Below are 215,654 nucleotides of genomic sequence, written 5' to 3'. Positions count from 1 at the left end.
TTCAAAGTTTAAATAATTAGTTAAATGAGTAAGGCAATAAACTATTTTCATGGTAAATATATAGATATAATAATATGTTTTTTTTAGGTTTTCTAATATAGTATTATCACTAATAAAGGGTTGATGTTCGTTGTAATATTATTACTTCTTACACAGTACGGTTTGGGACACAACAATTCATCAAATAAAATTGTCTAAATTAGAAATTTAATAAAAATATTTTGGATGCATATATTTAAAATAACTCAACATAGTTTAATTGTTACTAACTTAAACTACAAAATGACGTTGAGATTATCCTGATTGGTGATCTAGATCAAAAGTTATTAGCCTGTAAAGTTTGGTATTTTCTTAATAAACGGTAGGATTTGAAACATCTAATTCTGGCCAGAATTTGACAAAATTCTATAATTTAGGCCAGAACTATGACTGGCTGAGAGGTAATGCAGATCATAAAATTTTTTCCCATGGTACGACTAAAGAGACAAGCACAACACTGTTAAAAAATAGCTAAAAAAAGAAAAAAAGCAGTGAAAAATTTGTTCCAGATTTTATTTTTGAAAATATTGATGATTAATAAAGTAAAACATTTCCCGATATGGTTTGATTTTTAACTAATCGCAAATTAGTATTATGTATATCACGTGATTTTTTAAAATCTCAATTTGAAACAACTTGATGATTTGTTGTGTCCCCAACTATAGTAACTAGTTTTATACTATATATTAATATATAGCTACATATCAAATATTTTTTGCTGACATTTAAGACTTTATAAAAATGGAAACCTAATCTAATTCTGTGATGTAAAATTAAATTAATTGTCAAATGAGTTCTGAAACTAATTTTAAATATATTTTAAATTACAATAGCATTCAAAGATTTTTATTCACTCTCAGAAATAGAAGCATTATTAATCAATACTAAAGTTTGATATGAAGATGCAAATACAAATTTACAGTTTTAAAGCATGATGTTGAATGGTGTATAACTGAAAGTGCTAATTATGAAAAAACCATATAGAAGAGAATAGAAACGGAACTTAAAGAAATACTATAAATGTGGAGAATCTTGAATTCAATTATTTGATTTGTTCAGGTTTCTAAATATCAAGTTAAAATCCTTTATAAATATGCCTAGGTCAGTTTCTGATATTTTTAAAAAACCATTTCAAAAATATAAGTTAGAACAGAATTATAATATAATGGAAACTTGTAAAGAATTTATCCAAAACAAAAAATTAAAAATTAATATAAACGAGATTTTGGATAATATTAATTATGGAGAATGGTTAGACAAGTCTGAAAAATTGCAAAATCTAACAAAACGAATGTTAGAATCAATGTAAGTAACTGGTAAGCAATTCTTGTGAAATTCATTTATATAATTTTTTACTTTACTCATTAACTAATAAATAATTATAAGTTCAAGATTTAAAAATCGCCAAAATACAAAACATATATAAAAAAGAAGAAATCAATAATAAAGGATCATATGTTTGTGAAATACTAGTACCATGATTAAATATAGTGATAAATGATTTACCAAAAAACATGATAGCATGCATGGATAAGAATGGTGCCGCAAATAGACAATTGCAGAATAATTACAATTTGCGGTATTGCAGAACATTACAGATTTTGAAGTTTAAATATCTGCATCTTGTTAAATTTCACTGATGGGCTGTAAGAAAAAATTACATGAATTTTTTATTTTTGATTATTAATATACTAATATTACTATATTATGTAAATATGCAATCTGGGATATATAGTTTTAAAGTGACTGATTCATTAAAAATATATATACTAGGCTTAAGTTCAAAAATGATAAAATTAAGGCTAAGAACAATAAAATTATGGTTAAAAATCTTGAACTTAAAACTAGAGTTATAAAATTAGAAAATAAGGCCGCTCAAATTCAAAGCTTTATTTAACATAACTCCTCCTTTCTATTAGATAAATAAAGGATAGTTGAATAATACATATTTTATTAATTTGATTGGTTAAATTTAATCATGTGATTTAAAAATAGATCATTAAAATTAACCATTAGATCAGCTGTATTTTACCAATAGATCAACCACAACTTTTTATTAATATATAAAATGATACTTTCCACTCAATTTTGTATTCAAATCATATTGTATAATAGGTTTCTTTATTGTATACATACTTAAAGAAGTAAAAATAATTGTTTCAGATAAAATTGTAAAGATATTACTTACAGATTGTTGCTAGTTTTACAATATAATTACATATTACCAGTTAGAGGAGATATTTAGGTATTATTAAGAAAACCTTCAGAAAAATGAGTTTATATAGAAAAAAAACTGCAAAGTGATATATCTATGTTAATTGAACTTAATTTTACACATATTAAGTTTATTTTATAAACAACTGAAATTACAGTTCAAGAAAGATGAAATGCGTTTGATTTAATTATAAATATTTTACAATATATTTGTCTTTCAGGATAGAAAAAAAAATACTTGCATGGATTAGGAATAGGAATTGATTCTAATTTTAAGAATCGATTATAGAATTAACTAATCTCGATTAATCAAATCTCAAGATTCAATTTAAAAATTCAATTTTTGGTTTCGATTAATCAATTCTAATCGATATTATATACATAAAAATCATGACATTTGGGATGTCACAATTTGGATAATCATAGTTTTTATGTAAAATTGAATTTTTTTTATTCTTTTAATATTACATCATGATTGTCACTCTTGAAAATGGTCAATTTGGCCTTGAAGTAGATAATAATTATGAATTTTCATTCAATAGGCCAAATCGACTACTTTCTAAGTCAAATTAACCACTTTTAACCATTAGAAATAGTTTTGCTTAAGCAAAAGCCTTTGTGCAGTAACATTATACAAATTTGGCTATATAGTTACTTATAGTGCTCTGAAAAATATCTGATCTGATCTGAATCTACAGATTTGATCTGAATCAGATCTGGTTTAATTTTCAAAATTCTGATCTGTTCAATTTCAGATCAGATCAGATTATAACACAAGAAAATCTGATTTGATTTGAACAGATTCAGATCAAATTTTTTTTTAAATAAAAAAAAAAATTTTTTTTTTAAAAAACCTTTTCCTGGACGAATGGACGAAACCAGATGACTAAGATTTAAAAGAACAAACTAGGTAAGTTCGTTTCTTTTTTTTTGTTATTTTTACTTGAAAGAATGTAATTAACGGTTACCTTCTTTTTTAGTAGGAAGCCTGAATGAACGAAGCCTAACAACACGATCAGAATTTAAAAAAATGAACGAACTATGGTAAGTTCGTTCCTTTTTTTTAAGTTTTTTTTTATTTTTTATTTAAGGGAACGTAATTAATGTTCCTTTTACTGGATAACACTCTTATAAGAGTGTTATCCAGTTCTGCTATAATGCTATCTAGTTATGAGTAAACTGTTAAAGTGTAAATCTGAACTGGAATACATAAAACTATCTAATGAAAATATTAGTTTAGAATTGGCAAATACAGAGTTAAAAGATATACTGGCCAAAAAAAAGGATGAATTAATGCGGGTGAGAGATGATTTACTTTCAGCACAAAAGGCAGTGATAGAGAAAGATTCCACCCTTCAAGAAACTAATTCTCTTTTATTAGAGCATATTTCAAAAACATCCAGCGAATCTAAGCAAAATGAAGCGATTGGAGGTGATAAAGGACTGGAGAAGGGTAACAAAATCTCTAGTCCTAAAATAACTTCAGAATCATCTTATTCCTCATTTTTTCAGCATGCAATCATCTTCACAATAGTATTACTAATCATATACTTTCTATGGTGTATATTCTCTTATCTATATTCTTTTATTTCACTTATTAATGAAGAAAAAAATCTTCTGAATTATAAAATACCCATAAATAGAAATTATAGTTATGGATTTTCAATCTGATACATAGAAGAACTAAAAGACAGAACTATCCCCTATGAAACTTTACCTTATAAATATGGATAAGGCCACAAAGCATGAATCTTTCCAAAATATTAGACATCCAGCAATGTCATGGCCATTTGCTATGTTAGTCACAGAGAGAAGTGGTACAGGTAAGACTAATTTACTTCCGAACCTTGTTCTTGGAGATAAAAGTGAGCATATACATAAAAGATAAAAGGGCAGATCCTGATATATTAAATGTAATAATCTAATAGTTTGTGGTTACCATCCTGACAAACTAAAATGGACATTTGTTAGATATATGTATGGATTGATTGCAAGTAATTCTAAAGCGCCCTATTATAAGAATATCAGATTCAGCTACATATCATCAGAAAGAATCCCTAATGTAAAATCCTTTTCACCAGAAAGGAGTACTGTAATTATTTTTGAGAATTTATGTATGGCTCCTAAGGTTGCAGGTTAAACTGGTTTTTGAATTTGGCAAAACGTCTAAACCTCAGTTTTGTCAATTTTTTTATAAGAGTTTATTATAGTTTTGTCATTTCATATGATTTTTATAGTTAAGTTTCGCCAAATTTTTATTAATATTTTAATATAGTTTTGTCAAGTTTCGCGTTTACTATGGGGTTTCGCCTGCAACCTTAGTGGCTCCAAAATATATCCAAAATCAAATTATTCCATTTTTTACACATGGACGTCATCAAAATATTTCTCTATGCTATGTCATTCAAAAGTACCATCATGTTCTAATAATTATTTGTGAAAATATCTCCTTTTTAGTAATATATAATGCAGGAAGCAACTCTTAAGATGTATCCAAAATCATTGGGCGATATACTGATGATGTGAAAGATGTATCTTTGGTTATTAATAGCTACCTTTACAAAGGTAAGTTTGTTGTATTTGATCTCACTAGGCCGGAAGATGATCCCCTTGCAATCTGTCTGCTAAGTTTTGATACTCCACTAAACCTGCAGAAGGAGTTAGAAGCTAGGCATAAGTGTAGGAAAAAAAATGTCCAAGCTAATGAGTAGAATCTGACTTAATAGATACCAGCTTTTTTTCGTAATTATAAAAATTGGAATGGAAAAGCACCAAGCCAAAAGACCAGTTATTTATATTGATTCTCAGAAAGTGCGAGAACTAGACCATATTATAGCAAAACAAACACCTACAATTAATATTGATTCTCAAAAAGCTCATGATTTAGACCGGCATCTTGCTTTACAAAAACTATATTATCATTCTGAGGGTTTTTATCAAAATACTAAGGGATTATAGGACACTTGTAAAAAAGCTGGCTACAGCTTTCCATTTACTGATGTAAAAAAATGGCTTGATAGGCAGGCAATATATCAAATTTTTCATCCTTCACTAAAGCATATACCTTATGCCAGTTACTCTAAAATCACGAAGCCAAATACTGTACACCAATGTCCAATATGATTTAATTGAAATACCATATAATGAAGATGTGAATACAAATTTACTAAATAATGGCCCAATATATTACTATGTACTATTGGTTATAGACTGCGCGACTAGATATAAAGATTTCATTTTTTTAACATCAAAGAGCAGTGAGGAAGTTGCGGAAGCATTTAAGAGTATATATGATAATCCTGATAAACCTTTTAACTGGCCTCAAAAAATACAATATGATAAGGGCACTGAGTTTATGGGATACGTAACTTTATTAATGGATAAACATGACATTAAGATCCAAAAAATTATAGCACGTTTCAGGCATACAAGTTTCACAATGATCGATCATTATGCTGGATTATTCAAATATAGAGTTTTTAAAAATCAGTATTCAATAGAGTTTTTCCTACCTACTGGCAAGTGCTGTAGAAAATGTGAGCAGTTTGCAAGAAAAATTGTTGATAATATAAATAATAGCCCAACTCAATTGATTGAGATGAGTCTTAATGACGCCACAAAACTTGAGCGGATATATTCCAAACCATCAGTAAAATATAATCACCCAATAGGTGTTAATAAATCACAACTACCAAAGAGTACTACTATTCGATTTTTGCTTGCTCCTGGAGAGTGAGAAAATGATCCTTTCAAATGACGCAAAATAACAGATCTGATATGGTCTCCCAACCTGCATAAAATCTAGAAAATTGTTGTTGGGAGAAATCCTCCAATACCTGTTTTATATTATTTAGATGATTCAGGACCTCAGTGTCCCTTTGTAAGAGAACAATTAATGCATATTAAAGAAGAGCCTATGTTGCCTCCTAGGTAGGTATTAGGAGATAACCAAATACGTATAAGCGCTCCTTATAAAAGTTTCTAAATCTACTATGCAGTAGGGTATAGTTATAAGAATTACTCCTTCCCTGTAGCATAGCGCTCTTTTTTTCCAATCACGCCAGATTTGTACGTCTAGATTCATCTGTCCTTGCAGGTGAAAAAAAGGAACAATTTGATAATGTTGGCTACCACTATATTCAAAGTCCAAACCTAGCTCTTCATTATACTTCCTCCAAGAATTTAGGTTTTCAGAGTGGAAATTTTTTATTTAATAAATCTTCAAAAATATACTGGCATGTTCTTTCTGATATATTAAGGCAAATATTACATCACCTATAATTTTGCTTCATATTTTATATGGCGCCTCCCATTGATAATTTTTCTTACATTTCTATAAATATGTATTAGGACTAACTTTAGCTAAGCATCTTCCTTCACGCCTCTGGGCATATGCCAGAGCTTTAGTATCAATTTCGTCTTGTATTTTATAGGCATAATAGAATATCATATACAGAAATTTGTGGTAGTGATCATCAGCTTCAAACTAGTTTAGTCAGAACTCAGAAGAATCGATCTGGATATATGCAAATTCAGAAAAGTTAAAATAAACGGGAGGGCACAGCCCAGACTTTTTTGCGCAAGAAGCATAGTATATATATGCAAGAAAGCAGTATAAAATTACATAAAAATCTGTAAATCTTCAAAATAAAAATTTTATATAATTTTAAGCGAATATGTTTGCTAGCAAAATACTGGGATAGTGGTAATATCTAGTGCTAAACCGAAAGAAAGTAATCGATGTGGTAGTATCCAAAAGTAATACCCAAAAGCAATCGATGCAGTAATACCTAAAGTATCCAAAAGTAGTAATTATATGAGAAAGAGTTCAAGGAATGCAGGGATAAAAACTAGGATATAGATTTGGTAGTATCCACGAGTAGAATAATATATAGGAAAGAAAATAGAAAGTAATGCTTATAGATACTACCGGCGATAGGCAGGAAAAAAGTCAGAAAGTCAGAAAAGTTCAGAAGGATACGTGAAAAAATGGTGACCCACTCAAGCAGAATTATATATAGGAAAGAAAAAAGAAGTTATACTCAAGTGGGTCACCAGGTAATAAGCGGGAAAGAGGTCAGTAAGGCAGAAAGGTTCAGAAGAATACATGAAAAAGGGTATAAAAGCTGTAAATTCTGAACCAATTCGGCACTTCATGCCTCATCCTTAGCAATCAAAATGGTCATAGACGGGATTGCAAGAATGGCACAATATCGGCACTTTGTGCCTCACCGGCAATCAAAAAGTAAGTGAATGGATTGCAACACATCTTTAACAAATAGATGGATTGCAAATTCGGCACTTCATATCTCATCCGGCAATCAAATAAGCCAGCCATAATAATAACTATCACACCTCCGATTCTTTAACCAACTGACCACTAAATCAGGCTCTCAAAAGTTACTCAAAAGTGACGGGAAAGTGCTTGGAATTGGCGAGAAACTGAACACGTGATTGGCGCAGTAAATTTTATTAATTTCAGCCAGCATTAATCCATATTTTTTTCCAAAACTTTGAAACTCAATAACTCGACATCCAGACATCCGATTTATGCGATCTTAGCATCATTGAAAAGCTCTCAATGCCCTTTTTTAAACGACTACAAAACCGCATGAAACCAATTACAGGAAGCCAAGATATTCCGTCCTAAAGATTGGCCAGAAATTATGCTATAGTGCCAGCTAAAATATGATTAGCAAATTAACTGCACCACACGATCACAACATGATTTTTTTGCAATCATTGCCGGCTTAGCATCTTGGCCACAAAAAGATCACAGAGCAATGAAAACAAGCAGATAGCTAGAAGGTAATAAAAAGAGGATAGAGTAATAAAATCAAGCAAATATCTACAAAGTAATAAAAAGGTTACAGAGCAATAAAAACAAGTGGATATCAATAAAGCAATAAAATAGCCACAGATCATGAAAACAAATAACTAGATAGCAATTTATTCGTAACTAGGTAACAGTTTACTCATAACTAGATAGCATTATAGCGGAACTGGATAATACTCTTATAAAAGTGTTATCCAGTCCTTTCTTTTTTTTTTAGAAAACTTATACGTGAAATGAAGGAACGATCAGGATTTAAAAGAACGAACTATGGTAAGTTCGTTTCTTTTATTTTTATTTTATTTTTTTTTACTTAAAAGAACATAATTAACGTTCCCTTTCTTTTTTTTTAGGAAACCTGGACGTAAGACAAAGGAACAATTAGGATTTAAAAGAACGAACTATAGTAAGTTTGTTTCTTTTATTTTATTTTTTTTTTTTACTTAAGGGAACATAATTAACGTTCTCTTTTTTTAGGAAATCTGGACGTGAGACGAAGCTGAACAACTAGGATTTAAAAGAATGAACTATGATAAATTTGTTTTTTTTATTTTTATTTTTATTTTTACTTGAGAAATGTAATTAACATTCCCTTCCTTTTTTTTAGGATAAGTAGAGTTCTGAACAGGTTGTCTAAATTCAGGTAACCTGACAGGTTGTCCTGAATTTTTCATGCCAGGTTTAGCAATTCAGCATCAGTTCAGATTGTAACATCAGTATAACCTGAATGACTTGTTGATCTGAAACTATAATTTTATATAATAAGTGAGTTATGGTATTACAGTATAATTCACTTTTTATATTGATTTTATATAATAAAAGTGAATTGCAGTATCAGAATTCATTTTTTTATATTTATTTTATATTTAAAAAGTTTGCAGTATTGCAATTAACCTTTTTATACAATTTTAATATAAAAAACTGAATCACAATATTTCAAAAAAATGTTTTGCACCATTTTTTTTTTGATATTTTAATATAAATCCTAAAAATTTTCAGATTTCAGTTCAGGTCAGATCAAACAGATAATCTGATATAACCTGACCTGACCTGACCTAAAAAAAAATTTCAGGTTAGGTTTATCAATTAACCTGACTTGACCTGACTCATTCGGAACTCTAAAGATAAGAATCAGATCTGAACTAAATTCAGATTAGATTCAAATCAGATTCAAATGGATCTGAAAGGACCCCGAACAATATATATATAGGTCAGATAAAAAATTTAAAATTTACTAAGGTCAATAAGCAAATATTTTTCATGTCTACTATACTAAGCAAACTTTTATCTAATCCATAAATTTTTTACACTGCTAAGCAACTTATTTTATGACATATATATTTATATATAATTTTTTTTATAAAATATGTATATAAAAAAAACTAAAAAAATAAAAATTTTTGAAATAATGTATGGATAAAGCTATTATTATTTTTTTGTAATATTACAACTTATAAATGTTTCTTATTAATATTTCATATATCTGTTCTGTGACTTCGTAGCCGTAATTTAGTGCAGTTCAAAAGTAAAACATCCAAAACCTTCTTAAAAGAAAGTTGTTCTTCGGAGCAAAGGTTCAAATCGCTTACATATAAATTTATATCATGATTGAATAGATATTTATGGATTTATTCATGTTTTTTATAACGCCACCAATACACAGAATTTTTATTTTTAAAATTTACTGTAAAATTTGTCAAAAAAAATATTTTTCTAAGTAAAAATGAAATAACTTTTATTGATTATTACAAAAATTATAGTGTAAAATTATAAAAAAACAGAAAAACACTTATTTTTCCCTTCTCATCCACCCATTGCTCTCATTTTAAATATATATTTTTTAAATATTACACGAACGCGTATATGATTTATAATTTTAATGTTATGTGGACGCGTATTTATTTTATCAAAAACATGTTACATGATCCCATCTAAAAATGTTCTCTGTATTACGTATACAATTAACTTATTCTTTGTATTAAAAATAGTAAATTTTTTTTATACAAATATGTTTATAACTTTGTTTACATATTTTATTAGATTTTTTTAATGTGAAAATGTAAATATATATTATATTATATATATATATTAAAAAATTCTATCCTGCTACGCAAATATATATCTGACTATTAATAATTTAATACTCTGTTACGCATAATTATATCTGACTATTTAAAAATTATGTTATCAAATAAGTAATAATAAATCTCACATAGGAAAAAATTTTTATAGTTGCTTAGTTAAAACAAACTCAAAACCTACCTTTATATATATTGTTCGGGGGGCCCCTGATCTGAACCAGATTCAGATCAAATTGAACCAGATCTGGTCAGATTCAGATCAGATCAGATCAAATTTAAGCTGAATCCGATCTGAACTGATCTGTTAGAAGCACTAGCTACTTATAAACGCATGTATTCCCTATTAATTGGTATAAGCATATGGGCGCATTTTTGAAATAGGCTTATTAGTCTGTTGTAGATCAAATTGACATATATTTTAAAATTAGTATATGGTCTAAATTATCAGTTTATATTAATAATATTTTAAAACTGTATAATTGATACTTTTCTTATATAATTAATCATGCTAATTTGAGACATATGTTGATTTGGTTATAATAAATCTAACCAATTAATTCAGGTAAGAGGTGTGTCAATAATATATTAAATTGTTCGATGTAACCGGTTGTCCTCATATGAAGGGTATGTCAAATTCCAAAAATGCGCCCGTATGGCTTCAGTGCCATCTTATAACCAAAATCCCCTAAGTTACACTAAGTTAATTCCGGCCAAGAATTAATGCTGGCCAGAATTAAAATTTTATTTAATTGTTAAAACACAAATTTTTTATATTATTTTTAGGTCAAACATCAATGGAAACAATTGACTAAGATCATAAAAGGTCATAAGAATGAAAAAATTGTTTAAACGTCAGATTCAATTTTTTTATGCGATTTTTGATTAATCGATTCAGAAACAATTTTCGATTAATTCAACTATTGCAGAATTAATTCCAATCCCTAGCATGGATTTACTTTATAATAATATCATTAAATTATTTCAAAGTAAAATGGTTGAATGGAGAAACAAAACACAAAAATAATAAAATACTTTTGGAAAAAGGTTTGTTGAATATCTAATAGCAGCATTATGGTACATAGATCCACATTGTACAAAATTTATAGAATGACTACTTTTACTTGAAGAATTATTCAATAAATTAGATCAATATCAAAAAAACTAAAATTATAATCTTTATTATTTTACTGGAAACCATGCTAAATATAATCTTGAGCATAACAAACTTGAAAAATTAGCTTCTTCATTAGAATTATCAGCAGCATAACTATGAACAGCTAGTAAAAATTGGGAGAATATTATTGAAGAAGTCTTTATTTACATCTTCAATGTGAAAATATGCAAACAACTTAGAACAAATTAACAAATCTATGAAACAAATACAATTGAATGATATATCAGCATATCAGCCAGCTAATGATCTAAAGGTATATACAGTAGATTCCTGTCAAAAAATTTATGCACAATACCAATAACTTCAAAATCACCTATCCAATATAGCTAATTATACCAAAATTAATTTGGATAGCTTTTACCTGAAGATGCAATGCAACGGTACCATTATATTAAAGATCTTTTAAATACAGTTTCCTGTTACTTTATATCAGTATTATAATGTCAATTTATACAGCACGGTTTCCACATTTGCTTGACAAATTTGGCCAGAGTTATGCAGAGTTATGCATGAACACGTGATAAAACAGCTGGTGTTGGATACTTTATTAAAAAAGACGGTCTTGATGTAGAATCGTGGTCTTTCGGTCCAGTAACACGTACAATAAAACTGACGGTCTTTTTAAGGACTGCAGTCTTTTTAAGACTGATCAGTCTTTTTTCTTTTTTCTGCAAATAAAAAATTTTTTATTTATAGAACCATTCCAAACGTATATTATAAGCAAATAACATGTATAAAGATGGATTTATTATACTTTATTAACATTAATTTTCTTTTTTACCTTGGAGACAGGGAGACAGTCTTTTCTAGAAGTTTCAATATGCATGTAATAACTTATATATAAAGACCAATACAAAGACCAGGTCAGTCTCAGGACTGGTCCTACTGCGCTAAGAAAAAATGAAAGATCGCAGTCCGGTCCTACAAGTCCTGGGATTGACCGGTCCAGACTGAGTAGGACCGGTAGGACCGATGACCATTTACCCAATGTGAAAATTTATAAACGATTTTTATATTGCTTTACTGTGAATTCGTTATACATATTGAGTTCTAACCAGTATAACCGAGCGAAGCTCTCATGATGATAAAATTATTCTAAAAGACTAATGTCCAAAGGTTAAGAAAAAAATCAATATAGAGGATCAGTGTTGTAGACTTCCTACATTCTTATTGATTACCATAAACTATACTCCATACCATTTTCTTTGTATTCGAATACTTGTTATTGATATCTGTAGTCGAATTATTAATTGCTTCTCATTCTCCATAATTTCAAATAAACATTTCAAGGAACATAACTATCACTTACTGTTATAAAATGCGAAACGATATTCTGGAAGACGATTCTTCATATCAGAAATTTCTTTATATCTGTAGTCTAATTATAATATGCTAATTGTTCTCTTATTGTATGCCCGATTGTTGTGTGCTTGTTCCCGATTACTCTTCAAAGAAATGTTGTAAAAAACAAAACTATTACGCAAACTTTCATTGTCTATTTTTTACTATTATCTATTCTATATATGGTTTATCCAAGTTATCATTAGGTTTATTGTGAAATATACAAATTTTCAATTTCGAATTCGAGTTATCATTTTAAATTAGTTTTCGCTTTTGATTATAAAAAAAAAATTTATTAAAATTATATATAAATAAATTCTTAATATTCTTAATGTACATAAATATACAATAATAAAACGACTTGTTATATTCTATACGGATAGTTTACTATTTATCATATCCAAATATACTTTCTTAAACTTTTACTTCCTTTACTTCTTTTACACTATCCATCTGAACTACTGGTTCATCTCTTAATTTAACAAATCTTTCTCTGTATTTTCTTCTTGAAACTGCTAATAACACAGCTCCAAGACCAAGTAGTAATAAAGATCCTACCAAAGATACTGCAATAATAACACCAGGCTTCACTTTATTTTCCTTCTTATCGTTATTAATACTGTCACCATCTTTATTATGATTATCATCACCTTCATTTCTACCAACATCCATGATTTGAATTCCACTATTGTTTCTACCATCACCAAGGAATTTAGTTGGCACACAAGTTCCAAAATCAGTTTTTGGTAAACCGAAAGTAGCGTCATTACACTTATCTGCTGAAATAACGACTTCATCTCCAGTTTCAGCGAATTTATTAAACCAATTAACAACGTAATCTTTCTGATATGATGGATATTGTATAGCTATCAAATCTTGTAATATTAAATCAGGTCGAGATGCAGAACTTTCCGACCAATCGTCATTTCCATTAGAATTTAATAACTTGTGAGTACGGAATAAAAGTTTTTCTTTAAGAAATCTTGGAAGATCTGATGTTTGATTATATCCAAAGAGATTTTTCCATGCATCAAGTGTACTATATTGTGTAATAAGATCTGACATATCAATTACAATGTATGCTCCAGAAATGTATTGTTTTAAATCGTCAACCGAAAGATCAGTTGTTATCTGGGGATTCAAGAGAAAAGCGGCTAGAAAAAAAAATGATTATGTTATTTGCATGAACTAAAATATTTATAATTTATATCTCTTTTAACATACCTGCATCCGAAGTAACATTTGGATAAAATGAAGATGATTTAATGGTGAAAGTTTTATCACTTTCGAGGGACACCCAAGCAATTGACTTTTTTGTTTCATTTGGTACTTTAGAAAGATTATCCAAGTGACAAAAATAATTGCTTCTAATTTTATCGAAAGCTTCATTAGCAATAGCAGTTTTATTAAAAAAGAGTGACATGTATTTAATCCATTCGGCTTTCTAATTTTTTGTAACACAAGAATAAAAATAAATTAGTGACATACTCTGCATTACACAAAATATAAAAACTGATCAATTTACCTGTAACGCCGGAGTGTCTTCATCATAAGAAATTGTAACATATTTTCCTCCTGTATTTGAAGGTTTGTTCGTAAATATGACGTCGACACTTGAAACTAAAGATGTATTTGCATAATTGAAATTATCATATAAATAATTATATTTTTGTAAGCAGGGAGAGGTAATAGTTTTTTTATCATCAACATATTTTAATGATGTTTTTTCTTCCCCTAGAATCTTTTGTAGTAAAATAAAGACTAATTAATTTTTTTTTCATTTTAAACCGAAAAAAAAGAAAGGAATGAAAAATAATTTACCTCTAAAAATGAAATAAAACTTCGATCAGAAACTACAACATTTGTCACTGGAACTTGAATATAATTGGTGGCAGCAGCTACAGCAGGCTGAGTTGCGGTACAATATAGAACATATGTTTCAGAAGTATGTTTATTAGTGAGAATAACGTAATTATTGTGGTAAGTCACATTAAATCCGGAGTTGCTCGTTCCTATGTCTAAGTTTAAAATAATGAAAAAAACGGAAATTTAATATATAGGTAGTGCGTATCACCAGCATTAAATAAAAATAAAAAACACTTACCATTATCGAAATAAACTTTATCAGGAAAATAGTCGAAATTTACATCAAATGTAGCATCACGACAATCAGATAAAACAGGATGTGTTAAATAACACAATATCGAAAGTACCAAAAGGCATTTAAACCCATTAAAACGTAACATATTCATTATAATATATATATATATATATTTTAGCCTGGAGAGAAAAAATTGAAATAATTTGATCAAACCGAAGCTTAAGGGGTGAATGGGAGAAAGTGCATTTATTTATATAAACACAATGTTTGCACAGTAAGTGGGTGAAGATAAAAGATAAAATGATCTAATTCTATAAATAGAACTAATCTACTCTTCTGCATCAACATTTGACAAAAAGGTCTTTCAAATTTAAAGATGCATATATTATGTGTGACCATACAAAATGATGAATACAACATAGATCGCTAGAACAACTTTAAATATTTAAAGATATTTAAAATACTTTATTTGTGATCATTGCAAATTACCTTACTTGAAACTATAAATAATGCACGAAACCAGCTAATTTAAAAAAAAATAGATATTTTTTTTATTTAAATAGCTGGATATATACATCCCATTAAAATTGACATTTCTGGTCATAAGCCAGATTGTTTCAACCGGATTTTGATATGGTATTTTTCAATATGGTAAATATCATAGAACGTCAATTTTATCATTTTACTATGAAATCTTTCTTTCCTTTTGATGGTTCGAAAGAAGGTGCTTAGATAAGAAAGTTTGATTAAAAGCTTTCTAAGTGAAGTAAAGATTTTTTTTTTTTATCGGTAACTTTAAGAAAGGCACTGTTCGATGAAAAATGCCGTAACTATAATTTTTGTATATCCTTATTTTTATGGTTATATTATTAAAAAAATCGGGATAAACATAATGATAAGATAAGACATTTCTTGTTGTCTTGTTATTATTATTTTGGGAAGTGCAACAAAAATTATTTATAATTTATGTATAATATTTAAAGAAAATTAGATATTATCGTAGATCTCCTTTATACCTTAATCCGTTGTTTGGTAAATAATCAGGCGTTTACAAGTAATACGTTATCCTGTTTTACTAGTATGTAAATCTGCATAAAATCATCTATATTTGGTATTAACATGGTCTCATAACTGCTTATTATAATATTGCTTATTTTTAATCGGCATAAAATCACATTGACATCTATGTTTATGTAAAAATTAAAAGTATTGTCGCGCCAAAATTGCCAAATTAATACTCGTTTCAAAATAAGTATAGTTAGGATGAATTTTTAAATAAATCGGTATTAAAAATAAATTCATTAATATAAATATTACACGTTATTTGTGTCGCACTACTTGTTGACTTTTTTCATTTTTTCACAATTTTTCATATGGTAACAATCTTATCATTTTGGGCTTTAACATTTTCCATCTGTAGTTTTAAGAATTCTGATTCGAAAATAGATTTTAAATTTTTAATAGAACCCCCGTACATTTTTTTCCTAATATTTATTAGTACGCAACCTGAATTTTAATAATAAAATTAATAACTAGTATAATAATTTTTAAAGTAAAAAAAAGATTTATTTTACTAATTAAAATTTTAATTTTATTAATTCAATAATAATAGATCGCAAAACTTCTTTAAATATGTGATTTTTTTCCATACAAAATAAATATAATATAGTCTTATTATTTTGGCATATAAAAATTTATAAAAAAATATTAAGATATTATTACAAAATTAAAATTATAAATATATCTATAATATATAAACTGTATGTAGGACATCTCTTATTTATATTATATAAAAAATCACTTTGCATTGTATCTTAGTAAAGATTAAAATTAGAAAAATAAATTTATTACCATTAGATTTTTCTTATTAAGATTATACTTCTCCGCTAATTAATTACATTATATTTTGGCAAACAGATTAATTCACTATTTATTATAAAATTACTATGAATTAATTATGTCTTAAAATACAATTTAGTTAGTAATTCATCAATTTGATGAAAAGTATAATTAAGATGAATTTAATGGTATAAAATTATTGATTTTGAATTATTAATTAGTTAAAAAATAGGTGTATATCCTAAAATAAGCATTTATTTGATGATGTAATGTTTATTATAATGAATCTATATAATATAAATAAATTATAAAAATACAAATATAGAGTTGTTCTATATAGTAAAAAGAAATAAAAATTAGCAATAGTAAGGTTCTAGTTAATATATTTTCTTTACAATGAATATTTTCCTTAATATATTATGAAATAAGTTAAAAATTAAATAGATATTTCTAGGTTAAATAAATGATTAGTAATTGTCATATATAATATATACCATACAGTTTGCTTAATATTGGGTTATATTATTTTTGTCAAATGATCTGTATAATGTAATATAATATTGTGATCAATAAATTAATTGTGATCAATTAGTCATGTGCAATCTTATTTTTCCTAAAACTTTCTACACAATATGAAGGATTTTTTAAAAACTTTTATTAAATAAATTTTTAATTACTAATTATTAATTTTAATTTTAAATAATATTACATATTTACTTATAATTAATAAAGTGATATTTATTAAAAGTAAAATTTATTTACAAAAAATTCATTTTAATAATTAAAATGGTTTATTATATGTACTAATCTTACAATTGAATTAAAGAAAACTACATCATAATTATATATTTATAAATTTTAAGTATCAGTTCTTTTGTTCTTATTTTAAACTACAATGAAGTATTTCTTCTTTTTTTTTTGCATTGCATAGCAAATTTTCTGGTGAAATAATTGAAGATTTTTATTGAAAAATAGTTGGATATCATAAAAGAAACTTATCATAAATAAGTTTTTGAAGTTTATTTATTATTTAAGAATCATAAAAACTAAGCAGTAATTAAATTGTATTGTTTAATTCAAGGCTATATTTTTTTAATACAGTCCCCCTTCTCTATAGCAAATTTCAATATAACGATATAACAGATTTTCAGTATGGTATCGATTTTAAATATAAAAAAAATCTTGATATAACGAAATTTACTATTTATTTACTGTATAACATAGTATGAAGTAAAGTATGTGAATATATAAAAATATCTCTTGATATAACAGATTTTTTTATAACAAATTTTTTTTTCAGTATAACAAAGAATTTTGCAGTTTTTATTTGCATGTAATTAAATAATTCTATTAATAATTAGATTGATGCACTAAATATTATAGATCAGGATTATATCAGGATCGTATCAGGATTGATAATTCTGGCTATTTTATTTAATATTTAGGCAGAATTATGTTAATTTACATTAATTCAGTTGTATTAGGATTCAATATGAATTGTTATTAATTTATATTTATTACAGTAGTAATAGGATCCTAAAGAATACTTCTGGTTAAATTAACATATCATTAACAAACAATAATTATTGTCCGGAGCGTAGCGAAGGACTATTTATTGTACGGAACTAGATAAATTTGTAGTACCGGTTTAACCCATGTAATTTTTCCTTCCTTCCACCTACGTCGTCATCGCACAATTTCCTTTTTGAAACATAATGCCCCTGCTTATTTCCCTTTATACTTTTTATTTTTAGTAACATTGTATGCAATGTCATCGATTACTTGATAAAGCAAAATGTATCATGTTCATTATATAAAAAAAAAGACCCTGTATTTGAAAAAATTTTGTCGCGTCGCGTTACTCCGCGTATCACATCTGATAAGATCAATAATCAAACAAATAAGTCACATGAAAAAAAAAGTACTTTCCTATTTCCTTCGTCTTACCCTTCCCCTTACTTCTCTCACTTTTTCTGGTGTTTAGTTTTCCTCGAGCGTGATATTTCAGGTTTTCATTTTTTTTTCTTTAATTTTTTTATCTTGATAACCAGTTTTTAACATTTTTTTTCTTTTTTAGGCATTGTTTCTTAGCCCTTTGGATACATAGAAACTTGGTGAACATCTGCAAATGTATTTTTTCGAATTTATTTATTCTAACAAAGCATTGTTAACATTCAATTTTTCTCTTTTTTTAGATGGTTGATGTTTAAAACAAAATACTGAAAGTTACCAGCAGCACCAAGGAAAAATGGTTTTTTAGCGAATAAATTTTGCGTAAACTTCGGTCCCTTTCAGACTTTTTTTTTATTTTTCTTTTAATTTAAATGTTACTAATAGTTCTTTCTTTTTTTCTTTTCGTAGGCGATTCTTTGAGCCTCTTGACATATATTTTGGTAGTTTAAGTATTCTTTTTACTTAAATCAATTCTTTTAGCGAAATGTTTGCTAATATTTCATTCATCTTCACTTTTTTTAGAGTCATCTGGACGCGTTAGATTTAGGTAAGATATTTTTTTTACTTTGTTATTTGTTTCAACAAAATAACGAAACTTTTACTAGTAACAATTCGTTTTATTACTTTTTTTTAGACAGTTTCTTCAAATATCTATGGACATGAATTTCGGTAAGGTTGGAAATCTGGTTCTCCCTAGATGCATTACGGTATGTGTTTAAATATTTTTTCTTTGTCTTTTTTTTTTATTTTTAACAAAATGTAACGTCTGCTAATATTTTGTTTGTTTTTTTAGTTGCAGATTTTAGGCAGCTTTTGGGTGACGAAACGACTTATTGCTCCGGACTTACAACGGTTCCCGTTTTCCTAGTTTATTTATTATATAGTCAGTTATTGTAAACAACATTAAATTATTTTCTACAAAAAAAGGAATTATAATAAACATTTTTACATAAAAAAAATTAAAAACCTACTTTCAACTCTTTAAAAATATTCATCAGTTTCCATTTCCAAGTTCCAAGCTGAAATTTACAAAAAAAAGTAGAACACTTCAGAAAACATTTCCTACAATAAAAAAAATAAAAAAAGAAACATTAGTAAATAATGTTATATGAAATTAATAAAAAAAAATGAGTTTCCCACTTACTTCTTGTTTCAAACGCCTATTTCAAAATCCAGGAAGTTCACTATAATAAAAAAATAAAAAAAGAATATTAGTAAATGTTCTTAAATGAAATTAATAAAAAAAATGAGTTATTCCCACTTACTTCTCATTCTAAACACCCATTTCAAAGTCCAGGAAGTTCACTACAATAAAAAAAGTAAAAAAGTAATAAATATTTTTAAATGAAATTAATAAAAAAAGAGTTATCTCTACTTACTTCTCATTCTAGGTGTCCATTTCAAAGTCTGAAAAGTTTATTACAATAAAAAAAAATAAAAAAAACATTAGTAAATGTTCTTAAACAAAATTAATAAAAAAAAGAGTTATTCCCACTTACTTCTCATTCCAGGCGTTCATTTTGAAGTCCAGGAAGTTTACTACAATAAAAAAAATAAAAAAAAAACATTAGTAAATGTTCTTAAATAAAATTAATAAAAAAAATGAGTTGTTCCCACTTACTTCTCGTTTCAGATGACCATTTTAAAGTCTGGAAAATTCACTACAATAAAAAAAATAAAAAAAATGTTAGTAATTAAATTATCAGTAATCAGTTCTAAGGTTGCCTGCCGAAACTAAAAAGGAAATTCCAAAAGGTTTCGGCCAATCAAATCAAATGCCGAAAATGCTGAAATTAGGCCGAAACTCAGTCTTAATTTTGGCCAAAATTAAAATTCAGCCGAAATTATGATATTGTGTCACGTGCCATTACACCAATTTCCAAAAAAAGGAAATTTTGTTTCCCAGTAAAATTGGTGAAATCAGTTTCACAAAGGTTACATAACTTTCCAAAAAAGGAAATTTACAATGTCGATCATTTCTGGCCAGAATTACATCCTAAAAATGGCCAGAATTATACCAATAATTTCGGTCAAATTTCGGACTTTCGGCAATAATTTTGGCATTATAAATTTCGGCAAATTTATTTTTGATTGCCTAAACTTTCGGCTACAAAAAAGTTTCAGCCTTGGCCTAAATTACCTAATTTCGGCAAGCAACCTTAATCAGATCAACAAATCACATGATCTATATGAGTAATATGACTGATATACCTATACTAAAGAATTCATTATAGTGTTAATAAAGTTGTTTATAATGAAGTCCTGATCAATTAAGATGCAAGGTTCGTTATATCAAGAAGGAACTGTATACAGTGAAATGCAAGCTGTTTAATATCTTGAGCTTTTTTATTTATATAGGATGTATCCAAGTCAAACTTTTCCTATAAGAACAATAATTGATTATTTTTCTTTAAAATTGATAATTTAAACCATTTTTTGAAAAATAACATATTCAGATAATAATGGAATTAATGCCCATTTTTCTTCTTGATTGTGAAAAATAATATAATCAGAATTATAATTATATTCTTCATTATAGATATTATTTGTATTGAAATTAAATGCTTTTACTTTATTATATAAATCCAGAATATGAAGATCAGTAGAATAGTCAATAACTGATCAACAACTATTTGATCATTGTATAACATATTGATTATTAGGATCTTAAGCAATAAGTGTCATATACCAGATATAAGAAATGTTAAAAGGCATTACTATATCTATCATAATTATAACAAAACATACCATTTATTATTAATAGATTAGTATATTAGAAATATTTATTTATAAAGTGAATATAGTTCATATATATATTAGCAAAAATAAAGTGTTTTAACTTTTAAATAGTTTAGATATAGCTTCATCTTTTTATTAAATTATTTTCTTTTATGTAAAAAATTGGGATCATATGAGCATTACAACATTATATTTTTATTATTTTAAATATAAAATAACTAAATTATATAAACTTTTTTATTATACTTAAAAACTAGAAGTTCTTGAAAAGTAAACGTAAAAAAAATTTTATACTAAATTTTATCTCTAAAGAAATAAGATTTAATCAAAAAAAGTGTAACTTTTTAAATAACAATTTACTAATAAAAATAATTGATATATACTTTACCTTTAACTCTAATCTGATTTTATTTATCCTAACATTGATATTCTAAATAAAATAAAATAGTTGTCAAAAATAAATTAACAATTAATTTTATTGAAAGTCTATCTGATAAGGTCTTAAACAAGTGAAATTTATATGAAAATTTTATACAAAATATGTACTTGAATTTTATATGTATGTAATTAGTATATACAGTCAACTCTCTTTATAGTCACACATTTGGGACAATCCATATTTGGTGATTATTTTACAAGTGTATTGTACGTTTAGTGGCCACTACTTTCCGCACCCTCTATTGAAGGTTATGAAGGTAGGTCGTTCATTGCATCATCCTCACTAAATCATGATGTAAGGATTTAGTGATTCCCTAAGGATTTAATGATTCCGGCCAAAAATTAACATAATTTTAGCCAAAATTATACTTAAAACTTTATTGTATCGTAACTCGCCAATATTAATCGTAGAGAGATGATCTTACCGCCATTCGATTTGTCTTGATGAGACGGTTCTAATGGTATAAAATACGTCGAAATCCAACCACTAGATTAATTTCCGAAATTAAAAAAATATTAATGGTTTTTGTGTAATAACTCTGCCAATATTGATCTTAGAAAGACGATCTTACTACCATTCGATTCGTCTTGATGAGACGAATCTAATGGTATAAGATACATCGAAATCCAATCACTAGATCAATTTACGAAATTAAAAAATATTAAATTGTTTTTAAGTAATAACTCCGTCAATATTGAGCTTACCACCATTTGATTCATCTCGATGAGGTGATTCCAACGAGCTATAAATCGTCTTTTTACAATCACTAGGTACTGAGAAATCTAGCAAAATGTTAAATGGCGCAGTAAACATAAATCAAGAAATATTATAATGCCGATATTTAACATTTTGTTGAATAACTCGTCAGCCAGTGATCGGAAAAGGATAAAACTACCACCATTCGATTCGTCTCAGTGAGACGATTCTAACAAGCTATGATACATCTTTGTACGATTATTAGATGCCAAGTTATTTAATATATTTTTTATATAACTGTGATTATAAATGGTTCTTTTTAATATAAGATTTTTGAGGATAGGTGTGATAGTGACTATAGATAGATTGTGATATATAGGATAGATTTTAATAATAAAGTGTTTTGAACATTCAACTGGTGTGACTATATAGTAGAATGTGACTATAACGGAAGTGACTATAGAGGGAGTTGACTGTATTTGTATAATATTATTTATTTAATTATACAGACCCCTACACTAATTTACCAGATTTCATGAAATTTACTTAGTAATATATAGTAAAATTGATGATTTTCGGGCTGCATAAAAATTTACGAGTTCGCAATAAAATTTGGCCAAATTTTTTTTATTTGAAAGCCAATTGATTATAGTTTTTAAAAATGTAATCAGAAATATTCTATTTTAAAATGCAAAGAAATATTTATTTGTAAAGTAATGGATGAGATAATTTTATATGTAAAAATGAAAAAAACATATAGAAAAATTATTGCTTATACTTTGCAATGAGAAAATTTTTTTATATTTTAAAAATTTTTCTTTTTTGTTTTAATACTTAACAATTATAATTGATTGGCTTTTTAAAAAAAAAATTCTGGCTGAATTTTATTAAAAATTCATAAACTTTTATGCAGCGCAAAAATCATCAATTTTACTATATATTACTAAGTAAATTTCATGAAATCCGGTAAATTAGTGTAGGGGTCTATATATTATATATAAATTTATATTTAAATAATTCTATATTTAAGTAATTTTATTCAAAATATTTGTATAAATTTATTTGGCTATAATTATACATATATTTATATTTAAATAATTTTATATTTATATAGATTTTATATGAATTATTTATAATAATTTTATATTTATGTAAAAAATAAATAAATTATTTATATATATTATGGATTTATAAAAATTTATATAACAAATTTATATTGGATATATATAGGTTTATAGATGTTGCATAGATTTTATAAAAAATACAACTCCTGATGAAGTGATTATTTTATTTTTAAAAAGTTGTATAATCAAGCGAAAATTTGGCTGATGAACTCAAAGATCAATGATATTCTGATAAATTACATACACCTCATATCCATATATATATAAAAAATAAATGCCCAAACTATGAATGAAACTTTTACTGATAGAAGCGAAAAAAACTATATTAATTTTATTACATAGCTTATGATATTCTGTATGATTAAAAAATAATATAGTGACTATGGATATGATTATTTTCTGTATAACTTATACTAGTGTTTATTTACATTAATGAATACATAAATAATCACATAGAATTTCATTTAAAAAAAAAACTAATTTAAGCAATTACTATTATAATTATAACTGAAATTACTACTTTAACTAATCTTATGCAAGCTTTAAGAAATTTTTTGTAATTTTTCCTAATAAAAATTATCTTTAAAAAACCTGGAGAGGATATTTGTTTCTTTCAACAATTTTTTGAACATAATAGTTTTATTTTTTTTTGTAAAGACTATTAAAGTAATTCCTATAAAATTAAAATTTATTGGTTATAATACAAAATTAAAAAATGTAGGTAAAGTAACAATAAATAAATGGCTGTACATACCATTAAACTATTAAATGATACTATATCCATTCCAAGTACTTCATATGTCTGTGCTAAAAAGTTTTTGTAATGATATTTAAAATTTTTCAAAGTTATTAGAAAAGTATTGATTTAATATTTTTCTTGCTTTTGCTCTTTTCTACCATTTATAATGAAATATGTCATTACTATCCCTTTTCATTTTCATTAACAATACAGTCTTTGAAATTCAGATTAATTTTACTTAATACTTCATTTAATTTTATGACACATTCATATTAATTATTCACGTCAATTTTTTTGTAATAATAATCTTTAAGTGCTTTATTAATACCATCCTAATTGCCTCTCACTCTCTGGAACTTAGTATTTAGTTTATTAAAAAAAAATTCCAATCCAATTCTGAAAAGTCCTTAAAATTTCTGTTCAAACCTATTCATCTCTTAGAACATTAACAGTGCTGACTGTATTATTTAGCAAAGCATTCGTTTTGCTCAATCTAGTCTTTATGTTATTTAGATTAACTTTCATAACTTTTAATTTGAAATCCATATCATTTAGTTTATTTATTGCATATTCCATCAAAATAAAAGTATCACCTGTTAGATTAAACTGTTTCTCAATCATGTCTTTCAATTCATTATTAGATTTTATTTTCCATTTCTGTCTATTATAAGTTTCATGAAATTTGCAATATTTATTTCTTAAAGTTATAAATTGTAATTGAATTGTATTTACATTTATGCTTAAAAGATATTAAAAAGTTTGCCAAGAATAAGTTTATTTTTGACTCACTAGTCATATTTATATTAGTCTGATAACCAGTCAAATAAATGTCATCAAAATTGGTTTTGAAAAAAAATTGATCACATTAGATTATTTATAACTAATCACTAATCAGTGTAAACAGAAATAAATTAGAAAAGCGCAGTACATATTAGCAATTTTATTTAAATAGTCCTTTGGTAAGTTTTACCAAGATAAATATTGATTAATTTATTTAAGAATATTTTCAACATTTTTTTTTATTTTTTTGTAAAAATACATTTTTTAACATAAAATTTAAAGATAATTAAGGAAAAAAAAAAGATAATTAAGGAGGAAAAAGAAATTTTTTTAATATTTTAAAGAATAAAATATTTTTTTTTTATTTTTTGTAGAAATATATTCTTATACAATTGTAAATACTATGTAAGTATTAGAAGTTTATATAGATTTGCATAGTTTAAATTTTAAAAATTGAATTTATTATACTTGTCTTATTAAAGGATTTAAAGGATAATAATTTTATATTTATGGGATTAATATTTAGCATGTAATTATACTTTAAATTGTCTAGAAGTTTATTTTATAATATCTTTTGTTCTAGTAACTGGATTTTCATAATTTTTGCTTATTATTATTATTAAGACAATTTAAATAGTGTGGTATTTACATGTTATTACATCAACATGTGATGATCTGCATAATTTTGGCAAAACAAAGTGCCCAAATAATTTTGGCCGAGATAGAACATAAGCATTGAATCCATCAATTAAAGTATAGTTTCGTTTATACATAACATAAATTTAATAATCCTAATTTATTAATAATAGAAGTAATAAATTAAAAACCTGATCAATATCTAAAGATAAAACATAACATATTATTTATATTGTTAACAAAAAAAATTAAAATGACACAATATTTCTGCGTATTAGAGTTATTGATAGGCATCTCAGTTTCCACTTTAAGATAATTACATCCTAACGCAAAAGTCAAAGAAAAGGACTTGCCGAGTTATTGTATGACATCCACATCTGTATCCGTATAAGGGCGTTTTTCTGTAAGACCTTTCCACATAAATAATCGGTACGGCTTGATAATATAAATGACTCGATGACTTACTCTCTTGCAAATCTTGCACGTTATTTTTATTCTTTCTCCAATTCAAACCTTAATAATTTTTCGTCAAAACGTTTATATATTTCTATCTTTTCTTATTCTTTTTCAAGTCAAGCTAACTGTTACAATTCACCTTTTCATAAACTTGATCACCTTAGGCAGTCTAATAAATATCAAACATTTTTACTACGAGGAAAAATGTCGGACGAATTCATCAAACCATCTGAATTAGTTGAGATTATAAAAGATACTACTAAAGTTCCTGGAAAAGATTATTTGGTGGTTGATGTTAGAGATGATGATTACGAAGTAAATACTTGTCAGTTATTTAAAATTATATTTTTATATCAAAAATTCTTAACAACAAGATTCTTCTCAATCTATTTTCTTTGTAATCTTCCTTCAAAATAGGGAGGTAATATACCAAATAGCATTAACAGCCCTTCTACAAAATTTCTTGATGATGTTGATGGTCTTATTTCCAAATACAACCAAGGTAAACTATCAGAATATTTTTTATTTAATCAAATAAATCTTTATCTTCTTACTTTCTGTTATTTAGTACCTAGAATAGTTTTCACATGCGCTTTATCTCAAGTTCGTGGGCCAAAATGTGCAAGAATTTTCAAAGAAGTAACAGAAAACATGGGAACTAATCAAAAAGTTCAAGTGTTACAAGGTGGAATCAGTGAATGGCAGAGTCAAAATAAGGCTGATCCTAAACTAATTGAAAATTATGATCCTGATTATTGGGAATAAGATTATTAATATTATATTACTTGAATCGTGCTATTCCTGAGTCAGTAATTGACTTTTTCCATCAAGAGGTTTATTTATTCTACAATGTTAATAAAGTTTCGAATTTGAATTACTTTGCACAATATTTATTCAAGATCAAATTATGATTAAAAGATTATGATAAAGAATCATTGCTTATATATATGAACATAAGAAGAAAAATGAAATCATCCAAATTATACTACAAATAAAACATAGTAACTTTGATATTACTCCCTTCAAAGGCTTCGTTAATAGCACTTTTAACATAACTCAAAGATAACCCATCCAATCCAGTTCCAATCCGAGGAACACTTAAACCTCTAACACCAAGTTGTTCACACAACCTTCTCAATTCCACCAAACTTGTTTCAAATTCTTTACGATCAGGTTTATCGTAAACATAATATTTAGTAATTAAATAAAAAATATAACGATTATCACGTTGAAGATAAGCAACTTGACCGACTTTACATTGTTGAGCTTTCAATTCATTTAATCCTTCATATTTTTTCTTGAAAATATATGCGATACCTTTACCCATTCTAAGATCTTGAGATACGCAATGAGCTAACGCGTCAGTTGGTGGTGCATCAGTGAATAAGTCTCCTTGTCGTTCTGTAAAAGTAAATTTTTCAATTGATGTTGTCGATGATAATGGAGTTGCAGGAGTTGGCGGTGGAGCCGGGGTTTCTTGCGGCGGGGGAGTTGAGGGATAAGAATAAGTTGTATCAGACATCTAAATAATACAATTCAAATAAAAAATTTTTTAGAAGGTATCTCAATTATAATACAAACTTTACAATAAAAAAAAAAAATGACAAGGTGCGAAAATATCGTACATTAAAAAAAGTTATTTGGCCTGAATATTTTATATTAGTAATGAATTATTAATTTTTAATATCCAAATAGCTGAAAATTATTTTGAACAGAAAAGTGTATATATTTTACCTTTACGAATATAAAAGAAAAAAGAAAATTAGAATTTTGAGATCAAGTTAGATTATGAATCAACATCGATTTTTTTTAAAAAAACTAATTACCTTTATATGACACATACGAGAAAATCACGTGATTTTTTACAACGCGTCCAGAAGACGTTTATTTTATTGGTTCAAATCTGACATTAAGATTCGAGGATTCGATCAAAAAACTGCACTCCTTTTCGATCAAATCTGTAGAATCAAAAAATCATCGTGACTACAGTCCTTGACCAGAACGATTATCCTGTGCGTACCAGTAATTATAGATCATCCTGAAATTTACAAGGAAATTCCACTTTATTCGATCACGTTGAAATAATCATTTGAAATCACATGGTAGATATGGGTGGTCATTTTTCCGTTTTTCCGTATATAGTTAGATTATTGATACAATTTTTTTTTTTCTATTATGCTTAAGTGTAAGAAAATTTTGAATGTGAAAATTTATTACATGATTAGGTATCTTTCAACTACAAAATATACTAAAAGAAAAAATTTACAAAAAAAGTAGTATTTAAAACTGTAGTAATTACGTAGTTTTCATTTACATTTTAACCTCCAAAATAAATGAAGGACAGAAAATACTTTATTATTATTATCTTTTAATCTCGCCAACTCTAACGTCGTTCATCCCGATTTGATTGTAACCAGCGCCCAGCGCAGCATCAAATTTACTGCGTCAAATTCCTCCTCCTTAATTTTCGTCTATTTGTATTCAAGTTAATTATATCTACAGTATGTGCGCTTTTTGATGACGTTAACATTCGCCAGCGATGTAATTGTTTATGAAATATATTCACTCAGACGCTTGCATTTCCATTCCCAATCGACCCAATTGAAACAGTTTTAATGCTATCAACCAATTCAATATTCTCTTCCTCAAAAAACCATTCACCTAAAATAACACCCCCCAAAATAGCCAAAATTAAAACCTCTGGAAGTGACTCGAACAAATAAAAGACCCAACTATACTTATTAATCTTATCGGTAGGCGGAGAGAAAATCATAAAAGTTCCGTAAACCAGCTCAATCAATAATAAAGCTCCAACAATATATAATACCAAAACCTTTAATTGTTTGTGAATAGGTATATTACTATACTTTATTGCGAAATATGTGACAAGAAGCATATAAAGTGATACGCTAATTAAGAAACTTATCATGGAAAATTTTATTATGGTATCACCTTTTTCTATTGAAGTGTCCAATTCGTCAGACATATCTGTATTGAATTCTTTTATTGATCCTACTACGAATAATGCTGAAAATGCTGGAAGAAGGCATTCTGCCGTTTTTAAGGTGTAATGTTCATAATTTGTTAATTTTGAGCGCCTTTGTGAATTTGAATTACTATCCGTAATTTGAATTGCATTTGAGAGGGTAAGAATCCAATCCTCTAAAAGAATATATATTGCTAAAATTATTATGAAAAATGCGCCTGCAGTGAAAATTCCAGAAGATATCGCAAGTTCAAATGAATCTTGGTTTTTTGACCATGCAATCCGTATAATAAATAATACTGTTCTTAAAAAACTAAATATGAATAATAATTTGTAGACACGACGTCGGGTTTGTATTATACGAAAAAGGTGAAGGCTTGATGCAAGCAGGAAAAGGATACTAAAAATGATTGAAGGAAATAAAGTTGGTTTTGAAGTTATGAAAACAAATGGCGATGGTGACATAGCTTTACTAATATTAATGTGAAAAAATTTGAAATTTACGACTGAAAGAAAAGAAATTTTTTTTTTATTTAAATTGAATTATTATCCATTAAAGGTATAAGTGTACTAAAATAAACCATTTATATAATCGTGTTCTACCGAAAATCATTCAATAAAAAAACCATATATCTTAAAGAGTAAAATTATTTTGAAAGATATTATTATTTCACTGCTTCCTATTTCTTTTTTTAAAAAAAATTTTTAATCTGAATTTCAAGCGTCCAAAAAAAAAAAAAATATATATTTTTCCATTTGCGATTTATGGATTCTATAAGTACTTGTTCTTGGCATCACATGATTTAATAATGCCAAGCAAAAAAGTAGACCTATTAACGCCAATATTAAAAAAAGCAGGTTGTTCAATTAAGGAAACTAGTGTAAAGAAAAAAAGGACTCCAATATAAATAATTCGATGGTTTTTGCCAAGCTATTTCACGTGATTAACGCGATATAAAAGGACAAAGTTTTTTTTTTTGATGGTGATATTAATTGTGCAGATTCGAATTTCTTGGCAACAATTTTGTGTTCGTGGCGCAGAAAATTTAAATTTTCGTGGCGTAGCAAATAAAAGAAAAAAAATGATTGGCGAATTGTGATCATTTATCATATTCTTTTTATCACTGTTAAGTTTAACTCATATAAAATTTAATGAAAATAAATTAATCCAATTATACAATATGAATGACTAATTCATAAAATTGCCAAGAACTTTACAATAATCGTATAAAGATACGCGATTTTCTCTCCGAAAGATGAAAGGTTTAATGACGAAATTTAGTATCACAAATAATGTTTTCACGAGTAATCATCGCACATGTTATCATTTACAACCCTAAAAGGATGAAATAATTTATCCATGGGTAATTTAAAGGCTTATTTAGAGTATTAAAAATGAGTTATCTATTGGATCTACATAGAACGAATTGTGTAATTTAAAAAAATGATCAATTTAATGAGATGCTGATCTCATGCGCGTCCTATTCTTATTCTTCTGTAATTCGATATAACCCTCGGTACTCGATATAGTTTAGTTTTTTTTTGAATGAGAATACTTGTACGCATTTTATCAGACAAATAAACATTTATTTTTCTTTTTATTTTGGACGCCACTTTAAAGATGCACTTTAAAAAAAAAATGGTCATCAGATGATATAAATAATTAAAAAATGAGGAATAAAATATTAATTTTTTTTTTATTTTATTACTTTTAAAATTATAATTTTATACAAAAGTAGAATTAAATGAAAGGAAAGATATTTATGTTATACCAATTAAATAGCAAAATACATTTTTGCATATGCTGAAATATAATGATAAAATTATAATAGCCATGGTTATGTATTATTATAAAAAAAAACCAATTTCTGATATCAAATTAAAAACTCTTTTCCATTCCATCTAAAACTTGTAATATTGCTAGTATTCCTATATAGACTGAACTTATCTATTACTTTTCTTTTATTTTTATGTTAAATAACTTATTTGCTTTTATTTTTTTAAGTAGTTTGAGTCTAAGTAAGATAATAACTACCAGTAAAAATATTTATAACAATTACTTTTACAAAGAAAAATAATAATTTTTTATTATTATAGATGACATTTTTAATCATAATAATACTAAAATTATTAATAAATTACTCCTCTTATAATATAGAGTCTTTATATAAGAAAAAGCTAATTAATTATTAAGCTATATATAAATGGTACTAATGTAAAGTAATTTAGCATATTGAAATGTAGAAATAGCCAATTTTAATAATAAGTAATTTTGTTATATTAAAATGTAAAAATTAATTTTTATTTTTTAGCACCAACCTTTTTATTTTTAGTAAACAATTTTTAGTTATAAAAAATTTAACCAATATTTATTCCATTAGAATCATACTGATATAATTTTTATTATATTATCCATTTTAGTTAAAGATAATTTAAATATCTAAATTTAATAAATTATTTAATTTTTGATGACTGCATCCTTTTGGATGGATATAGCTTATGATAATTTGTTTGTATGGTATATAAACTTAATATCAATAAAGCATATATAAATCATTAAAAAAAAAATAAAAAATAAAAAAACAAATTATTTTAATTTTCTGATTAGTCAGAATTGTCTTTATGCAATAACTTGCCATTCAGTAATTATAGAAAGATGATTTATAACTTATTAGAATCCTTTCATTAAAAGCATCTGAATGATACCAAACTCATTTTTTTTAGTATTAATAAATAATAAATTGCTATAAAGTTTTTTTAAAAAATTATTTTACTATTTATTGATGCTAAAAAGATAATTTTAATATTATTTAAAAAAGTCCTAATAAAAGGATTTTAATGAATTATAAATTATCTTTTTATGATCATTGGATAGTAAATTATTGCATAAAAATGATTTCAACTAATTAGAAAAACTGAAAAATAAAACTAAATTAAAACTATTTAAAGTTTTATATTTATACTATTGTTAATTATTAAATATAATTATTTAAAATGTATTGGAAATCAGCTGATTTGATAAGGGTAAAAAATTAGATTTTGTAATCAGAATTTACAATATAATTTTTATAGAAATATTACATTTTTTATTAATAAATTATATATAATTTGCAATTATTTTAATATTTAGTAATCTAATTTTAATGAATTTTTTTTATTTTATTTAAAAAAAAACTATAAATTGAAAAAAATTATTTAAATTGAATAATTAAATATGAAAATAATTGTATAATTTTATATTTTATTATATATATATGGATTTTATAATTTATTATACTTGTGATATATTACACCCTTTTTTTGTTATCTGTATTACATCTTCTTTTTTATTTTTTATATGTATTTTGAGAATTTAAAATTTTTTTAGTTGTAAAAAATCTATTTTTCACATTTTAATTAAATATCATATGTTTTAATTTTGCCCAGCATTATATAATTTTACTAAAATGCAATGTATTATGTATTACAGATAAAATAAAAAATAAAATCCTTATATAATATATATAATAATTCATTAATACTGTAAAATTATAAAAATAAGTATCTTTTTGCGATAGTATTTATAAAAATTAAAAATAAGCATTCTATAAATACCTCTAAAAATCAAAAATTACACAATTACTATAAAATACTAAAATTATATTTTTTTATTAATTTTTTTTCTTATTAATATTATTATTTAAATTTTATATTAATAAATAGCTTTATAAAAAACAAATTTTAGCTTTAAAATAAAAATGTGGTAAGTATGGTAAGTATAAAAGAAACCTTTTGCATCTATTAAAGAAACAAATGGTATTAATGTAAAAATATTTTTTTTTAGCATAGTTATTTCTTTAAAAAATAAAAAATATTTTTTAAACACGTAAAAAAGATTATTATAAGGTTTGCAAAAATAAGCATTTTTATCAATTTTATTAATTATATAATTGCAAAAAAAGGTACTTACAATTATTTTAGAATAATCCAATTTTAATAAATTTTTTTATTTTATATAGTATAATAAGAACTATAAATTAAAAAAATTTATTAAATTGAATTATTAAATGTAAGGTTTTATATAGATCAAATTAATCTGATCTGAAATTTAAAAGAAATTTGATTTAATTCAAGTTAAATCAGATTAAATTAATTTGATTTGCATTTAAGTTAATGGGATTTCTTCAAGTTGGACCAATCACTACCCTGAATAATAGCATAAAACGACACCTGCCGATGCCACACGGCAAATCAACTGGCCGGAATTAACGTTAACGCTATCACGTGCAAGTGCATAACTCCTAAACTCGGGCCAGTAATATCGTACACCCTTACTGTACGCCCTTTTTTTTCGCAAATAAAAAATTTTTCCTCATATATGGCACTTTGCACCAATAGCATTTCATAAAAAAAACATATATAAGTTGCTATGTCTATCACTTTACTCTCGTCAAAGGTAATACAACCGCGAATGCTTTCGCTATCGATATTGATAGTGGAAAGTTAGTCAGTCACCTCAAGGAGGTAATTAAAGAGAACAAAAAGCCATTTTTCCGATAGCGTTCCAACCAAAATCATTAAGTCATGGAAGGTGGAAATTAGTGGATCCGCTGAGTAATCTTTCACTCCAAGACCAGGACGAACTCCTTGCAACAAAAAAGATTCGAAGTACTTTCGTCACTCCTCCAGAGGAGCATATCCATATATCGTAAAATTGCCACGTAAGTATCTGGTACAATATGAAATTTTTCGTCATTTGCTCTCGTAAAATTAACACGTATTCGGTTCCAGTTCTCAGCTTGGAAGAAGCGTTGTGTATTCCACCACCCATCACGTATTCTCCGTAATGTACTATATCAAAGTCCAATACGAAGGTTAATGGCGGCTCACCGACAAGTGTACTTGTTCCGCTTCGATCAATAGCTGAGATTCAAGAGACCACAATTTATCCAAGATAAGATGGTAATAAATGAGGAGGCTGTTCGTGTTGCTATTGACGTCAATATTTATATGATATTAAATAGGCTCATGGGACCAGACTGCATATATTCAAGACGACCAACTCATACCACTGACGTACCAGATTTCAACTGCCATCGTGCGGAATTATTGATCTTGGTGATCGGGGCTAAAAGAAAGCATGTTTTAAAAGAAAGCATGTTTTAGAAGATATGGGCGAACAGACATTTCCCGAGTTTTATCATACAAGTAAAGGCAAAGATGTAGTTTAACAAATCTATAATTATATGAGAGAAAACGAGTTTAGATATGGTATTCTTACCACCTATGATTGATCACTGGTTTCTACGCCGAGAGCATATCGGAGCTCTGGATCTCAAAAACTCTTCTATTCTCCATCGGTACTCAAAGCATATGCTTGTCTAACTCGCAAGGCAAAAGAGAATCCTAAATCCCCTCATCATCTAGTACTAGTACCGGCTCACGGAGACAATAATTCACGTACTCTTCGATCACACTCAAAGTTAACTTCCAGTTCCTCATTAAGTCAACAACAAACTTCCGGCAATCAACAATCATCTTCTAACGCCCCTGTAGACTAGCAAAATTTTAGCTTCACGGACTTCAAGTTTAAGAGAATACTAGGTAAAGGACGAAGTGGAAAAACGCTCCTATGCGAATTTCGTGGCGATACGATTGCTTTGAAGAGTGTAGACTTATCGAATGCCCACCGTATAGAAATGCAAAAAGAAGTCGAGATTTAAAAGCATAAAATAACGAAACGGCAAAGGTATTAGAAGCAATCCACAAGCATGGCATACTCCACAATGACATTTGGGAGGAAAACATCTTAATTAACGATAAGGTGACTGATTGACTTCGGAATGCAAGTCGGGCAGACGTAAAAAAGAAGAGAAACCTTTTCGACGAGGAACAGCTTAAATTATCGTAAGGATTTATTATTTCACAAATTCCCGTATTACGATTTCCTGTAATCCTAGTTTCTTATCATTAATAAATGTGTATTTAATAGACATTTCGTAAAGAAGGCGGGGTGAATTTCCAGGTCACGTAAATGTCAGGTGGTTAGTTAGATTGTAGGGTTATACATTAGACATTAGCATAGACGTCATGTATCTCGGGCAAGTCCTAAACCTTTATATTTATTTTTCGCATGTATTAATAAAATTTTTTATTACCAAAAGTGATTAATTTCAAATTACTACGACTATCAAGTTAAATCAAATAAAAAAAATCACGTGTGCGTGAACAACAAAATGTCACGATCAAGCTACTGTCCTTGGAACAGATACCAGAAAACAATTCGGCTGTACAAAGCGGATGTGTTACTGATATTTGCTGAGAAAATAAATACACGTGTTTCAGTTGCACATTCTACTGTTTTCTGCTTCTGCTTCATACGTCGAATTCTCGGTATCTGGCGCAATATCGTATCGAACTTTTATTACACAAATTCTTGGGTACAGGAGAAAGCGGGATTTTATATTCTTTTCTAGCCGGTTCCAAGTTCCGACCGACTTTCCTCCGCAAGTTCGTATCCATAAGACATCGCTCTGTTTACATTGAAAAGATTGAAATGTACTGGCACGAGTTCGTGGCCATTTTCGATCACAGGAGGAAAAAAGCAATAAATCTCCTACGCATCCTACGCAAATGAGATTGGCCTTAGTCTCGCCACAATATCGACACCAAAGGACACCAAGGAAGACATCGGTTTGTTTGCGATAATAATAGTAGCAGTAGTAGATAGTAATACGATTTAACATGGCGCAGGGACTCGTATTAAATGGTCTAGGATACGCGTACTCCCTCCCTTGAAAGCATGTCATATATTTCATTCAATTTTTCTTAAGGATCGCTGCTAATATGTATATTACATAAAATTTTCGCCATATTTAGCAAATGTAAGTTAAATTCGCATATATCTTTATTATTCTCAGATACATTAATTAAAAGAATTAATTAAAAGAAAACTAAATAAAGCGAACACTATAAACGACTATATAAAATAAATGGTAATAATTTCTGCATTAATGTTTCTTTTATTCTTGTTTTGCCGCTTCTTTTGTTTCTCGCCTTTTTTTGACCCTTTCTTTTTTATTTAATTTTATCGACTTTAGTAACTCATCGGTCACTAGTTTTTTCATTCTTTTCGTACCACTTATCAGCTTTTTTTTTCATTGTATAAGTTCATGGATGTAATCTTAAATGTAGCAAAGATTTTCTTGATGAAAAGATAATTTTCCAGAGCCTCTTTCAAATTATGTCCTCCAAATATCATCGATTCATCTGTACGAGACCACATGTAGATGGCACCATCAAGGCCTTTTAACCAGAAAAATTATATCATAACATGCCAGAACAGGATAAAAATCAGTAATATTATAAAAGTCAGCAAGTCTACGAATTTCATAATCATACAGAATATTTTGGTTTGTTTCTTCACGGAATGGATATTTACTTTTCAGCAAGTTAAGAAGCGTGTGTTCGCATTGTATTGCATCATCAGCCAACAATTCTTGCATGACTCCCTCATTTGTTGATTTCTGTTAAAATTGTGCGCATCCTTATGGGAAGATCTTCCTTCCACGGGAGTATCTGAAGTACCGCATTGATTTCTGCACAGTTGCCATAACCCAGGGTTCTACATTCATCAACAGATTCCTATTCAGAAATATGCGCTGGTTCTTTGAGTTGAACATCTGTCAGTTTCTCACTATCCCTTATTTGGTTGTTGTAAAACCTACCATTGATGCTTCAAACGAAACCTTTTTCACTCTCTGACGGTGTCTCTGGCACTCTGATTTCAATGAGATTGTTAATGCTGTAGGACGATATAGCCTCCACAGTGATAGGAGGAGCTACGCGTTCATTTCGACACAATTGCCGTGATCTCAGTCTTCCATTTTCATCAATAGATCCCTGTTCATATCCCGTGGAAGCATGCGCTGGTTGCCTGGTTCATCAAGTCGAACTTCTGTCGTAGATTCAATAATTTTACTTTGGTTGTCGTATAACCATTAATGTTGCTCCAAATGAAATTTTCTTTACCTCTCTGACGTTTTGATTTCCAAGCGATTGTTAGCACTCTGGGACGATTCTCCTCCCTTTTGACTCCATATTTTGTCCAGTTTTCAACCAATTTCAGTTTTCTTTTTTTTTATTCAAATTTAACTGTGTACATCATTTTGAAAACGGCGATAACTAGGAAACGGAAAACGTGGAGCGATAAAATTTTGTTGTAACATCTATTTTTAAATTTTTTATTTATCGATGTAGCACAAATTTCAGTGACGTAAGCATGGATTTCAATACTGTGAATAAATAATGTGATTAACGTTCATAAACGTATAGTTCCTTCGCTTTCGCTCCGGACAATAATTTATTAAATCTAAAGATTTTACTTATAATTTAGTTTTTTTCTTTAAATATAATTTCAATTTTCCTATTAAAAAGAATTCAGAAATCTGATTTTTTTTATATATTTATCATTACCAAATTTTTAAATTATCATTACAATTTTTAAATTAATATAATTGACAAATTTTTTAATAAATAAATATCAGTTCTGAGCCATCACTATATTATATTGTTTTACCATGTTTTGTTAATAGTTTCAATTCTTACGATTTTTATAATCAATTGATTTTTAATTTCTTTTCTTAATATTATATTAATGGTTAGAATATAAAATAATTGGCCCATCACTTTATGATAAATCATACTAATAAATCGTAAAAAAATAACATAAAACTGATCTATCATACCTGAACCTATTTTTTTTTATCTGAAATTATGCCTGCACTTATGTTGCAAATAACGCCTTGTGGAGCAACTTTGAAGACTTCACATTTTCGACTCTTGCATATATTTCTTGATTTATGTTATCAGTAACCAATTTTCCAATGACCTTTCTGCACGTGATAATAAAATCGCTAATGAGCTTTTCTTGAAATTAATGATAATCTTACCAAAAAAATAAGGCATGTGATTGTGGTGGCAAATTCCTTTCTTGAACTCTACTTCTATCATTTTTTTCGTTTTACTTAGTTTGCCCTTTATCAATGAAAATAAATAAAATTTCGCCTAATTGGCATGTATATGATATATATAATTTTTATTTATTTAAGTTGCAGATGTTAAATTACATTAAAAAATCAAATATAAATTATATTACATTAAAAAAAGAACATGATTATTTTTAAAGTCTACTGTGACAGATTGGATTAAAATTTAAGAAAAAGTTACTATTACAAACATGTAGATCTGCATTTAACATCAAAACTCCATCCTCATAACACCAATTTCCTTAAAGTGCGAATGCAACATCAAAATCATCACTCGTCTACTATTAATTTGAATTTGCTCTAATAATATGCCAAACACGTTTAATGCTTCCTCGCTGATATAGGTTATGTAGACCCAGTATCAACGAGGAAAATTACAACCTTGATCTTATTCTTGTATTTTACTGTAGTTGCACAAAAAAGCTGGTGATGGAGACCGTATACGATTCCGTTGATATCACCGTCAGACTCTTTTGACGAGTCTGAAAGATATTGAATTTGTAGTTCTTTTGGTATCTCTTCATGAATATCTTTATCGTTAATATCCGTTAATAAAATTTCAAAATGTAATTAGGTAATTCTACTTCCTTGATGTTGGATGGAAGCAAATATTTCTGGATCTACAATACATTGCTCCTTTGGAGAGTGAGGCGCCATCGCTAAAAAGGTGGATTACTTTAAGTACAAGATTCAGATGCAAAATAATAATATTAATGTTTCTTTTTTTTTTAGACATTGCAGCTTTTTGGCCAGTTTATTATCTTATCTCCAAAACCAAATTTCAACAATCCATCCTCTTAAAAAGCTCATCTTATTCTGGAACCATAATCTTTGTCATATATCATATTGAACTAAATTTTTTATGACTTAACAATGGGAAGTTGCATGGAGAATATGTACTGGTTGCTCATTATCGCTAATTTTGTAGGTTTTTCATTTCCAGACCAATAAGTATTATTAAGATCAGCTTGGATACAAAACAATATTCTCGTCTATGATATCTCCAAGGTGAATATTGACTTTGAATAGTTAAGATCCTTTGCTTTGTACAACCATTATAAGCTGGATCATTTGGTCCATAATGACTTTCCTCAATTAACTCGATTAATGCCTACGAATATAGACCATTGATGTTTACGCATTATTCTTGATAGTTGTCTTAAGGGTACCAATACCCTTGTAGAATCAATTTCAACTGGAAAAGCATTTACATAAAGATCCTCTCAATAAATCAACCAGTTTAGTGTTAAAAGTCATGATGGTTCGTTAAAAAAATAGTACGATTAGGTAGAAATCAAAATCAGACGATCGTTTACGCAACTGACTTATAGTTTCACCGGCACGTGATAATGTACAACAATATAAGCACTTCGGAGTTTGGACAATGAATTTTAATTTATTTTTAACTTAATTAGGAATTAAAAAGATATCGAATAAATTTAAAAATTTTTAAATCCCATTATTATACATACATGGGTTAATATGAATGTAAACTTTATTATTATTTAAATATATTACAAACTAATAATTTAAAACTATATTTCGATATTTACAATTTTTTTTTATTTATATATCTGATATATTTACTAATAACAAAAAAAAAAAAAAAAAAATAGTGACAAAAATATGTAAAATACCGTATAAATAATGTCCAATAATATTATTATACAATTTGATTATTCACATAAATTTTTTATATAACAAAAAAAAAAATATATAGATAATATTTACATATTTCTCTTCTCTTCCCTTGATCTTTTTTTTTTAAATTATTTTACTTAAAATCCAGGTTCAAATAATATCAAATATTTAGGTAAAGTAGCCTATTAAAAGTAACAAAAAATAAATTAAATTCATATAAAATTAAAATTCTTTTTTTTTTAAAAAAAAATATAAACTTACCGCATCTACATCAACAATAATAATATCACTAGTTTGAAGAGAAACAACATCAACAACAAACATAGCCATTAAAGAATTTTTAGAAGAAAAAGGAGTACAATTAAACATAGTTCTAGAAGTTGATAAACCACAATAACCCAATGATATGGCAGAATTATTAGCAAACCACATTCCTAAAATAAAAAATAATAATTAATTTTTTTCTAAAAAAGACTTTCAATTCCACTCTCTCTATTTAAAAAAGATCAGTACTTACTTCCGTTAAATCTACTATATTTTCCTTGATTACCATTTTGTATTATACCACACATACCACAACTAAATAAACAAAAATTACTATTCCCATTAATAAATCGTTGAGGATTACAACTAATTTTTGTACCATGGAACATTGTATTTGTATGTTTATCCAAATTGTTATTGCTTTTCATACTACTTATTAAATTATTTGTCGTCATATTAGAACCATATGAAGGATTATTTAATAATGTTTTTTTGTATTGTTCATGAGCTTCAACTAATTTAGTAGGCATTTGTAACTTAATTATAGTATGTATACGAGCATGTGGTAATCCTTTAAGGAAATATCTTTGTATTTGAATAAATTCATTATCATGTAAAGGAAGAACTTTTAATTGAGTTTTTGCTAATTTTGATTTATTTGTTGAAATAATTGCATTAGCAGAAGTATCCGAAGATGATGTATCGGATGAAGATGTAGGTGGCATACCATAATTATTATTATATATTGGTTGTGATTGATTAAGTTGTGTTTGTGTTACTTGAGCTTGTGCCATTTTTGCAGCTTGAATTTGAGCTTGAATTTGAGCTTGAAATTGGGATGGAAATTGTTGTGCTCTAGCTCTTTGAATTTGTTGAGATCTTAACATTTGTAATGCTCGAATTTGAACAGCCCGACTTTGTGCAGCTCTTGCTGCTTGAATTTGTGCGGCATGAAGTTGGGTTGCTTTTGCAGCTTGTACTGCTTTAACTGCTTGTGCCTGAATTCGTGAAGCCTGAACGTTATAATCATAATAATTATTGTTATTATCATTTGTATAAGGAGTAAATCCTTGTGAAGATAGTTGAGCTTGACATAATTCACATATCCCAGAGCTAGAATAACATATTAATGTACAAACTGAACATCTTGTCATTACAACCAATCTTGATGTTGGATTAAAATTTAACTGTTGTTGAGACTGTTGAAGTAATTGTTGCTGTTGCTGTGGTAATTGTTGTGTTGGTAATCGTTGGAATACTTGAGGTGGCATTTGTTGTAGTTGTTGTTGTTGCTGCAATTGTTGTGAAGCCAATTGTTGTGAAGCTAATTGCTGTGAAGCCAATTGCTGTGAGGCCAATTGTTGCGAGGCAAATTGTTGTGAGGCAAATTGTTGTGAGGCCAATTGCTGCGAGGCCAATTGCTGCGAGGCCAATTGTTGTGAGACCAATTGCTGTGTGGCCAATCGTTGTGAGGCCAATTGTTGTGAGGCCAATTGTTGTGAGGCAAATTGCTGTGAAGTCAATTGCTGTGAAGGTAATTGTCGTGAAGTAAATAATTGTGAAGTCAATTGCTGTGAAGTCAATTGCTGTGAAGGCGGTCGTTGCAATTGTTGTTGTAATTGTTGTGATGGCAATTGTTGCAATTGTTGTGAAGGCGGTTGTTGCAACTGTTGTGATAATTGTTGTAATTGTTGTGGTTGTAATTGTTGCAATTGTCGTTGTGACGGTGACTGTAATTGTTGTGGTTGTAATTGTTGCAATTGTCGTTGTGATGGTGACTGTAATTGTTGTGGTTGTAGTTGTTGCAACTGTTGTGGTTGATGCGATGGTTGTTGTGGAGGCGGTTGTTGTAATTGTTGTGGTTGTAATTGTTGTGGTTGTAATTGTTGTGATTGTAATTGTTGTGATTGTAATTGTCGTGATTGTAATTGTCGGGATAGTAATTGTTGTGATTGTAATTGTTGCGATGGTAGTTGTTGTGATTGTAATTGTTGCGATGATAGTTGTTGTGGAGGCAATTGTTGTAACTGTTGTTGTTGTCGTGATGATGGTGATTGTAATTGTTGTGATGGTAATTGTTGTAATTGAGGAGATTGTAATTGCTGTGAAGGTGGTTGTTGTAATTGTTGTGATTGTTGTGATTGTTGTGGTAGTTGTGATTGCTGTGGTAGCTGTGATGGTTGTGGCAGTTGTGATTGTGGTGGCTGTGGTAATTGAGATTGTTGTTGTGGTTGAGATTGTTGTGGTGGTTGTTGTAATGATTGTGGAGTTTGAGAATAATAAATAGAATTATCTTCAATTCCATCATTATTAAAATATAAATCATTTTCAGTAACATTATAATCAGTTGTAACATCATAATCCGAAAGATTATAAGAATCACCACAATAAACGTTACAATAATTATCATTATTGTTAATAGAATCAGTAAAATTTGAAGAAATATTTTCAACGATATTAACGTTATTATTAGAATTTAATGAGGTTTGATTTTGATCAATTTTTTGTTGTTGTTGTTGTTGTTGTTGAGTAGAATTTTGATTATCCAAAGTATATAAATTTTGATTATTATAAATTTTATGATCACAAGGATAATCCAAAGTACTAAATTGATTTGATGAGAAATCTTCCGTAGAAGAAGTAGAAGGAGGAGGAATAGGAGAAGAAGATAAGTTAAAATTTTCAGGTAAAGAATTTAATGATAAATTTGGCATAATGGATGAAGAAGAAGAAGGAGAAGAAGATATTGTAGTATCATTATTATTCATAATAATATTCCCATTTGATGTAGTATTCGTTGTTGTTATAGATGATGAAGAAGGAGATGGAGAAGAAGAAGAAGAAGAAGGAGAAGAAGAAGAAGAAGTAGTAGTTGTAGTAGAAGGTATTAAAGTATTTATACCGGATTTAAATAATTTTGTACGTTTAAATGGTTGTTGTTGTTGTTGTTGTTTAATTGGTTGCCTCTTTGTAATTCTTGAAGGATTTGATATATTTAATAAATTTGTTCCATTTCCACTTTGAGAATTTAAAAAATTTCCACATAATCTATTATTTAATCTAGAATTTAAACGAGTCTCACCATTTAATACAGTAATATTATTATGATTATTATTATAATTATTATTATTATTATTATTATTACTAGATTGAGTCCAATCATTTACTTGACACATCATACTACAATAACCCCCAATTTTATTACCATCATCATTAATAAATCTATTATTACAATCGGATTTTTTACATATTGAAAATTGATTATTTCTTCTTTGTTGTTGACTAATAGATTTAATTTTATTAAGAAATGATGAAGTGTTAGATAATGAAGATGATGATAAAGGATAAGGAGAATAAGTAGTATAATATGTAGGAGAAAATTGAGTTGACGGTGATGGTGAGAAAGAAGTTGTATTTGTAAATTGTGAAGAAGAAGAGGAAGAAGAATTTGATGGAAATTCTGTACAATCCATAACTTTTTTTTTTGAATTTTTTTATAAGCACTATAAAAAAAAAATAAAGTTAAAATTTGGTTAACGTTTTTATCTATCGAAAGAAATTTAAAAAAGTTTAAAAAAAAAAAAAAAAACACAAAAAGTATATATATATATATATGTTATGTATATATATATAAAAAATTAAACGAATACAAGAAAAGATCAAAAGAGAAATAAAAGAAGAAAAAAAAAAAAAATGATCCGACATACCTTAAAAGTAAGTTGGTCCTTACATTTTGGGGTTGTAAAAAAGTTTGTACTTTAAGTAAACTCTTGAAAGTTGTTTATCGTTCTACAAACGTTACACTTGAATAAAAAAAATTGACAAAGAAAAAAAAAAAGTGACCCATAAAATTTTTATAATGATGCATACATACATATAATGTTGAAAATGTTATTTTAAAAAAAATTTATTCTTTTTATTATTTTTAATTTTTTTTATTTTTATTTTTAATTTTTTTTTGTTCAAAAAAAAAAAAAAAAAATTATTTTAAAAAAAAAATTTAAATTATATTCTCTCTCTTTTTTTTTTTTTTTTTTTTTTTTTTTTTTTTTTTTTTTTTTTTTTTCTTTTTTTTTTTTAAGGTTTTTATTTAATATTTGAACGGGTAATCAAAAATGTGATATAAAATTTATCATAATTATCATTCAATCATTCATTGATTTTCAAAATATTTACCTGATTTGCAATTTTTTTTATCTCTAATTCGAATTCGGAATATTAATAATAAAAAGAAAATTGATTGGATCATTAATACATGAGGCGCAGTCCAATCCCCATTAAATTTTATTAAAGAAAGGGATGGGTGAACCGGTGAGTCATAGTTTGTTATATATGTTATATGACGGTAAATAATCCGAAAAAGGTATTTTATTAATGTGCATATTATTACGATAAAGGTATGTACCACGAAAAAAATTTTTTTTTTTTTTAAATTAAAATGAATAAAATATTTCAGTTTTAAATGAATAAAATAAAAATGGAGTTATGATAGTAAAAAAAAAAAAAGTTTTGATAAAATTTTAAATTCTGGTAAAAAAAAAAAAATTTCCATTTTGTTCCATTTGAATTTATTTTTTTTTCCCATTTGAATTATTTTTTTCTATTTGGGAATTATCCATTTTTTTTTTCGGGATTTATTTTTTTTTTATTTATTTTATTTATTTTATTTTATTTATTATTTCCATTACATTATCTTTTTATGAAAAAGGGTCGGTTGAAATTTTTTTTTTTTTTCCTTTATATATTTATATAAAAACAATAAAAAAGTTGAAATCCTATTTTACAAACTGCATCATTTATAACTTTGTAAATAAATAACAATGATGCATATTTCATGTGTAATTTTCCAAAAAATTATGAAGAGAGAAAAAAAAAGGAAGATTATTAAAAAAATATATGAAACTATGAAAAAAAAAAATAATGTTTTTTTTTTTATTTTTTTTTTTAATTAAAAAAAAATTAAAATTATTCATAATAATATGAATTATTCTAATTACAGATAAATAATAATAATAAATTTTATCATTCATTGATTATTTATTATCATTCGATTATTCGATTATAAATTATCGATATAAATTATCGATTATTATTCCAATCATTTATCGATTATTATCATTTATCACTTATCGATTATTTGATTATTATCCATCATATCATTTTATCGATTTATTATCCATCAATTTTGTTGTTTAAAATTAAAAAATGTTTCGTATAATCACGTGGGAACCATAAAAAAAGATCCGTACGTGAATTTTTCGAGTTGACCAACAGAATTAGAAACTAAATACAATAGACCAATAAACAAAATAAACAAATTAGACCAAATAGACCAACCAATTATTTTAAAAGTTCTAAATTGATGTAATTCCCGTTCGGGAAATATGCATTAATAAATTAATAAATTATAATGTAAAAAAAAAAATCATAAATTTTTTCTCAATCGGTATAAGTGTATAACGGCATTGTCCAAATGGGAATATCAGTAAATGATCACGTGATTTATTATTGTTTAATTGTTTTTGGGCAAAACAAGTCACCTTCCAAGCCTTCAACTACTGAACAATTATTGACGTAACTAAATCGCCATATATATTAAATAACTGAAACTTACCAGGGGTAAAAAAGTAATCAAATATGTAAGGGACATGTTTGGATCATTTATGGTTAAAGAGAGTTACCTAGTAAAGTAGTAAAGTATAATAGTATGGAGTATAATAACATTAAATAGTTTAATAAAATCGGATCTTTTTCTTCAATATTTTTTTTAAAAAGAAAAAGATTGTTCGGATTGTTGTCAATATCAGAAAGTAATGCAATGTTATTTTAAAGTTTTATTTTTGCGAACGGTTCTTTTTAATGAAAACTTTTGGAGAAAAATGCAATGCAATACATTCTTATCCCCTTATTCGAATTTAAAGGTTAAAATTCTTTTTTTTTTATTATCAACTACTCATTTACCACGCGATAATTGGTTTCTTAATGATAGTTTAGGTAAGTTAAAGTTTACATTCTATTTTTTGGCCATTGTTAATATTTAAGCCGGATACCCGTAGATATATATATATGTATGGCGTACATAACAAAAATTTTGTATAAAGGACAAAAAAAAAAAGAAAAAGAAAAAAATTATTTTAAATATGTATATTCATGTGTTGTTTATAATGTTTATAATAACATAATTCTTATTAAAAATATTATATATATATATATAGGTATAAATATCTATATAAGTATTTTTAAAATTTTTTTTTTTTTTATATTTTGTTAGTATGTACCAAATTTGGTTAATAATTAAATAAGATTTCCGTTTTTGAAATTGTAATCCCGTTTATTTACATAAATATACCTCTTGAAATTTTCCATTTTTTTTTTTTTTAAAAAAAAAAGTTCTCTCTTTTTTCTCTCTTTTTTTTTTATTCTTTCATGCATCTTTCTTTTTTTCCTTATCAACCCTTTTTTTTTGAGAAAAAAAAAAATTAAAAAATTTCTTTATATATATATTTAAGTAAAAAATATTCCCTTTTTTTTTTCGTTTTATTTATTTATTTATTTTGTTTTATTTTTATTTTTTTTTGTTTTATTTTTTGTTTATTATTTTTTTTTTCTTTATTTTTTTCCTTTTTTTTTTTCTCACATATGGATCAAAATTCACCTAAAAAGAAACAGAAACAAATACTAGTTAAATTAAAATCATGGACCAAAAAATTGGTTACTACAACAAAAAGTAATACACCAACTGATGATGATAATGAATCTACTAATGAACAAATAGTATGGAATGATAAAATACCAAAAATAACTCAAAATACATTGGATGATAATGGATTAAGTTCAAAAAGAAATAGTAGAAATTTAATATGGTTACCAGAAAATATTGAAGCTAGTGGTACTTTAAATAGTGAGAATACGAAATCTTTAACCATGTTATCAACTATCGAAGGTCATAAAACTTCAAAATTCAAATCATCAAAATATGAAAAATTAAATTCTTCTAGAAGAAATTCACTTTTTGGTATAACGACAAGATTAAGTTCTCGTTTATCACGAATAAGTATAACGACAAATTTTAATAATAATAATAATAATAATAATCATAATAATCATAATGATAAATATCATTATCATCAACCTAAAATTACTTTACCTGAATTAATTGAAGATTCTTTTAATTTTGATTTTATATTTGATGATTTTGATCAATTATGTAAAAATGATGATCAATCAACTAATGATTTGGAAGATTTGGAAGATTTAAATGAAATTAAAAATAATTGGAATGAATCAAATGATTTAACTGTTGATTTAGAAGAAAATGAAAATAAATTAGAATCTATACATGAAGAATTATATAATGCTTTTCCTATTATTGAAGAAAAATCTTTTGAAGAAATTGATGAAAATATTGATGAAAAAATAAAAATATTTCCTGAATCTATCTCTTCTACTTCTTCTTTAATATTTCAACCAATTTTATCATCTTCAATACATCTTTCTTCGAATTCTTCAAATCCTTCTCCTTCATCATCTACTGAAATTCAAATCCGTCGTATAAGTTTTATTGAAGTGGAATGTTTTAATTGTACTTTTATGAATCATCCAACAAGAACGATTTGTGACTCTTGTAATGTTCGTTTACCAGGTCCTTCAGGTCGTTCTTCACAATACAGTGTACCTAATAATAAATCTAAATCTATTATATCTGAGAGTAATTTTCCTCTTCTTACGAGAACTCAAATGATTTTGTTGAAAAAAAGTGATAATGATTATATTACTGTTAAAAAAATGTTTTATTCTGAAATACCTCGTGGTGTTATTAAGGGAATAATTAGATTGGATATGCCATCTAAATTAATAAAACTTCATGAAAAGTATAAAAATAAAGTTGCAAAACTTGCTGGAAAAAATGTTGATGATGTAACTTATAGCATGTTTCATGGAACTACTACTTCTACTGGTTGTGATCCTGATCGTTTTTTAGAAAGAAATTATCCTTTATCTGAAAAATCTTTTTGTAAAAAAGGTTGTGGAATGTGTGGTATTATTCAAAATGGTAATAGGAAGAAATTTTCAAAGCATAACAAAAGTAAGTATGAAAAGAATTCTGCTTCCCTTTAATTAATGTTAATTAATTTCTTTCTTTCTTTTTCTTAATAGAAATGTGGTTTGCTAATAGCGCTTTAATATCTCGTGATTATACTGATGGTAATCATCATACTAAAGTTATGTTTGTTGTTGATATTGTCGCTCAAGAACATAATTACATTCTCGTGGTTAACAAAAATAAGGTACGTATTTACGTCGTATTACATCTTATTACGTTAATATCTATAATTGATTAATTGATTAATTTATTAATTGATTAATTTCAAATTTAAATTTATAGGCCACACTTCCAAGATTCATGATATTATTTGACTCATAGCGTCAAGCAGCGTCACGCGTCATATCGTTCGTTATATCGTAATTTCGGTTATTCTTTATCGATTTTTTTTTAACGTGCTTAACTTTATTCGATAAGTTATAAAATTTTTTTTCGTACTTATTATTTATATATATATTTTTTTTTTATTATTTCGTATATTTTATCCTATATTCACAAACACGAACAAACACAAACAATTTATCTATTATTCTTTTTTTTTTGTAAGATATATTTTATTATACACATATATATACACATATATATATTGTAAGTAGTTATGTAATTATGTTAAAAGTAGATACTATGTAATGAAAACCCTTAATTTATTTTTCCATCTTTCGAATCAAAATATCTTTGATAGATATTAACCCCTTCTTAATTTATTGCATCGAGAAAATTTTTACCTTTTTTTTTTTTTAAAATAACTTACTTATTAAAATGTAAGTTGTGATGTAATGGATATCGAATCATAATATTTGAATATGTGATTTGTTATCTAATGAATTTGTCTTTTTTCCTTTTTTTTTTTTTTTATATATATAAACGTGAAAACGACGACAAAAGTTCAAATTATGGCACAGTAGTGTATCACATGTGATCTCGGGTCTCTTTTTATTTATGTAGTACTCATAAAAAAAAAAAGGCCTCTCTGGTCTCTCTTAAGAATCATGAAATCCATGCGAATCGATTACAATCATGCAAAGCAATCAATCACAGGGATACACCACAGATAATTTATTTTTTAATAGTTATTCTATTACCAAAAATATTTTTTTTTAAAAAAAAAATAAAAACTTTTACTTAAAAGGAGATTCGACAAAAAAATAAATGATTTGCTATTAATGAATGTTTCTTTGATCGACCAAAAAAGATAATCAAAAGAACATTTGACAAGGAAAATTGTTTGTTTATATATTTATATTATAAAACCTTATGCTCGGACGGTTGCCTAAACTTGTTTATGATTTCTCACGACAAACGTATTTGGTTTAGGTTACGAGATTTGTTTTTGTGATTTGTGATTGTGTCCCCTGTTCACAACATATTAAAAATAACCAGTTCAATCTATTATTATACTGAGTTATTCATCAATTATACATGCATCATGCGAAAAGGTTATATTTTATATATATATATTTTTTTTAATGAGAAAATTTTCTTTCTATCAACGAATGGAGAAAAAAAAAATTATTTGTTTCATCTTTGTGTATTTTTTTTTTTTTTTACTTTTTTTCAAAAAAAAATTAAAAATTCTTGATTGAAAGGAATCATTTAAATTCCTTCATTTAAATTCTTTGAAATGTTCCAATTAGAATATTTGATATTGTAATTTATTATAATATATAAATTAGGTAACAAAACTTCATAGGTATACCTTATACCAAATAATTAAATAATTAAAAGTATTTAACCAGTTTCAACCGGTTTTACCCGGAAATGTTACAATCCGATGCAACCGATAAACACCGATTTATCGGTTGATACCGAAAATGTGTTCGTCGATCAAATACAGTATAATACCCAAAGTATCCCTCATTTTAATTTATCATTTTTTGATAATCGGATAAAAGAATTAATTCTAAAGGGAATTTTTATTTTGAATTGATTATTATAAAAAAAAAAAGTTTGCTTATTATCATTACTTCTTATGATTTTTAAGGGGAATTTCCGTAAAGTTCATACTTTATTGTTGCACTAAATACCTTCGCATATCTAAAAGTTTTACTTTACGCCATACGACAGATCCGACAGTTTTAAAAATCAAACACAACTGAATGACGATCTTTTACGTGTTTTTGAATCATTTACTATATTTACTACATTTACTCATTTGTTATTTATAATTATTAAATTGATTATTTCTTGTAAATTTCTTTTGATCCTTTGTTAGAGATCCTAAAGTTGATGAAACTTCATCCCCCCCTACACCGAGATCATATGATTATTGCCTCAAATCCCATCGATCTCGCATTACTTTTACAGCTATTTAATTTTGGTTTAGGGTTGTCAACTATCCTTGTGTCAAAATCATCACGATGCACTTTCTATTTGATAAAAATAAAAATTCTTTTTAAAATTCCTTATAAATCTATTTAAATGATTACAATGATCATTGGTCATTTCCAAATTAATTTATTCGATATTCCTTCTTACAAAATTCTATAAATCCATTTAAAATGAATACAATAATAATATAATGATCATTGATCATTCCAAAATTAATTATGATTACTCGAAATTCCTTTTTTTTTTACAAATTCTAAAATTCCTTTGTAAATCTATTTTAAATAAATACAATAAAATCATTGGTCATTCCAAATTAATCATCATTTATCCCTTAAAAAATTATTTTTTTTTTTACATCTCATATCAAAAAAAAAGTGAATATTTAGAATGAAAAAAAAAAAAAACCCCTTTCTCCAACTTTTTTTTTAAAGTATTTTATTTTAATCACTTTATAGAAATTTGAAAAACTTTAATTTAGTTATAAACTTTTATTTTTACTAACAGATTTAATGAAAAGAATTATCTTTAATAATAGGTTTGTGAAACTATTTCATTATAAAAAAAAAACAAAAATTATGTTTCATATTATAGTGTTCAATACTTTAGTTATATGAACTTCATTATTCTATATTATTACTATTGATATTTTATATTATAGTTATTTAATGTTGCAGCTTATACTTTACTTATATTTTTCTGAGATTTTTTATATAGATAAACAGATTCAATGGTAGTTACATTAATTAGAATAATGATATTTATTACATAATATTTTAGGGGTAAGGAGGTAAAGAAAAGTCTTAATGTATATAGTGTAATATAAGATTTTATATATTATATATGTAAGAGGTAAGGGGTTATAATTTATAATAAATGAATAAATGTTACTGCCTTTACTATGAATCTATAATTATACCAAATTATTTAACACAAATATAAGATCAGAATTACTTTATCCTTATTTACACTTCCATAACTAGGCAGATCTAGGAGGTATACCAGTACAGTAGTATTCTACAAGTTGGACTTTATGAAAAAGAAAATAACATAAAAAGTTCTAAGCTATGATTATTATAGACATTTCAGAAATTTAAAATTATACTGTAGATTATAAAACATTTAATAATATATGATTTTTTTATTTTGCAATATAAAATAAGAATAGTATTAATTAAAATATTAAATCTTTTTTTTGATTATTTTATTTTTAAAGGTACTGAATAATTTCAATTAAAGCAATTTTTTGATTTATTGTAATATTTGAATTAGTGTGATTAGATGATTTATTAATCAATTATAATGAAAAAACTGGAAATTATAGATGTAAATTCTTTAATTAAAACAATTTAGCATTTCAATATATATCATAAATCATTCTGTAAATTGTAATAAAATGCTATATATTATAAATACCATAATGCCGTAATTTAATTTGACACTGTAATGTTATTTTTTAATTTAGTGCTATAATGCCATAAATATATATGCTGTAAATGAATAACTTTTTTTTTTAGGAAAAAAACTTTAATAAGAAGTTAATTATATTTGTTTTTAAAGTTAATATTAAAAAACTTTCCTTATCAGAAAGAACTATTCCTAAAAAAAAGTATATCATGAACTAATTAACTTCTTTTTCTTCTTTTTAGAAATATTTTCTTGTACTTTTCAAATTTTCTAAACCTTCTGATAAGTGAGGAAGAGTTTTTTAATATCTACTTTTAAGAAATAATATTAACTAACTTCATTTTTTTTAGAAATAGTTCTTGTGAACTTTTTGTACTTCCTAATAAATAGAAAAGGGTTTCAAACATTTACTTTAAAAAGCAATATTAAATTTGCTTTTCTTTTTTCTTTTTTTCCAATAAGCAGAAAAAATTTATTTTGATATTTAATGTAAAAAACAACACTAACTGTATTTTTCAATATATTTTTTGCAAAATCCAATTTAATAATATCACTTATTATTAGATTTACCGTATTCTTTCATTTTTAAGCACCATCCCGACTTTTGCCAAAAAAACTTGAAAAACAAAAATAAGCACCACCTCAAATTTGAAAATTTTTTTATATTTTATTCAAAATAAATTTTATTTTTATGATGCATCATTTTACAATTCATCTAATTCATCAGCTGAATTACTATCTATATCTACAATTTCCCTTTCATTTTCATCAATTTCCTCCTCTTTTTCATCTTGTCCAAACAAATCATTTTCTGACCCATCCATTACATTACAAATATGACTAAAAGTGCAAAAAAAAAGTGTAAAAAAAAAACTTCTGAATTTAAGCACCACCCTAAACTTTCACAAAAATTTTCTCCTAAAAAGGTGGTGCTTAAAAACGGAAGAATACAGTAAATAGTATGCTATATAACATATGTATAGATAAAATATAAACATCGGGAAATTTTTTGGGGAGCAGATCTGCGCAGATTTTCAGAAATTATATTTGCACAGATCTTATACCCTGACGCAAAACTAAAGCTCCGCATGAGCCGGTTTGGAGCCTTAAGCACAAGTCTGGTCGGCTCAGCTCGAAAAAAATTCTGGCCTGGAATGATGTCGTGCCATAAAAATTTCAGCTCAGCTAAAGCGGAATGAAACCAGATGATTTTCATGGCTCGAGCCAAGCCAGGCTCGAGCTTTATCTTCAGAAAAACGTTTTGCAACGTTTTTTTATTAAAGAATTAAAAAAAACGTTGCGAAACGTTTTTTTCTAAAATAATATAGTGAAAAAAACGTTTTCGCAACGTTTTTTTATTAAAGAACTTTAAAAAATGTTGCGAAATGTTTTTTTCTAATATAATATTGTGAAAAAACGTTTTCGCAATGTTTTTTTATTAAAGAATTTAAAAAAGCGTTGCGAAACGTTTTTTCTAAAATAATATAGTGAAAAAAGCGCGCAAGCGTTTTTTATTAAAAGAACTTAAAAAAATGTTGCGAAACATTTTTTTCTAATATTAGATAGTGAAAAAAACGTTTTCGCAACGTTTTTTTACTAAAGAATTTAAAAAAATGTTGCAAAACATTTTTTTCTAAAATAATATAGTGAAAAAACGTTTTTGCAACGTTTTTACTTAAAGAATTAAAAAAACGTGCGAAACGTTTTTTTCCAATATAATATAGTGAAAAACGTTTTTGCAACGTTTTTTATTAAAGAATTAAAAAAACGTTTTTGCAACGTTTTTTTATTAAAGAATTAAAAAAACGTTTTTGCAACGTTTTTTATTAAAGAATTAAAAAAACGTTGCGAAACGTTTTTTTTAATATAATATTATACAAAAAACGTTTTCGCAACGTTTTTTGTATGATAACTCAAGCCAGCTCGAGCTTTTTGAGCCGAGCCTATTACTTGGCTTGAGCTTTTGAGCCGAGCCTATCACCGCTCGAGCTCATTTCGCTTGGTCGCGAGCCACTGAGCCAATTTAATTGTGGCTCAGCTTTGGCCAGATTGAAAAGCTCGAGCCAGCTCGTGAGCCGGATCGGCTCATGCGGAGCTTTACGCAAAACATTAGAGGAAAATTCTAATAAAAAACTGCGCAGATTTTATAAATAATAATGTTCTGCGCGGATTTTTAAATAAAAACCTTTGAAATAAATCGAAATATAAAATACAATTAATATATGATAATTTATAGTCCATTTATATTAATTAATCATAATCAATTCTTTATTTCTACCAAAAAAAAACAACGTAAAATTCTGTGCAAAAATACGAATTATAAAAATTAAAGTATTTCAAAGAAATACAATTAAAAAATATAAAATTACGAATTATAAAAAAAATTAAAGTATTTCAAAGAAATACAATTAAAGAATATAAAATTACGAATTATAAAAAAAATTAAAGTATTTCAAAAAAATACAATTAAAGAATATAAAATTACGAATTATAAAAAAAATTAAAGTATTTCAAAGAAATACAATTAAAAAATATAAAATTACGAATTATAAAAAAATTAAAGTATTTCAAAGAAATACAATTAAAGAATATAAAATTACGAATTATAAAAAAAATTAAAGTATTTCAAAGAAATACAATTAAAAAATATAAATTACGAATTATAAAAAAAATTAAAGTATTTCAAAGAAATACAATTAAAGAATATAAAATTACAAATTATAAAAAAAATTAAAGTATTTCAAAGAAATACAATTAAAGAATATAAATTACGAATTATAAAAATTAAAGTATTTCAAAGAAATACAATTAAAGAATATAAAATTACAAATTATAAAAAAAATTAAAGTATTTCAAAGAAATACAATTAAAGAATATAAAATTACAAATTATAAAAAAAATTAAAGTATTTCAAAGAAATACAATTAAAAAATATAAAATTACAAATTATAAAAAATTAAAGTATTTCAAAGAAATACGATTAAAAAATATAAAAAAAATGATATAAAAAAATTAAAGTATTTCAAAGAAATACAATTAAAAAATATAAAAAAAATGATATAAAAAAATTAAAGTATTTCAAAGAAATACAATTAAAAAATATAAAAAAATAATATAAAAAAAATTAAAGTATTTTAAAGAAATACAATTAAAAAATATGAAAAAAATAATATAAAAAAATTAAAGTATTTCAAAGAAATACGATTAAAAAATATAAAATTACGAATTATAAAAAAAAATTAGTATTTCAAAGAAATATGATTAAAAAAAATAAAAAATATGAATTATAAAAAAATTAAAGTATTCCAAAGAAATACAATTAATCCTGAGGAAATTGCGAATCTAGATTATTAATCTAAAAAAAAATGATGATTTAGCTTAGTAAAATAATTCAATTAAGTGTATAATCGAACATAAATAATAACTTTAACTTACAAAATCATCATAATTTTCATTTTTAACTGAATCGCTGCTCTCTTCTGCGACTGCTGACTCGTATTAATTGGTTCTTTGACTAACTTCTTTTGCTTCTTTTTCAGCTAATTCCTCCATTATACGAGGAGTTATTTGCGTTTTATTTCTAAACGCTTGCTGTTAATTAATTATAGATTAATATCTGTAAAATATTAAAAGATTAAAAGAACTGCGAAAATTTGCGAAAATTATTTACTAGAAAAAATTTGACTCTTTTCATAACAGACTTGTCATTACACTTAATACTATAGCTATTGGGATTTAACAAGATGTCACATATTGATAGAATATACGCACAATGTGTAAAAGGAAGTTCTTTATCCCTATATTGTTTGAAAACTGAATGGCCAATTTTCGTTAGAATATCATGATTTTTGAAAAGTTCATAAAATGCATTACGCGTTTTTTGATTCTGTTTCCATTCAGCGATCTTCATAGAAGGAGAATTGTTATCTATGCGTTTCAATCGCTGTTCTCCAAAGACGGAAAACATGGCACTCCTGATACTTGCGGCAAAATCATTTCTCCTGCTTCTGCATTTAGTTTTTATCTAAAAAAAAAGTTAAATAAATATAAAAAAATACTTTTTTTTAACGATTATTAATATTTCACATACCTCTGCCAATAATTTATCTGAAAATAAAGAAATCCATGCGTTTTGCCCAATATTTTTAATGTAATATTCTGCATATTTAGATAAATATGTTTCTAAAGCCTTTCGGTACTCTATATCTGAATGATATAAAGACGTTGGAATAAGTTCTTTAGCTACATTTTTATATTTGGTTATTATAAGTATCTTTAGATTAAAATCAAGTTGATAATTTTTAATTAACTTACATTCCAGAAATCATCGCTTAATACATCACTTTTTGCAACATTTTGCGTATCTTGAATACTTTTTTGTTGCTGATCTCCAATATATCAACACAGTTTGTAGATGGCGTTTACCTTTCCATCTAATACATTCATGGCATAATTAAACTCTTTCACAATTAGGTAACGTTCACCCTCTACAATATGTGGTTTTGGTAAAGGCTCACGGGTATCACTTTTATCGCGGTTATCATTATATTCTTCGTTATCATCGTCATCGACGTTATAATAATCAATTTCTTTATCAAGGTCAATTTGCATTGGACTAAGTATGGGAGTTGGCATTTTCAAAGTTCTTTCATAACTTATAGAAGTTACAGATGGTGTCAATGTAGTTGAAACGGAAGTTTCAGTATGCGCAGTCCTGACTAAAAAATTCTCGCGATTTGTTGAGGATTTCTCACGATTTGCTGGAGTAAAAGAAACAGATTTAACTAAAAATCTTTCACGATCTACATCAAAATGGAGTAATGAGTACGAAAGGACCAGTAGGTGATTTTTCACAATCTCTGCGTGGATCTTTAGGAATTTTCTGAAGATTCTACTGTTGGCGTTCAGCAAAAGTTAATTATAATGTTAAATTGCAAAATATCAGCATCTTGACGACTAACTACCTGATAACATTTGTGCAAATATATTTTGTTGGCTTTCATTCTGTCCTTCAGGAACGTCAAGTGCTTGTTTTCTTCTTTATCCTTCAAGAACGTCAAGTGCTTGCTTTCTTTTTTTTGAGTTTTTTTGCATTTTTTGACCTTTTAGACGCCATAATCACTTAAATTCTAAATTTGTAAAATTTGTATAGGAAAAATATTGCAGAGAAAAATTCAAATAACAATTAATTCGAAAATTGAAAAAAAAATGTTAATATGCGACGATTCAGCCAACCGAAAAAAATGAAAAAATTCTTACATTATAAATAATTGAAAAATTGTGTAAGGTTAAAAGTTTTGCTGGAATTTTTTTAAAAAATCAGTTACTCCTGAATTAAAATATATTTAAGGATCAGTAAATTAAATAAATTAATTATTGCGACGATTCAGCCAACCGAAAAAAAATAAAAAAATTCTTACATTATAAATAATTGAAAAATTGTGTAAAGTTAAAAGTTTTGCCAGAATTTTTTAAAAAAATCAGTTAATCCTGAATTAAAATATATTTAAGGATCAGTAAATTAAATAAATTAATTGTTAATGAATTGGTAAAAAAATCAGTTACTCCTGAATTAAAAATATCAGTAAATGAAAAAAATTAATTACTAATCAGTAAATAAATTAATTATCTTTTAGTAAACAAAAATAATCAATTATCAGTAATAAAATTTATATTCGCTTGATAATCAGTAAAAAAAAAATATACCAAAAGTAAATCTTCATAAATATTTCTCGCGTGAAACTAATTGAAAAAATTTTCCTGCATTAATTTCTAAACTCGCATTGATTTTTAAAGAAAAATGGTCAGATATAAATGTTAAATTTGCAAAAGATATTTTTCAACTCCCAGCGGTTTGAGACAGCACGCTAATGCCAAATACCATAAAAGAACAACAACTTCTCAACCAAGTGAACCAAGTGAACACGTTCAAAGATTCTCGCGACAATTATCAAGAACAGCGGTTATGCTAGAACATGATGTTCAGTTATGGAACACACCTATTACAATGCCAGATACATTTACTTTGCATGAAAAATCCACATACCAAAATGATAATATTGGTGAGATGTAGGATATAATAATCAATGAAATTCCAACTCAAGATGCAGACAATTTAGAATCTAAACCACATTATAATCTGCGAAAAAGATCAAAAACAGAAAATATAGAAGAGAGAGCTGAAGAAATTTTTGAAGAAAATTTTGAGGAGTTGGGAACAGAAATACCAGTAAATCTCGACAATATTGATCTAGATCCTGAAGATCTTCAAGGAGCATCGTTAGATGATGCTTTAGATGCTATTGAAGGAAAAAATTTACCAGAATGCGTAGCAAAGTGGCCAAATGATGCATACAGAGATTTCATGAGATTAATTGTAGAGGGTAATATATCTAATAAAATTGGAGATCAAATAATTAAATTCTTTAATAAATATAGCAATCTGGAAGAATCTCCATTACCGAAATCAACCAAAAATGGCAAAGACCATCTCAATCAAATAACTTCACTTCATTAGACTTCAAAGAAAAAGTTGTTTCAACCTACAGCAGTATTGACATTACATTCTACTATTGTCCCATATTTCGCGCTATTCAAGCTCTTCTGCAACGACCAGAAGTAGCTAATAATTTTGTCTATAAGGGAATTCTAAAGAAAAAAAGGGTAAATTTAATAATTATGAATGACTAAAAAAAACTAAAGATCATCACTCAGATTTTTGGTTGTTTATATTCTTAGGATGATGGAAGCGAAATAAGAGTGTTTGGTGAGCCATATGAAGGTGACTGGTGGCTGGAAACGGAAAAGATTCTTCCGCTATTAAATCACCTATTGTCTATCATCTTATATTTGAATAGAACCACTTTCGATGGACTGGGCAAGACATCAGGCCATCCAGTATTTTTAACGCTTAGAAATGTTCCAAATTGGGTTTGAAACCTACTAGAATCTAAAATACTTTTAGGTTTTTTGCCTAAAGTTCAAGATTCAGGCATTAAAATTACCGAAGTCTTTTGAAGTTTGCAGCGTGAAATATTTCACAAATGCTTTAATATCATGCTTTGGCCTTTACTGGAGAAACCTAATACGTTATGTTTTGGGATTAATGGACAAGCAAAAACATTTGCTGCACAAATTTCTTTTTTTCTTGCGGATATGCTCAAAGCAGATGATGTGACTGTTACATATAAAGGAGCGCGATGTAAAATGCCATGCTATCATCAGTAATATTTTTTGGAACAGGATCCACAAGGATTCCATAATTTTCTATAGAATCCCTAAAGATTCGCAAATTCATGGAATCCTAAAAATTCTTTACTAATTTTTAAGGATCTTTTAGGAATTTATTAATTGTCAGATTCTTTAAAGATCCTTAAAAAAAAAACTCTAAGGATTTTTTTAAAAATTTTTCAATTAATTTAATATGAATATTATTGTTAATATTATTAATATTATAATTACTTTATTATTAAATGTTATATATTATATTGGATACTACTATTTACTATATATATTTTCAAAAAATAAACTTATTTACGAAAAATTCATTATTAAAATCAAACCGGTTTACCATATGCACTAAACCTGCAATGGATTCAAATGGTATTAAATCATAATAATTTACAAATTTCATATGGGGACATTCATACATTATGGGATATCATTTAGAATAGTAATTATACCAATGTACTAAAGCAAGAGATAAATAAGGATGATTAGGAAGGAACGAAACTTCAATTAACATTAATACCTGTAAAATAAATAAAAATATTAAATAGTGTTTAGTTTTAGTTAAAATAAATTATATAAATACTTGCCTTGCCATAACATAATCCACCGTCAGTTAAGTAATCTGTATCACCCATTGCAATTGCAACGTCACTAAATCTTGCGTAACCATGAAATTTACTTGTTGCATATACGATTTCTCCATTTGACAGTGTTCCGTTAGCATAAATCTTCAAATAAATTTCTTCATTTGCTGATGCATTAGATATATCATCTAAGTATATATCTAAACAAGCAATTAAATGTTCCATTCCTTCAATACACAATTCATTTATATTTTCTTCATGCTTAAGCTTTTCTTGAAAAGTATATATTTCACTTATTGGCAATTCCCAAAGGAGTGATTTCATAGAATTTAGTTTCAAACTTATAGTTTTTTTCGTAATGGTATTTGTAATTATTTGTCGTCGAATCTAATAATATATTTAAATTGTTAAAAAAATCTTTTACATTTATTTGGCTGAAAATTGCATTATAACATACCGTCTTTAACATTTGATTATGTGTATTCTTTTTATTAGACATTCTATATGGATTTTTAATCCAATTTTTGTGAAGCGTTTTGTACGTCTCAGTTGTCAGCCCATTTAATGCACCATATCGCCGAATGGTATGAATAGTATGATATCTCCACATATGAAGCTTTGGTAACTGAAGTCCACTAGAGGAGAATTGCGCAAATATATTTACAAAATCATTAGACCAATCTATTATTTCACGCTATATTAAAAAGCAAATTAGTAAAAAAATTATTTGTAATATTATACTATTATTATGTAAAGAAATAATCATACTTCAAAGATTTTTAAATCATCTTCATTAAATTTCTTTTTTCGTGACGTAATATACATCTTAATAAATTTAATGTAACATATAATAAGATTTTTACATGAAGCAATAGTATATAAATTACTATCTGTTTAGTTATTGATTTTATTATCTGTTGTGTACAGCTCATCAAGAACAAATACAATAATCTTCATAACATCTCGCATTTCACCTCCCGTAAATTTTGTACCTTGTTGATAACCTTTTTTTAATATTCTTAAATTATTAAATCGTGTAATAGTAGCCAGTCGATTGTCCATTTTACTGATTATTTGTTTTCCATACTGATGCATGAGCATACCTCTTGTATAATCAAGCATATATGGAAATAATCCGATTTCTTGTAAATGCATATGATCTAGTGCTGCTGCATCATATATGTTCATTATTCTAAAAAAATTAAAAAAATTATAATTTTAAATTAAATCAAAAAAAAAGGAATCGTCAAATAAATTCAAATAAATTAATACCTAAAATTCCAGAAAAAATTATCATATTCGTGAATGGAATAATTTTCTGCATTGTGAGAAGCAATAGCTTCTTGCATGTTTTCATGATTACGTAAATCTATCATATCCTGTTTAATATTCATATTATTTAATTGATCACCGGGCATAAGACATTTATAGCAAGGACATCGTGTACGATATGACTTGTAAGTACAACAAATATCCTGTGCTTCTAGCATATCTGCAATTATACTAGACAAATAAATGGTAAAGTGCTCAACTTTTCCATTTACTGCTAAGTATATACCATCCTCCTTAAGAAGTGGACCTAATAAATATTTCAAAGCACGATGCTTCAAATCCCGTTGCTTCTGCTTAAATTCCTTTGAATTTCGCAATTTATTATCTCGCGTAGTTAAATGAGGTAAAAATCCGATAAAAACTTTTGCATCAGGTAAGTTGCAATGTAAATTTGGAATATTTCCAAGGGTTAAGAAAATAGGATACTCAGATTTTCGCCCAAGAGTATCAAGAGTAGTTCCATCAATATAAATCATAACTGATAAAATTTTGCTAAATGAATTATATCTTTCACGCCATCAGTCTGCTGTATTCTGTTCAGAATAAACACGTACGAGTGATCCATTCTAGAATAAAATTATTATTAATCTTTTAAAATATAATACATCAATATATACATTATAAAAATACTTACAAGACCATATTCCCATTGTTCATCATAATCGAAAAGAAAATCTTTAGTCAAATCAGAATTCGAAACCAAACTTTTTATTGCATCATAAATTGGCCTATAATGTAATTTATAAATTTCTTCTTCAAATATAATGAGTTCTTTTTCTTTAAATTGTAAACCTTTAACATCCATATTGTCAATAAATGTACGCCCTTTCCTAGTAGATCCAGGAAGTTGATCAGTACAATGTTTTTTTAGTATACGTAACATAGAATCAGCGGCTGCGTCAGAAAGACGATATTGTGTTACAGCCATCATAAATTCTTTGTACGTTTCACTAGGCCATAATGTTTGTTCTGGATTGTTATTCAAGTCTTTATACGCATCAGCTAAACTCACACCACAAAAATCTTCGCTTGATGCTGTAGAAGAGATGCTTTTACTTTCTCGCGATCGGGTAATTTCATGATATTCATCATCTGTATAATCATCATTTTCATATTTATTGAAGGCCATAGGTGCATCTGCTGTATTGTTCAAATCTGATTTCTTAACAAATCAGTTAATAATTAGCAATTAATTTACAATGATTTGAAAGAATTATGAAAATTACCTCATTATTTTGTTTGTCGTCAGCACTTGTTATTTGTAAAAAAATATCTAAACCTTCAATTTCATTCCAAACATTATTATCAATAGTTTTTTGCCGTATATTATTATTAGAACTTGATTGTTGATCCTGAACCCAATTTAATGTACGAGAATAGTTGGTATATGTGTGAAGCTGGTGACAATATTGGGTCAGGTCTTGTTTTCGTGAAAAACAACGTTTACAAAAGTTACATTGATACATAATTATAATAATTACACGTTAAAAAAATAATTATATAACTTTGGTAACAGTTTAAAAAAAAATATTTTTTGATCCATTTTTGATCAGATCTTAATCACCATATGGGTAATTACCATTTTTGATAATAATTTGTTCGTATTATATTTGGAGTTTAAAGTAACTTAAACTTCTACTTTTTAAGTTTCAATAAATTCGCTTAGAATTTTCTGACATGCCTAAAGAAAAAGGTAAATATTTTTTTATTTAGCATGGCACTATGGTTAAGCCTTAATATTACCGTTATTAAGAAAACATTTTTGTTTGTTTTTATTTAATATAGTTAATCAAAGAATCTCGAGACGCAAAAATTCTTCTAATATAACTAATTCTAAGACAGCAACGAGTGAAGCAGATAAAATTGCTGCTCGTTTAGCTGCAGCAAGGTCTATTAAATCCTCAACTCAACGAAAACGACAAGATGCAAATGTTGAACTTGTTGCGTCAAGTTCACAATCCAGAGGAGTGCGTAATTTTGAAGATTCTTGTAATCTTTCACAAATACAAGAACAGGAGATGCGTGATGAGGACAGAGAAGAAGCATTAGCTGCACTAGCTGATGCATCATCTAATATGAATACTTTGAGATCGATGGAAAATGCTCCAAGTATTCGAATTTATGATATTAATTATTAATTATTTATCATATAATATTGATTTGGTCTTTTTTCAGCCGATACTACTAAGACATTTTATTCGCACATGATTGAGGGTCTAAAGAGGAGTTTGGGCCAAAATAAGCATATATATGAAGCAATATATGAAATGAAGGCTTCGCAAGACGCGTTCCAAAAAGAAACAAATGAAAAATTAAATATTATTTCAGAGAAAATTAACCAATTAATTACTCCTGAAGATTCCTATTGGAAGGTAAACTTGAGCAATTATTAAATAATAATTTTTAGCAAAGGATTTGATATACAAACTCATTTTATTTTTGTAGAGCTTGGCGTCAAAAACTTGCAAAACTCAACTACCTATTCTTGGTCTTTATCCTGATGATTCAGAATTCAAGAAAGGCTTCGAAAGTATACTTGAACAAGAAAAGCCAGGTTATATTGAACAACTTGGCCTACAGTGGAATCATTTTTATTTGGAACGTGTCAGACCTCTAGTAAGTTATAATATTAATATTTTTGGTATAAATTATTATACTTTAACTAATATATTAAATGTTCTCTTTAGTGCCGTGATGTAATTAAAAGCAGAAGATGTGATAAGGCCAAAGATGTTCGATCTGCAATGTTTGACATCTTTGGTGAAAATCTTTTAACTCGAATTAATACTTCTGCAGGAGCTGGAGATATTGCAACTTTTAAAAATTCAAATAATACCAAAAATGCGTTTAAATGTTTATTTATAAGTGATGATGATGGTACCCTTCCGTATATTGAAGCAATTAAGAAAAAGGCATGGGAGAGAAAGAAGACTACATTGATGGATACTGCTTTTACATTGGCAGTTTGTGAAATTGTTTTAAATCTGAGACATCCACGAATATCTGTTAGTGATAATGCTCTCCATAAACGATTTGACTTATATCTGGTATGTAAGAGATTGATAGCAATATGCATTAGTTAAGCAGATATTGATAATATTATTTATAAGATTGTATCCATAATTTTAAAGAAATAACATCCGAGATTACCAAACAAGTTAGACAAGATGAATTAGGTAAAACATGTGATAATTCAGATGATACTAGCGAGAGTGATGACCACCGTTATGATGATCGTGATGAAGATCAAGAGAATGATCAAGTCGATAAAGAACTTGGCGAAAATTACAATATCGATCAAGATCAAACAATTGATGAATAAAGGTAGTCTTCTATTTTAATTTATAATAATGATAATAATCTTATAACATTTATAAATACTAATTGTAATTATACTATTGTTTATAGTGAATTTAAAGCATATTTCAAGATTTGTGCATCGTACAAGTATTTGTAATCATATGATCGAAAAATCAAACAAATTTAAATTAATAATAACAGAATATATTTTTAATTTTCTAAATAATAGAAAATATGAATAGTACAGCTTAATTTCGGTAATTTCAGTGTAAAAAGAATTTGTACATAAAAAAAAGTCAATATAGCGCGTTAAAAATGTATTATCATAACCTATAATTTAATAATATATAATAATTTACAATAAAGCATTAATGTAAAATAATAACTAATATAGTGATATTAAGTGAAAAATTCGATTATATTAAATCCTTAAAGATCTTTGAATTAAAACTTCAAACCCTTTAGGATCCCTTGAACTTTTTAATTCCAAAGATCCGCTGAGGTGGGGAAGGATCCATACGAATCCTTACTATTTATGGAAAATAAGGATTTCACGTGGATCCCGACTCTCAAAATATTACCGATGATACTTGTATGGTTCTGCAAAATAACTTAAACAATATGAAACTTACACAAGAAGATATACTTTCCAGAACTCATGAAAATATGAAAAAAATGGTTAGCGCTGAACAAGGAAAGGAGTATTCTGTACATTACGTCAAAAATGCCTTCTGGAAATTTCCGTAAATATTACTAAATTTTATAAGTAATGACGACGTTGTAAAAATTTTTTTACATATATAAATTTTTTTACAGAAATCTGAATATTTACGAAGCATGCATTTCCGACCGTATGCATTATATCGACCTTAGACTTTTTAAATATCAACTGGAGTTTACGCAGGAAATCTTAAAAAAGGTCAGAGGGTTGGAATTACAGAAGATTTTTGATGAACGCCTTCGACAAATTCCATGTTTTTCAGGCCTTAAATTGTTAAGTAAAGTAAGTCAACTAAAAGTAATGACAGCATCAGACTATCGTCATATTATGAAGATAGTGATTTTTGCTTTAGATGAAATTTTCAGCGAAGAAAATGAAATAACTTGTAAAGAACTTTGTGAACTTTACACGAAGTTTAATAAAATGTATACTATGAGCAGACAAGAATCATATACCGAAAATGAACTGAATATCTTTGAAGTAAGAAGAAAAAATTTAAAAAAATTAACTTTCTTTAAAGTTAATAGATGATCTAACACAGGTCGAAAAGTGAAAAATCAGGCATCAATCAGTCACCAATCGGTCACCAATCAGGTACCTGATTGGTGACCGATTGGTGCCTGATTTTTCACTTTTCGACCTGTGTAACTACTAACTAAAATAGGAAGCAATCATTGATTGGTGCATAGAGTTTAAAAGGATATTCTCCCTATTATCTACTACGGATTACAGTTTTCCAAAGCTGCATAGTTGGCGTTATCATGCAGATAATATAATTTGAAGATGGCTATTAATTTATACAAATTTTAATTTAATTTAATTATTTCAGTACCTGCCATTATATTGTCAAATATAATGTACTGAATAGCCTATTAACGGAGACTTACGAAATGCTCCATAAATTATATATTAAAATTCCATATCGAGCAACAAATAGAAAACACGTGATGCAACAACTGGTGAACGCTGTTAGTAAAAGTTTTATAAGATTTTTTTAACTTTTCTCCAACCATAAATACTAAACTATTAATATTTTTGCAGGTAAAGCGTAAAGAATTAACTCCAACTACCAGCGGCATGAAAGTCATTCGTTGTAAAACTGAAGGGTTTGAAAAATTCTTTGGGAATTAAATCTAGACTCCATTGATGAAAAAATAAAATCTTTAAAAAAATCTGAAAATCTGCCACATCCAAATTATATTGAAGAATTGGCACAAATAATTACAGCGTTGGATACTTTTTTAGACACATCCTCGCAAGATTCAGAAAATGATTTTTTTATCAAAATTTATGATTCAGTTCATCTAGAAAGTGGAGAAATTCTAAGATCAACGGGTGAATTTCAAGGAAAAGAATGGTTTAGCAATGTCACAGTAACTCATGCGGAGGATCAAGGACAAGACGAAGGTGCTTGGTACGGAAAAGTAAGTGAACTTTAAAAATTTGTAAGTACAGTCAACTCTCTTTATAGTCACACATTTGGGACAGTCCATATTTGGTGATTATAAAGAGATGTGACTATATAAAAAATTTCTTATATTTGTATGTCATAATTCCGGCCAAAAATTAACATAATTTTAGCCAGAATTATACTTAAAACTTTATTGTATCGTAACTTCGCCAATATTAATCGCAGAGAGATGATCTTACCGCCATTCGATTCGTCTTGATGAGACGGTTCTAATGGTATAAAATACGTCGAAATCCAATCACTAGATTAATTTCCGAAATTAAAAAAATATTAATGGTTTTTGTGTAATAACTCTGCCAATATTGATCCTAGAGAGACGATCTTACTACCATTCGATTCGTCTTAATGCGACGAATCTAATGGTATAAAATACATCGAAATCCAATCACTAGATCAATTTCCGAAATTAAAAAATATTAAATGGTTTTTAAGTAGGAACTCCGTCAATATTGATCACAGAGAGATGAGCTTACCACCATTCGATTCGTCTCGATGAGGCGATTCCAACGAGCTATAAATCGTCTTTTTACAATCACTAGGTACTGAGAAATCTAGCAAAATGTTAAATGGCGCAGTAAACGTAAATCAAGAAATATTATAATGCCGATGTTTAACATTTTGTTGAATAACTCGTCCGCCAGTGATCGGAAAAGGATAAAACTACCACCATTCGATTCGTCTCAGTGAGACGATTCTAACAAGCTATGATACATCTTTGTACGATTATTAGATGCCAAGTTATTTAATATATTCTTTATATAACTGTGATTATAAACGGTTCTTTTTAATATAAGATTTTTGAGGATAGGTGTGATAGTGACTATAGATAGATTGTGACTATATAGGATAGATTTTAATAATAAAGTGTTTTGAACATACAACTGGTGTGACTATATAGTAGAATGTGACTATAACGGGAGTGACTATAAAGGGAGTTGACTGTACGATTTTACTTTGTAGTTCTTTACAAATTATTTCTTTTCAAGGTATTGCTATTTTTAAAATTCTTTCGAGGATCATATAAAGAGCCATACGAACTTGCTCTTGTTCGTTGGTTTGACATTCATCCAATAGAGCCTATAGTCTATGGTTACTTCCAATTATACTATACTGAAGAATATAACATTATTCCAGTTAAATCTATCAATCAGGAGGTTCATATAATTCTAAGGTTTAACAAAGAAAATTGCTTTCTATTAAATAAATATATGTTCTAAATCTTCAAAATAAAAAAGAAAAATGATGTTTCATCATCCATACAGTATATTTAAAACGCCACTTTAGCTTTTTTCGCTAGTTTTATGAAAAGCCTTTCAGATCGACAAAAAGAGGGAGTCTTTAATAGTAGGATATCATAGATATTTTACGGGTTGCTAGTAAATTAAAGCAATTAAACAAACTGTAAAAAATAGCAATTTATCTCATAATTTTCGTCAGTTAGTATTAGTACAGAGTTTTCTTCAGTTAGTAATATAGTGGTTATAAAAGCGGAAATCTGTAAAATCGCAGATTACCGCAGAAATACATACATAAAAAATCAGAAACTTGCAAAATTGCAGATTATTGCATAATTTTGTAAAAAATAAAAGCAGAAATCTGCAAAATCGCAGATTACCGCAGAAATGCATACATAAAAAATCAGAAACTTGCAAAATTGCAGATTATTGCATAATTTTGTAAAAAATAAAAGCAGAAATCTGCAAAATCGCAGATTACCGCAGAAATGCATACATAAAAAATCAGAAACTTGCAAAATTGCAGATTATTGCATAATTTTGTAATAAATAAAAAGCAGAAATCTGCAAAATCGCAGACTTCAGCATAAATTCACAAAAAAAATGCGGAGATCTGCTAATTTTACAGATCTCTGCAGTTCTGCATCTTAAAAAATTTCCCGATGTATAAAATAAAAAAATAAATATAATGTATACTAATACAGAATCCCATCTATTATTAAGATATATTATCAGTAAAAATTTCACTTTTATATGAAATCCTACTTTAGGATTTGCTTAAATTTTATTGGTTAATTAATTAAAAAGGAAAAAATCATAACAATGTAATATAAAATTTTCTTTTATAATAGGATTTTTAAAGAGTTTTATATGTAAACTTTACCTTAGATCATAAAATACCTTATCTTAATAATAGGTAAGATCTTTATAATATAGTAATATGCTTATTATCAATTTTACATTTATATATAAATTTTTTTATTATTTAACAAATATTTTACAAAGAAAAAGAAAAGAAAAAAATGGGTAAGAAAAATCAGAAGTAAGTAAGTAAATAATAAATAAATAATCAGTAATTCAGTATCATGCAAAAATCTTATAACCATAAATTTTAGGTAATAATCATAAAATAATATAATATTTATATATTCATTAATAGCAGTATTTATTTATATTTATCAAATAGTTAGTATCAAATAGTTAGAATACAAATAATTTATTTTGTAAGAAAGAGAATAATTCTATACTTTTATTAAGGTTGCTTGCCGAAACTAGAGGGTTTCGGCAGAATGGCGTACGCGAAACTGCCGAAACTAGTTTCGCGAAATCATCAAGAAATGCCGAAACTGCGAAACCTATCAAAATCGCGAAACTGCCGTAACTTGCCGAAACTGTTTCGGCGTTTCGGCAATACTTTCTATATGATTTAATTAGAGTTTCGGCATTTAAACAATTTATAAGAATAAAGATTAAAGACAATATGATTTTTTGTATGTAAATATTTATTTTATAATATTTAATATTAAACTAATAAAATATACGATTAAAAATATAATAAAAATTAAAATTTAATAATATCTTTATCTTCTATGTGGGGACCTGCTTCTACCTCTTCTTCTATCTCTACTTCTGTCCCGTCTTCTATCTCTACTTCTATCTCGTCTTCTATCTCTACTTCTATCTCGTCTTCTATCTCTACTTCTTGATCTACTTCTTGATCGAGACCTAGATCGCGACCTTCTTCTTTCCCTTCGCAATCTATATTCATATCGACGTCGATCACGCGCAGCATGCTGCCGTCGATACTCTCGTCTAAACAGATCTAAAATCCAATAAAAATATTAATGAATTGAATGAATTGCCTAAATAAAATTAATTTAAAATAATAATTAATAATAATTACCGGTTTGTAACCAGAATTCATCGTTCATATCAGCAAAACACGCTCTATCGAAACTATTTGGGCTTATAATAGGAATCTTTACAGAAACTTACCATTTTTAATCAATATAGAATCGATATCGTTAAGTTTATCTTAACGGCATCATTTCGATATCATTTCGATATCATTTTAATATCGATTTAATATCAATATGATATCGAAATAAAGTATTATCACTTCGATATCATTTCGATATTAGATTGATATTGAAATGATATCGAAATGATAATTAAAATGATATCGAAATGATATCTTTAAATTAAACTTAAAGATGTTGTTTCGATATCATTTCTATTATCATTTTGATATCATTTCAATATCGATTTAATATCGAAATGATATCGAAGTGATAATACTTTATTTCGATATCATATCGATATTAAATCGATATTGAAATAATATTGAAATGATATCGAAATAATATCACTTGAAAACTTAAAGTTTCTGTAAAGATGTCGTCATCATTATTATTTATTATCCTACTGAGGTTTTCATAACCTCGTTTGAGGGCATTCCATTTTGTTTGGCATTGCCTGGGTGTCGCTGCAAATCCCGTTGCAATGAACACCCTATTTGCTATTATTGTCCATGCATTTACATGATGACGGTTTGCAATTCTTTCGAATTGCTGATGTAAGTTTCTCCGCTCCGCGATTAATTGCCTAGTTGCGTTAATCGTCCATTGGAATACTGGTGGTGGCGGTAGGACAAAAGGTACTAATGCTGCCATTTTTTATTTTTATGATTTTTTCGTAACTTGAAATTTGAAAATTAAATACAATTTGAAAATTAAAATACAATTTGGTTTTGAATTGCAAAAAAAAAATTCAAATTTCATAATATTTATAATAATTTTAAAATTCGTTATAATGTTTAAAACATGAACTGATGAACATAATAACATTCTACATAATTAAAGTATTTGTAACAAAATAAACACAGTTTTGATTCTAATGTAATAAATTTAATTAACGCAGTTCTAAATTTTTTTTTGTAACGCAGTTCTTAAAATTTATTAATCTAATGTAATAAATTTAATTAACGAAGTCCTTAAAACTTATTGATTCTAATATAATATGCTTATCCTTATTCCTTAATTAAATTGCACTATTTTTAAAATATAATATGCTTATCCTTATTTCTTAATTAAATTGCACTATTTTTAAAATATAATATGCTTATCCTTATTCCTTAATTAAATTGCAATGTTTTAAAATATAATATAAAATTACAATTGCCTGCATTGCCTGCATAATTATATGTTAACTGGACTTTGATCGCGAATATTTTGCCCTGCATAATTACATCATTTATTTCCTAAATAGTATCATTATTTAAATCACATGATATTAGAATTAATTCTCATTGGATTAACTATTGTAATTATTTCTCATTATTATTATTCCTCATTATCATCATAATTATCGTCATTATTATCACCGTCATCCATACCTAATACATCATCTATATCATAATCATAGTCACCTTCTCCAGGTCTCTTGTTATTACCACTATCATCAACTTCATCATCTTCCGCATTATTTTCATCTGAATCATCCAATATATCTCTTGGAATATCGCCGATTTCACTAGTAATTGAATCATGCGATAAATTAACAAATTGATCAATCCATAGACTTTCGATTACTACACGGCAATTGTCTTCAGGTATTGTTTCGCCGCTTGTAGTTAATCTCTGAGTAGAAGCTTGCTCCTCATTATATTCCTCATCGTCATCTTCTGCAAAAGCTTCTGCAATACGTATATTGATCTCATCATCATAAGACGAGTATTCTTTTTTTGATCAATTCCATAAAATCCAAGTTCAGTTTTTGAATTGGATTTCCAATACAAAATTAATTTGCACATGGATTCTAGTTTATCCACATTAAGATTTAAGCGACGTTTATGAAATAGCCATCCTAAAGTCGAAAATCCACGTTCGCAAGTTGCTGAGTTAGGACGTATTGCAAATAGATAACTTGCAATTCTTAGGCGGGGCATCTGTTCTGTTCAGTATTAATATATTTCCACCAATTCATGGGATTATCTTTAGCAAAACCGATATCTAGGTCAAATGGCTCTTGCTCATTAATATATTTCTGTATTTGATCACATAAAGTTTCAGCTTCGTAACGGTCGAAACCTAAATTTTTCCCGATTGAAGCTGCACATTTGATAATTCTCATGAGGGCGCATTTTTTAAGTGGCGCGTTTCTAAATCTGGGATCCATAAAAAAACAAGTAATATACTTATCATCATCGAATTCATCAAATCTTTCATTTATTACTTTGATACAATGACTTCGAAATGCAGGATTTAATGATTTGGGTAACTTTTTTAATGTAGCTGCAAGTCTTGCCAAGCTCAGGAAACAATCTGCAAGTGTAGCTCTTCTCGATTCTAATGAAAGTACCGCTTTTCTTAGAGGATCCAGAACAAATCCAAGAACTCGTAAATTTGAAAAAAAATTTCTCGATTGAATAATCGGTTTTATTTTATCATTTGTTAGCACTTTATCGTGATCGCTGGCCATTTCTTCTAGTGCTGATTCCAAATTTATTACTGAATTTACGGATTCACTAGCAGTAGTCCAGCGTGTCTTGCAATATAATTTTAATCCTCCTCCACTAATTCCTTTTTCTTTAATTATTTGAGCAAGTTTTGCATTAGCCTGATGAGAACTTCTAAAAAAGGTTGTCAAAATATTAACACGTTTTAATAAACGTTCCGCAAACTTCTCCTTGACGATGTCGTATGCAGCCATTTATGACTAAATAATATAATTATATTATTTAGTCATAAACGGCTTAGACTAGATTATTTAGTAATAAAATAATCTAAGTATGACTATAAATAATCTAAATATAACTAAATAATCTAAATATAACTAATTAATCTAAATATATCTAAATAAATTAAATATATCTAAATAATCTAAAGTTAATAACCTAAATATGATTAAATAATCTAACTAAATAACCTGTTTGTGACAATTTTCTGTATCTAGTTATTTTTCTTACTATATTCCTTTCCTTTGAATTCGCTTTTCTTTAGCTTTTTTCATTTATTATTTGTGATCATGTGATTAAATAACCTAAATATTACTATTACTAAATAATCGAAATGTACCTATTTTTATTTAATCCTATACACGAATAATCAGCTTCCAATATAATTTATGATATTGGGATTACAGGTTGATTGGTTGTTAAACTTTATGTTGAAGGTCCGGCTTGTTTGCAATTGTTTGGATCCCAAGTTTTATGATGAAGTTTCTGCCATTCTGTACCTCTTTGGTTACCTGTTAAGGATTCGAGGGTGCTTTCCTTCTTCACCTATTTTGTTATCCATCAAAATGCCAAAATATGGTAAAAAATATCATGTCGGGTGGCGCAGTAGATCTGCGATTAATTTCGGCCGGCACTATACCATAATTTCGGCCGATCTTTTGGGCATGTGATTCGAGGATCCAGCTTGGCACCATGATGGTGACTTGATAGTGTCCTGGAACTTCTGTGGAGCTGTCATGGAACTGGCAGGGAGCTAGAAAGGTTCTATTATTTTGCCAGTTTTAGGCCAGCTTGGGTACCGAGTTATTATGTTCAAAGATCTGGCCGAAATTGTGGAATAGTACTGGCCGAAATTATGGAGCGAATTTTGACTGCGCCTACTGCGCCATGGTCACGTGATCCTGTTACGGCACCGAACACCCTTTCATAGTTGCGGACTAGTAACGGGAATGTTCTGGGAATGTTTCCAGAACCCAATGTATATGCATTTGTGCAAAAAAAAAAATGTCTAAACAAGTACAAATCATAAATCCTGAAACTGGACAACAAATCACACTAGATGGCTTACACAATATTGCTGGCTAAGTTCAATTCTACTTTCGTCTACCTATTTGTCTCCAAGAGTGAGGCCGGAGGTATTATGCTTCTGAGGTTTTCGAGGTATATCGGCGGGATGTTGTAAGCACTTCTGAGGCCCGATCATAGTTTATTCTGGGTCGAAGCAGTGTGTATGCCGATTTTTAGCGTCCCTAGTGTCCCTAGTAAAAGTAAAGTTATAGGAAAAAAAAATATCGAATCCATCCTGTATGTATGCCGTCACCAAGAAAATTTGTTAGTGACTCTCTTAGTGACGCTCTTAGTGACACCCTTGTATGCCTTTTTCGGTGTTTGGGGACGCTCGGTTCTCTTCTTTTATATTTGTCACTAAGTCACTAAGAGTCACTAAGAAAAAGTAAAGTTCTAGGAAAAAAAATTGAATTTTTTCTATGCTACTCCTATGGCTTATATGCGATATAGTATGATACATATATAACATATGCGTGATACATATATGCTAAAAAAAAAAATGAAAAAAAGTTATGGAACTCGGATTTTTCTTAGTGACTCTTAGTGTCATAGTGACACCTATCTAGAAACCTTCTGATGGCTCTAAAAATGTGAAATAGCTATAAATTTTGTCACCGAGAGCATCACCAAGAGTGTCACCAAGAAATTCTACAATTTATTGTAGGTTCGTCCAAAAGGCCATAGGGATAGTGACAACTTCTTATTCTTGTTTAAGTTCTCTCGATTAGCCTAAAATTACTTGAGCGGAATCTCTTTGGGACCATCAGCTTGCTTAGCCAGCTTTTTCCGATGGTAATGTTCCTTCGATCTATGTTTTTTTGCATGCGTATCGCAATAGTCATATTTGGATCTTGTCGGGTCACTACATTCTTTGCAAAGAACTTGCCTAGAATTCCGATGGACTTTACATCCCTTTGGATCAAAGCATCTCCGATTACATACTTCTCCAGTTCTAAGAATATATGGACAATAATAAAAATTCCAGGATGGTGGTTCTTTTTTGAGAACTCGTGTCTCCTTTTTTTCGCCTTCCATTTATATATATCAATTAATAATCTTGGGGAATTATTTTCATTTTGAACTTTTTTCTTGCGAATAATATACCCTGAGTTTTGGTATAGCTATAAATTATCTTAACTTGCTTGAGAAAAAAAAATGACCCAATCCGACTTCTTCGAAGACGCCCCGCCCCGTACTATTGTGGGTTTAAAGCCTCCGATATAGGACAATGCCAATATAAAATTCGTGATAATAATGTTAGACCAAGGCATTTTCTAGGGGCAGACAATGAGGATGGAATAGAAGCCATACTCTTAGAACGTGAAGGCCATTCATTGCACGAAATTATTGATGGAGATGAGCCACTCCGGCCTATTATCGACTTTGATTTGCGACGAGAAGTATATGACAGTCTTGACCCTAAACTCTCGGGCAAAGAGATATTAGAATCACTTATTCTTGCTTTTACAAAGACGTGTCATGAGATATTTCCGGAATGGGAGAATAAAACTAGAACTATTGCTAGTAGTAGTGATACCCAAAAAATGTCATACCATATCTTGACTTTCGGCATGAGGCTTAAAAATATTGCTCAGGTTTCAGTTTTCACCGAACTTGTTCGTAAAAAACTTCCAGTGGGATTACAGAAAAAAGGGATAATTGATAATATAGCAAATATAGGTTCTTTCAAATCTTTCTCCTTGCGGATGCTTGGAACGCCCAAATACGATAAAAAAAAAGAGGAGCATGTTCGTATAAAAAAGGCTATATACCCAAAAGATGGAACTATCTTTGACTTCATGATTCGTCCGCCTAACGATGATTCTAGAATCATTGATAGTCCTCTTTTGACTATTTCGGAGCCAGAAGTTAAGAGATACCCGACCAAAGGAAATGAAATTACTAATGCTGATATCGAAAATGACCAGGCTGAATTCGATTTCATAGAAACATTACTTAGAGATAATTCTATTGAAGGTTACACTCTCTCATTTCCTTCAGATAACATCCCTGACTTATTTCCATTAGTACGCAACTCTCCATCACACTGCCCAATATGTAATCGGGAACATGAAAGTGATAATGCATATATCCTACGAAATAAAAAAACATATAGATTTTATTGCCATCGTGGAAACCATGAAAGAGAACCTGGAACTAGGAATCCCTCAGTAAAGCTTACCATTAGCGAAACGGTTTTGGAGCGAGAAAAGAAACTCCCAGTTCCAGTAAGATTAGAGCAATCTAGAATTTCAAACCCAAAAGACCATTTCGTATGGTGGGATTTAATACATATGTGTACTTCAGGTAAGAAATTCTCCCGCGCTGAAGTTTATGAAGCAATCCAATCAACCATTGCCTATATTCAAAAGAAAATACCGATCTGGATATTAAAACATAAGGATCCAGAAAATGGGCTTTACTTCGATATGGGAGCCGAGCTAAAGCTTGCCAAGTTTGAGATTAAAATAATCGAATATGGGGGTGAAGCAGTGAAGTTAAAATCATTGATAGACCAGGCAGTTATTAAAGGTCTAATAGTTTATGAAGATTATAATTTCCTTCCATACCCCATAAATGTTTCTCAGCCAGTTACGGATTTCTTTAACCTTTTCTTAGGATTTTTGGCTAAACCAGCGCCAGAAATTAATAAAGAAATTATGAATCCGATTCTCTGGCATGTATTAAACATAATTTGTGATGGAAACGAAGAACTCAATGAGTATATCTGGAACTGGTGGGCATATTTAGTACAGAAGCCACAGAAGAAGCCTCGAACCATCTTAGTACTAAAATCCACACTACAACAGTGCGGAAAAAATATTATTACTGACTTTATTGGGGACAAAGTCTTGGGGCAACATCTTCATTATGCAACATCGGATTTAGAAAAAATTCTTGGGCGTTTTAATAGCGCCATTCAAGCTCGAAAGCTTATTGTCATGAATGAAACAGGTATGTCTAATGGTGATTGGCATAGATTTAATGGACATCTTAAATCTCTCATAACAGAAGGAAAAGTATCTATAGAGCGAAAGGGTCTTGAACTTAAGCGATTAAATGATTTTGCTGGGTATATGGTTACAAGCAATCAGGATGCTCCGCTCAAAATAGATATAGGAGATTCTCGTATAGTTTGTTTTGATGTCTCGGCACGCTGTAGAGGTAATATACCATATTTTGATCAGCTGGGGGAAATTTTAGACCACCCTGATGCGCCAGGAGTAGTCATGTCATACCTTCTTAGCCGTGATTTATCGAAATTCAAACCAGGAAAAATTCCTTCTACAAAAATGAAAGTAGATACAATGCGTGATCAGCTTCCTAGTCCCATTCGATTTATAATTGACTATATTACATCTAGGGCTGAGGGTGGAACATCCACGCAAAGTCGTACATCATTATATCAAAAGTATCTTGAATGGTGTGGAGAGAATGGTGAAAAACTATTGACTAGTAAAGTTGCTGGAAAAAAGTTTTCTGAAATTGGTATTGAAAGCAAACAAGTGCAAACAGGTGGTGGGAAAAGAGAATGGCAATACATTCTTGACCGCTCCAAGATCATAGCTAAGCTCCGTGAATCTGGCTTAGGTGATATCGAAGAATTTTCTGACATACCTCAACCTGACTTACCCACAAACGAGGCCACAGACATACCCATATTCAATATGCCAGAAATAATTCCTCCAAAAATAATCCCGCCCCAGCCAGAAGAGAATCTCCTTCCAAGAGATAAGAAAGCTGAACCCCCAATCGCCTCAACATCTGGGACATCCGAGAGTACTAAGACTTCCGAATCACCTGAGTCACTAATAGATAAACCCGAACCTAGCAATAAAAAAGCTTCTTCCACATCCCCGGCTAGACAAGAGCGAGAAGAGCGCCTCAGGAAATGGGCTATCGATCATGGTGAAGACCCAGACGTATTCGTGACCATCACAGAAAAAGATATCAGACTATTCCATGAATATCGAGACAGGATGATGTCGGACGCAGATGCCGTCGATTTTGCGAAAGCAGACGGTATGGACGTAAACGATATATTTTGGATGTCTAGAAGGGAAAGATTAATAAGTGAAGAAATATATCTCCGCAACTTCGAGAATGTGGGAAAGCCCCGGACATATGTTTATGATGATGAGGAGTGGCAAAAAGGTATTAGCATACTCCAAGAGAACGGTTACTTATGGTAGGTTTGACCAATAGTGGCAAAAAATATAAGCATATTCAGCGCAAGCGCAGAGAATGGTATGCTTTGGTAAAGAGCGAATAAGAGTGGGTTATGAAATATTAGTAGGGATGGGACTTTCGTTCTTTACAATTAGGCGATATAAAATCCCAAATTATTATTATTTTTTCGCATATCCTATCTACCCGCAATTTTCAAATATATATAAAAGCTATTCCGGCTGGAGTTCGTGGCCTCATAGAGAGCCCGCAGAAGTTATAATATTCTTTTTTTGTTCATCCGAAACCCCTCCGACCCTCTCCCGCAGTCCTTAGATAGGGAGAATTATTTATTTTTTTTCGAATTGAACTTTCTCCGCATAGTATATACCAAACAACCTAGGTATAACCAAATATCTTACATATTACCAAATAATAACATGGCTGGCATCGCTACTAGATATATAACAGAAAACGAGCTCAATACCGAGATGAGTATCGAAGAGCTAAGTAAGCACGCACCGGCGTTGGATATTCTTTTAACGGACAAAGTTAAGAGGGATCAGGCACGACGACGTCTCAAAAAAGGATACAACTTTAGCGAAGAACAGGTATTTACATTAATTCCTAAGCTAACAGCTGGTCGGAAAAAAGGAGGAGCCTTACCCAATGCTCCTGATACTCCCGATATCACCCAAGAAGTAGAACCGGACACAGTGAATACATGTCAAATTTCACCGAAAGAGACTATTAGAGATTTGGCCCAGCGTATCATTCGGGATAATCTTAGTGAAGTAGAAGTTAAAGTATAGCAAAAGCCTTAGCTGAATCTGCTTCTAATGCTAGCGCTGGCTTATCACGAATCTCTAGGCTTCGAAGAGAGTTGCGAAACCTCAAAGCCTCAGAAAAAATTATCTCAGCTACATTGATTCCAGACATAACCCGCTCAGCTAATAAAATCCAAAAGGAGCGTAGTAAACAATGTGAAGATGAAGGGATCGATTTTCCGGACCACTTCTCGTTAGAATCAGTTAAGGAGAGATTGGATATATATGATGTATCCAGAGCCCCTGGCTTACAAGCCCTTGCCGATGTAACGATAATGCTCTGCATCCGTCCTGCTGAAATAAAAACCTTGCGTATATCTAATGGAGGTGTAACTGGATATGCAAAAAATCGAGGACAACAAGACATTCCTCGAGTATTTAGATCACTAGAGAAGAACGAGGAGCGAGCTAGAGAATTGCTTGTATGGATTCAGGATGCGATTTCTTCTGGACAGTTATGAGACCCTGGAAAGCCCGGAGTGTTGTAGTTCAATACATTTCTGAAAAAAGATGAGTTCCTTCCTGAAACCGGCAAACCACTACTTCCTAGTTCTTTGCGTAAATTAGAGGCAGTATTTGCAGTTGTATCTCATGGTGCAAAGAATTTATCAGAAGCTATGACTATTGCCAGTGAAGGATTAAGACATTCGCCAGATAACCATGCCTCCCCAGCAAAAAACTATACAATAGTGAATTATCGAAAAAGAGGACAACCTTATGATCAGGCGAAGGCAATCAAGATCTTTGATGAAAACTAATCACATATAAAGGTTAGAGGGTCGGGATATCAATGTGCGTAATTTTATTTTTCGCTCGAGGCAAGATCTAGCATATATAAATATCACGAAAATGGTAACCGATCAAAAGCATTCATCTGATAGTGCACAGTTCCAAAGGGACCAGGTTATCAGACGTACAGAGAAAACAGCCCGAATATTTGGACTAGACAAGCAGAATGCAGAAGTATATAGTACGCTTTCTGGAGAAATAAAAGCGCTAACAAATAGGCTGGATCATTATTGTTCTCAGCATAAAAAGCTTAAAAAGAGGGTTAAACCACTAGAAGAACGTGTAAAGTGGCTGGATGATAATGTAGACGAACTATTTACTATAGAATATTGCAATTGTAGTAAAGAATCCATAAATACTTCGTCCGAGTCCAGTTCATCTGAGGAATTCGATTCCGATCATGCGCCACCAGAAAGAGAAAATCTGACAATAAGGCGAAGCCAAGAAGGTATCCGATCTGAATAGTCTGATTTAACTAGTTATCACTTCGTGCTATAACTAACCATATTTTCCGATTGAAAATTCTTCTATCATATAAAAATGCATGAATCGAATTTACTTGAGCTTCTTCCGCCAGAGTTGATATCATTATTTTAAAGTATCTTCCAGATCTAAAACATGCTAGCGGTATAAATGACATATGGGAAAGAGAGGTGAATCTTGAACGGCCCAAAAGGGTAATTCTCACAGATTTTCGATTTAGGATTGACATAGGCGCTAATGCAAATTTCATTAGTGAAAAAAATTGTGAAAATAGCATACGCAAAAGACAATAGTATTCCTAGAGTATACGGGTTTCTAGATGAGTCTTATTCCACACTAGGAAAGGTTAATCTACGTATTATCTTAAATGATGGTGAGAAGCATAAAATCATACCCACTGAATTTATAGTTACTGGACCAGATTGGCCTGATCAATTTCCTGAAATACTTTTGGGCTCACCATGGATGCGAGAAAATAGTGTACGCTTAAATATGTGTAATTCGACACTAACAATAGATGATAATTTTGTGATCCTCCCATATCGAAGTCAAATCCGGTCCTACCAATAGTCCGGAGCAGTGATCATTGGTGTAGAATCACATTTTTTTCGATTAAAGATACAGCATATATTATTTATGGCGCATTTAGGTGTTATAAATTTACCGGAACTATTGGAGCGGATTCTATATTTCCTAGTGGTAGATAAGACACTTTATCCCGCTCTATTTGTTTCCCGATTATGGTACAGATGCGGTGCCCCTATTCTATGGAAACGCATCGAGCTAAAGTGGAAGAATAAATGCCACTCTCGATTGAAAAAATTCATAAAACTAGTACGTAGGAAGCAAAAGCCAGTTTATTGCTTAAATGTAATTCATCTCGAAATATCATACTACCATTCACTTTCAGATAAAAAAATCATAAGCATTGTACATTCATGCCCAAATATAATCCATTTGAGTTTCAAAAATAGCGTAGGATTTAGTAATAGAGCATTAGAACTGATAGCAGGTTCATACCCGAATTTGAAGTATCTCAATCTGTGTGATGATAGGAGTTTTCGTACTCGAGAAGTAGATGACGAGGGTCTATGGAAAATCGTGAAGTCATGCCATAAATTAGAATATTTAAATATTGACTATCTCACAGAGATTACCGAACATTCAATTTGTGGTATTATTCGCTCCAATCCAAAGCTCCAGCATCTTGACCTTAGCTATTGTAAAATTACCGATGTGACTATCGAAGAAATTGCTAGATCATGTCTCAAATTAAAATATCTTAATCTGAGGGGGTGTGTTAATATTAGCAAAAAAGCTATAGATCAGCTAAATCCAAATACCCATGTTGAGAATTACCGGGATCCGATTGATATTCGAGCTGAGATGGAGCGAGTGATAGAGCTAATATCAAGACAGCCTAGAGTTGTTAATATTAGAAGTCGGCTTCACCAGATATTACGACAACCTAATTCCAATATATTCATGACAGTTGACTCTGGTGCCGATCACTCCACTATAGATATCAGACAAGCACCAAGGAATTATTCGATAGTATTATTCGACGATCTAGCTAGTCCGGAGAGATGATCATTAGCTCGGAAGAATTTGCTGGGCCACAGATTGTGCGACAAAAAATAAGTGGATCATCAGTCAGGTCTTGTGCGACATATTAATTTTGCATATAAAAACATTAATCTTTATTCTTTATTTTTTTCCCCAAACAATCATGAGAAAATGTGAAAGAATGTCTACAAGCAACACAGGACCAGCTCTAAAAGTAAATATTAACGTCAAAAGTATATGTTATGAAGGGCTGAGGGACTCGCAATTTTGAGATCGCCAGGCGTAAAACCAATATGTGTCTTCCGGTAGATCTACATGTGAAAAGGTTTGAAAATTCCGTTAGCATGCGCTTTCATAGAACTCTTGGCATCATACGACATTGTTAATCATGACTCATATCTCCTTAACTTTTTCCCAGCAAGATATAAAGCATGTAGAGATATGTGGAAGTTCAGCCAACTTTCCGCAAAAATTTTAAGGTATGTATATGTCAGAAGTTATGTATCTATGGGAACGAGCGTCAAGCCGAAAGAAATTTCTCACTATAGCCTTATTACCGATAGATAACAAGAAGCAAGATGTCTACCACCGATAATAGCGACATTATAAGCCTTAACCTCCGTTTCCGTAATAGTCAAAATAGAAATGTAATTTTCGTGATCGAGGTTTCCAAGAACGACCTTGTCTCTGTTATTGCGGATAGAGTTAGGGCTATATTAGCACCTCATCTTCCAGTCCGTCCGCATAACTTTCATCTTCAACAAATTTATCCAACCAACAAAGAAGACGTATGCAACCAGAGAATATGATTTCGGCTTATTTTCCTGAGAATCCGGATGAAGATATGATTCATATTTTTGTCTACCCTCCCCTTTCCCCCGAATAATAATTTCTATGTCATGTAATAGCGATATATTCGCATTTTTTATGTAATAGTTGCTCCGGCAACGATTTATTCATAAATAATAAAGTATCATTTTACCAGTACATCGAGAAAGCGGGTCACGTGTAATGATGCAATGCCTGTACTACATAAAAACCTATATTAATGGCCAGTATTCTCTTTCCCGAATAGAAATATTTTTTTATCTTACTCCGGAAAGTAACACTATTTTTTGTCCGAGCCCAATATCCCTATAAAAACTTAACGCTATGTCTGAAACTAGTACACCTTATACTCCAGCTTCCACCTCCACTACTGTTGCTGGAAATGAGACGGTCTCGTTGGCGGACGAAATTAAGAAATATGACACAGAGAAACTTATTTCTTTTTTGCAGGAACGTGGCTTAGGGCTAGACTTGGACGATGAAAATATTATTCGCAAGGAGAAGATTACGGGCCAGGACTTCTTTGACTTGACCGAAGAGAAATTTCGCAGTGTTGGTTTAGGCTTGGGTCCTGCATCAAGACTCGTGAAGTTCGCCAAGGAGTGTAAGGATAAGAAGTTGAGGGCTTTTTCGACATACCGTAGCTTAAAGGAAGTATTAGAAAAATATGACCTCGCTTCTGAGGGCACAGAGATTATACCTCTTTTCACACCACGAATCCATGAAATCCCAGACGAAAATAAGCATCTCGAACTGTGTATGGCAGATATCAAGTTACGACTTAAAAGCTATGGGACATTGGTAATAACAAGTTTGGAGTCCATGCGCAATGAGTACGTTTCAACTATACTACATACCGCCCTTCGTATCGCAGAAGATATCACGAAAAAGAAATTTAGTATGAGGCCTGAGTACGAAATAATTGGAGATGAAAGTAGCGGGCGGGTCGATTATGCAATCAAGGTAAGCCTTCCTTGGATTCTTACCGTTCCTCCTAAATCCTATGTGGTCCTAGAGAGACCTATTAACTTATCGCAAAATATAAACTTATAGGAATCCGAAGAGCTTATTTGCATCACAGAGGATAAGGTCCAGCAAAAATTAACAGAAGGCTTTGCTCAGAATATCAAGCAACTCGAAAGTTCGTTTCAAACGAACAAGAGAAAACGAAAGCGTGATGAGGACTATTTTGACTATCTGTACGGGGTTGTGACGTCTGCTAGGGATTGGCATTTTCTCCTCTATTCTCCAGGTGAAATATTACAGGCGAGTAAGGCCCCCTTTAGCATCGAATTTGTCGAAGAGGCTCTGGTTGAGAACTCCGAAGAATATAAAACATTGCGTAAGGGTGTTAAGAAGGTTTTGGGCATAATCATTGGCTTGTTGGAAGATAGGGCATGTGTGGAGGATAAATCGGATAGAAAGAGAGCTAGGATAGAGGGGTATCGCTTGAAAAAATAATCATACATATTAGCCTAGATGTTATGTATCATGGGCAAAGTCCCGAACATTTGTATTTATTTTAGCATGTATTAATAAAAAATTTTCTTGGCAAATTTCAGCGACGGCCCGTCGCCCAAAACATGTGATATATTTTTTATTTTGAATGCTTATATACATTTTAGTTATATATAGATCATGTCATCCGAGCTTGAATCATTGAAACAGCGTATCATTGAATAATGAAAGAATAGCTGAACTTAAACCGGAAATCGTTATTCCTAATAGGATACAAAAAATTAAGGAGTTCGATCTCCTATATCCACAGGTATAAGTAATTGCGTCACAGGCATGCATAATCTTCCGGGGAATTATCCATTCAATAATTATTAAGATCCCAACCTTTCACGGGATCGGCTAACGCATCCAAGAGTACATTATGTTCTTTCACTCCAAATGCATTAGACCTAGAGAATGCGTCGAATAATCTATTTTTTTCTTGATCAGATATATCTGGAAGACGTCTGGTAAATTCCATGAGTACAATGTTCCGATGACGAGCTTCCCGGGTTTGATAAAGTTTTTTCAAAGCATCTTCACCAAAACGTCTTTATCCAGTATATCTTTTCCTAGGGTCCCAATAATTATCCTGATCATCATCACTATCTTCTTCGTCGATGTCAGATTCGTTATTGTCATCATCATCCATGTTGACGGGCGAGACTTCATTATCTAATAATCCCAAAGCCTCCAAGAATTCGTATACCTCAATTTTATCACCAGCACTAGTGTCAGAATAGGTTTGTTCCATGACGATAATATACCAAAATATCTTATCTTCAATTTAGGTTATTTACCTTTCCTCGTCTATGGTCGCTCCGCATACCAGCATCGGGCGAAAATATGTTACGTCACTAAACACATGACGATTTGATAAAATACTCACGAGAACCATGATATATATATATATATATTGATGATCCCGCACCTCAGTCAATTATGAGTCCTATTATCTCTCCGGTAACCGCCTAGAAGAATTATTGGGCGAATCAATTACTCGCATGTACGCCACTGACATCCAGTGTTGGGCCGAACATAACTTCCTTGCAGTGTCCGAGTTAAAAAATCCCAACACTGCCGGCATCTGTAGTCATCATTTTTAGAGGATCTATTAATAAATTCAGCAAGAGCAATATTTTTGTGTTGCTACTTTCCTCAAAGTTCTGGTATGTTCTATCTCACTCATACGCAGTTCTGAATTACTAATAAAAAAACCACATCCGCGTTGATAAAAAGAAATAAATAGAGCCGATTAGAATATATGATTTTCAGATCTTCGGATAAACGGTATATTTTTATTATCTTACTGACGTTAGTGCATTCAGATTACGTATATAGGCTAATCATACATTGATCCGTTTTTGAATAGGAATTAGTAATGCATGTGTGATTCGTCATCTACAGATCTCGATCCATGATGAACCGATTTTTATTCTTTTTTTGTGATTACAATTGAAATAGGGGGTAGGGTAATAATAACTATTCTACATAACGAACTTCAATAAGAATTAGTAATACCAACGTGTACAGATTAATCACACATTAATCCGTTTTTGAATAAGAATTAGCGTTAGTAATACCAACGTGTATAGGCTAATCACACATTAATCCGTTTATATACAATTCATATCTCGAACCCGCCCACAAGGGGCCTCAAATATTCCGATTTTTATAACAATCGAAATAAGGAGTGCATCAATTGCGAAGCATAAAACGGATTTTCTTTGTCCTTAACAATCAGGCTCTGGTAACCGACGTAATTATGAAGATAAAGGGCTTCACAGATCTCTGGATAAACGATACATTTAGCTTATTTTGACTAGTGCAATGACGAAATAAGGTGCGTAATTACTGATGAAAAGATATTATTGTTGAAGTCTGGTTGAAGTCGGGTTGAAACTGCGCTTCAGCAAAAAACTCTCAATAACCGCACTTTTTTTCTCATATTCATCCGAAAAAGAAAAGCTATCAGGGTAAATAAGTTGGATAGGTTATCTTCCGCAGACTGATAGTCGTAAAAATGAAAAAAATAACGAAAAATGTAATGTCTGGTTGAAGTCTGGTTGAACTATGGTTGATGTACAGCTGATGTCCAGTTGTACAAAAAGGAAATAAAACCCCCTTATTACGTAACAATGCTCTAGGGCATATAAACAACATATCAACGAAAAACTTACCCAAAGTTCTAGCGCTCCAACACCCTGTCTCATAAAACTCTGTTATTGAACAAATTCGTACTCTTATTGATGAACGTAGAAATAGAAACGTGGAGGTAGTTAGCTTTGCTAACAAGGAATCGGCAAAGATTCTGGAATAGTATTGCGGATAGAATCAATCGAGAGTATGGAACGGTTACCAATGTAAAGAAAAATTTTCGAATCTTGTTCGGGATTATAATGTAAGTAAGTTACCACTGTTATTTGAGAAGATACCTCTGGTATCGAATCATGTTTTTTTCTCACATTATCATTTTGAAGGGGGGAGGTTCTAACTGTTGCCTTTGGTAACTAGGGTATGTGTGATTTTATAGCCGGTAGTCGTAGAGCTAGAAGAAGTCGAACGGGTGCACAATATTTTGATGAATTTCGTTCGCATTTTTGGGAGAGACCTGAAGATGAATTCGATAGAATCCGCAGTATTAATACTTTAAACCGAAGGCGAAGTAGGGGTAATGGAAATATTACACTCGCACCATCTACCAGGGAAGTCGAACGCGAATTGAAATCCTCTGAAAGACGGATAAGCCGAAGTCCACGAAGACAATTACCATCCGTTAGTCAAAGACGAACAGCATCTCGACCTTCAAACAACGATAATATGGACATTGTTTGCTTAAGCAAACGTATGAAAGACGAAATGGCGAGACTTCAGCACCTCAACCGCGGTACCTTTGGTACCCTGCTACTGCATTGGAAAATTTAAATGTAGAAGTGATCATCCCCAAACCTTTTATTAGTTTTATCCTTTTCTTAGCCTGTCAGCCCTTTCTCATGTAATACTTTACAGAGTTATAATAAAGAATTCGTTTGATTTTTTAGCTCCTCTAGAGCGCCCCATCGGGGCAAAAAAATGTGTTTATTTTGCTAGTATCAATAATTACATTTGCTTTTGACAACTAGATCGTTAAAAATTATTCTACAGCTAGCTCCTTCGGGGCGCTCCATAGGAGCTAATAAAAAAAAAATCTCTATTTGTTATTGTTCTTCTGAACTGCCTAGAGACTACGGGAGTCTCAATGGAAGGCGTTATGGGTCTTGAATATTCTGTTTGTTTATAGGAAAGGGAAGAAGTGTCAGAACCTGTTTCGCGTACAGTAATTTTCATCAAACGTATTCTTAAAAAATATAATAAAAAGAAATTTAAAATATGATATTCTGTTATAATTTGCATTGTTTTGCTAGTACATTAAAAACTTGTCTATTAGAATCTGTTTTAGAAAGGTAGATCTGCATTCTTTGTGATTTTTATGAAATAGAAATGATGGTATTCGTTAGTACCTCAAATAAGATTAGTTTAAGGATAGTAAAATTAACAAAAACTTAGATAGCAATACAAAGTAGTGGGAAGAAACTGCCATTGTATGGATTATGCTCAGCTAATCCCCTTTAGACCCACTACTCCAACTTCATATTAAAGATTTGTTTCGCCTGATTTTAAAACTTTTATTAGTAAAAATATAATATACATGTATGATATCCGAGCAATAGTTAAAACTAAATTCGTTATCACAGCTACAACTGAGCCTATGCTAAACAATAAATTTCGTTCTATTTCTGCTTTTACATTTGTTATGGTTTGCGTTTCTTAGATTTCTTTGTCATCTTGGTATCAGAACTGTGTTTCTTTGAAGATGAGGACGAGGGTGGGGATGAAGGCGGATCTGGTAAATCTAGGATTCTATTATTGGAGCAAAAGCGTTCAATTTTGCCAGCAGTTGACAACTCTCCAGCAAATTCGAGATCATTTGATTGTTCAGGAGTTTTCAACAGGGAAATTGTGCGAGCTATTCGTAGCTTTATTTGGAATAAAAACAACACTAGATCAGTAAAGATTCGTACATGATCATAAATAAGCAAACCAAATTATACCTTGCTTGATAACACAGCCGTCATCAGCTTCAACAGATTGTCAATTTCCACCGGTTCCTTGGGAACTTCTAATAGGGCTCCTTTTCGTAGGCGTATCATATACCCTTCTGCATAGTCAAGGGCGAATATCTGCAACATTCTCTCTGATAATAAAAAGTCGTTTGTGTTATAAATATAAAAGTCATGCTTGTAGACAGTTAAACCTACCCGAATGCAAATATCCAACCATCTCGATTTGCTTAAATACTTCTGTACTTAACTCCGCTGAAAATCTTCCCAACATGTCTCGTAGCATTCTAGTCAACTTGAAACCATCTGACATAAATTTCTTATCCTTTTCACCCTTAAAAAGATGTCCATGCTCCGCAGCACCATATTCACAAAGACCTTTTTCCATGCGGAACACTCCATCACCACGGCGACCGAACGGTTTACGTTCTTGCATAATTCTATTCTTTGCTTTGCGCTCACTACTAGCAATAGAACAAGATTCTCCCCTAAATGTTCAAACGTTATGAATTTAAACAGGAATAATTATTAAGCTATTTAAGCTATTCTTCAGATTACCTGATGAGCTCCACGTCCTTCAAGTTCCACATACATTGATCGATAATTGATGACCAGATGTTTGTGTCATACCACCGCTCAAGATGCGATTTCTCAAAAACACGCGGTTTTATTTCATACAGAGTCAACCTATCATATCCAATTCGAACAAGTTCTAGTTAAAGACTCCATAAAAGCATTAATGTGATATTGTGATGAATTAAACTTACAAATTACTTATGCAGTTCCTAATCCATATATAGTCGAACTGTTCTTCCACATCATAAACAGTTTTTTCACACAGTTTGCTGACCGTTTTTCGAAGATCTTTTACATTCGTCTATAAAATAGAAAAATATTAGCATTGAGCAAACAAATAACTTTTTCGAAATACGTGCTTTTCTGTACTGCGTTATGTAACATAGAAGATCAGGCTCGATTTTTGGCGATTTTTTAGAATTTTTCTCGAGAATCTCGTTCCATTCATTTGCAGAGAAGAGGTCACGAATCTTTTTATCATCAGTGTCTAGAACAAATGAATGAACCAAACTGAAGCACATGCGTAAAATCAATTAGTAATTGCATATGATGAAGTGTGAATTTGGATTGATAATGCCAAACTTACTTTTCGTATTTGAGCTTTGATCCATATTTGTAGATGATGTCTTCAACCTTGTTTCCAGATCCCAGTATCCACTTTTTTTCGTCATCAAGTCCTTTGTATGAAGATTCAAACTGCTCAATGAAACTTCTAGTGTTCTCATTACTAATAGGATAGAGGACTGTAATAAGTAACGCGATGTTTATTATAAAGGAAATAGAAATAGTTTAGCACTATAGCAACCTCTGTTCCTTAGTTATTTCATTTTCCATTTCTCTTATTTCATTCTTCCGATGAAGGATTATTGATGTCCAAAACATCCGAAAGTACTCAATATCTTTAAATTCACGTTTAATCTGTCGAGAAAAATACTGTTAGTGATAAATAATTTCTAGGCAATAATTTTTAGGCTAAGGAAAGTGTGGGACTGAGGTTGATTACCCATACTCTATTCAGGATTTACCCGTCAAGAGCTGTCCACACATATACACAATATACCGTAACTTAAACTGAGGTTTATTACCCGTACTCTGTTCAGGATTTACCCGTCGAGAGCTGTCCACACATATATACAGTATACCGCAACTTGGACTGAGGTTTATTACCCGTACTCTGTTCAGGATTTACCCGTCGAGAGCTGTCCACACATATATATAGTATACCACAACTCGGACTGAGGTTTATTACCCGTACTCTTTTCAGGATTTACCCGTCGAGAGCTGTCCACACATATATACAGTATACCACAACTTGGACCGAGGTTTATTACCCGTACTCTTTTCAGGATTTACCCGTCGAGAGCTGTCCACATACAAATATCTAATGCTACTTAAACTGAGTTTTTTTTACCTTCTCTTTCACGTTAGTTTCCAAATGTGCAATCTCTTCTAGGAAGCGTTTGCACCATACGCTTTGCAAATTATCCCAGGTCTTTGAAAAGGGTGGGAGATGACAATAAGGGGCCGGCTGACGTTTAAAAACTGTACATATGATAATTCCTCTGGAGAGACATCAGCAACATAACTCCGAAGAGCTGTCAAGTAAAAATTGATTAATATAAAACTGACAATCCTTAAAATAAGAATAGTTTGACTACCGGAATGACCAAGGAACTTTTCTTTGAAGGATAAGAGTGATGGAAGATCCATGGTGCGAACTTCAGAAAAGACTAAAAAACGGAAACCGGTTAAACATTTATTTTACGCGTTTACGCGTTTCATTTAATAGTCATATGACATGTTGATTGATCATCGTATGTCAGCATATTTTTTCTGCGGATATAATTCACGTGAACCAATGACTTACTGCGTATGATATATAGAAAAAGACTCAGGTGGATCTGGAAAATTTTGATCGTAACGGTTTTAATAATTCAAACATCTTTTTATTTTCCAATGCACAATATGTCATCATGAAAATCATCCTGCAGAAGATTTTCTATACTAAAACATCCCTAATAATACTAACTTTTCGAGGACACTCCCGGCACGGTCTATCTCTATACCAGTAGTCACTGCTATCAGGTAGGGAAGAGATCAAGCCAGGGCGCCCCAACATAATGTTACTTCTTTTCTGACTAACTGACTATTATTGAGATCTACAATTTCATAATAATAATATTCGGGATTTTGTGCCCATTTTATTAAGGTATACCAATTTACACTATAAAAAGCACATATATAACCTACTTTGTATCACCGAAGGGAAGCCACGCAATATTATGTTCAGGTAAATCTGTTCGTCTTCTTAGTCTATTGGCTTCGAGATAAGAAGGCTAAAGAGGGATGTATTTTATTTATTAGAATCTAGCACAGCTTGAAAGCGCGTTTCAGACGAATAAAAAGAAACGAACTGCGGTCAAACGTTTGGGAACGACTATTTTGACTATATTTATGGTATCGTGACCACGGGCACGGAGTGGTACTTTATCATATATACTCCAGACGGTATTTTCTGTACAAGCGGTAGTGAATACCAAATTAATCTTACGAAGTCCGCCATTAAAGAAAATCCTGAGCTACTTCGAAGCAATGTGAAAAGGGTAATAGGTATTATTGTTGGGTTATTAAAAGATAGGGTTAGTGTTGATAGTTCCCCAACTAGCAAGAGGGCCAGAATCAAAAAAATTATCAAAAAATAATACCATAAATGTTATGTATCGTGGGCGCAGTCCCGAACATTTGTATTTATTTTTTAGCATGTAATAATAAAAAAATTTTCTTGGCAAATTTCAGCGACGGCCCGTCGCCCAAAAACATGTGATATATTTTTTATTTTGAATGCTTATATACAGTGTATTAGTTTTATATAGATCATGTCGTCCGAGCTTGAAGTATTGAAACAGCGTATCATTGAACTTGAGGCAGAGAATGCCGAGATTCCTGAACTTAGAAAGAAACTTGCCGAGATTCCTGAACTTAGAAAGAAGCTTGCTGAGGTTGAAGCCAGGAATGTCGAGATTGAGGCCAGAAATGCGGAGCTTATGAAGCAGATGATAGAAGAGAATAACCGACGTGATGCCAGAATTGACAAATTGGAAGAAAAACAGTTGCAAAATGATAATACTCCTAATAAAATCTTATCTAACTTCAATTCGGGTGTGGTCCATCATGAAAAACCGTTAGAGGAGAAAGAGATGGATAATTTCTTGCTTGAGGCTCATAAGAAAATCGTTAGTAGTGAAATAAAGCAACGCAATAAGGAAAAGAAGCTTCTTACTGAAAGCATGACATCTTCGGAACAAGAGGTTGCGAAGCAATCAGGCCAAAATAGTCATAAGAAAAAGGGTACTGAGAAAATTGTTCAGGTGATAACTGATGGTATGATGGCAGAGCCATCCATTCAGGATAATATGACTGAAATTTCAGCGACGGCCCGTCGCCCAAATTGTTCTTCATCTCTGCTCGATTTAGCGAAGCTATTTGATAAAGCAACAGATGCCGAATATCGCACTAAAAAAGCCAACGAGGAAGAAATCTTATGCTGGGTTAACTTTGGGAAAGAATTCATGGTTCACTTTAGTGAACTCGTGGAAAATAGCAATGGCAAAATTGGAGAGAAAAAAGCAAAAGGTATAATTTATGATGAGATGTTAGAACACCTTGTCACCATTCGTGAGAAGAGATCAAAAGAAATGGGTATACAGCTTCCAAAAATCTCCCGTAGTTCTCTAACTAGAAGGACTCAAAGGTCTATGAAGCTTGTTAGAATAATCGAGAAAATAGGTATAGATAAAGTTAAGTATCTTAGTGAATATAGTCCCAATTCCATTTCAGAGTTGACTAACGATCAAATTCAAGAGATCATAGAGGCCTCAGAGAGGCGGGATAATTCTGCAGAGCAGGATGATTTTCCAACTCCTGAAATTTCAGCCGGAAATCTTGAGACTAGCGAAAAAATCTTGCCTGAAGAAAATACATCCTTATCAGCCGATTTGAAGGATTATATAAAAACGCTCACGGGGGCTTTTGTCGATGAGACCGCTTATTGGGGTACACCATACGAGAATGAAGCTAGGGTAGCGGAAGAAATGAATGAAGAGGTTGCTTCACAATCAAGGGAAGAAACAGACGAAAGTAGGTCAGACAATGACTCCGATTCTAATGATTCTGAAGAAGAGATGCCGGACGATTCGGATGATGATGGATATAGTGGATATGGTGGATATAATGAATATGGTGAACGTGATAGAGGTTATTATTATCGTGATGGAGGTTATGAAAGGAAAACCTCACCAATGATGAGTCCTATTATCTCACCGGTAACCGCCTAGAAGAATTATTGGGCGAATCAATTACTCACTTAGACTGAATTAAGCGAAATCGTATATTTCTTTTTTTTTGATCACGTGGGTGGCTTAGATAGCATGCAAACGTCATCTATATTTCTTTTGGCGCCCCGCAGTAAGACGTCACTGGTCCATGTAAATCCGCAGAATATAATAGGCGCAGTAGTAGGTCCCGGCGTCATTTTTGCCGAAGGCGAGGATCTATTAATAAACCCAATATTTTTGTTGTTATAGTGATGAACTTTCCCCAAAGTTCTGGTATGTTCTATCTCGCTCATTACGCAGTTCTGAATTACTAATAAAAAAAACACATCCCTGATTTTCATGCGGATCGTAAGACAGGGCGTTGTTAAGAAGAAAATCAAAAATGGAAATCGAGCCGATTAGAATCTATGATTTACAGATTCTCAGATAAACGGTAAATTTTATTATCCTATTTGTGTTAGCGCATTTAAATTACGTGTATAGTCTAATCGTATATTAATCCGTTTTTGAATAGGAATTAGCAGTACGTAATCCAGCATGTGTGATTTATCATCTACTGTTTTTACAGATCTCGATCCATGATAGGTTCTTTATTCCGATTTTTTTTGCAATAGGGGGTATATCAGCCAATCTAGATAATAAACGGTAGATATACCATTACTCCGTTTACAACATATCAGTTTAGCATGTTCATCGGATTTTACTTTTAGCGCAATTTTTTCACCTGAAAAGAAGGGGTCATATTAAATAAGCAGTATATTTTATTAGATAAGCTGTGCATATTTGCAAATCGTGGGGTACAAGGAGTGTAAAATTTACGCCAATGCTTCCGACGATTTTATTGGCAAAATAGTCAACTGAAAATTTTCATAAATACCCTGCCTATTTCCTCCCAACAGACTTTATGTTTTTGATCTGCATTTACCTACGATAATGAAGGTTTTTTATACTAAACTGCGCCACGAACGAAAGAAGAACTCCAATCTTCCTATATAATCGAAGCGAGAAAAAATCTAGTTGGATATTTAGTTCTTCCTTTGATCTTTCTTTAGTCAAAAATGAAATAAGAGAATAGGACTTTACAATATAGCTTATTCACATTCTGTATATACATAATAGCAAAGCTACCTAATGAATATTTGTTATATTTTTATTAATAAAAAACTTTACTCTTGCGTAAGGCCTCACGGCCAAGCATTTACGAAAAAATATTATTATTATTTCATTGCTTGAATATGTTGTGGGGATTAGGGGGGGTATGGGGATACGGGAATGCACTAACTTTTTTCGTCTTTAAGTACAGGCGCCGGACAGGATCTTGATAATTTTCTTTTTCAGAAATAGGGGTAAAAATTATGACAACATTTCACGATTATTCCAGATCCATATTTCGATGCGGGTTCTCTATGCTAGTATATATGGGCATTTAATTTTGCCAGGCGATTGTAAAACATTATAAAAGGATATTTCTAGAGAAGCGCTTTGGTATTTCTTTTCCTCCAACAAGTAAAAAATATCAATTTCACATAAAACTAATAAAGCAAAATCTATCTATCTATCTATCTATCTAAAAAATGTTCTCAAACTCAGATATTTTCTTGATCGCAGTCTTCGGCATCACAATTGTATTTTACGAGATGTTGAGCCGTGGTGTCCTAACTATGGAAATGATCCAGGATATTTTTTCGGGAAATATAAGCATTTATTTAATCTTTGCCATTACTATCTTCTTTTTTCGCAAATATCTAATGGGATCGCGAGATAATAATCTTGAAAGAACCGTCTTAACATTAAGTAATGAGCTTCAAAGAATGCGTACAGAAGCTGAATGGAGAAATGATACAGCATCTCAAGGTAGGTCGTCAATTAGAAAAAATATAACGTCATGCATATATACTTATCTGCGCCCTACTGCGCTTTCTTCTAGCAGGATCAAATCGATTCTCTTCCACAAGTCACGTTTCCATGGGACAATATTCCGAATATACGGATGAATATGAAACATACTGGGTCGAATTTACGGCCCTTTTTAATAATAGGAGGAAAAGAGAAGGTCGTTCTCCAACGCAATTGTACAATATTTTATCAATCGAAATCGGTCTTAGCGCTAGCACATTAGCTAGTTTTTATCGACATCAAAAATCACCAAGAAGAACTTCTATAGATAAAATCATCGAATGGGTTGAAAAGGAGGGAAATAAGAAATCAGTTAGTTTTTCTGATAGTAGCAGTAGTAACAACAGTAGCAGTAGCGGTAGTGTTAGAGGAAGTATCGGTGGAGGTAATATTGCGAAATAACTTGATGCTGGGACTCTCATTTATGGCTTAGGATCCGAGAACTCCCTCCCTCTTTGATAGCATCATTTATTTCAATCATTACTTTCTTCTGGTCTTTCGATCTATTATTCTACTTTTTTTTTATTCATTTTTTACTTAACGGATCGGCCATATTACATACTAACGAAAAAATACAAAATTTACTAAACTAACATAGCTATTTACAGATATGAAAATCCCGCTTTAATATAGAATAGCAAAGTAAAATAAATGATCTTCTTTGTTATTAAGAAATCACTCTTGGTAGTCCGGCTCAATGTAATTAATAAAAACATTAATAGTTTCAGCGCTTTGAGAGAATGAGGGCGTCACGGGTCTCGAACCAGAAGAAGGTGTTGTTGGACGCGATGTATTAGAAGGAATTGCTCGAGGAATTTTTGAAGCAGTTCCGGTTCTTGAAGCAATACTGGATCCCAAGGCAGATGATGACATTGATCTGGGGATTCTTGACGGTTGTAATCTATTCGGTGTATTAGATGATGATGATGGATTTCTTAAGTTACGTTGTGATCCTAGAAACAGTAAATATTTTAGGGGGAATATCCTGGATTTACCAAAGTAAATACGAATATCAGAAAAACAAATACCAGGTTCTTTCCAAAATTCCGTGGAGAACTCTTCGTAATAATGTTCTCCTATAAGACTTCTCTTCTTCTTTTTAGTTACTACAGTAGTTGGTGGACCCTCCACCCCAGATCCCTCATTAGTTGATAGTAAGAGACTCTCAGCTTCCGCCTTAGCTTTCTTATAGGCCACGGTCGTCTATATTTACCAAAAATATCAGATTAGAGTCGGGATAAGTATAAGCATAGTGTCTCCAACTGCTCGATTATAATGTTACTTACATAGTATGCCCGAGTTAGAGCTAAGAATTTCTTATTACAATCTTCCCCGGTGAAGTAGTTAGTATTATTTACTCGGTTGATTTCATTCGCAATATCTTCCCAAAAGTTTCTCTTATTACGAATAGAGGTTCGGTGGTATTCTTCATTCCCATTTTTACGTTCATCAATAAGCATTCGGGTTTGTTCTTCGCTCCACTGTGCAGACATTATTACGTTCAAGAAAAGCTTTATGGAAAGCAAAGAAGAAGTGAGGTAATAGGGTAAACCAGCTTCCTGCTTTTATGTATCATGATCTATGAGCTGGTCCCTTTCGTGTACAGTCAGCGCTTTAATTTTCGTAATGATTAATATAATGATTTATTAAAAAAATAAGGGTGGCTTAGTTACATGAATTCGAAGATCTGATTAGCCGATCATCCCGTGATTTGAGTTGCGGGAAGGTTGCGAGGAAGTGCCGGGAACTGTCTGGGAGCCAGGTGATACGCTGGATACAATATACGTCATACTACAAAGTACATAATAAAGGAGCGATCACATATTCTCCATGCATAAAACGTTTCATGTCCATATGCAAATAGCCTGTCACGCATCCACCAGAAATCTATATAAACTACGGCTTCCATGTAAAAAATTGAATTATAGCTCATACCTAATAAATGAAATGGTACGAAAATTAATATTACGTGGTCTTCCAGAGGCAGATTTTACTGTATATTTAGCTCCGGAGGATCAATCAGGCTGTTATTACCGTTATACAGAATTGGCACTAGGACATTTCATAGATAAGCTCCCACAATCGCGTTATATACGAGTTTCAGATAAATATGTTGCCATATGCCATCTTTGCAATGAAACTGATAGAAACTGGATAAGTTTGATTGATCAAGCAACATACCAAACTTTGCGGACATCGGATATGGTAATCATGTAAGGATGGTCAGTCGGTCTTTCGGTCCTGGACGGTCCTGCCCGGTCTTTGGGAAAGTTATAAGGAATGCACCCTTGAATTTTTAAGGCGCAGCAAGTATGGCTAAAGACCAATAAATGTCAAAATTTGGCCTTTATACTTCTTTTTTTAAGACCAGCAGAGGCGAAATTGGAAAAAGACCGAAAAAAGCAAAAAATACTGGTTTTGGCAAAATAAAAACCTGCCTAGCTCTAAATTGGGTGATTAGATCGAGACCAAAATTTACCACTTTTTGGTCTTTAATCAGTTCTGTTGTGCTACAAAAAATTGGAAGCACAGCCTTATTACTTTTCCAAAAATTTCCTAAAGACCGATCAGGACCGATCAAAGACCGCAGGACCGACTGACCATCTCTATAATCATGTCTAGTGATGGAACAGATATACCTATCAATCTCCATGAGGATTTACATAAAATAATACGGGAATGGTATTACAATGAATACGAATCCCCTTCAGCATTAATTAGGCGATGTTTGAGAAATAATTAGGTCTATTTATGTATTGAGTTTTTTTTTTCTATAGCACAGAAAAAATGTATTTGGGTTTAACAGTGTGTAGTCTCTCAAATCGGCTACAAATCATCTAATCGCTAATCAGTAAATCTGTATAAATTTGAATGATGATATTATCTAGTTATAAGTTGCTAAATAATTGCTAGAATTTGCTAAAAACGCTATAAATCACTAAAAATCAATATACAGTAATCTACTAAAACACTATTATGGATTTAGATAGTAAAACATATTCTAAGCTAATTGATGCAAACAATACTTATGGAGGCTCTGCAGAATATATAAGAATACTTGATGCGTTATTGCCTTTAACAAAAAGACATGATTACGAAACACCAGAAATGTGGTGTTCTCGTATCCGTGATCCATTTAAGAAAATACTTGAAGAGAATCCAAGAATCCTTTCTAAGAATGGATATATTATAATGTATGGAAAGATGTATGAAAATGATAAAGTTTACAGACAACATCCAACCGATTATATATATTGTAGTGTATGTGACTCCTTAGTTTTCATACCTAGAGGGTATGTATTTAATCGTCGCAATCAAGATAACCACTTGAAGAGATGTATTTCTGGAAATACTATTTCGAATGAACATGCAAGAAGAAATGAAATTCTCAAATCTATTGATGCAAGGGAATTTCAGATCTGGCAATATAAACAATATATATTACAAGAAGAGGCTAAAATTAATCGTCTTCGCCTAGAGCTTTTCTCCCAATCTACTTCACATTCAGAAAAGGATAAGTTGGCATTGGTATCATATGATTATGATAGTGATTCAATTACCTATGAAACATACAAGCAGATTAAAATGACTATGGCAGAAAATACTATGCCAAGTGCTGAGCCAGCTTGTATTTCGCCTGCCAGGCAAGAAATAGTTTCACCTAATTCTTATCAATCATCAAATTATAAAAGTGATACAGGCGAATTATTTATCTCATCTCAGTATGTAAAACAGCCAAAAGGCACTATGTTGAGATTGAGGGATGGGAGAGTACTCACGGTTGTCTAACTGGCTTGACTGATTTGGGCAATCTTAGTGAAGCATATTTCGATTCTGTGCGAAAAAATGCAGGAAGAAAATAGACTTAGCCATTAAGGCGCTTTGCAATATCTTTCAACCGAATATTAACATTATGTATCTCTCGACTATGTTGAGGCCAAACATTTATTATACTTTATTTTTTTGCGAAATGAATTCTGCATACATGATCGCCTAGTATAATAGTGAAATGTATCACCTGCATAAATTTATGCGGGATAAAAATATGCTATGCATGATCTGCCTATTCTAGGTTAGATCTTCTAATATATAACTATTTATCATGAAACGCTCTTGGGGATTCTTGATTGCGAGACAATATAACTATCAGTTTGAGAATTTCTATGCAACAGTTATCCAGCAAGCTTACAGGAATTACAAGAAGAGACCTGAATCTTTGGCAAAAAAAGTTTGGGAGATAGTAAGGAATGATGCTACTCCTAACGATAAGAAGTTTTTAGGTATGAAAAATGAATGGGGATATCATCCTTCAGGACAAATTTGGTATGATGATTATTGCTTTTCAGTGAAAAATGATTGGATATACGAGAAGAGAGTCCAATTATGGTATCGATTAGGTTTTGTAACATTAATACTTGTTAATAAATTATTATATCAGCAAGGCTATATAGTTGTTAGAGGTACATATTGGCCTGACATGTTAAAATGGCCACGGAATCCCAAATATTATAGTATTCATAAAAAATATAATTATGAATACTTCATCAGAATTTCGGATTGTGAGAAATATAGGAGTAAATCGGTAGAAATACAAAACATATGTGATTCATCAACGTTAAGAACATATTATCTTCTAGGAAAGTATTTTACTGTAAATTTCTCGGATTTAGATATAATTGTGAGTTTGTGCGCCGAATTTTCCAGATCAGTCCTTGACCCAGATTCCGAATATTATCAATAAAATAATATATTGTCCAGCCATGCGAAGCGCCTCAAGGCCAATGCATGTTGGCATGTGCGACATAATTTAGCACGTTTTGTTAAAGTGTATATGATGTAATGGGTGATACACCGCAAATCATCTGTAACTCTGTGTGACTGCTTGTGCGACAAATTAATTTTCACACATAAGAAATCGACCCCAAGAATATTTCGAATTTTTCCCTATCTATCTGAATAGCATTTATTTATGAGTTTATTTTCTTCGATGCTAGAGGCTATTTCTACTAGATTTCGATCGGAGTATATTTATATAATGTTACTAGGGGCTTTATTACTGAGCGGTCGGGCGAGCGAAAAAAAAGTTCGTATATGCATTATCCCCAACGCCTTTGAAAATGTCAAGATCTTCAATGCACATTCCACATGCCCTTATTCTCGAACACAAAATTTTGGCGTAAAGGTTTGTTGCATATTCTCCCGCTTCGACCCCAACATAAACTCGGGCTCAGAGAAGACGTGAATGGGGAAATTGCAAACCATTTAAAAGGAGAGTATATGAAATTTGAAATTATAGTTGCTTATTTTTTACCAGGCATATACTAACAAAAACTCTTATATCTTAAATTAGTAAATTATGTCTAGCTCATCAGCCGAAATTTTCGCTCCATTATACAACTTTTTAAAAACCTCTTCCTTGGATAAAATAACCACTTCTAGCGTAATTACCCAACAATGGAATTGTTTCAAAATCCAATCGGAAAACGAAGATTTCGATTGTCTTATGAAAATATTAAAGGATATGGAAAATGAGATCAATGATGATAAGCGTAAACAGCATCTTAAATCGTTGCAGAATATTAACCAAGTAATTTACATTATTTTTGTTCTTCACACAATAGGAATAACATGATGAATATGTTGTCTAGACAAAAATAAGTGTAGTGCGATTGAAAAAGCGACATATTGTCAGCGAGAATCTCTTTCATTATACTTACGATGATTTTTAAGGACAATAATGCCGGCTAATTCTGATTAGGATGGGATTTTGCGCAAAAATAAAATAATGATGTCTTCCTGAATTTATTAACCCATCTATTTATTTTTAGATGCGATTCGTTAGAAACGAGCTAATTTCATTAAAAGATATGGGGTTCTTACGAGGAAAATTCGAAGAAGAAGTAAATTGGAAAACTTTAGCCTTAAATAATATAACGCTTTTGAAAGATAAAATTAAGGTAATCAATCTATGTATTTCTTGTCTCAGAAATTTCGATCCCATGTTATTTTTTGAACTTTTCTCATAAAATAAATATTTTCGATTGGATTAGAAAAAAGATACACCAGCGCACAAACATATTCTTACGACAATAAGTAATATTGATATTAATAAAATATCAAACGATGATCCGTTGTGTATTGGAGTAATAGACCTTAGTTCAGAAAAATATAATATACCAGAAAGTAATTACGAATCCCTTGTTGTATGTATACCTTTATTTTTTTCCTTGATGAATTAGCTACTAAATTACATTTCATGTATTAATTACTTCTTATATTTATAGGGAGAGAAGGCTAATATAAGAAACTTAAGCAAAGATGCGGGAGTAAAGAAAATATGTAACGAATTTATATCAAAGAGAAATGAAGTTCATAAATTACGAAAATTTGTGTTGCCTTCGAGAGACATTGTAACGCATGATCAATGGATTGAAGATGATCATATCAAGGAACGTATAGCTGGTGGGATTACTGATATTCTTTTACAGGAGATTAAGTTGAACGCACTTCAAAGAGTTTCTGGAGGATCTGAAAATACGTTAGTAGAAATCATTGCTCGCTTAATAGACATGGCTATGTATCATTTACCTGTAGACTACGAGGTTGAAGTTACTAGGGCTGAGCGTCAAAGTAAAGCCAGCAAAAACCGCAAAGTTCAGCAAAAAACTGGATCAAGAGGAGATAAACCTGATCTCATGTTCCGTGCTTATCTTCGTCAAAAGTGGGAGGAAATCGTTTTCTTTGAAAGTGGAAAATGGGATACCGATGAGGATAAAATCTGCCATGACCATAATAAATTAGTTCAACTCTGTTTGGATGGCACTAAAGAACTTGTAAAGAAATGCACGAAAGAAACATTCTATCGAAATTATATAGGATTCGGGATTAATATTGCAGGTAAGTATCTGGAGATCCATGGTTTAATAATGGAAAAAGAGGTAAAATACCACCTTCCAGTCATTAAAGCAAAAATACCCCTTGATAAAGAGTCAGTTGAGGAAATCGAAGAGTTCGTTCATGCTCTATTAGTTTTGCGAGTAAGTGTTTTCCTTATTTCTAAATAAATACTTAGTTATATAATGATACTTATACAAAAATCTCTAATTCCAGAATGGGGTTATCGTAAATTTACAGAGTATTGTAAATAGTTTTCAAAAAAGATCAAGGAAGACGAGTGATATAAGTCCTCCTCCACGTGAAGCTGGAAGATTAAGCAAGAAAAATAGTGCGAATTTCTAAAAACATTTCTTTAGATTAGCTATGCTAACATAACATATTTGTATTTTATTTTTCCTATATCAATAAAGTGCCCTGGTGGCCGATTATTTTTACATATTCTCTGTATTTTTTCGTGTGGGATATGCACCAGATAATAAAAAATTTCTTGGCAAATTTCACTTACGGGCCGTGAGGGAAAATCACATGATTTTTTATTTTTGAATATTAACATACTAATACTACATTACGCAAGCATGTAATCTGAAATAAATTATCCCAGTGAGATCGATTCATTAAAACAATACATTGGCGAGCTTGAGGCCGAGTACAATAAAATTAAGGCCGAAAATGCTGAGCTTAAGGCTAGAGTTGCGAAATTGGAAGATAAGCGCTTTTTTCTCATAAATTCGAAAAAATGTTAGTCAGGCACTTCACAAAGCATATCCTATCATGAGATCTATCACCCAAAAATCTATGATTTGAGGGGTGAACGAATTAATAAAAAATTTGCTATCTGTATCTCGAAAGACATGATCATGTATTAATTTCAGCGACGGCCTGTCGCCCAAAATGATTTTTTTCTTGTTGACCAATGATCGGATGTCATGTGGATTTTTGATCGTGTCACGGTTTTCAAGCAGATCTCTCGCGACATTGACGCGTATGACTATATCCTGGTAGACTTCGTCTATGTGGGTGCAGAATGCTCTAAATTCACCGAATGCTCAGAATTCTTAGAATTTCTAAATACGTAAAATTCTTGAATTTTCAAAATTTTTTTATTATCTATAAGAAATGACTAATATGCTAAACCCATCTTTTCATGTATATTACTCAAAGCAACTTAACCAGCTTCCTCGTTCCATCAAGATAGATATATGGCGCCGTCTTATATCCCGAAAACACCCATTATCGTTAGAACAGGCAAGTAGTATCCATCCCGAAGTGGAAGATTTGTTAAATAAGGCGGTTGGAAATTATATTAAGCAAAAAGAGCGTCAGAAGATGAAGCCTATTACCAGCGACTGTGAAACTTCGTTAAGGCAAGAAAATGAGGAGTTGTGTATATCAAAACGGGCATTGGAAAAAAAGATTGAAGAGCTTCTCGACTTGCAAGAGCAATATAAGTCTCGTGAGGTAGCCATGACCAGGTCTTTGGAGGAGAGTGGTGGGAAAGTCACCCAATTATCAGATTCGGTAGCTATCTTCAAAAGTATAATTCCTGATACGAAAAAAGCTATTGCGTCTGCCGAAAAATCCATTGACCTGTTAGAGAATAGATGCCGGAATCTGGAGGATATTATTTCCGCTAAGGACGGGAAAATTGTCGCTCTTGTTGATCAGATCCTTTCCAATACGAAGCATAGTGATGTGACTATAGAACCGGAAATATATTCTAGTACTCATGAAAGGAAATTATGGGCGAAGAGGCGTGATGAATCTGAATATGATCTAGAAACCAGGAAAAAATATACATTTCGTCCTTAGTACCTAAGAAAATTCTACTCATTAGTGAGAGGTACATCCCAGCCAATACGTATCCTATGTGGATGCTCTCGAGGTACAGTTAGATCGAAAACAATGAATTCTTTCTCACATAATGCCTTATCAATAATCTTAATTACACTGCGCCAGTCATTAGCATATTGACACACGATTCTGCTAAGCTCGTCCGTAGTGCAGGAGCCGTTAAATAGGCAGATGTGTGAGAGATTTTTTCGTATTATCTTCGGGCAATCAAAGTAACTCTGGGATACATATATCGAACTGACATTGTAATGGCGCCCTTCAATGAAATAAGGAATAATTTTCTTCTGCACTTCCTTTGGATCAGCGCATAGATCTTCGAATATAGCTAACGTAGCCCTGTCCGGAGAAAATGAATCTATCTTGGGAATTTTATCAGGCTTCAAAGCTCGGAATGAAATATTTTCACGATATGGCTTTGGATTATTAGCAATTGTCTGATACACTGTTTTAAGGATCATATATTTTTTCTCATTAAGATTGTGACCGATGAGTAGCAAATCATCACACTTGATATAACGTGTCCCTCCTTTCTTTCCTTTAGACATTCGATAAGGCTTAGTTCTGAGCGTGAGATTAATAACCTCATTAGTTTTTCCCGTATTAGTACGGCCAAAGATTCCAAGGGTGAAAGGCCATTGGGGAACACTTGAGTGTCCATTATATTTTTTGGCATCTTTAATCTCATCGATATGGTATACAAACCTTTCAACTGGCTCAAGTTTCTTTATTTTCATGTCGAACTATTACTAATATTATTCTAAAAATAATCTTGCAAATTACCAAGAAGATAATTCTCTCCGACCTAACTTGAAGAATTACTCAAGAATCCTTTCTCGATTAGTGTATGCTTAATGTATGGAAAAAGATCCGCAGTATAAGGCACTTCGATAAGACATATACCTTGCTCCTTGCAAGTATCCTGCTTCTTCTGATCGCGTATTCTCTGTTCATCCAAATCTATCTGGCCTCTTCTATGAAACATTGAATTAAGACTATAGTGTTGCTTGCCATGAAATTCGAATCCTAGTTGCAACTCTTCGTTATATCCATCAAGTTGCATTCCATGCAAAAAATTCGGCCTACATGATGGAAATTTCTTGCCTAGTAGATCCTCAAAAATATATCGGCATTGGCGTTCACCGCTTCTATGATGGCAAAGAGGACACCATTCGAATTTTTTCATAATATATTTTAGTGGATACTCCCACTGGTGTGCACCATTCTTGCAAGACCAAAGATACACATCATGACCATTTATTTGCCCGGTCTTTCTAAGGCATTGCCCATCACGCTTCATGGCATAATCCACGGCCTGAACTGACTTACTACTGGAAGCATTAACATAATGGATGAATCCAGTAAGGTGGTATTTTTGCATAAATTCATCTGGTGGATACTCGATTTTATCAGATTCTTCAATCACTTGAAGTTCCTCATATTTGAAGGGTCACTTGGGGTTCCGTCCTATCAAGTGAGCAGTGGATTCAATGGGCTCATTCTCGAGATAATATAAGACTGGTTGTGGTGGATTCCTTCCGACAACAACTCTTTTGATCTTGTATACACGTAATGACCAGTACGGATCAGTTGCTCGATGCCTGTGATCACCTTCCAGCTCACCCGGTTTCAATAGATATCTAACCGCTGTACCCTTTTTTAACTTTATCTCTTCGTGTCTCCTAATTGCCCGTTTAGCTTTACTAGAAGGTTTCGATTCGACCTCTTCCAAAGTCATAGCATGAGCTGGTGACATTCCGATAAGGCGAGTCTTGCTATTGTTCATAAAATCAATGTATTTCTCAAGAATTTTATTCCATAGTCTTGATCGTTCTCCTTCGGCCAATCGCCCCTCTATAGCATATTGGACCTTATATATTAATTTTGCTAGATTTTTCTTGAATGCTTTGATCAAAGCCAGGCTCTCGAAACTATAAAGGTCGACAACACGTATTGGAACATTATGCTGTTCCATCCCTCGTAAAAATGCACCTCGGAACGAAGCATCACCATCAGTCATCAATAATCCTGGCCATGTAAGAGGATTAGAGGGGTCCTCATATATTTCTTCGACCGCATTCCAGATTTTCAAACTATTTCTTGATGTTAATGAACGTCCAGCCTTAAAACGTGTTGCCACATCTATGACTAGAAAACTACAAACGAATACCCTTCTTCCATCCTGGTCATCATGAGTATGGAGCAAAATATCACACTGGTGCACCTTATTTGGAATTTTGATTTTTGAGAAACTCGCCTCAGCTTTGCATGGCAATGGCTGTTGATAGATTTGGTAGCTATATTGGTATTTTACCCATTTTGCGATATCCTGTAATCGAAAAGAATATCCTTCCTCCTGACATGCTTTATGTAATTTTTTTGCATTGGGATGAAAACCGGGTATATTATAAAATAGAAGTCTACAGACTATACGGAGCTCTTCATCGGGATCTATCACAATTTGCGGTTGACTCATTCTCAAAGTAGGATTATTATGATAGTACTATAAATCAGGGCTGAATAATACCATGTTTGATCTGACATATTCACAGCTTTTAGATACGAATCAAGAGCTTCGTGGTGAGCTTCAAGATGAGATTTTCATTAATAAGAGCAATGAGAAAAAAATTCGATCTCTGGTAAAAGAGCTTGAGCAATGTTATCGAACTATCTCAATACAGGATAATACTATCATAGCACATGAGAAAGAGATAGAGAAACTTAAATCAGAAATATCCGATTTGCGAAAACAGCTTAGGGTTTTACAACAGGATAAGAAATTCAAAGATGAGGTTAGGTCTATTCAAGATGGACGAATCATAGAGCTTGAAAATAAGGTTGGGAGTCTTAAAGCAAGAATCTGGATTCTCATAGATAAAAAAATCTCAATAAATGCTTTAGATATGGCAACGACCAATCTTATCGCAAATGTTAATAGAGGGTTAGATCGAATTGAAAATCACATTAGGGGAGTTGGTACTCCTATGCAGAATCCTGCTAATGTTATAGATGGTATCAGAGGCTCATTAAATACTATTCGGGTTACTTTGCAAAATATTACAGCCGAGCGTGATCAGTATCAGAACATATTAAATGATACAAATAACCGGGAACGGGATCTTGGGAATCAGTTAAGAGATATTAGAAACTAGAATTTACGATTTCAACGTTTATTAGATGAATCCCGAGTTCGAGTTGAAAGAACTGTGAGAGAAAGGGACAATGCTCAAGGAGAGCGGGACTTGGCTATGTTGGCCTATAATAATGAGAGGCAAGAATCCTGTCGCTGGATGTTTTCATATCAGGATAAAGATAGACGTATTCAGGAACTATTACGAGAAAAATTTGCTAAACAGCTATTGTATCAGCGAAATACTAACCGTCTTCAGCAAAATACCCGACAGTTGCAGACCAATGCCCAAAACCAGGTAAATAGGATGTTAGTTATTATAGCAAGAAAACAAACCCGCATTGGTAAATTGCTACGTGAAAAGTTTGTTTTCCAACTAGTGATTAGGCAAAGAGACCAGAATATTTTAAATTTGCAGGGACAAATTTTGGCGCTTCAGAATAATCCATTAGGAAATATGGCTGACGCTAGACGTTTACCAGTATTAAATTTGATTGCACCTATTCTTGCTAAAAATAAGCCGTATACAGGCCAAGAACCTCCTGACGATTATTTGGATAGGCTTATTCAATCAATATCATTCGCGCAAGGACATATGACTGTTCTTGAAAATGCAAATGCCGGAGATTTTGATGATGCTGTCAAGTGTGATATTTATAAAGCTCAGATGGGAGGAAAATATTTACCAGTTCCTGCCCAAGACCCATATAACGGAAATGCTAATATTAATACTCCAGCTACTTTACGCGCTTGGATGAGATCACATTATCAACGAGAAACAGTAGGTAGTCGGCAGTCGGCACTTCAAAGATTAACTCAAGAAAAATTTCTACCCACAGACTCACCAGATACTTGATAAAAGAAAAGAATCCGACCTTTATTATTAGGTGTAGCAGATGGTGATGCCCAAACTGTAGGATTTCTTAAGAATCACTTGTCGGGTGATCTTTATACATGGATGCGAGCTGTCACTCCTGCCGGTATTAATGCATTTTTTACAAATCTAAAAGACATGTGGCTGGAGCGTGCTCCCAATTTAAATGGGGTCAAAATTATCAGAGTAATTCTTCAGCTGAGATTGATAAGTTAAATTCCAAAATAGCCTCCCTTGAAGCACAGTTAGTTCAACCGATTCAGGCACAACCCCAAAATAATGATGCCTTAGAAAAGATGTATATACGCGCAGTGCGGTTGGGAATGCCAGTTGATGCACCAAAAGATCTTACATCCTTAGATAATTATATTAATGACGAATTAATAAGGAGATTGGGTGTTAATAATACCAATTACACCAAGCTTTCCAAAAAATACTCTCAAATGGTTAATGTGGTCAAAAAGTTAGCCAAGCATAAATGCTCTAATTGTGGTAAAACTGGTCACAATTCTCGTAAGTGTCCCAGAAAAAAGAAGAGTAAGTCTAAAAAAGGTAAAGTAAATCTTGCCACTTTAGATTCAGATTCGGGTTCGGACACTAACTCTGATATGTTGTCTGATGACTCTTCTGATTCTGGTTCGAGTTCTTCATCCGAATCTGAGTCCGAAGCTGATATTAATATTAATATTACTAAGGCAAAAAAAAAGTGAAGAAAGAATCGAGTAATCCTTCCTCTTCACTAAAAAAGAAATCAAAGAGTCGCCTTACGGCTAAGTCTCAAGAGGTAACAGATATAGAGACAGCTTTTTTCTCTAAAAAGAAAAAGCGAAGTTCAGAATCCCTGTCACAGGATAATCAATCCCGCTTGGAAAATATTATTGAGAAAATTATTGAGAAGGTGCTTAATGAAAAGTTTGGCGACATCATAGCCTTTTTTCAATCGCAGAATTCTGCTTCCAGAATACTGATTGATGGTAAAGATGACTCCACTTCGGATACTCCTGAAACTCCAGACTCAGGTGGGGAAGACGAAATTCTAAATGAGCCTATGGAAATCGATTTCGTTCAGAAAAAAGATCCCGCCACAGATGTTGTTACTACTAAGTGCAAAATCAAGCATCTAGTCATTCCGGGTGCCATAGTTGATCCTGGTGCTAATTTTCTGATTATGACAGATGATATCTCTAAACGATCAAAGCTAGAAATTGATACAAAAGAAAAACATGATCTCAGAGGCATTGCTACTACTCCCACAGAATCCCTTGGAATTGTCAGAAATGTCCCAGTAAATTTCGCTCCCGGATGTACTATATATGCTGATTTTGCTGTAGTCAAATACCCTAAGCCGATGCTAATCTTACCCAACACGCTTCTTGATAAATATAATTATGATTTACTTGCATCAAAGCGGGAATTGAGACTAGAGTGTAATGGTAAGGAATTTTTTATCCCAATTAATATGCATAAGGTCAAGAATAAGCTCGAGGTGAATTGTGCGACCACTACTTCCAAATGTGATGAATCCTCGACTCCGGACTGTATTTTGCAGGATTTAAGTGAGGATGATGATGTATTAAAAAAAAAGTGAGTTATAAGGAACTTGAAAAAATGCTATATAGCACTCTTAAATATAATGCAGAAATCAATGAGTATTGTGAAAGATTACAGGCGCGCTATGATGAACTTCTTGCCGAAGGCGCTTAAGGCAGAGAATAGGCGAGTTATTTTTCTAATATATTCTTCATATTTGCTATATTTTTTACGTTTCTTTCAACTATCTTCTCATGCGACGTGGGAATTGGTTGAGACTGGATAGGAGATGGTATTAGCGGTGGTATCCCATCCTTGGACTTCAATTTCTTCCCTCCGGCCTTTTTTGCCTTCCCACCTTCTTCCAAAACTGAATCAATAGATTTGCTAGGCTCTATCTTAGCATCACGTATTTGTTTTTCCAGTTCTGTAAATGGAGAAACGTCTTGGCCTTGGATCTTTGGCTCGATCTGCCCGTCCACAACATTTATATTAGAAAGCGAAGCAGTCCCTCCAGGACCAGCTGTTGACATATGAATTGGTTGATTCCACGCAACCCTATTTTTTTCTTCACCTCTCCAGATCTGATAAATACGTTTTTGTGATGTGCGATATTTATTTGTTAAATCCTTTAAAACTTTATCTCTAGGCTTTTTTTCAGCACATTGCATAATATGATCATAATCGGCTGGTGAAAAAGGAGGGGACTCACATCTCATGCGTTGTCTGAGCATGGTAGCAATATTTTTTTATATCTAATATAATACTCCAAAATAATTTATTAAATAGGATATATAGAAAGTATGTATTATTCCGAAAATATGGGATATACAGGATATATAGGAAGATAATATTCTGGACGTATAAGATATACGGGATAAATAGGATATTTAGAAAGAATGTATTATTCTGAATAAACAGATTATGTCTATTATCTCAGAAATTTATTCGTGCATTTTTTTTCTAATATATAACCATGCTAATATTATGTCCAAAGTGCATACATTGAATGATATAAAAGATAGAGAAGGTGGTTCTTATAAAAAACCTGGTCATCGGCTGGGTAGTGCATATGAGCAAGAGCTCGAAAAAAAATTAAGATCCGTTACTGAATTTAACTCTGAGATTAATGATCTCAGTGAAAAACTGGTAGATAAGTACAATGAGCGAGAAAAGGAGTATCAGCGAAGCTATAGTGATATTGGGAATAAGATTGGCCAGTTAAATGCGTCTAGCGTTAAAGTTAGATCCCAACTTATTTCTGAACGAAAGTCTCATTCTGAGAGCCAACGTGAGCTTGAAGCCAAATATACTGCTGAAATCCAATCGCTCAAATCTTCTATTAAAACACTAAAAAGAGAGGCAACTTTGACCCAGAAAGCTTCGTCCGCTGACAAGATCAAGATTCTCTCTCTTGAAGTTAAAATACGTGAATTGGAAGGTAAGTTGGAGGACATAGATCTAGAGCGTACATATCATGGTTTGGATGTAATAGGAGGGATGATAGAGAATCTGGCCCAAATAAACGGTCCCTTTGGGACCAACCCATCTGACCCTGACCCCAAAGAGATCGATTCTCTCAGACTTGAATTAGAACAAGTAAAGGAAGATCGAAATTCAAAAAAATATGAAATAGAATGTATGGAAAAGGGGATAGAGGCGTCGAATAACATATACAAACGGGAGCTAGATATTCGGTCTTCAGAACGATTAAAAATGATGGAGGAAAATTCTCGTCTCCAAGAGATAATCTCAAAGAAAGATAATGAAATAGCAGATCTAAGGTTGCTTGCCGAAACCTAGAGGTTTAGGCAAGATGGCGTTTCGCCGAAAAGCGAAATTCTGCCGAAACTATATTAAAGTTATATTAAAAAACTGGTGAAACTTTGGAGAAAGGCGAAACTGCCGAAACTTATTATAAATGCCGAAACTGCTGAAACTCTGCCGAAACTATAATAAATCTATAGTAAAATTTTGACGAAACTAATCGTAGGATTTTGAAGAGGTTTAGACAAGCAACCTTAAGCAGATCTCTCTAATACTCCACCTCCGCCTATGAATGATTCATCGCAAAAGATTCCAGGTTGGGTCAGTGATGATCTAAGACCCCTCGTCTATAATCATGGTCTTGAAAATAAAGTTATGGAACTCGATAAAAGTTTTGCCAGAGAAAATATATTAGAGGCTTTGCAAGAGCTATTACCCCGGGATGAGATGGTTTCTCGAAACCAGGCAGTTACCCTATCTAATCAATCCGTTCATAGTCTACCAGCACATTCCGAAAATTTCATTTCGAGAAAAGGGATTGCGAAGCATTCAGGTGGCGCAGAAGTAGTACCATTGTCCCAAGAAATGCCTCTAGCATCAGTGACTGTTCCTGTCGTTATTAACTCTCTAATGTCGCCGATGGTATTATATTCCATACTTGCTTTTCTACTGATTGCGGTTATATGGTTTGTGGTCAGGAAATACTGGAATTCATCGAAAAAAAGTAATACTGACTATTCTCCTAACCGGAACTATTTTTATCCTCTCTGGGCATATCCGAGGTCGGGATGTATGATCGGAGGCCGGAAGATCGAAGATTGAAATTGAAGTTAGCCGGTATTATTGCACGAGAAAAAATATATAAATAATATTATAAGTTTTCTTAGCTGAAATTGCCATACCTCCGCTAGAATACTTAATAATATAATTTATTTAAGTGCTTTGCTTTACTGCCTCCGGCTCGGTCACATCCTCAAGATGGAAATACCATAAATTACTAATCTCATCTAGTACCCCAATTTCTGATATGTGAGGTAAGGAAGGTAGGTCAGCAATTATCTCATTTTTTCGCATGGATGCAACTGGTCTGATTTCTTCTGGAATTGACACATGCTCTTTGTAACGCATATGATAGACCAATTTGTGAAAGAATAAATTATACTCTTCAATACACTTTGCAAGCTCGCTAGGATATCGAGCAAAATCAGAGCATATTTTTTCCTTCATTTCGTCATCTACCGAGAGGTTTTTATCTTTTGAAATTTTCCTAGCGCATTTCATAAATTTCTCCCATAATACCTCGATAGGGTTACTTATCATGAAAATCTCGTAGCTAAGCCATTCGCCATGAAATATTTCGTATAAGTACCCTATCTTTTGATACAACATTTCTTGTGCCTTTTTGACCGCAGTTCTGTAAGCACGCTTATAAGCAATCCCACGAGATTCCATCATCTTGGAAGTAACACCATTGACTATGATATTTTCTTTTACGAATCCCTCAAGCCATGACTTGGCCTTGTTTTGAGCATAGTCATCAATTTGCTTATATTTCTCATCCGGGTCTTCGATTCGCATGATTCGACTTGAGGGTTCTGGCTCATACTTCTTATCATACATGATAAATCGGGCACAGAGGCCAATAATAGTTTTTTCGAAATAATGGTATAAATCTAATTCCTTCCCCAATTCCTTAGCTACATCGGCGAATTCCATTTTTTCGCCTTTAGTTGGTTTTAACTTTCTACCATGTAAATCGAAGGTAGTATCGGGATGGGTTACTACATAACTAAAGCGCTCACCTGGTATCGGAATTTTACTATCATACTTTCCTCTCATTCTTCCTATAAAACGCTGAACAGCTTTGTTATCTTTATCGGGTTTCCAAGCGTCAGTCTCTATAAATTGTTCAAAATTCCACTGCTCATGATTAATTATAGCATCCCTGAGAATGTCTTCAACAATCTCATGGAGTGATTGGACGTTATTAATATCCATAGCCCTTCGCATAATACGATCCCCTATAGTTTTGAAAACTTGGGATTTACCCTGCTTCACAGTATCTATTCCCCTTATAAAAGGCTCTCTTGGTTCGAAGTTGGGGGTCTCTTCATGGTCAATGCCAAAATATTTTTTCTTTCTGGTAAACGCTACTGGAAATAGTACTTCCTCGTAGGCCATTTTAAGATAATCCGATCTAGTCTTGAGCCTGAGGAAAGTGTTCACATCATTGCGCAATTTTTCTATTACACCCATAGTAGTCTTGACCATCTCGGTCCAATACTCTAGTTTAGAGATTTCTCCCTTCCCATCATTATAAGCCAGATCGTATTTCTCAAAATAGGAATCTGGACAAGTGAGATATAAGGAATCGGTATCACCGTATTTTATCCCAAAGCCTTTCTTTCTAACGTACTCTGTGACACGTTTGATAATTTCTTGCCCAGCCGAAGTAACACCTCCAGCAAGTTCGAGTATGTAGAATGGGGAGCCACTTCTACCCGTCACACCATAGAATGAATTCATATACAATTTAATGGCTTTCTGCTTAGAATTTAAAGATTCATAGGCAAAGCAGACAGAACTGTATTCTTTTATAAAATTATCATACGATAAATCAATAAAAGGATCTAAGATTTTAACCATCTCAGCACGCTTCTTCATATTCTTCGTCGAGGACAAAACATCTTTGAATGCGTCCGCTATTGAGATAGATCCGCTGGCATCCATTCTACTTTTGACCTTTCCCATATATTCCTTTTTCTTTCCAATGGGCTTTAGCTGGGCTTTTATTTCATTTCGCATTCTCCCCAATCTCTCCAATATCTTTGGGAAAAGACCTTTCTGATCAGGCTTATTCCCATGCCGTATAGTCCAGGCTCGTATAGGATTACCATTATACTTGAACTTGATATTGTGGAGCACTTTATTCTCTCTCCCTAACTCATCGGCCTCCAAAAGTGTTGAGACCATCTTCTCGGATGAGAGGTTATAAGTCATAATTATGCTAGGGTACAAGGAAGCGAAGTCCAAACCCGTGACCGGTCGCTTATTTTCAAGACCTTTCTCAGGTGGGAATACATATGCTCCCGGAAACTTCCCAGATGCTTTCTGATCAGAAGTTTTCATGCTGAATAGAATGTCCTCCGCCCACGCTTCAGCGCCCAAGAGATTACCTACTTTCATTCCTATGGCATAATAATGTGTGTCAAATAATGATATGTGGGCGATCGAGGCAACTTCTCTATAATCATTTATGACATTATTTTTAACCATGAGCTCCTGACAACGTAAAGCATCTATAACACAATAATTTACGATTTCATGCATATTTTTGACGGAAGAGTCGGAAGTCCCATTCCTTGCTTCCGAATAATACTCCCATAATTTGCTCATGGGCATATCAGCTTTGCCATCGAGACCACATTTTTCTAAGAAGAATTTAAGTGATGTTTTTTCAGAGTGAGGGTGGAGTTGCATAAAACTTGCACGAACATCAATCGGCACACACCCGGGAAGTTTAAGAAAGGAGGATTCGAAGTCTAAAGTTGGATGGATTTTGATATTAATGGAATCTCGGCCTAATATTTTTTTGGGACTCCTGTCCGTTTTCTTTACCCACTGGCTCTTTTGGAAGAAACCATTAGTTAGTGGCTTTCCAGTTCCACTGAAATAATTCCAAGTGAGAATAGATTGAGCATTAGCTTTCTTATGTGGGTTCGCAGAGATTTGCTGAATCATCCATCCGAGGACTTCTAACTTAGTGGCCTTCTCCACTATAAATGGCCAATCATAACCAGAGTCATTAAAACCGAGCTGGATGTCTGGAGCAAAAGATTTCCAGCATAAAGCGAAAGCTTTTAATAAATTGACTTAGTTCCCACATATGATGGTTGTCCAGCGCGGATTTGGTGCCGTCTCAACATCAACAAGGCATATCTGTTCTAGTGGCTTTGAGTCGTCCTTCCAGTGTAGGGTCATACAGATCGTAAAAACCTGGGACGTGTCATTTTTCGCTTCTGGGAAGTTGCCTAATCCACGTGAATCGTATGTTTCTATGTCCCATGTTAGAACTAATGCTCGGTCACGAGTAAATAGAAAAGATAGATAGATTCCGTAAAGTAGTCCGAAATCGTCTATGGGGCGGAAGTTTTTGATATGGACATAAAACGCATGTGGACAAAGGTGGGAACGAGCATAATATGGTGCTCCGAAATTATATTTGTAGTCTCTTATTAACCCCCATCCGGAAAGTGGTATCCTATACTCTCTCGCAACTTTACGATAATATGTACCTGTATCATCAGAAGCTGTCTCTATTTTACATTCGGGATCAGCCTCCGAATTATAGTTTGAAATGATATCGAGAGCAGTGAACCTTATATCTTTATTAGGTGCAATGATGCGAAGATATGACTTTTTTTCCGCATGGTAGCCACGAATAGGGTATGCCTTTATGCACTCCCTTCGGATCAGATTCATGTCTACTCTATTCCCCTGGTTGTCTTTTCCAGTAGTAAGTATACCCTTAATTTTGGACCAGAATTTAGGAATACTCGAATTTTCGGGAACGCGAATATCGAAGAAAACCTTAATACCAGTGATAGTTACGACTGCCTTCTGACCATTAATGAGATGTCCATAGATTCGAAGAACATAATGGGGGATTTTATTAATATACTCTTTAGCTTCTTCTATGTCGTATGACACGAATGGAATATCTCGATGATTCGCTATCTCAACTTTGAGAGTTAAAGTCGAACTCTCGTCATTTCTCATAGCTAATTTATCACGGGCTGAGATACCCGCCAAGTAACTTTCACCCCATATCTGATTACCCGACCACTCCATTTTGATGATGTTTTTTCTTTTTCAGCCTCTGGGTGAAAAAGGGCGGGGGCGTCTTCGAAGAAGTCGGATTGGGTCATTTTTTTTTCTCAAGCAAATTAAGATAATTTATAGCTATACCAAAACTCAGGGTATATTATTCGCAAGAAAAAAGTTCAAAATGAAAATAATTCCCCAAGATTATTAATTGATATATATAAATGGAAGGCGAAAAAAAGGAGACACGAGTTCTCAAAAGAGAACCACCATCCTGGAATTTTTATTATTGTCCATATATTCTTAGAACTGGAGAAGTATGTAATCGGAGATGCTTTGATCCAAAGGGATGTAAAGTCCATCGGAATTCTAGGCAAGTTCTTTGCAAAGAATGTGGTGACCCGACAAGATCCAAATATGACTATTGCGATACGCATGCAAAAAACATAGATCGAAGGAACATTACCATCGAAAAAAGCTGGCTAAGCAAGCTGATGGTCCCAAAGAGATTCCGCTCAAGTAATTTTAGGCTAATCGAGAGAACTTAAACAAGAATAAGAAGTTGTCACTATCCCTATGGCCTTTTGGACGAACCTACAATAAATTGTAGAATTTCTTGGTGACACTCTTGGTAACGCTCTCGGTGACAAAATTTATAGCTATTTCACATTTTTAGAGCCATCAGAAGGTTTCTAGATAGGTGTCACTATGACACTAAGAGTCACTAAGAAAAATCCGAGTTCCATAACTTTTTTTCATTTTTTTTTTAGCATATATGTATCACGCATATGTCATATATGTATCATACTATATCGCATATAAGCCATAGGAGTAGCATAGAAAAAATTCGATTTTTTTTCCTAGAACTTTACTTTTTCTTAGTGACTCTTAGTGACTTAGTGACAAATATAAAAGAAGAGAACCGAGCGTCCCCAAACACCGAAAAAGGCATACAAGGGTGTCACTAAGAGCGTCACTAAGAGAGTCACTAACAAATTTTCTTGGTGACGGCATACATACAGGATGGATTCGATATTTTTTTTTTCCTATAACTTTACTTTTACTAGGGACACTAGGGACGCTCAAAAATCGGCATACACACTGCTTCGACCCAGAATAAACTATGATTGGGCCTCGGAAGTGCTTACAACATCCCGCCGATATACCTCGAAAACCTCAGAAGCATAATACCTCCGGCCTCACTCTTGGAGACAAATAGGTAGACGAAAGTAGAATTAAACTTAGCCGGCAATATTGTGTAAGCCATCTAGTGTGATTTGTTGTCCAGTTTCAGGATTTATGATTTGTACTTGTTTAGACATTTTTTTTTTTGCACAAATGCATATACATTGGGTTCCGGAAACATTCCCAGAACATTCCCGTTACTAGCCCGCAACTATGAAAGGGTGTTCGGTGCCGTAACAGGATCACGTGACCATGGCGCAGTAGGCGCAGTCAAAATTCGCTCCATAATTTCAGCCAGTACTATTCCACAATTTCGGCCAGATCTTTGAACATAATAACTCAGCACCCAAGCTGGCCTAAAACTGGCAAAATAATAGAACCTTTCTAGCTCCCTGCCAGTTCCATGACAGCTCCACAGAAGTTCCAGGACACTATCAAGTCACCATCATGGTGCCAAGCTGGATCCTCGAATCACATGCCCAAAAGATCGGCTGAAATTATGGTATAGTGCTGGCCGAAATTAATCGCAGATCTACTGCGCCACCTGACACGATATTTTTTACCATATTTTGGCATTTTGATGGATAACAAAATAGGTGAAGAAGGAAAGCACCCTCGAATCCTTAACAGGTAACCAAAGAGGTACAGAATGGCAGAAACTTCATCATAAAACTTGGGATCCAAACAATTGCAGACAAGCCAGACCTTCAACATAAAGTTTAACAACCAATCAACCGTAGAATCCCAATATCATAAATTATATTGGAAGCTGATTATTCGTGTATAGGATTAAATAAAAATAGGTACATTTCGATTATTTAGTAATAGTAATATTTAGGTTATTTAATCACATGATCACAAATAATAAATGAAAAAAGCTAAAGAAAAGCGAATTCAAAGGGAAGGAATATAGTAAGAAAAATAACTAGGTACAGAAAATTGTCACAAACAGGTTATTTAGTTAGATTATTTAATCATATTTAGGTTATTAACTTTAGATTATTTAGATATATTTAATTTATTTAGATATACTGTATTTAGATTAATTAGTTATATTTAGATTATTTAGTTATATTTAGATTATTTATAGTCATACTTAGATTATTTTATTACTAAATAATCTAGTCTAAGCCGTTTATGACTAAATAATATAATTATATTATTTAGTCATAAATGGCTCATGCAATTAAATTGATAGAATGTGCAACGCATCGCACATTCTCAATCTTTGGATGATTCTCATGTATAATTTTTCGTGCATTACGAACATTGGCCGCATTATCGGAAACTACAGCACATATTCGATCTTCTCCAATACCTTCTATAACCTTTTCAATTACCGTAACTAGATATTCTGCAGTGTGCGAATTTTCAGACAAATCAGAAAGTTGATAAAGATATTCTTTACGCGACGGAGTCATTACAATGAAGTTCCAAATTGAACGATGTGTACCAGACGTCCAACCATCAAAGGCTAAATTATAAATTAATATTATATAGTAAGTAAGACTAGGAAATGGGAACCGTTGTAAGTCTGGAGCGAGGTATAATAATAAAGATGTAGCGATATTCTATTAATTAGCAGCATAACGCCTTGGAATTCTGGTAATTTTCTGCTGATTAGCAGCATAACGCCTTGGAATTCCTGGACAGAGAAACTCACGTGATTGAAAATTTACACGTTATTTCCATAGATCATCATAGTGCGTAAACATATATAGTCCTTCGCTTCGCTCCGGACAATTAAATAAAAATGACGTATGATAGCCTATTTAATTTAACAAACCTAACGTTAAATTCGTTTCCTTTTCAAGCTCAGAATTAACTTTGAAGTTCACTTGAGCTAATTCACGTTCAAGTAGTTGATTTACTAATACTTCCGTTGTTGGTGTATTGTACCCGGCATTAAGCTCTTTTATAAAATTGATGAAAAAGAGATGTTCCACTACTCTAAACGCAATTCCGCACGCAATAAAAAATTTAACTAATGCACGATTAATTCGTGTACATCTTTGTTCGTTAAGCTCTGTTGAATCATGGTAATCATCCATGTTACTTTGACCTTCAGAGTATTTTCTTTTTTTGGATGACTTGGACTTATCTTGCCGTTCCATTACTTTAGTCATATACCTTCTAACAACTGCTGCTGGCGCATCTGGACAATGGTTTGAAAGATGCTCTTTGAGCTTTGAAACTTCACCGCGTGACCATGTATTCTTACAGTACTTGCAGGAGGCGGCAAATTTGCCAGAACCAACAGCTTCTCCTTTATTAATATCTTCCCAAATGCTATTAGGTGGCCGACCTCCTCTATTTTTCATTTTAATGGGTGAATCTTCTATGTGATCAGTCATTTGAAACAGTTTATTATTAATATTATTATTAAGAAAACGGAAGAAAGTAAAAGAAACTTTAGTTCAGTGTTAAGGAGATGACGGAATTGGGTTTATTAAATGCATGTTACGCATTTTTTTTTAATGAATATAAGCCCCTTAAAAAAAAACTGTAAAAACGTGTAATATCATAATATTAATATGGGAGTTAGAAATGAAAATTCTAACACTAGATAAAGCTTAAAAGAAGCCCTAAGACGACGGTAAAATATTGAAGTTTAATCTTTTATCTGTAGATTATTTGATCATCTAAATTATATTATTAATTGGTGTAACTTGGCGTAATTATATGCAAATCTTATGATCAACTATGCCAAAACTACGGAGAAACCTATTATAGAGGTTTCGGCATGTTTTGGCACTATATAAGAGGTTTCACCTTTCGGCATTAGGCCAAACAGGTTTCGGCAAGCAACCTTAACTTTTATATATATTTTATTATATTTTATTATATAATAAGTAATATAAGTGATACAATATATATAATACAGTAGTATAAATGAATCCCATATATATCATTCACTATGTATTAATTAAAAAAAAGCATAGAAAAGTATTGGTATATGTTACATTGTAAAATTATATATAATCTATACTATATAATAATTGTTTTTGTGTGTAACCGTAATGTTTAGACTACCCTGTATAAATAAATTTGAATTGTGTAACATCGCTCCTATTGGGCACTTTATCACGTGACGTTATACTAACTTCCAAAAAAGGAAATTTTGCTTCCCACAAAAATAGGGAATTTTGGTTTCACAAATACTTCATAAAAGGAAATTTCTGCACTGATTACATAATTCTGGCCAGAATTAATTGTTACATACAGGTCACGCTTTTTTTATATGTATGTATACCATTGCAAAGCAACAGGTTAATGGCTAGTATCAGTACAACAAGATTTTTTTATTAATTATGAAATGGAACATAGAAAATTTATCGATACAGGTAATTATCGGTACATAAAATATCAGTACATAGAAGTCTGACTGTATATTTAAGTAGATTTAAGGGTTTGATTAGCATAGTTTACTAGTTTCAGTTTGAGTCATACTAAAATTGAAACTAAATTTCAGTATTAGTAATTGGTAATGTTTTACAAAAGATTTGGACAAATCAAGTTGATTCAAATTCGATTTGGATTTAATTCAATTTGATTTGATATTTTTGATTCATAAATTAAATCTGAATTTTAAATTCAAATTTGAATCAAATTTGAATCAAATTTCAAAGTAATTTGATTTGATCAAATCAAATCAAATCAAATCAAATCAAATTAAATTCAAATTGAATTAAATCAAATTAAATCAAATTGAATCTAAATCAAATCTAAAGCTCTATATAAGCTAGCTTGTAAACCAAAAGTACTTTAAAAGTATATTAGCTTGTGAGTTAGCTTGTGAGCCTTGAAGTACTTTTGGCTCGTAAACTGGCTTATATAGAGCTTTAATCAAATTTGAATCAAATTTGAATCAAATTACTAAATCAAATCAAATTAATTTGAATTATCCAATTTATATTTAAATCAAATTTGGATTGAATCAAATTAAATCAAATCAAATCACAAATCAAATCAAATTAATTTGAATTATTCAAATCAAATTTGAATCAAATTTAAATCAGATCAAATCAAATCACTGAATATTCAAATCAAATTTAAATTAAATCAAATCAAATCAAATCAAATCTGAATTTAACTAAATTCAATTTGATTTGATTTATGCAAAACACTAGTGATTGGTAATTTACCAAATTTTTGATATTAGTAAACTGTATAATTAAACCGGCTGGTAATTACCAATTACTAATACTAATTTACTGAAATTTACTACACTTCAATGTTTATTACAAAACTATATTAAAAAATAAAACTGTATATATATATAGACTAAAAAAGATTATCAGTTGGCCAATCATAAAATAAAAAGTCAGACTGTTTGAAAAATGATAAAACTAATACTGAAAACTGAAAACTGATCAGTTCAGTTTAGTAATTACTGGAACTCCAAGTAGATTTCTAAAAAAAAGGAGGAATTTCTTTCTAAACCTGATAAACCACTATTTTCTAGTGATTTGTGTAGAATAGGATTAGTATTTGCTAGCATAATATATAGTGCAAAGAATTTATCAAAGGCTGACACTTTTACTAGAAAAGCCTTTTAATACAATTTCAATAACTATGTCTTTTCATCTAAGAAATTTACTATAGTCAATTTAATGTGAATACAAGATAATAATCTTAAAAGAACAGTCTAAGAATGTGTACAGAAGCTAAATGGAAAAATGATATGATATCTCAAAGTAGGTCATACAGAGGAAGAAAAAATTATCACATCATGCAAATATACTTATCTGTGCTTTACTACGCCTTATTTTTTTCTAGTAGAATCTAATTAATTCTCTTCCATAAGTCACATTTACATAAGTCAATATTCCGATTTCCATATATACAGATGAATATGAAACATATTAGGTCAAATTTACAGCCCTTTTTAATAATAGAAGGAAAAGGAAAGTTGTTCTCCAACACAAATGTACAACATTTTATCAATTGAAATTGGTCTTAATGCTAGTAAATTAGCTAGTTCATTAAAAATCGCCAAAAAGAACTTCTATAGATAAAATCATCAAATGGGTTGAAAAGAAGTGAAATAAGAAATCAGTTAATTTTTCTGATAGTAGCAGTAGTAATAACAGTAGCAGTAGCAGTAGCATTAGAGGAAGTATTAGTAGAGGTAATATTACAAAATAACTTGATGCTGGGATTCTCATTTATGACTTAGGATCTGAGAACTCCTTCCCTTTTTGATAGCATCATATATTTCTATTGTTACATTCCTCCAGCCAGCCCTTTCTCATATATTACATTACAAAAAAATATAATAAAGATTTTACTTCCAATTTTTAAACATGTGTACTTGTTTTATATGTATATACATTCTCAATATAAATTTTGTGTTCGATTATCAATGAACCTTGCATCAAAAATAACATGTATACAGTCAGACCTCAATATACCGATGCTGTTGGTTTGGGTAAAATATATCGTTACATCAAATTATCATTACATAGTGAATCATAATGTAGGCCAAAGTCTAATTCTTGAAGGCATTATGCAAACTCTCGAGTTTATTTAAAGATTAAATTATAGCTTCTCATTAACATACATTTCATGAAACAAAAGTTGTTCACATTTTGTGTTGAAACAAGATCTAAAAAATCTAATTACTTGGATGGAATGATGGAAATCCTCTTGTTAATTCAGGCCAAGTTTATAGTGCCGACCTGAATTAAATCAGTGTAACCTAAAATATCGGTATACCTTACTATACATCGCGAAATTATATATAATATCGGTACAACGAGGTTTTTTTATTAATTGTGAAATGGGACAACAAAAATTTATCGGTACAGGCAATTTATATCGGTACATAGAATATCGGTACCGACGCAAATATATCGTTTTTGATTAAGGAGGTGATGCTTTTTGATTATAGAAGTTAGTTGTACAAACTGTTGTATCGTTTTTGATTATTGAAAAAATAAATGTATCATTTTTGATTATTGAAAAAAAAATTCTATCATTTTTGATTATTGAAAAAAAATGTATCATTTTTGATTATTCGATAGTATCACGTTTTATTTATTTAATTTATACTTAACAAGTTAATGTATCATTGTATAACATTTAACGCGTTCACATAATACTTTTCACACGACAAATGGTTCAATTCTTTTTCTTTTCCAAAAATTTTGATTTCTCTTTTGATATTTTTTTCTTTATTATATAATAGTTTTTATAATATATTTTGCGTTTTATAACCTTGTTTATATTTTTTACGTGATAATTATTTGTAATAATTTTCTTTCTATAAATTTGTGTAACGTTACTATATATTATAATATGGAAACTTACGAAAATCAAATCAAATACAACGATGATGGCTCAGTAAATGTACCATTTGGTCGTGCTGCAGAATGGTATATATCAAATGCAAATCTTTTAAAAAATTATCGCTTAAAAAATCAAAGTAGACAAGTTACTCCTAAACTTGTTAAAGCTGGAATCTTAACGGTAGAACGTGTACAAGGGGCAATAGATTACTTAGCATGGAAAACTAAAACTGGAACGGTAAAATCAACAAATCGTATTGATGATGTTTTAGTTTTAACCAGTTTAGGAAGAGATCTGGTTTCTCAAATTGAATTAGGATTAGCCAAAAACCAACAATGTTGGTATTGGGTTATGTATTGTTCAGGTGATGGAGGCAACTGTCAAAGATTATGCGGTAGTGTTGGAAAATGTAATGAAAATTGTGAAAATTATAATTTACGAAATAATTTGAAAAATGGAAATGATATGCACCATTGTAGTGTCGAGTTATTTCTGAATGTCGGTTATCTTGGCTATCATTAGAAAATCCATTGCGAATTACCATTCAAGGAACTCATCGTACATTTTACAATAATAATATTCCTAAAATTTCAAGAATAAATTTAACTTATTCTGTCAGAGATTCGATAGCATTAAGCAGAAGAGCAGACCACAGGACAGCCAAAGGGATAAAAGCGAAATTATTAACATCACTTAATGGTGCATCAGAAGAAGTAATTAACAATGCATTAGCAAGCCAACGTATAATATGTAATAATGACAAACTCCGGCAATTTGTTGCCAGAGATGATAAGAAATTAAAGGATGATACTGGTCCTCGGACTCAGCTTGATAGTTTAGTAAATAATATATTAAAATCTCAAGGTTTTATATTATATTATCAAATAGCAGACATTAATCAACCAGCTGATTCACCTGACCGATATTATCAACTTACAATTTCTGATGAGTTTTGGTTAAAAAATGCTCGTGATTACGGTAAAATCTGTATCGGAATAGATGGTAAATATGATTTAAATTTGGACCGTGCACCGGTATTATCAATTGTTACTGAGAATAGTGCTGGTTGCGGATTGCCTGTTGCATTTGGTAAGTAAAATTTGACATATATTAAATTATTTAGTATATAATTTATTGTAATTTATTAAATTGTAAATAAAATATATATATTAGCGCTATTTAATAAGGAAAATCATCATACTATAAAATTGGCTATTGACGCTATTAAAAAAAATATCCCATGTGATAACGAGTTCTGTGAACACAAGTGGTACTATGAAAATCTTTTATCTGGAAACGGATTTCAACGAGTTCGTGAATGTCGAAAACAATAATTGGAAGCCATATATCTTAATTGATAAGCATAGACCATCTAAACTTGCTATCCAAAATGCTTCACATAAACCAATTTTATGTTGGTTTCATATTATGAAAACTTTTAGTGAAAATTTAAATAAATGGCAGATACCTGCAAAATTCAGGTAAGTTATATATTATATTAATTTTTTTTTATTAAAATTGATAACTAATTAATTATTTATTGTTTAGATATCCAATAGCATTAGCGTTTAAAATTGTAGGTCGTAGTCGAACTGAAGAAACTGCCATTGAAATGGCTAAGAAATATATCGAATTTATTAACACTCTTCCATTGGAAAAAACTAAAAAAGATAAATTAATAGATGATTTATCTAAAAATTGGATGTGCACGGAGTGGAAATTAAGTTTTATTGATGCTGGTCGTATTTCCAAAAACATTACAAACAGATTTCCATGGACTACGAACAATTTTACAGAACGGATCAATAGGACAATTGAAGCAGTATATAGTGGTAAACAAACACCATTGACATTTGTTGAACGAATGTATGGAATAAAATTTCAAAGTGAAACTATTGTAAGTCATGAAGATTTAAATAAGTTTGAATCTGGTTTAGTTACTTTATTCAATACTCAAACGATTGAACAGGTAAGAATTTTTTCGTTATCATTTTTAAATAATATTATTAAATTAATTTATTTTAAATTATTTATAGCAAACTAAAGATGATATGATATGTTGTGATAAACTTCGAAGATTAAATCAAGGAAGATTAGATTTTCTTCTTAATATGGTTAAGATATCATCAGACCAAAATACTTTTCTTGTTAAAAAAAAATCTGATGATTTATTCGTATCTTCTTATGATGATAAGCCTTTGCGTCTAGATGAGGAAATTGTACGAAAATTAAATGATATGATCAATTTTCTTATGAAATCTTTATTATCCGAAAATGTAATATTAGAACAAGGATTTCATATATGTAATGTTATTACTGGTGAATGTACATGCTGGGAATACATATGGAATAGTTCATTACGTGATAAATGTAGGCACTGTCATGCAGCCACTTTGCTTATAGAAACACAACAAAAAGGACATCTAGAAGTTGTAAACGAAGCAAAGAAAAATCTTGTTCTCTATTTTCGTAATAAGGAACGAGTAGTTCCCGCGTCTATAAAAAATAATGTAATATATCAAGGTGACATGGAAGATTCTTATCAAGAAATTATTAGATTATATAATATGCAAGGTAAGATGTTTGAAATAATTTTTTAAAAATTATTATTGTTATTTATTATATTAATCTTACTTTTGCTCATTAGGTAATAAAATATTTTATCCACTTAAACGGTCATCTCAGGAGATTAAAGATCCATTTCGGCCAGCAGAATTAAGTGAAAGAACAAAATCAAATTTAGGCGCACCTCCTAAATTATCTGCTAAACCTCGATCGTCCCATAGAATAAATTTACCAAACCAATCACAATCTGGTAATACGTTTTCTATACAACAAAGGAAAACAAAACAAATTCGAAATCTTAAACGAAAACGAGAAGATAATTTATCTTCAATTAGTACTGGTAAAGATATATATTTAACGTAATAACATTAATATCTGTATTATTAATTTCTTTACCTATATTTATTTAATAGATAGAAGAAGTACATCTTCATTTGCATCATCATCATCGTTTATAATGCCAAGCCCACCCCGCAATGTATTTCAATATCTTCCAGAACTGCCATCTAATGATGATTTAAACTTGGATTTAGAATTTGATTTAGTACCTAATTCTCACAATTTATGCCCCTATTGTGATAATATCCTACCAGATATTTTACCAGAAAAGATAAAAGACCAGTTACAAAATCTACAAAACAAGCCAATCACAGAAGAAGAACGTTGGTCTTTTTGTATAATGCATCATGGTGAATTGAATATTGTTCCACATGGATTATCAAAAGGATATCCTGAATATATCGATTTTAATGTACTTCCATCACGCATAATCAAATTTGAAAAAGATCTCATTGAAATTATTAACGGAAATATTTCAAGTTACTATTGGGATATTGCATCTTCAATATATAAAGAAGTCGGATATAATAAAGCCAAGGCGCCAATGATGCTCATGAATCGATTTGAAGTTTTTCAGGTTGGTAATTATCTGTTTGAATATAAATTTTGTTTATATTTTATTAATTAGCTTTACTAATTTACAGCCAGGTTATTATGGGTTTAATGGGTTATATACTATTGTTAATACTTTAATAGAATTGTTTGTTAACTCTAATAATCTCACAAAAGACAAAACGTACCCATTAGACCCTATGGATTTTATTTACGAAGTTCTAGTACCAGAAGTAACATTACGTCTGATTCAAGAGGACCGTAATAATAGTATAACACTTGAAGATGCGAAAGAAATTTTAAATGATAGTATTGAATTTGGAGTTTATATGCATAGCAATGAAATAGATGATTGATTAATACTATTGTCTTTTAGTTGTAATAAAGACAAATTTTGAGAAAATAAGGATTAAATTTATGACATATGAATGTTGGCAATTCTTTGTTTTAAATGGCTTAATAAAAATATACAAGAAACAGTAAATAGTAAGGAAACAAAAATAACGATTAATAAGTTTAGTAATTTGAAATTATTTAGTGAATAAAGTCTCCGATATGTACAGTATGTCGAATCTATGCATGTGACCATGTGATACTATCGAATAATCAAAAATGATACATTTTTTTTCAATAATCAAAAACGATAGAATTTTTTTTTCAATAATCAAAAATGATACATTTATTTTTTCAATAATCAAAAACGATACAACAGTTTGTACAACTAACTTCTATAATCAAAAAGCATCACCTCCTTAATCAAAAACGATATATTTGCGGTACCGACTGTAATACAGACATATCAATTTTTTTTTCTGAGGAAACGATCAGAATTGGGTAATTTGCACGTGTTTATAGATTTACGCGTGATCTTATTTTTTCGTGTTTTAGTTTTTAATCCTAAAGAATGGGGCGAAACCCAATTCTTAGAAAGAGGGGAAACCCAGATCCGAAGACTTTACGCAATCGTCTACTCGTGGAAATTATAAAAGAAAAAAATTAAATACAGAAGGTTTGATTTCCATCAATGAAAAGTCCGGAAGTCGCAATGTTATTTTTTGAAGAGCTTAAATTCAAGCACGACCAACGAATCCAAGCAGAACAAGCTCTTAAAGATGTGGTCGAAGGCCTATTAAATTAGAAAAGGAAATGAGGCAGTATGCAAAACATCTGAAGATTGTCATCAATACTGGAGTAAGCTTACTGAACATTCTGCAGAGGTATAAATATATTTAAATATTGCATAACTTTGAGAAATTTTGGAGTGGTTCCGTGTTTATTTATGATATATTTTTTAACTCTCAGCATAGGGCAAATGCAGAAAAAAGAGTTATGGAGTTTGACACTATCATCGGACAAAAATGGGTAGATGATCTTGCCCGTGAAAGCAAGAGAAGACGCCGTGAAACTAGTCCACTGGAAAAATATTCAAATTGTGATAATGTCGAAAGGTCAGTGGTAGTATAAATCAATACGATTATTTATTTATTAACTATCCATCTTATGTCTAGCTTAATAGAAGATGATGTAGGAGACGAAAACGACTATGACAAAACTGACGATGAATTTGACGAGAGGTTCTACCCGTTGTTTATAATAAATCATGTATTTATACGGTGAAATTGCTACGTGGATTGCTCCGGATTTTGAAGTATTGAAAAACAAAGAACCTAGCCTATTCATAAGTTCGTGGTGCGAAATGATATACCCATCGTCAAAATGAAGACGAAACGTATACAAATCTAATAAGAAGACCGGTCGAAAATGCGATGGGATACTTTTTGATAATAATAGCAAGATCGAAAGATTGGTGTTTGAGAATGTGTGCTCGCCAGGAAAAACAAAACCTCCAAAATATCACAGGTATGTTAAGAGATTAGATTCTTTAAAAAAGCTAAATTACTTTCTAACAAGTCGTATCTTGAAAAATTTCAGAGATCATTTCGTAACGCGGTTGATACTCTTTGTAAGAGATTCTGGACTAACAGACAAGGGGATGCAGAAATATCTAGGAAATATATCGTATTAACATATATAGTACATAGTTTAGTTTTTAGAATTGTATTGCCTTCAAAAATAAACATTTGGTGCTGACTTTCAAACAATAAACTAGAAAATCAAAGTGAATCCTGGCGAGTATGCTTGGCCGATAAAGATAAATGTCTTGCCGAAAAAATTTTCGAGCTAGAGGTGCCTCAGAAATTTGAGGACGACTGGGTAAAGTTAGCGGATATTTACAAGATGATGCTATTGATAGAAGTATGTATTATTACTTATTGTTACACAGATTTAATGAGGCTTTTCTAATTACATTATTTCAGAGAATTTTCAGACATAATGATGATGTCTATCATGATTACACGAAATCTGCCAAAAAAAAAGAATATCGTACGTGTAGCAAAAAAAATTTCAGAGGAAATGAGATATATTGCATGGGAATGTAGTTTGCTATTGCGACTTTTATTTTTTTTTCTTTACCATTGTAATCAAACTTGCTAGACAAGGATCAGTGTTTGGAATAGACTGAGAGCCTATGTGCCGGTCTCATAATGCGGTCCCCTAGCCTGGTTGTTAGATAAGGATCAGTGTTTGGAAAAGACCGAGAGCCTATGTGCCGGTCTCATAACGCGGTCCCCTAGCATTCATTGATTACTTTCATTTTTTCTTATCAGTACTTCAAATAAAAGAAAAATTTAGTTTAGTAACTAAAAATAAAATCTAGAGGTGGGTGTGTTGGAATAAATTTTATTTTTATTTTTGCTATTTTGTGATCAGTTTTGAAATTTCACGGTACAAAAACCGGGAATGATCAACTGATATAACCTAATTATTTTTATTTTTTCTGAAATTTATGATTGAGGGGCTATGGATCAGAAAAACTCATTACTCGTTTTTTTATCTACTGTTCAATCAAATTAATAAAGTTTCGCCAAGCCTTATTTTTAACTTGTGTATGTTATGTAAAATGCTATCGATAAATATGTATTATACGTCAAAAGAATTGCTAAAAACAAAGTTCGTTGGGTCCTTTTTTTTTTTATTTAATTAAATATTAGTCAATCACTGAAACTGATGAATTTCCTCTTTATACAAAAGGATTTCGTTGAGTAATAAAAACATTCAAATATTTTAAAGTAAAATGTGTAGTATGATCTCGGGAAAATAAAAATATAATAATATAATATTGCTCTACGAGTATATATATCATTGTCTATTTTTTTCTTGAAAAAATTTATCTATTATTTTTAGTGTGGATAGGATTCAGTTTTACGTAAACACTACACTGCTGCATGCAAATTCTACTGCGCCGCTGTGACAAGATGTCACAGCTAAACTGAACTGAGATAAGATAATGAACTGGTAGTAAAGATGAATTAGACAATAATAAAGATGTAGAAATTTATTAATATTTATTTGATAATACATTAAACGATAATCAATTTACATTTACTAAATATATTATACTATAAATATATTTTGTCATTTCAGATATACATTTAGGTTTCAGAATAAATTTAAGTTTAGAAATAAATTTATCAAATAGTTTTGCCTAGTATTACTATATCTAATATTAGTTTTATAAGGAAGTTTATTCTCCTAGTATTTTTAGGTAAGATTGAAATTTAATATACAATTTTAATCTTACTAACATATTAAGATTGAAAATTCTATCAATCTCAATCTCAATTACGTTTTTTGTGAAGACCCCCAACATTCAATTATAATACTAATTTTAACCAATAAAAATGCTTGATTTTGTATCATATAAGATTAGTTTATTTGTTTAATTATTTACTTTTTGCAAAATAGTATGATCTGAATTACTTATTTATAATTATATAGCTATAAGAAAAATTCTTTATATAGGTAAAGTGATCTAACTATATAAATAAATAATTCATTAATAAAACATATATAAATAGTATTGGCCATAACTAAGAATTCCAGTTTACCACAAATAGTCAATAACTAATAATGGATAGTACAGGACTTTTTAATAAATGAATTGGTAAATATAAAGATATTTTATATTTACTAAGTCTAATAAAATATGGGCAAGTACCTGCATATTTTGCAAATTTGAAAAAAAATTTGCTAATAATAGTTATTATTATATTAATATTAGGACAATATATATTTCAGTTTTTACTCTAATTTTAAAACTAAAAAACAGAAACCATTATATATAAAGTTTAAAATATTATTTAAAATTAGAGTAAATTTATTCATCGCACGTGCGATGCATCGCCACTTTCCTTTTTTGTAAATTATTTATGTTGATCAACCTGCTTATACATCGCCACCCCCCTTAAAATGGCAATGATAAACATAAAAATTTGCATCGCACGTGCGATAAATAAATTATTTCTTAAAATTAAACATAAATATTTATATTATTTAGTATAAAAAAATATAATTCTTTATATATATTAAAATATATTTTATTAATATACTTTAAATTAGATAATTTTTATAAACTTTGATTTTACTTCAAACATTAATCTATTAAGAATAAATATTTGGTACTTTATACATTTTTGAAATTTGCTCTGGTGTTGGCATTGGCACTTCACCTAAAATTTTTTATTAAAAAAAATACATATTAACAAAAATATAATATTATTAATTTAAAAAAATCATATATACATACCATAAATATCTGGAACTCCATACATCTTTATATTTTTTGTAACATCCTTATCAATAACAGGAAAAGCAGTACCAGAAACTGTATTGGTAGTAATCATTTCTTTAATTTCTTTATTCTTTTCTTTCTTTTTTCCTTGTTTTCCAGCATTTTCTGCTTCATCAGCTTTAGATGCCAAACTGCTAGCTTTACCATCAGGAATATAAATAAAACGAAGAGCTGATTCAAAAGCATCATTATCCAAAATGTAATATCCACGACGCTCAAATTGAATTATATCTCCTTTTAAAAAATAAGAATTTTTACCATTAAACCTATTTTTAGGAATAACTAATAATCAAAATAACATTTTTACTCGCTTACCTTTTTTTAACTCCTTAACATTACTATCAGCTAAAGCATTCGTTAAGAACTCACTTTTTTTAGTAACGAACTCTTCAACATTATCATCTTCTTCTAATTTTTTTTTGGTTATTAAATAATCATAGTCAATTAATACTACTTCAGAAACATTCGCAGTATTAGCTAACCAAGAAATTTTCTTTTTTGTTTTTTTGAAGTCTCCCTCTAAATGAAGTTGTAACTCAAGTTCCGTTACAATATCTGAATTTGTTTCAGATTTATGGATGGTTTTAACAATTGCATTACCCCAATCCATAAGTGTGATCTAAGTAAAAAAATTTGATCTATTAAATTCATATATATGACTTATTATAATTCTTTTTACCATACCTCTTCTTCATTCTCAAATGTTTTTGCATCCTCCTGTTCAATCCAAATGCTGGAAGCAAACCAAGTTTGTTTTTTTCCAACATTAGGATTCTTCTTGTGCTTGGCTATCTCTTTAGAATAAGGAATTTCAGGTCCCTCCAATATGCTTGTTTTAACTCTAAATTATAAGGATGAAAACAAAGTAAGATTGAGTGAATAGCATAAATTATAGTATTTAAATAATTACATACATATTTTGCTTGGTAATTGATATGTGTCTAGGAGCAACAGGATCAATAACTTTTTTATTTAATGCCCATAATTTATCCCATTCTAATGTTACATCATTTTGCGATGCCCCTTGAGTATATATATACTGTTTCAAGGCCTCAACTGTCATTCCACGACGCCGAATGCCTAAAATAAAAGTAAATGAATCAATATTATGATTAGAAAAAAAAAATAATTTATTTTTTACAGCACTTACCACGAATAGTTGGAAATCTTGGATCATCCCATCCACTAACAAGACCTTGATTAACAAACCATTGTAATTTACGTTTTGATAGCAATGTATAAACAAAATTCAGTCTACTAAAATCCCAAACATGAACTTTTCTTAAATCTAGAGATTGAAGAAACCAATCATATTGAGCATTTCTATCTCGATATTCATTTGTTCTTAAAGCATGTGTTACTCCTTCAATTGAATCAACAATTGGACATGCAAAATCATATGTTGGATAAAGCTTCCACTTATTTCTGTCAGAGAATGTTTAAAATAGGTTATCATATATATATGTCAAAATACATACATATAATTGAAAATTAACTATATACCCTGTATGGTGATGGGGATTTAGGTCACATCTGTAAATTACTGGATCACGTAAAGCTTTATTTGGATTTGACATATCTATTTTTGCTCGAAGACAGCAACTTAATCCCTTGAAATTTAAATTTTTTAATAATCAAAAAAAATGCCCATCAAAAATTAATATTGCCAAACTGCTAATTATAACATACAAACACAGTTCCTTCGGTCATCTCTTTAAATCTTTCAAGATTTTTTTCAACAGACAAATCCCGACTTTTTGAAGGAATACCGTCCATACGTTGTTCTCTCATCTATCAAATATCATGTTTTATTATTTTTAATTTTTTGCATATAATGTTAACATTACTTACAGTAGAGACATCAGTATCATCAACATAAGCTAATCCTTTTTCAATAATCTTAATCGCATACTGATACAATTGATCAAAATAATCAGATGTATATGTTATTTTATCTGGAATAATTTCGAGTAATGTCAAATCCTCCTTAATACTCTCCTCGAACTCTTCCTATGAATAATGCAAAATTATTAAATTTTTTTTTCTTTTAAAAAATAAAATATAATAAAAAAATAAATCATTCTTCAACAACTCACCTTTTCCTTTGTGGGATTAGTATCATCAAATCTAACAATCAATTTTCCTTTATATTTTTGGGCAAAATATTGATTTAACATGACAGCTTTAGCATGTCCAATATGTAAATATCCAGAAGGTTCCGGTGGAAACCTAGTAACTACTTTTCCAACTTCGGCATCCACCAATCCAATATTCATATTTGGTTGATCTTTCCCCACTTTGGACTTGCAATATGAGTATTGTTAGCTCAAAGTTGCTATATTATATTTAATAAATTATTTTATACATACTGATGATTTTGCATTTTGGGCGATCCAATTTGTTCCTTGTTGAATAAAATCCAACGAATTAATATAATTAAACCATCTTATTAAATGAGGACCTCCTGCTTCCTTTCCAGTTTTAATCTGGCGATTGAAAGCTGCCGAATCTTTAAGAATTTATGTTATAAATTGCATTTTAATTTTTTTTTTTAAAAAAAAAACCCCCCAAAAAAGAAAAAAAGGCACATACTTTTAAGAGCTCCCCATACAATAATATCGGCCAAAGATAATTTATAGCCAACAAGAAAAGTTCTAAGGGTAAGATGATGATTAATCTCATCAAATGCTGCTTCAAGAATTTTGAAATCACTGGTTTCCAATTTATCTGTAGCAAAATCTATCCAATGATCAATCTTAAGAAAAAGATATATAATTTTACTTATTAATGATCTTTATAAAATAAGTGACATTAAGAATAAAATATACCATAGTTTTAGATGCAGAATTATTTCCATACAAATCCAAATCCTTATAGTTATTAGCTAAATATCTTGAAACATTATTTGATCCGGTAATGTCATTACTGTATATATACAATTATTTATTAAAAAAAAGGAATTACATAAACAGAACATTTAAAAGCAAAAACTTACTTATCAACTTTTAAAACTACAAAAGTATTGTTGATGCCTTCAATCGTTTCATACCAATGAATGTCAAGTTTTTGCTCTGAAGCTTTTGATAAACCATTAATATATTGAGCTAATGCTATTATACCTATTAAATTAAAAGAAAAAGGGTTAAGTTTTACAACAAATATGAAAAAGAAAAGAAAAAGCGTTAAGGAAAATATCATATACCATAAGGAACATTTGTTCCCTGTTTACAAACATTAATAGCTATCGTCATATTTACAAAAAAAAAATTTAAATATCAAAGGTATTTTTTTAAGATTATCATCAAATGAGGCTAACGTAACATTTTTACGTTGTTACTCAAGACGACGTTTGGGATGTCATAATTTTATAGTAATTAGTAATTAATAATTATACTAAGGGTAAACCAATAGGAAAATTTTTGGGTTTCGTAAGTAGTAACGTGATAGTGAAATTTTTTTGATGGGGAAGATTACGTCCCCAGTCGTAATACTTAACTAACTACCGTACAACCGACCGATTAACAATGGTTTGAAATTACTTTTGGCGCACTTTGTTATTGTAGTTCCCACACTAAAGTTTTTCCAGGTCTTGTGATAAATAAACACCATTCAAATTTAAATACAGCAATAAATAGGGCAATTATCTACAGAATTTTTACTTTTACTCTTTCGTTATTTTTTTCTAGTAATTTTTTCTAGTAATAATGGGTCAAACTTGGAGTGTCGAAAGTTCTCCTCCACAAACTGAAAATAATTTAAATCAATCATCATTACATAATTATAATATTTCAAATAATTTATTAAGGAAAAATTTTTCGAATTTGGAAAGTTATTCCTTACAGAGTACTTTTGAAAATTTGGCAAGTATAAAAAATGGTAGAGAAGTCATCGAAGAAGAAGTTTTAATTGTGAGTACATAAAATATATATAATATTATATTTATTAAGTATAAAATACTATATCAATTATGCCATTTTCTTTTTAATTTTAGCAATATTTGGGATTCCCTGATGAAATAGGAATTGGGCCAATTATTTATCGTTCATTCACATATCTAGCCAGTTACCCATCACCAGCTCACAAAGAGAATCTATTGACATATGATGGCCTTATAAAGGCCATTGCGATATACTGTGATAAAGTTCATGATGTTATATTAGAGGATCGTATTAAGCTTATATTTGAATCTTTTGCTATACATGAAGAACACTCAACTCTTGGGATAACACCTAAAATGGGAGTGTCTTACGAAAAACAGCCTCCTTATACTGAATATCCTGAAAGCAAGGTTTCTGGTGTGCAGGAAGATGAAACATCAGAAGTTGGAACATTGAAAATTGATTCCATTGACCTCGACGATGATGCCGCATTTTTAAAAGCTCTTGGACTTGGAAAACAAGAAAATGAAGAAACTTATATTGTTTCCAAAGTATCTTGTACTGAAATGATAAAAATATTAACAGGCATAATTTGGCTAATGACCAATGAAATTACTTTCACAAAAGATGTATTCGAACATTCAACGAACGCTGAACAAATTCTTAAAGTTATAACTCCAATTGTTGAACATATGGCAAGATATGATACAGATCTTCGCAATCTTCCTTATTCACAGATTATTTCTCCTCAAACTTATATAAAATGGCCAATTTTCAAAGATTTCATGCAGCGTAATATTCCAAATGAGTTTGATATATTTAAACCCTTCTTTTATGGACAATTTTTGATTGGACAGACATTGTCACAACATCGTAAAAAATCTGTTATGATCGGTCCTCATGTACAACTTTTGCCAAAATTAGATGAGACGTCAGAATACTTGAATCCAATTAATCTGGCTTTATTGAGTTTGATGTTACCAGAAAAAGTTTTAAGAAAGAAAGAATGGAATTATCTATATTCGGGAAGTAAACATGGATTTAGTATGAATCGATTTAATACTCACGTCTTTAAGTATACTGGACCCACGCTTATGATAATTCGGGCTGAGTTGACATCAGATAGACATAGCGAGCAAGCTTCATCTTCAAAGAAAGAAATCTTAATTGGTGCTTATATACCAGAACAATGGCGTTCCACATCCTCTCCACGAACATGTTTTGGTTCTGCAGAATGTTTTTTATTTGAATTATATCCTAATTTTGAAGTATTCCCTGCATCCAATCACAACAAGAATTACATCTATTATAATCCTACATTTGGAATAGGATTTGGAGGAATCGCTACATCAGGTCCAACTTCAAGTAAAATTGTATCAACGGATGCAAATTCATTTGTTATTCAATTGGATAATACTTTGCAACATGGAAGATATAGAAATGATGCTCTTCGAAATTTGGCAAATACTTTTAAACTAAGTGCAACAAGATCATTTTTTGATACGAGGTTTGAAGTGTTAGAAATTGAAGTGGTGGGAATGGGCGGTGAAGGTGCTAGAGAGAAACAAATGAGAGACTGGAAATGGGAAGATAATGAATCTTCAAAGCGATTAAATAACCGAAAAGATAAAGTTGATAAAGAAATTCTCAAGGTGAGGTTCAACTAGGAAAAATTGTAAATTGCTAATTATATTTATATTAAAAATTCCGATTTTTTTTTTCTTTTTTTTAGATTGCGGGAATTATTGATGAAAGTCAACGTTCAGAAATTATTAAGGAACCATGATTTTTAAACTAAATCAAGAAATTTTTATTTATTTATTTATTGTTTAATTGTTTAACAGAACAAATAGTAAATCGATGTCATAAATTTAAAAATTTGAAAATCCTGTGTAAAATTACGAAATTGTATTACAAAACAAATTAGTTCATTGATCACATTGTGCACTCCTCAGTCACTCCACGTTTACATGTTATAATATCATGATGTAACGCTGAAAATCATTAATAAAATAAAAGGGGTTTAAATCATTAAATTATGATTTGCTTTTGATTATCATATATCATGGCGTATATAAATAAATGGGAGACTGGAATCATTTGACTGCATGTTGTGAAACTAATGCATCTAAAAATTTTTTTTATATATAATACTCTTCTTTTTATTCTTTAACTCTTTTGCCTAACATATTCTTATTAGAAAATAATTCAATTTTTTTTTTAAAAAAAAAAGAAAAGTATGTCGACAAAATTCTGGGCTTCGTTATCTAGTGATATCCTACATATTTTAACAGATGGACTAGAAGAATACAATGTAGTAATAGAAGTAGGCGAAGCTCCAAATACTAAAATTTTTCAGGCACACTCTATAATATTAAGAGCAAGGTCACCATATTTTCGTCAAGCACTTTCAAAAAACTGGGCTAAAAAAGAAGGAGATATTATAAAGTTCTCCAAACCTAATATAAGTCCAAAAGTTTTTGAAGTAATCTTAAAGTAAGTTAGTTCGTCCCTTTTGGAAATGGATTACATTTTTTTTACCTAACTTTTTTTTTTTTAATAATTACTAGGTTTATGTACAGTGGTAACGTGGATATGATGAATAAGTCGATGATGGAAGCATTAGAATTATTAATTGCAACTGATGAACTCTTATTAACAGAACTTTCGGAATATGTTCAAGAATATTTATTACATTATGAAGTTGGGTGGTTGGAAGATAATTTAATAACGCTTTGGAAAAGGATAAATAATTATGATTCATGTAGAAAATTACAAGAATATTGTTTATCAATAATTTGTAAAGACCCGACATATTTATTTAAATCTCCCGACTTCCTCTTACTCGATTCTTCATTATTAGTTTCATTTTTAAAGTTGGATAATTTACAAATTGAAGAAGTTCAAATTTGGGATTATTTGATTAAGTGGGGAGTGGCACAAAATGAGAATTTAAATATCGAAAATATTTCACAATGGAATAAAGAAAATTTTGAACAGCTGGGTACGACATTAAAAGAATGTATTCCGTTGATCGGATTTTTGCAAATAAGTTCATCAGATTTTTATGATAAAGTTTGGCCGTTTAGAGATATTTTACCAAAAAGTACATTGGAAGAAGTGATGAAATATCATTTGAAGCCAACAACTCCACCAAAACCCGTTGAAAAATTAGCAAAGAGATTGCAATTTGACTCATGTTTATTGAGACCGTATCACGTGGCATTATTATCGAGTTGGATTGATAGAATTGATAGTTTGGGACAAAAACGTTATTTGTACGAAGAAAACCCATACAGGTTCCAGTTATTACTTAGGGGAACACGTGATGGATTTGATTCCAGTACATTTCATGAAAAATGTGATGAGAAAGGTCGTACAATCGTGGTAATGAAAATTCATTGTACAAATGAAATTATAGGAGGATATTCGCCTGTAGTATGGTCATCTAAAGAAGGTTACTGGAATACCGAAGATAGTTTCTTATTTACACTCGGAAACAGGGGAATGATTGAAGATAATAAACTATGTAGGGTGAGCAGACATAGAAGTTGTTATGCCATTAGATTTAGTGGAAAAGAATATGGTCCTTGTTTTGGTGATAAAGATTTATCTATGAAAGGAAAGTTTGATCAAGAGGGAAGTTGTAGTTGTCAAAAAGATGATTATATCGACAAAGTTACTGATGCAGGAAGCTTTAAAATTGATGAATATGAAGTATTTAGAATTATTAAAAAGTGAAACTAAATTTGAAACATATATACATACATAAATATATACTGTATCTTTATTTTAATACTTGTTAAAACATTCTTAATAATTAAAATACATTAGAATCATGCTAATAAATAATTATATACTATATTAATTTAGAAAGATATTATTTTAATAAAATATTACTATTATACCTATTATTGAACATTTTATTGCATTTATGATTCACGATTGTGTTTTAAAAATTGTATTATTTATAATATGCATGTGATAATTTAGTATATAGTTAAACTGTTCTTTTTTTACATGATTTTTATGAGTTTTTATACAGCCAATCCACCTTCTTTCTCCATATTTTCCGCGATAATTCTCTTTCCAATTGCACTTTCAGTAATAAGTTTATCTAGATTAATTATACTACCTAAATCTCCACTCCATTCTTTCACCATAATTGGATTATTGATATTAAGATCTATATCACTATTATTATCACTATTATCACCAATACTAAAGTTACTATTATTTTCACTACTATAATAACTATTATATTCACTATTATAACCATCACTTTTAACGGATCCATTATGATAAAATCCTTTAAACCCTTTAAACCCTTTAAATCCTACAAATATACTACTAGAATTCTTTTCTTCATAATCATCATTTAACTCTAGTTTTTCAAATTTTCCTCTTCTTCCTTTATGATTTTTCATTTTTGATATATTATTATTATTATCTTTTTTAAAGAAATCTTTAATACCACCACTCCATCTTTTATTTTTCGCATTCTTCTTTTTATCAAACAAGGTATCACTACTCCATGTTGAACTAAGACCACTAAATGATTTATCATCATCATCTTTATGAATCGAATTTAAATCTTCATCTTCAATATCTGAAGTCGATACATCATCTTTTATATGAGATAATAATACCACTCCATAAGTGAGACCTATTATACCAACGAATACTGATACTAATGCCCATACTGGATATGATGAAAATTCATCAAGGTAAATCATGGTATTTATCAAGCCCATTGTAGTATATAAGCCAAGGAATATTGGCATTACTAGTACTGAATCACAAAGTTTAACCGCTTCATTTAAACAGACAATCTAAAGAAGTATTATAATTATTTTTTAATCGAAATACTTTTTTTTACGCGTGAAACACAAAAGAATTTACCTGAAGAATCGCAGTTATTATAAGAAATATAAGAACAAACCATCCAATCAGGTCAGTAAATTGATTGACTTGAGTTTTTATTGAAACATAAGCCAATTTCACCCTGTATTTATATATATATATATATATATTAATTTGAGAAAAAAAAATTGTTTTTCGTAATAACGAAATTTTTTTTCATATTTTGGATAATTACCCAGATTTAGCCAAGAGAAGAGTTTGACTGGCAAATAATCCAGCAACTATTGCTATATCGATACCAGTCAATTTCTTTAAGTTTGGTGTTCCAATGTTTTTAAAACATCCACTGCGTTCCTTACGTTTTTCATTTAATAGGATCCATTTACAATATATTCCTCCAAAAAGCAATATCAATGTTATAAAATTTAATATTGAGAAAAATATAATGAATACTGGTCGTATTATTAGTGACTTTAAAGAATTCATTGTTAATGATGATTCTAATACATTATTAAGACAGAAAGAAAATAGTGAGAAAAAAATGAAAAAAAAGTGAGAATTGTATATTAGGCCGTACCAATTAAAAAATTATGTTTAACAAAAAAAAAGGATGGGAGACCTTATTTATATAAAAATTTATTTTGGTATCTATATGAAAGGGATGGATTTGTTAAACATAAAATTAAATTGGCTAGGTCTTTACTGTGACTTACCCTCATGGCTGTTACTCTGACCTCCAGAGAAAACAATCCAGCATACTGATATTAATACAATAAATGTTCCTATAACATCCTTATTTGTAATTTCTGTTCCAACAAGTAATTTAGCGAAAATGAAATTAAATATCAATGATATAGACCCAAGTGGCGCTACCCATTGAGTCTTTAAATAATCTATTATTTTGAAGTTAATGTATGATAAATATAAGGAGCAAATTCGTCGACATAAAAAAAATATCGTAAAAAAAAAAACTTACTTAATGCTACTGTACTTCCAACGGCCTGACTAACGACATATAAGTATAAACCTAGATGCCATTTTGGTCTACTACAATCAACACGTTGGTTTTCTTTGGGTAATTTTTCGTTTGCTACATGATCCGCTTTTAATAAATTCAGTCCTGCTGCGTACATTATTGAAGCAAATACTGATACTAAGAATCCTATAAAGAATTCTAATGTAGTTGTTTCTCCATTTGAATCAGGCATGATGAATGATATCTTTTTAAAAAGAGAAAGTACGAGGGAAAAAGAAGCTTTATATGTTTATTAAGACTTTTTCTTTGAACTTTTCGTTTATCCTATCTTACGGTACGTGACTTTTTGATATCAAATAAAAATAAAAATGGTTTTTTTAAATTCAATTACAAAATTTTAAAGAATTTTATAATCATAAATGTTCACGGGATCAAAATTGGGGTTTTTTTATGTTCTTTATTATTCTAATCAATAAGAAATCTTTCGAATTCATAAAATCATACTACATAATTTTTTTTTTCTTTTTAAAATGGACCATCTCAGATATTTACTAACACATTAACGGGTTAACCGTAAAGTAAACGTGGCTCTTGATAACTATAACAATTCAATTCCGCAATATGTTGAAGATAAATAGAAAGATTTAGAGGAGGCTGTGTGTAGATTTTTTTTTTATATTATTGTGACTTATGAGGCTTAGTATTTAACAAAGCGAAAGTCAACGAATTTTAGCCGTGATCATGTGATTAAATATCTATTAGCCTAAAAAGTATGTAGTTAAAAGTAGTTGAAGGCTGTTAAAACCGCAGTCAATTTTTTTCAAATTTATTCATGATTCAAATCTTGTTTGCGTGATATTATTATTTTTATTATTGTTATTAGGAATGTGAAGATTAAAGTAGAATAAATATTTGTTCGATTCCATAGAGAAAAGGAGAGAACAAATAAACAACCGATATTGTCAATATATAATATTATTTACTTCAGTTAATATATTATTAATTCAAAATTTATTACAAAAAGTGATTCAAAAACAATTATTCGAATTCCAGATCCGAACCAATTACTGTACAGTATATATTAAGTAAATACATATCTATAGTTGTAATTTATAAAATTAAAATCTTCTAAGCTATTAAAAATTAAAAAAAGAAAAGATTTGTACATATTATGAATAATTTAAAAGAGCACATTTTTGTCCATTTGGTAATGTACCATTGGATACTACAACACTAGTGAATGGATCTCTATTATCCAAGAACTCATAATTAGATTCTTTAACGACAAACCAATCAATATGTTTTCCCCCGAATCCGTGACCATTATCATCAACTTTAACGCAACCATTGTGAACTTTAGAGTTCGGCAATTTCATTCCGTCAAGTTTTTTAATGTAGAGTAATGTTCCTGCACGAATATCATTGGCCGCTACAGTAATGTAAGGAATCAATGGTGTTTCATTCGATGAACTGCCGAAAGGAAATTTTGTTTTATCAAGTTCTTCAAAACAAGAAAATGAATTTGAACCACAGCTACAATCTATTTTATAATAAAAAACGAATTTATTAACGAAAGAAAGAAAGTTTACTTTATTTTTCATTAAAAAAAAGATTCACTTACCACCAAGATTAATGACTCTACCGGACTTAGTTATACCAGTTCCTTCCGTTTTCATATCAATAGCAAAATCCAAATTTACCGTTGCAATTAATTTACCTTTGCATGTTTTAACATCAGCTGTTTTGGTACTTTTGAAATCATTTTCGAATGAAACCCAGTAATAAGTGAATTCCGATTTACTTGATATATTTTTAGCTGGGGTAAATGATTGACGTTTATCAAAAGTTGTTGGAAACGATGAAATAAAAGTGAAAAAAATTGTGAAAACCGTTAATAAGATAATGAGTTTGTTCATTTTTATCTGATGTATATTTACTAAAATTTAAAGGAAATGTTCTGATTTTTTTTTTCCTGAAGAAAAAAATTCTAGGCTTATGAATGCCTCCATTTTATACTTGTTGAAAAGTGATAGGATATCGTAAAAAATCTGTTCCTACGCGTAGAAATCAAATGATAAACACAACGAAAACACGACATTTTGCGTCTATGTATCAAAATATGAAAAGTGTACAATGGCAAAAAAAAAAAATGTAATTAGACTTAAATAGTTAAAGATTTTAATATTATATCGTAACGTTTTTGTCGTAGCCGACAAGATTTTTGTTTCATATAATTTTTTTTTAGAAAAATTTGAACTTAGATTTTATTAATAACTACGATTTTATTAAGTAACCAATCAAGTGAAAATCTTATGTATGAACATTTTTGAATTCTGGATTCAATTTCCTAATCTAACTGTATTTATGCACTACTTAATGTTTCAAGAAAAATAGAATAAAATTTAGCCTTTATTATAATAATATCAATCTTTTCATTGAAAGTTTTATTTGCGTAACATCTTATCTTTTTTTGAACATTTATATTAATATCCTTATTTAGGAATTTCTCCTTTTGGAGCTGTCAATCATGTAATTTTGGTCAAAAAATATTTTATTTTTGTAGAAATTTTAAATTTCTTTGTTTTCCCTTTTTTTCATGTTTTTGAAATGGTTTGAATTCGAATAATTTGAATGGAGAATTAATAATATTAGTATTTCATAACAACCGATCCGTGGTTGGTTCATTCAAATTGTATTGTTATATATCTAAGTTTGGTTGGCTGATTCAAGTTGCATTAAAGATACGGATAGTCGGGAACAATCTTATTTGCATAATAAAAAAATATAAATTTTTATTTACTGTATTTATTATTATTATTGTTTTTCTTTATTTGAATCCCTTTCAAATTTTTATGATATTCTTTAATGCAAGTTATAATTAAAATAAAGTTTATTACAATCCTCTTTCATATTAAGGAAATCAAATCGGAGTAAGAATTTATTTTTAGCGTACAGAAAAAATAAGAAGTATTATAACTAAAAACTTCTAAATATGTTTAAGTGCTAAATTAGATGCATAATGCATAATATTTGACATATGAACCTATAATTCGGTAACCAATTTCATCAATTCTTTTCAACATAAAGTGGCGAGGGTTTTTCAATAGATATTTTAACCAAATATAATAATCACTATATTAAATTTTTGAATTGTTTAATAATAATAACGATTCTAAAAAATCTTCTTAAAGTCAGGTGACTTATTAAATTTTGAGAGAGAAGTTAATTATTATAAAATTTCTTTTTATCATCTGTTATTTTATAAATTGAACTTACTTAAGCCATTCTTTCCGTTATTATTATAATGCATTATCAATTATTATCAATTTATCACTTTATCAATTATCATAAATTGAATAATGATGCGAATTTGTCGGATAAATTTAATTTAATTGACAAAGCCATCATTTTAAAATGCATATAATATCTTACAAGAGGAATTTGTTTTTCTTTTGTACCAAGTAAACACGAAATCAAAGAATACATGTGGATACACGGAAAACTTTTGTGTTAATATTTTTTTTTTCATATTTCATATTTCTCCGATTTTTTTATCTCGAAAAAAAAACATATAAAATCATAGGCTCATGTCTTAGGTCAACTTCATGTCCTTCACGTAAAAAAAAAATATTTTTTTTTCTAATTTTTTTAATTTTTTTACATTCATTTCCTTTGAAGAAAGAGAACTCCTTCATTTTGAAAATATTTCTCACGTACATTTTATTATATAGTAAATAATTTCTTGTAACAATTTCTTGTAACATAATTACTGTAAATTTACATAATATCAATATATTTTCAAAATGTTCAAATCCCTCGCCTTCCTCTTAATTCTTACTTTCACTTTGATGATCGCAACCTTATCTCTTTCTTTTCCAACATCCCAACTTTCTGCTGATGAGTTGATTTCATCAACAATTGAAAGACGCGCCACCTCTCCTTTTACAAAACTTATTTCAAATAAGTCAGTATTTACTTATTATTGGGTTGCAAATGAAGTGGATCACAAATCAAATAGTGTGGTCACACTTAAAGATTGTAAAAAAAGAACGGTTGCGACCGTAAATCGTGACTTCGCTATCGAAATGAAAACGGAAGGATCTGGCCGTGGCAAATCTGGAGATGTGTTTAATTTTGATGGTAAATATAAATTTATGGATAAAAAAAAAAAATTCTTGTATTATTTTAGTATTAATTCTTCTTTACTTATTAATTAATTAGATTGTTCATGTGGATCTTCTTTTAACTGTTTTGTGAGACTTGACAAGAAAAAATTCCCGTTCGGTCTTGCAGCAAATGGAAATGCTCTCAGACCTTTTATTACTGTAGCAGCTAATGACCTTCGTCCAGGCCAATTATTATTTATCCCAGCTCTTGTAGATTTGGCCTTACCCGGTGGAAAACGTCATAACGGATGTGTAATTGTCGAAGATAGAGGTCACGGTTTTGGTGGAAAACATATTGATTTTTTTGTTGCTTCTGAATCCACTTACAAAACTTTGGATAAACAAAAAAGTATTACTAATGTCCAAGTTTTTGATGGAACTGCTTCAGATGGAAAAAAATGCACCCTTCAGAATTATACTGTATAATTTTAGAAATCTAGAACTAGATAATCAATATAATATAAATGATTGTTATTTATGTATAGTCTTTTATTAATTAATGTATCGAATGATATTATTTTTTCTTTTTTTTTTAAATGAATAAACGAATAAATGATCTTAATTTAATGAAATAATCTAAATATTATTGGTTCCGGAAAAAAAATTCCTTTCAATCAGTCGTATGCATGCACTGCTAAAATTGTACGATTATAAAATCGGCAATAATAAAGATAGGAGATAACTTTTATTAACTTTTTTTATTTATAAATAAATAATTAGTATTATATCATTTTTCACCGGAATCGTGATTTTTTTATAAATTTTGTATTTGTATGGCGAAATAAATTTTATAACATAAATAGTTAACAAAGATTTTTACGTAGTACGTAATACATTCACGATGATCATTTACACATCTAAACGTTATTAGTGAATTTTAGAATAATAATAATAACTATAACAAATAAAGAAGTTAATAAAGCGATCGTTAACCCATAATCAGGACTACCTTCCTCTTTTATCATTTCACCAAAAAATGCTTCAATCTGCGCAGAAGAAGAAGCTAATAATGTACCAGTTTGATAAACTAATCCAGGAAAAGTTCCGCGTAATTCAACTGGTGCTATTTCGTTCAAATAAGCTGGAATAGAACCCCAACTACCCTAGTAAAGTGAGAGATACATTAACATCATTTTTTTTTTAATGTTATACTTGTTATACTACTGATCACTGATGTAATATCACAAATAAATGAATATATGTATATTTTTTACTTACACCGATACAAAGATATACGGCAAAAGCACCAATCGTTAACACAATATAATTTCTTGGCAAAACGTACAAAGGTAAAAAACATCCTGCCAAAAATGTAAAGGTTATCATCGCATTTTTTCTTCCAAGAAAATGGCAAATGTAACCATTTATAAATCCTCCTATTATTGATCCTATATTTGCAATTATTGTTATAAATGTTATTTGACCTGGTGTAAAATCAAGTTGAACATTTAAGAATGTTGGGTACAAATCTTTCGAACCTTAAAAAAAAAGAAAAAAAGATATTATTAATTTACAAATTGTATACATTTTGCAATATATTTATAAATTATCATACCATGAACTATAAAATTTAACGCCGTCATTAGTAATATAGAGAAAAGAAATATTTTCCAATGATTTATTATGATTGACCGAGTTTTTTCACGTGGATTAATTTTAGTTGTTTTACGTTCTGCATGCAGTCTTTTCCATTCTTCTGATTCTGGTACTAAAAAATATATTATTAAAACTAGGAGAATTGGGAACGATCCTATGTAATATGTAGTGCGCCATCCCCAATTTGTAATAACAGCATAATATACTACCGCTGCAAGGAGAAATCCAAGAGCATAACCCTCTTGTAAAATACCCGATAATAACCTGAAATAGAGATCGATATTTGACAACCAATTTTAACTTTTAACGATGATAGACAAAAAATTAATAAATAAATACCCACGACTTTCAAGTGGTAAAGCTTCCATCGCAAGAGCAGCTCCTAATCCCCATTCACCTCCCATAGCCATTCCGAATATTGCTCTTGTAATGGAATACGTTAAAAAATTTGGTGCAAATCCAGAAGCTAATTGTAATCCACTAAATATGAAAATATTCGCCATTAACGGATACTTTCTACCATATTTGTCTGATAATAAACCAAATATTAATGCACCTAATGGACGAAACGTTAACATAAGAGTAATGCTAATATAAAACAATTAAAATTTAATTTTAATTTACGTGCTCCCGCAATTTTTGTATTTATTAAGTATGAATATTATAATTACCTTACAGCAACGTCAGATGGTTTCAACTTAAAATCTTTAGCGATATAAGGTAAAGTAAATGTTACTATGAAATAGTCAAATGAAACAAACGTCCAACTAAGATATGTTACGAAAAATGTTATAAATTGTGTTTTATTAATTGACTTTAATAATTTTAGAGGATTTTCTCGTTCGGATAATGAAGGATCAGATTTATTATCTTGCCATTCTTTTGAAAGGGATTCTTCCATTTTTTTTTCCTCAAAGTTGTTCGGTATGATGATAGAAATATCTTATAATATGAATTGAGGCTTATGATCACTATGTTTATGGCTTAAATAACACCAGGCTTAAAATATCAGATCCGATCGGCTTTATCGCCGTTTTCAGAAATATGTGTAATCCAAGCCACACGGTGATCACTTACATTTTAATTTTCCCGAATATAAAACTTTTACACTTTACTAAGACAAACCGCGATTTTTTTTTTCCATATGAACATACTGCTCTATATAAAGCTTTGACATAAGTTTTATAATATATGAAAAGTTCTTTTGCCGCGAAACTTGCTAATATTTACGAGAATTTTTGCGATTTTTTTGCGAATTTATAGCGTTAAAACTTTACGAATATATTACAAGACAGTAAGTTGTTATAATAATACGCGATTTTTTCCTTTCCATATAAATATATTACTTTATACAAGATTTTAATATAAATTTTATGATATATAGATAGTTACTTTATCACGAAACTCACGGTACTTTGTTGAGATTCTTATAATTCTTGCTTACTGAGGTATATTGCATGATTTTTTTTTCTGAAACATTTTTTTGAAAATTTAAAACTATTATAGACTATTCTGGTTCTTATTGTGATTTAATTTCGTTTTAAATTTTACTTATTTATCATCTTTTAAAATATTTAGCATTAACATGGTAGACTTTAAGTAATGATATAAGATGGTGTATCATTTGGTTTTGGTACGAAATCTCAAAAATCATTTGAGCGACTGATACAAGACCGACAACAAAATCTCGACAATCCAATATCTTGACAAGTCAAAATCCTGATAAGTCAAAATCCCGACAAAATTATAACACATTTAAACTAAATATTACATATTGCAAAAATTATTTTATTAGAACACACATCACAAAATTGTCGATATAATGACTTGTCGGGATTTTGGATTGCCGAGATTTTGGATTGTCGAGATTTTGTTGTCGATCTTGTGTTAGTCGTGCAAGTGACTGTCGAGATTTTGATCGGATACCGTATCATTTACCATCAACTTGATGGGTTTTCAGCAATAGAAACTGCTCTTAGTCTTTACATTGGCGTTTCTACTGTGTATGAGATCAGAAGAATTTATGATCATTGGGATTGTGTGTAATTCATCCATTTAAAGGTCGTCAAGGAAGAAGAAAAACTGAATCTTGTTGTTTTAAATGTATTTATTTTGATTTATTATTATTGTAAAATTACTTTATTGATTAAGATAAATATTAATAATTAAAAGTAATATGGTTCGCCCTAACTATTACTAATGTTTAATTTATTAATTGATAAATTATTTATTGATTAAACATTTGATATTACAGATTTTAGATTCACTTGTAAAAGATAAGAAAAGTTTGTTGCATTGTTGGTTTAATAGTATTACAGTAAAGGCACTTTTGACATGTATATAACAGGTTCCTATTTAATATTATACATTTATACTAAAGGTTTCTGGTTTTTCAACTTCGCAATTACTCATTGTAATTGTTTTTTGTACGCGAAGGTGTGATAATTAATTATTAATAGTTAGCACGTGAAATCTGGATAAATATTATTGGATAATTTTTAATTGTTACACAAAATTTCGAGTTTCGAATTTTGCACGTGAACTACTTTTACAAAATAACAAATACACATATTTCTGAAAACGGCGATAAACACCATTTTAATTTACCATTCGAATAAGCTGTAATTTGATGCGATCATCATGGCGTTACGACACGCGGGTTTACTCCGTACCTTAATAAATGCTATTCTGCTAAAGTATTTATGAAAAAAAATTAAAATTGTATCACGTAATTTATAAATCTATATTAGTATCTATCACATGATATACCCAAATTACTTTTATAAAATGAGTAAATTTTCAATCAAACCATGTTCCACTGGCCTAAATCATCATTGATTAGAATGGGCCGATAATTTAATTGGTCTAATTTTTTCCAATCTCACAATATGTCAAAAATGTCAAATAATGAAATAAACAAATGTACTACATTTTCGGCATAGCGAATTCGTTGTAATTACTAAAATAGGTTTATTTTCATTTGTGGTAAGAAGTACACTCCATTTTTGTGCCCTGTAAAAAAAGTCGATCCGTTTTTTATATTTAATCTTTTTTCCGTAAAAGGCTCATATTTCCGGAATTAATAACGGAATTTATCGTTATTCATTTTACGGAGTTATTACAGAAATAACGGATAAAATTTTTTATAGAGGTGTTATTGTTATTTAATTGAGATATACCATTTTCACACTAAGAATGAAGCAAAGATTCATGCATATTTCAATTTTTCATTTCAATAGATTTAATAGATTTAGTACGAAAATGAAAAAGTATAACTATGATTTCTTTTTCACTAAAAAATTATATATATATGCACATACCTTTCTCAATGGAACTTGAGATAAATTGTTATTACATCTTGAAGAAAATTAAAACATCATTAATATATCAATAGCAATTTCCATCATGCAACATCTAACTTTTTTCATTCTTACCATTATCTTCTGTCTAATGGGTATCACACCTTTTGTACCAGGCACTGAAGGTAATGTTTTTTAAATATATATTAAATCGATTCTTTATAACAATTTAATTTATTTATTTGATATATAATAGCATTCGAGGTTCTAGTCTTGCCACTCTTTGGAAATAGTAAGAAAGTCTTAAATTTAATGATTAAATTTATAAAAAATTGTATATTAATTATTCTTATTTTTTTTTTTTACAGACTATGATGTTTGTAGTCTTTGGATGGAAGATTCGAATCATAATTTCATAACCTATATACCTGGTGGTCTAAGTCATCATGATGAATATATTAATTTCTATTGTGGAGGTCATATGCCCCAAAATGGTGATTCAGGAGTAGTTCCGAAAAATGACATTATAACTTTGCAAACTTTAGATAGTACTACACCATATCGAATTAATTTTCGTACGCAACAAGATACTCCTTATTGGTATTATATTGATCACGATTATACAAGTGATACGTGTATAGTATTTTTTGGTTCCGACCACAATTCTTGGGAAATTGAAGAATTAGGTTACGGAGAATGTAGATTCCTAAGAGATGGACCTGGTCTAAGTGCTGATACAAGTGGTCAAAGTGCTGATACAAGTGGTTCAAAAAGTGCTGTAACTAATGTTGTTGTAAAAAGTGTTGGAAAAAAATGATTAGTTTTTTACCCCAATAACAATTACAGCTGAGATAATAGGTAATATATATTAATATACATTATTATACCATTCACCAAATAGGTATACTTATAAATAATCATTAATGAGCATCGTTATTACAAAATACTAAAAAAAACAATCAATCTTTTGTAATGCTATAATTTTCTCTTTGCATAATTAATTAATTATTGCATCATTCTCAAATAAAGTGCATAAGTTTATTTTTAAAATAGAATCAATTCTTTATAATTCCGAATTCTTTCCTTAATTTTGCAGAAATTAACTAATAACAAAAAAGGTTTGGTACGAAATCTCGAAAATCATTTGAGCGACTGACACAAGACCGACATCAAAATCTCGACAATCCAATATCTTTGACAAGTCAAAATCCTGACAAGTCAAAATCCCGACAAAATTATAACATATTTAAACTAAATATTATACATATTGCAACAAATTTTTTTATTAGAATACACATTACAAAATTGTCGATATAATGACTTGTAGGGATTTTGGATTGCCGAGATTTTGGATTGTCGAGATTTTGTTGTCGATCTTGTGTTAGTCGTGCAAGTGACTGTCGAGATTTTGATCGGATACCCAAAAAAGTATGAAAGTAATTGTTTTTCTTATTTTATAGAAAGTACTTGTAATACTATTACTGATAATTCTATTAATATTAAAACTTTAGTTAAGTTTTATTAAAATATAATCTTTTTTTCTACTTAATTATTAACTTTTAAAACAAATGTTAAGGATAATAAAGATAATAGTTTTGATAAAAATAACAGTAATGATATAAATAATGATAATGAAGATAAAAAAAAAGAAAAATAAAGAAAATAAATATTAATGATACAGTATTAACTTATATAGAAAGAATAAAGATAAACTTGATAAAAAGTCAGAATATCAGATATTTAAAATATTTAAAGAGAAGTTTTTATAAAGAAAATCTAGAATTATTATCTATTGGAAAGATCTAAAATTACCTAAGAAACTAACTAAAGAGGTATTTGATAAAAAAAATTTGAGATTATATAAAAAATTACCAGCTTGAGAGGCTATCTGATGAAAAAAATTTAAAATTAATCTGAAAACTAATTGAAGGGCTACCTGATAAAAAAATCCGAGATTATTATGATAAAAAAAAATCTAAAATTATCTGAAAAACTATTTAAAGAAAAAAATCTAAATTTAAAAAATTTGAAAAAAAATCATCAAATAAAAAATTATATGAAAATTATTATAAAAAAAATAATAATAAAACTATAAAATTTAGTAAAAATTTACACAAAATATTATATTTTATTTATAAATTGCCAGCTTCAATTTATAATAAAAAGATTTTTTTTAAAAGTGAATTATTAACAAATTGATAACTTTGTAAAACTTTGTAAATAATTTAATTGTAATAAATATTACTTCATTTACTTATACTAAAAGTTCCATTTATAACTAATGATGAAAAAGATATTAAATATATATTATATAAATTAATAGGATATATTTTTAGTTTTATTACAGAAAATATAAAAATAAAGTTGCAAAAGATATTTTATAATATAAAAAATTGCAATTCTATATTGAAATTTAAAAATCATATATTTGCTTATATAAAGAAAAGATAATCCAATTATAAGTCAAGAAAAAAATTATGGAAAAATATTTTGATTAGATTTTGAAGATTTGAATTTAATTTTTCAAATCTTATCATTAAAAATATATAGATTATTGCAAGTTTTTAATGGTAATTAATCCTTTTAGATGTATTTGAAAAAATTATTTTATATTCTTTAAAAATATAAAATAAAAATTATAATTAATTTTAATTTATAAATTAACTTTATAGGAAATAATTACATTTCACCAGAGGTAAATTTTCTTCTTTTACATGATACTGATTCCATATGATTTGTATAAATCATATAAAAAGCTTGCTTTACATATTACAATAAACTTTACAATTGTAAACTTTTTTTGTTACTTGTTATACAATTTCTCATTATAGAAATGACTGAAAAAATTTTTAATTTTTCTTTGAATGAAACTTTAACAAATGTTGAATTATTACATGATAAACAACATCAAAATTTTCTAATTGTCAATTTTTTATCTAAAAAGATATTGAAAATCCAATTTCAAACTTAACTTTAGAATAAACTTTTCAAATTTGGAATAAAGCAGAGAAATTTTTAAATGATTATATGTTAAAGAAAGGTTTTAGTATTTAGCAGAAAAGAACTGAAAATAATGATAATAAAATCCTATGAAAAATTAATTAGAAATATTATTATGCAAGTAACTATAAACAAATAATCAAAGAAATCACCAGTCTAAAGTTACAGAATATAAATGGAGAGTTAATGGAAATCTTTTAAAAAACTCTTTAAGAATTTTGTTCATTACTGTGTTGATAAATACAATCATCAAATGATACTTTTTTCTTCAACTAATATTACTAAATATCGTAAGCTTGGTAAAGATATGATTCAATTTATAGATTTTTGTATACAAAATAAAATAATTGGCATATAAACCATTAATTGGCTTTTAAGAGAAAAGTTTCTTAAAAGAAAAATCTAATAGAAAAATTTATATAATGCCATCTAAATTTTAAAAAAGAAATTATTATCAAGAATTGAATTTGATACTTCAAATTTAATAAAATTTTATATTTACAACAAATAAATGACTCATATTGGTTTATAAAAACTAAATTTAATGGAATTGAATGATAATTATGTGGATTATTATAGATGACATCAGATCAACAATTTTTATGAATGTATTATTATGATATTCTATTTTTTGATATTACATCTCAAACTAACAAATATAATATAATGACTTATTTTTTTGCAATTATAAATAATTGTAATTATACATGACTTATTGCAACTGCATTACTTGAAGATAAAACAAATGAAAGTTTAAATTGACAATTAAATTTACTGATTTACAAATAATTTTAATAAACTAAAATTATATTTTATTAAGCAAATTTAAACTTATATTATTTAGAATTTTACTATAACTCATATTTTGAGTTTTAGAAAATTAGTATAGATTTAAAATGTGATAATTTGATTTTTAGTAAATTAGGTTTATTTTAGCAGGAGCAAAAAATGCTAAATTTATGCAGATCAGTTATGAGTTATATATGTGATATCCAGGGTCTTTACTAATTATATGACTAGAGAGGAATTTTTTTTCCAATTAAAATTAGAAATTTTGAACTTTATATATATTAGAATATTTAAAAATTATAAAAATAAAGCAAATTTTATAATAAAGCAAAAAAATAAATAAAGGATTTGAAAATTTAAATAATTAAATCTTATTTTAATAAAGAAAAATTAAATAATTTTTTTATTAATAACAATTATTTTTTCTTATTAATCTATTTTATAATTAAATATAACTATGTTTATAACTATTAATTCGTGATCCGTCTCCAAACCAGTGAAATCTACCAATACATTTTGGGGAATTATTTTGCAAATTAATTTAGTGAGAAATTCAGATAAGAGTAATAGATATAGCACGCAGAAAATGTGAAATGAACTTACAAATTATTAGAGTAGAAGAACTGACATTCCAAAAGTATTAACTATTCAAAATTACTAGATACACCGACAACCTGTGTTTAATAGAAATAAATAATTTTAATACTTTTTTTTGTTTTTTCTTGTTTATAACCTTTAAATAAATTATTTACCAGCATATAAATAATATTTTAATAAAAAAATATTAATTTTGTGATTGTCCTACCTCTTGTATTGAATAATTATGGCATTTTTAAAGGCAGGAATCTAGCGTCGCTAAAGAAAAAATTTTTTAACTAATCGTTCAATGTAAAAATTTTTGATGGATCTTTGATTCCCTCAGTTTTAAGCAATTGGTTACACTATTTTTCAGCTGGGTTGTAATACAAATTTAGCTGGTTACTTTTTAGGCAATATCGCCAATTTGTATAACAACGTAACCTTAAATGGCAGTATATGTTGATCAAACTTGTAATATTAATATTTGACGATGCAAATTTATCATTCAATATACTCAGAACATTATTATATAACACTTAAAAAAAAAAAATTCTGGGCAAATCAGCTCAAAAGCCATTTAAGGGATAATTAATTTGTAAAACCAGTTTCCCAAAATTTATTAGTAGTTTTTACTGGTTCGGAGACAGATCACGAATTAAATAATAAGTTAAAATTAAGTCAAATATATAATGATAATTTATAAAATTATAAATTAAATCTAATTTATATAGTAGCAGATATTCTAAAATAAGCTGTAATGTTAATATCAACAGAATGCTAGTATCAAATAAAATTTTACTGATGAATATAAAAATTATTAAAAATAACAAATATCAATTAGATGATATGCAACTGATTTCTTTAATAAAGAATTCTGTTAAGAGTTTCACAAAATTAAATGCTAAAGCCATATTCTATATTCTAAAAGAAAAAAGACAGATTTTTACTTTTATAGAAATAGCCTTTAGAAATTTAAATATAAGTAGTAATTATAATACTCCCTTAATTCCTTCCAATAGTAGAACAAAATTAAATACAAATAAATATATGATATTAGATAATAAGACTTAGTTAACTAAGAAAAAATAATAGTATGCTTTACCAAAATAAATCATATTAGTTATGACTGAATATGAACCAGTATTTTAGGATAATGTTTGTAAAATAACTTTATACAACATCCTTTTCATCTGGTTCCAATTCAACATTTTTTCATGTCTTAAGAAATAGGATCATATGATTATTATAAAGATCAAGAATTAGAAAAAATACAATAGTTATTATATTAATCAATTTTAATAAATAGGTAGTAGAACTATGAAATCAAAGAATTTGAATTGCTTCTTTAGAAGGTTTTCCTATCTGATAGTACAGAATTTTGCTTACTTATAATAAAGGTTATTATAGAAAATTGGTTCTTTACTAATAATTTTTACCTTACTTTTTTTTTTAAATTTTATTGGTTAATTAGCTAAAAAAGAAAAAAATCATAATAATGTAAGGACAATGACAAATATTACCTAATATCAGTTTATTATAAGAGCTTATTCCCCCTCCCCCAAGTAAAATATATTATATATGTAATTTTCTTATATAGTATATATGTAACCTAAGATTTTCAACTACCTCCTCTCCTTCTAGAATATTAGGTAATATCTGTCATTGCCTTAATATAAAATTTCCTTTTATAATAGAATCTGTAAAGAATTTTATATATGAATTTAGAGCTCCGAACGAGTTGAGTTGAGTCGAGTTATATGTAAACTCGATTCGACTTGAGTTAAATCGAGTCGAATTAAATCACGTGATTTTAATTCGGCTATGCCGATCATTTCCTTTTCTGGCGATAGCCGTTCCACAAAATTCCATTTTTGTAATTTTCAAAAATTTTTCGTCTCGGATTTTGTGTAACATAATTTCCAAAAAAGGAAATTCCATAAATTTGGCCGGAATTATGTTTAATTCGGCTTAACTCAACTCGACTCGATTTTATTAAATCATTAACTCGACTCGAATCGATTCGATTTGATTGTAATTTTCAACTCGACTCGACTCGACTCGACCAACTCGCACGTCAACTCGACTCGTTTTGGAGCACTAATTTTTGAAATTAAAATATTAAAATAATATCAAAGTTAATTATATTATAATAATAAAATAATAATAAAAGCATTAAAAAATTATTGTGATATTATTTTGAGATATTTTTATAGACCTAGATACAATACAATTACAAAATAATAACTAAAGTATAATAAAAACATTTTAATATATTAAATGTATTTTAGTAGTATTTTAAAATTATTACAAAATCATTTCAAAAAATTGGCCATTTTTAGTAAAGTATGGTGCTGAAAGTTTATATTTGACAATAAAAATGCAATAATTAAAAATCTTTCAATTTCTTAAAAAAAATATAATTTACTGGTAAGGGGATGGCCAGAAATGACATCATTTCCTAAGGGGGGAAGGGGGGTTAAGACCATAATGATGTTATACGCCTCCATTTTTAGACACTTATAGTTAATATAATTTTAGTCAGAATTGTGTTTTAATTTTACATTTTCTAAATGAATGATGATATAGGGAAGGGATCAAAAATCCTAAAATTTAAATTACGTCATTTCTGGCCATTCTTTAACTTTATCCTTTGAGATAAGTTCTATCAAATTACTGGTCAAAGAAGGTCTATGTAAAAAGTTATAAGCATTTGAAATTGCATGATTTTCATATAATCAGCCCAAAATATGTTGGCCAGAACTTATGATAATTTGGGTTGACTCCATGCATTGTGATAATGCTAGCCCAAATTATCATAATATGAATCAAATGTAATTTTTAAATTTTTTCCATATCTATAGTATTAAAAACTCTATAAAAAAAAAATAAAGAAAAATATATTTTGTTTTTTTTAATTTTTTAAATAAAATTGAATTTAAAAATAAGGAATGGAAAATTTAATTATATTAAAGAAATATGAAAAGTTTTTCACTTCAAATCACCAGAAGGTAATTATCACCATTGGCCAGAATTATTAATTTTTATTGGTACTATATATTTTTAATGCTGGTTGATCATCATAATTTCAGTCACCACCTCTTGGTGATAGTTAGAAAAATTCATATGAAAATATATTAATATTTTTTTTTTTATTTTTATTAAAATATTAAAATATAAAGAATTTAAAAGTAAAAAAAATATAGAATATTAATTAATAGAAAACTTACTATCAGTATAAAAGTATTATATAATATCAAATTTTTTATATTTATTTTGTATAATATATACTATTTTATAAAATATAAATTATTATTAAATATTTTATTATTATTAAGAAATATTTTGTTAAATTTAATAAAAAAAACAATACATTATATAATTTAATAAATAAAATTTAACTTAATAAATTTTTTATTCACATATTTATATTATATAAAATAATAAATTATTTAATTAGTTAATTTATTAAAATTTTTTTCAATCTACTTTTTTTAAGCCAACATTTCAGACCATATAAAAGGAAATATAACCAAACAAGCAGTATAAAGTATTAAAATACTTTTTGGAATATTTTGAGGAAAATCTGTTAATTTTCCATTAATAAATAATTTGTAAGTTCCATAAATAGCAACAGCAAAAAAATGACCAACTAAAACTGTTGGATTTGGAATTAATCTAAAAACAATGATTAAAATTGTAATTAGTTGATAAATAAATTTCAGTTAAGTATTTAGTTAGCTACTCACCCTCCTAATAAACCACATGGATCAGAAGCACAAATTCCTCCTAATCTCAAATAATTGAAAGTAGCTTCTCTCAAAATTCTTAAATACTCATCTCCATCACCAGCAAATAAAGCATATAAAGCTTGAGCAAGTATATTAATAACGGTACTTGAATAAAATTTTCTTTTCCAATGAAAAACTTGCATTTGAGCCAAAATTAAGTTCGAATCATCAAAATCTGGAACATTATCACGTGATAATAAATCTGATAAAATAGCTACATCATTAAATGCCACGGTCATGCCACCTGTCACATTAATGAGAGTTTGTCATTGATATATATTAAATACAAGTCAATTGATAATAAATTTGCTTACCTCCAGTTAATGGATGTCTCATATTCATAGCATCACCCAAAAGAATTAAACCTTCATTAATATTAATGGAAGGAGGTAAAAAGTTATTTGGCATACTTCTTAATCTTTCACTTTGAAGAGCATCATAAAAAGAAGATTGTACACTTTTTGGTATAATAGGTAACACTTCATTTTCAATATATTTTTTTAAGGACCCATTGCCGTTGCTTGGTAATTTGCCAGGTATATCAATTAATACGCGAGTTTCTCTTGTATCAATTTGATACATTAAGATTGGGGATCTACCTAATATGACATGTCCATGATTAGGTAATGGTAATTTAGCATCTTTCAATATAAATCCTACAAAATTGGATTTTACTGCAACTTGTTTCGAAATAAAGTTTTTTCTAAATTTAGAAAAACATCCATCTGCTATAATTGTCAATGACGCAAAAAACTAAGAAGAAAAAAGAAAAAATTAAAACTTTAATTCGAAGTGTATAAAACAACATGTGCGATATACCATTTTTGTAATGCCAGATTGTCCTTTAGGAGTGCACATGACTCCTAATACACGATCAGTCATTGGACATTTAAGGATCTCATTCGCCGTTCCCTCAAATATCGTAACACTGTATTAACAACAATCAATTACTTATACTTATTAATCTTTTTAAACTTCTCATCAAATCATATTTACTTGGGAGTCTCTGCAGCAGCTTTTCTTAGGTTCATAATAAATCTACCATGATGAAATGATTTACCAATAGAAGGTTTACCACCAGAAGGTGGATACAAAACATGCACATTTTCTCCTTTATAAAATATTCCATAACCATGGCATGGAATTGCATCGATATTTTCCAAACAATCTAATATATAAATAAAAATAATTTTTATTATAAGAATTGTAATTAAAATAAGCATTATTGACTTACTTGATAAACCTAATTTAGTTAGTGCAGCTACTCCACCCGGTTGTAATAATTCTCCAACTATCCTATCTGGTTCACTTAAATCTCTTTCTAAGTACAATTTTTATGTTAGACATGTCAAATTCCACGTGATTATAATAATTTAATTAAATAATTACCAATAAGTAAAACCTTTCTTCCTTGTTTACCAAAGGTTGCTGCGCAAACACTTCCTGCGATTCCTGCTCCGACGATAATTAATTCATGATCATCATTCAATAGGGGAGTTGTTTTATTACTCTAAAAAAAAAGTATTTATTGTGTTAAAAGAAAATTAAATGGATTTATTTAAAGGATTATTTTGGATAGGTTTACATAAAAATATCCTAATATTGAATTTAAAATTTTTTTTTTTAGTTTAAAAAAATTAAATGATAAGATCCCTCACCATATTTTATTTTATATTTATATTAAATTAAAAAAAAAAAAAATCGTAAAATTGGTAAGTTAAAATATGGTGGATTTTATATATAAAAAATTTTTTGTCCATTGTAACCAAGTCGAGACGTAGATCAGCCGAGTAGCCAATAGATAACAGACAATAAAACTTTAATCTATTTAAGAAATATCCCCCGAAAAGTATTTTTTTCCTTCTACTTTATGAATGTAAATATAAAATAAAGTAAAGGATTTTCTCAAATTATTATTGATAATTGGAATTTCTTTAAGGTAAATCTTTACTGAAAGTAGTAGGTAAATTTTTGACAAGAGACGTGGCAGTCGAGTTTTTTGGCGATCATCATAAGATGATTATCAGAAATTAATTTATTTTCAAAACATGTAATGTAACAATAAGTAAAGATGATTTTTTTTTTATTAATATATATATGTTTATGTACTAGTGTATACTGTATATAAAGTTTTGTTTCTAATTAATACAATAAATAAAATAAAAAATTATACAAAGAATATGCTAATAAAATATATTTTGATCGCCTAACACTATTCCCTCCCTCTCTTATTCAGCCGTCACCTGCGATGTAGGTCTAGGAGTGTTAATAGGAGTGTTAATGGGAGAAATAATGGGAGAAATAATCGAAGTATTTATTCGAATATTTGGATGAGGTGAATGAGGCGAGTTAGGTCTGTGAGGTGAATGAGGCGATTGAGATCTGTGAGGTGACTGAGGTCTATGAGGTGAATGAGATGTGTGAGATGTAAGAGGCGCGTGAGGTGCGTGAGGTGAGTGAGGTGAGTGAGGTGAGTGAATTGAGCGAGGTAAATTGGCTGAGTGAGGTAAATTGACCGAGTGAGAATAGTTGGATGAGTGAGACATGTTGGACATGTTGGACATGTTGGATAAGTTGGATAAGTTGGATGTATGAGCTAATTGAGGCATCATATATTTGGAATTATCAATTATAATTGGTTTTTTGTGCATTTCAATTCTGACTTTAGCAGGTTTCTTAAGAGATACTGCAGGATAAAGTTCAGCAGGTAAAGTATTCCAAGCTTCACCGTGTCTAATACCATTAATAGAATAAGCTAAAGATCTACTACCCATATTAAGGTGTACAGTAACTCTATCACCCTTACCAAATTTAACACCATATCCTTTAGAATATGACTGATTCAATTGATTATTATGATAAAGTAATCCATTTGAACCTAATACCCAACCGTAATTGGTCCCTCCCAAATAAGAAGAATAATTTACTTTATCTCTTCTTTCGGTACAAACGCCAATCCAAAGATGTTTACAAGATTCTTCAATATAAATATCCCATTCATAAATTTCGTGGCCTCGAATAGGTAGCGACGCTCTAGCCCATTCGTATTTTCTCGTATTTGATTTTAATGCAACATCGTTTTCCAATAAAACACATTGTTTACCATGAGCTTGTTGACTCCACTGAAATCTCAAATTTTCGGGTTTAGCTGCTATAGTACCACGATTACGTCCTGGACCTGAACCTGCAGGTAATTGAGCTTGATATTTAAAAGCTTCATTTAACATATCATTTGGCACTATAATATCCAACGGTTCAATTATATTCGCTAATACTGAAGGATGAATTAATTTAAAATCTACAAATGGTAATAATGGATTTAATAATGCCATAATCATATCTTTGATTTCTTTGGATTTTGATTTTTTTTTATTTTTTTCATGCGATTTTCTTAATTGTTCTATCTCATTCGCATCTAAATGTTCAGCATGATCCGATGGCGGTAATAATGGTTCAAAGTATGATACGACTAAATTATTGTTATTACAATGATGTGCTGCCCATAAAACAATATAACGAAATACACCATATTCTGGTGTAACAAATTCTTCATAAGTTGTATCCATATTAGTGGGCGATAATATAAATGATAACCCCTCAGCTGTTAAATTATGATATTCAATAGTTTCCAAAGGTGTTACAACCAAACTATTATGTAACGTACGAAAAAATAGGTCATCTGACGATGGTAACATGAATTCTGATGCCTGTGTTAATAACTTGGCTGCTAAATTATTATCTGCGCTACATTTTAATGCGTTATCCAAAAATGTTATGATAATTTCTTCCAGTCCTGCTAATAAAAAATATTCCGCTCCTAAATATGCTTCTACTATATTATTTAATGTTAATGATTCTATCATTATATCTCCCATATATAAAAATTCTAATATTATTAATAATGTTGATGAACTAAATTCTGTAAATGTTATATGATTATCATTACTACTGAAAGTATTTCTACTTTCTCTATTATTATTCCTATTGTTATTTTCTTCGTTATTTAATATCAATCGAGCAAATACATCTGATCTTGCCGCTAATAATAATTTACTCCCATATACTACTCCTCCATCTTTACATGTAATTATAATGTCACTATACACCGGATTATTAAACATTGCTCTTAAATCTGCTCCCAAAAATTCTCCTCTATAGAGCAATATTTCCCTCATGTTATTATTATCATTACTTTTATTATTCCGAGACAAACACGCTCCCATTTTTCTATAATTCGCTTGGTAATATAATTTTATATAATGAGAAAAGAAAAAAGAAAACAATTTTTTTTTTAAAAAAAAAATAAAATAACGAGAAAAAATTTTTGGAAAAAAAAATGAAAAATGTTGACCTATTTTCTTCTTGTTTACTATTTTATTTTTCTCGCCTGCACATGGATTGCATTATGCATTATGTAGTGTAACTACTAATGACATACTAACCATACTAACTTGAATTAAACTCGATAGCTGTATAAATGTGTGATAGATACATAGGACTTTTTATTTGAGTATACCATTTCCAAATTTTTCGCATAAGAATGATCCCCTAAAACTTTGTTTATTTAATTAACAATGATGTAATTAGACAATGATGTAATTTAACTTCTCAAGCGGGCGTTTTTTGTGTTAGTATAAGTTATTATAATGTTCGAAAATAAAAAAAGTATGCTTCGATCTTCGTACACATCTACTTACGAAAATAAACATTTAATTAATTAATATATGTATACCAATCAACCCTCTGAGAGTCTGAAAGTAACGAAATATTTTTTTTATTTCTTGCGACTTTACACAATATGCCATATTACGTATAAAATAATGCACGACAATATACAAGATTTTGACAAGATTTATATTTATCGTACAATAAATGAAACTTGTTTTTTACTTGTTTTAGCAAGTCTTCTGGACTAAAAATGGTACTCCCAAATGGTACTCCCAAATGGTTCTAATCTTGTGAATAATTACATCATAATAAATAACTTAAATATACTATGTAACTTAAATATAATAATTATTAAAATATAATAATTATATAACTTAAATATAATATACAATGTACCTAGAAATATAAATTAATAAATTTACTATTATATTAAATTTCGGTGATATATAATTAAAGATCTATACAAGAATCTATTACAGAAAAATATATTAGATTTAACAAGACTCGCGGTCTATACATATCCTCCACCTCCTGGCACACTATGCATCATATTCGTATTAGAAGAACCCATACTATTTTCACCACTAGCATTATGTTGTATTATGGGAGTAGAACTTGATTTACTGCCATCATTTTCGATCAAATCCAATACAACTCTTCTTTTTTCGCTCCAATTTGCGAGTGTTTTCTGTACTGCCAATTCATGTTGTTCATTAAACGCCGCTCGGTTTGTATAATTAAGTTGATTATGTTGAAATCTGTAAATGTCTAATGATAAATAAATTTCAATTAATATATATAATGTGTAAAATACATAATATAAGAACTTTTTCCCTTTGTGACTTATTTACTATATATACCTTTTAAAAGTCGACCTGAAACAAGACATCCCAAGTCATTATTGGCATCCTTTGATAACTGATATGCGGCACTTAACATTTTTTCCGCTTGTTCATTATGTTCAGCACAAAATATTTCACCAAGATATGAAAGCGTTAAAGATTTAAGCTGATTATTAAATAATGTTGTTGACAATTTTAAAGTTTCTGCCAAATGTTCCCTGAAAATATTTTTAAAAAAATTAATGATAAAATACGAAACTTCTAGAAAATAAAAGAATATTTTCGTCCTTACTTTGTTCGTGAGAAATCACCATATGATAACGCTTCCAAGAAGTGTAATGCTGCTCTTAAATTATCTATATTATGTGTTTGGTATACCAATTCTTGTTTTATTTCCTTTATTATTGTTCCAATCTATCACCAAATAAAGAATAATTTGAGTGCTGAATTAATCTAAAAAAAACTTCTTTAATATACTTACATCTTGATGGTGATTGTTACCGCTTCCAACCATTATTAATGCACGGTTAACCTTAGATAATATTCTAATTTCTCTATTATCAGCAATCTTAATCGAAACAAAATAATTTAGTGAAACCAACTTAATATAATTCTGATTAAAAAAAAATTACCTTTTCCACTTGTTTATAATGTTCTATAGCTTCATAAGTTTTACCTACGCATTGGTTTATCATCCCTAATGCAAGTGTTACTGAAACATGGAATTGTGCCCATAAGTTATATTCAGTTATCCAATTTATCAATTGTGCAATAGTCTTTAAGAAAATATAGAGATGTAAGTTATATAATACAATTTTTCATGTCAATAAAATCACCATGGTTCTTTTAAACAAATATAACTCACTTTTTCGGCATCATCGAAATCTGATCTCATCAAATAAGAGTCAACTAGATGCTGAAGCATATATGCCTTTAATGTAACGTAAAATTTTTTAGATTTGATGACATCATGGATCGGAAATTGGTTGTCTAATAAAAATTAAAATATGTTATACATCCATAATGATAGATAAATGATAACATATTAATGCTTACCATCATTCGAATATATTTCCCCTGTAAATTAAAAAAGGATTAGTAAGTTAAATAGACTAAACTAAATCATGAACTAATTTATTTGGATGAATTACTCTCAACAATCTTTAATCCTTCTGTCAAGAATATAATAGACTTTATTGTTGAAGTATCTCCACGATTACATATCCCTGATATCAAAAATGTAAGAGTATAAATCTCGGCTTTTGATAGCCAACGGATTGTGACCGGTAGACTTTGTGCTGCTGTTGTTGCATTCGCATATGTGGTCATTGAGGTCGTTGGTGCAGCTGATATATGTATCTAAAATAACAATTAATAAATTACATATAATCATTGAATTATAAGTTATAAGTTGCTCGATGAAATAAATCGTTTTTACCGTGGTGTATCCTTTTAATTCATCCAATGTAACTTCATCCTGTTTCTGATCTAAAATTTGATGCACCTCTGTTAACTTTTCAGTTGCTGCTTTCATATTTCCAGTATGCATATGATACGTAATGAATAATAATGAAAAATGTAAATAAAGGAGCTGATTGGATATTGGGAATATATGATATGTTGGTGGAGGACGACTTGAAGGCGGTGGAAAATAAACCGTTGAGAGCTCAGCAAGAGCATGTTGTGCTTCTGGATAATTTTGACTTGAGAATGCATATTGAGCCATTGAAATTAGAAGGCAAGCCTATAAAATATAAACTAAAATTAATTTCCAAATTCATTTTACTTTTTAAATTCGTGTTGATATTAATATATACCTTCATTTCAACATCTCCTTTCTGATCAGCCATTGACTCTGCCTGCTTTAATATTTTCGAACATCCATTAAAATCTCCTTCGATATAGTGAAATTCTGCACATTGCAATAAAAAGTGATATGTCCAATTAGGTGTATTATTCCTATATTCGAATTTTTAAAGTGAGTATATATTTTTATACGAATGAGTTATATATAAATAACAAGAAAAAAGAAAAACCAATTCACACACTCTATTGCTTCAACTATACATGATTTCATAAGATTTTTCGCTGCTTTAAAGTTTTTTGTGCTTTTGAGAATATTACATTGAAAATCAATCATTCTGAACTTGAGCTCCGTAACTTTATCCAGCTGTTCAAAACACAAAAAATGTATATACATTAAAGAATGAATTTATTAATCTATTTAGTTATCCATATCTTATTTACCTCTTGAGAAAGCAAAATCGCTTTCTGTATATGATTTTCTGCTTCTCGAATATTATCAGTAAACCAAAAAAGAATTTGACTTAACCTAAAGCGCGTTTTCAACTCAATTAATGTCATATAATTTTTCCCATTCGTTATACTTTTAAGAACTGCCTCCAAACAATTAATCGCTGCCAATATTTGCCGTTGGTGTTGTGGAGATAGTGTTGGAAAATTGGCTAGTGATGAAGTGGGCAAAGCGGATGCTTTTGTTAAATAATGTTCTGCTAGATACCATAACAATTGATATGGAAGTAATTGAGGTTCTTGTAATGACTTCTGTGAAAATTGAGACGATGGTGTTTGTTGATACACATTAATTTGTGTAGGAGCTTGTGGAAGAGCTTGAGTAGGTACTATAGGTTGCGACAATTGACGTGCTGGAGCCAAATGTTCTGAGAGTGTTATTTGTTGAGGAACTGGCTGTTGAGACTGCTGAATCAATTGCTGTTGTGCAAATTGTTGTTGTAATTGATGTTGATAAAGTTGCTGTTGACTTTGTTGTTGTGAAATTTGAGGTTGAGCGTATTGATTTACTGGAGGAAGTTGTTGAGTCATATGATAAGAATTTTGTGACAAAGGAGCGGACATTGAGTTTTGGGGGCTCACAAAAGGAATTGATTCGTAACTCCTGTTATAAGGTGAAGGAGAATACTCCATATATCCATATTGAGCTTGCGGTTGTTGATAATAGTTTTGTTGCTGACCGTGAATTCGGGCTTGTTGCTGAGTTTGATATATGAACTGTTGTTGTAAATACTCTGGTTGCTGCTGTTGCTGTTGCTGTTGTTGGTATTGCCATTGGGCCGATTGCGGTTGTTGATTAGGCCATGCCTGATAATTTGAAGGATAATGATTTCGTGACATAAAAAAATTTTTTATCTTTGTAACTATTAAATTCTTTGTTTTGTATTTAACTCAAAATCTTTTAAAATTTATATAGCAAGTGTAGCACATACAAAGATTTCAACCAATAAGATTGACCATTAAAATGCTCGCGTAAAAATCGCGCGTATCAGATGCAATAAGCAAATACTTATAGTAATTATAAAAAATTATATAAATATATTTTAAAAATGTGAAACGAGGTTTTCTTAAATTCTTTAAGGAGAGACCATTTCATTGGCTCAATTTCACGTGATGATCATGTTGATCAAGAATAAAATAAAGGTGATAGATTCAAATAACTGATAATTCGTTAAGAGGATTTATTCATTAAAAAATGGTAATTATTCCTGAATTTAAAAATATTGAAGTAAAACAACAAATTAAATTTGATTATTTAATGCTTTAAATTAGCCGCAAAACGAATATATTGAAGAATCCATTAAAAAACATGGACGAAGATTGGATTACGAAGAGCGCAAGTAATGTAATTTTTTTTTTTTTTGATAATTCTTGAATTTTTGAATTTTTAAGTAATAAAACGGTTGATTATATTTAATGAATTAAGGCGAAAGAGGGAGGCACGTGAAGCTCATAGCACTTCAGCTTTTGCACAAAAAGTTCATGGTATAAGAGCAAAATTATATAATAAGAAGCGACATGCAGAAAAGATAGAAATGAAGAAGAAGTAAGTTTATTTGTAATCAATTAATTTTTTATCTAAGATTTAAAAGATTTACGTTTAATAATTTTTTTTTTTTGATTATAAATTAAGGATAAAACAACATCAAGAGAAATCAACTAAACAAAAAGATGATCAAGCAGTACCTGAAGGAGCAATACCAGCATATTTATTAGATCGTGAAGGACAAAAAAGAGCCAAAATATTGTCAAATATGATAAAACAAAAACGTAAAGAAAAAGCTGGCAAATGGAATGTACCCTTACCTAAAGTTAGGGGCATCGCTGAAGATGAAATGTTTAAAGTTGTTAAAACTGGAAAAAATAGAAGTAAGTTATTCTTTTTTTATAAATTGTTTAAATTAAGATAAGATTATTTTATTGATTTAAAATTTTGTTTTATTGACATATAGCCAAACAATGGAAACGTATGATCACAAAAGCGACTTTTGTTGGAGATGGTTTTACTCGTAAACCACCAAAATATGAGAGATTTATTAGACCCATGGCATTACGTTATAAAAAAGCTCATGTTACACATCCAGAGCTGGGAGCCACTTTTTGTTTACCAATCATTGGTGTAAAGAAAAATCCTCAAAGTCCTCTTTATACTCAGTTGGGTGTACTTACTAAAGGTACCGTCATTGAAGTTAATGTTTCCGAATTAGGTCTTGTTACAACTTCTGGTAAAGTTGTTTGGGGTAAATATGCACAAGGTACGTAGCATATAAAAATTATATATATATTTTTTCCTATATTTATACTAACTTTTTACTTAATTAAAAGTGACAAATAATCCCGAAAATGATGGGTGTGTTAATGCAGTTTTGCTTGTTTAAGAATTTGAAATAAAAATTTATGAATATAATCAATAATATTATAATAAATAAATAAATTTTTTAATGTGTTTAAATCTCAAAATAATAATTCATTTATTTTTTATCCAGTACTAATCGTATTATTTATATTATTTATATCCTCTTCAAAATCTTCATTTTCTTTAACAGATTTATTTTTATCACCATACTTTTCTTTAGTTCTTTTCTTTTTTTTCGATTGTTTTTTTCTAACTTTTTCTTTTTTTAAATTATATTTACTCAATTCACCATTAAAATAATTATCTAATTTTTCTATTAAAATTTTTCTTGCTATATTTCTATTTTGTTGTAATGATCTTGTTTTTTGACACTGTACAAAAGAACAATTATCAAATTAGTACCTACATAAACTAAATATAAGGAGTATTAAAAAAATTTTTTTTAACCTGAACTCTTATTCCCGTTGGAATATGTTTTAAATCCACACAATTTGAAGTAGTATTTATTTTTTGACCACCATTACCTGAACCCTTTACAAATGATTCTATCAAATCTTGTTCGTTTAATTCAATTTCAATTCTTTGTTTTTTACTTTTGTTATTTTCTTTGATAACATTTGTTGGCTCTACTATAGAATTATCAATAATTGATTCATCAGAAAATAATGAATTACTTGTAAATAAACTCTTTTTTAAAATTAATTGATTTTGTAATTTTGTTGTATTAAATTCTTGAAATAATTTATAACGAAATATATGAGTTTTATATCTTAAATTATAAATAATAATGGGTTGACGTAGTTGTAAATTGTGAAGAAGAGAACGCGTTATTAATGACATTATTAAAATTGAAATTATCGGGCTCGATTGGCTAGCCTCAAATGTTACTACTTTGTGATAGTTTCGTGTCACATTTTGACCAATGGAATTTCCAATGATTTGATTGGCCAAAGGGTTTGAGCTTTATTTGCATTAATATTTATTGTACGATGTTAAAAGTGGTTCATAATAAAAAAAAAAAGAAGTATAGAAAACTGTCTTTTGACATGCGAATTATGCGTATCTGTTGATTTACTTAGTCATATCAAAGTCTCGATACTTAATTTCGTCGAATCTAATTCCACAAATCATAATTCTACAGATCATTTACGTCTTTCGAGACCGCTTTTCGGTTGACTTATTATCGCCAACCGTGATAATCTTGCGTTTTTGACGTATTAGCTTTTTGGGGTTAACAAATAAGGAATAGATGTTATGCATAAGTAACGTAATCAGTAAATGATAAATTGAAACATGAGTATAAAAGTAAACTTACTGTACTAGTAGAAGCATGTAAACGCGAATTTGCTGTACCTTCAGGTAACTTTTGTACACTCGATACAATAGCGGTAGTTCTACCACCTACGGTTTCAAATATGATTTGTTCTCCATTCGGCATAAATGCCCCATTCTTATTTCTCTTATTCCATCTATAATGAAATAGCCAACTGTTAGGAAATAATCGCGCTTCAGCATTTACATCAACAGCTGTCTTACAAACATAAACTAATTTCTCATGCAGCGTTTCAATTTGTTCTTTGCTGAGAGTATTTGCGTGCTGATTGGGATGAATATGTGATTGGAACAATACTTCGTCCGCAACCCAATTACCAACCCCTGCAGAAAATTGTTGATCTAACAATAAAGCTTTGATCGGGCATTTTCGCTTCAAAATCAATTCACTGAATTTCTGAATATTAGGCATGCTCTGCAGAGGATCAAATCCTAATTTTGATATAGGAACATCTTGTAATGGTGAGTTGATAGTAAGAAATACTCTTGCTAATCTACGTACATCAGAAAATGCCATCATAATTTTTTCAGTATATACATTAGACGAGTCTTCGAATGTAAGAATGAATTTCCAAAATTTAGGAGGCCATTCATTTGGATCATTTTTGGATCGTTTACTACGATAAGAAAATGTCTCTTGATCCTTAAACTATGAGGAAAATTTATACTATAATAAATAAATTAGGCCAATATGATTAAAAATAAAACAATACATACATAGATATCTCCAGTCATTCCGAAATGAAAGACGGGGTTTGGACTTTCATTCATTTCTAATAATTGACAAAATATAAATCAAGATACGCGCCATTAATCAAAACGAACAAATTTTACTTACCAAAATAGAAATATTTTCCCCAGCGACCAGTATTTACAACAAACTTATTTAATAAACTACGTTCGAATTCACCCTTCGAAATATTGCCAAAAATTAACTTGTCTTCTTGCTTAAAAGTATTAAAAAAAAGAGTTTGAAAATATTTGTTACATCAATAAATAAATAAAATAAACTTGATCATACCGCTTCAACTTTAACAATTTTTTTTCCAACTACATTTGCGTTACAAGCCCTCTCGGCACGGTGAACTTCTGGAAGCTCAGGCATTTTTGTTATAAAATAAAGAATAAAAGATGCATCACAGATACTCATGTGATTATGATAAAATTTCCGAACCATCACATGACTTTTATATGAAGAATTAATTACAGTATTTATTATACAGCTTTCAAGCTTTCACATATTATTAATTCATTTATATAAATGGTCCACATTAAATTATTGTACTGATTTTAATATAAAAAATTGGTTTTATAGATATTTTTTTTTTTTTTTAAAAAAAAAACCTATAATTTCTATATTATACTAATATTTTAACAATTCGGGAAAATTAATTTGATACACAACAGTACGAAATATAAAGTATACAAATATATGAAAATAAAAAAGAACATAAAGGTTTTATATCTCACCCAAACTAACATTCACATTGTTAGATGATTCATTATTTTGTTCTTTTAAAAGTTACCCCAATTTTTTTTAAAAAAAAAAAATAAAGTTAGTTTTGAATATTGATTATAATGTATACTCTATTATTGTGATATATAAAATAAAATAAATGGTGTATTAATACATGAATCAAAGTTTTATTTGATTCATTGAATTATAACACTCATTTTTGGTTATTTTTTACCATTATATGCCTTTTTACCAATATCAAATGGAACATAACTATTTAGAAAACAAACAAACAAAAAAGTTAATAAAATATAAAATTTTCTCTTTGTAAACTCTTAAATAAAAAAAACTTACTTGTATTTCCTCATATGCTTTATCTGTCGTTTCATTGTAATAGCAAAAAGAATACAGAAATATATAAGAAGAATCGGCCAAAAAACTGGTATGTCAAAGAATGGGAAAAAGGTGCAAAATAAAGATATAACAATAGCTTTCGTTGAGGAATACCTATAAAAATTCAATTAAAAAGGAATTAAGACAATTGAAAATATTTTCTCACGTATAAATATTTCATATCATAAAAATAATAATTTATACCAAAATTTGAATTCGGGTAATCTTCGAATAAAAGGCTTAAATTCTTCGTCAGCCTGAGTGGGTAGTGAGGGTCCCTCTTCTCCCTCGTTTTCTGTAATATCCATTTCTAATGACGGATCAAATTTAGGTTGTAGAAAAGCGAGGAAAAGATTAAGAAGATAAATCCCCAACGCCTAATAAATTGAATAAAATGATTTAATATAATTCGGTTTCAAATTTACATTTATCAAAAGATCACTTTAAGAGCAACACAATGAAAGTGTAAAACTTACATAAGTTACTATGTAAAAACCTTGTAATATGAAAATGCGTAGCATGAATAATCCCAATATGACAACAGTGCCAATCCATCTATACGCATAATATGGAGTTACTTCATCTAAAAATTTTTGATACCGCTATTTCAGGGAAAAAAAGAGTTAAAATAAGTATTAATAATTTATTTTTAAAAAGAAAATTCATAGTATACATACTTTATCAAAAGCTGCTTTATAAGCCCAAACATTAGATCCATTTGATTCTGCTGAATCAAGAGAGCTTGACGTTGACATCATTGAAGTCTTATTTTTTTCAATATAGTAAATCAAAGTCGTTTTATATCAATTTATCCGTAGATCGTGTCACGTAGATGTCAAGTGATTTTTATATAAATTTCGGTCAATGTAAAAAGTTAAAGTCCGTGATCAAGCCGTGACACATGTCTAACTAATTCATGTGCTTGCGTGTCTGCCATGTTTTTTTTCTTCACTTTCACTTATTAGTAAATGATTTAATGTAAACATAAATATTTATTATATATATAAATAAAGTAAAATCTATTTATAAATAAATCCGCAGCGAAATTATCAGTGCGGAGGATTATTTTTAGGGAAATAAAATGCTATGGGAATTCTCAACTAAATAGGCTAGTGCTTTTCTAGAATTTGTTTAGTTAAGATTTTACATAATTGATAATCGTGTATGATTGGGCGTTAACTTTTTATATTTAATGAAAAGTGGGGAAAATCGAGTTTTTTCCAAACATTATTAGCATATTATATTTTAGGATTATAAGTTTATAATAAATATTTATGGTAAATCAAAGTAATTTTTTTTTTTAAGAAAAAGATTTTTTTTTATATTTCCTTTTATAATTTCCAAATGGGATGCTTTAACTTGACATTTTTATTTATAAAATATCAATATTTTGTAACTAATTGTAGTTTCTTTTTTGGATGTATTTTTGGTAATGCTTTGCGTATTGATAGGTATTTGCATAAATTAACATTATATACATTATCTACAATATATATTAATCAAGCTTAATTCCGATGTCAATCCAATTTTATTTCCCGATGTCCAATAACTCGTCCGTAATGTATTATGGCTTAGGATTATAAAAAAAAAAATCATTTATATCAAAATAAACCGTGTTTGGAAAATTTCCGAATAGGTACACGAATAATCCATTTCTTACTGGTTTTCAATCTCTTTTTTTCTTTTTGTAGAAGTCTGTGAAACAATCAAGTTGCATTGTGTCGCGAAGATTAACTAGTTTGACGGTTTTTCAAAAATGAATCTTATTTTGATTGTGTAATGCAATTCACTGAAAAAAAAAACTACTAATTTTTAATTTATATTAAATTCCAGTCCACCAAAATAGAATTCTCCTGACTCATCATAATTAAAAGGTTAAAAAAAACTTAACACCATTCACATATACCAGTTAAAGAATTTAAGTTTTAATCTATATAAATTAAAGATTAAATTTTATAGCCGGAAAATTTTTCCGATTTCAAAAAAAAAAATATTCCGGAAGATTTACTAGACACCGGAAATCTATCTATACGCCAAAAAGTATTTTGCGCCCTGATGGCCACATACATATTTTAATCTTCTTTCACTACATATTTCGCTTTTTTTTTTCGTGTGAGACCATAAGAGTTTAAGTAACCTTCATGGTACACACAAAATTCTGAATTCACCACTCATCGCTTATTTTTGAAGTTTTTGTTTATTAAAAAAAAAAGGATCTCCTTTAGTCATCTCAGTTTATTTATCAAAATGAAAGCGGATTCTTCAATTAAACAACGTTGCAAACAACGTTACAGACTACGTCAATTCCAAGGAACACCTCGTTCACAGCATAATAATAACAATAGTAATAGTAGTAGGAATATTTCACGAGACTTGTCCACGTCGACTGATGTCATTTTATCTCCAATAGGTTCTTCAGTATCACAATTAACTCCCTTATCACAAAAAGAAAATACAACTTTATTATCTCTTCCAGCTGAATTAATTACTCGAATTTCATATAACCTTACTTTACCAGAATATTCACGTTTTTCACGAACATGTAAATACCTTGGCAATCATTTTCAAAAAGAACTTATCTTATTTCTTAGATATGTCTATGGGCTTTCTGTTAAGTCGGGCTCCTTAGTTCTATATGCATATGGAGCTCATTTACAATATCGTGCACCAAAATTACTCGATCGAATTTTAGATGAGTTTTTTGTTGATGCTAATGATGCTCCAAACTCTGGACCTAATAATAATAAAGTTTCACCGACTTCGCGTCAAACAAACTCACGATGGCCTACATATTGGTCAGTTTTATATTCACTTGATAAAGCACCTAATATAGATCCACCTGTTATTAATACTAATACTTCAGGAATAGGTTCTTGTTGTAATGAATGTTATTTTCAACCAAATCAGAACATGCCATGTTATAAGTGTGCTTCAACTCAATATCAAGGTTCAGAGTTAATGACGAATCCAAATCCGAAATTGCAATTCCTTCAAAAATATGCTGCAAGAATGAATGCAAAATTTGCGGGTCGTTCTGGAAGATCTGTACCGGGTGAAAGATCACATAATAATAGTCGTCGAAATGAATGGCTCATCACTGACGTGAGACTTAAAAAAACATATAATATGTTGATAATGCAAAACATTCGTTATGGTGATGTCACTCTTTTAAGATTTTATCTTGACAAATATGGTGCACCTATCAATGCACAAGTGACATTTTCACAAGAGGTTGGCTATTGATTTTAATATTATAATTTCACGAAAGAAATAATTTTTTATCTTTATTTTTGCATGTTCAATCATCCTTAACATATCATTAATAATTCTCGTTATCATATTTAGGAACAAGTATACCTTGGAGCTGACAGTGAATTAATGAAATTATTAGATGAATACCGCATACGCGTTGTTCTAACCCCTTGATTCTAATAGGGTATCGAATACTTATTATTTTATTATTATTATTATCATTATTATTATCATTATTATATCATTATTTACTTTTTATTGTTTATTTGCATTATCTTTATTTTATTTTAAAAACTTGAACTTTATTAACAATTTATTTTTATTTTATTTGGTTCGCTTTACTTATCTCAGCATTAAGTATTTATCTATAGAACCTTCCTCTCTTGATATCTATTTCTTTATATTACCACATAGAACTTTATAACCTATTCAAGTTTCTTTCCTTTTGACAAATTGTACAAAACCCAAAAAAAAATTTTAATTCAAAGAGATATTTTTTCTCTGCTTACAATATGAAGATTTATTTTAATATTAAATAGTTATTAGCTGATTAAATATAAAATCCATAGTATTATATAATATTTCAAAAATTATTTATTATTATTAATGAATGTATATAGGATTGGTTTCTTTTTAACAATTTTAACAATTTCCTTAATAAATATATTTTAATGCCATATTTATTTTCGAAATCATTCAATTAATAAAATAAAAAGAAAAAAATAAAAGAAAAAAAAAAAGTTTTTTAATATACTTTCTTTCTTTACGAATTTGTACGTAAATTTCGTAACTATCTCAATCTTCAATTTTTTCTTACAGTTCGGAGCGTAGCGAAGGTATGACGTGCTTTGCTGGTCATTGAATTGCTGCGTTGCTGCGTTGCTGCGTGAAAAATCTATTATCCAATCAAGTTGATAATTACAAATTAATTTTGGGCGGGCGTTATAACGTTAGATCAAATTAAGGCATAGTTATACCATATTTGTCATATTATAGTGATGAATAGACACCGGATTTTAAAAAATTTTGTATTATTCCGACATTTTACTATATAAGGCTCCCAAAATTCCACAAAACTAAAATAAAAAACTTTCTTTCATAAAGGTACTACTTTTTTGCAAGCAAGCGCGAAAAAACAAATTTTTTGTCAACATGCCCAAAAATAAAGGAAAAGTGAGTGAATAACTTTGGAAATTATATCCATTAAAACTTGATTTAACAAATTTGATCGCTTTTTAGGGAGGAAAAAATAGACGAAGGGGTAAGAACGAAAACGAATCTGAAAAAAGAGAATTGATCTTTAAGGAGGATGGTCAAGGTAATTTTAAATACTAGTAATTTTTATTATTTGGAGGAAATTAATTACTTTTCTAATTTAATACCTTTCAATTTTTCTAATCTCAATAATAGAATATGCACAAGTGGTAAAAATGTTAGGTAATGGTCGTTTAGAAGCTCAATGCTTTGATGGCGAGAAACGCTTAGCACATATCCGTGGAAAACTACGGAAAAAGGTAAAGGAGTTTACCAATATGATATTTTTTTTATCTAATATCTTTTTATTAATACTTTTATCTCAAGGTATGGATCAATCAAGGAGATATTATTTTGATTTCTCTTCGTGATTATCAAGACGCCAAAGCCGACGTTATTTTAAAATATACAACTGAAGAAGCCAGAAATTTAAAAACATATGGCGAATTACCGGAAAATGGTATAATGATTATCTTTTCGGAATCTTTGAGTTCTTACTTATATAATTATTTACAACCTTTTTTGTTTTTATTAGCTAAAATTAATGAAACCGACACTTTTGGTCAAGAAGATGGTGATGTCGATTTCGATATTGATGAGGTATTTCCCTTAACTTTTTTTAGTTAAAATTTACGCATTTTTTGTTAAATTGCTAATTTTTGAATCTCTCTTTTTTTTTAGATCTGAAAAGTTTATAATTAAATACATTTAAAAAAATAATATAAAAAATTTCATGTCAAATTAGATAATTAAAAAACAATTTTTTTATTGTATCAGTAATAATATAAATAAATTTCTCATTATAATTAAGAATTCCAATTATTATGGTATTATGTGATTAATACAATGTTAGATAAAATAATTTACTGACTTTTTCCATTTCATTATTCAACTTCACATGTATTATAGAGAAAATATATATATATTTTTTAGGAAATGAATAATAAAAAATGATACTTTTTGTTAACTTTACCAGTAATGCAAAAGAAAAAATATAAAAATTTTAAAATGAACTACTAAATTATTAATTAAAACTGCTGAATTTACTAATACATTTTTTAACCACTAATATTTATATTCAAATAATTGTAAAATATCGATAATCTCTTTATCTCTTTATTGCTAAACAAATAATTGCAAATCTTTTTAACTTTATTTTTTTTTTATTCTAATTTAATTGAAAGTTCTAGGTTCTAATCTATTAAATTACTATAGTATATATTACTAAATATTGTGCAAAGCGTTTTTATTTTTTTAAAATTACAAACATATTGCTATTAACTAATGTTATTATTAATCAAATTCCAGTGGTAAATATCTTAGAAATTAATTATATTGTTAGATAAATGTGAATTATCCATTTATTTCAATGAATATAATAAACCATTAATTATTCATTATAATTTATTTTTATGTGAAATTATGTGCATTGTATATCTATTTTTTTCAATAAAAGTGAAAATAATTAAGAAAGTTAAACATTATTCTAAAAATACAATAAAAAAAATATTTAAAAAAAAAAATTTTAATGTCTAATTTACAAATTTGAGAGATTAATGTAATTAGTATTCTAATTATGAATGAGAAAATGAAATGTTCATAAATCTAAAATAGTTATAAATAAAATTGTCCGGAAATGTTCAAGGAAAATAAATTAATCAAATACGAAACTTTAGTATTTTAAATTGGTTCTTCCCTTATTAATTCCATATTTGTTATCTTTTTGTAAGATTTTTTTTTTTTTTTCCAAAAGAAAGAAATTAAAGTTAAATAAAAGAAATTAACTCAACAAATGTTCAATAATTCACAAATAAAGCCCACCCCTGATCATTATGAAACTTACTATAAGATAAAAGTTATAATACACAGTAATTACAGGTTAGTCCAGTTTCATAAATTATAACCAACTACAACTTTGAAATTAATCTGTGCCTTCTTTGAAGTCTTCCTCACTGTAAGTTGGATTTGTTAGGAGCAATTTTCGAAGGTATTTAAGCCATTTCTTGAACAAAGTTTCATTGATATTTAGTTACAGTATTATCATCATCACTAGAAATTCCAGAAATCGAATGAATTTGATCTTTAGAATCACTGGTGCTATCGTAAAGATTTCGAGGTTTTGGTAAATCGGGAAAGTTCAAAAGACGGCTTTTATAAAAAGATTCTGGATGCGGTTTCTTGAAGGGTTCTAGCTGAGAACCGAGGTGTTCTAATAATCGCAATCTTTCTTTCTCAGCAGAAATAAATTGATCAGATACGCTATGTTTCTGTGACATTCCCATATGCCAGCCCCATGACATCAAGGATTTTTCCAACTCTCTAATATCTGGACGTTCTTTAGGGTCTGCATTCCAGCATTTTTCCATAAGCTCGACATAGCATTGTGGAGTTTCCATTATTATTGATGGTCGAAGCCCATTACATATTTCCCGTGCGAGTTCCGCATTATGTGGACGATCATAAAATGGCTTCTGCCCTGATGCAATTTCCCACATAATTATACTAAAACTATATACGTCAGAGGCCTCAGTATATTCTTCACCACGTAAAACTTCGGGGGCCACATAAGCTAAAACTCCATATACGTCATCGTAATTTTGTTTGTTTGCAGGTCTATATTGTCCCAAATCTGTAATATAAGTTAAGAATTGTGATCCATTAAAATGTCTTAGTATATTACCGGTGTGAAAGTTTCTATGAATTAAACCAGCGTTATGAATTGTCATTAGTCCGTGTGCAATGTTATAAACAATCCCCAGCTTTTTTTCCCATGTAATATCTATGAAATTTTTCTTGAGATGATGCCTCAAATCTCCATCCACTAATTCGAGCACTAATACATAATCTTTTGTAGATGGGCATCTACTAAATCCATAACAACGAGGAATATACTTATTTTGTTTGTATCGATGACGGTCGAGCTAAAAATAAAAATATTTATAATTTTTTTCTTATTCAAAATTATTTAAGGATATAATTTAACATACCTCATTCCAAAATTCTGCATTCGCATTATTAGAATTATGCAAACGTTTAAGAACAACCTGTTTTTCACCCTCACGCACCCAATAACGTCTTGAATCATCCCAATACAATTTAGGCCCAAGATCCCAAGTTGCCTTGTATACAACACCGAAACCACCTCGATCTATTTCTTTGATATTTTCAAATTTATCATAAGGTATCCATTCTAAAAACATTAGAGGACCTGTTGTATTTAATTGAGAATGTCTAATTATATTATCAAGGTCATTGTTTCCACTTGTCCAATTATGAAAATCTTCTTTAAATCGTTTTATTTCGCATGGCTGACACCATCCACGTTGTGTATGTTGTTGTTTACATGCTGGACAAATTTTAGTAGGTAAAGGATCTATTTCTGTTAATTCACGGGGTAAATGTTTGCTGGAATGGCAACCCATTTAAACAAACAATTTTCAATAATTGGAAAAATAAACTTTATATTTATTATTATTAAAGAGCTAGCCCGGCTTACTAGCGTTTGAAAAGGCGGAACGAACAGATTAAATACAAGAATTATAATAAAAATGAAACATTAATGAAGGGAAATTTACAAAAAAAAAATAATTGAAAGGAACATTAAATTGAGATAGACAATTTATACTTGGTTCAGACTAGCCAAAATACCAAATAGAGAAAGATTCACAGCAGGATATTTCCATACATATTCAAATATTTCATATATTTCACAACATTTATTTTTGGATATTTTTCTAACCTTATATTAGTGTTTTTTCATTTAGAGCTTTATACGAATAAAACTATAAATATTTAAATTTTAAACTAAAGTATTTGCGGTAAAGTCATAACCATTAACCTATTGTTGGACAAAGAACCATTTTTTTCTTATAACGTTGATTTTCTTTTTCTTTTTTTTTTCAATAAGGAGTTGTCGGAGTTAACCAGGATACTTTTGTCCAAATTTAGTAGAATAAAATAATTGTTCATTATTTGATTAAATGCGGGTTTGCCGACGAAACATAAATGAGTATCTCAATTTAAGTAAAAGTGGCAAAAAAATTTTCATCTATTAAAATAAACCATGCGTTGAATGCGTATATTTACATCTCGCAGCAAATTATAAGAAAGTAGAAATAAATTTTTTACGCCGCAAAAAAATCACCCTTAATAATATAATACAGTGAAACTTTAAATTAATAATTTATCAATTCCGCCCAATTTTGTGATATTCAATTGATAAGCCTATTTTGGGTACAATCATTAACATATCTAGCTACTACAATTAACGTCAGTTATAAATTCTAATAATTATTAGGTATTTGATTTTTGATATTTAGGTATGTACAACGAAAAAATCACGTGATAATATTGTGTAAGACTCGTGTTGCTTGGAGTTGACGGAAAAATTTCCTTTTCCGGTGAGGAGCAATTTTACAATTCCTTATTTAGAAACAGATAAAATATTTTATCTAAATCAGAAACACGAATTAATTATAAATTTCTCACGAGAGCAAAAAAGATTTTACATATTTTCTTTTTCTTTTTTAAAAGTTGAATATAGTTTGTAATTTCATAATGGATATCCGTAATTATTTCTCCGCACCAAACGCGAATAAAAAGCTAGGAAAAAAGACTACTACAAAAAAGGGGAGTTCCAAGCGTAGGATCCAGGATTCTGACGACGAACTCGGTGATCATAAGGCCTCTAGAACTTCTACTTCACAAGAAAATTCTGCTTCAAAATCTAATACTTCTACTCCAACACGTCAATCAACTCGGCTTAACCGAAAAAACACCAAAGTTGATGAGCCAACAACTAAGAAAGAACGGGAGCGTTCTGATACACCAAAATCTAATAAGGAAGATGATTTTGTGACGATGAAAATTGACGATGAAACATCTCCTCCTCAAAGCACCTCAGAAAACCCAGAAATATTTACTACTCCTAGGCGATCAAGAAAAACCACAGAAGTAACGCCAAAAGCAGTAACCAAAAAACGCTCAAAAAAGATTGATGATGATGACGATTTTGTATTAGAAGAAGAATCAAAATCACAGTCACCCCCCAAGAAAACGAAACGTGAACAAAAAGAAGCAGCATATAAACCTTCTAGTAATCGTGCTATTAAAACGCCCCGATCAAAAAGATTGAATATGGAAGATGAAGATGATGAAAAGGGTATCGTTCAAGATAACTCGGAGATCGGTACCACATCGATAAAAGTTGAAGACAATGATTCACCTGATATCATAGTAGATCGGTCTAATTTGAATAAAGCTGATCCAACGACTCCAGAATCAAAAGAAATACCTCAAGGTGAAGAAATGTGCTTATATGGTAAAACCTTTGTTTTTACTGGCGATTTATCTATGGACCGTGAAGAAGCTCAAGATCTTGTTAAACGTCATGGAGGGCGTGTTACTTCACAGCCTAGTTCTAAAACTTCATATGTTATAGTCGGACAAGATCCAGGACCGAAGAAAATGGAAAAAGTTAAACAATTTAAAATTAAAACTTTAAACGAGGATCAGCTTTTAGAGTTGATTAGAACTTCTCCCAGGAAATCTGATGTTGATATAAATAAATCTCAAAAATCAAAAACTTCTAAGTCCAAAGCTCCTATTACAAAAATTTCTGATGCAATTACTGCAGTCGCTTCACCTGCCTCATCTAAGGCCTCCGAAACTGTCGCACAATTGTGGACAGAAAAGTATCGACCTAAACTTTTCAGGGATTTTTGTGGTAATCAAAATCTCGTAAAAGATATGGAAAAATGGCTTGGCGTATGGGATAAAAAAGGTTTCAAATTTAAGAACAAAGAATGGATGGCTGCATTGTTAATTGCTGGTTCTCCCGGAATCGGAAAGACATCATCTGTTCATCTTGTTGCAAATACTCAAGGGTACGATGTGATTGAGCTTAATGCTAGTGACACTCGAAGCAAAAAACAATTGGATACTGTTATCAAAGTAGCAACAAAAAATACGTCTATTACTGGTTTTTTCCAACCATTCAATGATAAATCTTCAAGTAAGGAGCATGCAAATGAGGCACAAAAAAAGAAAACACTTATCTTAATGGATGAAATCGATGGTATGTCTGCTGGTGACAAGGGTGGTATCGCTGAACTAATTCAATTAATCAAGAAAACAAAAGTACCCATAATTTGCATCTGCAATGACATTAATGCTCAAAAACTCAAATCATTAAGGCCTTATTGTCATGAGTTGAAGTTCAGCAAACCTCGGGTTGAACAAGTCAGATCAAGAATTATGACAATTGCAACGAGGGAGAATTTACAGATTCAATCAACGGACGTAGACGAACTCATTAGAGGAGCTAATTCCGATATTCGTCAAATTTTAAACTTGCTATCCACATGGAAGATTAATCATGATAGTATTAATTATGATGAAATAAAGGGTTTAAACAAAAATAATGAGAAACATCTTAAAAAAAATATCTTTGAAATAGCTAAAGATTTTTTGGGCAATGATATCTGGAAATCTCGTAAGAATACTTTTAATGATAAAATGAAACTTTATTTCCAAGAACACGATCTAGCTCCTTTAATGATTTTTGAAAATTATATAAAAATGAAACCTCACACTATTCCTAAGTTTGTTAAAGAATATGATAATGGAGATATAAAACCAGATACTTTAGAAAAACTTGCATCTCTGGAAGCTTTTGTAAAAGCCGCTGATGCCATGTCTTGCGGAGATATGGTTAATAAAAGAATTCATGGACCACAACAAGAATGGAATCTTATGCCAATCCATGGATTCTTTTCTACTATTGCGCCTGCATATTACGTTCATGGTTATAGTAAAGGAGGTCAATTTGGTCAATATAAATTTCCAAGCTGGCTAGGACAAAATTCTAAAGCAATCAAGATTCACCGTCAATTGAAAGAAATTCAAAGTCACATGCGAACTAAAATTTCCGCTGATAGAAGTGAAGTTCGCGAAAGTTACATTCCTACTCTTCGAAAAGCTCTCATTAAACCTTTGGTTGACCAAAAAACTGAAGGTGTGAATGATACCATTAAAATTATGGATCAATACATGATAACCAAAGAACAATTCGATGTTATCATGGAATTTAAGGATGATCAAACACACTATAAACCTTCTGAAATCGCCAGCGGCTTAAAGTCTACCTTTACAAAGAAGTAAGTATTGGGATTATTATACAAATCTCAAACATTTTATCCTATATTAATAATTGATATACTCCTTTTTTTTTTGTTAAAACAGATATAATGCCAGTTCACACCCTCTTCCCTTCTTAAATATATCGAGCGTGATTACAACTAAGTCCAGGCCTGTTATAACTGCTGATATGGATGATTTTATTGAAGAGGAAGTAGTTCCTGATGACGACGACGTAATTGATGATGATGATGATCTTGCAAAGGATCGCCTCATTATCCAACCTTCCGTAGGTCGTGGAGGTGGTCGTGGAGGTGGTCGAGGTGGTCGTGGAGGTAATCGTGGAGGTAATCGTGGAGGTAATCGTGGAGAACGTGGTGCGAGTCGTAGAAGTCGTGGCCGCGGCGGCCGCAAATAAGCCAGCAATTTACATTTTGATTTTTTCCGGTTAAAAACTTTTTGTAAATACTAATTATTGAATAATGGATAATGGATTAGTGGACACGTGATTTAAGAGTATAAATTGGATAATTCACTTTTACGAAATAAAAACTTTTAACCAAATTTATAACACTATCTTACTCGTTATATTAAATTGATTAATAACATAACCGCGACTAATAAAAATTTACAATAATTGTATCAAAGGAATTTACTTAATGCAAGCTCGTTAGGGTGTAAAAGTTTATTGTCATTTTGGCTTGTAAATAAATTGGATTCAATATAAGTGAAGATTTGAATGTACTATCGATAACTGATGCCTTTTTTTATTCGAAATTAAAACACTAGGTGGTTTGTTCTTTCTGCTTTGAAAATTGAGTTTAATTTCTATTATTGCGCTCTGTAATAGCAAATACAAAATACAGCAAGTATAAATAAAATAAAAAGTTATATCGTACGTAAATCAATCAGATGTTATTTACCAATTATTTAGCTCTGATCTTCGAATTTTTGATGTATTTTCACAATATTCGCTTTACAAAGCGAATCTTAGTGGCTAAATTATCATTCGACAATAGCAAAATTAGTCTGTTGTTATTGCGTGTCCAGAAAAGAAGCTTTTTTTATATTAACCTGGATCGAACCTCGCCTACGGAAGTTATGGAAAGTTCCGATATTATAGAAGATACTACGCTCGTATCAAAAAAACCATTAGACAGTGTAATTCCAGAATCAGTAAAGCCTGAAGATGGAACTCAGTATAGGCTGCGAATTAAAAATGTACCGAAATTCGCATCATCTAAAATGATGAAAGAATTATTGGCGAAGAATGGATGTGAACAGGTTAAAATACAAAAAGCTCCAAAATGGGATTATTGTTTTGCAACTTTAAAAACGGAAGAACAACAATATTATGTATTGAATAAATTAAAAGGAATTAAATTCAAAAATAGAGAATTATCTATACAAGTAGATAATGTTACGGAAAAAGATAGACAGGCATTATTTGATAGACGAAAAAATGAAAAACAGCAAAATATCGAACAATCTGGTATACAAAAATCACCGGAAGAAATGCTAGCGGATCAAGTAACACCTTTACATATTTATGAGTATCAAGCTCAATTGGAAATTAAACAAAGAGGGATTATAAAATCCCTTGAGACATTCCGCGATAAAATGGATGAGTTATATAATAAAAGTCAATATCATTCTTCATGGCTACAAGAAGAGTTTGATTTCAAGCTTCCTTTAGATCTTAAACCAATGATACATTCGCCAGTATTGAAAGGGTATAGAAATAAATGTGAGTTCACCGCAGGATTAAATCTGAAAGGAGAAAAAACAGTCGGATTTTTATTAGGAGCCTATAAAGATGGTCATAATTCTGTTCTTGAACCAGATAATTCAATCCATGTTAGTGATATAGCAAAAAAGATCGCGAAAGCCATGCAAAATTATATACGACAATCTTTATATGACGTATATGATCGTAAGACAAAACAGGGCAATTGGCGCCAAATAACTGTTAGGTCACAAAACTGTGGCAATATAATGATTATAATACAAATACATCCTCAAGGTTTAAGTAAAGAACAAATTGACCAAGAAAAGAGTGCTCTTGCTGAATATTTCAAAATGTTTGCTAAAGAAGAAAATTTTGATTTAACGTCTTTGTTAGTACAAATATACAGTGGTGTAAGCAATGGTATGTCAGAAGATCCACTTGATTGCATATTTGGCACGCCATTTATTCATGAAGAGATGATGAATTGTAGATTTCGAATTTCTCCCAGAGCATTTTTTCAAACGAACACTGCAGCAGCAGAGTTGTTATATCAACAATGTGGAGATATCATTAAAGAAATATATGATCCAAAAGATTTCTCGGAGTCACCAACATTGATAGATGTGTGCTGTGGAACAGGAACTATCGGAATTGCTCTATCAAAAAGTCTTGGAACTACAATTAAAGAGGTTGTTGGAATAGAGCTTTGTGAGGAGGCTGTAGAGGACGCTAAAATAAATGCCTCTCTGAATGAGATAAATAATGCCGAATACATTCTTGGACCTGTTGAGAAGAATTTATTTGCATTACATAATTTCAGTAACAAAACTTCTGGAACTGCTGTAGCAATCATAGATCCTCCACGTGCGGGAGTTCACAAGAATGTTATTAAAGCACTTCGTAAATGTCGTGCAATTGATCATTTTATTTATATTTCATGCGATCATAACGCAGCTATTCAGAATTTTGTAGACATTTGTCGCCCCATAAATAAGGATTTTCATGGAGTACCATTTAAACCTGTTAAAGCTATTGGGGTGGATCTCTTTCCACATGCCAAACACGTAGAATTAATAATCGAGTTTCGTAGAAATAGAGAGGACTCTGAAAAAATTAAATCAGATCAATTAACAGATGTACCTAGTACATCAGCATTAAAGGATGGGTCCGGTACATCCGTATCTCGAGATATCGAAACAAAAGAGTAATTTTCAGTTGGTTAACTTGTAAAATTTATCAATATATATATATGTTATAATTATTTACCAAGGATTGATTATTTTAATTTGTATTAATTTAATTAATACTAGTATTAATTATAATTTTAATTAAACAACTAATTTTTACAAATCTCTCTTATACAATAATTAATATAAAGATTTTATTCTATATTAAATTAACTAACAAAGGCGAACAAATAAAATATGAATTATATTAAATATTAAAGAACTGTAATACTATCTGCAGTTAAACCATCAATTATACCTAGACCCCAATTCGTTATTATTCTAGCACATTGTTGTTTAACATGATTTGCTTTGGGTGTATTCCATTCGCCCATTGAATCTAATATTTTTGCGTAATGAATACATGCCTCTCGAAAGAATTTAGTATACATTCGATCTTTAATGGTTTTCTATAAAAGGCAAAATAATGAATCACAAAAACTATATAAATAATAATCACAAATTTAATATACGAACCTCCCATTTAGATTCTATAGGTTTAAGAAGATATGAATGTCGATTATAATGATATTCTATTAAAAACGCTTCAGGTATTACCCATAATTCTGACCCACTTATATACATTTGGAGCAAGCATGCCGCTTTGCTGTTCTCAAAATTATCAAATCTTTCGGTACACCTAAAAAGAGATCACCGTTATTATTTAATAATTAAGTTACAAAAAATGAATATTTTCTAAATTTACCATGGAAGCTCTCTTCCTCGCCTTACAACAAAATTCGGTTGATAATGCATTTCGTAATCGGATACATTATATACCTTTTTTTTCAACCAATTTTCATAACTTGTTGGACCTTTATTAAGCGACCAACCACTATCTTTTAATCCCATATATTTCCGTTTAGCTAATTTTGTTAATTCTTCAATTGAACGCGGAAAATCATTACTTGTATGGCTTGTGGAAAGCTCAGTAAAAACAAATGTAGGTAAAACAAGAATATCATTTTGCAAAAGAATTTCTTTATGCTTTCTAAGTATTTTTCGTGCACGTTGTGTTGGCCATGTATCTTGATCTAAAAATAATACAAATTCTGAACGAGCAAAAAATCTTGCAATATTGAAATGAAAATTAGTAGGCCGTGGTAATATTGTAACATTATTGATAGATACTGGACCCGCTAAAAGATGAATATCAACATTTTGTTTAAGAATTGCATTTCTTTTATATAGATCGTTATATGTTGCGAGAATATTTACAATTCTCGGATCCTTGTCATCAAGTGTTTCCGTTGGCACATGAAGAACCGCTGACACAGGACCTATAAAATATATCATTTAATTAATTTAAGAATAATTGGTAAGGGCACTGTCAGATATTACCTAATATTAATATAAGAGCTTACCCCCCCCAGGTAAGATATGTTATATATATAATTCCTCATATAGTATTGTATATAACCTAAGATCTTTAGTTACCCCCCCTCCCCTTAAAATATTAGGTAATATCTGACAGCACCCTAATTGTATTTACAATCGAAGATAATTACCTTGCCAAGCTTCGGCTAGTCTTATTAAATCGTCAAAACCTTGTTGAGATACAAAAGTAGTGACAGTTATGTCGTCTAATTCAGGTGTACGCTCTGCACGATAATAATAAGGGTATAGACTATCGGTAAATAACTTTGAAGTTTTAGAATGCATTTTAGAAAATCTATATAAATTATTCATTTCAGATAACGGAGAAATCTGATTTGTGTCTATCGATTTAGAGAAAAGAGTTAGTTATTTTGATATTTGGATCACATCAATAATTTCAATATTTAACTACTTACCATATGTTCTCGATATGGGATGTAAAATTTTAGATCTTCCAAAATAAAATCCTCTAAATAAATGTGTGAAGGAGAAAATCGCAGAGAATGTGATAAAAGATATCACAATTATTCTGACGAGCCTTGTTGTTATTAGCCATGATAAAAATGTTTTCGGTGTAAGCCTTGGCGAGTTGGTTGAACTAAAAATTGGCAACATCGCAATAGGCTGGTCTAAGCACTAAAATAAAACCGAAGCTTTTAAATAGCATTCATGATTTAACTTCTTCTGCGTCATCTGATTATTTGCCGAGTAAATGTTGTGGAACAAAATTCAAATTAACCTTACCAACTAAGTGTAAATTCGGAAAATTTCTCTGTAAATTCAAATTAATGATATTTAAAACAGTTGATTTAGAATTTACGTAGGCAACTTTCTTTTGCTTGGAAAGCCACATTCTTTGTGAGCCGGTTTTTTTGTAAACTGTTCACATAACGATTTTCGAGTCTCTTAATTAAAAAAGCAATATATCTCCTTTTTTAAAAAAACTTGTTCTTTCTTAATTAGATTTTTTAAATCATGTCTTCTTACAGAGTGAACGCGAGCTCCTCACGTACGATTTGCAGGTTTTTTGCTAACGGACATTGTAGAAATGGGCCAAATTGCCATTACTTGCACACACGAGAAGGAAACAGTCCACGCAATAGAAATAGCGATGGCGATGAACAAAACAGCTATAATACTGGAGGAAGTTCTTCTTCGACGTTACACAAGTCGAATTCTAATTCGAACTATCGTAGATCAAATAATAGTAATAATAGAGTTCCACCCGAAAGTTTACTTGTTTGCAAGTATTTCTTGGAAGATCGTTGTATGTTTGGAGATTCATGCTGGTATAAACATGAAAAATCTAATAACACTAAAGGAATTGATACCGTTGATAGTAATGAAAATGACTTAAAAAGTCAAAAAGACAAACAAAAAGCAAAGGAGGTTGTTGTCGAAGACGAATATACGTGCGCTATTTGTTATGATACTCCTAAAACGTTTGGGTTGCTTATACATTGCGATCATATATTTTGTCGAGATTGTATACAAGTATGGCGTAAAACAAGCAACGTTTCAAGCCCTTTTCAAGATGTTGATACCACTAAAACATGTCCCGTATGCAGAAAAAATTCTCCATATGTTGTTCCATCTAGTCGTTTTGCTAAAGCTGGGCCTCAAAAAGAGCAAATCATTTCAACATACAAGGAAAAAATATCTCAAATCCCTTGTAAATATTTTGAAGGGAGTGGAAAATGTCCTTTCGCTGATGAGTGTTTTTACCAGCATGCTAATCCTGATGGATCAAGATGTAAGTTAGGACCTCCTAAAAAAAAAAAGCCAAGATCATTTATTAGATATTTTTCCGCTGACGGAGATTTAGATTTATCCGCTATCTCTGAAATTATCGATGGATTTCAGTTTAATATTGCTGATTGGGACGATGAAGATGAAGGTTCTTGGGACGATGACGACGATGATGAGGAAATCTATTTCCAACATCATGGTTCAACAGATTGGGCTTCAAATTCAAATGGGTGGAGTTGGGGGATTGAAACAAACAATGTAATAGAACACGATGAAGATTGCCCACCGGATTGGCGCAACATTTATTGAACTCTGCAAGAGTCAACAAATGTTTATTATCTTGCACTAATCTTAAGATTATATAAACCGTATAAACCGGCAATATGCGGGTATAGTTTTATCTTTTTTTTCTTCTTTTCTTCTTATATAGTATAAATAAATTATTATGAATAAAATTCTTTCTTTTCATTGTTAATAAAAATGGATATTTATTATATTTAATATTTTCTAAATAAATTAAATTAATTCTCACTTATATAATGCATATAATAATTTTCATTGGTTGTTGACGCTTGATAATCATAATGACACGAACTACAGTATTATCATATACACTCAAAATTGGGCATTTGTTAGTTAAATATGACAACAAAAAAGAGGAGAAGAAGGAGAAAAAGTTCTACAAATAATGTACAGCATGTTGAAGAGCCAGCCACAAAAAAACCAAGATTGAACTCACAAGAGGAGGATCCAACTTCACAACTATGCACGAAAGCACAAGTGGAATTGACGTCGAATTCAAAAGGAATAATAAATGACACACGCGTATTAGAAATAAGCGGTCAAGAAAGCTTTCACTTAGGTTCGCATTTTGATACGCAAACCGTTTCTGATAGGGTTAAAGCAACAACTGTATCCTCTTCATTATATACAAATGGAAACACGAGAAGTCATTCTGCTAAAAAATATACGATTACAGAAAAAGATTTAATCTATTTGGCTCAGATTAAGGAAAATAAGATAGATGAAAATAAGCGTACGAGTGGTCGTCCTGTTATTACCTTTTCAATTTCTGATAACAATCTTACTAATTTGGAATTAATTCAAAGTAAAGAGAATGGTGAAATCACTGAGAATTTCAGTAAAGAACAAATCGATAATTTAAAAGGAAACGGACAGGTTGAGAATTTCCGATTTGAGGATTCAGTTATTGAAATAATACCCGAGAATATTAAAGTAGAAAATGAAAGTTCCATTCAAATTGGAAATAATGAAGTAAATGAAGTAAATGGAGGAATTGAGAGCAAAACAGGCTGTGTTGAGAATTTCAAAGAGCATGATCAAAATATACAAAATAGCTATATTGAGAATTCCGATGAGCATGAGGATTCTATAAATAATGAACATTTCGAAATTTCTAAAAAAGACAACAATTTATCTAAACAATTCCTCAGGCACACAAATTCAAAACATCTTCGACCTGGATTGGAAAAGTATAAACATTTAATCTTCTCTTTATGAGGTGAATTTTTAATCATTTCTTTCTCCATACTATTCTTTATAGATATTGGCATCAACGTTACTTATTTTTTTCATTATATGATGAAGGTATTATGATGGATGAAGGTATGAAGAATTCCAATAATTAATTTTTTAGTGAATCTGTGTAGAAATTAATACATAATTTATATGTATAGAGGGATGGTATTCAGTCACACCGGAATATTTAGCAGCATATATTGCCAAAAGATGTGCTTGTGATACAATAATTGATGCTATGTGCGGTGTAGGAGGGAATGCAATTCAATTTGCGATGACATGTAAAAAAGGTAAGCTCAAGTTTGTCAATGAAATAGAATATATGTTTACTTCTTTATATTAATTTTAATTTGTGTATAGTAATTGCGATTGATATAGACGAGACTAAGTTATATTGTGCTAAAAATAATGCCAGGATATATGGAGTAGAGGATAAGATAGAATTCATACTGGGAGATTTTTATAATTTAGTACCTCGCCTAAAGGTTCATATTTTTTTATGTTATATTATTTTATGTTATAAAAAATTTAATCTCTTTATTTTCTTTTAATAGGCTGATGTGGTGTTTCTGAGTCCACCTTGGGGAGGTCCATCTTATCGTAGGTCAAAAGTTTATGATATTAAAACAATGATATCAGTAGACGGGTAAATAAACATATTAATTTTCCATTATAGTTTTTGATAATTAATATTTAAAATTAAAATTATTTAGAGAAAGATTGTTCCGAGAATCTAGTAAGATCACAAAAAACATTGTATATTACGTACCCAAATCTATAAATTTCAATCAGGTAAGATAAAGTGATTAAAACATCTTGGTTTCTATTTAAAATTGTATTTATTAACTACATATATTATAAAAAGATGCAAATGTTATGCGAGCCTGATAAAATTTGCGAATTTCAAAAAGTAATTGTTTGGGATAAAACTAAGTCGTATTTAGTATATTATGGAGACTTAGTAGGTAATTATTTCAGTGAGGTGATCAAACTTCCAAGATATTGGGTTAATGATACTTCTGCTGATTATAATCAATCTGAAGAAACTGAATATTAGGAATATAAATAAGGAATGAGAAAATTGAAAATTAATTATTGCATCTGATTGATGCTTTATTAATAAAAATATCTTAAAGACAGAATAAATCAGAAATAGTTTAGCTAAGATTAAAATGTTATAGTTTTTATTAAAAAAATGTCACAGGTATGCTTTAGATGACTTTGTTTTGACTCCTATAGTCCTATTAAATAAACAACTAACTTACATTTTAATGTCTTATTTAAAATAGTAATGGTATTTCTGTTATATATAGAACAATAAATTTTGGATTTAATCTTGACAGAAAATTAAATTTTCTAATGTAATTTTTTTAAAATCCAATGTACATTTATTTAACTTTATTTCTTTTATTAATTTATTAATTTTCAAAAGTAAGCCATTTAGATTTTTTTTAAAAACCATTTAAATATTTTTAATAATAATTATATATTAAAATCATTGAAAATTATTACTTTAATAATATCAGTAAATTAATTAACTATATTATACTATATAAATTTTCAAATAATTAATTTAAAAGATATTAAAGATTAATGAAAGAATATTTAAAATTGCAAAAACACACCTATTAGGAAATGTGTTAAAATGATTTGAGAATGAAGGAATGTGCATTGCAGATTGGAATAAAAATGAAATCAAAGAGTTGAGGTTAAAATATAAAATAATTGAAAAATATTTGTTAACAGAAGGAATTAAAGATGATGAAAATGAAATAAAAGAAACAGTAGAAAAGATAAGAAAGATATTAAATAAATTGAATATTGTGATAAAAGAAAATGATATAATTAGAATAATAAATTTTGGATTCACAAAGCATGTACTAGGGATAAAATTTATGAATATCAGGGATCAAGATTGTGAACCGTTAAGTCAACTAATGGAAATTATACAAGATATTAAAAAAAGAAATAACAAATGCAAAGTTTGTGGTAAAAAGGGTCATTATTATATTGAAGAATATTCAGATAATCGAAGTGAAGAGAATATGAATAAGCATATGTAGAAATAATCAGAATATATAAACGAATAGAATATAGAAGTTTGAATAATAGGAATTAAAGGACAAATAATTGTCTGAAAAGATGTTAAACTAATCGTAAAAGAATAAATGAAGTTAAAGAATATTAAGTTATAAATAATAAAACATCATGTAATAGTAGGATGTAATAATAAGATATAATAGAATGTTATAAAACATAATGAGATGCAATAAAAAGAAATAATATAATAAAAGGATTAATAAAAAAAATTATGAAATTGTGTTAATAAATAAAAATTAATATGAGTATTAAATATAAATAAAGTGAAAATACAAAATGCGACCATTTTTCGCAAAATAAATAAATAAAATAATTTAAAAATGGCTGATATATATGATGAATTAGAAGAGGTTAAAAATAGATATGAAATAGAAAAATATGATGAGCTAAGAGAAGAATATCAAATAGATCTTTCATATCTAAAGTGTTATAATACTAATAAAATGGAGATAAATGATTGGTTTAAGAAATTTTGGAAGATTTTCCAGAAAGTAATATTGGAGGCAATGGGTTATAATCGAAATACATATATAAAATTATTAAAGTATATAACACTAATAAGAAAAGATAGAGAAGAGAAATATTCATTTAGTAAAAAGAAAAGAAATAAAGAGCTGAGTTTGAGAAAATAAAAAAGGAATGAGAAAAATTATTAGACGTAATTGTAGTATCAATCAGATATAGGAATAAATCAGATTATAGAAAAATAGGAATTATATCAGTAATACAGTCCGGGATATTTCCAAAATTGGATTGTGTAACAGATCACGTTCTGGAATGATTCTAGAATGATCGGCAATTATAATTCCATCATATTAACATGATTTGGTGAAAGAATTTCTCACGACATATTCTTTGAAACTGCAAAACGTAATTATAAAAATACGTCATAAAAGGTATGTATTTTCATAATCAGTGAATATTTTTTCATAATCAACTCTCTTTCAAAAAAGTATGAAGACCATAAAATGACTATAAAATGACATATTTTCAATTTAAATTAATTTTTTTTGAGTTTCATTGCCATTTTTTTTTTTTTTTTTATTTTAACTTTTTTCTTAATTTTATTGTAGTGACAATGTGCAAAAAAGCATACGATAAAGAGCTGCCTTGTCTTTTCACAATTTAGTAATCACATATGAGTGAAAAGGTTTGAAAATATGTGAGACAAAACCATCGACATGCTGATACTAAGGCAGTAGTTAGCCGTCTCCTTCTTCATCATACTTTTATCTCAGAACTTATACCTTCAAACATCTTTGGAATAATATTCTTTATGTGAAAAACATTATAATTAAATTATTTTTTTAAAGTAATTGGATATAATGACATTAAGAAGTCTCGAAGCTCATCCTAAATCAATTACAGAATGTCGAAAGATTTTGGGGTTATTTAAGAAAGCTTAATTTTCTTAATCCAATGAAGACAAAAACAGATTTTAAAAATATAGGTGGAGAGAGTAAATTGAGTGACCAGTTGAAAAATTTTAGTAATTTGGCAAAAAAGGCATGACAAGAATATATTATTGATTTATTGAAGTGTTTTACAAAAAGTTCAGTTCCTTCATTTCGGCCTATTCCAATCAACAAGAAGCAATGGTGCAGGCAGATGAATCCAACATGACACGAATAGAGATTTTGCGTAAAGTAGAATCTCTTTTAGAACAAATGAGTGAATGGAATAGGATTTAAAAAGAAAAGTGAATTGCTAACCATATTACAAGAGGTACGAAATTTGCAGAATGTATGAATTAGATGATATAGATGTAGTTTAGGCGAAAAAAATATATTTTTCAAATACAGAAATAAATTAGAAAAAAATAATAAAATTATTTAAGTTTTATCATTTCGAACGATCAAAGTATCAAATATACGATGCTAAAATTAATCAATAAAATTGCGTCAGTCATAGAATATTCTGATCAACATTCTTTGATCGGCATATACAAAAATGGTAAGATCGCTACCAATCAAAATGCTTAAAAATGATTCCATTTATGGTAAAATCCCAGACTGTAATAAATAAAAGTAATTTGTGAACATTATATATTTGATTGGGATGATAATTTAATATTAAATAATAAAATAGAAGAGAATTTACTAGGAAATAGAGAATTGTTAGAGTACAAGTACATTATAGAAGACGATGAACAAGATATAAGGTTTGCAAAATTTGAAGAATAGTTAGAAAAAATAGAATCAGTAACTATTGAAAAGAAAAGATATAATACTATGAGATATTTTAAAGAAATATTACATTTAAAAAAAAGTGTAGTAAAAGAGGAAAATAGAAAGAAAATTAGAAAATTTCAGAAAAGTATAACATACAAATGGTGGAATAAGAATAAATATTCAAAACCATAGATAGATAACGATTTAACAAATAAAATAGTAGAAAAAATTGTTGACACAAAAGGTTTTGTTAAAAAATATAGTGATATAGGAAAACTGAAAAGTTCAGATGATGTAAAAGAATCAAGTTCGAATGATGGAGATAAACACATAAAAAAAATATATATAAATTATTGGTTGGAAAATGGTTATGAAATTGATACTGAAGAAATAAGATGAATAACAAATCTTGGAGTAGAATATGAAATAATGAAAACTAAAGATTTTATGAAAAAATATTTGACCATCAAAAAATAATGAAGAAATAATTGAACAATTTAAAGTTTGGTATAGTTGAAATGTAATAGAATATCCACTATGCAATAAAATAACCTTAACAAAAGAAGCAGTAGAATATGATAAAGAATTTGAAGGAACAGTATGTAAAAGTTATTTTAAAAGAGAAGAAAGGAACGATAGTAAAACAAAATCAAGAATAGAGAAAATACAAAAAATATGTAAAATAGTAGAAATTAAAATAACAGAAGAAGAATATTAAATATGAAATATACAGATAAAGAAATTTTAAGTTGAGGATTTATAAAGTTATTTCAGAAAAATAAAAATGAATTAGAAGGAGTTATAAAAGAAATATTAGATGAATATTTAAGAAAACAAACGAAAATAGAAGAAAATGATGGAGAAGAGGATAATACAGATGATTCAGAAAAGATTGGAGAAATATTAAGCTCAAGAGAATATGAAATGTGGGATAAAAATGATGTCAAGGATATTGATGAAGATGAACTTGAAAACAAAATTGAAAATATTATAAATACAGAAAGTTTTAACTTAAGTCAAGATTCAGATTCGAATAATTTATTAAATATTAAAGACTCTAATAATGAAAAAGATTCTAATAGTGAAAGTGAAAAATCTGATTCTAATAATGAAAGTGAAGTATCTGATTACAATTTACAAGAATTATTTTAAAAAAATATAATAAATATAATAACTGAAGGTCAAGTAAAAAAGTTAATGAAAAACGCTTTAGAATTAGCACTCAATGCATTAAATAATCTGTTAGGAGCAGAAGTTAATATAGTAGCAAGAATAGAAACACAGGAAATATCGCAGGAGGAACTATTAGTTTACCGTTATTTTATGAAAAAGAAGAAAAAGATGTAAGTGATTGGGTTGGACAATTTAAAGTAGCATTTACTGCAATAGGAAAAGCACCAGAAGCGAATTGTACAAGACAGGTAGTATATGCAGTAACATGTTTAAGAGGAGCAGCAGCATAATGGTATAATGAAATGAAGGAACTGAATACCGGTAATGGAGTTCCAAACAGGTTGATCAAATTCAGGTAACCTGACAGGTTGACCTGAAATTTTCAGGTCAGGTTTAGCAATTGCAATTCAGCATCAGTTCAGGTTGCAACATCAGTATAACCTGAATGACCTGTTGACCTGAAACTATGATTTTATATAATAAGTAAGTTATGGTATTATAATTCACTTTTTATATTGATTTTATATAATAAAAGTGAATTGCGATATTGGGATTCACTTTTTTATATTGATTTTATATATAAAAAGTGAATTGCGGTATCAGAATTCACTTTATTATATCAATTTTATATATAAAAAGTGAATTGCGGTATCAGAATTCACTTTTTATATCGATTTTATATATAAAAAGTGAATTGCGGTATCAGAATTCACTTTTTATATCGATTTTATATATAAAAAGTGAATTGCGGTGTCAGATTCACTTTTTTATATCGATTTTATATATAAAAAATGAATTGCGGTATCGGTATTCACTTTTTTATATCAATTTTATATATAAACAATGAATTGCGGTATCGGTATTCACTTTTTTATATTGATTTTATATATAAAAAGTGAATTGCGGTATCGGTATTCACTTTTTTATATTGATTTTATATTTAAAAAGTTAGTTGCAGTATTGCGATTCACCTTTTTATACGATTTTAATATAAACAATATTTCAAAAAAAATGTTTTGCACCATTTTTTTTTCATATTTTAATATAAATCCTAAAAATTTTCAGGTTTCAGTTCAGGTCGGTTAAACAGATAATCTGATATAACCTGACCTGACCTGACCTGAAAAAAAATTTCAGGTCAGGTTTATCAATTAACCTGACCTGACAACCTGATCCATTCAGAACTCTAACCAGTAATTTAGTAAATTGGGCAAATGTAGATGTTAATAATGATTTAAAACATAGAATTAAATAAAGATTCACAAAAGAAGATATTAGAAGAAGAAAAATGTTGGAATTGAGAAAAACTAAATAGGAAATAAATGAAAAAGTAGAAGAATATACAAGAAGATTTAGATGCACCAATCGGTCACCAATCAGGTAGCTAATTGGTGACTGATTGGCATTTTTGCCAAATACCGTCACCAATCAGGCAGTTTGCTAACTTTTGATTCAGTGATCAGAAAAGAATGAAATATAGCTCATTGGAATCGTCTCAACAAGACGAATCTAATGGTAGTAAAATCGCATTTCTAGGATTAATACTTGATGAGAAATTAAGTAAAATATAAAAATAAAAATGTATCATTTATATTTTATTTAATTTTTTATTAACTATTAATTCTAGAGATGCGATTTTACTACCATTAGATTCGTCTTGTTGAGACAATTCCAATGAGCTATATTTCATTCTTTTCTGATCACTGGATCAAAAGTTAGTAAACTGCCTGATTAGTAACGGTATTTGGCGAAAATGCCAATCAGGCACCAATCGGTCACCAATCAGGTATCTGATTGGTGACCGATTGGTGCCTGATTGATGCCTGATTTTTCACTTTTCGACCTGTGTAATAAACTATAAACTAATGAATATATTATGGCTTGAATTAAAATCTGAAAAAAAAAATTCAGTATAATAATAAAAAATTATTGGATTAAACGGATTCAATCCCAATTTTTGGATGGATGACTGGATATCCAGATTGATGGATTTCAGGGCATACCTATACCGTACTGTATGTCATATATATGATATACTATGCCAAAATATTTCACTTTTCACTGATATATAGATGCCCGATATATAACTGATAGCATAGATTTTGACCAGTATATATCGGTGATTAGAGATCCTGAGCGAAACTGAAATATTTAGTTATTTGACTAAACCAAAATAGTTTAGACATTTAAAATTAAAAGACGAAATGCCAAAATTCAATATTCCGTAGTATTTCCATGGATTTTTTATAGATTTCCATAGATTTTTAATTATAATAATTACTTATAAAAAAAATCAATAAATTTATATTAAAATATAATATTTTTTAAAGGAATTTATAAAACTATTTTATGTATAATATAATTTAATATATTTTTTATAATAAAATTATAATTTTATATAATGTATTACAAGATATATTAGAAGTTACAGCAAAATCAGAAAAATTCCAAAAGTTCCAATACTTGGCATTGGAAGTGAAAGATGAAACTTATTTAACAACAAAATTACAAAAAGATTTTAAAATAACTTTTAATGAGCGCAGATACTTAGTGCCAATATTTTAATAAGGTTCATTTTAACATTTAAATAATTATTATGAAACCAAAATGTGAACAAGTTATTTTATGGGAAAAAAAAAAAGGCATTACTCGAACAGATAAAATTACTTCAGAACCCAAAATAAAAAATAACTTAAATCAACTTTCAGATAAAGCAAAAGATATACAAACAAGAAAAGCAGATTGAGTACAAAAGTCAATTCCTATGGTAAAGAAATCAATGGATACCTTTATAAAGAAATACATATGTGAGGATTGGATCCCAATAAAGAAGAAGTTTGATAAGGTTACATTATACATAAGCAAAAAATTATTGGAGTAATAATATAAAAAAAAAAAAAATTTTATTTTATTTTACTTTACTTTCATTTTTCTTTTATTTTTCTTTCTAGTTTAATTTTGGTTTATAATATAGTATGTTGGTTTAATTATTTTGGTTTACTTTTACTATTTAATTTTATTCTTAATTTATTTGTGATATAATAGTTAATGTTTGATCAGACTGGCCAGGTGCTGGGAGTGTCATTTACAGAATAATTGTGATTATTATGTAATCCAAATATATTCTAATAAAATGATACATAATTCAACATTTAAAAAAAAAAAAAAAAAATTATAATTTTATATAAATAAAATTTAAACTTAAAAAATATTACTATATAGTTTAATCAATGACAAAACTGAAACTAGTTGGTGACGAAACCGAAATTTTTGGCAAAAAGAGTTTAGCCAGATATCACTATCGGTGATATAAAACCCCAGACAATTATAATAGAGATCATATCCGTGATACTAATAAAAATTCAACATAAATTTAGTCATTTTATTATACATTTTTATTCTATAACCTTTATATAATACTAAAATATACTTTTTTATCATATGACATTAATATATATTTTTGTTAAAATTTTATTTTTTTATTTATGGTATATTAATATCATATATGTTAAAATAGGGTAAATTTAGATATCACCTCTATATAATGTTTAAAATCTAGCAAATCAATAAAATACACACAATTTTATCAGGTAAAATTTATGCTGTATGATAAAATTTTATGATAACTATGTTATTTACAAGATCAAAATAAACATCAATTTTACAACAAAAAAACTATGTGTAAAAATCCCAAAATTTCCAAAGATTAAAATAAAAATTACCAAATTTATTACTAGAGATCAAAAGCAAAAATTGTCATCAAAGATCAAAAATAAGTTTGCTAAAAGATTAAGAATGAAAGTTATACCATCAAAGAAGTACAAAATTATTACCAAGATATGAAATCTAAATACTTTCCAAGCTGAAACTTGGATTTTCCTAAAAAAAAGAAAGAAAGGAATATTAATAATTATTCAAAATCAAAAAAAAATAAAACAAAAAAAAAGTAATTACCAAAGTAAATTAATAATGTTTTAAAATCAAAAAAATGCTAAAATAAAAGACATTTATTGCAATTTTAAAATCAATACCAAAGTTTAAGTTAAAATATCCCTAAATAAAAGAAAGAAAATCCATTAATAATGTCCTTAAATAAAAAATAACGCTAAAACAAAAAAGAGAAAAGAACTCAAATTCACTTGTAACTTTAAGGTTTCTTGAAGTTCAAGTTAACTCTAAAAAAAAAAGAACATTAGTAAGATTTATAGACAAAAAAACACAAAATAGTAAAAAAAAATTGAGAAATAATACCTTCATACATTCTCCATACTTATAATTTCAAAAATCCGTACCAATATCCAGAATGTTTTGTCATAAAAAAGAAAAAAAGAATATTATATATTTCAAGTAACAAACGTAAAAATAATGAAACTTCCACTATTTCTATTTATGATTTTAGACTTTATGCTATTAATACTGTTCTAAAGAGAGGAGAAGAGGAAAAAAAAATTTCAAAATAAAATTTTTTTTTTTAAATGCGTCATAAATCAAGATGCCCACCAATAAAAACCTGTAATGTAACAAGTGATATTATCACAAATACGATAAAAAGTAAAATACTAACTGTTAAAATATACATTTTTATAATAAATCTATATATGACCTTAAATTTTTATTTGAAATTTTATACTTTTTTTACTATAACCTATTTTTGTAATATACTATTTTTGCATATAACATTTTCTTAAAATATACATTTTTTTCATATAACCTGCTCATTAAAAATACAAAATTTTATACTTATTTTACATATGCCCACCCCTATTATAATTATCAAGATTCCATATGATATATTAGTGTACGATGTGTCTGTAATATATGTAACTGCCCTATATATATCTGATTTATTACCAATATATAGGTGTCCGATATATACCTGATAGCATAGATTTTGACCAGTGTATGGAACAAATACCTTTAATATTACATTCATCATCATCTTTAGATATGATGCAAAACTTAGTTCATTTATTCCAGAATGCAATATAAGCTGAACATAAGGTGATCTTATCTTGGCTCTATTATTCAAATAGTTTTGAAAATAAAGTTGATGAGATTTGTCATGACACTGAAGCTTCAAATAAAACAGCTAGATTACAAATATACAAAGAAATGCTAGAACATCTACCTGGTATCACATTGGGAAACTTACGTATGAAAACCCTATGAGCTAAAAAAATCCATATGTTATTTAGGAAAGGTGGAGTGGAAATAGATAAAATTAAGCAAATTACTTTCAGTATTTATGACATATCAAGCCTTACTATTAATTAAATTCAAAGTGTTATCAAGAATGTGGCTTCAGCAGAAAGAATACTGGAGGCAGTGTTGTCATAGGATAATGTTCGGGATATATTACACAAAAAAGAAATGATAACCTCTCAAAATTTTTCTATGATAACCTTGTTTAATACTTAGCAAAAATGTTTAGCATCCAATTATACTTAAATATATATAATTTTTGTAGAGAATTTTAAGTTACAGAAGAGTATAGACAGAGCGTAAGCATGTTCAGAACAACCAAAAAAAGTTGTGGACATCAAAAATGTACAATACTGACCAGAGGTATCAAATTGTAATCATGTGACTTTCATCATGAATTATGATGATTAGATTAATGTTTCAGCTAAGGTAACTATAACTTATAACCACTCTTATTTTTACAACAAGATATTAGATCAATATCCTACTTTGTATAAAGAATTTAGTAGCAAAAATTTTGATTATTATGACATTACTGACGAGACATCATGCCCATTATGCAAGTTAGATCATAATGATGAAAAAAGCATAGAAGGTAGGTATAAATTCAGATTTTACTTTATTAAATGTGAACAGCGTGAAATTGAGATAACTGTATAATAATCTCATTAATCATTACCCTTTCTTATCATAGCACTAGTCGAAAAAAGAATATTCAGCCTTAGTAAAATTCGGCTTATATTCGACTAAAATTAAAAAATTCGACCTCAATTAGCAATGATCTACGATTAGACATTGGTCGAACCAACATGCTGGTGAAATGGTCACGTCATGCGTTACGCATATCAAAAGTTTAAATAAGAATCATGCATTCTTTTTTAAACTTTTATTCGTCTTTTAGCTCTATAGGCGCAGAAAAAAAAAAATTTTTTTTTTATTATTTTTTTTTAAAAATTCTAGTGTCATCTTTCCCTTCCCAGAATGCTGGTCAAAACTACGCACCAGGGATAATAAGGTAAATGGGAGGGGGAAGTCAGTTTTTTTATTTTATTTTAGTATTATGAACGGTTTACTAACTGTTCATATTTTCCATATAGGTTTCGCAGGAAAATGAATGGGCAAGAGAAAATGAAAGGGGAAGTAAAAACGAAAGGGTAAAACGAAACTGAAAGGGAAGGGTAAAATGAAAGGAAAAGGGTAAAACGAAAAGGATAGGATAAAAATGAAAAGGAAAAGGAAAACAAAAAGAAAGGGGGAAAAAAGAAAGGGGAAAACGAAAGGTAAAACGAAACTGAAGGGGAAAGGTAAAATGAAAGGGGAAGAGTAAAACGAAAAAGAAAGGAGAAAGGTAAAACGAAAGGGGAAGAGTAAAACGAAAAAGAAAGGGGAAAGGTAAAACGAAAGGGAAGGTAAAACGAAAAAGAAAGGGGAAAGGTAAAACGAAAGGAGAAGAGTAAAACGAAAAAGAAAGGGGAAGGGTAAAACGAAAGTGAAAGGGAAAATGAAAGTGAAGATTCATAAGTAGTATTATATTACGAATCTTAAATTTTTTTTCTTTTTTATTATTATGGAACGGTTTACTAACCGTTTCTTTCTTTTTTTTATAGGTTCGGGTGAACTTCCGATAAACGGAAAACCAAGATTCGTAAGTATGAGTACGAATCTTAGTTTCTTTTTTTGGTTTTTTTTATGAATGGTTACTAATAACTGTTCTTTCTTTTTTTTAGGATCGGGCGGGCTTCTGACCTTTGGGAAAAAAGGAACCAAGATTCGTAAATACGAATCTTGGTTTATTTTTTATATATTTATTTTTTAATATTAATGAACGGTTACTAATGACTGTTCTTTCTTTTTTATAGGTTCAGGTGGGTTTTCGACTTTCGGGAAAAGAGGAGCACGAGATTCGTAAATACGAATCTTGGTTTATTTTATATATTTTTTTTTAATATTAATGAATGGTTACTAATAACCATTCTTTCTTTTTTTTATAGGTTCAGTAGGCTTCCGACCTTCGGGAAAAAAGGAACCAAGATTCGTAAGTACGAATCTTGGCGGTTTAATTTTTTTAATTTTAATTTTTTTAATATTATGAACAGTTACTAACCGTTCTTTTCTTTTTTTTTATAGGTTTGGTGTCTCGGGTGGGCTTCTGAAAAATGGAGGAACCAAGATTCGTAAGTAAGTATAAATCTTGGTTCTATTTATTATTATTATTATTATTACGAACGGTTTATTAACCGTTCTTGTATATTTTTTTATAGGTTTGGTGGGCTTCTGAAGAACGAAAACCCAAAGATTCAACGTATAAATCTTTATTTTTTTTATTTTTTTAATATTATGAACGGTTATTAATAACCGTTCTTTTCTTCTTTTTTAGAATCGGGTGGGTTCTGAGTTCCAAAGAATGGAAAACCAAGATTCGTAAGTACAAAACTTGGTTTTTTTTTGTATTTTTTGTAATATTAACGAACAGTTACTAATAACCGTTCTTTCTTTTTTTTTTAAGTTCGGATGGAGTGGGCTTCTAACCTTTGGGAAAAGAGGAACCAAGATTCGTAAGTACGAATCTTGGTTTATTTTTTTTATATTTTTTTTAATATTACGAACAGTTACTAATAACCGTTCTTTCTTTTTTTTATAGGTTCAGGTGGGCTTTTGAAGAACGAAAACCCAAAGATAAAGATTCGTAAGTACGAGTACGAATCTTTTAATTAATTATTTATTTATTATTATTACGAATGGTTTACTAACCATTCTTTCTTTTTTTTTTATAGGTTCAGGTGGGCTTCTGAAGAACGAAAATCCAAAGATAAAGATTCGTAAGTACGAATCTTTTAATTTTTTTTATTTATTATTATTACGAATGGTTTACTAACTATTCTTTCTTTTTTTATAGGTTCGGGTGGGCTTCCAAAGAATGAAAACCCAAAGATTAAGATTCGTAAGTACAAGTACGAATCTTTTAATTTTTTTTTTATTTGTTATTATTACGAATGGTTTACTAACCATTCTTTCTTTTTTTTATAGGTTCGGGTGGGCTTCCGAAGAACGAAAACCTAAAGATTAAGATTTGTAAGTACAAGTACGAATCTTTTAATTTTTTATTTATTTATTATTATTATGAATGGTTTACTAACCATTCTTTCTTTTTTTTTAGGTTCGGGTGGGTTTCCAAAAAATGAAAACCCAAAGATAAAGATTCGTAAGTACGAATCTTTATATATTTTTTTATATATATATTTTTTAATATTATGAACGGTTACTAATAACCGTTCTTTACTTTTTTTTAGGTTCAGGCGAGCTTCCGTGTAGAAAAACCAAGATTCGTAAGTAAGTACGAATCTTGGTTTGATTTAATATTAATGAACAGTTACTAATAACCATTCTTTCTTTTTTTTGATGTCATCTTGACTTTCAGGGAAAAGAGGAACCAAAATTTGTAAGTACGAATCTTGGTTTATTTTATTATTATAAACGGTTACTAACCGTTCTTTTCTTTTCTTTTTATAGGTTTGGTGTCTCAGGTGGGCTTCTAAAGAACAGAAAAAACAAAGATTCGTAAGTAGAATCTTGATTTTTTTCTGCTTTTTTTAATAGTATAGAACGGTTACTAACCATTATTCTTTTCTTTTTTTTATAGTTTTGGTGGATTTCCAAAAGATCAAGATTCGTAAGTATATACGAATACACGAATCATGTGATTGTGAAATTGTAGATTAGCAATAATTATTTGTAATTTAGATAGATGCTAATAATAATAATAATATAATTAAGCATTTAATAAATACTTTAATAAATTTGATATATGATTATATGATAAAATTAAAATAAATTCAGAAATAAAATAGGTGGTTGTTAGACTATAATTCAACTTAAGTTTTAATGTCAAATATAGGTCTAATTTTAGCCAAATATTCTTTCCGAATTTGAGACGATTGGCACCCTAAATGCGCCCAAAAATTTGACCTCAATTTGACACAGGTTAGATCATCATTTGACCTATATTCGACCTGGTCAAATTTAGGCCGAATTGTCCTTTTTTGACTAGTGTAGATAATTTAAAAGATGATCTAATTATTTTTTTGGAAATATAATAAGAAATATTAGACAGCTTTCTATCCAGGAATTTAAATTGATCTGTAATCATAGAAAAAAGAAAACATAACTAAGTCCGATAAAGTATTAAGTCCCTGTAAAAAGTCTGATCCGTGTTTTATCTTTCCATGTTTTTTCCATGAATGTATCATTTTCATGGAATTAATAGCTTTAAATCATGAAAATTTTCATCTTGCTAACATGGATATCCGTGAATGTACCATTTTCACAGAATTTTTACGGAAGACACAGAGAAATAATGGAAATATTTGGATAAAAAGTTTTTATAGGGAGTGGGTTACCAAGTGTTTTGATGGATAAGATTTGGTCCAACTTATACAAAAAATATAAAAAAGAAACTGGGCATGAGCCATGGCAATTATCAGAAGATCACCTTCTCATAAATTCAAAGCCAGAAAACAAAGTATCCTATTTATCTTCTTCTGAGCCTATAACTTTTGAAGTCAGACCTGATCCAGAATTAATTATCAAATCCATCTTAGAGCACTTCCCATACTTGAAATTTGGAAATAGTTTCAGAGGGATTGATAATTATGATTTTACATCACCTCTGCCGTGGAATTCACCATGTCCTATTTGCGATGGAAAACATGGGAATTATGGATTACATGACGAACGGTACCACAAAAATGGGAATCAGTTCCCTTATGATCCTGAATTAGCGAAATTGTATTCCCAAGTTAAGTTGGAATATTATCTTACTTGCTTCACTCCAAGCAATAAATTCAAATTCGCGATCGTAGCATAGAAATTCCGTCATGTGAGACCGATCACCTGAAATGCGCAGTATGATATTCTTGTCATTTCTTCTGAAGTCTTGCAAATACAAAAACAGGGCATCGTACCGCAATATGAAAAAAGTGTCAGTGAAAAAAAAATTCGTACGAAACATTGCGCATTTAAGGTGGGAGTGGTTGTGACTATGCATTTCAATAAAGCAACTCAGGATTACAAGCTAATGGTATTTTTCGTTCCGGGATTTTTTGAGGATCACAAAGGCACAAATGAAACGGACTATGGAATTAATGATAGGATATTGTATTAGTACAATGTATAGGACAGTCCTTGTCATATATCACAAATTAGCTCTCGATTCTTGTAATTTATTTTTGTATAGATCTATTAGTTATAACTTATTTATAACCGTAGTATAGCATTTGTTCTCGAACTTTACCGCATGTACTCAATGAAATTTATTAATAAAAGCTCTCCCTGACAATCTTGATATACTATTGTTAAATTAAGGAGAGGCCGTTGATCAGATTTTCGTGATGTAATCATATTAACGTAATTTGCACCAAAAGCGTATTCTAAAATCGATCCTGTGAATCATATAAAAAGGTGATGTCCCGGTTAGTGAACTCTTTTATCTGTCTTGCGCAACTAAAGCAAAAATCAAACGAAAAATAAAACTTACCATTATTAACATCATCGAAATCAACAATCAAAATGAACTCGCATATTCCGCAAAGTTATAATAAGGTAGGTTGGTTTTATTGCTCGGCTAGCTTCTTGAAACATACCATCACAATGTTTAATCAAATTTCCCGCTTCTTAGATGTTCCAAACTAAACCAGACATATTACTTCCACCGGTCTTCTTATTATATATCGGCATTTTGATCTTTGCCGAGAAAATCCTTACGCATATAATAGGCGCAGTGAAATAATTAGCAGTATCACGAAAAATAATATTATCTAATCTAATCGACTTCACGTGTCTCATCAACATCAACAAAATTTGGCACAGTATGTCAAATAAATTTATCGAACAATAAAAAATTCGAAATATTATGAGGCGGGTGTGGAATAATTATTATTAAAATGAATTATAGCAGTAAGTGTGAATCGGAAGCCCTCAACTTGTTTTATTTTTTTTTTATCTCATTGTAATCTCAAGAATTCTTCCTATAGATTCGAAATCATTTCATCTTGGAGAAATTCTCTTATGGGAAATAATCTATTACATAGTTTGTGCGAGTGGGAGTGATATAGATAGACGAAAATTATGTAGATATAAGTGGTGTAATTTATTTCGGAATTCTAGTGTAGAGAAAGATTGTTGGGGTGTAGTTAGTAATAGATGTAAAAATAAATTATCTGTAGAAATTATTCCGAGAGCAAAGAATAATTTGATGCTGGGACTCGCATTTAATGGCCTAGGATCCGCGTACTCCCTTCCTCTTTGATAGTATCATATATTTTTTTCGCTTCGAAAAATAATTTCGTAATACATCAAAAATAAATAAATGCGTTTTTATTTTTTTTAACTATTTACATGTACTTCGGAAAAATTTAATCAAGAAAAGCTGTAGACTAAGAGTCCAGCTTTCGCTAAGCTGTAGACTAGGAGTCCAGCTAGCGCTAACGTCAAATTAAGAGAGTCCTTATTAGACTAAGAGTCCCAGCTTGCGGAACTAGGAGTTCATGACTGGAGACTAAGAGTCCCAGCTTGCACTGCTGTTCAGACATTAATATCGACGTTATTATAAATTCTAAAACTAGGAAATGGAAATCATTGTGAGTCTGGAGCGAAATACGTTCTTTGTTAAATAATCAATTAATAACGGGTGACGCAGTTTATTTAACCGCGATGATTTTCTGTGTTTCACAGAATTTCAGATAATTTAGATTCAAATCATACAGTCATCCCGCGAACGCGTTTTACGTATAAACGGAAAAATTCGTGTCCATATTAGTTCTGCAGAATAAAATCAGACTGACTCAATTATCGACAATATAAACTTAAGAAAATTTTTCAACTCGCACCATTTAAAGAAATGACATCCAATTTAATGGCTTTTTATCATGTCGTTAAGGTCGAAGACTGGTCTTGCATTAGGCTGGTGCAGTATTATCGCTCAAAAATGGAGCAAGGAGAATGTATTGGATTCAATTAAAAAAGATCTCATAAAGGTGGCAAATTCCGTTTCTGAGTTCGACATAATACGTAGAAGAAAAGCGCAAGAAATCTTGGATAGATGGAAGGTAACTCATTGGATTTAACGAAATAAGAGCTAGTTTTTTTGCTCAAGTATAATAATTTAAATTTTGATTTTCAAGGATTGGACTGCATCGTACAACGATTTTATAAAAAATTTGAGTTGCGCTCGCATGAATATTGATAATTTCCAGGTAGGCTTCTAGTCTGAAAATCTGTATGATAATGGATAAATTAATATTTTGTCAATTAGGTAAAGACTATAAGTCAACTCAACAATCTGACTGGAGACTCATCTTATTCAACACAAAACATCGACAATCGTCGTACAACTTCGGGAAAACGCCATCGAGATAGAAAAGAAACGGAAGAGAACCTCAACTCGAGTAAAAAAGTGAGATCGTCACAATCTATGAAATGCAACATCATGATTTATTTACAAACATTGGTTCTATTTGATCTTCTTGTAAGCTAGCAGAAACTTATCATCTTGTATTTCAATACTTAGAGTGGTCATAAACAGAAAAAAAAACGTACCAAAATTGAGCAATACTTCCCTGTGTGTAACGATATTTGCGAAATTCAACATGAGCAACGATCATTTGATAACGTGGATGATGAGGAACTGTCCGGCATCACTTTGGTGCCACCGGATGAACTTCTTCGAGATGCCCCATTTGTGCAGACTCAAGATAAAGATGAAACCAATTTAAACCTGTTTGACCTCGAAAAAGATGTGGAAAATTCATATCTCCAAGAGTTGTCTGTTGAGGTTCGATATCTTTGTTCTACACTTCATTGCTGTTCATAATAACAAAATCTTTTTTGCATTAAAGACTTTGAACCCGACTATTGAGAGACTTCTCGGCATTGAAAAAGGAATCGCAAGATACAGAATTACATTTTTGCCTGAATTTCACCTCAATGATCCAGTTAAACGGTTGTTTACTGATAAGGAATGGATAGTGATGGAATCGAAATGGAGAAAGGTGGTGTTTCCTGCTGATTTTAATTTCTTTTAACTTTAATTACTAACAGTGAATTATATGTTCTAGATAGAGGAGGAGATTGTAAATTCCCTTCTACCAATTGAGAGTAACCTCCAATCACTTTTAAAGAGATATGAAAATGTAATTTCACAAAATACTATTGGATGTTACATTGATTTGAACAAAGTTGAGTCCGCTATCGGTCAGGTCCCATTCGAAAATGATTATTTATTTGCGAGAGATTGGACTTTGAGATGGATTCAACAAGTGTATACAGCTTTGTAAGAATACTTCTGATCATAATTTATAATTATTCTAATTATCCTCTGTAATTAATAATGTAATAATACTACCTATAATCGGTAGTTTGATGTGTTTTCAAACACCAATAAACCCTTTAATAGATGCCAATGCGTCGGAATATGCATATAGAAGTCGGATCATAAATAGACTGTGGGAGGAAGTTTTTTTGGACGTCAATGGAGTAATCTATATGAAAACGTAAGTAATTTATTCTTGTCTAAAATAAAATTTCATCTCATACATTTTATCTCCAATTAGAGGTGAGGTTGAGAATACAGATCGAAAGTTTCAGTTGGAAATAAAAAGATATAAGGACAAACGTAATACAAATTCTGGTAGTTGGTTCCACGACGCGATCTTATCGATGAATGTTAGCCAAAGTGAAATTCAAGTAGCTTTTGGGGAAGTTGTTGGGAACGCATATTATCACGATGATGTAAAAATGAACGGTGATCGCGAAAAGATCCTTAAAGGTAAAGTGAAATCAAAGCTTTTATTGTGTCATCATGAAAACCACTAACAATATAATCTAACTTCCAGCCATGCAACTGGCTCTCTTTAAGATTCGGCAATTATTTCCTGGAGACAGTCCAAATCTAAAAAATTTGGAAACGTACGGAATTCTTGTGTACAGTAAGTAACAATACGACTTATCAAATATTACGTTTGTCGTACTTGCTAACATAAAATTATACATTTACAGAGAGGGATGTGTTTTTCTACTCTATGCATTGGATCGATGGGGTTTATCTGGTTGACCAATTCGACAAGTTTTTGATTCCCAATGCGTCTACACAATTAAAGAATTTGTCTGATATAATACGAACAATGATCACATTTAAGGTGAGGTAGCAAATCTTATTCATTTTGCAGATCACTGTAATTTGTAACTAACATCCTTTTTATTAATGTATTTGGCCAGAACCGTGTCATAAGCCTACAACAGAATATAGAATCTGCATTGAAGTCTAGAAAGAAACTTAATCGTGGTGGTACTCAACACATAAACGATTCTATTGTTTACGCGTCGCCTCCACAGAAAAAAATTTAAATGTTACTTTTCTATTTTGCAACTTGTCATGAATTTCTATAATTTGTTCTGTTGTGATGCGTGTAATAAATAAAGCTGGCTGATATAATTTTTAGTGATCTGCGTGACAAATTGTCACGAGCATGTGATTTTCCATCGTGATTAACTAATGATTATGTGCCTCTACAGTCCATATCGGGCTAGTGATTTTTAACAACGTAAATCACAAGTCCATCAGCCGATAGGCGTTTCGCATGACGTGTAACTGTATCACATTTTATTTTACAAGCAATCTGATTAGCCGATCATCTCGTGATTTGAGAAACATCGAGTGATACCTGTGGTACGAATTTTATGCTCAGAGACAGAGTGCCGAAAATAATTTAGCCATTGTATTGACTCAGATTTAATTTAACCGAATCATGACTCTTGAGAAAAATTATTCACCCCGAAGTTCTTTGATAACCGAATAAAAATGAATCTGATATTTATTAGAGTATAATATTGCTAAATCAGCTAAATCCACTAAAAAGACTATAAATCAATAAAATCGTTATAAATGCTAATATGAATTTAGATAGTAGAGCCCAATATAAGCTAGTTTCTGTAGGCTATAGTGATGTAAACTTCAAAGAATATAGAAGAATATTAGAAGCATTATGTCCTTTAAGTGAACGATATGATCATAAAACACCAGAAATGTGGTACTCTCGTATTTATGATCCATTTAGAAAAATACTTGAAGAGAATCCAAGAATCCTTTCTAAGAATGGATATATTATAATGTGTGAAAAGCTTTATGAAAATGATAAAGTCCATGGTCATCCAACAAATTATATATATTGTAGTGTATGTGATTCCTTAGTTTTCATATCTGCAACTTTTTATAGTGACCATCACTATTATGATAGCCACTTGATTCTGAAAATACTATTTCAAATGAACATGCAAGAAGAAATGAAATTCTCCAATCTATTGATAGTAGGGAATTTCAAGGCAATATAAACAATACATATTACAAGAAGAGGCTAAAATTAATCATCTTTATCTAGAGCTTTTCTCCCAACCAACTTCACATTCAAAAAAGGATAAGTTGGCATCAGTATTATATGATCATGATGGAAATTTTATGGCTAGCTATGAAAATTATGCACAATTTAAAGCAAAAGATACTATGCCAAGTGCTCCAAATTTTGAATCAACTTGTATTTCTGTTACTTCTGGTAATCAAAAAAAGGTTTCGCCAATTTACTGCTCCCTCAATCATAGATTTCAGGATGTATGTACCAGTCAACTTTTTTTCACCCCAAAGTTCTTTGAACAAAGGAGTAGGCCTACTTCTCCTCCATTGCCACAAAAGCCTATTAAATTAATGGGTAGTCTTGAGAGATACCCCATGCAATATAGTGCAAGTGCATCTGAGTTTAGAAATCTTTGAAATGATTGATCAATTATGTCTAATATTTCTAGCAGGACTACTTTGGATAATCTTGCTAAAGCATATTTCGATTCTATATGAAGAAAATAGACTTAGCCATTAAAGTGCTTCACAATATCTTTCAACCGAATATTAATATTATGTAATATGTATCTTAATTATATTTAGCCAAACATAACATACTTTATTTTTTTGCGAAATGAATAGCTATATAATCTGCATGTATGATCACCTAGTATAATTGTGAAATGTACCTTTCTTAAAGATGGTTAAGGTATGTCTTAAAGACTAGGTGGCCTCTCCAGTTTTACGTGCAAAGACCAGGCCAGCTTGGGACGCGGTCTCCAATCGTCTTATAAATTTTGAAATTTACGATAATTCCAGCTAAAATTAAATAATCATTGCAAAAATATCCTTTTTTGGATTCTTATGTAACCATTTTTCCATTTTGGAAGGAAATAAAATTTCCTTTTTTTGGACTTATATAATGTCACGTGATTATATTTGACCAATTGCAGTAATCGGTCTTTATTAGGACTGTGGATTCGAAGATTATGGTCGGATTATTCCAAAGACTGGAAGCATTTGGACCGGATTGAGACAAACCGAGTAGGATCGTTGACCATCTTTACTGGCTTACGGATAAAAAACCTGATTTGCCTATTTTGAATTAGATCCTCCAATATACTGTATAACTATTTTAATAAAGTATTTCAGGAAGGTCAATAAAGTGATCTTGGGGATTCTTGATTCCTAAATACTACTATCAATATGGCTTTAAAAATTTCTATGCAACAGTTATCTAGTGAGCTTACAGGAATTACAAAAAGAGAGCTGAATCTTTGGCAAAAAGAGTTTGAAAGGTGGTGAGGAATGATGGTACTTTTGTTAGAAAGAAATTCTTAGGTATACTTACAATTTCTCAAATGAAAATAAATCCTGAGACTCAAAAAGAGTATATTATAATTTGCGATGAGTTTCATGCTCTATTTAAAAAAAGTTACTCAGAATATATTGGAATAATTAATCCAGCCAAAATAATCCCACCATATAAGGAATATATTTATTATTTTCCTAGTAGATGGATAGAAATTAAGAAATATCAGTTAAGATGACGATTGGATAAGGTAATATATGGACCCATTCCTAATTTTTCAGGAAAATTTTTGTTTGAATTGCATTGCATTATTAATTATTATTGTATGATTTGTAATAAATATATATATATAGAATAAATGAAATAATTACTATACATTAATTACCATATATATATTAATTACTATATAATAAATACAAATAAATTTGTTTTTTTAGTTTTAGTGTAGAAGTTACTATATTATTAAATAGATAAAAAAAAAATTTACTTTCATACTTTAGGATTTCTTTTATTATTAATTTATACTTATTATCATTACCTTTAATAGTTTGCCTAAAAAATAAGTAATTTAATAAATTTTTTTTTTCACAAATATATAAGAAAATGCTTTTATATCCCATTGCTTATGAATTTTCATAAACTTGAGTATGTGATATACAAAAATAGAATAATTGCACTTGAATTATACAATTCTTTTTCAATGTAATTAAAATAACTCTATTTAAAATTAAAAATAATTTCAATTAATCTTCTATTTCAAATTAAACCTGATATAGATTATAATCTTCTAGTTTAAGATTGAAGCAAATTAAATTGAATCTATTATACAATTTTCAAATTTTTTTTAACTTATAAAGATAGTAATATTTGACCTAAATTAAAATCTTTTAGAATTTTTAATTTATTACTATCTATTAATAATATTATTGTTTTACTACAATGTTCAATTAGTTTTATTTATTTAAGTTGAATATTACTATTACTTTTTCTTTTACTTTTTCTAGTTTGTTTTAATAAGGTTGCAGATAAAACTTAGCAGTTTAGACAATTATTAAAATTGAAATTGTTTAAACTGTTTTACTGTCGTTGGCCAGAATTATCAATTTTTACTGGCACTATATTTTTTTAATGCTAATCAATCATCATTATTTCAATCACTGGTAATTATCACCTTCAGAACAATTCTTTAAATTATATAATTTATATAATTTAGCAAATAGCAAATTTAAATATATATAAATTAAATTTTATATTAAAATATCAATTTATATAAAATCTTAATTATATTTAATACTTCTAATTCCCAATTGATTTACTTTGCTAATAAAAAAAAAATTAATTACATTTAATAAAAAATATTAATTTTGATTTTAATTTAAATTATATTATTTAATAATAGTAATAGATATATTAAAAGTTTAAACAATTATTGAATTTAGATAATATTAAAATATTTTGTTAATAGTTTAGACAATTTCAATAAAGGTTTAGACTTTTATCAAATTTTAAAATAAATTTAACCTGCAATCTTATACTTTAATATTTCTAAGTAAATTTCAAAAAAATGTATTTTTAATATTAATATTTTTTTATTATTAGAAAATAGTTTCTAAAATAAAAATTTAATAATACTTATGTATTAGAAGTATTAAAAATATATCAAATGAATGTCTTGATGAATAAAAAATTAATATATAATAATATACTAAATATATATTCTATTTACTCAAATTTGAAGATCACAAAAAAAAATCTTTTTGTATTGGTATCATTAACATCTATAACTCTGGTTATACAAAATTTTTATCTAATAATTTTAAACATTTTATTGCTAATTAACTATGAAACCTTAAAATTAAAGCTGTCAAATTTACTAATAAGTATTTTTAAGTTTGTGGTTGATTGTAAAGAGGAAGTGATACAATTCTTCTAATATAGTAAATTTGAGATTTTTAGTAAAAGTTTTTAATGAAAATCTGATTGATATGTTTATTATATCAAATGACCTCACTTTTTGTAAATTTTTTTTAAACATTTTTTCTTTTTATATAAAAATAACATTTTTTTACAAATTATGTTTGAAATTAAATTAAATATATATATCTGGACTCCATTAATTAGAAATATATTTCTTAGAAATGATGATATAAAATTAAGTTATAGAGAATTGGCTTTCAATTAATATAACAAATTAAAAAAAATCTTGAATATTGGTGGAAAATCCTGAATAATACTAATATAACTCACAAATAAACTTTAAATACTGAAGTAAAAATATATTTTATGATATAACTTTGTCAATATTGCTGCTAAAAATGTGATTTTACTATCATTAGAATTCTCTCATCAAGATGAATCTAATAATATAAATTTTATTAAAATTAAGTTACTAATTGTATTAAAAATAAAGATATGTAAAATAACAAAATTTTAAAATATTACACAACATTTGAAAAATTTTAATATAAACTCTAAGCAAACTTAAATGTAAGTTATATCAGTATTGTTTAGGATTCTATTGATGGTTGCAATACTTCAAAATTATCAAATAATAAGGGATTTTTCAAATCTTTAGGTACTAAAATTC

General features: G+C 29.5%; 60 protein-coding genes across 62 annotated transcripts; 38 read left to right on the top strand and 22 right to left on the bottom strand.

The window, feature by feature from the left end:
• Positions 1-1,132: 1,132 nt before the first annotated feature.
• On the top strand, positions 1,133-1,348 carry OCT59_028254 (uncharacterized protein; the record flags this gene model as incomplete). The annotated part of the gene is made up of 1 exon (XM_025324112.2): positions 1,133-1,348. The coding sequence occupies one exon, from the start codon at positions 1,133-1,135 to the stop codon at positions 1,346-1,348; it is 216 nt and encodes a 71-aa protein (XP_025188031.2).
• A 2,075-nt stretch (positions 1,349-3,423) lies between these two features.
• OCT59_028253 (uncharacterized protein) lies at positions 3,424-4,393 on the top strand (the record flags this gene model as incomplete). Its single annotated transcript, XM_066147169.1, has 3 exons — positions 3,424-3,706; positions 3,948-4,118; positions 4,182-4,393. 3 exons carry the CDS (start codon positions 3,424-3,426, stop codon positions 4,391-4,393), a joined length of 666 nt encoding a protein of 221 aa, XP_065993907.1.
• Positions 4,394-5,692: 1,299 nt separating this feature from the next.
• On the top strand, positions 5,693-5,989 carry OCT59_028252 (uncharacterized protein; the record flags this gene model as incomplete). Its single annotated transcript, XM_066147168.1, has 1 exon — positions 5,693-5,989. The coding sequence occupies one exon, from the start codon at positions 5,693-5,695 to the stop codon at positions 5,987-5,989; it is 297 nt and encodes a 98-aa protein (XP_065993906.1).
• Positions 5,990-12,939: 6,950 nt separating this feature from the next.
• On the bottom strand, positions 12,940-15,004 carry OCT59_028251 (uncharacterized protein). The gene is made up of 5 exons (XM_025313202.2): positions 14,787-15,004; positions 14,504-14,700; positions 14,208-14,423; positions 13,907-14,126; positions 12,940-13,836 (listed from the first exon to the last, which is right to left on the bottom strand). The coding sequence occupies exons 1-5, from the start codon at positions 14,932-14,934 to the stop codon at positions 13,097-13,099; spliced, it is 1,521 nt and encodes a 506-aa protein (XP_025188030.1). The 5' UTR covers positions 14,935-15,004; the 3' UTR covers positions 12,940-13,096.
• Positions 15,005-26,178: 11,174 nt separating this feature from the next.
• Positions 26,179-27,751, top strand: OCT59_028249 (uncharacterized protein). Its single transcript, XM_025313201.2, has 3 exons — positions 26,179-26,499; positions 26,602-26,686; positions 26,753-27,751. The coding sequence occupies exons 1-3, from the start codon at positions 26,185-26,187 to the stop codon at positions 26,947-26,949; spliced, it is 597 nt and encodes a 198-aa protein (XP_025188028.1). The 5' UTR covers positions 26,179-26,184; the 3' UTR covers positions 26,950-27,751.
• OCT59_028250 (uncharacterized protein) lies at positions 27,170-27,706 on the bottom strand (the record flags this gene model as incomplete). Its single annotated transcript, XM_066147166.1, has 1 exon — positions 27,170-27,706. One exon carries the CDS (start codon positions 27,704-27,706, stop codon positions 27,170-27,172), a length of 537 nt encoding a protein of 178 aa, XP_065993905.1.
• A 617-nt stretch (positions 27,752-28,368) lies between the features above and the next one.
• On the bottom strand, positions 28,369-29,906 carry OCT59_028248 (uncharacterized protein). Its single transcript, XM_025313200.2, has one exon. The coding sequence runs from the start codon at positions 29,633-29,635 to the stop codon at positions 28,751-28,753; it is 885 nt and encodes a 294-aa protein (XP_025188027.1). The 5' UTR covers positions 29,636-29,906; the 3' UTR covers positions 28,369-28,750.
• A 7,117-nt stretch (positions 29,907-37,023) lies between these two features.
• Positions 37,024-37,377, bottom strand: OCT59_028247 (uncharacterized protein; the record flags this gene model as incomplete). The annotated part of the gene is made up of 3 exons (XM_066147165.1): positions 37,024-37,106; positions 37,181-37,281; positions 37,343-37,377. The coding sequence occupies 3 exons, from the start codon at positions 37,375-37,377 to the stop codon at positions 37,024-37,026; spliced, it is 219 nt and encodes a 72-aa protein (XP_065993904.1).
• Positions 37,378-39,960: 2,583 nt separating this feature from the next.
• Positions 39,961-43,574, bottom strand: OCT59_028246 (uncharacterized protein; the record flags this gene model as incomplete). The annotated part of the gene is made up of 3 exons (XM_066147164.1): positions 39,961-40,019; positions 40,099-40,271; positions 40,355-43,574. 3 exons carry the CDS (start codon positions 43,572-43,574, stop codon positions 39,975-39,977), a joined length of 3,438 nt encoding a protein of 1,145 aa, XP_065993903.1. The 3' UTR covers positions 39,961-39,974.
• A 3,166-nt stretch (positions 43,575-46,740) lies between these two features.
• On the top strand, positions 46,741-48,526 carry OCT59_028245 (uncharacterized protein; the record flags this gene model as incomplete). Its single annotated transcript, XM_025313196.2, has 3 exons — positions 46,741-48,187; positions 48,259-48,389; positions 48,488-48,526. The coding sequence occupies 3 exons, from the start codon at positions 46,741-46,743 to the stop codon at positions 48,524-48,526; spliced, it is 1,617 nt and encodes a 538-aa protein (XP_025188023.2).
• Positions 48,527-55,256: 6,730 nt separating this feature from the next.
• Positions 55,257-56,911, bottom strand: OCT59_028244 (uncharacterized protein; the record flags this gene model as incomplete). Its single annotated transcript, XM_066147163.1, has 6 exons — positions 55,257-55,292; positions 55,457-55,528; positions 55,608-55,961; positions 56,028-56,210; positions 56,363-56,739; positions 56,902-56,911. 6 exons carry the CDS (start codon positions 56,909-56,911, stop codon positions 55,257-55,259), a joined length of 1,032 nt encoding a protein of 343 aa, XP_065993902.1.
• A 2,759-nt stretch (positions 56,912-59,670) lies between these two features.
• Positions 59,671-60,576, bottom strand: OCT59_028243 (uncharacterized protein; the record flags this gene model as incomplete). The annotated part of the gene is made up of 4 exons (XM_025324108.2): positions 59,671-59,687; positions 59,751-60,138; positions 60,209-60,445; positions 60,520-60,576. The coding sequence occupies 4 exons, from the start codon at positions 60,574-60,576 to the stop codon at positions 59,671-59,673; spliced, it is 699 nt and encodes a 232-aa protein (XP_025188019.2).
• Positions 60,577-62,760: 2,184 nt separating this feature from the next.
• On the top strand, positions 62,761-64,405 carry OCT59_028242 (uncharacterized protein; the record flags this gene model as incomplete). The annotated part of the gene is made up of 6 exons (XM_066147161.1): positions 62,761-62,776; positions 62,869-63,192; positions 63,259-63,455; positions 63,529-63,699; positions 63,771-64,134; positions 64,194-64,405. The coding sequence occupies 6 exons, from the start codon at positions 62,761-62,763 to the stop codon at positions 64,403-64,405; spliced, it is 1,284 nt and encodes a 427-aa protein (XP_065993901.1).
• Positions 64,406-65,004: 599 nt separating this feature from the next.
• Positions 65,005-66,543, top strand: OCT59_028241 (uncharacterized protein; the record flags this gene model as incomplete). The annotated part of the gene is made up of 4 exons (XM_066147160.1): positions 65,005-65,126; positions 65,200-65,584; positions 66,042-66,072; positions 66,242-66,543. The coding sequence occupies 4 exons, from the start codon at positions 65,005-65,007 to the stop codon at positions 66,541-66,543; spliced, it is 840 nt and encodes a 279-aa protein (XP_065993900.1).
• An 11,677-nt stretch (positions 66,544-78,220) lies between these two features.
• Positions 78,221-79,365, top strand: OCT59_028240 (uncharacterized protein; the record flags this gene model as incomplete). The annotated part of the gene is made up of 3 exons (XM_066147159.1): positions 78,221-78,586; positions 78,748-79,029; positions 79,096-79,365. The coding sequence occupies 3 exons, from the start codon at positions 78,221-78,223 to the stop codon at positions 79,363-79,365; spliced, it is 918 nt and encodes a 305-aa protein (XP_065993899.1).
• Positions 79,366-79,456: 91 nt separating this feature from the next.
• On the top strand, positions 79,457-79,861 carry OCT59_028239 (uncharacterized protein; the record flags this gene model as incomplete). The annotated part of the gene is made up of 1 exon (XM_066147158.1): positions 79,457-79,861. One exon carries the CDS (start codon positions 79,457-79,459, stop codon positions 79,859-79,861), a length of 405 nt encoding a protein of 134 aa, XP_065993898.1.
• A 255-nt stretch (positions 79,862-80,116) lies between these two features.
• On the top strand, positions 80,117-81,469 carry OCT59_028238 (uncharacterized protein; the record flags this gene model as incomplete). The annotated part of the gene is made up of 2 exons (XM_066147157.1): positions 80,117-80,359; positions 80,498-81,469. 2 exons carry the CDS (start codon positions 80,117-80,119, stop codon positions 81,467-81,469), a joined length of 1,215 nt encoding a protein of 404 aa, XP_065993897.1.
• Positions 81,470-81,608: 139 nt separating this feature from the next.
• OCT59_028237 (uncharacterized protein) lies at positions 81,609-82,254 on the top strand (the record flags this gene model as incomplete). Its single annotated transcript, XM_066147156.1, has 3 exons — positions 81,609-81,659; positions 81,883-81,924; positions 82,009-82,254. 3 exons carry the CDS (start codon positions 81,609-81,611, stop codon positions 82,252-82,254), a joined length of 339 nt encoding a protein of 112 aa, XP_065993896.1.
• A 1,576-nt stretch (positions 82,255-83,830) lies between these two features.
• On the bottom strand, positions 83,831-85,416 carry OCT59_028236 (uncharacterized protein). Its single transcript, XM_066147155.1, has one exon. The coding sequence runs from the start codon at positions 84,522-84,524 to the stop codon at positions 84,324-84,326; it is 201 nt and encodes a 66-aa protein (XP_065993895.1). The 5' UTR covers positions 84,525-85,416; the 3' UTR covers positions 83,831-84,323.
• Positions 85,417-85,953: 537 nt separating this feature from the next.
• Positions 85,954-87,154, top strand: OCT59_028235 (uncharacterized protein). Its single transcript, XM_025309942.2, has 2 exons — positions 85,954-86,175; positions 86,285-87,154. Exon 2 carries the CDS (start codon positions 86,288-86,290, stop codon positions 86,693-86,695), a length of 408 nt encoding a protein of 135 aa, XP_025188010.1. The 5' UTR covers positions 85,954-86,175; positions 86,285-86,287; the 3' UTR covers positions 86,696-87,154.
• Positions 87,155-87,410: 256 nt separating this feature from the next.
• OCT59_028234 (uncharacterized protein) lies at positions 87,411-90,156 on the bottom strand (the record flags this gene model as incomplete). Its single annotated transcript, XM_066147153.1, has 11 exons — positions 87,411-87,786; positions 87,862-88,004; positions 88,069-88,358; positions 88,429-88,557; positions 88,638-88,747; positions 88,806-88,956; positions 89,033-89,173; positions 89,252-89,364; positions 89,858-89,938; positions 89,995-90,041; positions 90,105-90,156. The coding sequence occupies 11 exons, from the start codon at positions 90,154-90,156 to the stop codon at positions 87,562-87,564; spliced, it is 1,482 nt and encodes a 493-aa protein (XP_065993894.1). The 3' UTR covers positions 87,411-87,561.
• Positions 90,157-91,733: 1,577 nt separating this feature from the next.
• Positions 91,734-92,780, top strand: OCT59_028233 (uncharacterized protein; the record flags this gene model as incomplete). Its single annotated transcript, XM_025329970.2, has 1 exon — positions 91,734-92,780. The coding sequence occupies one exon, from the start codon at positions 91,734-91,736 to the stop codon at positions 92,778-92,780; it is 1,047 nt and encodes a 348-aa protein (XP_025188008.2).
• Positions 92,781-94,528: 1,748 nt separating this feature from the next.
• On the top strand, positions 94,529-95,078 carry OCT59_028232 (uncharacterized protein; the record flags this gene model as incomplete). Its single annotated transcript, XM_066147152.1, has 2 exons — positions 94,529-94,634; positions 94,711-95,078. 2 exons carry the CDS (start codon positions 94,529-94,531, stop codon positions 95,076-95,078), a joined length of 474 nt encoding a protein of 157 aa, XP_065993893.1.
• A 23-nt stretch (positions 95,079-95,101) lies between these two features.
• Positions 95,102-96,323, bottom strand: OCT59_028231 (uncharacterized protein). 2 transcript variants are annotated; one of them, XM_066147151.1, is made up of 3 exons: positions 95,963-96,323; positions 95,705-95,879; positions 95,102-95,577 (listed from the first exon to the last, which is right to left on the bottom strand). In XM_066147151.1, the coding sequence occupies exons 1-3, from the start codon at positions 96,167-96,169 to the stop codon at positions 95,426-95,428; spliced, it is 534 nt and encodes a 177-aa protein (XP_065993892.1). In that variant the 5' UTR covers positions 96,170-96,323; the 3' UTR covers positions 95,102-95,425. The 2 variants fall into 2 exon arrangements, with proteins under 2 accessions (XP_065993892.1, XP_065993891.1); XM_066147150.1 differs by having other exon boundaries at positions 95,210-95,629.
• A 300-nt stretch (positions 96,324-96,623) lies between these two features.
• OCT59_028230 (uncharacterized protein) lies at positions 96,624-96,893 on the top strand (the record flags this gene model as incomplete). Its single annotated transcript, XM_066147149.1, has 1 exon — positions 96,624-96,893. The coding sequence occupies one exon, from the start codon at positions 96,624-96,626 to the stop codon at positions 96,891-96,893; it is 270 nt and encodes an 89-aa protein (XP_065993890.1).
• Positions 96,894-97,652: 759 nt separating this feature from the next.
• OCT59_028229 (uncharacterized protein) lies at positions 97,653-98,465 on the top strand (the record flags this gene model as incomplete). Its single annotated transcript, XM_066147148.1, has 1 exon — positions 97,653-98,465. The coding sequence occupies one exon, from the start codon at positions 97,653-97,655 to the stop codon at positions 98,463-98,465; it is 813 nt and encodes a 270-aa protein (XP_065993889.1).
• A 313-nt stretch (positions 98,466-98,778) lies between these two features.
• Positions 98,779-102,005, top strand: OCT59_028228 (uncharacterized protein; the record flags this gene model as incomplete). The annotated part of the gene is made up of 8 exons (XM_066147147.1): positions 98,779-99,317; positions 99,722-99,759; positions 99,859-99,949; positions 100,041-100,263; positions 100,505-100,633; positions 100,727-100,879; positions 100,961-101,713; positions 101,787-102,005. The coding sequence occupies 8 exons, from the start codon at positions 98,779-98,781 to the stop codon at positions 101,913-101,915; spliced, it is 2,055 nt and encodes a 684-aa protein (XP_065993888.1). The 3' UTR covers positions 101,916-102,005.
• A 3,944-nt stretch (positions 102,006-105,949) lies between these two features.
• On the top strand, positions 105,950-106,573 carry OCT59_028227 (uncharacterized protein; the record flags this gene model as incomplete). The annotated part of the gene is made up of 1 exon (XM_066147146.1): positions 105,950-106,573. One exon carries the CDS (start codon positions 105,950-105,952, stop codon positions 106,571-106,573), a length of 624 nt encoding a protein of 207 aa, XP_065993887.1.
• A 435-nt stretch (positions 106,574-107,008) lies between these two features.
• Positions 107,009-109,013, top strand: OCT59_028226 (uncharacterized protein; the record flags this gene model as incomplete). The annotated part of the gene is made up of 4 exons (XM_066147145.1): positions 107,009-107,332; positions 107,414-107,531; positions 107,654-108,061; positions 108,133-109,013. 4 exons carry the CDS (start codon positions 107,009-107,011, stop codon positions 109,011-109,013), a joined length of 1,731 nt encoding a protein of 576 aa, XP_065993886.1.
• A 133-nt stretch (positions 109,014-109,146) lies between these two features.
• Positions 109,147-109,689, bottom strand: OCT59_028225 (uncharacterized protein; the record flags this gene model as incomplete). Its single annotated transcript, XM_025331427.2, has 1 exon — positions 109,147-109,689. One exon carries the CDS (start codon positions 109,687-109,689, stop codon positions 109,147-109,149), a length of 543 nt encoding a protein of 180 aa, XP_025187999.1.
• A 253-nt stretch (positions 109,690-109,942) lies between these two features.
• Positions 109,943-110,758, top strand: OCT59_028224 (uncharacterized protein; the record flags this gene model as incomplete). The annotated part of the gene is made up of 1 exon (XM_025324100.1): positions 109,943-110,758. The coding sequence occupies one exon, from the start codon at positions 109,943-109,945 to the stop codon at positions 110,756-110,758; it is 816 nt and encodes a 271-aa protein (XP_025187998.1).
• A 13,539-nt stretch (positions 110,759-124,297) lies between these two features.
• Positions 124,298-126,834, top strand: OCT59_028223 (uncharacterized protein; the record flags this gene model as incomplete). The annotated part of the gene is made up of 3 exons (XM_066147143.1): positions 124,298-124,503; positions 124,571-124,991; positions 126,571-126,834. The coding sequence occupies 3 exons, from the start codon at positions 124,298-124,300 to the stop codon at positions 126,832-126,834; spliced, it is 891 nt and encodes a 296-aa protein (XP_065993885.1).
• A 668-nt stretch (positions 126,835-127,502) lies between these two features.
• On the top strand, positions 127,503-128,919 carry OCT59_028222 (uncharacterized protein; the record flags this gene model as incomplete). Its single annotated transcript, XM_066147142.1, has 8 exons — positions 127,503-127,525; positions 127,617-127,695; positions 127,781-127,926; positions 127,987-128,052; positions 128,270-128,338; positions 128,411-128,497; positions 128,599-128,734; positions 128,797-128,919. 8 exons carry the CDS (start codon positions 127,503-127,505, stop codon positions 128,917-128,919), a joined length of 729 nt encoding a protein of 242 aa, XP_065993884.1.
• Positions 128,920-130,890: 1,971 nt separating this feature from the next.
• Positions 130,891-134,422, bottom strand: OCT59_028221 (uncharacterized protein; the record flags this gene model as incomplete). Its single annotated transcript, XM_025313188.2, has 15 exons — positions 130,891-131,049; positions 131,127-131,405; positions 131,487-131,790; positions 131,856-132,012; positions 132,086-132,251; positions 132,322-132,596; positions 132,675-132,781; positions 132,861-132,962; positions 133,023-133,181; positions 133,268-133,474; positions 133,541-133,680; positions 133,764-133,926; positions 134,000-134,096; positions 134,167-134,290; positions 134,374-134,422. The coding sequence occupies 15 exons, from the start codon at positions 134,420-134,422 to the stop codon at positions 130,982-130,984; spliced, it is 2,397 nt and encodes a 798-aa protein (XP_025187993.1). The 3' UTR covers positions 130,891-130,981.
• Positions 134,423-134,875: 453 nt separating this feature from the next.
• On the top strand, positions 134,876-137,083 carry OCT59_028220 (uncharacterized protein; the record flags this gene model as incomplete). Its single annotated transcript, XM_025313187.2, has 3 exons — positions 134,876-135,079; positions 135,163-136,701; positions 136,782-137,083. The coding sequence occupies 3 exons, from the start codon at positions 134,876-134,878 to the stop codon at positions 136,833-136,835; spliced, it is 1,797 nt and encodes a 598-aa protein (XP_025187992.1). The 3' UTR covers positions 136,836-137,083.
• Positions 137,084-137,229: 146 nt separating this feature from the next.
• On the top strand, positions 137,230-138,979 carry OCT59_028219 (uncharacterized protein). Its single transcript, XM_066147141.1, has 2 exons — positions 137,230-137,545; positions 137,620-138,979. Exons 1-2 carry the CDS (start codon positions 137,289-137,291, stop codon positions 138,788-138,790), a joined length of 1,428 nt encoding a protein of 475 aa, XP_065993883.1. The 5' UTR covers positions 137,230-137,288; the 3' UTR covers positions 138,791-138,979.
• Positions 138,812-141,120, bottom strand: OCT59_028218 (uncharacterized protein; the record flags this gene model as incomplete). Its single annotated transcript, XM_025313186.2, has 5 exons — positions 138,812-139,881; positions 139,952-140,054; positions 140,148-140,412; positions 140,626-140,805; positions 140,889-141,120. 5 exons carry the CDS (start codon positions 141,118-141,120, stop codon positions 139,087-139,089), a joined length of 1,575 nt encoding a protein of 524 aa, XP_025187991.1. The 3' UTR covers positions 138,812-139,086.
• Positions 141,121-141,878: 758 nt separating this feature from the next.
• OCT59_028217 (uncharacterized protein) lies at positions 141,879-142,804 on the bottom strand (the record flags this gene model as incomplete). The annotated part of the gene is made up of 2 exons (XM_025323381.2): positions 141,879-142,428; positions 142,510-142,804. The coding sequence occupies 2 exons, from the start codon at positions 142,802-142,804 to the stop codon at positions 142,058-142,060; spliced, it is 666 nt and encodes a 221-aa protein (XP_025187990.1). The 3' UTR covers positions 141,879-142,057.
• Positions 142,805-144,547: 1,743 nt separating this feature from the next.
• OCT59_028216 (uncharacterized protein) lies at positions 144,548-145,632 on the top strand. The gene is made up of 2 exons (XM_025313185.2): positions 144,548-145,028; positions 145,110-145,632. The coding sequence occupies exons 1-2, from the start codon at positions 144,692-144,694 to the stop codon at positions 145,478-145,480; spliced, it is 708 nt and encodes a 235-aa protein (XP_025187989.1). The 5' UTR covers positions 144,548-144,691; the 3' UTR covers positions 145,481-145,632.
• A 193-nt stretch (positions 145,633-145,825) lies between these two features.
• Positions 145,826-147,551, bottom strand: OCT59_028215 (uncharacterized protein; the record flags this gene model as incomplete). Its single annotated transcript, XM_066147139.1, has 7 exons — positions 145,826-146,157; positions 146,273-146,532; positions 146,610-146,615; positions 146,687-146,762; positions 146,860-146,914; positions 146,990-147,238; positions 147,322-147,551. The coding sequence occupies 7 exons, from the start codon at positions 147,549-147,551 to the stop codon at positions 145,912-145,914; spliced, it is 1,122 nt and encodes a 373-aa protein (XP_065993882.1). The 3' UTR covers positions 145,826-145,911.
• A 2,549-nt stretch (positions 147,552-150,100) lies between these two features.
• OCT59_028214 (uncharacterized protein) lies at positions 150,101-150,766 on the top strand (the record flags this gene model as incomplete). Its single annotated transcript, XM_025309939.2, has 3 exons — positions 150,101-150,134; positions 150,206-150,241; positions 150,318-150,766. The coding sequence occupies 3 exons, from the start codon at positions 150,101-150,103 to the stop codon at positions 150,764-150,766; spliced, it is 519 nt and encodes a 172-aa protein (XP_025187987.2).
• A 7,042-nt stretch (positions 150,767-157,808) lies between these two features.
• Positions 157,809-159,766, bottom strand: OCT59_028213 (uncharacterized protein; the record flags this gene model as incomplete). Its single annotated transcript, XM_025313184.2, has 8 exons — positions 157,809-157,992; positions 158,064-158,349; positions 158,420-158,858; positions 158,925-159,033; positions 159,102-159,273; positions 159,340-159,426; positions 159,495-159,615; positions 159,764-159,766. 8 exons carry the CDS (start codon positions 159,764-159,766, stop codon positions 157,809-157,811), a joined length of 1,401 nt encoding a protein of 466 aa, XP_025187986.1.
• Positions 159,767-160,174: 408 nt separating this feature from the next.
• On the bottom strand, positions 160,175-162,449 carry OCT59_028212 (uncharacterized protein). The gene has a single exon (XM_025313182.2). It carries the CDS (start codon positions 162,326-162,328, stop codon positions 160,334-160,336), a length of 1,995 nt encoding a protein of 664 aa, XP_025187984.2. The 5' UTR covers positions 162,329-162,449; the 3' UTR covers positions 160,175-160,333.
• Positions 162,450-162,965: 516 nt separating this feature from the next.
• Positions 162,966-166,768, bottom strand: OCT59_028211 (uncharacterized protein; the record flags this gene model as incomplete). Its single annotated transcript, XM_025313181.2, has 12 exons — positions 162,966-163,541; positions 163,634-163,833; positions 163,908-164,029; positions 164,097-164,183; positions 164,248-164,391; positions 164,481-164,605; positions 164,672-164,692; positions 164,767-164,974; positions 165,054-165,359; positions 165,433-165,574; positions 165,664-165,785; positions 165,863-166,768. The coding sequence occupies 12 exons, from the start codon at positions 166,766-166,768 to the stop codon at positions 163,285-163,287; spliced, it is 2,640 nt and encodes an 879-aa protein (XP_025187983.1). The 3' UTR covers positions 162,966-163,284.
• A 333-nt stretch (positions 166,769-167,101) lies between these two features.
• OCT59_028210 (Ribosome biogenesis protein) lies at positions 167,102-168,384 on the top strand. The gene is made up of 6 exons (XM_066147138.1): positions 167,102-167,126; positions 167,201-167,268; positions 167,355-167,474; positions 167,562-167,797; positions 167,881-168,183; positions 168,254-168,384. The coding sequence occupies exons 1-6, from the start codon at positions 167,124-167,126 to the stop codon at positions 168,304-168,306; spliced, it is 783 nt and encodes a 260-aa protein (XP_065993881.1). The 5' UTR covers positions 167,102-167,123; the 3' UTR covers positions 168,307-168,384.
• Positions 168,369-170,721, bottom strand: OCT59_028209 (uncharacterized protein; the record flags this gene model as incomplete). Its single annotated transcript, XM_066147137.1, has 7 exons — positions 168,369-168,655; positions 168,732-169,245; positions 169,435-169,505; positions 169,600-170,265; positions 170,334-170,389; positions 170,455-170,563; positions 170,638-170,721. The coding sequence occupies 7 exons, from the start codon at positions 170,719-170,721 to the stop codon at positions 168,407-168,409; spliced, it is 1,749 nt and encodes a 582-aa protein (XP_065993880.1). The 3' UTR covers positions 168,369-168,406.
• An 84-nt stretch (positions 170,722-170,805) lies between these two features.
• OCT59_028208 (uncharacterized protein) lies at positions 170,806-172,239 on the bottom strand. 2 transcript variants are annotated; one of them, XM_066147136.1, is made up of 6 exons: positions 172,143-172,237; positions 171,942-172,067; positions 171,670-171,842; positions 171,427-171,579; positions 171,308-171,345; positions 170,871-171,128 (listed from the first exon to the last, which is right to left on the bottom strand). In XM_066147136.1, exons 1-6 carry the CDS (start codon positions 172,221-172,223, stop codon positions 171,076-171,078), a joined length of 624 nt encoding a protein of 207 aa, XP_065993879.1. In that variant the 5' UTR covers positions 172,224-172,237; the 3' UTR covers positions 170,871-171,075. The 2 variants fall into 2 exon arrangements, with proteins under 2 accessions (XP_025187979.1, XP_065993879.1); XM_025313177.2 differs by having other exon boundaries at positions 170,806-171,345; positions 172,143-172,239.
• A 1,283-nt stretch (positions 172,240-173,522) lies between these two features.
• On the top strand, positions 173,523-175,388 carry OCT59_028207 (uncharacterized protein). The gene is made up of 2 exons (XM_025313176.2): positions 173,523-174,696; positions 174,811-175,388. The coding sequence occupies exons 1-2, from the start codon at positions 173,713-173,715 to the stop codon at positions 174,889-174,891; spliced, it is 1,065 nt and encodes a 354-aa protein (XP_025187978.1). The 5' UTR covers positions 173,523-173,712; the 3' UTR covers positions 174,892-175,388.
• Positions 175,389-175,745: 357 nt separating this feature from the next.
• On the top strand, positions 175,746-176,942 carry OCT59_028206 (Eukaryotic translation initiation factor 1A X-chromosomal). The gene is made up of 6 exons (XM_025313175.2): positions 175,746-175,890; positions 175,957-176,035; positions 176,128-176,231; positions 176,299-176,431; positions 176,507-176,571; positions 176,653-176,942. The coding sequence occupies exons 1-6, from the start codon at positions 175,870-175,872 to the stop codon at positions 176,656-176,658; spliced, it is 408 nt and encodes a 135-aa protein (XP_025187977.1). The 5' UTR covers positions 175,746-175,869; the 3' UTR covers positions 176,659-176,942.
• A 1,044-nt stretch (positions 176,943-177,986) lies between these two features.
• OCT59_028205 (uncharacterized protein) lies at positions 177,987-179,393 on the bottom strand (the record flags this gene model as incomplete). Its single annotated transcript, XM_066147135.1, has 3 exons — positions 177,987-178,315; positions 178,838-178,892; positions 178,959-179,393. 3 exons carry the CDS (start codon positions 179,391-179,393, stop codon positions 177,987-177,989), a joined length of 819 nt encoding a protein of 272 aa, XP_065993878.1.
• Positions 179,394-180,512: 1,119 nt separating this feature from the next.
• Positions 180,513-183,684, top strand: OCT59_028204 (uncharacterized protein). Its single transcript, XM_025313173.2, has 2 exons — positions 180,513-183,128; positions 183,214-183,684. The coding sequence occupies exons 1-2, from the start codon at positions 180,529-180,531 to the stop codon at positions 183,524-183,526; spliced, it is 2,913 nt and encodes a 970-aa protein (XP_025187975.2). The 5' UTR covers positions 180,513-180,528; the 3' UTR covers positions 183,527-183,684.
• Positions 183,685-184,123: 439 nt separating this feature from the next.
• Positions 184,124-186,195, top strand: OCT59_028203 (uncharacterized protein). The gene has a single exon (XM_025308607.2). The coding sequence runs from the start codon at positions 184,210-184,212 to the stop codon at positions 186,043-186,045; it is 1,836 nt and encodes a 611-aa protein (XP_025187974.2). The 5' UTR covers positions 184,124-184,209; the 3' UTR covers positions 186,046-186,195.
• Positions 186,087-188,293, bottom strand: OCT59_028202 (uncharacterized protein; the record flags this gene model as incomplete). Its single annotated transcript, XM_025313172.2, has 6 exons — positions 186,087-186,473; positions 186,541-186,703; positions 186,770-187,343; positions 187,572-187,781; positions 187,857-188,076; positions 188,180-188,293. 6 exons carry the CDS (start codon positions 188,291-188,293, stop codon positions 186,279-186,281), a joined length of 1,476 nt encoding a protein of 491 aa, XP_025187973.2. The 3' UTR covers positions 186,087-186,278.
• OCT59_028201 (uncharacterized protein) lies at positions 188,267-189,736 on the top strand. Its single transcript, XM_025313171.2, has one exon. The coding sequence runs from the start codon at positions 188,416-188,418 to the stop codon at positions 189,496-189,498; it is 1,083 nt and encodes a 360-aa protein (XP_025187972.1). The 5' UTR covers positions 188,267-188,415; the 3' UTR covers positions 189,499-189,736.
• A 95-nt stretch (positions 189,737-189,831) lies between these two features.
• On the top strand, positions 189,832-192,069 carry OCT59_028200 (uncharacterized protein; the record flags this gene model as incomplete). Its single annotated transcript, XM_066147134.1, has 8 exons — positions 189,832-190,682; positions 190,754-190,815; positions 190,887-191,018; positions 191,089-191,213; positions 191,283-191,374; positions 191,442-191,520; positions 191,594-191,932; positions 192,018-192,069. 7 exons carry the CDS (start codon positions 189,832-189,834, stop codon positions 191,783-191,785), a joined length of 1,533 nt encoding a protein of 510 aa, XP_065993877.1. The 3' UTR covers positions 191,786-191,932; positions 192,018-192,069.
• A 323-nt stretch (positions 192,070-192,392) lies between these two features.
• OCT59_028199 (uncharacterized protein) lies at positions 192,393-192,791 on the top strand (the record flags this gene model as incomplete). The annotated part of the gene is made up of 1 exon (XM_066147133.1): positions 192,393-192,791. The coding sequence occupies one exon, from the start codon at positions 192,393-192,395 to the stop codon at positions 192,789-192,791; it is 399 nt and encodes a 132-aa protein (XP_065993876.1).
• Positions 192,792-203,530: 10,739 nt separating this feature from the next.
• Positions 203,531-204,295, top strand: OCT59_028198 (uncharacterized protein; the record flags this gene model as incomplete). Its single annotated transcript, XM_066147132.1, has 7 exons — positions 203,531-203,548; positions 203,636-203,676; positions 203,752-203,795; positions 203,881-203,929; positions 204,016-204,060; positions 204,149-204,193; positions 204,271-204,295. 7 exons carry the CDS (start codon positions 203,531-203,533, stop codon positions 204,293-204,295), a joined length of 267 nt encoding a protein of 88 aa, XP_065993875.1.
• Positions 204,296-205,782: 1,487 nt separating this feature from the next.
• On the top strand, positions 205,783-206,238 carry OCT59_028197 (uncharacterized protein; the record flags this gene model as incomplete). The annotated part of the gene is made up of 1 exon (XM_025309938.1): positions 205,783-206,238. The coding sequence occupies one exon, from the start codon at positions 205,783-205,785 to the stop codon at positions 206,236-206,238; it is 456 nt and encodes a 151-aa protein (XP_025187970.1).
• A 2,059-nt stretch (positions 206,239-208,297) lies between these two features.
• On the top strand, positions 208,298-210,773 carry OCT59_028196 (uncharacterized protein; the record flags this gene model as incomplete). Its single annotated transcript, XM_066147130.1, has 11 exons — positions 208,298-208,477; positions 208,553-208,624; positions 208,684-208,824; positions 208,939-209,202; positions 209,267-209,419; positions 209,486-209,700; positions 209,786-209,920; positions 209,981-210,195; positions 210,263-210,355; positions 210,426-210,565; positions 210,645-210,773. The coding sequence occupies 11 exons, from the start codon at positions 208,298-208,300 to the stop codon at positions 210,771-210,773; spliced, it is 1,737 nt and encodes a 578-aa protein (XP_065993874.1).
• A 546-nt stretch (positions 210,774-211,319) lies between these two features.
• OCT59_028195 (uncharacterized protein) lies at positions 211,320-212,190 on the top strand (the record flags this gene model as incomplete). The annotated part of the gene is made up of 3 exons (XM_066147129.1): positions 211,320-211,601; positions 211,664-211,733; positions 211,805-212,190. The coding sequence occupies 3 exons, from the start codon at positions 211,320-211,322 to the stop codon at positions 212,188-212,190; spliced, it is 738 nt and encodes a 245-aa protein (XP_065993873.1).
• Between the last annotated feature and the right edge of the window lie 3,464 nt (positions 212,191-215,654).

Source organism: Rhizophagus irregularis, chromosome 8, assembly GCF_026210795.1.
Source record: "Rhizophagus irregularis chromosome 8, complete sequence".
Lineage (NCBI taxonomy): Eukaryota > Fungi > Glomeromycota > Glomeromycetes > Glomerales > Glomeraceae > Rhizophagus > Rhizophagus irregularis.
The sequence above is the reverse complement of the archived record's forward strand: the minus strand, read 5'-3'. Positions and strand labels throughout refer to the sequence as shown.

Bases quoted from the DNA above. Each gene is read 5' to 3' on its own strand.
- OCT59_028251 (XM_025313202.2), bottom strand. From the start codon at position 14,934: ATGAATATGTTACGTTTTAATGGGTTTAAATGCCTTTTGGTACTTTCG. The intron at 14,424-14,503 runs GTAAATTATTTT...TTACTACAAAAG, and splicing joins GTTTTATTTCATTTTTAGAG to ATTCTAGGGGAAGAAAAAAC. The intron at 14,127-14,207 runs GTAAATTGATCA...ACAAAAAATTAG, and splicing joins AAGACACTCCGGCGTTACAG to AAAGCCGAATGGATTAAATA.
- OCT59_028249 (XM_025313201.2), top strand. From the start codon at position 26,185: ATGACTTACTCTCTTGCAAATCTTGCACGTTATTTTTATTCTTTCTCC. The intron at 26,500-26,601 runs GTAAATACTTGT...CCTTCAAAATAG, and splicing joins TTAGAGATGATGATTACGAA to GGAGGTAATATACCAAATAG. The intron at 26,687-26,752 runs GTAAACTATCAG...TCTGTTATTTAG, and splicing joins TATTTCCAAATACAACCAAG to TACCTAGAATAGTTTTCACA.
- OCT59_028248 (XM_025313200.2), bottom strand. From the start codon at position 29,635: ATGTCACCATCGCCATTTGTTTTCATAACTTCAAAACCAACTTTATTT.
- OCT59_028236 (XM_066147155.1), bottom strand. From the start codon at position 84,524: ATGGAACAAACCTATTCTGACACTAGTGCTGGTGATAAAATTGAGGTA.
- OCT59_028235 (XM_025309942.2), top strand. From the start codon at position 86,288: ATGTGTGATTTTATAGCCGGTAGTCGTAGAGCTAGAAGAAGTCGAACG.
- OCT59_028231 (XM_066147150.1), bottom strand. From the start codon at position 96,169: ATGTCTGCACAGTGGAGCGAAGAACAAACCCGAATGCTTATTGATGAA. The intron at 95,880-95,962 runs GTAAGTAACATT...TGGTAAATATAG, and splicing joins CTCTAACTCGGGCATACTAT to ACGACCGTGGCCTATAAGAA. The intron at 95,630-95,704 runs GTATTTGTTTTT...TACTGTTTCTAG, and splicing joins GGAATTTTGGAAAGAACCTG to GATCACAACGTAACTTAAGA.
- OCT59_028219 (XM_066147141.1), top strand. From the start codon at position 137,289: ATGTCGACAAAATTCTGGGCTTCGTTATCTAGTGATATCCTACATATT. The intron at 137,546-137,619 runs GTAAGTTAGTTC...AATAATTACTAG, and splicing joins GTTTTTGAAGTAATCTTAAA to GTTTATGTACAGTGGTAACG.
- OCT59_028216 (XM_025313185.2), top strand. From the start codon at position 144,692: ATGTTCAAATCCCTCGCCTTCCTCTTAATTCTTACTTTCACTTTGATG. The intron at 145,029-145,109 runs GTAAATATAAAT...TTAATTAATTAG, and splicing joins AGATGTGTTTAATTTTGATG to ATTGTTCATGTGGATCTTCT.
- OCT59_028212 (XM_025313182.2), bottom strand. From the start codon at position 162,328: ATGGGAGCGTGTTTGTCTCGGAATAATAAAAGTAATGATAATAATAAC.
- OCT59_028210 (XM_066147138.1), top strand. The intron at 167,475-167,561 runs GTAAGTTTATTT...TTATAAATTAAG, and splicing joins AAGATAGAAATGAAGAAGAA to GATAAAACAACATCAAGAGA. The intron at 167,798-167,880 runs GTAAGTTATTCT...ATTGACATATAG, and splicing joins TAAAACTGGAAAAAATAGAA to CCAAACAATGGAAACGTATG.
- OCT59_028208 (XM_066147136.1), bottom strand. From the start codon at position 172,223: ATGATGTCAACGTCAAGCTCTCTTGATTCAGCAGAATCAAATGGATCT. The intron at 171,843-171,941 runs GTAAGTTTTACA...TCAATTTATTAG, and splicing joins GTTTTTACATAGTAACTTAT to GCGTTGGGGATTTATCTTCT. The intron at 171,580-171,669 runs GTATAAATTATT...GAATTTTTATAG, and splicing joins TTACCCGAATTCAAATTTTG to GTATTCCTCAACGAAAGCTA.
- OCT59_028207 (XM_025313176.2), top strand. From the start codon at position 173,713: ATGAAAGCGGATTCTTCAATTAAACAACGTTGCAAACAACGTTACAGA. The intron at 174,697-174,810 runs GTTGGCTATTGA...TATCATATTTAG, and splicing joins AAGTGACATTTTCACAAGAG to GAACAAGTATACCTTGGAGC.
- OCT59_028206 (XM_025313175.2), top strand. From the start codon at position 175,870: ATGCCCAAAAATAAAGGAAAA. The intron at 175,891-175,956 runs GTGAGTGAATAA...ATCGCTTTTTAG, and splicing joins TGCCCAAAAATAAAGGAAAA to GGAGGAAAAAATAGACGAAG. The intron at 176,432-176,506 runs GTATAATGATTA...TGTTTTTATTAG, and splicing joins TGGCGAATTACCGGAAAATG to CTAAAATTAATGAAACCGAC.
- OCT59_028204 (XM_025313173.2), top strand. From the start codon at position 180,529: ATGGATATCCGTAATTATTTCTCCGCACCAAACGCGAATAAAAAGCTA. The intron at 183,129-183,213 runs GTAAGTATTGGG...TTGTTAAAACAG, and splicing joins AAGTCTACCTTTACAAAGAA to ATATAATGCCAGTTCACACC.
- OCT59_028203 (XM_025308607.2), top strand. From the start codon at position 184,210: ATGGAAAGTTCCGATATTATAGAAGATACTACGCTCGTATCAAAAAAA.
- OCT59_028201 (XM_025313171.2), top strand. From the start codon at position 188,416: ATGTCTTCTTACAGAGTGAACGCGAGCTCCTCACGTACGATTTGCAGG.